The sequence below is a fragment of the Panthera tigris genome, chromosome D2, assembly GCF_018350195.1.
Source record: "Panthera tigris isolate Pti1 chromosome D2, P.tigris_Pti1_mat1.1, whole genome shotgun sequence".
Lineage (NCBI taxonomy): Eukaryota > Metazoa > Chordata > Mammalia > Carnivora > Felidae > Panthera > Panthera tigris.
The window spans coordinates 85,741,114-85,990,410 of NC_056670.1; the positions used below are offsets into that span (position 1 = coordinate 85,741,114).

The 249,297-nt window shown below is 59.7% G+C and overlaps 4 protein-coding genes, 1 non-coding gene and 1 pseudogene across 21 annotated transcripts; 3 read left to right on the top strand and 3 right to left on the bottom strand.

The window, feature by feature from the left end:
- Positions 1–1,121: 1,121 nt before the first annotated feature.
- On the bottom strand, positions 1,122–98,486 carry STK32C (serine/threonine kinase 32C). Of its 9 annotated transcripts, none has more exons than XM_042959875.1 (14): positions 97,874–98,486; positions 94,901–95,028; positions 82,749–82,886; positions 32,920–32,975; positions 12,629–12,780; positions 9,791–9,964; positions 8,879–8,916; positions 8,688–8,777; positions 8,372–8,475; positions 7,787–7,903; positions 6,414–6,539; positions 6,190–6,321; positions 2,704–2,771; positions 1,122–1,783 (listed from the first exon to the last, which is right to left on the bottom strand). In XM_042959875.1, the coding sequence occupies exons 3-14, from the start codon at positions 82,846–82,848 to the stop codon at positions 1,645–1,647; spliced, it is 1,296 nt and encodes a 431-aa protein (XP_042815809.1). In that variant the 5' UTR covers positions 82,849–82,886; positions 94,901–95,028; positions 97,874–98,486; the 3' UTR covers positions 1,122–1,644. The 9 variants fall into 9 exon arrangements, with proteins under 9 accessions (XP_042815809.1, XP_042815808.1, XP_042815812.1 ...); XM_042959874.1 differs by lacking the exon at positions 97,874–98,486 and adding an exon at positions 97,445–97,684; XM_042959878.1 differs by lacking the exon at positions 97,874–98,486 and adding an exon at positions 97,445–97,684 and having other exon boundaries at positions 94,886–95,028.
- LOC107179401 lies at positions 60,964–61,493 on the bottom strand (annotated as a pseudogene).
- Positions 98,487–98,588: 102 nt separating the features above from the next.
- On the top strand, positions 98,589–134,582 carry LRRC27 (leucine rich repeat containing 27). Of its 3 annotated transcripts, XR_006208942.1 has the most exons (12): positions 98,589–98,688; positions 100,442–100,691; positions 103,166–103,296; positions 107,415–107,473; positions 112,912–113,064; positions 115,005–115,311; positions 116,201–116,368; positions 119,427–119,625; positions 127,081–127,199; positions 128,783–128,912; positions 129,587–130,023; positions 134,008–134,090. XR_006208942.1 is itself a non-coding variant. In XM_042959871.1 (11 exons), the coding sequence occupies exons 2-11, from the start codon at positions 100,491–100,493 to the stop codon at positions 134,152–134,154; spliced, it is 1,614 nt and encodes a 537-aa protein (XP_042815805.1). In that variant the 5' UTR covers positions 98,590–98,688; positions 100,442–100,490; the 3' UTR covers positions 134,155–134,582. The 3 variants fall into 3 exon arrangements, 2 of the variants coding, with proteins under 2 accessions (XP_042815806.1, XP_042815805.1); XM_042959871.1 differs by lacking the exon at positions 129,587–130,023 and having other exon boundaries at positions 98,590–98,688; positions 134,008–134,582; XM_042959872.1 differs by lacking the exons at positions 128,783–128,912; positions 129,587–130,023 and having other exon boundaries at positions 134,008–134,133.
- Positions 134,583–137,353: 2,771 nt separating this feature from the next.
- Positions 137,354–140,771, bottom strand: LOC122232049. Its single transcript, XM_042961061.1, has 3 exons — positions 138,395–140,771; positions 137,947–138,161; positions 137,354–137,619 (listed from the first exon to the last, which is right to left on the bottom strand). Exons 1-3 carry the CDS (start codon positions 138,817–138,819, stop codon positions 137,498–137,500), a joined length of 762 nt encoding a protein of 253 aa, XP_042816995.1. The 5' UTR covers positions 138,820–140,771; the 3' UTR covers positions 137,354–137,497.
- Positions 140,772–141,386: 615 nt separating this feature from the next.
- PWWP2B (PWWP domain containing 2B) lies at positions 141,387–167,221 on the top strand. Of its 7 annotated transcripts, XR_006209142.1 has the most exons (4): positions 142,454–142,594; positions 151,581–153,175; positions 166,564–166,733; positions 166,811–167,221. XR_006209142.1 is itself a non-coding variant. In XM_042960609.1 (3 exons), the coding sequence occupies exon 2, from the start codon at positions 151,687–151,689 to the stop codon at positions 153,160–153,162; it is 1,476 nt and encodes a 491-aa protein (XP_042816543.1). In that variant the 5' UTR covers positions 141,387–141,461; positions 151,581–151,686; the 3' UTR covers positions 153,163–153,175; positions 166,564–167,221. The 7 variants fall into 7 exon arrangements, 6 of the variants coding, with proteins under 6 accessions (XP_042816543.1, XP_042816541.1, XP_042816546.1 ...); XM_042960609.1 differs by lacking the exon at positions 142,454–142,594 and adding an exon at positions 141,387–141,461 and having other exon boundaries at positions 166,564–167,221; XM_042960607.1 differs by having other exon boundaries at positions 166,564–167,221.
- Positions 167,222–234,246: 67,025 nt separating this feature from the next.
- LOC122232254 lies at positions 234,247–234,370 on the top strand. Its single transcript, XR_006209592.1, has one exon. It is a non-coding gene; the product is annotated as a small nucleolar RNA ACA64 (small nucleolar RNA).
- Positions 234,371–249,297: the final 14,927 nt, after the last annotated feature.

A 249,297-nucleotide genomic window follows, 5' to 3' on the forward strand; every position in this document is an offset into this window, starting at 1 on the left:
ACCTCCGCCACGTTCTGACCAGACGGGCCAAGAAGGTGGTACGGCCCCAGCCTGAGGCCTGTGTCCCCCGCAGATGTGCGCCCCGGGCCCTGCCCCCTCAAGACAGAGCAAACCAGGGCTTTGACTCAGAAGGCACTGATGGCCTGGCCTCACTGCTTTCATAGAAATCGTGCTGCTTCTCTGCTCCAGGTGTGGAATGTCCCCGAAGGGTGTATTTGCTCTAAGAGCAGGGTGTTCATGGTCAGGGGGACGACAAGCTGCACCGGTCGGGGACAGTCCCTTCCACCCTGCGCCTGCAGCGCCCATTCCTGGTGGTGACCAGGGAGCTTTTCCAGCTGTGCCCTCTGGGGGAGCACAGCCCCAGCCTGGAATCTGGGCTTCCTGTGGGGCTGCCCCCAGGAGAAGGCCCGACCCGGCGGTCCCCAGATCTGTTTGGTCAGTGCAGCCTCAGAGCTGCATTTCCGGGGCTCCGCCGGGGCCGACGTCCAGGCACAGGCGAGAGGTGATCGAGGAGCCAGGTCACACCCACATCCGCGCAGCCAGCACAGGAAAGGGGTGTGCTATCCCCTGGGGTCTCAAAGTGCACACTGAGATTCACAAGGTTTTACAGAACCCTAACCTCTTCTTCGTTCTTGCCTCTGGAACCACCAGGTCTCCACCTAGAGCTTTCTCTGGGGGCTGGCACCACCCACAGGTGTCCTGCAGCTGCCCACCTCTGGACCCTGGCTTCCCGGTAGTGACTCCTGTGTCCCCTGCGTGGGCACACGGGGTTGTCTCCGACATGAACCCCCCCGGCCCTCGGCGAGCGGGGAGCTCCCTTTGCCCAACTCAGCCAGCTGCGGTTCTGGATCTGGTTCTGGTTCTCCGCTGCCCCGGGCTCCTCTGCCCCCACCCCACTGGCAGGCTTCGCCACCGCCCCTGTCGGCAGGCTCCGCCCCTGCCCCGCCCCACCCCACCGACAGGCTCCGCCTCTGCCCCGCCCGCGTCGACGGGCCCCGCCTCTTCCGTGCCTCCACTGGCCGACTCCGCCTCTGCCCCCGCCCCCCCCCCCCCCCCCCCCGGCTTTGTACAACCCCTGCAGGCTTACAACACGCACGACACTGGACACCGAGCAGCTCTTAGGTCGTGATGCTCAGAGGTGACAACTGTACAGAAACACAGCAGAAGTCGCCAGAACAATGTGTCTATAAAAACACTCCTCACCTTTCCGCACGAGACTCCGTGCGCCCCGGGGAGCCAGTGCACGGACGTCCGGCAGCCGACGGCGGGGCCGGTGCCGAGGGCTTATGTACAGCTGAGGCTGGTGGCACTGGAGCCTCTGTGGCTTGCCAGTGGTGGGCCGGAGGGGTGGGGGTGGGGGGGCACCAGCGGAGGCCGCAGGCCTCCTGCCACCATTGCAGGTAACGGAGCCACCGGGGCGTGTCCCCCACTCCCGGCGGTTGCCATGGGCCACGGAGAGCCCTCGAGCAGGCTCGGCAGTCAGCCCGTCCCCGTGCAAACAAGGCCAGGGAGCAGCGCGGCCACCAGGCCCGGGGTCTGTGCTGGGAGGGGCCGGGCTGCTCGGCGGGGAATGTCCACGCTGGGCCTCTGCCCGCCACCCCGTCCTGTCCTCCTGGCAGACCTGGGTCTGCAAAGCAGCGGGAGCTAACTCTCGGTGAGGCGGGAGGGGCAGATGGGGCCGCACATGGACAGGGCGGGGCGCGTCCCCTCGCAGTCCTCCGCAGCCTCCCCGGCCCCGGGGGCCGGCGGCGGCTCGCTCGCGGGGTCCTGGCTCTTCTTCAGCCTGTGGGGGGGGAAACACAAGGAGGGGCTTTCTGCAGCCTCTCCGGCAGCCGCAGGACGCTTCTGGCCACCCCCAACCCCGGCCTTGGCCCAGGACTTGCAGAATGGGTCCCCCAGGGACTCGCCGGAAGAAGTGCCCTTCCAGGCACCGCAGGGGGCAGAGAATGGACGTGGGGTGGGCCAGGGGTCAGCCCAGCCCAGCATCACCCTGCCCGACCACTGAGGCCTCAGACTCAACAGTGGGGCTGGGGAGCCAGAGCCGAGAAGGACACCTAGTGTAAGGGCACGTCCTGTGGGTCAGCAGTTTTGGAACAAAGCTTGTCAAGAGCTTGCCTGAGTGTCCTTATCCAGGCCTCCGGCCTCCAGGATGGCAGCCAGTGCCCTAAACCAGTGCCCACACATCGTCCTGGTCACCGGAGTGCAGAGCTGCCTCCTCCAGGGAGCCCTCCGTGCTGCACCTTACCACCCCTCTCCTGGGCCCGCAGCGCTGGGCTTCCTCCCTCCACTGCAGCAGGTGTCTTAGCTGTCTGAGGCCTGTCCTAGCTTCCTGCTAACCAGCTGTGCCCTTTCTGTCCCATGGTCCCTGACGTTCAGGAAAGTGTGGCGTGCACGAGGGAGGGATATCAGTCCATGTGACTGCAGGACTGCCCAGCCATCACCCTCCGCTGGGAAGTCCGAGGAGTCTCTCCTCAGGAGAGGCTGGCTGTTAGACCTCAGTTTAGAGGTGCAAGCTCCCAAGCTCCCCTCCCTCCCACACAAGCCTGAGCAGGGGCCTCCCACTCTCCCTCCCTGGGAGGGTGGGGACCTGCTTCCCCGGTCCCCTGATGCCCTATGGCTGCCGGGGCTCGGGACCTGTGTGGCCCAGAGAGCCTCCGCCTCCTCTTGGCGCCCTGCTGCCCGCCCCCCAGCGCACGCACTCACTTTTCTCTGTTAAAAATCACAAAGTCTTGCTGGATCGCATCAAGGCAGTCCTGAAGGTAGTCATTCTCCTGTTAGAAAGACATACCAATGAATGTAATGGATGCTGTTAGACTCCCTCCCCTCCCCTCAGATGGGTTCCCGAGCCTCCCTCCCAGTCTGTCTCTTCCCCTGCTGTGGCCTGCACCTGTGGCTTTCTGTGGAGACCTGATCCGGGCTGTTGGAGAAACTCTGCCCTCAGGCAGCCAGAACATCTGGGAGTTTGCATCTCCTGGGCGACCCTCAGCCAGTGACCAAAGGGTGCCCAGTTTGGAAGCCCAGCCACTGCCTCAGGGCAGACGCTGCCATGAAGGCAAGGTCTGCAGGACAAAACTTGGGCCAGAAACCATACCTGACTTGGCTCCCTCCCCTCCCTGGATCAAAGCCAAGGTCCTGGGAGACAGAGCTGGCCTCTGAAATCTGGGAGGGCCTGAGTGCACACATGTGGCCACGATGGCCCCTTCCAGCCACAAGAGGGCCCTCCCCACCGGAGGACAGCAGCACCTCCCCACCCCCCCAACCCATCTGCCTCCACCTGCCCCCAGCAGCAGGGTCTGTGTGAGACCCGCTAAGGTCAGAAGGGCACCGCCTGGTGCAGGAGCAGAGGCTGGGTGGGTGCCCGGAGGACTGACGGGTGTGGGGCATACGCAGGAGGGACAGTGTGGGTGTGGGGCGTCCTCCCACGGCCGGGAGCTAACTCCCGGGCAAGAACCCTGGAGGGGGTCTAACATGCTGCCGGGCAGCTCCTGGAAACTTGGAAGGAATGATGGCCCGCCGAAGATTCCAGAACAGCCCGGGACGAGTGCTGTCTCAAGAGAGGTGGGCAGCCAGAAAGGGCGGACAGACTCAACATCGAAGAACTGATTGCCCTCAGACAACCATGCTCTCCTGGGGGGCCCAGAGGACGTTCCTTTCAGCGAGGCACTAACGACTCAGCTGGTGAGGGGGCAGGGCACCATGGAGCAGCTTGGCACCGCCTGGGCTCTGCAGGAGACGCTGCTCTAGAACTGAGCCCCCCGGCGGCCATGGTGATGATGGTGCGCCAGAAGAGCACAAGCCTGGACCCAACTTATCTGGACCCAGCCAAGTGGGAGTAAGCCCTGTAACCGGCCGCACCGTGCAGCGGGAAGCAGGTCCCCCTGCGCCCGGGTCTAGCGGTGTCCAATGGGTCCCAGCGCTCCTAGGGCCAGGGACACGGACAGCCAGCCCATGCTCACACACACACGTGCACCCATGCACACAAACGCATATGTGCACACATCCTCACACATGTGCACAGGTGCACACATCGCACATGCACATACATCTCCGTGCACACACACACACACGTATTTACACACGCTCACGCTTTGCACCCATGCTTGCACACGTGCGCACACTTTCACGCACAAGCATGCTCACACACGTGCACCCCTGTGCACACACGTACATGCACACATGTGTGCACACTTTCACACATGCACACAATGCTCACGCATGTATACATGTGCACACATGCTCGCACACACGCACCCACACGCACCCATACACACACACGCACACATGCACAGTAAGATCAAGGGTACGAGAGAAAGCTGTCACCAGCCACCTTGATGGAAATTCACACCATTTCCCGGGTGTACCTTTGGAAGTCTGTTGGACACAGGGTCTGAGCTAACGCTTGGCCACGCCCACCTGGCAGCTGGGTGGGAGCAAGTGTCCCCACCCCGCCCAGTGGCTGGCCCCCAACACCCCCACCCCCGCCCTGAGTGCATAATCAAAATCCACTCATTTGGCTTCTGGTTCAGCCCTGGTAGCTGGTCCTGGATCTGTGGGGTAACGGCCGTACCATGCACGAGGCCAAGAGGCTCCTGAAACTGCACCCCCCCGACAAAGCAGCCTAGATCTACAAAAACAAGTCCGCACCAGAATGGAATGGCAGTGACAAGTGCCACCGTCATGACTGTAAGTCTGTGCCTTTGCCTTCGAGCCCTCAGGGCACAAGGACGCCACTCCCCGTTACCCTCCCGCTCACTAGGGAGACCTGGCACCTGGCTCAGGGCAGACGATGGGGACCGTGGCACGTGTGGCCCAGGGCAGCTCCAGGCAGAGCTGCGGAGCCCGAGGCAGCATGTTACCAGCGTGGACCATGCACGGCTCTGTGTGCGGCACACAGCCACCGACGTGACGGGGCCACCCTTCCAGTGCCCACGGGGGAGGGGCCAGGGCCAGCGTGCACGCACCCAAGGTGGATGACTGTACTTCCAGGAAACGCTTATTTTGGGTTGATTAGTCTTTGAAAGCCATGCCAAGCAGTTCAACGGGAAAACAGCAGCGTCTTCAGCACATGAATGGGTGGACATCCACGTGCAGGAGCGACCGTGGACCTGACGCTACCCGTAAAAGTTAACTCAAAACGGACCCCAGACCTAAATGCGAGAGGTAAAGTGATAGAATGCGAAGAAGAAAGCGCAGAAGGAAATCTTCGATAAGACGCCAGACGCACAAAATAAGAGAGGAGTGGAGACATCGTACTTCATCAACATCTGTCGCAAACGACCCCACCCGACGAGAAAAGAGAAAGCCACCGAACAGAAGAAACTATTTGCAGCTCATGTCTCTGACGAGTGTCTCAGGACAGGTGAACGGCTCTTAGCAATCATAAAAAGATAAGGAGCGTGGTTCCGGTGCTTTCGCGTGAGCGGCTCAGAGTCGGTGCTCCCAGGGTCACAACAGAACAGCCCCAGAGGGAAACGTGCGGGGCCACACCTGCAGTCCCACCTATGAACACCAGGGGCCGCCACCAGCAGTCCAGAGTCCAGGCTCCCAGGGCACCCCCCAGCCTGGACCGGCAGTGTGCTGAACGTGGCTGACACCCAGCCCCCGCCTGACCCCTGTGCCCGGGGGCAGGCCCGAGGAGGCGGCACCAGGGCTGGGGTCTTCTGCGTGCTCAGACCGGTCCAGGGGCAGGAGGGCCACAGCTGTGACTGCTGCCATCTGCACCTATACCCCAGCTGCTTCTGTGAGCACCAGCTGTCCCTCGGGGACAGGTGCAGGGTTGATCGTGCGCTCACACGCGAGCTCCCCAGGAGCGCCCCCACCCTCCCGGGAGAAGCTCTGTGACCTGGGGCAGGCAAGGGGTATCTGTGGGTTTCGCTGTGTCCCCCCAGAGTGATGTCCTAACTCCCAGCTCCTTGGAACGTGACACAGAGTCACATAAAGAGAGGGTCATCGGGGTTAGGGTGGGTCCTAACCCGTGGGTGATGGGTGGCCCTATAAGAGAAGACACGCGCATGTGCCCCTGGGGGCAGAGGTGGGAGTGATGCAGGCCCGGGAGCCCTTCCACCAGGAGCAGGATCTCGAGGCGCTTCTACCTGCTGAGGAGAGGAAGCCAGGGGCTCGGCCGGGGGGTGGGTTTCAAGGTGGTGCCCCGGAGGGAGGGGGGGACCCCACACCAGGCCCCCCACTCACAGACTGAGAGCTGTCTCTGCTGCTGTCCCGGGACCTGTTCTTGGCCAGACGCTTCTTCTTCTTGTGCAGAGGCCTGGACTCTAGGATCATCTCCTCCAGCTCGAAGGTGGGGTCGCAGTGCAGGCGGCCTTTCTGTGGGGGGGATGGGAGCTGAGCCCCCCCCCCACCCGCCGCCCCGTCGGCCCCCGCCCACCTGGGGCCCCGCCCACCGCCCGCAGGCTTACATTGGGCACAAAGCCCGGTGCCACCTTCTTCTCACTGAGGTCCTGCCACAGCACGCCGGCCAGCGATGGGGCCGCCTGCATGTCCTGTAGGCTGGAGGCTCGGTGCTTGGGGTCCACAGTGAGGAGCTGGAACACGACCCACGTCAGATGGCGCCCACGCCCAGCACAGCCCTGGCCCACAGGTGGCCACCTGCCCCAGGCCAGGGCACCCCACTAAAAGGATCTCAAGGGTCAGGCAAGGAAAGGGGGCACTGACTCCAGATCAGTGCAGTCATGTGGCCAAGGGGACAACCTGGCCAAGCCCCTGGAGCCCAAGGCCAGTGGAGGGCGTGTGGGGTCCACGGGGACCTTTGACTAAGAGTCACCAGCAGGTGGCAGCCTCAGCCTGGTGAACGGCAGGAAGGGCCCCAAGACCGGAACTAAGTGGACACAGCCCCTGGGAGCCTCGGGGTGCCGTGTGCGGTCGGGTCAGTGAGGCTGGGTGTCCCCTCACATGCTGTCCCTGTCCCTGTCTCAGAGAGAAGGCAGCAAACCCTATCCCAGGCGTCCCTGAGGTGTAGGCTTGGTGCACGGATGGCCCTTACTCCCTGCTTGGGTGTCTGGGGCCCAGGTCCACCGTGGGAGCTACCTGGGCAGGGGTGGGCAGAGCCATGTGGGGTGGAGGCTGGGTTAAGAACCTCTCAGGAACTAGGAGAGGCCGCTAGCTGCCCGTCTGTCATTCCAGGGGAAAAGGTCTCCAGCAGCAGGGGGGACATGCAGGGAGGGCCCTGTGGGCCAGGAGACGGGGGCCGGCTGGGCCTTGTGTGTCCTGTAAGCTCTTGCACGGCCGGTCCCGACCCCGGAGGTGCCCGTGTGTGACTCTCTGAGTGGAAAGCGGTGGGGCCGGCTGAGGGGCAGCCCCAGCCCAGGCCTGGACACCGGACCGAGGCACTGTGATAGCAGCACCTGGCCTGGGTCCCTGCCAGACTGAGGTCCCCTGGCTGCTGCAGCCACCTGTTCAGCCGTGGGGGGTGCAAGGGGGGTCTGGGGTCTTTTTCGTGTGCTCCCGGGGGGTGAGCCCGACTGCTGGCAGCAGGCAGTGGCCACCCATGTCTGGCAGAAGGTCGGGTAGAGGAGGCCAGAGCCTGCACGCACCCTCCCCCCCAACACGTGTGACAGGGGGGCCTGCGCCTCAGTTTGGGCATCTGTGAAATGGGGTGATGCCAGGTCGTAGGATTTAGTTGGTGACGGGCACATGGCATTCGGCTCACAGCCAGTGCTCGGACTGGCCCAGCTACCGCAAGATGACAGAGAGCCCGGCGGGAGCGACACGGACGTGCACACGCAGGAAGCCGGTGCTTCCTCAGCGCGGGGTGGGGGGGGTGGGGACTCACCTTCCGCAGCAGGGCCACCATCTCCTTGGACCAGGTGGGGACGTACTGGACGCTCACCGTGCTGAACAGCTGTACCAGGGACTCCACGGCATTGCTGGAGTGGACGTCGTAGGGCCTCTGGGGCGGGGGAGGCAGTGCTGCGGCAGGGGCCCCGCCACCCAGAGGCCCCCGAGGCAGCGCCCCACCCCCAGCACACACATAGCACGGCCTCCGCTCCCAGGAAGATGCCGGGTCTGGGCCGCGCCTGCGTCCAGGACGGGAAACTGGCCAGGACAGGCCGCCCCTCTGGCCGGGCAGGAAGCACATCACCCCCATGGATGCCCCGGCCTGGGCGGATCGGCCCTGGAGGCCAGGAGGGGCCACCTTCCTCCAGGCTGGGGTCCTGCAGCGTGGCTGAGGGTGCAGGGCCTCGGAGGCCCCCCAGGAGGGATCGGGAGGGCCCCAGCCTCCCAGGGCTAGAGGGTGAGAGCAGGGGACCCCACAGGAAGGTCCCAAGGACGCAGCCCCACTGACAGTTCTCTCCTCTGCCTGGCCCTGCAGTGCCCCTCCCCTCCTCCCCAGCCCCCGGCCCCAGGAGCTCCGTACCCATCCACGTAGCAGCTCGTAGGCCAGCACCCCCACCGACCACCAGTCCACCTCGAAGGAGTAGCCGCTGCCACCGCTGACGAAGGACTGGAAGATCTCCGGAGCTTTCCAGGGAGGGAGAGGCCACTGAGCATCCCAGAACCGCGGGTCCCCTCCCCGGCTGACCGCCCGGGGGACCCTCCCCCACCTGGTGTGGGCGGTGGGCCGACCCAGGAGTGTATCCTAGCTGTCACATCGTCACCTAGCGTCTGTCCGAGCCTGTCCCGCACTACAGCAGGCTGGCCAGGCGGGTGCGAGGCTGGTGGCCGCGGCTCACCCATGTATGGCTTGGTCCCCGCCAGTGCGGTGGCCCTCTCCCCGTCCTTTATGATGGTGGCGATGTTGAAGTCGGTCAGGTGTGCGTGCCCTGCGAGGAGAGAAGACACAGCTGGTGTCCCAAGGGCTGGAGGGGCATCCCGTGGGCAGGGCGCGTGCCCCCACGGCCAGCCTCCCGCAGCCCGGGCTCACCTTGCTCGTCCAGCAGGATGTTGTCGGGCTTGACGTCCCTGTTGCGGGAGCAGGAAGTGGGGAGATGGTCCAGGAGCCCTGTTCATGCCTTGCAGTCCCTGGCAGGGCTGGCGGCTCCCTCACGGCCCCTCCCCACTCAAGGCAGAGGCCCTGGAGACCCAGGTGGGCCTTGGGGAGATGCCACCTGGCAATTCTGACCGAGCCAGGTGAAGTAGCCGTTCTGGTTTCTGGCGAAGCGCCCCTCCCACCTGGGTGAGGCCAGGAAGACAGCAGGAACGCACTGGACACAAGGCTGCCAGAACCCCCAGAGGACAGCAGAACGCCGTCCCCAGCGCCCCAGGCTGGCTCCTCTCCCAGCACCCCCCTTCGTGGCTGGCCCTTCCCCAGCCCCGCGGGCTGGCCTCTCCTCAGAGCCCCGGGGCTGCACAGAATTGACGACTTGGGCCTCTGCCTTGCACCAACTGGCCTCAGGCCTCACCCTGCTCAGTAAATGTTCGCTGCCTGAACTGTGACCAGATAACAGAACCCCAGGCAGACACACAGAGACCCCATCTACTTGACTTCGTAATATACCACATGGGCTTCCTCGTTTCGTTCTGCGGATACAGCTCTGTCTTCCTAACTTCACCTGCTTTCAGCTAATGTTACACTCAGCCTGATTCCCCAGGGGCACGGCAATGAGCAAATGGACTCCTGCTGGGGGTGGCGGGGACCCGGCAGCTGAACAGACCAGGTGAGGGCCGCCCTGATCCCGGCCGAGCCGGGGCTGCTCGCCTAGGACCCACCCCGAGGTGGACATCAGGTGCACGGCCTTGGAGCCAGGCACTGGCTGGCCCAGGCGCCCCACCTGGGGGCAGGGGGTGGCCAGAGCAGGCAGGAGCCTGCCCGGGAGGCCATCAGGCAGGCACACACCTGTGGATGATGTGCTGACTGCGCAGGTAGTCGAGGGCCAGCGCCATCTCGCAGATGTACAGCCTCACCGTGTCCTCGGAGAACTGGACGTTCTGCTGCAGGTGGTAGCGGAGGTCCCCGCCCAGGAGCAGGTCCACCACCATGAACATGTCCTCCTCATCCTGGAAGGAGTACCTGCGGGCACCGGGGGAGGACCTGGCACACACGCACGGCCGGGGAGCCGGGGTCGCAGTTCCGTGCACAGATGGAACCCACAGACGCCACACCCGATGAACCCCCACCTCCCACGGGCACTCTCCGGGAGCGGGGTCCCGCCCGGGGTGCTGACCCGGCTCCTGCTCGGGAGCCGCTCTGAGCCGGGACCCTTGGGAAAGATGGAGGGGCCTGTCCTGATGGGAGAAGCCCAGCTGGGGGCAGGGACGTGGCAGTGACCGATGGAGAGAAGGATACATCGTCTCTGGCCATTTCCCTGCTGCCCCTCTTCTCTCAAAAGGGGATAAAAGCATCTGCTTTGGAGGACCGTTAAGGAATGGAGACCTCAAGGCGAAATGCTCAGGCAGGGCTGGGCAAGGGGCCGGCTTCTAACAACAGTGGTGGTGGGGGTGGTGGTGACGGTGAGGGTGGGGGTGGGGATGCCGATGATGATGACAACGGTGATGACGAAGATAATGGGAGTAACAAGACAACATTTAAGGACCTCCTTCCATTTTGTAATTTCTTTTGTGAGCTCTCAGAGGGCCGTCTTACTGTTGAGCAACTGGCTCTTTCCAAAATAAAGTCACGGGGCGCCTGGGGGCTCAGTCGGTTAAGCGTCCAGCTTTTTTTGGCCCAGGTCATGATCTCACAGTTCGTGAGTTCGAGCCCCCCTCAGGCTTCACGCTGACAGTGCAAAAAGCCTGTTTGGATCCTCTCTCTCTTTCCCTCCGCCTCTCTCTCTGCCCCTCCCCTGCTCGTGGTCTCTGTCTCTGTCTCTCTAAATAAATAAATAAGCTTAAAAAAAAGAAGAAAGTTACAAAGAATTGATTTTTTTCACGTGATGTTCCTCTCGCTGCCCACCGGAAGCCACCCTGTCCTCATCTCAGGGGCAGGTGGCCTGGGGAGGGGATATGGGACCAGAGGGCAAAGGGACTCGGAAGGCCAGGCTCCGGGACAGGCCAGGAGTCCCGGGGAGCAGTGGACAAGAGCAGGCGGCCTCCCACGCCGGGAGCTGAGGCTGAGGCGGCCCCGTCCTGGTGGCGGGAGGCATCCCTGGCAGGCCCGCCCGTGGGGCTGGGGTGCTGGCCGCAGGAGCAGGGCCGGAAAACATCATGCTGACGGCTCGCATCCCTCAGTCATCCTACGTGGAGCACTTTGTCCGTGTACGTGCGTCTCTAATTCTGCACTGGGGACCACTGCCACCCCTGCTCCACAGACGGGATGTCGTCTGCCGCAGCAGGAGGAGTTTGACGCAGGAGCCCGTGCTCCTGGCCACTAGGCACGTGGCCTCCCAGAGACAGCCCCAGAGGGTGTGGAGGGAAGCGGAGGGCCCCCAGGTGGGAAATCCTGGGTCTTCTATCTCGGCAAGCTCCAGGGCCGGCGTCACGGTTGAGGGTCAGCCACACACGTCAGCCCCTTCCTGAGAGGCTGCAAGCAGGCGCGGCCCAGCGAGGCCCCCCCTGGCCGGCACAGAGTGGGTGGGTTTGAGGGGTGCTTGGACGCCCCTAGCTTTAGAACCGCTGCCCCAGGATGCCGAGAAGACCGTCATGGAGCACAGTGACACGGCAACACCGTGTGGCCCCGCCGGCCCCTCTGCTTGCCTGGACACTAGACATTCGTAGGGACATCGGGCCACAGTGAGGGAGGTCCGGGGCCGCGTGCAGGGGTGAGGGGCTGGAGGAGGCCCGGGCAGCCGGGCTCCACCGCCCTGGGCCCTGCTCAGCACCTCGCCCTCTTCCCACAACCACGTGGGGAAGGCCACACCCCCCACGCACAGCCAGCTCCTTCCTCCTGCCCGGTCTCCCCCCTGGGCGGGACCACGGTTCCGGTTCCGACGGGGAGAGCTGGCTGCGGGCTGCTGTCCGCGGCGCGGTACCCTCCCACCTGCTGCGGCCCAGGTAAATAAGCGAAGGGGGACCTGCGGCTCTGAGTGCGTCCTGCAGGAGCTATAGCACCAGGTCACTTTCAACGGTGCACCGTCCCCGCCTCTGTCCCCGATGCCGCTCGGCGGCCTCTCCCTCCACGTTGGGCTAACGGACCCTCAGCTCCCAGTGGGGGCGGGGCTAGGCCTCGTCTCTCACACGCCTCCCCAGCTGCCCTCCCCAGCTGCCGCAGCACCTGTGCCCACCGAGGGCCCTCGGGAACGCCACCGGGTCTGTGAGCCTGTCAGGGAGCACAGACCCCAGGACGGGAGGCTGTCAGGGAGGACTCGGGGAGGACCCCGGCGGGGAGGACTCTCGTGCAGCCCGACGCTCACGGAGGAGAGAGGAGGGTGATCTCACTGCAGCCCGTGTCTGCCTCCCCTCAGGGGCTGGTCTTGGCGACCATTCTAGGGAGGAACTCAGGCCCCCAAAACTCTCCCCCACTGGCTTTAGCGCCAGAAACTCCAGGGGCCACAGGCCTCCTTCCGGGGAAAGCCTGGGCTTCCCGCGGGTGGGAAACCTGCATCAACACGTGCGTCGCGCACACCTGGACGGCGCTGGCCCCGGGGAACCTGAAGGTGAGCGCGTGGGGCGCGGGCCGTGGGCGTCGGGGCATCCCAGAGGCAGGAGAGGGGGGAGCAGCGGGGAGGGGTGCCGGGGGCAGGGGAGGGTGGCGGCGGGTCCAGCCTGGGCTCCGTGCCCGCGAGGCGAGCTCACGCACCACAGGTTCACCAGGAAGACGTGCTCGATCTCCTGCAGGATCTCCAGCTCCCGGAACACGTTGCGCACCTCGTCCCGCTCGATGCAGTGCTGCTTGTTCATGTACTTCATGGCGTACATCTTCTCCGTGTCCCGCTTCTGCACGATGCACACCTGGGGACAGAGGGCGCTTCAGGTGGACGCCACCACCCCACCTCCCACGCTGGCCACGGCAGACGTGACTCGGGAACGACTGGATGTCTCTGGTGGGGCAAATTCCTGTGCGAGGCACCTTCGGAAAGCAGGCAGGACCCAGCCGGGAGCACGGCGCTGGGGCCCAGGAACCCCACCCCCACCACCAGCGGTGACCCACTGCCCCTTCCTGGGGCTCGGAGCAGCAGCTGGCTTGGAGGGCCGCTGGGGACGAGGTGGGGAGACCCCTCAGCCAGAGCCCTGCACCTGGGAAGGCCCCAGGCGTGAGAGCTGCTGTCCTCGTCAACCCTGAGCCACCATCCCCAGAGCAACAGGGACCCTCCTACAATGGCGGGGCCCCTGCACGGCTCTCAAGTGCTAATCCCACCCAGCACGGAGCTGCGAAGTCCATTCGCGATGTTGGCGGCACTCACACGTTGGGCAGAGGGTGGGGGTGCAGGGACAGCAGAACCACAGAAGCAGCAGAGACTCGTGCGAGCCCGAGTGGCCAAGGGGCGTCCATCAGAGCCACGGACAAAGGTCTCCAACAGCAAACGGGGCTAACGCACAAAATCACAGGCCGGGGGCCACGTTCCCCACTCAAGTCATCGAGGGACCTCTCGAGGACAAAAAGCCCAAGTCACGCCTGAGGGTCCCCACAGCCTTTGGGCTCCAGGTGTTCAAGTAGCCGGAGCTGGGGGAACTCGAGGAGCGGGGAGACTGTCCGGGGGCCCCACCCAAAGGCAGGTGGCCTGGACCTGACCGGAAGTGTCAGTGAGCATCAGGGTCGCGGGCCAAACCCGCGGGATGCAGCCCTTTTGGGTGAAGCCCACGGTCCCTCACCTGGGAACACATCCTAAGACACGAAGGTGTTTTGTGGGTTTTTTTCAGAAGATGTTTACCAGTTGAGCAAACTGCTTATCACAGACTGATGCTCACCAACCTGAGCATCCAGCAACCTTATGAACACCGGGCAAGTGAGCTCAACGAGATGCCACACAGCCACTGAAACTGAATTTATAAACACTGTTAAGCACGTGTGACGACTTTCATAAGGCCAAGCAAAACCGCAAGGCTGTGCCATTTAATGCGGGACGCATCGATGACGTACCCGACGCGGGCAGAACCGGAACTGAGCACAGGGCACGCACCGCCCCTCACTCTGGCTCCTGCACCGTCACCGTGGGGGAGTCTGGTGGCAGTGCTGCCCCACGGTGGGGAGGCAGCCGGTGACTGCTGGCTTCGGGGTGCCGGACACAACTGAGCAGCCTGCGTGCTGAATCCCCCCATCCTCCAGGGACAGGACCCTCGTGAGGCACAGCAGCACCGGGCACACCTCCCTGCCAGCCCCAGACGGGCAAGGCGTGTGGCGTGGCGCCCGCGTGACACCCACGTGACATCTGCGTGACGCCCGCGTGATGTGCCTGTGCAGCTCCCACCTCAAACCCGCCCAGGGGCCGTGTAGGCCGCCGAGACCCCCGCAGAGCTCTGCCTACGACTGGCTGGGCTGACTCCCCAGAAAGCCCGCAGTCCGGGGCCGGGGACCTGACCTCAGACCTGCGTCGCTTCGGGCGTCCAAAGACCCCCATCTGCTCTTGGTGCCGCGAGAGTCAAGGCCCCCCCCACCCTCGTTGTTCTGCCCAGACTGGGGGGGCCCGACATGCAGGAGCCCCGTCCCTGAGCGGGGGCAGAGCGGGGCTGGGAAGGGAGGCCACGACCAATGTCCTGCCCTAACCTTGCCGCCAGGCCTTCCCACGCAGAGAGAGGTTTGGAGCCATCCCCGTCCTCCTGACTGTCCCCCAAAGGGAACAGCGGGAGTCACTTCTCTGACAGGAGCATAAACAGTCATAAAAACGTCCCCAAGGGGCGTGGGGATGGGCAGAGCTCTCCTGGTGGGGACGGGGGCAGTGACCATTGTGCCCGCCGGCTCCCCCGTGGGGACCTTGCATGTTCGGGGACCCCTGCTGACCGGGATGAGGCAGGGTGCCAGGCTGGGTCTGAGAAAGAGATGCCCAAGCCACAGGGCTGCCCCCGCCCCCTGGATTCACCCGTTGCTCTCCCGGCCCCTGTGGCCACACACAGCAGACAGACCCCTGTCCGGGAGCCCTCGGGCCGCCCTCGTCCCTGGGCCCGTCCTCCGTCATCCGCTCCTCGCCGGCTGTCCAGCGGCCTCCTCAGCGGCTGACCCTCCCTTTCCCCACCTGCTAAACGTGAACGTTATGCTGGCTCACAAGCCTGTGAGGAGTCAGGACTTCTCGTGCTCACGCGTCCACTGACCACGGCTTTGTCTCTGCCACGCTCAGCTGGCCAATGGCCTCAAAGACATCCACATCCTGGTCCCTGAGCCCCGTGACACGTGACCTTCCCGGGAGATCATCCCGGACTGTTCAGCAGGGTCCTCATGAGCGGGAGGCGGTGGGAGACGTGAGCCGCAGGGTGTCTGGGCCAGAGCGGGCAGCACGGACCCGGCCGCTTCAGTGACAGACTCATTTCTCACAGCTCTGAGGCTGCACGTCCAAGACCAAGGTGCTGGCAGATTCCGTTCCTGGTGGGGGTCCGCTTCCGGTGCTCACGTGTCCTCAGCAGCCTGTCCTCCGTGGGCGCACGCACAGAGCTCTGGTCTCCTCCCCTCCCCTCCACAGGTGCCCGACACTAATGCCATCACCCGCCCGCCTGCACACCCTCCGCTAAGCCTAAGCCCCCCCAAAGCCCCCACCTCCAAATACCATCACACGGGGAGGGGGGCTTCAACATGGGAAGTCGGGGCACAGTTCAGTCCATGGCAGAAACGTGACGCCCAGAGGGAGGGGCCGCCACGTGTGGTCATTTGTCGCGGTGGCCTCAGGAAGCCACGTCCTGGGAGCTGTGAGGGACAGCCGGTGTCACTGGGCCACGTGATCCACCTCTGCTGTGAAACACTCTCCTTCCGAGCCGTCGGGGATGCTCTGGGCACAGACGCAGGGTTCGGGGGCCTCGACGGACGGAGACTGGATAGAGGCCAGGCCAGACCATGAGGTCTGTAAAGCCTCTCCCACAGACAAGGCCATTAGCATGAGAACCGTTCCCTTTCTTGAATCTTTCCTCTCATTTCAGCCAAACGGCCCGAAGTTCGTCCACGGGATGGGCAGCCGAGGCGCTCTGCAGGCTTCCGCACCCGGAAGCTGTCAACGCGGCCCAGACGGTGGGCTTACCGGCTCCCCCGTATCTCCGTGAGCCAGGCCTCGGATCTGGGACGTCACCCAGAAACGCAGACTGAAGGAGCCTCGAGACCCCAGCTCTAGGCAATTATGCAAATGCGTCTGATCAAGTGTGATCACAGCAATTAAAAGCCAAATCACCCGCTGTCCCCTCTGCTCTCCCGACGCTCTTCCTCGAGATTTCTGAGCTGAGTGGGGATGGCTGGAGTTCTCTCCCGCTGGCTGACGATCTGAGGGGCCCCACGGTGGCAGGCGGACTGCCCACAGGGGCTCCTGGCCGGGGTCACTGGTGGAGAAGCCCAGAGCTCCAGAAACACCTCCGCCTCCACCCGAGGGGGCACATTCTGTGGCTCTGAGCCTGGCTGAGTCCCCCGGGGCTCTGAAGGCCTGTGCTGCCCCCAGAGCCTGGCCGCCCTAGCGGATTCCATCAAGCAGCTGCCAGGTAAGGGCCTGTGAGCCATCCTAAGGGCAAATCTGCGCGCCCCCCCCCCAACTTTTGTCAGGCCCACTTGTCTGTGCGCCGACATGGAGGGAGAGCGGATTCCCGGCGTGCATCTGAAGGTGCTCTGGAAAGGCTCGCTGCGGCCCCGTGGCTGGGGACACGGGCGGCCACGCGGTCCCTCCTGCCATCTCCAAGGAAATCGGTGTAGGCGGTGCTGATGGGGTTCAGCTCGCTGGGCCAGGGCCTGGGGGGAGGTGGAGCCCAGCCGAGCAGCAAGCTGACCTCAGGGCCACCAGTACCCACAGCTCAAGGGCCCTTCCCAGCCAGAAGGAGGAAGGGCGAGCCAAGCCCAGACCCAGACTCCCTGAATTTTTGGGCTCTGTGTCCTGGAAAGTTCACAGCTCAACTGATCACAGCCAAAAACCTGGAGGGGGTGGAGGCAGAGCTTTGTCTCCGTGATTTCTGGGGAGCACGACGGGACAGGAAGGGCCTGGGAGCCCCCCTCCAGACCCTGCTGTGGGCCCCAGCACGACAAGGCAGGAAGGGCCTGGGTGGCCCCCGCCCAGAGCCTGACATGGGCCCCACAGATGGCAATGGTCCTTCCTTCCTCAGGTCAGCTCTCCGTCCACACTGCCTGCTCCAGAGAGGAGGGAGGGTGTCTCCAGTTACTTTCTAAGTTCAGAGGGGCAGGAGAAAATCATTGTAAAACCTGGTTCTGTGACGTGTAGCCTCGGTGTCAGGCCCGGCGGGTTACAGATCCTCAGCCCCCCGATGCTGTCCTTTGTGTCCCTTGTCCTACAGAGGCCACAGGAGCCACCGTCATCTCTCCCCACCTGTCCTGTTTGTGCTGGGAAACTGTCCAGCATCACCTGTCCAGTGATAGACCAGCAGGTCCGTGATTTAAGGCGTCCTACCTCATGGGAGCCCGAAGCTGTTTTGACCTCCTGTGACAACAAGGCTCTTGGCCTTCTTACTGTCTTTGGCAGAAAGTCTGGACCTTGGGAGGCCCACATCATTTGTGCCCTCTTTGGGGACACCACTTGTGTCCTTTGTTAAATCATAAAAGGCTAATTGGTTTTAAGCCATACAAAGGCCAGCTGATTTAAAATCCCATTAAAATAGGTATGCCTTTAAAGAATTGGACTTTTATTCCTAAAAGGATTTTTTTAGAGTGCCCTCATCCTAAATAATGTCCTGGCGTTGCCTGTGGGGAGATTAAATTACCGGAAGACTCACAGGGATGTCTTGCTACTTAGAGCCTCAGTAGTGAGACAAAGCCGGGAGTTAAGCCCACACCCCCTGTAAACTCCACCTGTGCTCCCCCAACCCCAGATGCCGGTCCCTCACTGGGACTGTGACCGAACTCCCTCAGCACCAACCCCTCCCGTTTGGGCCCCCACCACAAAAAGTCACTGGACTACCCTATCCGTAGGGAAAGAAAAACTTAAAAATTACCCTAAGTCCTTGATAATAGGAAAAGACATCCCAGAACTCCTTGATGAAAATGTACATTCTTTCCTGGTGCCTTTGAGATGCACAGATGGTCTCTTTACTAGATGCGAGCCCTCTGGAGGAAATACAAGCTTCTGGGGAAATAACTCGACTTCCAATCGAAGGAAACAAGAAGGGAGCTGTTTGGGACTAAACTGACAAGTGAAACCCTCTCAAAAGTCTTTTCCATTAGAGCTGGTTAAAATGTTGGTGGGACACAGGTGACCTCAACTTCCAGAAATGCGTTTTTTTTTTTAAATTTTTTTTTTTAGTGTTTTTATTTATTTTTGAAGGAGAGAGAGAGACAGAGCAGGAGCAGGGGAGGAGCAGAGAGAGAGGGAGACACAGAATCCGAAGCAGGCTCCAGGCTCTAAGCTGTCAGCACAGAGCCCGACACGGGGCTCGAACTCACAAACCATGAGATCATGACCTGAGCCGAAGCCGGACGCTCAACCGACTGAGCCACCCGGGCGCCCCTAGAAATGCGCTTTGGATCCAACTGGTCTTTCATAAACTAGTGAGTTTTATACGATCACACACCTGCCTCGTGTGGCGCATTTCCCACCGGGGGATGGTGTGGCCAAAGGATTTGTAACAGCTCATCCCGGCGGCTTGAAGGAAAATAAGTGAGGAAGTATTACGTGCTTAAGTATTCTAAAACTCTCAGAAATACAGAAACTAACCCAATTTTTTTTTAAAATTCACGTGATCTAGGAAATCTTTAGTGGAGAAAAGCTAGTTTAAGTTTGCTGCCATAACGAACACAGATGCGTCTTCAGAGTTGTTGACATTAGATCTAATGCGGACGTACAACTTTCCCCACCTGGGTTTTTGCTAGTCAAATAAGTTCATTTTACGTCTATGCTACAAAATTTGTTGGCAAAAAAATAATAATACTAACTTAAGAAGATAAGTAGGTGGCTGTTTAACGTCTCATGAAATTTTCAAGAGCAATCCAAGCATAATTACTAAAAAGAGAAAAAAATTAAATAGATGCGAGTAGACCAAAAGTTTGTAAATGAACTTTTTAACAATAACAAATGTCTACTTAAGAATAGTTTCCAAACTGGGGCGCCTGGGTGGCTCGGTCAGTTAAGCAGCCGACTTTGGCTCAGGTCATGATCTCACGGTTCGTGGGTTCGAGCCCCATGTCGGGCTCTGTGCTGACAGCTCGGAGACTGTAGCCTGCTTCAGACTCTGTGTCTCCCTCTCTCTGCCCCTCCCCTGCTCACGCTCTCTCAAAAATGAATAAAAAAATTAAAAAAATAAAGAAATAAAATAGTCTTTTTGACCTCAAACTAACTTTGGGGTTTTCAGAGGGTCCCTGAGGAAAAAGATTTGTTATTTCTCCTTATAAAAATACAGAGGTTACATTAATGAGGCTTATTTGACACATGAAGTGACACAGGGAAACGGTGAACTTAGAAGTGTTGCTAAATCTTTATGTTACATTTGTATGCACATATGCTGTGATACACACGTTTCAGAAGTTATGTAAAATGGCTGGAAGCTTATCAACATCCTTAGCGGTTGTTTAATCGGTCGTAATTCCAATTATCTTAAAACGTCACATACCGTAGAAATAACCTAATTTCCTTGTCAACTGCATCACCTTTTGCAATACACTGTCATCAGATCTTTAACTACGGCTGTTTTCAGTGTGTCCCTGTTTGGAGATGGTCACTGGTTTACCGACACTTTGTGGAAAGCTTCTTATGACCACGTACAGACGAGAGAGTTTCATCTGCAGGAAGTCCGGGACCGGCTTCCACGGGGACCCTGGCAGAGAGGTTTCTGGAAACTGTGTGATCATGCCCCTGAGCCAGAGGAGACCTTCGGAAACTCTGAAGAAGCTGACAGCCCGGGATGGAGCACACCAGATTTAATTACGCGGGACCGAAGGAACCCGTGAGGGAGATCACCACATCTCTGACCTTTGTTTGAAACATGGCTGGTTCCTTAATGTTTGGTTTTCCAGACTTAAGAAATCCTATTTCTCCTTTCTCTCAAGCTGTCTATAGCTCACAGCCGTCTGGTAGATTATAGCTTTGGAATGGGATGGGGACATTTGGCTTTTCTCCCCACCTGATTCCTCCAAAATTTAGCAACTGCTACTAAATACTCTGACTTTCGCGCTGATGATTTGTGTAGGTTCAACGGGAATCTGTTCTCTTAGCAGTAGGACGTGATTAAAACCATCGGTTCTGTCACCAAGACTGACCGGGAGGCCACATTTGAAAGCGCGGCACATGGAATCACTCGGCCAGACGTGAGAAACTCCTCCTCTGAGCTGACGGGGTCCACGCTTACCACGGGCCCGGAAATACCAGCCTGATGCCTGCTCACGGGTTCCTGGCCCTGCAGCTGAGTAAAGACGTCACTTCTTGACAGACCCAGGAATCCCAGGACACCTCGGGGACCCGGAGAAGACAGGAATTCATCCAAATTTCTAGGTCCTGAAGGCAAAGCCTGACCTGGTTTCTTAGCCTCAAGAGCCTACATCTGATCCGAGATTCCTCATAAAAGCTCCAGCAACGCTGACTTAAAAGGGCCTATGCGGTCAGTCACTATTCTCGCCATACTTACATAACTGATGAGGCCACGTTTGATGAGCCTTGACTTAGTTTGCAAAAAAATGAGTCTCACTTCAATCGTCTTTAATGAAAATGGGGGTTACTGTGGGGGGGAATTTTGTTTCGATAAAAGCGATGATACCCTTTGTGGGGTGTCCGCGGTGCCACGTGGGGTGTCCGCGGTGCCACGCTTCTTCCTTGTAAACTGCCTCCTGCCATTTTGTGCGTTCTGTCAATAATTAACATTTCCAGATTCCCCCCCCCCCCCGATCTTTCTGACTTGGAAAAACTAAAAATGAAAACTGCCCTTTTCCCAAAGCCCAAAGCAGCTGGACAAGCTGATATAACTTCAGAGAGAACACGCCAGCAGACCGCGTGCATGCGGCTGCGTGGGCCACTCCGGAAGCTCCCCGCGACGCCCCAGGCCACCAGAGACATTCCAACCAAACACCAGGAAACGCACCCACTGCCCCCGTCTCTCCTCCCTCCACCATCCAGAGGCACTGAGACCAGTCACTTAAAATCCCCGCTGACCGCCCTCCGGGCTCAGAGTCTGTCTGGGTTTATGATTTAGTCCGACGTCAACCTTTGTCTTGTCTTCGTTTCCACAGAAACGCTTCTCATTAAATACCCGACTGCTCACACCTTAGAGACAGGCGCGGCTTTGCGGGGACACCACCTGCAACGCTGAAACCCGTTTCGCTGAACTGACCTACCCTCGGGACTGACGAGCGATGGAGCAGGCCGTCCACTCGGCGCCTGGACTGTGACGCTCGGGGAGCTTCACGGGGGCGGGGGTGTCGCTGAAATTCGCCACTCGGGCACAACATCATGAGCTGAGACATTTACAACACAGCAGGTGCGAGAAAGGCGCCCCCTTCCTTCCTAACAGAGAACACCCCCCACGCGGACGATGGTGGAAGATGTCCCCCCTGCACCAGGAGGGAGGTAAGGCCGAGAGACTTCTGGACAGACCTGCTTCTCACCTTCCGGTCCCCCCAGAGTGTGGTTACTCTTCCACATTGCCTCTGTCCAACCCGACATGAAAACACGTGGGCCCGGCCACTTCTTTGGGGCTCCATGACCTCACGAGGGCTCCTGGGCCACCTAAGACTTGCACTAAATAAACGTGTCTTATGTCAGCTGACTACTCGGGCTTAGCGGCAAACCCTAACAGAGCAAAGTCTGCCTCCTGCGGGTTCTCAGGAGGACCCAGCCCAGAGGACACGCCGACTTTGGACTTCTGGTCTCCAGAGCTGTGGGAGGATACACTTCTGTCGTCGGAGGCCTTGAAGCTGTACCACTTCCTTAGCGGCCCCAGGACACGGATCCTTTCCCCGCACCTTCTGGAGGTGCCCGCCTCTGAAAATACCCTGCTTCCTTCTGGTGTCGGAGACCCTGCCCGCTGGGCCCCAGCCTCTGCCCTTGCCTGACACCCGCTGTCCTCTGTCCCTGCCAACCGGGCCATTTGTCACGTGGCCCCACTGCAGCCCCCTCTGACCCCCTGTGTCCTCCAGCCGGGGCCTGACCACACCACTTCTGGGAGGCCCACGGGCCGCCGGGCACTCGACAGTTGTCCGGGAGGGGCCCTGGGCTCCACCCTGGCGTCCTTCACATCGGCCACGGGGCTCCCCCGAAAGGGCTGGCGACCCCCCTCGGCCGGAAAGGCTCGACCGGCCCGGCCTCCACGGTCTGCCCGGTCTGGTGCCATCCCTGCTCGCGGGGACTTCGGGTGCGCAGGCCACACGGGCAGCAACCACAGAACGGGAGCGGGAGCGCTGGGGCCTTTCACGACTGAGCCTCTGGGGCCGTCCAATCGGTTCCTCGAACAAAACGGCTTTCTGAGCCGCTTCCTCCAGTAATCGACTTGGGTGGACTAAGAAGAAATGGAACCGGATGGTCGCACGAGGAGTGGACTGTGCCGACCCCAGGACCCAGGGTGGTCCCTGTGAGTGCGGCGGCTGGGGGTCCCTGCGAGTGCGGGCGGCCGGGGGTCCCTGTGAGTGTGGCTGGCCAGCACGGCCCGGAAGAGCTGCTGAGCAATGAGGGTAATTGCCGTGTTCGCTCAACGCTGTTTATGCGCTTTGCAGATGTAGTGATTCACCCCAAGCTCTTTTCCTCTCCAAGTAATTTTGCTCCCCAGAAAGCAAATGCCTGATGACAGGTCCTTGGAGCCTCAACACATCATAATGAAACTGGCTCCTGGTCCCACCTGGCGAGCTTCTCCCCACGGGAAAGGCCGTCTGGCTGTGGATGGAGGGAAGAGTGGGAGCCCGGCCTCCATGGCACCAGCTTCCCGAGGGTGCCCGGCTTCACTGACCGGGGACCCACGTCCAGACCCCACGGCGGCTTCACTGACCTGGGGACCCACGTCCAGACCCCACGGCGGGGCCGCCCCTCGCCGGGGGAGAGCTGGGATCAGGATCTCCCGGGCGTGCCGACCTCTGCATGCCAGACTGCCCTGCGGAGCAGGATTTTGTCTGCCTCGTTCCCACGTTTCCCAGCACCTGCAACGGGGCTGGCACATAGTGAGGACATTTTGATAAACATGTGGCGAAGGGTCCAGTGCCGTCCAGAGACGCTTCCTCTCCAGGCAGAAGGAGCAGGTGTGGCCAGGCTCCTGCCCCACGGTCCTAGCAGGGTGCTCAGCGAGCCAACCGCAGGCATGTCCTGGCCACACGGGGCCCCTCATCCACAGACAGGCCCTCGACCAGCTACCCGGGTACCGGGGGTGGGGGTCCACTTCCATTTTCTCATGTAATCCCCACAGCACCCTCGTCTTGAGGACGAGGAAGCAGAGTGCAGTCGGTCCCCACGAAGCCCCCATTCCAGCCTGCAAACACGGGGCCCAGCGTCCAGGCCAAACCCAATGGAAGACGTACAGCCACCTCGACGACTTTGTTTTGTGTCTGCATCAGACAGAATCAAATAAGCACCGGAAAGTGAGGGAGACTGATTCTCTCCTGAAGGACTCAGGAGTGAGCTGAGCACGTGCACGGCAGGCCGGGGCCACCTGCCTCTGGCTCCCTCCCCAGGGGCTTTATCAGCACGGTCCACCTTTCCTGGAGCTGACAAGCTTGTCCTAAAATTCATTTGGGAAAACAAGCAAAAATAGGCAGAAAAACATTTAAAAAATTTTAAAGTTATTATTATTATTTATTTTTGAGAGAGATACAGACAGAATGTGAGTGGGTTAGGGGCAGAAAAAGAGGGAGATGCAGAATCCGAAGCAGGCTCCAGGCTCCGAGCTGTCAGCCCAGAGCCCGACGCGGGGCTCGAACTCACAAGCTGTGAGATCATGATCTGAGCCGAAGTCGGACGCTCAACCGACTGAGCCCCCCAGGCGCCCCCAGAAAAAACATTTAAAAGGAGAGCAAGGCAGTGACCACAGACACTAGAACTTCACCCGTGAAAGTGTGTCCTGGGGCAGGACAGGTGTTCAGACCAAAGGGAAGGAAGAGAGAAGCCAGAAACAGACCGCCGCAGAAAGGCTTCGTGTAGCATAACGGTGGCAGCTCAAATTTATGGGAAAGTGGACTTCTTAATAAGCGATGTTGGAATAACCGAACCACTATTTAAAAAAAAGACACAATTGGATTCATTCATGACAAGCCACAAGCCAGAACAGATTCCAGACGCAGTTCTAACACGATGCATGAGATGTAGGTGTGAGAAAAGAAAACACGGTGGGGGCAGGGACAACATTCCCAGGACACAAAACCTCTGGCAACAAGGAGAAAGGTCAATAAACAAGACTACAGAAAAATAAAGCTCTTTTATGTGGAAAAGACACATAAAACTGAAAGACAACACACGGGGAAAATATTCGCAACTGACATCAGAAACGAAGGGCTAACATCCCTGGTATTCAATGAGCCTCTAAAAAAAAAAAAAAGACCATCAACTCGATAGAAACACAGGCAAAGGCCCGTCACTTGGCCTCCTAACACTTAAAGATGCACAACCTTGCTTATCATGAAGTGGACTGGAGGGTGGCAGACGCGTCCCGCCCACAAAGTCACTGCGCCAATGAGCGCTGCTCCAGTAGCCGCTGGAGGAGGGGGGATCCCCTTCGTCCTGGAGCGCCATTCAGTGAAGGGGACAAAGGCCTTTAACCCGCACGAGCTGTTCCCTACAAACTTCGCTGACGGCAAGTTTGTTTTGTAAATAACTATGCCAGCTCATCAGAGAACAATCCCCCGGAAGGAGCGGGTAGCGGTGGTCATAGCTGGCCGCCACGCTCTGCCGGGGACCACGAGGTGGGGGGTGCGGCGGGGTCGAACCTGACCCTCCCTGCAGGTGGAGACCATGACGGATGCACACAAGGCAGGTGGGAGCACGTCAGGGACCAGGAGGCCCACAGAGGGACCATGGGGATACGGGGCCACGGGGAGCGGGGCCACGGACTGTCCCGGACGGCCCTCGTGTGGATGGCGTTGCGCGTCATCGCATGGGCCATCGCCATCAAACCACGGAATATTTGTGAGACGTCGGGGAACGTGAACCTGGTACGAGCGACTGGCGTGAAGCATCTCAGGCGTGGGAGGGGCCGTGGTCATGCTGGAGGAGAGTCTCCCCCTCTCGCAGACACACGCTGCAAATGCCGATAAGGGGAGACACTTTCCCGGGGTCATTTCCCGGAGTGTGGGCGGGAGGCGGGCAGCGGCCGGCACTGAAACTACGCGTCCACAGAGCTGGAATGCCCGGGGGGTGCGGAAATGCTCTCCTACCCCCCGTCTGTACCTGTGCTTGAAGTTTTCAATTTATTTTTTATTTTTTCAATGTTTTTTAAAATTTATTTTTGAGAGGGAGACAGAGCGTGAGTGGGGGAGGGGCAGAGAGAGAGGGAGACACAGAATCCGAAGCAGGCTCCAGGCTCTGAGCCGTCAGCACCAAGCCCAACGTGGGGCTTGAAGCCACAGACTGCAAGATCATGACCTGAGCCAAAGTCGGACGCTTAACCGACTGAGCCCCGCAGGCACCCCATGTGCTTGACGTTTTTCAAAATTAAAAACTAAAAATTAGAAGATGTGAGGCCTGAGCAGGGGCCTCAGGAGTAGCACCGGGTGAACCCCAAGAGCTGCCTCCCCAAGCGGCAGAGCCCACAGGATGGGCAGGTTTGTGGTGGGGGGTGGGGGGAGCTCAGCATTGGCGCTGGGGGAGGCCTGGGGGTTGGGATCCTGGGGGCTGAGGGCTGAGTGCCTTGGGAACCTGAGGCGGCAAAGCCCACAGGTGGCCAGACACCCAGACTGGAGATGGACCCGGGGGGCTCCTGGGACAGCCTGGTCCAGGGCGCCCACACCGCCTCCCACTCCTGAAGCGTCCAGGCAGCCGCACCGGCCTAGTAAAGGAAGCTCCCTTCTCACTCAGGACACACGTGGGGGCGGCCGTCCCTGGCGGGCTGTGGGCTCACCCTCCGCCGTCCACCCACGTGGCCCGCCCCAGCCACTCGGCCCAGAACCAGGTGCACCTCTCGGGCGTCAGTCCCCCAGCAGCCCCGCAGCCAGGACGATGACCACTCACGCTGTCCGGGGACAAGAATGAGAAAGCAGGTGTGAGCATCCTTCTCCAGAATCAGCCTCTAGGGAGATGGCTATTTTAAGGCACAAAATCGAAGCCTGGGTGACCCAGAGACCAACCCAGCAAGTTCACATTGTGCTCTGGCCCACTTCGAAGCCCGTGGTCTGTTCGATGCTGCTCCCAGGGGAACCTGCCACGCTGGGTCTCTTGGGTCCGAAGGTGCGGGTCCTTGCAGGTCCCGTCCTGGCCTTGCCCTCAGCCTGGGGGGTGTCCAGAGCCGACCCCTCCACCAAGTGAGCTCCCTGTGGTAGGGAGAGGAAGGAGGCTGGGCTCTCGGCCTCCGCCCTCCCCGCTGCCCCTGTCCAGTTCCTTCTCGCTGGACACGGACCGCCCACGGCCCCTCCCACCAACGCACCTGGTTCTCCGACCGGAGCCTTGTGCCCCTCCCCCGACTCCTTAGGGCTTGGTCTGTTTGGTCCCCGGCATCCCTCTCCCCTCCAGAGTCACTGCCCTTTAGCCCCACCGCACCCCACCCAGCAGGGTCCCTTTTTTGGGGGCAGAATAGACTGACCCAGGTCAGCTAGGCAGGGTCCCTCATCGGGCTGGTGGCTCTGTGGCTACACTCTTCCTATCAGGGCACCCCAGGTAATAGCTGCTCATAGGATCACTTATGAAATTTAAATCCGAACATGGGTTCTGCAGAGTGGAACCAAGACGGAAAGGCAGCCGTGCAGGAGGCCCAGGGCGCCGGGTAAGAGTTGTGAGCCGGTCCGGCACCCGGAGAAAGGCCAAGGCCAAGCCCCCCCCCCACTAGTGTTCCAGGGCTCAGGGCCTGGGGCGTGAGCAACCTGGGCCTCACCAGCCCTGCCTGGGGCTCCGGGTCAGATGAGCCAGAACTCAGGGTCTCAGGGGTGACCCTCGTTGGAGCAGGCGTCAGCCTTTCCCTGCTTTTAACGCTGAACGATACTGCATGGACGGACCACCGTTTGTCCACTCGTCCACGGTGGACACTCGCGTCCCTTCCACCTGTGGGCTCCTGTGAAGTGTGCTGCTGTGAACACGGGGGTGCGGGTGTCTGAGACCCCGCTTTCAGTTCGTGAGGGGGCCCGCCCGGAAGTGGGATGCATGGGCCGTACGGTCCCGTGGGATATTCTCACGGCAGGGCTTTAATTTCTTTCAAGTTCTCTTGTGTTCATTGGCCTATTCAAGGTTTCAACTTCTACCACCAACGTGGATAATTTTCTATTTGCTTGCCTTTGTTTGGATTTTGATTTTGGCAGGTGTGTGTGTGTATGTGTGCGTGTGTGTGTGTGCGCGCTGGCTCCCTGTGGGATGGGATGAGAACCCTCACTGTCCAGGGTCATTTGTGTGGCCAAGAGGGTGGAACTTTGGGGGAGAACCAGGGTGTGGGCACGTGCGTCCCAAGGTGACCAGCGCCAGGCCGCCAGCTGCAGGCTCCCGCCCACACTGCCGACCGCGGCCCGCCTGCCTTCGGCCAAGCTTCCCGAGGTTCCCTGAGCGACCTGCGTGGCGGGGTCACCGTCAAGCATGTGACGGGAACAAGAGCATGGTTTCTAAGATCCAGAGTCCAGACCCGGTGCCTGGACGTCTCAGGATGTGACCGGGTCCAGGAGCGGCAGGAACGTGACGCCTTGGAGCTCCGGCCACCGCCGCTCTCTCCCCGAGGCGCTTCTGCCATTACGGATAGTGAAGCCCCCAGAGGGGCTCATCCCGGGTCAACTGGAGATCCTGTAGCTCTGGGTGGCTGGTCACTCGCGTCGTCTCAGGTGCTGCCAGGGCAGTCCTGGGACGTTCCCACAAACAGGGTCATAAGCTTCAGGACTGCTCTTTCCTCCCAGCCCACCTCATCTCCAGAGACCATATCAGGAGCTGGGGTCACAGGGGGGTCAGAAGGTTCCTGAATTAGTGGGGTCTGTGGCCAAGGTACATTGTGCCCTATCTTAGTTGTTTCCCCATAAACTGGAGAAATACGAGACACGCTACTCCGGCCACATCGCGTGAGGCTCCGCCCACGTCATGTGAAGCTGGCCACGACACGAGAGGCTGGCCAGTGCTTTCCTCCCTCCACGAGTAACAGCCCAGCGAGAGCCCTCCCACAAGAGCTGGACCCTGGGGGGGATGGGAGAGTGTCCCCGGGCCAGATTTCACAGCAAGTGCCCTAACTCAGAACCCACGGCCTCCTGACGGGTCTGGGCCGGGTGGTGGGCAGAAGGCAGCCAGGCCCACCCACCTGAAAACCGACAGCAGTAGGCACTCCCAGAGGCCTCTGTGTGAGCTCCAGCCCAGCCTTTCTGTAAGTTCAGAGAGGAAAACGGTGCCCTGGGGTGCGGGACACGCAGGGCTGCGGGCAGGAGGAGGCCCGGCCAGTGAAGGGCAGAAATCTGCCCAGAGACAAAACCGGGCCACGGGGCCAAAAGGGGCTGGGGTACAGGACAAAGGCTGGGACACTCCCGCTCAAATACCACATCGTGACCACTGCGAAGAACGCACCCAGGTCAGGGGACTCTGCACTCACAAAGGGACACCCCATGCCCAGGAGCCAGGCCTTTGCTTCCTATAAAGGGCTGTGCCCGTCTGTTGCCTCAACCTTTGCTTCCTGACGATCCAGCGGCCTGACCAGGTGCACACCTCAAGGAGGCTCTGTAGCCCATCGTGAGTGGGGACCCAGCCTCTGCGCCAGAGACAGCATCACCGGGAGCCCAGACCTTCCAGCATGGAGGACATTTAGTCCCAAATGCCCCTGGTTCAGTCAGGAGTGGGAGTACAGGTTGGCCAAGCCAGACCCCCCCACTCCACACCCCCCACCCCGGCTGGGTACATCAGCCGCAGCCAGTGACCGTTCAAGTCCTCGGCCACAGCAGCCAAGGGAGGGCAGTCAGAGGGCAGCAGAAGCCGTAGGGGAACAGGGGTAGGAGGGTGACAGGGTCTCCACTTTCCAATACGCTGGAAAAAAACTTAGAAAATAAAATCTATTCACAATAACAAAAAGAGACGATGTGCACAACAGCTCAACATATGATAACTACAAGAATGATATATAATAAACAGTAAAATGTGAGGGATTAATATGAAAATATATGACAACATTTGAACAAAAATATACTAGATCTCTAGCTAGGTAACATCAGCCTTCTCTTAATCTTTACATATAATTCCTACCCAGATTTCATGTTTATTTCGATCATGACAAAACTTAGGTAAAAGTTCAGTTGGAAACATACGTGAGGACAGCAGGCATCTTGTAAGAGCAGGGGGGGCGGGAAGGGGGACGACTGATTAGAAGACCCCCTAGTGGTAGGGGGTAGGAAGCCAGTACAGACCCTGGGGTCCCCAGGGAGGGAGGGACAGGGCAGCCCGCCAGTGGCCCAGGGACAGTGAGGCCAGGTGCAAGGTTAAATTTCTGATGGAGTAAACAAGTCTTTTCCAACCCTGAGTGTTTGCTTTGTTCTGACTAAACACAGTAATAGAGGTCTTAAAGCAAGGGCGCAGGGCTGACTCGAGCGCCTCAGGGGCAGAAAGCTGAGGGGAGGGGGGCAGGGAGGAGGAGGCTAGGGGCGGGGGGGGGGGGGGGGGCGGTGGCACTCGGGAGCGGGGCGGGGACAGGCTAGGGGCGGGGAGAGAGCAGACTGGGGGCGGGCAGGAGGCGACAGGGGGCGGGGAAGGGGCAGGGAGGGCGCGGGAGGGGCGGTCCAGGACAGCCTGGGTAAGGGAGGGGGCCGGAAGGAGAAGCAGGGGGAGGCTGGGGCGGGGAGGGGACAGGCTGGGGGCGGGGAAGGGGCAGGGAGGGTTCGGGAAGGGCAGTCCTGGACGGCCTGGGTCAGGGAGGGGGCCGGAGGGAGCTGGAAGGAGAAGCAGCGGGAGGCTGGGGCGGGGAGGGGGCGGGAAGGGGTGCACCTCACCGACCCCCACCACATCCACCCCGAAAAGGCGGTGTGCCCGGCCCTCGAGGAGTGTCACGGCCGCAGGGAAAGGGCAGCTGGGGAGGCAGGGCCGCCCCTTGCCCCGGGGAGGAGTGGGGCGCAGCCCCGCAGAGGGTTTGGGGTGGTTTGGGGAGGAGTACAGAAGGGCCCCCGCCCAGCAGCCCGGCCGGGACGCGCGGACGTGACATGAGGCCCCAGGGGTCACAGAGCCTCGCAGTTCCGTGCTCGCAGCCACTGTGGGCACCCCTCTGCCCCCCTCAACCTGGCCCGCTCACGTGACCGCCAGGGCCAATCAAAGTGCCCCAGCACCCCCGCGTGATTGGTGCCGGGCCGCAGCACAGGGCCGCACCCAGCCAATCAGAGGGCTGCCTGGTGAGAGCGGCGCGGACGGCTCCCCGGGCCCTTCTCCTCCCACCTGACCGTCCCCTGTGTGGCTCACTTGGACTAAGGCTCACTTGCCACCGGAGGCCCAGGGCACCGGCAGACAGCGCCTGCCAATGGCTGTCACACTCGTCCCCGCGGAGGCGCGCACCTGCTCCACCTGCTCACCTGAGCTGTCACCTGTCCCGGAGCGAGGCACGCAGCTGGGCTCACACCCGCTTGGGCGCGCCGGTTCCCCCGGCCCCCAGCCCAGGCACGGGCAGCGCTCGAGGGTCCGTGGCAGCGGCCGCCCTCCCGGCCTCCTGCACTGGGGACGCTCCCAGGCTCCTCGCCTGGTCAGAAGAGCCGGGACAAGGCTCCTCGACCCACGAGCCGGGGGTTCTCGGCACCGAGACGGTGGACTCGCACCACCTGCTCCCACGCTCCCCGGGACGTGATTTCTCCAAGAATCGGGAACTTGGGAGGGAAAGGGGAGGTGGTGGTTAATAGGGGCAGAGTTTCGGTTTTACTAGAGGAAAAGAGTCGAGGCGACGGAGGTGGACGGAGGGGTTTCTCGCACAGCAGTGTGAACCCGCTCCACGGCCCTGAGCCACACACTTACAAATGGTTACAATGGTACGTTTCCTGTTACGTGTAATTTATCACACACACACACACACACACACACACACACACACACACACACACACACCTAGGAAAAAACAGAAACGAAAACATTAAGCAGTCTTTGTACCCAAGGACCGGGTACAGCAAGCTTGGATAATCCATTTTCCGGAGCTATTGTCCCGAAGGGCGGGGCGGCCACAAGGTAACTGCTCACACCAAAGGCACCAACCGCTTTGCTCCCATTCACTGAGGGGCATGCGTGAGCTCCGAATGTTTACACCCACTCGACCAAGAGCGGCTTTCAGAGTCATTCTTACAAGGCCAGTCTTGACTGTGGTGTCCACGTGGGGCTGAGTCTATGCAGACATCTGAAATAAGGCCGCGCACAGAAAGGCACATTGGGCCAAGCCACACACACGTGGAGCCGGTTGTGGCGAGCCTCCAAATCCTCGTTCCTTCTCCAGCGGGGTCACTGCCCTAGCCCCCGAGAACAGCCGGAAGGACCAAAGCCCAGGTCTGTCCACAGTCCGGAAACCCGTCCAGCACACGGCACCCCTCAGCTGCAACCTCGTTAGGGAGCAGGAAGGAGTCCTCCCACTACACGGCAGCTTCTAAGGGTAAAGTCTCAGCAGGACCCTGTGGCTCCCTTCCCTCCCCACCTCACCACCCCGCAGAGCTCTGTTTCCGGGACCCTGTGGCCAGCTGGCTTTTAAAGCCAAGAACTGGTCAGAGGAGCCAGAACCCTGGGGTTCTGCAGACGCTGTGGGGGGTGGTGGTGCTCAGCAGCGTATGAGGGGGATGGTAGGGATGGGGAGTGGGGGGACAGTGAAATGGCTGCCCCAGGTCAGTCCCCAACACCACTCCTCAGTCCGTTTCCAAATGTCTGCATGACTTCCATGTTTCTCCATAGAAGCCAGTCTTGAATCCTGGTCAGGGTTGGTGCCCTCCAATGCCTAACTAACCCTAACCCTAAGCCCCACCTTGTCTGCCCCTCGACCTTCCCCACGCTCTCTGTGGCTCTAGGGGACAGAATTTACACTCAGTTGGGAGAAGCAGGGAGGGCAGAGGTCAGCCTGACCAGCAGATGTTAAAATACTCTCTCCCTAATGAAAGAGTGCTTGAGTGAACTCCTGCAAAGGAGCTAATTGCCCTGGTTTATGACTTGCCCAGGCCTTGGGCAGCCTGGGCCACAGCACCCACACAGCTGTGCGGAGAGGGGGCCAAAGGCCTCATCTGCCAAGCCTCCTTATCTGCCGAAAAGAAACTATCCATTCAGAAGTGACCCATTTACGACAGACCCATCAAGGCAGAGTCCCGAGAGCTAATTTTAACCTTCCCGGAGCGCTCGTTAAGCCTCTTTGAGTTATAATTACCCCCAATCTCTAGACATTAGGAGGCAGCAATCAGGAAGTTAGATGTGGCCAGAAGGAACTGGAGACGGTCTCCGCACAGGCCTATTTCGAGGAGCCAGCGGCACGGCTGTTCTGGGTGAGACCCGTGCTCCCCTGCACCCCAGTCCTGCCTTCTGCTCCCCTGGAGAAGCTGCCTGGCCTCTGGGCTCCAACTGCAACAATGGTGTCCGAGTGTCCTGGCGGCTCCCGGACACTGGACATCTGCCGCCACCCCCTCCCCACAGCAGGGGCTTCTACGACACTTCCCTCTGAGGCCGCGAGCCGGCCCATTTCTAAGGAAAGCCGCCCCATTGGAGAGCAGGGGTCAGGGTCTCGGTCCCGCGGAGCCCAGAGCTGTGCCGTCTGCACCCTCAGCTCCCGGCTGACTTACAAGCCCCCCAAAGACCTGGACTAAAGACCCTAGTGCTCCTGAGTGAGGCCCCCTAGTGCCCCTGACACCCCCCACGTCGCCAGCTTGTCCACAAGGCCCCCTGACAGGCACAGCTGGGGCCGGCCTCTCCAGAGCTGGCGGGCGGAGGGGTTGGTCCCGTCATGGCCTCCTTGCTGGCTCCGCCTTACCTTGCCGAAGCTGCCCTTTCCGATGGCCCGAAGGATCTGGAAGTGGTCGAAGTTCACTGCAGAAAAAACAGAGGGATGCCGGGTCAGGTGGCAGAAAGACCCGTGCCCTCCACACGCCTGGGGCTGGAGCAGCCCCCCGAGGCCACCCCCCACCGCTGCAGGGAGCCCCCTGCGGCCCCCCAGTGACACACTTCACCCTGGAAGCGGGCCTGGGCGATGGCTGAAGGCGGAAGTCAGGCTCCTGTGCAAAGCAGGGAGCGCCTGGGCCAGGGCAGAGAGGTGGGCCCTAGGGGCCATGCTGTCCCTTGTTCTGGGTTCCTTGCGGGGTCAGGCCAGGCCACCACACCCACGGACCCACAGCCGGGATGGGGCGTGAACAGAGCCGATGGTGCCCGGAACAGCCCTTCTTCGGTCCCAGGCACCCAGACACCCCCTCCTGAAAGCTGCACCCGACGCATGAAGCCTTGCAAGCAGGGTCCCAGGGGTCCCAGGTGCCCAGAGCCTTGGAAGCAGGCCCCCCACCCTCCTGCCGCATCTCCTGGGGGTGGTCGCCTGTGGGTTCGCTGAATGAGCTAAAGGGGAGCCTGCCACAGTCCCAGGGTGAATAACAGGGACTTTCCGAAGGGCGGTCCCCGGGCCTGTGGGGACCACGGGTGAACCACCCAGATCCTGGTTTCTATCAACTTTGTCCAGACATGAACCCCTCCCAGAGAAAGGGGTCGTTAGAAATCGCAGCCTTGTTAACTGTCACAACTCTCAGAAAAGATGCTCCCCGCCAGGCACACACAGTGCCCCGGGGAGCGTTAATCTGTGAGTGAGAGCAGTTTGGAGTCGCCAGTCCGGGGCTCCCGCTTCTGCTCTCAACCTGATGCCGTGTTTCCTTCCCTCTTGCATTTCCGGGCTCCAGGCAGCCCCAGCCAGCCTTGCTTTCTACACCTGCCCCCTCCCCGTCCTGGCTGGGGCTCCCCCAGCTGACTCTCAGGCCACCAGCTGGGCCCCACCTGTGCCCCAGGTCTGTGCCCCCCAAGTTCTGTTCCCCAGGTCTACGTCCCCAAGTCTGTGCCCCCCTAGGTCTGCATCTCCAAGTCCGTGCCCCCCATGCCTGTGCACCGGGCAAACCTGGCTCCATGTGCCCCCAACACCTGTCAGAAACTCGGGGTCTCCAGATGCCCACGAGCCCTGTGGCCTGGGCCGCCCCTACAGGGAGCGGCAGACCAGGGCCGTGGCGTTCCCACCCCGAGAGCGAGAACAGCACATTGAGCCTGCGGAGGGCATCTGCCATACAAGGCCCAGCACGTGGCGCTGGGAGGTCCAGCCCAGCGAGCCCCGGAGGAGAAGTTAGGGTTCGGCCGGCACGGTGCTGGGCCCCGAGTAGGGGCACCACCGGGCCAAGGGTTAGCAAGGGGGCTCAGCCAGCACAATCCCTGGTTTTAGAGAAACCACAAATCCTGGACTTCAGGTCCTTCCAGGAGAGGAACAGAACAGGAAAACAGGAACCAAGGTGTATGAGACCACGGTCAGGAGCACAAGGGAACCCACACCCTGCACTTTTATGCCCTGGAAAGCTAGGTTATCATGGTGGGCTTCCTGGATGGAGAGGCCGCGGGGAAGAGGCGCTCAGAGGTCTGGGGGGCATGGAAGCAGAGAGTGCGAGCACCGTGGGGAGCTGTGGCCTGGCTCCACACTGGCTAGCCCCGTGGCCTTCCCTGGGCCCGCTTCCGGGACAGGGAAGGGGGATGTGTAACCCAGTGCACAGCACCCTGTGGTTTTGAGCACTTCCTAAGACCCCAGAGTTGGGGGGCGCACGACGGGACTCCCAGACAGCAGGCAGGGCACTGAGCCGGCCACGTGGAAGCTTCACAGGGGAGACACAGGTGGGACGGGAACCCCAGCCGTAGCTGCTGGACAGGCGAGGCCGTCGAGCCGGGAGGGGTCCCCGGGCAGGCCCAGGGCTGGGCAGGGCGGGCATCCCATCGGGGCCAGCAGCCGTGAGCGAGGCCGTCCCAGAGGGCGGTAGCTCTGCCCACAGTGACCCTGTTCAGAGGAGCAGCCGGCCCGGACCCCACCAGGGGAGCCTCAAGCCCCACTGAGTAGCCAGAGTGACTCTGTCCTCTCCTAAGTGGAGGTCCGGGTCACCCCTCGGACCGGCTGCTCCGCCCCGGCGCCCAGGCCCCCGTCACTGCACCCAGCGGCTCACATGTGCTCCGGAGACCCTCCAGGTGGAACCGAGAACCAGCTGCTGCTCTGGGTGCCTTCCCCCACGTGGGCTCTGGATCCACTCTGGGCAGGACCGGGACCTCCCCTAACTGCCCCCGCCCAGCATCCTGCCGCCGTCAGCCCCACTCTGGCTCCTAAAGGAGGTGCTGACTTTCGTTCGGGCATCCAGAGGCAGGGTGAAGAGGAGATCCACCGCCAGGGTTTGTCCGAGTAGCGGTGGACGGACGTGGCGGAGAGCGCCGTGTTGCATCAGGTGGATGCGCAGAAGCCCACGCGGCGTATACGCCACCATCCAGAAGTCCACAGGGTTCAGGAGAGTCCGTGCCGATAAAGTGTGAAGTTCCCCCAAACACTGAACCCAGCGGGTCTCACCAACAGGAGGAAAGGGCTGGGGCCCCCAGGAGCCCACCGCCCCCCAGATTCGCGAGGAACACAGCAGGAGGGCGTGGGGGATGGGGCCCCACGCAGGGGCGTGGGCTCGGTCCATGTTTGCTCAACCCAGAGAGGGGCTGCAGCCACCAGGCAAATGGAGCCCAGAGTAAGGCTGGTTCTCACCCTGGGTGGGGGCCATGCGGTGTCCCAGGAGGGCGCAAGCCCAGTGGCCTCCAGCCCCGCCTGTCTGCCCCGCCCCCACCCCACCCTCAGCTCCTGACGGGCCCCACCACTGGGTGCAAAGCCTCGGGCCCAGCTCCTTGTGGGGTTGAGCCCAAGCCCTAGAGGCCACGCTGCTGTCCCGCATGCAAACCTTCTGTTCCCCACAGACACAGGTCACCACCCCGGTCCCTGGGAGTCTCTACCCTCTCGTCCCCTGGGCACACCTGCAGCCCCAGAGGGCCCTGCTCTCCTGCACCTGGCACCGGGGGCCCTCGGGCACCCCCATCTTGCAGGGGACACTCTGCTTCTCTTAGGCCATTTGGGGCTGGGCCTTGGCGTCGTCCGAGTGCAGGCTCCAGCCACAGATCTGCTCAGGAGGCTGGGCCCCGCTGAGAGAGCCAAGGTCAGAGGCTGCTGCAGGAACCACAGGCCAGGTCTGTCCTGGGCCCTGGGAGAAGGCAGGGAGGGGCCCTCCCAGGCTGGACACTATCGTGGGCGACAGACTCCAAGCCAGCAGACAAATACGGCGCCTGGTGCCTGGGAGAAAAATAAAGCAGGAAGAGGGGTGGGTGGGACTGCTACCTTTTCCAAGGTCACTGGGGAGACATTTGGGCCCAGAGATGAGGTCGTGAGCCGGGAGTACCTGGAGTATGGTTGAGCGAGGCCAGTTTGCTGCACCTCACATGTGATTTCTGTGGCTGTGTGATGCTGTCGGCACACCTCCCCCCCCACCGCCCGCCATGAGACACCTCTGACCCCGTAGGTCAAGGGTAGCTCTGCCCCCACGGTCCTATCGGACGCTTCTGTTCCTCCTGCTCAGAAATCTAAGCGCCACAGGTGCAGCTGTGCCTGCGAGGAGGCGGCCAGCTCTGAGCTCAGCCTCCGCCAGGGCTCCTGCCACACACGGACACAGGCTGTCCCTGGTGCAGGTGAATATTTAAGCTGGCAATCACAGAGCCCCGCATTGCTATGAAAACAGGTCATCTCGGGCGCCTGGGGGGCTCCTTCGGTTGAACATCCAACTTCGGCTCAGGTCAGGATCTCCCGGTTTGTGAGGTCGAGCCCCACGTCAGGCTCTGTGCCGACAGCTCGGGTCCTGGAGCCTGCTTTGGATTCTATGTCTCCCTCTCTCTCTGTTCCTCCCCTGCTCGTGCTCTTTCCGTCTCTCTCAAAAATAAATAAACACTAAAAAAAGTTTTTTAAAAGAAAGAAACTAGGTGAAGCCTGATGCCCAGACAGACCTCCCCAAGGTGTTCTCAGAGCTTCTCAGCCGCCACAACCACCGCCGGGGAAAAGGCTGGGCAATCGATGCTCCCACAGCCTTGTTCCGGTAAGACTCACGAAATCCTTCTGGTTTCCCAGTGACCCGACCCAACCTGACCTAACCCGCTGGCCTGGCCACTGTCACACAGGTGGCTGGAAGGAGAGGGAGGGGGTCGCCCCCAGAGCGTGACGCTGGTTGCGTGCTCGGTGAGCAGCAGTGAAAGCCAACAGGAGGCCCTCGTGCAGTCGCCTCAAATCCAAAGACGATGTGAGGTGCTCTCTGAACACTTTTCCCTAAAAATAACACTGGTCTGCCGACCGGAGTTCAGCGCTCGCCCTCAGTGGGCAGAGGAACCCGTCAACTGCTGTGGGCTCAGTGGGCTCAGGTCCTTGGGCAGCCGTGAGGCCCAGCAGGTTCATAAGCCAGCATCCCCAGCGAGGAGGAGAGCAGGAGAGGAGGTGAGCCTGGGGAGGGTAAAAATAGAGCCGCTGCAGGGCCATGAGTCACCGCTATTGTCACTGGTGACACTGCCGGCGCCACGGGGTGGGGGAGGGGGCCCCTGCAGACCCAGAGGCCAGCCTGCTCCTGCCTGACGCCTTCAGGGCCTGGCAGGTGGGCCCCGTGTGGAAGGTGGCCTGCCCGTGGCCCCGGGACGAGTCCCCTTCCCGGCCTGCCTCTGTGGTCACCCAGGAGAGGCCCGGTCCTCAGAGCGTCTTCGGGTGAATTCCATGCCAGAAGTGGGGATACTGGGAAAGCTGCAATCATAAATCAAACATCACGAGTCGCTGCAATTCATTCAGAAGTCGATTCCATTTTGTCTTACGTCCTATGACCCAGAAAACTCCCGCAGAAAACCATCCAGTCCGGCTGAGGCCGGCCCTCTGCAGGGTCTGCGTGGCCTCTGCGGAAATCCCTGCCTCCTCCGGGCGCACGGGCCGGCCCCTGCACAAGCGGGTCACCTGCAGGCACGGTCACCACTGAGGCCTCGACTGGCTCGCCACCAGCTGTCCTGCAAGGCCACCGGCTCTGCCGGGAACCAGGACCAGCAGGTGTCACGAGCGGGCACTCTCTGAAGCCCTCCCGCTCTGATCCCACCAAGTCCTCAGAGCCACCAGGTAAGGGGTGGATGCTCCCCTTTTCCAGGCGAGGAAACAGCTGAAGAGTCACAGCAGACTCCGGGTGAAGGACCCCGGGCCCCTCGGGGCAGAAGAGCAAGGGCCTCGGGGAGCCAGCACCACAACCCAAAGACCCGGGCCTCGCAGCCTGCCCTTCCTTCCATCTGGGTCCCCTCTGCACCCCACTCCCTCCCTGCCAGCTGCTCAGCCGTTGGGCCCTTCTCCAGGGAGCCTCCGCTGGCCCCTCTGAGCACTCGTGCACCTGCCCCAGCGTGGGATGCCGGGGGGGGCGGGGCGGGCGCAGCTGCCCTTCCCAGTTCAGTGCCCTGCCCAGGGTGGCAGGAACAACACACCTGCCCTGTCTTTTCTGAGGAACAGACACAGCAGCGAGGATGTGTACCAGCCAAGAGACTGTGCCGAGGCCTCTGGGGTCCTAGGTTCTGGAATAATGCCCCTTCTCATGCCCAGGAAGTGCCTAGGCCTGGGGACCTGGGTGACTGGAGAAGCCAGGGGTGCTGACGCCTTCCTGCCCCCGACTGGACCCCAGGAGAGACCCCCCTCCCCCGTCTGCTTTCAGTAAAAGCCTTGGCCCAGAAACCCAACTAGTGATACCTTCCCAGAGCAGCACTGTTTACCCCAGATCCCATCCGGTCCGCAAAGTCTGCAGCTCAGTTCCGGCGTTAGGCACAGACATCCTCAGATGGCACCCGAAACCTTCATAAATCAGTGATTGAGGCAACAGCCAGATCAATAATGCATCTCTGCCTGGGGCCCCGCCCCTCCAGCATCCGAGGGGGGAGTCTGTGCGACAGGACCTGGTGCTCCGGCCAGGCCGCCTCCCATGGCTGCGGGTGGCAGGGCCTCCCCCGGGGACGCCCAGAGGGGTCCTACTCAAGGCCCACCCCTGGCCACCTCCCTCTCCCAGGTGCTCAGCCCCCTACCAGTGCCACCATCAGGACCAACCTCGAACACCCCAATAATACGCGGCGGTGGAATCTGCCCTGGGGGCCCCCAGTTCAGCCACATAGGGACACAGGAGTGCACTGAGGACCCAGGAGCTGGGTGGAGTGGGGGGCTGAGGAGGGGGGAAACAGGCCTTTGGAGCAGCTGAGTCCTGAACCCCGAGGCAGGTCTGCCCAGTAAAGCAAACGGGCCCCAGACCCCTGCTCCTGACCCAACTCTGGTCTGACCTCTGAGTCCCTCTCCCTCCCTGCCCTGTCAGGACTCCCCCCCCCCCCAACCCAGCATGCCCGGATTTGGCATGCATATGCCTCCTGGGTGCTCGGAAGGGAGAGCTGGCCCTGGGAAGGAGCAGAGCACAGCTGGCTCTGGGGGGCAAGCAGCCCCCCCCGCCCCGGCCCATGTCAGCACCAGCCCAGCCCCCATAGCCAGCAGCGCAGACAGACTCAGAGGCCAGGGCGGCTCAGGTCCTGGTGGCAGCAGCCACACTCGAGGGGGGTCCCAGGTCACATGCTGGGAGTCCCCTAGGACACTGGCTCCCAGGGGGGAACAGGGGTTCCCAAGTCCCTAGGGATATGGACAAATCCCAGGATGCAAGTCAGAGGTCAACACTCGGTGAGAGATGCTCGGCCAGGCCAGGGGCTAGAGAAAGCCCATCCCTCTGTCTTTCCATCTGCCTGTCTGCAGCCTCTGGGCTCCAGGCACAGTCCTGCAGGCCCCACCCCCTTCCCCACAGACCAGGGCCTCCCAGGAAGCGGGAGAACCTCAGAGGCTGGAGCAGGGGGGCACCGGGGTTCCCGGGCCACCAAGCAGCAGTGCCCAGAAGAGGGGGCGCAGGCTCGGGGGTCCCGGGGGAGGGAGACCAGGGGGGTTGGGGGTGGGGAGGCCTCAGCCCCTGGGAGGGGACAAGTGGGGTGCTTCACACTCGCTTTGGCCGTCGAGCCCTCCCGGACCAGCCTCAATAATGCAGCCTCAATGTCAGGCCCCGTCATGTGTTCTGGCACCGAGAGCCCAATCACCCCTGTCCACCGGGCCCTGGAGCCCCCACCGCCCTGCCCACCCTCCACCCTGGTCGCCGAGGCTCCCGCCGGTGGCAGCGGCCCAGGCCTGACACCCCACTGCCCAGCCCCTTGTCAGCTGAGCCCCTCTTCCGACGCCAAGAGAGGCCCGAGGGTCAAGGCCACCAGTCCCTGGGGTACCCGTGAGCCGCCCCGTGGACCCGGGACCCCCAGTCGCAGGCTCAGGCTGGGGGCTCTGCTGCACAGGTTGACCGGGCGCTAACACTGCAGCCTGCCCGACCATGCGTGGAGCTGCCGAGCTGCACACGAGGCCATGAAACTCCTTTCCCGGCCAGCCTCGCCAGAGACCCCTGCTCAGGCGGGGACACTGGCCGTGCGTGGCCCCCCTCCACCAAGGTGGGTGCAGCCAAGTGTCTGGGGAAAGCGCCTGGATATTCTAGAGCTTTCCCTGCCGTTTCCCTGAGAAATGCGACCCGCAGACTTTCTGGGATGTGGCTCCCTACAAGGCAGGTGCCTTCGACGAACGGGCCCAGCATTTTCAGCTCGGTGGGTCTTTATGTGGCGGCTGGTTGGCTCTTCCTCCCTCCTGCTGCAGCCTGGGGGCTGTTGCCATAGTTCCCAGCCACTGGGAGGACAGGGCCACGTCACCAGAGCCACACAACACAAACAGCATTAAGTGTGATTCAGGGAAGAAGGGACGGGCAAAGCCCTGCTCACAGGCCAGGGGCTCCCGTATCAGAGCCGTCCCCGCAAACGGGGGCGCATCCTCCACGCCTCCACAGACACGACAGCTGCCAGAGCAGCCTGGGCGGGGCCTCACCCACCAAACCTCAGAGACACCCGCAGGACCGCCCCACAAAGCCCAGCCAGGGTGCAGACAAAGGTGGTTTCTGAACGGGTCCTGCTCAGAACACAGGACTCCTGATGTCAGCGGTGTGGACCAGCCGGGGAGAGGGGGTCTCCGGGCTCTGCTCACGGCTAAGCCCCCAGCTTCAGTCAGCTCCTGTGTCCTGGGCGAGGGGCACTGCCCCAGCCCCCCCACCCCGCACCCCTGCCACGCACACACAGGCTCCCGCACCACGGGCAAGCTCTAACCACAACGCGGAGGAGACCGAGTCTTTCCAGAGCCAGGAAGTCACATGGGGTGTGTGTGCAATGCTCAGGAGGGCACAGGGCCCCACAGGAGGGCCGGCCTGGGCCCCTCTCAGGAAGCCAGGGCCCCCAGCTGGCCAGTCCCTGGGGGCTGCAGTCAGGGTCTGCTTCCCAACCCATCACCCAGGGACCGGAGGAGCATATAGATACACAGGGTGCCCAGCTCAGGCCCGGACACAGAGCCTGCAGCAGGGCCCTGCCCTCCGCATGCCTCGCCTGGGCCACAGCAGCCACGTGGGCACCATTTGCCCATCACAGGCTCCCGTGTGTGTGCGGGGGGCACGGGGACACGGGCCCGGCTGAAGGCAGCCCCAGATACCACAGCAGCCGCTACAAGCACAGACCCTGAAGCCGTGGTCACTGCTTCCGCTCTGGGAGCCAGCAGGCCAGTCTGGCACCCGCGCTTGTCACACCAGCGATCCCGAAGGGTGGCACTGCTGGTCCTGGGGAACCTCGGAGGTGACGATCCGCCCTCCGCCTCCACCCGCACAGCAGCCCACACCTGCCCCACGCGGCCCGGCCCGAGCTGGGCCGCAGCACGGTCACAGCAGACGCAGGAAGAAAGGACACGGGACTGGACGAGGGGCCCGGGTCTTCTGCAGAGCCCAGCGCACAAGCCTCTGCCCAGCTCCTCAAGCCCATGGGGTCCCAGAACAGTCTATCATCCCCCTGCACGGCCCAAGAAGCTTCTGCTTGCAACGCGAGAAGAGGTCTTATTTTCTCAGACTGACAGAGAAAGAGGGTCCTGGGGCTCCGGTGCTGGGTTTGTCTCAGCGAATCCACCCCACACACGTACATCCGGTGCCCCGTGACCCTGAGGCTGGCCGCTGAGCCTGCAGGTGGGATGGGCACGCCTGTGCGCCAAGTCAGGGCACGGGCAGGCCACGGAGGGGACCCCGGGGGCCGGCCCCGCCCAGGCCCAGCTCACACTCCCTGTGCCGTGAGCCAGGAGCCTAGAAGCGCCACACAACTCAAGGGGTACAGGGAACCCCTCAAGCAAGCCCCAGAAGGCAACAGATGGTCTCTCCATAAAGTTCGAACACAAGCGAGGCTATATAGCATGCTGTTCTGGTGCGCGCGCATATCGAGAAAGGTTTTTTTTTTTAATGTTTTATTATTTATTTTTCAGACAGAGAGAGACAGAGTGTGAGCAGGGGAGGGGCAGAGAGAGAGAGAGAGGGAGACACAGAATCCGAAGCAGACTCCAGGCTCTGAGCTGTCAGCACAGAGCCCGATGCGGGGCTCGAACTCACAAACCGCAAGATCATGACCTGAGTCGAAGTCGGCGCTTCACCGACTGAGCCACCCAGGTGCCCCATGTTGGGACAGGTTACTAAAGTGGCTGCAGAATCCAGCTGGTGGGCACCTTGAGGGAGCACAGGGATGGCGCCACTGGAGGAGGTTCAGCTCGGGCTGGGGCAGCGTCCCTGCTGTGCACGAGAATCCCACATTTGAAATTCAGGAGATGTGACTCAGGACCCCGGCCTCGCTCCAGGAAACGCGCGCGGGCTGGAGGCGGTGCGGGGCTCACCGTGCAGGTGCAGGAGGACCGCGGGGCAGAGGCGCCTGAGGGAGCAGAGGGGGAAGGGAGCCCGGGCGCTCATGGTGAGAGGCGCACCACGGACAGGGGACCCACGAAACAACCAACAGGTGGGGACAACCTGAGTGCCCCGCGGCTCGTGGGCGGTAAGCCACACGATGCGGTATTATTCCTCCACCAGACGGGGTGGCGCTCTGGCACCTGCTGCAACGGAGACAGGCCTTGAAACCCTGGCGCTGGGTGACAGGGGCCCGAACTGACAGGCCCTGCGCGATGTCACCGACCAGGAGTGCCCACGATGGGCGGCCTGTGGACCAGAGAGCAGACCGCAGCCGCGGCTGCCAGCGGGACTGGTTTCCGCGGGGAAAACATCTCGGAACTGGGTGTCGGAGGTGGTCCTAACACAACGCTGCAAAATGTGCAAGATGCTGCCGACTGGTCGCTTTAAAACGGCTGGTTTTAGGGGCACCTGGGTGGCTCAGTCGGTGAAGCGTCCGACTTCAGCTCAGGTCATGATCTCACGGTCCGTGAGTTCGAGCCCCGTGTGGGGCTCTGTGCTGACAGCTCAGAGCCTGGAGCCTGCTTCGGACTCTGGGTCTCCCTCTCTCTGACCCTCCCCTGTTCATGCTCTGTCTCTCTCTGTCTCAAAAATAAATAAACGTTAAAAAAAATTTTTTTTAAATAAATAAATAAAATAAAATGGCTAGTTTTATGTGATGGGACTTTCACTTCAGTAAAAGCAATAGTAATTGTTTCTGGAAGTGAGCCACGACCGAGTGGGCTGATGCCACGTAGGGGGCATGGCTGCTGTTGCATGGCCCCACACAGATGGCCCCATGTGTGGGGATGGTGGTCAGGGCAGGCCCTGTGTGGAAGAGGGGGCGTCCCAGGGGCTTGGACTCATCGGTGGGTGCGTGCTCCGCGGAGGGAGGACTCTGCCAGAACCAGCACGGCTAGGCTCCCGCATGCACACACACCGGACCTCACAGTCGCCCCAAAGCTGGCCAGGGGGCCAACCAGAATGGGGTTTAGACGACTTTCCTATTTCAAGGTGATCACCCTAGGTGGGAGGGAAGAGGGCAGGACAGTCACTAATCCTATCTTTTCTTAATGGAAAACATAAGAAATCACACGTGGGGCGCCTGGGTGGCTCAGTCGGTTAAGCGTCTGACTTCGGCTCAGGTCATGATCTCGCGGTCCGTGAGTTCGAGCCCCGCGTCGGGCTCTGGGCTGATGGCTCAGAGCCTAGAGCCTGCTTCCGATTCTGTGTCTCCCTCTCTCTCTGCCCCTCCCCCGTTCATTCTCTGTCTCTGTCTCAAAAATAAACTTAAAAAAAATAATAAAAAAAAAAAAAGAAATCACATGTGTGGCTAAGGCAGCTTCATTCTGACCCCTTTCCTTTAGAACATTAAACTGTGTTAAATTCATACAAACCCAAGCCCCACCCATCAAATCTGTATTTTATTTACACTCAGTCCAGTTTCAAAACAGGATTCCAGGTGGACCTCCATTCCCTTGGTGCTGGCGCATCATGACCACAGAGCAGCGGGTCCGTCCGGGAGGACAGGACAGCCTGTGTCCTGCTGCCCTCTGCGAGGGGCAGCGGGGCCGACTGCACCAGGATCTGCTCCCCTCCGCCCAGGAGCCCCCGGCTCTCTGAGCATCCGCCCGGGTCACACTGCCCAGGCCTGGCCCGTCAGAGCGAAGCTGTCCGACTGGAGCTGGCCCTGGGCTTCCGGAACTCAGGAGAAGTGTTCACCACGGTGGCAAGAGCAGGGCAGAAGGAGCAGAAGGAACCATTTCTGGGGGGCTACCGTGGGAGCACGAAGCCAGCAGAGGGGATGGGGGACGAGGATCAGCACCCCCTGACCCCTCCTCCTGGACCCGATACACCATTAGAGTCTCCGTTTCTCTGGCCCGCGTGGCCTTCTTACTAACGTCCCCTTGAGTGCCGACTCCCGAGGCCGCCTGTGACTCAGACCAGAGCCCTCCTGCGCCTGCGCTGCCGGGTCTGTGCCTTCCCTCCCCCTGCATGTCTACCCCAAGCAATACCGACCTTCCTCAGTTAGGCTTTACGGCGGACACTGGTGCCCAGTGGGGGAAGCCACCACGGGCTGTGGCCTGCCTTCTCCAGGGGCCCTTGTTCGTCCACGTCAATCGTCTGTCAGTCCATCAACTTCCACAGAAGCCGTAGGTTGTTTGTTTCTCTAAATTCAGTGACTCTGAAGGCACCTGGGTGGCCCGGTCGGTTAAGCTCTTTGGCTCAGGTCATGATCTTACAGTTCATGGGTTCAAGCCCTGCATCGGGCTCTGTGCTGACAGCTCAGAGCCTGGAGCCTGCTTTGGATTCTGTGTCCCCCCCCCCCTCTGCCCCTCCCTCACTTGCACTCTGTCTCTCTTTCTCAAAAATAAACATTAAAAAAAATTAAAAAATTAAAAAATTAAAATAAATTCAGTACTCTGAACATCAGTTGTGAGGAAACAGAAATTGTTATGATATTTGCATCCACTAAAATGCCATGTGTCCTCACTCACTTCGGGCGTCCTCCATATAGACGTGGCCCAGCTTCTCTTGGTGGCCTACAGTACAAGGCATTTTCACGGCTTTATCGAGACATGAGTGACACACGGGACAGTGAACGTGGAGAGCACGTGCCTGGATCGGCTCTGACATCTGCACGCGCCCACATACTGCTGGTCACGGGACACCGTGGGGGCGCAGAGCGGGGAGAATGCACTCGTAACACAGATACTGGACAAAGACGCCCGGTGCACAGAAACATCTCCGACAGCTCAGCAAGAAAAAGACAGAGAACGGCCAAGTTCTTGAATAGGCACCTCACGCGGAAGAGACCCAAGTGCCAGGTCAACACAGAAACAAGCTGGGCATCTCAGCGACCAGGGGTATGAAACTGGGCAGAGCAGGGACCTCCCCACGGCCAGCACAGTGACCGACGCAGAGGCCGGCAGGGCCGTGCGCAGCGGGGACTCACACGCGTTGCTGTGGGAGTGAGACTGGGCTCCGGGTGCCGCGCGGCCCGGCCGGTCCACACGCACACACACAGCACACGCCCGCCGAGAAACGAGTGCAAGAGAGGCGGAACGGCGCAAAACTAGAAATGACCCCAAGCGCTTGGCCTTCGTCAAATGGATAATACTAAGGTGTGACGTAGCCACACAGAACTCCAGGCACGACAAGAATGCGGCGGCGACTGCTACACACAGCCTGGACCCATCCCGCGGATGCGGCGCATCGAGAGAAAGGGGCCGGACACACTCCACGGTTTCACTTATGTAAAGCTAAATTTTAATAAACATTCCTTGTTTGTTTTAGAAAAGCATGTGTTTCGTAGTTACTGGAAGCAGAATTCTACACAAGCCCACTGTCTGCTGAAAGGTTCCTGTCTCTTCTTCCCCAGCCCGACAGGGACAGAGAGACACGAATCTGCTACGGTGCTGAGTTTAACCACTGCTCTCTGCAGGTCCCCTGGGTGCTGAGGCTCTTTGGTTGGGTACGTTACACGTTTGAAAACAAAACATATCAAAAGTGACGTAGCCACGGTGGTTTGAAGAGGGAAGTTTACAGCTCCAAGTACTTACATCAGAAAACAAGACGATGGAGAGACCATGGGACTCTTGATCTCGGGGTCATGAGTTCGAGCCCCATGTTCAGTATAGAGATTACATTAAAATGTTTAAAAAAAAAAGTGAAAAAAAAGAGAAAAAAAATAAACAAGACGATGGAATAGAACAAAGTATATCCAAAGTAGAAATTAGAAAATAGTAAAGAGTGGAAACCACTTAACTAGAGACAAATAACAGAAAAACAAAAGTAACAACAAAACTGAATGTTATTTTTGTGATTCATAACACTGACAAACCTTTGGAAGACTGATTTTTTTTTAAATAAGAGAGAAAGCACAAGTATTAAGAATTTTAGAAAAATGATGCCATTACCCATCCTACAGGCATCTGAAGAATAATTTAAAAAGATTATGAACTAACTTCATGTCAACAAATTATGCTACGTAAATGGAGAAATTCCTTGAAATACACAATTTACCAAATGAATACAAAAAGAAACACACCACCTGCACAGTGTCACGTCTATTGTTCCTAAATAATGCATTCATAATTGAAAACCACTCTGTAAAAAAGAAGTCCAGCCCAGATGGCTTCACTGGTGAATTCTATCAAGTTTTTTAAGGAAGAAACAATACCAGTCTTACAGAAGCTCACTTAGAAAATAGAGAAATCGAGCACCTTCTAACTTGTTTTATGAGATCAGCATTTTCCAAACACCGGAGCCTGATAAGGCCATTACAAGAAAACCATAGATTGAGATTTCTCGTGAGCATACACACAAACTTCCTTAACAAAATATTAGCAAATTAGCAGCAATATAAAAAATATAATACATCATGACTGCTGAAGTACACATCAGGAATGCAAGGTTGGTTTAACTTTGAAAACCAATCACTTAAGAGTCACTACACTCACAGAATGAAGGACAACCCTATGATCACCTCAACAAAGGCAGGAGGTGCGTTTGACAAAATGTACAGGTGTTCATGATGAAGACTCCACAAATGAGAACAGGACCTCTTAACTGTCACACGGGACACCTACAGAGTCTGCAGCTAAGACCACATTTAGCTGTAACGCAGTGAATTCTCTCCCAAGATGGGGAACAAGGCAAGGCTGTCCACTCTCATCATTTTCCTTAATGTTATGCAGCCCTGGCCCACGACATAGGAAAAGTTAAAAATAAACCACAGAAAAGACAACCTAGTGGTCTACAGAGAAGATCCTAAGGACTCTACAAACCCCTTCCAGAGCTAAAAGCTCTGTGAATTAAGCAAGGTTACGTGATACATGGTCTATAAATAAAATTTTTTTGGATTTCTAATGTACTTTCAACAAACCATTGAAAAGAGGTTTTCCAAGTCCCTCTTACAATAGCACCAAAGGCCTTTTAAGGTAGGACCATGTCTAACAAAGCTGTACAAGACCCTCCATGTAACACTGCAAACCACTGAGAGATTAAGCAGGACCGAGGTAAGTGGAGACTGCCCCTTGCTCCCGGGGGACTGTGAACATTGTGCGGGACCCACCTTTTCCCAGAGGTAGTTATAGAACCAATGCAATTTCAGTCAAAGCCTTAGCTGGCTTTCTTGGGCAGAAAGGGGTGATCAGACACTAAAATTTATATGCAAATCTAAATGACCTAGAATAGTGAAAAATAATGCTAAAAAAAAGAGCAAAGTTGGAAGACTTGCACTACCTGATTTTAAGACTTCACATAAGGGTACAGTAATCGGGTGCTTGGGTGGCTCAGTCAATTAAGCATCTGAGTCTTGGTTTTGACTCAGGTCACGATCACACAGTTCGTGAGATGGAGCCCCGAACTGGGCTGTGTGCTGACAGCGCAGACCCTGCTTAGGATTCTCTCTCTCTGTCCCTCCCCTGCAGGTGCTCTCTCCCTCTATCAAAATAAATAAATAAGTTAATTAATAAATATTTAAAATTTTTTTTTAACGTTTATTCATTTTTGAGAGACAGAGACAGAGCATGCGTGGGGGAGTTGCAGAGAGGGAGATGCAGAATCCGAAGTAGGCTCCAGGCTCCGAGCTGTCAGCACAGAGCCCGACGTGGGGCTCAAACCCACGAGCTGTGAGACCATGACCTGAGTCAAAGTCAGACGCTTAACCAACTGAGCCACCCAGGCGCCCCTTTAATACTTTGAGTGTAGAGTTTTGTGACCACCAACAGTTTCTTGTTTTGTAGACAATGGGAAAGTAATACCTGAGAAAAGTTAGCGTACGTTTTGGTCCAAATTAGTCTGTGCTCACTGGAACAGGTTGTTGAAAGGCAGGACTCTCACGTTTATTGCACGTGAACGAACACCCTCCTTCCTGTACTGATGGGCTGGTGATGAAGTGCACACACGCTCCTTGGCATCACGTCTATGCCCGTGCCTTGCGGTGACTCACTGTTGCGCATTGGCTGCCCCATCTAGCCCGGACCCAAGGCTCTGGGCCCCACAGGAGGTTCGCACACCTCCAAGGCCTTCGAGAAGACATAGGAGTCGCTCTTATTGCCCAAAGTCTTACTAAAAACTTAACATTTGTTCAGAGTAAAATTAAATGGCTAATTAAAATGTTACATGTCCTTGCTTTTCAAAATGTGTAAAGTCAGTTTGTTAGCTCTTTGCCTTTAAATTTTTTAATTTTGTTTTTTTCATTTATTGTTTTTTTAATGTTTTTATTTATTTTTGAGACAGAGAGAGACAGAGCATGAGCAGGGGAGGGGCAGAGAGAGAGGGAGACACAGAATTGGAAGCAGGCTTCCAGGCTCCGAGCTGTCAGCACAGAGCCTGACGCGGGGCTCGAACCCACGAACCGTGAGATCACGACCTGAGCCGAAGTCGAACAATCAGCCAACTGAGCCCCCCAGGCACCCCGAAAAACGTTTTTTAAAAAAGTACAGTAATGAAGACTGTGTGGCACTGGTTTGAAGACGGACGCAGGGCAATGGAACAGACTCGCTGTTCACAAACGGCCTCCAGCGCATGTGGTCACCTGGGTTTTCCAATGGCACAAGGCACTGACAAGGTCTATGGGGCAATGTGAGCCTTCCACAAGTGGTACTGGAGCAGCTGAGCATCATCGGGAGAAGTGCTAACTGTGCCGTGCCCGAAACATAATTCTTGGTAGATTGCAAACATACACACAAGACAACTCCTGGAAGAAAAACATACGGTCATACTTTTGCAGCCTGGAGACGGGCGAAGACTTCTCAGACACGATGCCAGAAATGTTAACCATGAAAAAATTGATAAGTTGTGCTTCGCAGAAATCAAAACCGTCTGCTCTTTAAAGGACACTACTAAGGAAGTGAAATGTTTGCAAATACACACGTCCAACATAGGGCCTGTAACCAAAATATATAAAGAACTTCTGCAAATGAAGAACAAAATTACTGCCCCTCCCCTGCTCACACTCTCCCTCTCAAAATAAATAAACTTAAAAAAATAGTTCAGAGCTCTGCATTTTACTGTAATTACCCCCCCATACGTAAAAAAGAGATGATGCCACTTTGCAGAGGGGGCGGGTTATAGGTATCCAGCCTTTTACGCTGCAGGAAGGAGCCGTTCACTGAGTGAGCGCAGGAAACGGGATCAGAGAGGCTGAGTGACCATGCAACAGTCACAGCGCCAAGTGACAGAGCAGTGGGTCAGAATCCAGTCTCCGGGATCCTCACGCACCTGTGCCCAGGGCCAGATGGGAGGGGCCAACCAAGATGCTGAGAGAGGCCGGGGGCTATGAGGGTGGTGCAGTGGGGGGCTGGCCGGTGATGGGGGTGGGAAGCTGCTCAGAAGGCTCTCAGGGGGACACAGGTATTCAGAATGGGCTCAGCTGGTGGGAAGGGGCGCCAAGGGGCGTGTCGACACGAAGCCCACATCATGTGAGCAGGACCTGGTGAGGGTGACCACGGAGGCCCAACCAGCAGGACTTGCTGGCGGCTCTGGGGCCCGGGGCTGAGGTGAGGAGGCCAGGAGGACCAGGACTGTGGCCTCTGCCACTCCCCCCAGCTCTGGGGCGAGGCCCTCTCTGATGGGCAGCTAGGCTGGGCGGGGGCAGCCATGCCGGATGCTCTCCCGGCTCCTGCCCGCGTGGAGCCACCAGGGCCGGACCAGCTGGCCACAGAGTCCCCAGGGGAGTGGGCCAGCTCTGAGACTGCTCAGTCAGCGGTGGCCCCGGGCACCCCGCACAACCCGGTGCTCAGCCCCAGGACCAGCACGACCCGCACAGAATCACCCCTCTCCCCCACACTGCCTGGAGGCTGTGCCCACAGAATGTGCCCCGGGCTCCGTTTGGGCAGAGCTAACCAGCCGTGCCAGGGGCCACCCCTCTCTAGAAACAGGGTGCTGGGTGCAGGCTGCTGGTCTCCTTTGGAAGTCCTTTGAAACCTGGCCAGGGCGCCTGGGTGACTCGGTCAAGCATCCCAACTCCGGATCAGGTCATGATCTCCTGGTTCTCGGGTTTGAGCCCTGTGCCTGGCTCTGTGCTGACAGCTCAGAGCCTGGAGCTGCTTCAGATTCTGTGTCTCCCTCTCTCTCTACTCCTCCCCATCTTTCTCTCAAAAGTAAAATGAACATTAAAAAAAATTAAAAAAAAAAAAAAGAAAAGAAACCTGGCCAAAACGGAGAAGTTTGCACAGTACAAAATTTATTTTTATTCTGAAGCCCAATGATACACCTCAGATCACATCTCTGTATGCATGTGCCTGTGGGTGCGGCTCTGCGTGTGTCCATGTGTGCTCGTGTCTGGGGAGTGTGTGCGTGCATGTGCTGTCTGTGGGGGCAGCTCTGTGCCTGTGCATGTGTTCATGTCTGCGGGCGCATGCGCACGTGTGTGCCCGTGGACGTGGCTCTACGTGTGTGCACACATGTGTGCCCGTGGATGTGGCTCGGTGTGTACGTGCATGTGCATGCGTGTGCCCGTGGCTTTCTGTGTGTGTGTGCGTGTGCCCACGCGCGCCCCTGGATGTGGCACTGTGTGTGTGCATGCACATGCGTGTGCCCGTGGATGTGGCTCTCTGTGTGTACATGCATGTGCACACGTGTGTATGTGTGCACATGGAGGCCTGACACAGGCTCTCTTCCAGTGGGTTTACTGGGCAGCTGGCCCCGGGTCTGACAGACACATCCAGCCTGGAGCCTGCATGCTTCCCTGGGATCTGGCAACTTCTAGGCTGTGGGAAGGATGTGTGTTATGAGGATGCCGGCTGATCCAGACCTTCCCCCAGAGAACTCCCGTGAGCTGCAGGGGAGGGAGGTGCCAGGGAAAAGCTGTCGAGGGAGCCTGGGGCCTCGCAGCCGTTTATCACCACCCCCCCCCCCCCCGCCCCCCGCCCCGCTGCGAGCTGCCGCCTCCGCCCCTGCAGCTGCTGGGCCTCAGGCTGAAGGACCGATTTATCCCCAAAGGCACGAAGGCCCTTGCCAAGCCGATGAGGCTGGATGGTCGCGCCCCCGTGCGTCAGCTTACACGTCAAGAGCTGCCAGACCCCAGGCTGCCACGGTGCGCCATCTGCCTGGGGGGCCCCGAACTGGCCCCGTGCACAGGTGGGGCCACCCTGGGGCCCCTGCAGCTCACACAGCCCCAAGCGCTTCCCGTCAGTTAATATCCTACTTAAGCTCACCAAGAATCAGTTACCATCTACCTGGCCTTCTGACAGCTCGCAAACAAACTGACGGGATTCGGACCGTGCCTCTGTGTTCAGGACACAGCTTCCCCCAGGGGGCGGCCTCCACCTGACCCAGGAAGCTCCTTGTCCCAAAAGGTGCTCTGAGGTTCTGCCGCCGGCTCCTGGCAGGTCCGGGCGCTGCCCTCCGAGGGGCTCAGCAAGCTGTCCTGCCGCGTCCGGCCTGGCCCTCTGCGCCCGAGAGACACTTGTTGAGTGCGTGAGTGAATGAATGAATGAAGCAGGGAGTGAAGGAGTGAGTGTGGGAGAGGTGCGTGTTTCTGCCCAGTGTCCCAGAGCCGGCTTCCCCAGCACAGCCCGCCCGGCTGCCGCGAGCCAATCGGCGCCCGGGCGCAGCCCTGCTGAGACCTGGATGCCAGCCAGGCTAGGACGCAGTGGAGGGGCCACCTCCCACGGCCTGGGGGCTCTGGGCAGAGGGACAGGTCTGGGGGCTCTGCCTGCCCGGGGAAGCACCAACAGCCGACCCTGGCCCAGCGCTCACGAGCGGGCAGCCTGGCGTCTCAGTCAGGCCGAGCCCACGCTGCGTTTGCATAAACAGCAGTGCAGCACTGTTAAGGGAAAGTTGCTATTTTAAATTCCATCTCACGGTAAGTGCACGGTTTTATGTCAGACCTTTTCTTCGAAAAGACATTTGCACATGGTTTTGATGGAAAAGTCGAGATTTAAAGATTAATAAACCACATGGTTGTTTGTTTTGCAGGAAATGAGTATCGACAAAGCCTTTTACCAGGCTGACATTTACCCAAGGCTCGGGAACCTGGTGGGCCTGGCCACGGGGCTGTCCCCTGCCCCTCGTCCAGGCAGAAGCTGGCCTGGTCCTCAGGCCACCTCAGTCCCTCAGGCAAATGCAAGTCGGAGCTTCAGGGGACCAGGGCAGGAAGGGCCCTTAGACCTCCCCGGTGTGATGTCCCCTCAGCAGCTGGGGCCTCTCTGGTGCAGAGCCACACGCCGGCCAGGACCCCCGTGGCAGGCTGGCCTCCTCCCCTCCCAGGACCAGTGGCTGGGGCACAGGCACTCTCTCTTCCAGTCTCCAGGGGACGTCCCAGCTGCTGGGACCAGGCTGCTACACCTCGGACGAAGGCAGATCAGAGGTCACAGCTGTGACGGGGACCCTAAGAAATCAGTCCATGGCCCCTGAGCCCCAAGGACCCACCCCTGACACAACAGGGCTTCCTTGAGGCACCAAAGGGGGCCCAGTCCAGGGCGCGGTCCCCAGCACCTGCCGCGCTGCCACTGGGCCCACCCAACAGCCGTCAGGGCAGGTACACTGTCCGCGTGCCCACCGGCATAGGGCCGCAGGCGTCCACACACAGACCTCTGGGTGGGGGTGGGTGGGGGACGAGCTGGTGCCCACAAGCAAGAGGGGGTGCGCGACAGCAAAGGAGCCCCGTCCTCAGTGGAGAAGTGGTCCTGGCGCCCTGTGCACCAGCTAAGAGCCCGACCCTTCCTGTGGACCTGAGCCGAAGGAGAGCCCGCCACCATGCGTGACCTACTCCAGGGTCACCCCAGAGCCTGGCGTCCATCCTTCCACCTCGACCCGCTTTCCTCAACATGCCTTCTCCAATGACAAGATTTCCTGGCACCAGAAGACCAGGGTGGGGCCAGCCCCATGTAGCCTAATCATCTGCACCCCTGAGTTTAAATTGGACAGTCTGGGACCACCGGACCCCTGCACCTGCCCCCCAGAGCCCACCCAACTTGTCTTCCTCTGGCATGCACCAGACCTCACACGACCCCCCTCCATTAGAGAGGCGCCTTGGCCTCCCGCCTGCCGGGCACCTCCGTGAGGAGGCCAAAGATGCTCTCACTTTCGGGGAAGCAGAGTTTACGGGAAGTCTAGTCTGTCCGGAAAATCTAGGCGCCAGCCCCTCCTGGGGGCCTCCTGCCGCAGGGAAGTGGTGAAGACAGATGTCCAGCAAGGGTGGCAAGACAGCAAGGAAAATGTTCACAGAAAGACATAAAATGGTGAGCCATAAGGGCCGGCTTGGGCACCTTATGCAGCGCGGCAGGTGCTGGGGACGGCGCCCTGGACTGGGCCCCCTTTGGTGCCTCAAGGAAGCCCTGTTGTGTCAGGGGTGGGTCCTTGGGGCTCAGGGGCCATGGACTGATTTCTTAGGGTCCCCGTCACAGCTGTGACCTCTGATCTGCCTTCCTCCGAGGTGTGGGGTTGGCTGTGTCAGTGCCCTGACCCCACAGACCCCTCCATGGATCCCTGGCCAGGGACATGTCAGGGCCACCACCCTGAGCTGGCTCCAGGGTGTTTAGACAGGGCCCACATGCTTGCTCACATCCCGGAGGCATGACCACATGTGTGGGGAAGCCCGTGCTTCTGCTCCTGGGCTGGTCTGGACGGCCGTGCCCTGGCCACGCCACACCCCCAGTGGCCAAGATGCCGCCCCCTCCTCCAGCCCAGCACCCCTTCCTCCCCATTCTGGCTCAAGAGGTTGGACTGTCATCCTAGGAAAGGGTGGGCCTATTTTTGGCTAAATTGAACAGAATTAAGGAAAGGTATTATTTCAAGACAGAGCATACGACTTCTGTTTCATGTTTCCAAAAATAAGAATCAGAGAACTGAGTGGCGCCAGGAGTCTGCATTCTTGTGGGTGCTCCATCCAGCCTGTGGTTTCCAGGACGAGAGTCTTGGCCAGGATACGAAACCATGTGAAGGTGGGATAAAGCTGGCTGTGCCTAAGAGGCGCCCCCCGAGAGCCGTGAGGGGAAGAGACAGGACTCACTAGCATCGGGAGACGGCCGGGCAGGGGTGTGCCGGGACCACACCGGGGCCCCAGACCTCCAGGAGTCAGGAACGTGGGCATCCTGCCTCCCCTGCAACCTGAGCTTCTCCTTGTGAGTGGGCGTCAGGAGCCTGGAGAGCCTGCCTGCCACCCACTAGCCTCACTCCTGTGCCCACGGCCTCCAGCGGACAGCACCATGGACAGCACCTGCTGGCCTGGGACCCTGGGACGACCCCCACGGGCTCCGGTCCAGACCTGGAGGGGTCTGCGTGTGGCCTGGACCTGAGCAGGGGGAAAGCCCTGGATAGAACAGGTTTCTCCTCCGTGTCCCTTGAACACGTATGTGCGCACACACACTCCTTTCCAATCCTCTGCCTTCAGGCTGCAATTCACTTCTTACCTGGGGCCTCAGCATACCGGCCTGACCCTCCACCCCATCAGTACTCAGCCCTGCCACCCAGGGCCAGGCTGCCCTCTGACCAGCTGGGATGAGGGTTTTGTCACCTCCCAAATCACATCAGGTCACATTCATCCTGCAGAAGTCAGGTGCACGGCAGAGCTTCCGCGTCCCGAGCGGTGGGATCCTCAAGGGGACAGACCCCCTTCATGTGCAGATTCCCAGGGATCCCATCTCCCGCCACCCTCACCGCAGTCCTTGCCCTCTGATAGGACTTTTAAAAGGGGGTGAGGGATACAGTCTGCCGTATAACCAGACAGACAGATTGTCCCTGTGCTGGTGACAAGGGAGCAAGGGGAAATAGAGGGCAGAGTACAGGCTAACAGCAGCACCCCCCCCCCCCAGGGGAATACGTGTGACATTCCTCAGACACTCCTGGCCACCCGAGAACAAAGGAAAGGGGTTTAAGTGCTGGCCATGCTGATGTGGGAAACTCAGGCAAACGAAAAGTTAAATTCCCTTACTGCCACAGCCCATCCACAAGTCCTTGAGACCGGCAGAGTGACCTCCCTCTAGGACCTCAGCTGCCTCGATGACGACACTTTGCTGGGGCAAAAGAGAGTCTTAGCTCAACGTCATCCCAACCCCCAGGATCCTGCACGTCTACTTCCTTGATGTCAACTCCCCCAAGTACATGCTGGCGATCACACCCCCAAGCTGATGGCCCCCGACATACATCTGGAGGGTCTGGTGACTGAGGTTTCATTAAACAGTAATAAGTGGCGCTTCCCTAGCAACAGCCAGCCCCTCAAGGTCCTGGAAACCTTGCTTCCAATATTCCTTAGGGACTTACTCTATCCCTGACCCCTTCGAACCTGAGGGGATATAATGAGTCACCTGTCACGACCCCAGGGCAGCTCTTCCTGCCCACGGGTGGGTCCTGTCCCCGTGCTTTAATAAGATCACCTTTTTGCACCAAAGACGTCTTCAGGGATTCTTTCTTGGCCGCCGGCTCCACAGCCCCACAATACCCCCAAACCTCGTCACTGGCATGTGGAGAGAGACCCAAAGACATCCAGAACTCAGTGCGGGACACAGGGGGCTTGTGAAGAGATGTGACATTTAGTCCCCCTCAGACCTGATGACAAAACAGATTCCCAACACAACACAGACAGGCGTGTGCACACACACTGAACCCACAAGAGCTCTAAACAACGGGTGACAGTGAATTCATTTGTAATTCTACAGCAAGACAGACAAATCCAGAAACCACAGAGGCATCAGTTCAATCATATGCAAGATGACAAAACTTCTGTAGAGAGAAAAAATAAACACTTTAAATCAAAATACTACCAACTGTGAAAGAGTATTTGCAAAAAATATGACAAGGGGGGCTCATTTCCTCCCATCACAGTGAACCTGTAAGATCTGTGAGAAACCCAACTGGACAGGAAAAGAAGCGGGGGCCCCACAGGCAGGTCAGAATGCAACCGTGTCCCCCCTGCACCTCAGCGTAAAGATGTCCACGGACAACACAGAGACCCCATTCTGACCTGTCACAGTGAAAGGTCTGGTTCTGCCTCGTGCTGTTCGCGCTCCTGGTGGGGGTGGGGAGGCCCAGCCCTCACAGGAGCTGCTTGGAGTGGGGTGTCGGGGCACACCCCCTCTTTCGGGCAACAAAGCCACTGCCGTAGGGTCCATCAAGGTCTGTGGGCAGTGCATGCGCAACTACAAAACCCAAGTCGCCTGAACGACCCAGGCGCCACAGCCAGTGGTGGTCGCGTGGCTCCGTCACAGCTGTGACGCGAACTTCGTGTGGATGCTGAAAACCAGGCAGATTTCTGTGCTGATAAGACAAGCGCGAGGTTTTCATAAAAGTGCGGAGAACCTGCGGATGGAGGCTCCTTCTGGGTAAACGCACCTCTCGACGCGGGGGGCCCGTGTGTGCAGACACCAGCCCGCGAGTGACCCAGGGGCTTCCCCTCCCCTCCCTGCCCCTCTGCGCGGCTCTCCCGCTCACACCCTGCACGTGAGGTACTTTCTCAGGCCAACAGGGATTATCTGGGTCTCAGATGATTTCTTTACGCCTCTCTGTTTATCAAAAACAACAAGCCCTGTTGCACATGCTGCCCCCCCCACCCCCCACTGGACGAGAGAAGTCCATTCTGCCTGCTCTGACAGCCCGGCATGGGGCCCTCGCTCAGGGGGACCAGCTCGGTGGGAACCAGAACCTAGAACCAGTTCTGGGGACTCAGGAGCCCTCAGATCCAGGCAAGGGAGCACATGTCAGGCGGGGCTGCTCCTGCGTGAGTCTCAGGCCGGCTCCAGGGGAAGCCTCTGTCCTTCCGTCCGTCTGTCCGCAGCGCGGTGGAGGGGAGGGGCTGTGCTCTGCACCCAGGCTCGCGCAGCACCAGGACTCGTGGGCAGGCCAGGCTCTAAACTGCGCAGCCGGCCGCCGCACCGTGCTCGGCAAGAGCTCGGGCCACGCTGGAAACGCCACGGGACTTCAGAGGCGCCGATGACCGTGGCACCCGCAGGTTTTGCGGAACCACCTGCCACAGAAAAAAGTGGACTTCCGTGGCCCCTCCGTGGGCCACGCAACCCCGGCAGAGCCACAGTGCTGGCCAGGCAGTCCCCCAGGCGTCAGCAACGTTGGCCCCAGATGCACACAGCACGGTGTGTTCTCTGTGGTGGCTCTGTGAGGCCTCCTTCCAGGGCTGGGCACCAGCCACCCCGTTGGTGTCTCCTATCCGTGAACCATGTTGCCAGCATCACTCCCGGCCCTTGGCTTCGTCGGGGAAGCCCCCACTTAAGGAAAGAAACAGGAGAGTCAAGGACAGTGAGGCAAATGCAGCAAAGGGCATTCTGATCTCTCGGCTGCCCTCGTGGGACCGGGGCCATCAGTTAAACGTCTTGGCCACCTACTGCCACTCCTGCTCGGAGCTCGGCCAGCAGAGGAGATTCTCCACATCCTGTTTACACCAGAGGGAAGGGAGGGCATGGAGCCCCGGGGGAAGGCTCCGGATGGTAAAGCCACAACTCAGCGTGTCCACGACAGGAGGCAGGCCCTTGTCAGCCCTTCAGAGGCTAGGGCCTGAGTCCTCTGCTCCCCCACAAAGGGCCACCGCCAATGTGGACAGCCCACGTGCACCAGGTGCAGGCGTCCCAGGGATGGTGTGGGGTCGGCAGGGTGAGGCACAACCTGTGGTCAGCTGACGACCCGGGGACCCGGCTGCACTTGCCATCTGGCCAGAGTCTGCTGCTCTGTCTGGAAACCACTGGAAGCAGCTCTGGAAAGGCCCTGGTTCCCTGTGCTCAGCAGCGAGTGGCACGCGGCTGGCAGCTTCAGGGGCAAGGGCAGGTGGTGTTTCCTTGCCGTGTGACCAGGACACCCATTCACCTGGGCTGCAGGCCATGGCCTGAGGCCCGACACAGGGGGGCCGCTGTGCTCACTGGGCGCAGAGGAAGAGGACGAGGGAGCAGTTTGCTCCCTGGAGCAGATCTGGGTGGCATCTTTGGGAGGACAGTCTCCTCGGCAGCTGCAGAAGCAGGGAGCCTCTGGCCGGCTCTCTTGGTCCCAGCGCCTGCCGCAGAGCCGAGGGCCCGGGAGGGGAGAGGGGGATGTAGACAGAGGCTGCCATGGAGATGACCCAGCGCCACAGCGAGCGGGGTAAGCCGATGACGCCTGCTCTGCATGGAAGCCACCAGCTGTCGCCTCCCACCCCTTCGCCCCCATGGGCCCAGATGGCTCCCACTTCTCCCCACACAGTCCCAGGCTGTCTCCGCAGGTCCAGCCCAGACCCCGCACCCCCATTCAAAGGCCAAGGGTCCCGAGTGCCAGAGGTAACAGGGAGACAGGGACAGACGAACACGCACGCACAGCACACAGCCAGCGCCCAAAGGGCCAGATTCTCCAAATTCTGGGACTTGCTGCTGAGGCCTTTGCAGGCCGACTGAGGAGAAGCATCCTATAGGCACGTAGCCTTTAAGAGGAGACAAGGACCAGACAAGGCCCAAGACCACCCAGACCGCACGCACGGGCTTGCCAGGCTGCAGGGGTAACCCAGGAGCATGGCCTTGCAGATCAGGAGGCAGTGGCTCACAGTGGAGAACACGGGAAGAGGCAGAGGCAAAGCCATCCCACGCAGACACCACGCTGACCACACGGGCCCTTTGCATCCAGATCAACAGTGCATGGCTGCAGCGCTGGGCCCAGCAGACAAAGACCAGGGACAAATTCAGTACAGTCACAGGGCTAAGGTGCTGGGGTGTGCAGTGAAAAAGATTCCTCTCCCTTTATTTTCTAACACGTGGAAATTGTTAAACAATTGATAAACAATTAATAGATGGAGAAAAAGGAAAAACAGAAAAAATAGTGCACCTGTAGATTCAAACGCAAACATATATACAATTATATTAAAGTAAGTGGATTAATATTCTAACTAAATGGCTGACGTTTTCAGACTGGATTTTAAAAAAGCAAAACTTAATGACGTGTTATTTATAAAAGAACTACTTCTTAAAGATATAGATGGCGTAAATGTCAAAGGGTGTAAAATGATATATCGTGCAAATATCAATCAAAAGAAAGCCACATGGTCTCATATATGTCAAAGTGGACTTTAAGCCAAGGACTGTTATCGGTGACAAAGAGAGATAGTTCCTAACGACCACAGGACCACGCCATCAAACAGACACGACAGTGCCAGCCATGCACACACCCACCCAGCAACAAAACCAGACAGAACGACAGGAAGACACAGACCAACTGACAGGGTTGGAGGTTTTCTTCTCTTGGTCACAGAGGAGACACAAAACACCGCTACCAGGAATGACAGGGGAGGCATCACTACAGACATTAGGAGAATGACAACTTTATGCCAATGAAGTCACTAGCTTAGCTGAAATGGGCAGATTCCAGTCCTTGAATGGGAATCCAAAACTAACATGGGAAGAAATGGAAAATGCAAATATGCCGTATCTATTAAAGAAATTGAGTTTGTAATTAAAATCTTCCCACAAGGAAAACTCTAGGCTCAAATGGCTTCGCCAATGCACTCTAGCAAACCCTTGAGGAAGTCATGCAAACTTGTTCAGAAAACAGAAGGGGAGAGAACACCTATAACCCATTTTCTGAGACCAGCATAAACCTGATACCAGAACCGGACAAGGACATTGCAAGAAAAGAAAATCTAGGACAATATCCCTAATAAGCATGGAGATAAGAATTACTGAAGAAATATTAGCAAATTGGGTTCAATGATAGATAAAATCCAACCTAGTGGTGCAAGGCTGGGATACTATTCAAAAGACAATGTCATTTACCACATTGGCAGAATAAAAGAGGGAAATCATGTGATCACCTCCACAGGAATAGGAAAAGCACTTGACAAAATTCAACATCATTAATGACTTAAAAGCAAAAATCTCACCACACTAGGAGGAGAAACTTCCTCAACCTGAGAAGGGCATCTTTGAAAAAGCCCAGCTGACACTGTGCTTAATGGTGAAATACTGAACCCCTTCCCCTAAGACCAGGAGAAAGGCCAGGGTGCCTGCTCTCCCACTTCTGTTCAACTCTGTGCTGGGATCCTAGACAGTGTGCTAAGGCATAAAGTTCTAAATGGAAGAAATAAAATTGTCTTTGTTCACAGATGCCGTGATCGTGACATACAAGGTTTTAGGGATACAGTTGATGTGCAACATTTTTTAAATTGTATTTGTTTTTTGTTTGTTTGCTTTTTTAGAAAAAACACAGGACTACTGCTCCCATTACAAAGGGTAGGTCTTTGCAGGATGAAGGAGGGAATTCTGAGGGTGAGAAGGAGGCCCCTACTTGTCAGGGATGAGTGGGTTCCACAGGACTATGATGACTCAGGCCCTGCGCAGGAACTTCTTGGAGATGTAGTAGTCCTTGTCGACCGGGGTGGATTTCTTGCCCTAATGCTCTTGGGGACCTCGGTCCACATCTCCTCCAGCACCGCGTCGCTGTCCCTGTCGAAGGGCGTTCCTACGGCCTGGGGGCTTCTTGTCATTGTGGCCACTGATGAGCACTTGGGTGTTGTTCTTGACGGACTGTGAGTACAGTGAGTGGACCCGGGTTAAACTCTTCCTCGTCCCGCTTCTGCGGCTCCTCCAGGGTCACCTCACTCTTGGGTTTGTTGAGGACACTCATAGTGGTAGTGGCTGTGCTCCTAGGTCAGTGCTGACTCCTCTGCATTGCTTCTGCCTCTCACAACTTATTAAGTATTAAATATGGAGAGAAAATTGAACAAAACTTGTGCAACCCCTGCACTGAAACTATGGAACGAGACAGAAAGTAAAGACCGGAACGGACAGCATGATTTGCTATATTCATGGATTCGAAGACTCAAATTTTAAGAGGCCCACTCTCTCTGCATCAATCAATAATTTCAACGCAATGCCAATCAGTATCTCGGCCAGCATCTTTTAGGAATTGACAAACTGATTCTAACATATACATGGAAAGGCAAAGAATCTAGAATAGTGAAAACAATTTTGAAAAAGAAGACCAAAGTTGCAGGGCAAACACATCTGCTTTCAAGATGTATTATAAAGCTATAATAATCAATATGGTACAGTATTGGTGTAAAAGATAAAACAGACATCCCTATTGCAAAAGAAGGAGGAGGAGAAGGAGGAAGAGGGGAAAGGGGGAAGAGCAGAGAGAGGGACGGAGAGAGGAAGAAAGACAAGAAGGAAGGAAGGAAAGAAGGGAGGGGGGAACCTTGGCCCTTACTTCATATTAACACAAAAATCAACTTGAAATGGAACTTTAAAATTAACAGCTAAAACTATAAAAGTTGTAGAAGAAAATAAAGGATAAAATCTTTGTGATCCTGAGTTGGGCAAATATTTCCTAGAAAGGACAAGAAAGGAACAAACCATAGAGGAAGAAATTTTTACTTCATCAAATTTTGACTTATTTTCCAGAATCCCCTTTAAGACCCAAATTGGAATCAGATATACAGAACTGGCTCCTATAAACCAGCACACAATTGGATTAGCCATAGGGGATGGGGGAAACTTTCTGGGATGAAAGAAATATCCCACACTTGACAGCAGTGGTGCTTACAAAACTGTATACATTTGTCAAAAGTCATTGAATCGCACCCTTTAAAATGATAAATTTTACTTTATGTAAATTACAATTCAGTAAACTGAATTCAAAAATTAACTGCTGGGGCACCTGGGTGACTACACCCACTCTTGACCTCAGCTCAGGTCTTGATCTCAGGGTCGTGAGTTCAAGCCCTGTGTTGGGCTCTGCCCTGGGCATGAAGGCTACTTAAAGTTTTTTAAAATTATATCTCTATGTAGTAGTAATTAAAAACCTAAAAATAAAACTATAAAAAAATTAGGCCCCTTATGATAGCATCAAATAAACAAAATGCTTGGAAATAAAATTAATGAAAGATGCACAAGACCTGCATACTGGAAACTCCAACCCATTCCTAAACAAGAAATAAATAAATGGTGACATATACCATGTTCATGGATTAGAGGGCTCAATATTATTAAGATACCCATTTTATCTAAAATTGATATACAGATATAACATAACCTCAACAAAATCTCGGCAGACTTTTTTGTAGATTGGACTCAAAATTTATACGGAAATACAAAGGCTATAGAATTGCCAAAACAATTTTGGTAAATGAACAAAGCTGGAAGACGTACACTATCTCTTTTCAAGATTTACCATAAAGCTGTAACAATGAAGAGAGTGTATCACTGGTATAAAGAAAGACAAAGACAGATCCCAAAACAGACTCACACATGCAGATCAAATGACTTTTGACAAAGGTACCAAAGTTATCCAATGAGGAAAACAAAGTCTTTTCAAGGGATGGTGCCAGAATAATTGGGTATCCACATGGGAAAAACCAACTCCCTACCTCATGCTCTGCACAAAAATGGGTCAGAAATTGGCCCTAGACCTAAACTTGACTCGAAGGTAGACAAAAATTTCAGACAAGACAGAGAAATCACCAACCAGAAGGGAATGACTGCTCATCTAAAAAGAACATTGAGGGGAAGAACAGGCCAACCACAGATGGGGAGAAAATATCACAACACATCCGTCCATCAAAAGACCTGAATCCAGAATGTCTAAAGAACTCCTTTTAGAGAGCTCAGTATTCATACAGAACTCAGTGTTAACAACGCGCACACTCACACACCAAACAGGCAAAAGACTTAAACAGACCCTTCACACAGTAAGCTGTACAAATGACCAATCAGCAGATGAAAAAGTCATCAATACCATGAGTCATCAGGGGAATGCAAATGTTCCCAACACCAAAATTTCTCTTTGTTCATCATTTTTGGAACACTCATCGTCTGCCAATGTAAGAAGCATAATTTTCTTGATAATTGTATAGTTCTCCATGACGATTAGATTTGGCCGTGCCTACTGGAGAGATCCTGCCGAGCCTCTAAGACACCAGCCGGCCGCCCTGCGGGCCAGCAGATGCCTTTAACCCAGACCCCACGAGCACCCCCAGGGGTCCGGCCAGAAAGGAGAGCAAGTCTGGGCCACGACTGCCCCTGCACAGTCCAGAACATTCCCTGAAGGTAGACCTGGCGTGTGTGACACCCATCGGGTCAGAAAGACTCCAGCTGGGGTTGGTCTGAGCACTTCCGGGTCAACTCGCACATTCCCTCCTTCCGCTCAGTCGACTTAAATGCAACAAGCAAGGCCCTGGGAGCCCCCGGTAAATACAGTGTGGTCCTGCCCTCGCGGCATCGCGGGCACTGGAGAAAGATGCACATTCCTGTGACAGGAGACTCCTGGAGAGGGTCTCTGTCTACTGTGCAGGCTTGCGTGCACATGCACACGCACGCGCACGCACAGACCCGCAGCACACGCAAGAACACCGTCTCCAAACAGAAAGCTGCTTTTCTTGGGCCATCCGTGCTGCTGTCTGTGAGTCTGGCTTCCACGAGCCCCCAGGAAATCGAAAGCCCCCTGAGTCCTCGACCCAAGGCCGTGGCCATGTCCTGTGTGCTGTGCCCCGAGGCTCTGAGGCCCAGGCTGCTGGCGGGCTGACCCAGGGTCTGGGAGCTGAGGCACCACCAGTCAGAGGGCGCCGCACCACCAGCTCCCACCTCACTACTCGCGTGGAGGACGGCCCTCTTTGCCGTAGGGCTGCCGTCCACTCACCAAGGGGATGTCAACGGCACCTTCACTGGAAACGGAGACACTGCAAGATTGTGTAATTAACAGAGCCTTTCGGGACGTTTCAATTAACTCAGTCTGCAGATGAGCAAACTCCTGTTCTCTGGAGCACCGAGATTTTTTAATTAAAAGGAATTTGAGATAATTTTGTAAAGGTTTCTTGGATTCCACTGGACACGCCCACAAGGGTCTTGTGGCCCCGCCTTGTTCCAGGTGACCACGGTCCCCTCGGCTTTCTTGGCCTGCAATGCCCTCCCTCCAAGACTGCACACGTGGGCCCGAAGATGCGCATCATCCCAGCAAGAGGGTGGGCTCAACTTTCCGAGGACTGAGGAGCCCTGTCGGCCCCGGAAGTGATAAGCCCACAGGTGAGCTGGGCTGCACAAACCTTAACTTCCCGGCCCCAAGACACAGCTCTGCCACCCTGCGCACGGCCATGGGGACGCTCAGCCTGCGGACTGGGGGTGCGGTCAGCACGGGCTCTGCGTCCACCTGTGCGCACAGGACAGCCTTTCCTAACCTCATGTCCCAGCGAGACAGACATGGGCCCTGGCAGGCAGGCGGGGGGAGGGTCCCCCAACACTGGGCCTCTCTCAAGATCCAAGGCTCCCTCTGCAGGGGTCCAGGGGGCCCCGTCGAGACAAAGCATCTCCTGGGCCCCAGACCACTCCAGCTGCTTCCTAAAGACACAGGAGCCAGAACATTGGGCAGCAGCCCACGAAGGCTGCTACCGCGAAGTCCAGCAGCACCATGCACGGCACCCCCTCCACGGGCAGGAGGTGCCCACACGGAGTGGACAGCTAAGGCGAGCACAGCCCAGGACACTTGTCAGCCAAGCAGGGGCCGCTCCCACACACTCCCACACACACAGGCATAAATATATCCTTATATACTCTCTCTCTCTCTCTCTCTCTCTCTCTCACACACACACACACACACACACACACACACACACACACACACACTGCCAGGCCCATGGGCAGGGACTCCCAGAGACGCTTTGGAAGGGACACCAACTCCCCCAGACCCTCAGCCACGCCTCAACTGCATTTCCCAGCCAGTGGTCACAGGAAACTCAAGGCTCAGTGCTCCCAATGGCTAGCACTGTGGTTCTCAGCAGGGGGCAGTTACCCCCTGGGGACACGTGGCAATGCCTGGATGTATGACTGACTGTCACAAATGTGGGGGGGGGGGGGGTTGCTGCTGGCACCAGTGGGCAGAGGCCAGGGATGCTGCTAACATCCTGTAGTGCAAGGAACCGCGCCCCTCCCCCTCCAAGAACGACCCGGCCCGGATGTCCACGCTGCAGAGCCTGCCTGGCTTAGAGCTGGCCCCTGCTCCACCCTGCACAGGGCAGCCCCCGCCGGCTTGGCCTGTGGAAGTCCAGGGGACCCTGTGGTCAGAGCTGTACCCAGCTGAGGCCCCAAAGCCGCCCTGCACACCAGTGACCGCCCCAGAAGGCACGGGGACCCTGTGCGGAGGGAGGCGGCTGTGGCCCCCGACACGAGGCACACACCTGCTCACCAGCCGGGTTCTCAGCTCCTGTCAGATGTGCGTTTCATAAGCAGCCCACACGCAGCCTCTCCAACCCAATTCGAGGAAAGGGCTTTTGGGACAGCAGCACCCGCATCTGCCCAAATTCATCCATCACGTTCAGCCGAAGGCAAGTGCAGCCAGTCTCCTGTGTCTCCAGCAGCCGGGACAGCCACTCCCACCCCTGTGCCCCATTCCCCGTCCCCTGCAGGCCCTGCCCTGACTTCTCCTAAAGCCCAGTGTCCTGAGCCTGTTTGTCCAAGTGACCAGGCAGCTTCACCTAACTTCTCTGACGGCCTGGAACAGAACACACGCCCCCGGAGAAAAGGGAACAGAGTCATCCAGAACCGAAGCCAGGGTCTGGCCGTCCAGAGGGCTCTGCTGCTGCCAGCTGGGGACGGGGGAGGGCAGGGGCAGGGCCAGAGGGCCCGGACTGCCACGACAGGGCACTGAGTGGGCAGGAGCCATGCCGGACGCACGGGCTGGTTACACCTGGCCCCAAGGAGGGCTCGGGCCTGGGGGCACCAGAACTCGGTTCTGAAGGGGCCGAATCTGAGAGTGTGAGACACATCAGTGGTAGTGTCGAGTCAGAGACTGGACAGAAAAGTCCGCAACGTGGGAGGCAGGTCCCGGCTGGAGATATAAATTTGGGAGTCGGCATATGGATGACATTTGAAGCCGTGAGGCGGCCGACGTGTGAGTGTAGTGACGCACAGTGGGGAGAGAAGGACAGGCCGAGGGGCCGAGGAGAAGCCAGTGGCGGCACCCTGGGAGCCACAGGGAGGGAGCGACTCTGGGCGGCTCCACGGTGCCAGGTGCTGCCACGGGTGGAGGACGAGCAGGGCCGGGGCTGGACATCACTGGCAGCCACGTGGAGGGGACCTTCCCCCGGGCGCAGGGCCGCGGGTTCCCGGGGGCAGAGAGGCAGGGACGAAGAGCCCCTGATGAGTTTTGCTGGAGACGGGGAGCAGCGCACATGCAACGCCTACAGGACGCCTGCACCACGAGGGCCCTGGGGACACAGAATCACGTGGCTCCACCCTGGCCACCCTCAGGAGCCGGTGACGCAACCCGTCAACACGCGTGAAACCTGAGCTGAGCTCAACGCAGGGCTCGGCTGAACCCGGGGGGCCCGGGAGCTCCACCCGCCCGTCTCCGCTGCCGCCGTGGACGGCTCTTCCCGCCCCCACAGAGCCTCTGAGACATCCTGGGGCAGGGACATTCTGTCAGGCCTACACCTAGGAACACATCCTGGGTTGCAGGGTCACTGCCCCCCAGCCGAGGGCCAGTAGGAGCCATCTGAGGCTGGACACTTCTGGCACGACGGGGGCCCCGGGCCGTCTCAGCCGGAGGGTATTTGCGAGAAGGGCCGGGGAGGTTTGGGTTCAGTGCGGCGGCACGGGGGCGTAGGGGGCAGCGGCCCGGACACTGTCAGGGTGCTTGGACAGCTTTAGGGCTGGGCATCCTCGTAGCTCGTCCACAGAAGGTGGGGGGTAAAGAGCTGTGACTGGCAGAGCCGGGCAGGGGGAGTCTGGCCATTTGGGCTTGGACAACACTCGTGATGTGCCACGGAGGGCTCTTGTCTCTGTCTTGGCCCATCACGGTCGGACGTGGGTGTTCTGTGATATCGTTTACGTGCGACACAAGAGCGCCGGGGCCCGGCCGCATGCCAGGCCAGCTCCAGACGTGAAGGCTGGGCTCTCTCTGCCACGTCCCGCCGAGCAGCTTCTGAAGTGGTTGTGTGAATTCACACTCCCTCTGCCCGGGGCGTACAGAGCAGGTGTACATGGCAGATACTCAGCTCGCTGAAGGAGGTGACGGGCACACACCAGAGCCCGTGCTTCAGAGAGACGGTCCTTTCCCAGGAACAGAGAGCACCCCCGGCACTGTCCCCTCCCCGACAGGAAGACCCGGGCTCCCTGGAGAGCTGACTGATTCCAGCACCGGGCCAGGGGACAAACCTTGTGGGGCCAGAAAGGAAGGGCTCAAAAGGCTGCAGGAACAAGAGAAGGGCGACGGGGCGTGCCAGGGGCACGGGAGCCAGCCAAAGGCCAGGCCAGAGCTACAGCAACAGAAGTGACAACGAAGTCACACTGGATTATAACCCAAGTGCCCCACTAACACCCTTGCGTCCACACTAATACACGTGAATGACCCAACAACCACACAAATGGGGAGGAGAGACAAATCTGTGCAGAACGTAGACGCCTCCCCCTCCAGGATGGGGGCCTGACACCCACCCCCTAAGCGTGGGTGGTGCGTGGGGACTGCCGACAGGACAGTCCCTGACGGCGGACGCTCCTGAGTAGGAGGCCGCAGCCACGGGGACAAGGTCAGAGCCCCGCTGGGCTCGTCCCACAGACCCATAACCCAGTGGGACCCCGACATGCTACAAAACACCTGACCAGCTCTCCTCAAAACCACCGAGGTCATCAAAAACCAGGAAAGGTTGAGAAACTGTCGTGGCCCAAGAAATGTAAAGAAAGACACGTCACGTGGAACCACGGAACAGGAGAATATCAAGTACAGACGGGAAACCTGAATCAACTATGGGCCTCCGTTACTCAGTTGTGACTGTTAATTCCACGTGTCAACTCGATTGGCCACGGGCGCCCAGATCACACACTCTGGGCGTGTCCGGCGGGTCTGGGCGTGTTTCGGGTGATGCCAGCACTGCAGTCCGTGGATTCAGTAAAGCCGACCCCCACCCCAGCGAGTGTGGACATCGACCAATCCACCGAGGCCCTGATGGGGGAAGGGTGGACTCTCCCTTTGTTCCTGCCTCACCTTCCGGGACGGCTCGTGTCACGTTCTGCCCTCGGACTGGGAGCTGCCCACGGACGCGGACTCAGTTCCCGGGGTCAGCCGGCCCACGGCTGACTGTATCCTGCTTGGGCTGCGTAACTGTGCAAGCCCCCGGTCTAAATAAATCCCCCAGTACACACACACACACCCCCGCATGCACGTGCACACACGCACACACCACACTCCCGTTCTGCAAGGGCACCCCCCCCCCCGACAGCCCTGACTACTATGGGGTCAGGTCACGGTGGGCTCACCAGGTGTGGCTGTCTGACCCTCCACCCCAACACAAGACACTGATGTTCGTGGAAACCCGTGGTGACGGTTCGTCGCACTGCCTTCAGACTGTGCTGCAAATCTACAATATTCTCTCTCTCTCTCTCTTTTTTTCTTAAAGTAGGCGTCACGCCCCTGAGATCAAGACCTAAGCTGAGATCAGGAGTTGGACGCTCAACCCACTGAGCCACTCAGGGGCCCCTAAAATACTCCAAGTTTACAAGAAAAAAGTTTTGAAAAAGTAACACACGCTTCATATGGATCCAAGCATGGATTGGAAGGCGATACGGAAAACTGCAGGTGGTTGTTATATTAGTGCTGAGGTTACATAAGACGCTGAATTTCTTAATATTTTTTCTTGTCACTTTTTGTTATATAATAAGAAGCTATAAAGTTAAAAAAAAAAAAAAAAAAAAGGAGCGTCCTGGCAACAGCGTCTGGTGGCTACACGAGCAGCCACGTAATTTGTCACACAAACCAGGACACGTCTGAGAGGGACAGGGAGGCCGTTAATCACTACGCCCGACCAACCAGCAGGAACCGGAGTCGTGCGGGGTACAGGGTCGTAGCTGCGTCCTCCCTAAATCCCTGCGCATCGTGGCCCCAGAGCAGAGCCGGGTCAGCGGGGAGGCTTTGTCAGAGGCACCGAGACGTGACATTGGTGTCCGGGGCCCTTCTCAACCTTCTCGACCCTGTGAGCCCGCACAGCCAGCCCACCCATGGCCGACCACGCACTCTTGCCCGAAGCACCCTACAGGGGTGGGGGGAGGGCCACCCCAGGTTTTCCAGCTGCTGAATGTGCCACGGGGCCCCCAGCCCAGGCATGAACTGCTCGCGCACGTGTGGACGGGGACCCCCTCTCTTTGTGGCTTCCTTCCTGTTTCCCTGTCCCCCACCCTCCCAGTCATGTGCTAATTTTGCAAAGCATCCTTTCTGCCGAGGAGCTAAAATACAATTTCAGAAACACACGTCGACCTTGATTCTAGAAGAAAAGGAGAAAACAAAAGAACTGGGGACGAAGGAGAGACACGACCCGGGACAGCCCAGGTGGGTCCCCTGGACCCAGGGTCCCTGTGAGCTTCCCGGAAAAGTCCCCAGGGCCAGGTGGGTCACAGGCGCTGGCAGGTGCACAGCCCGCAGGCTGCCTGGGCTCCATTCTTCACACTCAGGAGGCGCTCGCTTCCCCTCTTTCTTCCTGTTTGTTTCCGATACGGACGGCACTTCCCCGGAGGCTGAGTTTCGAGGCAGAGAACCGAATTCCGCGAGTGTCCCAGGGATTCCCGGGGCTCTGACACAGCGACCGCTCTGCTGGGTGGTGCTGGGTCCTCTTGCCACACTGGCACCCTGCGTGGCCCCGGGGCCGAGGTGGCCAAGAGGGCGCTCACACAACCCCGGGAAGGCAGGCCTCTTCCCGAGGTGGCCGTGGGCAGACACACGGAGGGGCTTCCGGCTCGTCCCTGCCGGCCACCCCCGTGTGCGTGCTCTCTCTTGAGCCTGAGCGGGACCTGCTCCAGCCATGCAATGTGGCGGAGGGACAGGGTGCCCGTCCACACCCACCGCGTGCCTCAGCCCCCGTGCGCTGGGCTCCATCGGCCTCGGCGCTCTCGGGAGGAAGTCCCACTCCCCCACGGCAGACACCTGCGGACACGGAGGAGCCCCGAGACCACGGACGATAGGCCCACGCAGCCGCTGATGATCCCTTCAAAGGGTGGGGCCCGATTCCCTCCCCTTGAGTGTGGGCTAGACACGGTGACCCACTTCTGGCAAGTGGCCTAAGGCGCCAGGGACAGCATGTGACTTCGGAGTGTGGCTTGCTCCTCTCTCCCGGCTCGCGGAGAGGCTGGCCGCCGTGGCGTGAGGCCACGCAAGCAGCCCCACGGAGAGGCCCACGCGGTGAGGGGCTGGCGCGGGAGCAGGGTCCCCGCCCGTCAAAGCTGCAGACCGTGCAGGTGCAGCCACGGCTCACGGTTCCCGGGGGGCCCGGAGCCAGACGCACCCGGGAGAGCCGCTCCCGACCCCCCAGCTCACAGAAATGGAGGTGACGGCACGTCTGAAGGCCTGAGGTTTCGAGGTGGTTTGCTACGTCACAGAGAACAGGAACAGATAACACACAGCAGGCGACAGCGTGAGCCGCGACCCCTGGGGACGTGACGTTCGGCCTCCAGGCCTCTGAGCCGTTCCAGCTGGGAATGAGGCACCGTGTACGTGAGCAAGGGAGCCACCGCGGATGTCCTGGGGGACCCGTCCCCACCGGACCCTGGCCAGTCCGAGAAACAATAAGAAGAGGTGTGGTTAAGTCACTGGGCTTTGGGGCCCTTCGTCGCCGCAGATGAGTAACTGACGACGGGCCCCGCGGGCACAAACAGCGACCAGTCTGAGAGACTCGGTGCTGAGACCCTGCCCCGCCCCCAGGGCTCCGGGTCGCACGTGGCCAGCCAGGTCCCAGGAGAGGCCCGGGTCCTGGGGGAGGCAGCCGATGGCACAGCAGACCCCTCCTCGCCCCGACGCTGCCACAGGCACGAAAGAACAAAGGCCACGCTTGCAAAGGCCCGAGTGTCTGTGCCAGGCCTGACAGGCTCCCAAGGAAATCGCAAAGTCGTCTGTGTCTTGCTTTTGTGACCAGTTCCACCTCACGCATACAAAGCATGAGGAGTCATGATGTGAATTCTGAGAGCAGAGACCTTTCTAAAGTCAACTTCTGAAATCGCTGTGAGAAATTGAATGTACTCAGCTCTATTTTTAATAAATTGGGGGCGACACTGACTCCCACCCACACCAGCTCCTCGGTTTCGGAGCCTAGATAACAGCCAGCCAGGATTTCGCAGGATCGACGCGGGCCTGTGCCGGAGCCTCCGTGGGCTCCCAGGCACACGCGGGACGTGGCGGGGGGAGGAGGGGCCTTCCCACAGCTGAGTGGAGCCAGGCAGGGAGAGCCCCCAGCGGTCAGCTGCCTTGGTTTTTAAAGTAATAGATTTTAGGTCAATGACAAAAAACATTTTTTGATGAAGCAGGCATCCCAGATTTTAAAAATAACAATAATTGTATTAATTACAGCTTCTCCCAAGTTGTCTCAAATTCTGATCATGGAAATCACTCCGCGTTTGGATCCAGCCGGTGTTTGGGGCAGCAAAAAGTAGCCCAGCGTGTCCTGCGGGGGCCCGGCCGGCTCGCACCCCGAGAGGAGCTCGGTGTCCACCCGCCTTGGGGAGAAGGAGCAGAACGGAGGAGGCCTGCGCGCTGGACGGCGAGGACTGACCGTTTGTGGGAACACCAGCCAGCAGGAGGAGCGCTTACCGAAGCTGTGTGTGTGTCCGTGGTCACACACAGGTTGCAGAGCGAGGCAGGTGTGAGGAAACATGCGGTCGACCTATTCGAAGTAAGGAAGAACGACGTGCACAGGAAGGACAGTGACCCCAGCCCCAGGGCCAGGCCCTTCACTAAGGTCAATGCCACATTTGACTGAGCTTCCTGTGGACGGGGAGCCGGGCACAGGCCCTTAAAATAAGAACCAACCGGCCCCAAAGAGGACCAGAGGGGCTGTCCCGGGCCCCCCAGGAGGGCAGAGGGCTCCCGTCAGCCCCCCCGCAAGGCCCTCGGGTGTGGGGCTGGACCGCCAAGCTCCCAGCACACACCGGAAGGGAGCCAAGCGACCTCTGGGACACGGGAGCCCTCGGCACCCGCCAAGCAGTCGGCTCTGGGACCAAGGACACGCACACAGGATCGGGGAGCACCTAGATGTCCCTTAGCAACCCCCACTGGTACACTTGCCCGGCACGCCTGGGGAGGGATCAGAAGGAAGACGCCAAGTCCCCACTTAAGAAAAAGGAAGACAGTGGAAATGTACTGTGGTTACGTGTGCCCCAGGCCGTACCTGACACGGATCACGAAGAAATAAAGACACAACTGAAAGAGACATGGGGCCATCTCATAACCAGCAGCTTCACGGTAAGAGCCAGCTTGTGTCCAGGGCCGGTGTGGGCTCCCGTCCAATGCCCGTCACCCAGTACGCCGAGCCCCAGGGGACTCTGCCCTCAGCATCTGGGCCTGCTAAGCCCTCCGTGCCCAAGGTGCGTCCCAGGGCAGGCGGCAATGGCACCGCCTGGGAGCCGGTTGGCAATGTAGACCCTTGGGCCCCACCCCAGACCTGCTGAGTCGGAATCTGCCTCTTCACAAGGCCCCCGGGGGGGTTGCGGCCCAGGACGGCTGGGCCGCCCTGACCCTGTTCAGAATGAGTGCCCCTCCGCAGCTTTGCCACCCTCAGACCCTCATCCTCAGACAGAAGCCCTGAACAAAAATTACCCCCGTGCATTCGTACATTACTTCTCAACTGGAAAGCTGGGTGGTTAAATTTTTAAAAGAAAATCGGCTTATTTATAGCACTTTAAAACACACAACCAGATGGACAGGCGTGCAGAGATGACGTGACGGTAGGTCCCAAGTCCATTCTGAGACCAGCCTTGTCAGCCACGGGAGAGAAACACGTCAAGCTCCAGGGCTGCCTAAACGCCCTCCAGGACACCCAGTGCTGCCCCCCCAGAACCCCAGAAATCCAGGAACGAACACGCAAGGGGGCTTTCCAAAGGGGCCACGCGCCCTCCTACCCAACCTGAACCAAATGCCCGCCCCACACCAAGGGCCTCTGCATTGCCCTTAACCAGCCTTAACCAGCTGGTCAAGGACCCCAGGGTCCCAGGGTCTGCACCCACAGGGCTTCTGGCCACCAAGGCCCCTGCCACGTGGGGAGGGCGTGTGAACCGCCATTAGCCCAAGTCTGGGCCCCACAGGGAGCCACCGCCCGGCCCCCCACCCCCTCTTCCCGGTCAGGAGGGAAGGAAAAAGGTACTTCCTGAAACTCAAGTCTATGCCCCCTGCAAACAGACTCTTAATAAGGAGGGGCCGGACTGACCCCCACAAGGGTGGCCCCATGAGCACTAGTAGGCCGCCACCCGTGTGCCCCACCCCGCTGCTCTCGGCCCTGCAAGCTCTAGACAACACAAAGGAAAAGTGGGGCACATGCACCGTAGAGTAGTGGACAACCCTTCTTTGCTGCTCGTGTGACTGGCCACCCAGAAAACCCAAGCACAGAAATCAAAACCCTGGGAACCGGCAAGGGTCTCAGCAGAGTGGCCATTTCCAGGATGAATAGTTTCAAAAGTAAAGTTTTGGGGTGCCTGGGGGGCTCAGTCGGTTGAGCGTCTGACTTTGGCTCGGGTCATGATCTCGCAGTCTGTGGGTTCGAGCCCCCCCGTCGGGCTCTGTGCTGACAGCTCGGAGCCTGGAGCCTCCCTCAGACTCTGTGTCTCCCTCTCTCTCTGCTCCTCCCCACTCGTGTTCTGTCTCTCTCTCACACCCAAAAACTAAACATTAAAAAAATTTTTTTAAACAATGAAATAAAAAGTAGAGTTTTCCTTCATTCCGGCACTAACCAGTGCGGAAAGATCCTGAAGCCCAGCGGCGAACACACGATAAAGGGCATTTAAACTTAGAAGCACCCTAAGTGAGCCCACAGGAGGAAGACCTTCTCGCTGCCATCAGATGTTGTTCCAAATGGACTGGAAGTTTCCATATGAAGTACCGGAAGGCAGCGCAGGTGCAGGTTTATAAACTGGGAACGGACGACAGTAACACGACACCAAGGCCAGGACCTGCCAGGAAGGAAGCTATTGATGAATCCGACCACACAGAAATTAAACACATCCGTACAAAGAAACCCCCAGCAACACTGCAAGATAGGTGGCAAATGTGCATAGGGGCTGTTCGCGGGTGAGGCCGTGTGCACGCGGAACGGTGAAAGGAAACAGGACAGCAAAGGTCCCAGTGGGAGGCGCGCGATTCACAAGAGACAGCCGCCCAGAGATAGAAAGCAAAGAGATTAATTACCAGTCTCATTGGCAGAGAAACTCCAAGCATTAATACAATCTTTACCTCGCGGACCGTCAAAAGTGTAAAACATCTCCGCCAGCCCAAGTTGGTGAGGACTCAGGGAAAGAGGGCTTTGGAGCGCACAGCGAGAACAAACCACCACGGCCTTCCGTCCCGGCTGCTCCGTGGAAGTCTCTGCCCTCTCGCCCCTCCCCCGGGTCCCTCCTGCCATTCAGTTTACTCATTCACATTTCCTGTCCGCTGTCGGTCTCCCCACTGCCCCCCCGTCTGGTTACCCAACACGCAGCAGCCATACCCATTTGGTCACCAGCGTGTAAGGCGCAGCCCCGACGGCAGCTGGCTCAGAGAGGGCCGTTCGAACCGAGGCCAGCCAGGCAGACGTACCAAGATGCCTTAGGTGGACACTCTTGCGTGTGTCATTCCCAAGTGCGTGAAGCTGAATGCACAGAGATGCGTGTGCTGAGCTGTTTATGATATTCACAGACAGGGAAACACCCCAATGTCCTACGATAGGAAATGAAGTAAACAGGGAATGTGGTATCTACACAGAGGAGTTGTCTACACAGAGGAGAGCCGAAAGGCAGGGACTCTGGGACCTGACGACCCATCAAAACCACCAGCAGGGCCTAAAGACGAAGCGGTGCTGAGCTCTGCCCCCACCCCCACCCCACCCCCACCCATCCCGACAAACTCAACTTGAATCTCTGGGGGGTGGGGCCCAGCCAGCCTGGTGGTTAAGGGCACCACGGAGTCTAGCTCGTGGCCACTTTTGAGGACCACGGTGGCAAATCTAGCCAACAAATGATGCTGTACATCTATCAGGTATCTGCCACATATCGCTGAGTAAAAAAGCAGGTTACGACAGATCCACATATGGAACACGCTCCCATTTCCGTATCAGAGGGAAAAAGTGTGCTCCCACACGGCTGCACGCGTGAGAATGCCCCTAGGGCAAGGCTGCAGAAGACGTCCACCGTTGGCCGCGGCGGGCTCTCGGGGCCAAGGATACACGTCTGAGTCTTCCCGTTGAGGACAATTTCAGGAAAAACAGGAAAGCATACACATTTATTTATTTTAATGCTTCTTTAATTAGAAAAAAAAACCAAAGGCTTTTTTTTTTTTTTGAAGAAAGGTGGCTTGAGGACCTGCTGGCCTCCTGTCCTGGCAGGCTGTCCACCCACCCAACAGACACGGGCGAGGCATTCTACGGCCTTCAAGGCTCCCTTATTCCCGGTTTTCTTGGGGGAAGCAAACCTTTGCAGTGACTAGGTACTTACTCCCCGCTACTAAGCTAACGCCACACTGGGCTTGAGAAGGCCAGGTGCCCCCCGGTTATGGAGCTGCTCAGCAGGAAGGAGCTGGAGCCCCAGCCCCCACCCCATGGCCTCCGGCTCAGCAACCCCATTCCACTCGGGGACACCAAGACAGTGAGAGATGAGGGGGCTGCGGGACGGCCGCAACTCTGGGGCAGAGAGCAGAAGAAAGGCGGGTCCCCAGCAGGGTTCAGCTCCGGAAATCCAGGGCTCCCAGAAGTGGGCGAGGGATCTGAGGCGTGGGGTCACGGGCGCAGGGAAAGGGGCCCCGGTCCGGTGTGAGAGGTGCACAGAGTTTGAACACGCGGCCGGCACCCGCCAAGTGAGCACAGGGTTCTCGGCGCCGCAGGACCCACAGGGACGAGGACACTTAAGACTTTCTATATCACAACCACGCTTTTTAGCTGGGATTTACCTGGCACTCTTTTATTCTTTTTTTTTCCGTTTCTCTGCACACCAAACTTGATACATTAATCGGGAGTTTTAATCCAAAAAATTCACCAGAAGGTCTTCCGTTGCCATAGCAACCGTCCAGCCCCAGCAAATGCACGTCTCCAGCACAACTCGGCCGCCTCTTCCAGCCGGCTCTGCAGCGGGGCCGGGAAAGTCATGGAACCGCTGTCTGGAGGGGCCGGGAGACAGCTGGGGCTCAGGGGCCACGGCTTGCGTCCCGACTCTCCTTCCTCCTTTCCAAACCCCACTCCTTCCATCTAAATAACGCCACGGACCTCACGCCAAGAGCTGCACAACATTCTCTCAGCAAACGTGTGCTGTGACTCTTGAGCCACATGTGTCCTGACAGTGACATGCAAACGTACGACAAAGTGGCTGCCGGCCTGGACAACGTTGCCGGCTGCCCAGCCCAGGCCCAGGCTTCGCCTCCCAGTCTCACCCAACAAAGTCCGGATAAGGCCCGATGGTGTGTTCAGTCTGGGGATGTGGCCACCGTGCCAAGTGATGAGCAACTGACTGACGCTCACACGTCCGAAACAGCAAGCACCTGTGGCCCGAGTGGGCGCCCACTCCCACACACGTCCCCAAGAGCTGGTCCACGGCCGCTCTTCTCCAGGCAGGTGAGGAGGGGTGCAGGATGTGCTCAAGAAGTCTCAAGTCAGACTGTGCGCATCATAAACAGACTCTGTGCTCTTTTTGCCTTTTCAATGATCCTTGAAGTCTGAGACACTGCACACCGTGAACAAACAGAAAAATCCCACCTTGAGAAGCTGGAGGCAGCTCCTGTGCTACATCAATTCCTCTACGTTCACATTCTCTGCCTTGGAGAGCACGGGGCTAAGGTACGGAGAGAGCGGCCGGCCCTTGGCTGACACCAGCACGTGCTGAACCCAGCCGTCTTTCTCATCCCGCAGCCAGAGAAGCCACATGTAGGTAGACCTGCTTCCTCACTAGTTGCCAATTCACTCTGGGCGTTCTCTACTTTGAATATTTATGTTAAAAGCAAAAATGCATAACATACGAAACACCCACAGCAGTGAGCTCTGCGGCTCTCAAGTTCAGAGCACACTGTGCCGATGGGGTGGGTCGATGGGGTGGGTCCGGAATGCACCCATGCCTGGCCCCTGCTGAGCTGCGGAGCCGGCACCCCCCCCCCCCCCCGCCCACCAACTCCGGGGCACCTACAGCAGTCTCTCCACTGCTCTCTGACGATTGCCTGCACATCCACCACCACTGGCCTCAGGTCGTATTATTGTAATTTCCTATAACGCTTAAATTATTTATCAGAATAAATAGCTCGGGCTCTTGTGCTGAGCTGTGCTCTAAAATTATAAAAGACCCATCATACCTCTGCAGGCTGCCTACAAATGAAAAATGCATATTTCAACTATTTTAAGAAAATGTCAGAAAACATCAAGTGTGTCATCATTGTACCATTTAAATTATCTGCACGACATCTGTAAAAAGAGCTGTATGCTTGCATGTGAATTTATCACAGTGCCCCAAAGGCAGACCTTCCCTGCAGGTGCTAAGTCAACGGTGGCCCATCACTCCTTTCCACTGGCGCCGCCTCCGCATGGCCACTCAAGAGATACCTCCCCTGGGTCAGCAGCTGTACCTGCAAGGGGACCTGAGAGGAAACTCTCAAAGGCAGTTCCCAAAGGGCAGGTCTTTGCACAAAGGCAAAGCCGTCTCCCCCACTGCACACCTGCGTGCAAAGACCGGGCACGGGGCGGCCACGCCACGCCGTCACCAGGCAGAGCTCCCAGGGCCAGGGACCCCGCGCCACCTGTGGGGCTGGCCTCTCTCCCTTCGCAAACGCGGCACAGTACAGGTGCAGAGCAGACCAAGCCTGCACAGCGCCCCTGAAAGGAAACTGGAAACACACAGCCGTCGCCACAGTACGTGGCTAACCCCGGGGCCACTCCGACCACGGACCCTCGCCCCAAAGGGCGGGCCCAAGCCTGTTCCGCCCGCCGCGCCGCCACTGGACACGGAGGACGCAGGCGGGAGCCCTGGGTGCGCGTGGGCGCCGCAGGCACCACGAGCGAGTTTCCTCGGAAACCGAGCCGACCCGGGACGCCGTCCCACCCGGGCGGCCGCGGTGTCTGAGCGCGAGGAAAAGCTCCCGCCGCGGCCGCCCCGCGAGAGCGCGCACGGTGTCCGTGCGGCGCGGGTCCCCACGCTGCCCCCGGGAGCGGCCCGGGGGGCCCCCCGCGCTCACCGTCCTCCTTGTCGTCAAACACCGGCCTCCGCGCCGTGGCCGCCGACAGGGACGAGCCCATCCTCTTCTTCCACTTGCTCCACGGAAACAGGGGGCGCGGCTGCGCGCGGGCATCGCTCGCGTCCCGGGCCCGGGGCTGGCCTGCGGCGGGCGGCGGCGGGACCGGGGGCGCGTCGGGGCCCGGGGGGCGCGCGCGGCCGGGGGGCGGCGAGCCGGGGGGCGCCGCGGCGCTGCTGCCTCTGCGCTCCGCGCCGCTCCTCATGGCCGGGCCTGGGTGCGCGCCGCGGCCGCAGCCGGGGACATGGCCCGCCCGCCGGGCGGGGAGCAGGGGCGGCGGCCGGAGCGGCTAGCGGCGCTCTCCGTGCGCCCCGGCCTCGGCGCTGGCTGCCGGCGCGCGCGGGGGTGGGGCCGGGGCGGGGCCGGCGGCGGGGGGCGGGGCCTGGGGGCGGAGACCCGGCGGGCGGCGCTGGCGGTGGCGCGCCCCGCGGAGGGCCCACCGCCCACCTCGAGCGGGGCCTGGTCTGCGCGGACCCTGGGGCGGCGGCACCGACTAGGAGGCGGGGACAAGAGCGAGGGAGGGAAGGCCACGATCCCCTCCGGGTCTCCCGAGAGGACGGGAACGGCCCCGCTCGGCCAGGCGGCGGGGACTCGGGGCTGCCCTTGGGTGTCCCCACCCCCGCCGCTTTCGCGAACAAAGCCGGCCACCCGATGTGGGGCGGCCTTCAACTTCATCGTGAGGCTCTGCGCTTCGCCAGGCCGCGCGCGGGGCCGGGGAAGGGCGGCGGGGGCCGAGGCTGGGTGGGGGTCAGAGCGTGAAGGGGAGGGAGAGGGCGGGGCGGGCCTCGGGGCCCGGTGCTTCAGCCCCTCCGCCAGCGGTCTGAGGGGAGGGAGCCTGGCTGCCAGCGCGCGCACTCACGGACTCGTGCACCCGCGCTCTCGGGGTCTCCTTGGCAGGGTCCCCGTCCTCCTCTCGGTGAGGCCTGCCGGACGCCCATCCGGAGCTGGAGCCCCTGGCGCAGGTGCACTCCGCGAGCCCTCCCAGGAACCGTGTGCCCGAGTTGCCCAGAGTCCCCTGGCCCTGCCCGGGTCCGACGAGGGCCTTGGCGCTGACCGCGGGGTTCTCCACGGCCTTCGCGGCGTATTTGGGGAGCGCCACGCACAGCTTAAGCTCGGTGAGTCTCCACCCCTGCTCGCAAGGCCACGTGAGACCGCGGGAGTCCAGCGCTGGGCACAGCGGACGCCCTAGGAGACGGTTCTGAGGAGTGCCAAGCCTCCTGCACCTTAGACTTTGTCACTGAAGAATCATTTCTGTGATGGGTTGGCTTTTGGAGGCCTTAAGTTCTGCCTGGTAGCCAGGCCCAAAGCCCGGTCATTGCTTCCTTCCCCGAGAGGTCGTGGAGGGGCCTTCTGCTTCCCCACAATGCGATGGACCCCCCCCCCCCCTCGCTCCCGGCTTGCAGGTCCTGCAAGGCCCTGCGGATCTCCTCGCCGCTGCTCCTCTGTCCACGCACATCCTTCGGCCACCCTGGGCTCTGCCCTGTCTCTACCCCCCCAACCCCAGGTTGTGATACTCAGTCTATCCGTCACCACTCCGGTCTCTTTCCATGGTTGGCTACACCTGTACCCCACCCCACCTTTGAAATTCAGCGTGGCTCCTTGACCTGCTTGACCAATGAAGTGAGAACTGTGGTGAGCTGTATAACACAGGTGTGGGACTGGCCATACATATCCCCTTGGCTAAGAGGAAGCCCCCATCACTGGGGACACTTGCAGAGCAGCCCCAGGCTTGTAGGACATGTGTTGGGCCATTGAGATGGGGGAGGGGCGCATTTTTGCTCCAGCAGAAGCCAGGTCAGTCCCACTGATCTTGTGAACTGGTCTCTCACTTCTCCAAATGAGCTGTGCTTCCCTAGGGGGATGCCCCTGACATTGAGCCAGTAATTGTCACGTAACCAGAGTCCAGGACAGTCTCCAGTTTTCAGGTGTGCTTCATCTTATGTCGCCGATATGAGATTAACACTTGTGGGCTGCCCGCCTCTTCGTAAACAGTCCTTTTATGGAACTCTGAGCTGCCAGCACTGGCCCCAGGAAACAGGAAACAAGTTCAAAGGGGATTCTGATCCTGGGGCGCTCACCGCTCACCGATGTGGAGGGTCCTGGCAGGAGATGGGAAGCAGACCATCCCTGGCTGTGGGCCACCAGCACTGACTCTGCTGGGACCAAACAGAGTCCCAAACACGGTGGCAGGCAGGAGTTTGGGGGATCAAGTGCTGGGATGGTTGGCTGCCTGGCTTCTGATGACCCCAGAGAGAATCATCAGAGAGGGGAACGCACAGCAGAGGGGCCGGAGCCCCACGGTGCATTGGAGGGAGCCCTTCACCCGCTGGGATGGTACCAGGTCTGAACACAGGCTCGCACATCAGTTCCCAGGGCCACTGCAAGAAAGCACCGCCAAGTGGTTGGCTGCAAACCACAGAAGTGGATTCTCCCACAGCCCTGGAGCGGAGCCTGTTCCTTCTGGAGGTCCTGAGAGGGAATCCGCCCCTTTCTGGGCTTCTGGTGGGCTCCTGGCAATCCTACGTGACCCATGACTCACAGGAGCCTCACTGTACTCTCTGCGTCCATTGTGACATCATGTTTCACCTGCGTGTCCTCACCTCTTCTTCCCTTATGAGGATTTAGGGCCCAGCTTAATGCAGGCTGACACCATCTCGAGATCTTAATTACACCTGCAAAGGCTGTCTTTCCAAAGACGGTCCCATTCATAGGTTCTGGGCGGACATATCTTTTGGGGGGCCACCATTAAACCTACCACAGTCCACTGTTGGGTCCTCCAACATCTGTGTCCATCCTGTGTGCAGAATACCCCACTCGGCACTGCGGCGTGAGCTCCAGGCCTAAAATGCCACCTAAGCACGATCAGCTCACGAGTCCCAAAAGTCACCGTGTCTCTCAGGTGCTAGTGACACTCTGGGTGTGGTGCAACCCAAGGCAGAATTCCTCTTCATCTGTGCAGCTGGAAAACAAGATACCTGTTTCCCAAATACATGGGCAGGTCGAGCGCAGGACAGACCTTTCCATTCCAAAAAGAGAACGTGGAAGAAACAAAGGGGTCACCACTCCCAAGTAAACTCAAAATGCAGCAGAGAAAATTCCGTTAAGTTTCAAGACCCGAGAAGAATCCTCTGCGACTGGAAGCCCCGTCCTCAGAGCTGTGTTCTTCCTTTATCCTGATGGGTTGCACGTACCTGCAGCTCACCAGCCCTGTCAGCCCCTTTCCTGCTTATAGAACTTTCTAGAAAGTCTGATAGCACTCTTTCACTCCGCCCTGAATCTGTTGCTCTCAGTGCCGACGAGCGGTGCATCTGCCGGCACAGCATTCGCAGACACACACGGGGCTCCCTTAAATGGAGGGGGGCAGTGAGCCCACCTTTCCCGCTGGGCTCTGCTGCGACGGCTGAGTGACTTAAGAGTCGCACACCAGCCTCTCCGGCAAGCGGCTGTGCAGCCACACCCTTGGCCCTCTGTTTCCAACATGCTTTTCCAATAGGCAATTTCCTAATTTTAGTGTTCTTTGCAATCCAGATAGGCCCAAATCATGAAGTGCTGGTTCACTTTTGCTTAAGAGACTTTCCTCAATTTATCTCTTTTCTCTCATATTCTACTATGAGCAGCAAGAGGAAAGCAGCCCACGCCTTCAACACTTTGCTTATCAACCTCCTCAGCCAGTATCCAAGTTCATCACCTGCAAGGCGTTCTGCCTGACATCACAATGCAGTCCAGCCCAGTTTTCTGCCACTGCACAACCGGGCTCGTTGTTCCTCTGGTTTCCGGCAGCACGTTCCTTGTTTCCATCGGGGACCCCACCACCTTTAATGCTCACCTTGCCGCCAACAAACATCCTGCTCATGGTGGTGTGTGTCCTGTCCGAGGGCAGCATTCCCTTCGTCCTCAGTCCTCACCAGCCCACCCCGGCGGGCCATATTTCTACCGTCTCTTCAGGGCATTTCGACTGGGTCTCCTGGAATTAATGTCAGTTCAGAGCTGGTGTTCAGTAGTCCCCAAATGTCTGATTATGTCCTCCCCCCCCCCCCCCCCCCCCCCAGTGCTCAGTTACCCTGGTAGAAGGCCATCAGTCCCTTCGGGGAAGGCCGGGAGAAAGATAAGCAGTATACATTTTTGGTAGTGTTCCGGAGTCCTTCGAGGGGGCCCTTCCATTCAAGGGGCCCTGGGTCTGTTAACCAGCTCTGGTCTGGAAACTGTTGAGGGGCCATGGCTCCCTGTTTTTATGATTCAGGTTAGACTTTTGTTCACTTGACCTAGAACTTCTCTGCTAACACAGGCTTCCTGTCTACTCTACTTCCGGAAACATTGCGACTGACCAGCCAACACCACAGGTCTGCTCAAGTCAGACTTGGCCTCTGCTGTGCATCACGGCCACCATGGCCACCTTGCTCATGGTGGTTGAGTGCCTCCCGTCATCATCCACTGGGGAAGAGTTTAGTTCATCTTGGGGTGTATGTCTTATTGGGTGGAATTATGATCTCATTATGTCTTTGTTTGGAGACCAAGTGTCGTTTGAAGAGGTGTGTATGATGTCAGGTCGGCAAGGGGTGGGCTTGTGATGGTTAATTTTATGTGTCACCCTGCCTGGGCTTGGGAAGCCCAGAGAGCTCGCAAAACATTATTTCTTGGCGAGTCTGTGAGGGTGTCTCCGGAAGAGACTGATATTTGAGTTGGTAGACTGAACAAAGCAGACTATCCTCCCCACCATGGGTGGGCAGCATCTAACCTGCTGGGGGCCTGAACTCTCTCTTCTGGAGCTCGGCTGTCCTCAGACACTGGATGGAGCTCCTGGCTCTCAGGCCTTCCGACTCTAGGACTTAAACCAGCTACCCACTCCACCCCCTCGTAGCCCCTTCCCTGGTTTGTAGGCCTTTGGCCTTTAGACTGGGAAGTAACACTCAGCGACTCCGGTTCTCTGGCTTGCAGATAGCAGATCCCAGGGCCCCTCGACCTCTGTAACCATATGACCCGGCTTCGGTAATGAACCCCGTATATATACCTCTGCATATCCTCTTGATTCCGTTTCTCTGGAAAACCCTGACTCGTACAACAACCCAAGAAGAAAACAATCCCCAATGGTGGTAGATTTAAATCCTCCTCCTCTCTCTCTAATTGATAGAGCAAGTACACACACACAAGTCTGAGCAACACCGTCACCCAACTTGCCCTAACCGACCTCTAGAGAACATTATAAAATCAGTGGCATATTACACATCATTTTCAAGCGTGCAAGGGATATTCATGGAGATAAGTCATATCCTGGGACCAAAAAAGAAAAATGTTTCAGTAAATTTCAAAGGTTTAAAATCATACAGAATATGTTGCCTGAACACAATACATTAAAAAAGACACCGATGATAACAGATGTCCTAAAAGGCTGCACACATTTGGAAATTATATGACAAACTTCCAAGTAATCCATGGACCACATAATAAATCACAGAGGGGATTAGAAAATATTTAAAACTGAATGAGTATGAAAACCAACATAACAAAACGTGTGGGATACAGCTATTTTTAAATGCTTATATGAAAAAAGTAAGTTTAAAATCAATGATCTAAGTTCTATCTTAAGAAGCTAAAAAAGGAAGAGTAATTTAAATTCAGTGTGAGTAGAAGGAAAAGACATGAGAGCAGAAATCTATGAAACAGAACATGACAAATGATAGAAAAAGTCAATAAAGCAAATCATTGGTACTTTGAAAACAACCAGTAAAACTGATAAAACCCTACTATTATAGAATAAAAATAGAGCAAAAAAATTGCCACATCAGAATGGAAAAGGGGGTTATCACTACAGGGCCTAAGGAGATTAAAAGAATAATTAGGGGGGCACCTGGGTGGCTCAGTCGGTTAAACGTCTGACTTCAGCTCAGGTCATGATCTCACGGTTCATGCGTTCGAGCCCCGCGTCAGGCTCTGTGCTGACAGCTCAGAGCCTGGAGCCTGCTTCAGATTCTGTGTCTCCCTCTCTCTCTCTGCCCCTCACCTGCTGACACTCTATCTCTCTATCTCTCAAAAATGAATAAACATTAAAAATAATGTTAAAATAAATAAGGGAATATCGCAGAAATTTTGTGCCATAAATTCACAACTCAAATAAAATGGGAGAAGCCTTTTTAAAAATGCAGTTTATCAAGACTGATAGAATAGAGAATATGAATAGGTCATATGTGTGCACAAAATTGACTCTATATCTAAAAACATGCCCCCAAAGAAAAGTGTATTTGCTGAGAAAACTGGATATCCGTATGAGAACAAGCTGAGACCCTTACGCAGATACTAACTCAGAACGGATCAGAGGCCTCTGGTGTCAGAGAGCTGACACCACAAGGTTCTACAAGAAAACATGGCGGACCTACATGACTCCGTTGGCCAAAGAGCTATCAGATGTGACACCAAAAGCTCAAGCTGTCAAAAAGCCCGTGTCTGTCTTCACTGAACTTAAAAACTCGCGTGCTTCAGAGATACCATAAAGAAAACGAAAGGGGGAGGCACAGACTGGGAGGCGGTGATGCTAAGCTTATACTTCTGGCAAAGGACTTGTGCAGAGAATATATAATGACTCACAACTCAGTTATAAGAAAACAAGCAACCCAGTTAAAAGGTGGGCAAAAGACTTGAACAGACATTTGACCGATTCATACAAACGGCTAATGCACACGTAGAAACGTACTCTACACCATTAATCATCAGGCAGATGAAAATTCCAACCACGCTGAGATAGTACTCCATGCTCATTAGAAGGGCTATAATAAAAACCACACTCACTACTGCAGGGGAGGAAAAAACTTTCCCTGTATCTTCTCAGACCCAGTTTCTGGGGTGTGTGAATTAAAACGACGACAGAGTAATAGGAGAAAACGTTTGTTTTCTGTGCACAAGGGAGGCGTCAGAGAAAAGACAAGAAAAGCTCAAAAAAGCTACTTGGCCTGGGGATTCATACGCCATTTTAACAAAGGGCAGTAAATTGTAGAGAAGTGACAAGAAAAAGTGCTTTGGGCTTCTAGGGATGGTAAGTTGGGGGAAGAAAAACATATGGGAGAAAGTACTGGAAGATAAGGTAATTTAGGAAGGTTTATTATACAGACTGGAGTTAGCACCATCTCCAGAGCTGAGAGCGGTCTCCCCTCCCGGCGCGGGAGAGCGTCTTCGCGGAGGGACATCTGCACCCTGACTTGGTGGTGGGGACACACTGTTTCTCAGCACCATTCACCTAAGGTGATCCCATGTCAGGGTGGCATATTCTGTGGTGGCCAAATACCTGGTGTTTTCAAGGACGTAGCAGAACTGGAACCCCCAAATTCTGCAGATAGAAATGTACAGTGATATGGCCACCTGGAGAATAGTTAACTCCTTAAGAATTGAAGCATAAACGCACCATAAGACCCAGCAATTCCCCTCCTAAGAATCTACCCAAGAAAAATACAACACACAGCAATGCAAATACATGCACATAAATATTCATAACAGCATTATTCTTTCTTAAAGTTTTTTATTCTTCACTATTTTGAGAGTGTGTGTGTGCACACACAAGTGGGGGGGGCAGAGAGAGAGAGGGAGGGAGAGAGCGTCCCAAGCACTGTCAGTGCAGAGCCAGATGTGGGGCTTGAACTCACAAACCACAAGGTCATGACCTGATCCAAAGCCAGAGGCTTAACCGACTGAGACACCCAGGTGCCCCTATAACAGCATTATTCTTAATGTCCCCACACCGTAAATAGTCCAAATATCCACAAGCTGGCAAACAGATAAACAAACCGTAGATTCGTGCCACGGGATATCACCCAACAATGGAAAGGAGTGGAATACTGCTACCTGCTGCAACACGGACAGACCTTAAAGTCAGGATAAAATGGGAAAAAAACAGATGAAAAACCATGTATCGTATGGTTGCATTTATACGGAATGTCCAGAAAAGGCAGATTTGTGGAGGCAGAAGGCACACATCAGCGCACTCCTAAGGCTGGAGGTGGAAATGGGGATTGTGGGAAGTTCCTTCTGAAGCCGGACGGTGGTGTCGGTTGCAACTCTATACATTTACTACAAATCATTGAATTGTGTCTGTACGATGGGCTGTGGTCAGGGGTCTTTTTGTTTGTCATCTCTCCATTTTTACGAAAGTATAACTAACAGACCGCAAAACTCACCGTGGTCCCTCAAAAGCCATGTTGTGAGAGAGACTGCAGACAAGGGAGGGGTGAAGTGGCCCCTTCGGTAGGGCAGAGGTACATGGAGCTGCTCCCTGCATGGAGCTGGCCCAGGGCCCTCTTGGACACCGTCCCCGAGGGCTCCAGAGAGGGGTGAGGTGACCCTGCACCGGCTGGCCATTCCCATGACATTTCCGCTAACAAACCACCCCCAACTTCTCTCTACCACCTACGATTTGCATCTGACTCATGCACCTTGCGGTCGGCCGTGCTTCGGCAGATCTCACCAGGCTTGGCTGTGGGTCACGGATTCAGGCCACGTCTGTCCCGTGGGCCTCTATTCTTCTGGGAGCAGGAGGCCACTCACGTGCTTTCTACACGGATACAAGGGCCTTCGCGACTCTGCTCACGTCCCTTCTGCTCACACTGTGGAGGACGCTGGGAAGGACTCTGTGACGAGAACAGCATCTGCGTGGCCCCGAGGTGAGAAGGGCTGGCTGGCTGGCAAAGCGTGACACGGGAGGAGGTCCGGACGTCACAGGCACCTGTGGTCCCCGCGAGGCAGGTTAGTGACAGCCGGTGGCCACTGCACGACAGCCCTGTCCACAGACGTCTCAGCGGCCACGCGCTCTCAAAGCTTCGTCACGGCCACTGAGGGTGGCTGGAGCTGCCGGAACCACAACATGCCACGTCTCAACTGCACGTGACAGAGGGGTTTCACGTGGCCTGGCAGTCAGATTACGGACGAACGGAGAGCCATGGGCTACAGTCTACCTGCATTTGTTGTTGAATTGTTTGCGGCTGAATTCCTGTTGATCTGGTTTTATGGTTGAATTCATGCATTCTTATACTCCGTGACTGGGCGAATTTCTCGTCCTTTTTCTTTCACGTGGTTGAAAAATAGCCGTGTTGTTGGGACCTCACTACTTCGGAGACTGTGATCGGGGGACGAGATCCCAGCTCTCTCACCGATAGCTGCATGGAGCTGGCAAGTCCTTAACCACCCTGAACTTGTTTCCTTATCTGTAACAATCGGGGTGTGCACGAGGTAAGCATCCCCAAATGCAGAAAAACATGGCTTCAAACTGCCTTGTTATTAGGCAAGTGGCACTCTATTTATCTGAAATTTTCATGTGTGTGTGTGTGTATAAATATAATATATACACACACACACACACACACACATATATATATATATATATATATATATATATATACATATATATAAAGCTTATTTATTTATCTTGAGGTAGACAGAGGGAGCATGAGCAGGGGAGGGGCAGAGAGAGAGGAAGAGAGAGAATCCCAAGCAGGCTCTGCGCTGTCAGCACAGAGCCTGACGTGGGGCTCGAACTCATGAACCGTGAGCTCATGACCTGAGCTGAAATCAAGAGCTGGAGGCTTAACTGCCTGAGTCCCCCAGGCGCCCCCATCTGACATTTTATATTTCTGCTTTTTAAAAAAACCTCCTTAAGCTCTGTGTTGGCAGCACAGAGCCTGCCCGGGATCCTCTCTCTCTCTGCCCCTCCCCTGCATGCTCGCTCTTTCTCAAAATAAATAAACTTAAAAAAAAAAAATCTCCTTTAAAAAATTCCCTTGCCCTGAATTAGATCTGTCCAGTATACTTTGAACCACTCGACCATTAACAACGTGAAGGGGCACAACGTAGCAGGTGCCCGTGTGCGGCTCTCTCCACGTGGCCTCCCTCACCCTCCACCTGGCTGCCGGGGTCCGTCCGCAGCTCACACTGATCTGATGCTGGACCCCGTGGAAGCGCGGCGAGCCATCAGCCCCGGGTCCCAGACTTGGCTCGTGGGGCGTCCGAGGCGGGTGTGGGTGAGGCAGGTAAACGCAGGTCTCCCGGAAGGCAGAGCCCGTGTCCTCGCCGGACTTCCTGTAAACGTGCCCCAGGCACACGGGCTTGTCAGGTGGTGAGGGGCCACCCGCCTCATCACTCTGTCCCGTGCTGCCCACCCACAAGGAACCACGGACCTAAACTGATGTGTCCACGTCTTGTTTCTCGGGCGCGTGCGGGATTCAGGGACCTTTATGTTTGACGACTGCACATTTTCTGGGGGGCACGTCCCTCCGTAGCAAGTGGATAAGCGGCCGTCACCAGCCCACCTTCCCTCTGAGCCCGGAGCTAGTCGCCTCAGAGGGCCAGGCCGGTCTCTGTCCCCAAGCAGGGGCTGTGACACCAAGCCACCCTCCACGGCCACAGCACTCAGTGCTGCCTTTAAGTAAAACTGAACCTCCAGGTGGCCCCAGCGGCTTGTTGAGGATGAGGACCACACAGGGTGGAGAGATCTGGGGGAGAATCCTTCCCCCACCGCTTCTGATGGAGTTCTGTGCAAACACTCCTGAAATCTTCAGGGAAAAGGGCCAATTCTCTGCATTGTCCTCAATCCTCTCTTCAAAAGAGGTGACAAAATAAAGGGAAGTTTCATCTTTTCGTGCCTGTGGGCCCTGCTCCTGGGCGCCCAGGGAAGCTGTCCTTCAACATTTACGGGGTCAGAATGACTTGGCAAAACCTCAAAGCACGGGGCTACTTCTGCCCCCACACACACCGTACATCTGCTCCGTTAGAAACTTAAGCAAAAAGGAGCATTCTGAACAGACAGATAAGAAAAAGAGAAAACCTCCCTGCTCCCCATGCAATTAAAGTCCCACAGCCTTGCACAGACTAGAAACAGAAGATAAAGTCTCTAACCTTCCACACTGTCCCCGGTCGTGATGATTTGTAATTCTTTATGTGCAAACACATACGACGCTGCCCCAAAGGCCCCTCCCCGGAGCAGTCCCTCCTCGTGAAAGTCGTGTATTCGGGCAGCTGGGCCTAACTTGGGCTCCGATAAAGCTCTTCTTTTCTCTCTAAAATTTTAAAAAGGTTTGCTCATTTGCTTCGACATCGGCTTGTGAGCACCCTGGCTGCCTCACCTGGTTTTGAAGCAAAGACTTTGCAGTAGAAATCAGCCTTCTTCATGGGGCACCTGGGTGACTCGGTCAGTTAAGCGTCCACCTTTGGCTCATGATCTCACAGTCCGTGGGTTCGAGCCCCGCGTCGGGCTCTGTGCTGACAGCTCGGAGCCTGGAGCCTGGAGCTTGCTTCGGACTCTGTGTTTCCCTCTCTCTGTCCCTCCCCTGCTCATGTTCTGTCTCCCTCTCTCTGTCCCTTCCCTGCTCATACTGTTTCTCTCTCTCTCAAAAATAAACAAACATTAAAAAAATTAAGAAAGCAAGAAAGAAATCAGGCTTCTTCAGGCCTGACTGGGAAAGTTCTGTCTGGCCGGTCAGAGAAAAGCCGCGCCTGTCCTGGCTGGGGACGCCCAGCACAAGCTGGCACGGGAGCCCCAGGTTATCCACACTGGGCTGTGTGCCATCGTCCCCTACCTGGGAGAGGTCACACGATCATGCTGCCCAGGTCAGGCTGTGTGTCGGCTTCTGCGGGGGCCCGTGGGCACCCCTCTGGCCATGCGGCCGACATCCGCGGGCAGGGGCTGGGCCCTGTAGCCCAGAGGCTGGGTCCGTGTGGACGCTCAGCTCAGATCTGGCCCAGGACCCGGGCACCAGGGGCCGGACGTCAGACCCGGGCCGGAGGCCTGCGGTGTCGTGGCTACTGGCTAAGTCCACCTAAGAGTGTGAGCCTGCTGCTTCTGGGCTTCCAGAAAGGCCCCCTGTGGAGAAATCACTTCTGCTTTAGAGTCTGGCTGTGGGAGGGGACCCCCACCTTCTCATGCTCCCCTTAGACGCTCCTGGAAGGAGGGGCGGGTCGAGAGCCAGGCGTGAATCCAGGTCCTCCATTTTCCCGGGGGCGTCTCCGGCCCCCAGTCGCCACCCCGCACCTTCGCTTCTCCGTGTGGAATCGGGAAACGACCCCCACCCGGCGTCACGGAGACGAGCACCCGGCGTTTGCTGGCCCGTCGGGCACCACGCTGCTGTCTTACCACAAGCTGCATTCAGACCTCACACCATCATACGAGATCCCCGTCGTGACCACCGCGTTTTACAAGCGAGTGACAGGGTCGGAAGGACCCACCCAGGCCCGGGCGTGAGCAGGGGTGGGTTAGGACCCCGTGCCCCCCACAGCAGTTGGGCAGCAGGTGCTCGTCCCGTAGCTCATTTGCTCTGGGACACGTGACACGTGGAACATATAAAAGCTCTGAAGCGCAAGCAGGAACCCCGCGAGCCGACCCTGCCACCGGCACCCCACCCATTAGCCCCCTGAAGCCGCGACCACAGATCCCACAGGAGGGGCGGCTGAAACAACAGAGGCTAATTCCCTCCCGGTTCTGGAGGCCGGAGGTCCAGGATCAGGTGTCCACGAGCCCGGTTCCTCCCGAAGCCTCGCTCTGCAGTCCTCAGTGTGTAGCCGGCAGGCCCTCCCCATGTCCCCACGGGGTCGTCCCCGTGCGTGTCTGTGTCCTCGTGTCCTCTCTTCTCACAAGGACGCCCGTCAGAATGGGTCAGGGCCACCCCTCAGGTGCTGGGACCAGGATTCAATGCATGGGTTTCAGAGAGACACGACTCGGCCCCTCACACGCCCCACGTGCACGCCCGTCCCCTGCCTCCCCCAACCTGGGGGCGGCGTCTCTGCCCAGCCAGCAAGGCCCCAGAGACCACGGCACGAACATACAGAAAATAAACCAGTGTGGTTAGTACAGAGGAGAGGCTGGCCGCCGTACATCTGTTCTAGCGATCGGTCCGGGGGCTGGGAGAACGGCTTTGGGGGTGGGCTGTGGACCCCGCGTGCCCACCACACACAGCTGGGCCAGGACATCTCTCTTACCTCACCTCTACGTGCGGCACTCAAACGGCTGCCATGGTGACACCTCAGCACCCCCCCCCCCTTAGGTAGGAATATGGACCCAGCCCACGTTCCCCAGTTCTCGAAATGTCCCAGTGCCCGTGGTCACGGCACCCGGGGGGAACAGCGGGGGTCACCGCCGGTGCTGGGCTGGGGCAGCCCTCTTCCTCAGAGGACGATGTGGGTCCACCGCTGGGCCCGGGTCTGCAGACGGGCCTGGTGTCATGACTGGTGCCACAGCGCCTGCCCCTGGCTTCTTGGCTTCCATCCCCGGCTTCTCTGGACCGTGCGGACTGAGCGGGGCCGTCGCTGGCCGGCCCGGGCCTCACGCTCGCTGCCATCACAGGCCAGTACCCACGGCCACAGGCTGTGAGCCTCCACATCAGCTCGTCGCCACATTTTCTCCAGTGAAGACAGTTCCTTTCCAGGAGATATGCTCACTGTGGGGACGGCATGGTGGCCCCAAAACGTCCACAACCTTACCCCCAAAACCTGTGAGTATGGTACACACAGGACCAAAGGGACGTCATACATGTGGTGACAGATGCTGAGGGGGAGATGATCCTGAATTATCTGATGGGCCAAAGGCATCACAGGCTCCGTGGGAGAGGGAGCGGGAGGGTCAGAGTCGGAGATGGAGGTGTGACGATGGAGTGAGGACACGAGGCAGGGGCCGTGAGCCAAGGGACACAGGTGCCTCGAGAAGCTGGAGAAGACAAGGAAGCAGATCCTCACCCAGAGCCTCAGCAGGAAGCAGTCCTGTAGACACCTCATGTCACCCAGGGAAAGCCAGCCAGACTTGTGAGCGCCCGAGCTGTAGGAGAAACGCGTCTGTCACAGGCCACCAAGGCTCTGACGGATTTCTATGGCAGCCACGGGAAACGGAGTTGAGGCAAACCGTTTTCACCCTGTTGGGCATGAATGCCAAGGCGACGAAAGCCCAGCAGACACGGCCCGGAAGTGCTCGGGTCACAGGTCAGTCCGTGCGAGCGAGAGCCTTCCGTCTGAGGCTGAAAGCAAAGCGCTTCCTGTGTTAGGCTCCCTTTTGTGCCCCGGAGACGCCTGCCCTCTGCGCACCGTCCGTTCCATGAGGGCCGTGTCGTGTTACAGGGCTGATTTCTCTCCAGTGGCAGCATGGGCTCCGCTTATCAGAAATCCCGGACACGTGGCCGCGTGCTGTGGGCGTGGAACCACACGCCAGCTGGAAAGACAGGAATGCACCTGCATTTCCTCACTCGTTCATTCAAGTCTGACTGGGCTCCCTCGTGCCACGGGGCGCTGTGTGCCGCTCTCGGGCACAGCCTCCGTGCTGATACCCCGAGGGGCCCCCAAGCGACACAACAGCAAGGTCTCACATAATCCACACTTTCATGGCACCGATGGGCTCGCAGGAAGCGAAGGGCCTCGCCAGGGGACAAGAAAGCGACTCAAAGCCCGCTGTCTAGGAGACATCTGGAGAGGAATCTGCTTCATCCCCAGAGTGGAAAAGGAAGAGGGGAGCGCCGGGACTCAGGAAGATTGTGGGGGGTGGGGCAGGGACCGTGTCTGGACTGCCCCACAGCGGGGCTGCCGCTCCACGGGGATACGAACCCTTGTCCCCAGCCATGCGGAAAGTGCTGCTGTTCTCACGAGGGCTTTGCGTGAGGACCTTGCGGACGCCTGGGTTTTAAGAGTGGGTCGATGCCGGGTAGGAGAGGGAGGGCAGAGGCAGAGGGCCATGCAGAGCCAGCCCTCCCTCCCTCCCCGCTGCACCCTGAACCCCCAAGAGCCGGAGCTCACGGGAGCCTGGGGGAGGGTGACCGGTGCCCATGGGCCATGGAGCCGGTGGGGGCCGTCTATGGGGCTCAACTGTTTGTCCCCAAATCTCAAAGGCGAGCTCACCCCCGGGCTCGCCTGGAGCATTCACTGAGGAGTCATCCCACGCTCCTCCCGAGACGCCAGAGAACCAGCATCCCCGCGTGGTCCTTCTGCCTTCCTGAGGCAGTCCCGCTGCCCACGCCTCGTGCACCCTCAGTGGCGGGTGGCACCCGTGAAAACCAAGGTCGTCTTCCCTCTGCGGCCTCACTGCCTTCTGAGGAAGGATATGTTTCAACCGCCACATTTAGAACTCGGCGCGGCCGGCAGAGCAGAGATGGCGCCAGCTGCTCAGAAGCATCTGGAACGTTTTCCAGAAAATAACTCCCAGCCATTCTGAAGTCTGTGAAGCTTACCTAGAAAGAAATGCTTATTCTCTTTTTTTAAAACTTTCTAGAAAGTAGATTTCAAGTTTTAAAAATATTTTGTCTTGGGGGCGCCTGGGTGGCTCAGTCGGTTAAGCGTCCGGCTTCGGCTCAGGTCATGATCTTGCAGTTCGTGGGTTCAGGCCCTGCATTGGGCTCTGTGCTGACAGCTCAGAGCCTGGAACCTGCTTCGGATTCTGTGCCTCCCTCTCTCTCTGCCCCGCCTCCACTTGCACTCTGTCTCTCTCTCAGAAATGAATAAACATTAAAAAAATACATACTTTTTATTTTGCTTTTCTTTTGATACAGAAGGATGTTAGTTATCAGGAATCTACCAAACATAACTTACAGCCTCTTCATACCAAGAAATTAAACAGCAAAAACTAAAACAGAACAAAATGCTCTTATTGTCCATTGTGCATAAAACACTTACTTCCTCTGGGCAAGCAGGCACCCTAGGTTTGCGCACACAGACCCTTCCACCATTCCCTCCATCCACGGCCACGACAGAGATGTTTAAAAAGAAAGCATTAAAAACCCTAACCCTTCCACAGACCAAAGGCAGAAGGAAGACACAGAACAGGGTGCAGGATAGAGACCTTGGACCTGCGGGGCTCTGGGTCCAGAAATAGGCAAGTGGCTGGGAAATGCGGTCCCTGAGGGTCGAAGAGTCTAAAACTGCCCAAAGGGAGTGGGGGAACAACAGCCAAGAGCATCACCTAAAATTGGACCCAGGGCAAGTCTCCCACCTCTACGACAGGAAGTTGAGAAAGAAAATCACCTCTGCAACAGTTACCTGAGGATCCCCCAGAGGATGGACTTGGACACTTCTGCACTTCTCAGGGGGTGGCTGCACGAGAGCCCCGAGCACCCAGTGTAACACACATCAACGCTGCAGAGCCCCAAAAGGCTGTGTGGAGGCACCTGCAGGACAGAGAAACACAGACAGGTGAGCAGACAGAGAACACAGAACACAAGCCCCTTGTTTACGACGAGCCTGCCAGCCTCAACTCCAAAGCACGTTACTCTAAGAAGAAAGGTAACAAGATCAGCAACCAGCAGATGAATTCATCCCAGATGAAATGAAAACAATACAGCAACCTAAAAATTAAAATAGAGATTTTAAAATAACCATGTTTAGGATTCTCACATTGGATAAAGAGAAAACATCCACAAAAACTTGGAAAAGATTATAAAACAAGAACTGGAAAAACAAAATAAGAACAGTATAACAAAGAAAATTAGAAATGAGACATGAAGTCATAAAAAAATAACCATCTAAGTACATGATACAAAGTCTAAGTGGGCACCAGTGGAGACAGATTTCCCGGTGGAGAGCACAGGTAAACATTAAGAAAAGCAGTTTTGAGGGGCGCCTGGGTGGCGTAGTCGGTTAAGCGTCTGACTTCAGCCAGGTCACGATCTCACGGTCCGTGAGTTCGAGCCCCGCGTCAGGCTCTGGGCTGATGGCTCGGAGCCTGGAGCCTGTTTCCGATTCTGTGTCTCCCTCTCTCTCTGCCCCTCCCCCGTTCATGCTCTGTCTCTCTCTGTCCCAAAAATAAAAAAAAAAAAAAAAAAAAAAAACGTTGAAAAAAAAAATTAAAAAAAAAAAGAAAAAGAAAAAGAAAAGCAGTTTTGAGACATGGAGAACAGACTGACTGGTTTCAATCTATCCCCTCACAGGAGACCCAGAATACGAGAATCGAGGTCGGGGTGCAGACCACAGGCCACATTTACGTGAAGACAAAACGCCTGGAATGTCCGGGATCGAAGATCCTTTCTGTTCTCAGACAGAAAGAACACACCAAGTGCCAAGCAGTGTCACTGAAACAACCCACACTTGACAATTATCGTAGTGAAATGTCAGGACATTAAGGACACAGGAAGAAAAGACGGATTTCCCTCACAGAAATGGCAATTCAATGGACAGCAAGCTTCTCGTCAGCAGCAAGAGCTTCCAAAGAGTCGTGTCTTTAAAATTCTGACTCGAGATAACTGTCAACGAGGAGTTCTATACCAGTTGACCCTCATTCAAGAGTGAGATCAAAAGAAAGACTTTTCATACACCCTCCGACAGGCACGTCTGTAACCGCCACACTATGCCCGTCCTGCCACCGTGGGTCATCTGGGAATCTGCTCTGAACCTCTCACCTGCCCTTAGCGTTGCGTGTGCCTCCAGAAACTAATAGCCCGTCTTCCTCCGTTTCCAAGCCTCCTGCAAGAGCCCCTGTAACCACACAGAAAAGTATCCAGGGCAGGAGAGGAGGCACTCCGAGGGCAGGACGGAGGTGCAGAGGAGGCACTCCGAGGGCAGGACGGAGGTGCTGAGTTGGCCAGAGTCTCCGTGTGTTAGACTTGCTCGTGGAATCCCCTGTGCCGACCCTACTCTCCCTGCCTGTTGATGGATGTGGTCTTCTAACCTACTTTCTGCTTCACCAACACCCTCTTCAGCTCTAAGCTATTATTGTATTTTTTCAGATCCAGAATTCCAATTTGATTCCTGGCTGTAATTTCCAATATCATTACTTCTTTGAACATATTAAGCCTTACCAAACTGTATTCTTGCAAATTTCATTATCTGGACCACCCACAGGTCAGTTTCTTTTTCCTCGTTTTTCTTGGATTTGATCACGTGTTCATGTTGCCTGGTGTGTGACTAACATTACACACTTTATTTCTATGCTTTCATGTTTATTTATTCATCTGGGGGAGACGGGCGGAGAGAGAGAGAGGGGGAGAGAGAGAATCCCAAGCAGGCTCCTCACTGTCAGTGCAGAGCCCCACACGGGGCTCAAACCCACAAACCATGAAATCATGACCTGAGCCGACCGAGCCACCCAGGTGCCCCGTATGTTACCCATTTTAAAACCATGAAGATAACTGGAGACCTAAGATGGCATTTTCTTCCTTCTCTGGAAAGGATTGACCTCCACTTCTGGCAGGGAGCCAAAAACACAGCACCCCGGTCACACAGCTGCGGTCTGAGGCTGAGCTTCAGGCCCCATGAGGTTTGGCATTCCTCCAGGTCACTCTTGTCCTAGAGTAAGGCATTACGGAGCCCCAACCCAAAACCCGGGGGTTTACTAGACCCTCTGTCTCTGCAGGGACGTCAGAATAATAACTTAATCCCTTGGGTCTTTGGTCTCTTGGGAGCTTTGCTCAGAAGCTGAGGTTTTTGTTTTTTATAATTTTTGTAATGTTTTATTTTTGACAGAGTGCGAGCGGGGGAGGGGCAGAGAGAGGGACAGAGAATCTGAAGCAGGCTCTGCTGATGCCCCAGTAGCTGAGCTTTCTAATACCTCTTCCAAATAGAAAGATGCTCACTGGGGGAAAAGTTCACCTTTCTGGAATGCTTCACTCCCTTGTTGCGGAAGGGTTGGTCATAACGAGCTAGCCTGCCCTTTCTGTAGCGGAAACCGAGAGTGACCTTTCACAGCAAGGTGGATCTTATCTTAGCATCCGTGTAAAGCTCTTCAGGGGCCTTTGTAGATGATACTTTGGGCAGCCCTTCTAACACTGTCCCCAATTTAGTTTCAGGTACTGTGGTGGCTTTGTGACGTGTCAGCCAAGTTAGCCTTAACTACCATCCCTCCTCCCCCTCCCAACCCCTTTCCCACGGGGTTTGCTAACTGGATCACAAGAGGCATCTCGCTGAGGTTTGGCGGACGGAGGGTGAAGCCGCAGCGGTCCGGTTTTCACACGTGGGCGGTCCGGGCGGGGCCCCAGGTGTGGCTGCGGCCCATCCGCTATTGCACACCTGCTAGCTCACCTCGCTGGCGGGAGGCAGGTGTGCGGTCCTGCGACGGACGGTGCCAACTTCTTCTGCAGGACGTCCCCAGGGCCGGTCCGTCCTCCCGGCTTCCTGCTTGCGCCCACGCCCCCTGTCCCCGGCAGCTTCCCCTCGGCGCCGCCTGCTCCAGCACAGCCGTGGACTAACAGCCTTCGGGGGCCGTCCAGCCAGCTCCGCGGCGCGGAAGGTCCGCCCCCTCGATCCCCGCAACGGCGCCCCCGGGGGTCCTGCGTCTGCCTGGGCGTCCGCCTGCCGCCGCCCGAGCGCCCGGCCGCAGAGGGAGTCCTGCTTGGCCCCGGCCCACGCGGGGCTCCTTGCTCCCCCGGTGGTCGTGTCCGCGTGACGGCGGCGATCCCGGGACCCTCGGAGGAGCCAGGCGGACGCGGGGCAGAAGCGAGGTCAGGACCCCGGGAGGGTTCGCGGGTCCTGGAGGCCGCTGGGCGGAGTGGAGCGCGCCCCGCCCAGGGTCTGCTCGCTCTCGCGGCCGCAAGGGTCCTCCTCGCGCGCATCCGACTCTCCGGACTAAGGCACACGTGCCCCCCGGGGACGCCACCGCCTGCCGCGCGGAAGAGACCGCGGGCCGCAGCCCACGCGCGCTGGGACGCGCCTCCGCGGCCGGCGCAGGCGCACCGCCCTCCCCGCGGCTGCGCGTGCTCCGCGGCTTGGCCCCTCCGGGACCCCGTAGGGCGTCTCCATGGCGACCGCGTGGGCCTGTCGGCCTGCGTCGTTGGGCTGCACCGCTCTCGGTTCCCCGCGTGCCGGCGAGCTCCTCCTCGCGGAGAGGGGCGCCGCAGGTGAGGCGGGGTGGGGTGGGGTGGGGGTGGGGGGTCGCTGCAGGTGAGGCAGGGGGCGAGGTGGGGGAGGGCGCCGCAGGTGAGGTGGGGGGAGGCAGGGGAGGTGCCACAGGTGAGAGCGGGGTGGGAGGGAGCCGCGGGTGAGATGGGGGGACAAGGGGAAGTGTCGCAGGTGAGGCGGGGGTGCCTGGTGGGAGGGCGCCATAGGTGAGGCGTGGGGGGGAGGGGGGGAGGGCACCGCAGGTGAGGTGGGGGTGCGGGGTCGCCGCAGGTGAGGCGGGGGGGGGGGGGGGAGGAGGGCGCTGCAGGTAAGGTGGGGGGGTGGGGGAGGACTCCGCAGGTGAGATAGGGGGACAGGGGAACTGTCGCAGGTGAGGAGAGGGTGCAGGGGAAGGGCGCTGCAGGTGAGGGGGGTGGGGTGGGGGTGGGGGTTCGCTGCAGGGGGGGAGGTGCCTGGCGGGAGGGCGCCATAGGTGAGGCTGGGGTGGGAGGGTGCCAGGGGTGAGATGGGGGGCAGGCAGCAGAAGGAAGGTGGTGCCCCCTCGGCCCACTGTGCGCCGTCCGGCTGCCCCGGGAAAGGCTGTGCACCCCAGGCCTGGAACTTGAGGACTAACGGGTCCGCCCAACCAGGTCTGGTGCAGATGGGGAAACTGAGGCAGGCATGGTGGGGACGTGGCGCAGCCTCCGCCGGGGTGTCCGCGGGTCGCCCTCTCTCATTCATTGCTCGGCCTTTGGGCAGCTCCTTAACTACCCCAAGCGTCGCACTCCTCAGCACAAGCGCGGGAAGGAAGTATGTGCGTGCGCTCGTGTAGCAGCCAAGTGGAGCGTTAACCAGGGATCGCGTGTGAGCCCGTTAGCATTCCGATGTGTGTTATTACCGCTGGATCCGTTGTTTAGAAATTACACGTGGAGGGGCACCTGGGTGGCTCAGTCGGTTTAGCGTCTGACTTGCGCTCGCGTCATGATCTCCCGGTTCGTGGGTTTGAATGCCATGTCGGGCTCTGTGCTGACAGCTCGGAGCCTGGAGCCCTCTTCGGAGTCTGTGTGTGTCTCTCTCTCTGCCCCTCCCCTGCTCACGCTCTGTCTCTGTCTCAAAAATAAATAAACATTAAAAAAAAAGTTAGAAATTGCACGTGGAAGTGTGCTTCCCCAGAAGAGCTGCTGGTGAGCAGCAGTTCTTAAACTACTTTGGGAATATTGTGGAACAACTAAAAGTGAAGATTCTTTTTTGACACATTTTCCCAGCACCTAACTGTGTGTTCCCCAGACCCAGCGCTGCTCCCTGAGCCGCACGGGCAGGATTCCTGGGCTCGGGGAGGTTGGTACCCGGTGGAGGGGATGGGGGGCGGGGGAGAGCTCAGAACCTCAGCAGGAGTACGCAGTGTGGACGGGGGATCCGTCCACACCACGTTTACGGGAGGAACGTATCGGCTTACGGGCCGAAACCTTCTGACGTTTTCATCCCTAATATAGCCATTCTTGTTTTGGGTCATTGGGTCTTCCAGGAGCTTAAAGTGGAATCTTGGAACTCTGTGCGGCGAAGTGAGGCTCATACGTTTAATCAGGACCTTCTTGACTTCCTGCTTTCTTCCTTCCTTAGAACTTGAGTGTCAAATTTATGATACCGTTTATGAAAAATGGTGGTTTTGTAAGCAAGTGACACTGTCGCAGATCTGCCCCATAGCCACCCCGTGCCACCTGGGTGAGTGTGGCAGTGACCTAGCTGTGGCCGTGTCTCCCTCTCTGTCTCCAGGTGACTCCAGAGCGCGCAGGATGAGCAGTGGTCCCCCGGCGGCTGGCAGATGGACGGAAGCGGCCCCTCCGAGCTGCCCCCTGGGGCGGCTGATCCAGAGCGCGGTGCCGGCCAAGTTGGCAGCGTGCCTGCCTCCCCCTCCGGAGAGGTTCACCAGGAGGTCAAGGGGGTCGTCCTTTCATCGGTCTTAGACTTGAGTCAACGTGGCCTTCACCATTTAGAAGAGATCTTTAAAATCCCCAACATTAAAGTAAGTGGGGCATTTCTCATTTGTGCCTCTGCCTGGTAGACATGAATGGCTTTTACTTGGAGGCCTCACCTGAGGAGAGAGATTCCAGAATGAGACAGAAGAGGGTTGACTCAGGGGCTCATGTGCGGCTCAGCACAGAGTGAGGAATTGAGGTACGGGGACGAGCCAATGCAAATACCTCGTGGAGTTGGACCGTGATATCCATCCTGTCTCCTCAGAGGGTCTTAAGCACCAAAGAGCCGGTGGTAGAAACCACTGCCCATAACACCCTTGACCTCACGTAAAACACCGCGCCCACAGACCCCCACACATCGAGGCAGTTGACCACCGTTTCTCAGCCCTGCTCTGCTGACGTTACCCGTGGACTTTGCCCTGTGCCCAGTGTCTTCGCCAGGCCCGTGCCAGCTGGTAATCCAGGGAGCGCTGTCTCACCCCCCGTGATTTCTAGACTAAGCTTCGGTCAGAGCACAGTTTTGACGTGAGCGGGGTCCTGCTGCCTGATACTCCTGTAATTTCCTTAAATCTCATTCGTCTCCATCTGGAACGCGAGAGTGAGCATATTGCTGTGGGTCATTGCAAGAACTGGACCGCAGTGTCCACAGCATGGTACACGCCAGACACGCTGCACCGTTGCGGAGTGGACTGACCTTTGGGAGTGCTTTTGCAAAGCCGCAGGCCCTAATCGTAAGTGGCTGCTCGAGGACTAAATCCTCTGCTGCACGTGACACACCCTGGTTTTGCTGCCCAGGCCGCCACCGGCCTTGCCGTCCCTCCCTGAGCACCCACCTCTTGGAGTGAATTCCTGGGTCGTCAGGGCTGCTGTGTGCCCTCTGTGTGGGCACACGCTCCCAGCTGGCAGTCCGAACCCTGATGGTGCCATGAGACTGTGTTACCTCTGTGCATAAAGGAAGAAGGAGCCTGCTTTTCAAGCTTCATAAAGAAGCATCATAACTGCTTATGCCCTTCGGAAAACAGAGACGTGAATAGAGATGTCATCGCCATGGCAACCAATCACTGAGGGAGGCGGCCGCACGGCGCCATGGCCTTCGAGGGGTTATGGGTACACGTGCCGGCGAAGCAGCCATCGCCGGAGTCGCCAGGAGCACGCCCACCGCTTCCACGGCCACATGTGGTCCTGGAGCGCGGGAGGGCCCAGCTTCCCCGGGTCTCGCCGGACCTGGAGGGAGGCTGGGCTCCTGGGGCGCAGTCACCTGGCTGTTCCCTCAAGCCACTGCGGTTTTGGAGTTGGGCACTTAGAAGCAGCTCGCCCCAAGACGGCGGGCCTGGGGGCTTGGAGCCCACGCTGCAGCCTCTTGTCGAGGTGCGCACACCCCTGCCAGAGTGACCGCCAGCCCGTGTCCCCGAGACCGTCCGCGGCCAGCAGGGTAGCTGCCCACGCCTTGCCTGGCGGGACAGTTTGCTTTCTGTGCGCTTGTAAAGCTCCTGTCGTGACCCGTGAAGGGGCTCGGAGGACGGCCTCGGAGGCAGAGTTGGGCGTGGGGACAGCGTGGCCCGAGGGGGTGGCTGGTGCTTCCCTAGCACTCCCATGCACCCCGCACCGCTCACTTAGCGTGGTCTGGCAGGCGGGTCCCCCGAGCCACTTCATAGGGGAGGATGCTGGAGCCCAGAGAGGTTTGGGAACTTGCTCAAAGTCCCTCAGCTAATAAGGTTTTGAAATCTAGATTTGAACCCAGGAAGCGTGGCTTCCAGGCCATTCTCGTGACTTTGCGCTCTGCTACCTGGGTAGGGAGGTGTGACCTACGACCTGTAACGGCCGCATCGAGGGGGTTCTTCTCCACCCACGATCGTGTGGTGCCCGACTGTGGGATCATACGTGCCCACGTGACCCGGCCAGAGTCCCCGCGGCACATGCCGTCTTCAGCCTTCCTTCCTGCTCCTTCTGACGCCTCATGGAGACTTGATGGCGCTGGGCTGGCGCTTGGAGCCCTTGCCGAGGTGGTGGCGGCTGGGGTCGTGTTTGGGCGCCTCGGAGAGCAGCGTGGCGCACCTGTCTTTTAGGTTCCTTTAATTATCTGCTTGGGATGGGTCCCCGACCAGACTCCGCCCCTGCTGCCTGTGCACGGAGCAGAGGCCCGCGGGCTGCTGAGTGCTAGGGCGCGAGGGCGGGGGCAGTGACCGTGGGGCCTGAGAAGCGCTGAGCGTGGGGGCCCACGAAGGGGAAAAGGGGTTTAAAGCTCGGGAAGTACGTTTGGTCTGAGGGGTGTTTGTAGCAAAAGCCCCGTGTGCGCGGTGGTGGTGGAGTCCCTGTCCGGCCCGCGAGGCGTGCGAGGGGTCCTGGTGCTTCTCTTTCCCTCGTCTGCTGTTTAAACTACGTGAGGATCGGTTAGTGTGAGTTTTCTTTCAATTTGGTGCGTGTGGTTGCAAAAGCTAGTGTTTGTTCTGGAACCGCCTTGGCTACGTCACGGCTCAAAACGTGCTTAGTTGACAGAACGTTCTCTTCTCTTCCCTGGAAGCAACTGCACCTTCAAAGAAACGCCCTCTGCGAGATTCCCGCAGACTTCTTCCAGTCGCTGCCAAACCTCGCGTGGCTGGACTTCCGCTACAACAGCATCAGAGCTCTTCCTTCTGGGATCGGGTCTCACAAGTGAGTTGCGCGTTTCCAGACTTCAAGAAGCAGCACGTTTTCAGATGCCTGAGTGCCTGCCCTTTTGCCGCATAGCTCCTACTCCTGGTTGAATTTTGGTTTCAGCTAGAAGCTTTTAACGCTATTTTTAAAGCCAGCTAGGAGATGCAACAAAGCACTTGACTGTAGTTATAATTTAGGGTAGGGGATGCTGGCAGCCACAGTGCCTTTGCCGGGCCACCCGTGAGGTTTTGGCAACACCTGGTTCCATCTCTGACTCTCCTCATGGGAAGCTGCCTGAAGGTCAGAAATATGGCTGAGGAGCTACAGCCGGCCTCTGTGCTCCTGAGGCCTCGTGTATATCCTTTAGTTTCCGGTAAATAACAAGAAATGCTTTCCGTTTGGAGAGTTAGAAATCCCGTGGCTATGATTCCAGGGATTTCCTAGCACCCCCGCTTCTAGAACAAATGCCTCGCCTCCCTCCCTCCTCCTCACGTGGACTCTCCCCAGCAGCTAAGGGTCAGCTGGCACCGGCACTCCCCCGGGAGCCACGCTCTCTGGGAGCTCGGCCTACCGTCCTGACCCCGTCGCCTTTAGCACCCACGTCTTTCCAGATCAGTGTTTCTTACCCTTTTGAAAGCCCGGTAACCCTTGTAGGCTGTCCTTTAATGCCAGCGCTTCCTGGGCAGAGGAGAGCACACGCGTAGGCCCTGGGAGCGTGTGCCTGGTGGACGTGAGGGACGGCAGGGAGGCCAGAGAGGAACACAGGAGGCAGAGGGACAAGAAATGCCTTGAAAGAGGGTCAGCCCAGCTAGCAGGCCAGGGATGCAGTGTTGGATTTCATTTTGAAAGAGCTTGGGAATCCCAGTGGGTTGGAATGGAGAGGGCTGCAGTTTGACTTGGCTTTGAGGTCACTCTGTAAGGGGGGGCGAGGGTGGTCGTGGAAGGCCAGTTAGGAGGCCACGCGGCCGTCCCCACCAGAGGCAGCGGCCTGGGCCAGGCTGACAAGGCAGAGTGCCAGGTGGACTTGAGGGCCGGTGGGGTTCAGGTTGGTTCAGGGCATGGGAGGAAGAGAGGTGTCCCAGGGCGACCCCCGGTTCTTACGTGAGTAATCACGTCCGCACACGGCCGTGGTGGCCCCTCCAGGCAGCAGAGCGGGAGGCTGTAAAGGCCCTTCACTTGCCTGGAGGGTGGCTCACTGCTTGCTGAAGTGTTTTGTAAGAAGTGAGCGTTTTGTCCGTGTAACGGTAAGAGAACATGTGTGAATCTTTTGTGCCTTTTCAGGCCCCACAAGGAAGCAGCTGACTTCTGATGACAAGCTGGGGTCTCCAGCAGGGGGCAGTCAGAGCCAGGAGCCATCTTCCTGGAGCTCTGGGGTCGTCGGGGTCTGTGGGTGGTGCCGCTGGACGCACAGAACCCTGTCCCTGGCTCCAGCCAGGACGGTGTGACGGTGACTGAGGGCCGCGCCCACCGCCCACCTTGTCCCTTCCAGCTGACGACCTCGTGAGTCTTCTGAGCTGGTGGTTAGGGCAGGTTGGGAAGGAAGGCTTTGTTCCTCCCAGGGTGACTCATCTTTTGTGTTGAGGATGATTTAGTGCTTTCTGTCCCTAGACTGTGGCATTAGCACAGTTGAGGAGAGGGTTTGCTGCTCAGAGTGTAGACAAACGAAAGCCTCTTCCCAAAGCACTGCTCTTTCTTCTAAAAGAAGCACACGGTTCTCCAATTTTGGAATTTGTTGATTTGCCAGTCAAAGCCAGCTGCTTAATATCGTTTAAGATATAATTTTGCATGGGATTTATAGCCCATTATATCATTAAAACTAGATCAGCTTGCCGAAGAGCTGAAACATATTAATCAGAAGTGTTAAGTAATTACGGGCTTATTAAAAACCTTAAACTTTCCAAAAGGCCTAATGAAAGCAATGCCAGTACTAATGTTCTCCCCCCTCGTTGTCCTGGATGTGTAAGCTTTGCTAGCAGAGAGAGAGAGAAATTTGTACGTCAGCATACACGCCTCCCCAGGCAAGCCACTGCGGTGTATGCGTTCCGTGGAGAATCTGTGAAACAGCCCGTGGACTGACAGTGCCTAGGGGTCAACATTTACAAATTTATTATTTAACGTGTGCACGAGAATATTCAAACCTGTCATTGCATAAGGCGGGAAGACGCTTCCTTGGTGAGTGGTTGGTTCCCGCGGTCTGCGCCCCCGTGAGCAGGCAGGTGGCGGGGACGTCCAGGGCACCTGCTCACGGGGGCGCAGACCGCGGGGTCTGTCCGTCGTGTGGGGGAGCAGGCACTGCCCCGTTCTCGGGCCGTTTCTGTACCCCACGATTGGGGCTAAACCAGCCCCCGGTGGTTGAAGTGATGGCGTTGACATGACTCACTCTGCATACACTGAGAAAAGTTTGACCGATAACGTCTGTTCCTTTCAGACCTCACGTAAGTAAGGAAAACCAAGGGAGTAAATGGAAAGAAAGTCGTCTCACCCCTTGGCAATCTGATTTTCCTTTGGGGTTGCTGGTCCGGAACTTAAACTTAATTGGCCCAGAACGGGAGAACTCTCACTTGTGTGTCTGTGACGTTGCCTTTCCGCTTTCAAATCTTGGGGACCCTGGCCAGTCGTGATGCTGGGTTTTAATGTTTTCACCGTCCAAGGGGAGATAAGGCTTGAGATGGCCTCCCTCCACCCGCCGCATGGATTCACACGCGGGGTCTGTAGGTGCGTTCGGCTGCTGGCCTCCTCTCTGGCGGGAGGGCCGAAGGCGCGGACGCAGGGTGGACGGCTCTCCAGCCCCGCGGTCACCCGGCTTCTTTCCTGGGGCCGCTGAGGGCTCGGCGACTCCTGGGTCCGCAATAGAGGAGGAGGCGGGTGGGGGCTTTTCTCCAGGCGGTTGTGAGGGCGACCCCGTCGTGGCCGGCGGCCATCCCCACACGGTCAGCAGCCCCGTGTGCCTGGGACTCTGGCCGGCCGGCCGTGTGCTGCAGCGAAGGTGTGGAGATTGAATACTACGGCCGACTTGACAGTTCTCCAGACGTCTCTCGGCGAAGCCCGGGGTGACACAGATACAGGGGGGAGGGGTCCCGCCCTCTTCCCGGGTGCCCATCCCCCAGCCTGGAAACATGAGCCGGGGTGTTTGTGGTCTTTTTATGCCAGATTTCAGCTGCTGGTCCCTAAAAAGTGAAGGAGAGAAAGAAATTGATCCCTAGTGTATGATGAGTCTTCAGAATTCCACGGGAGGGGCGCCGGGGTCAGTCAGCAGAGCACCTGACCCGTGATTTCAGCTCAGGTCATGGTCTCACAGTTCGTGGTTTGGGCCCCACATTGGGCTCTGCGCTGACACATTCTCTCTCTCCCTCTCTTAAAATAAATAAACCTTTAAAAAAAAAAAAAGAATGACGTGTGAAAAACAAAAGAAGCACAGTATGGTAAAAGGGGAAAGATAGAATTTAAGGTGAAATACTCCTTTTTCCCTATCATTCAATCAGTAACTTTTTAGTGTTGCTAAAAAGTGTTACTTTCTCGTGCTCCTTCTGTCCTCTCTCTCCATGGCTGGTTGGTGAGAGATTTTGCAGGGGTGTTAGGTGTTCCACGAAGGAAGGGGTCTGGAGCCCGGTGCAGGGAGAAATGCCCCGATGCCACGCTTCCTCGTCTGAGACTACGGATTCTCCCTCCCCAGCCGGACAGCGTGCCGCGCCGCAGCGGGCTCCCGGCACTTCGAGCGGGGAGGACTTGGTGGCGGAGCGCCTTAGGGTGCGAGGCCTCCTCACAGCAGGCCGCAGGAGACGCGGGCAGGAGTCCCGTCCCCCTGCAGGGCGGCGGTGCCCCTCGGTTCCGCGGCTCTCACAGCTCGGGGAGGGTCCCGCTGGCACTCGTGGGTAGAGACAAGGAGGCAGCTGGACGCCCCGCAGGACGGGCCGCCTGACGGAGAGTCGCCCGTCCCCAAGCGTCAGTTCGCCGACGGGGGAGCCTGGCCCATGCCGAGACGGGGGCCACACGCGGGGCACGCCGTAAACGAGTGTGCCCACGCTGAAGCCGACTCCAGGGAGAGGAGGTAGAGGAGGAAATTTGACGGTGTCTTTTAGGGACGGTCATTTGATTTTCTGCTTCTTAAACTATGTATTTTTTGTTTTATTTTAAAGGCATTTGAAAACTTTGCTTTTAGAAAGAAATCCTATCAAAATGTTACCTGTGGAGCTGGGTAAGTATTCAAGCATTACCGTAAAAGCTGGCTGTGAAATGCTGCCTTTTTGAGTTAGTGGAACCCGTAGTGGGCGTATCAGGTGAGTCGCGGGGGCCAGCTGGCTACTATTTACAGTTGCTTCCACTGTGTCCCTCGGGGCCCCAGACCCTGCCGCTCCCACGAGCTGTTATGCGGGGACCTGCATTCTTTGCAGAAAGTGTGATGATGTGTCAACGGGGGGGGGGGGGGGCGTGGGGGGGAGAAAGAAGAAGGATGTGGCGCTTTGTAGCCAGCGCACAGCTCAGGAAAGCTGGCGTCACAGCTGCAACTCCCGGGCCCGGTGCCTGTGCCTCCCAGGGGGCCCGCGGGTCCGGACTCGCCCTCCCCTCGCTTTCCTGGAGGGCTCTGCCACTGACGGCTCTCGGACGATGTCTGTTTCAAGGACCCTCCTTTTGTGTTTTTTGGTTTTAATAGGAACTTTATCGTCACATCGGTTTCCAGGCAACACCCGGTGCCCATCCCGGCAGGTGCCCTCCTCGCTGCCCATCCCCCACCCAGGACCCTCCTTTTGAACTGTCTCTAAGTTGAATCCTCCCGATGGGCTGTCCCGGCGACTTGCAGTTTGGGCTCAGCACTGCGGTCTTGGGGTGGATCTGCAGGGACACGTATGAGGGCGGTGCCTTCACTTTCATTCACTTTCGTTGCTGTGAATGACGAGGAGGAGGAAGCAGAAGACGATGTTCTCCTTTCCGCATCTGTTTCGTTTCGTCTCATACTTCTGCTCTTTACTGTCTCTGTTTCTTTAGGTTTAACTTGCTGTTCTTTCTCTGACCTGTTGAGTTGGAGGCTTAGATCACTGGTTTTCAACCTTGCTTTTCTAACCCATGCCGTGGCAACTGTGATTTCCCCCAAGTGCTGCCGTGGCTGCTCCCACAAGCCCCAAAACGCGGCATCTCCAGGTGTTTTCCGACGTGAACCTTGTCAGGTGCTTACGGGCCCTTCGGGACGGACTAGTGTGGCCGCTGCAGCCTTCTTCCGTCTACTCTTTACGTGATGTGTTTTTCCACTCTCTTACTTCGAACCTCTCCGTGGGTACGTTGCATGGCTGGTAGGCAGTATGTCGCGGGGTCTTGCTCCTCCGTCCGGTCAGACCGTCTCTGCCTTTTAACGGAAGTGGTTAGACTGGTTAATTTAATATAATCATTGACATGAATGGATTTAGGGCTGTCGTTTCACTCCTTGCTGTTTGTCTCAATGCTTTTTTCTGTTCCAATGACTGCATTGATTGGGTATCACTTAGACTTCTATTCTAACTTTTATGTTGACTTTTTAGTTATTCTTCTTAACACGCCTCTACCGTCTCACGGTTGCTGTCGGGGTTGCACCACGCATGCCTCGAGCTAGCACTGTCCTGTGTCACCACCTCACGTCACCACCTGGTAGCCATACCGGCCTGCTCTCTCCGGTCCTCCTTATACTCAGCCTGTCCTACGGATGAGGTCTACCTATGTTATAAACCTGCAACACGGACTTACAGTTTTGGCTTTCAGCAGTCACGTATTTTTAGAGAAGCTAAGAGAAAAAGTATTTTGTGTTTGCTTAACGTGTAGCATTCCACGTAGACATCTCTTCGCTCTTTCCTGAAGATACAGCTGGTGTCCTTTTCCTTCAGCCTGAAGAACTTCCCTTCAGATTTCTTAAAATCAGTCTGTTGGCAGACTTTTAATTGTTACGTTTCCGGAAATGTCTTCATTTTGCCTTAATTCTTTTTTGATGTAAATAATTTTTTTAAGTTTATTTATTTTGAGAGAGAGAGGGAGCGTGGGGGAGGGGCACACAGAGGGAAAGAGAGAGAATCCCAAGCGGGCTCCACGCCGTCAGCACAGAGCCCAACGCGGGGCTCGAACCCACAAACCGTGAGCTCATGAGCCAAAATCGGGAGTCGGACAGTTAACAGCCTGAGCCCCCCAGGTACCCCTTGCCTTGATTCTCAAAGGATATTGTTGATTAAAAATAAGGGTTGAATTTGTTTCATCCAGGACTTTAAAGAAGTTCCACTGCCCTCAGGCCTCTGAGGTCACTCACTTTGTCCTCCTTTATGAACTGTGTTCATTGGCCTTGGTTACTTTCAAGATTTCTCTGTATCTTTGCTTTTCAGTGCTTTGACTCTGAGGTCCTTAGCTGTGGTTTTCTTTATATTTTTCCTACTAGGTGTTTGTTGAACTTATCCAGTTTTGAAATTCGCATCTTTTTGCCAAATTTGAGAAAGATTTTGGTCATTAACTCTTCAAATATTTTTCTGTTCCTGTCTCTATTTATTTGTCCAACCTTTTGTTATTGTCCTACAGATTACTGACCTTCTGTACGTTTTAAAAAGGTAATTTTTCTGCTCTTCAGAGAAGATAGATAAGTATCTTCAAGTTCATGCATCTTTTTCTGTCATCTCTAATTGGCTGTGAAAACCGTCTAGTAATTTTTTTTCAGATACTGTGTTTTCAGTCCTTGGATTTTCATATTAAAAAAATAGTTTCTATTTTTCTGTGCAGAGTTCTTTTTTTCATTTAGTATAAACAAATTTTTCCTTTAATAATTTTTTGGACTTTATCTTGGACATTGCGGTAGATACACTGTGGAGATTCTGGATTCTGTTATCTTCCTCTTTAGAGTACTGGTTTTTAAAAATAGGTAAGTTGAGGGGCACCTGGGTGGCTCAGTCGGTTAAGTGTCCAACTCTTGGTTTCGGCTCAGGTCACGATCTCACGGTTTCATGAGTTCGAGCCCCACATCGGGCTCCAAACTGACAGTGCGGAGCCTGCTTGGGATTCTCTGTCTCCCTCTCTCTGCCCCTCCCCCATTTGCACTGTCTCTGCCTCTCTCAAAATAAATAAATAAACTTAAAAAAAATTTTTTTTTTAAATAGCTAAGTTGAGAGAACCCAGACTCCCAACTGTCTCTCTGGCATCAGGCAGCAGGTGCGGCCGTGCTGTGTGCGGGAAGTTCAGGACCGTGCCAGGGATTTGCACGTGGGCCGTCTGCACGGCGATGTAGGGCCCCCCTTGGCGGTCCTCTTCTGTCCGGAGTGCACCCCTTCGCTTTCTGGCTGGTGCAGTAGCTCTGTGGTCTGTCCTCTGGCACTACAAGGTCACATAGGTTTCTGTCTGTTACAGCTGCCCCGCGTGGGGCCCTCTGGGGCCTTCCGTCAGGCAGAAAGCCATACAGATGGTACACGCGTTTGTGTCTTTCTCTTCTGGAAGCTGTCACTCCCCCTCTAGTTTCTGCCTGCTTTTCACTTCTGGCTTGCCCACGGGTGGTGTATATTCTGCCCAGTTTCTGCAGACTGGTTATCTGCAGGGAGTTGATCAGATTGGAGCTACGCCAACATTGCGGGAAGCAGAGTTGTCCACTGTACTGTTTGTAGCATCATTTAGTGGTTCTCTAGACACTGTGCCGTCCATCCTTGACCGATGACGGTCAGGCTGAAGTCAGACCTTCACCACTTTTAGTTCCATTGCCTCCTTGCTGCCTTTTGGGCTGTTTTTCATAGATTTTGCTTTTACGTCTTGTTATACATCCCACAAACGCATCTTAAACTGTCAGTATTTATTTATATTTTCTTACGTGTTTAACCTTCGTTTCTCAAGTTGCCTGCTTTCACCCGGGATGACCATCGTGGCCTGAAGATCTCCCTTTAGTATTATCGTTTCCTCTTTGGTAATGAATTCTTCAAGTTTGGTTTTCTAAAAAGTCATCTTTATTTTCCATCATATTTGGAGGCTGTCTGGCTGAGTAGAGAACCCAGGTTTCAGAGGTGTGTTCACTACTTTCAAAATGTCTTTATCGTCTTCTGGCTTCTAACTTCTGCTGAAAAGCCAGCTGTCGGTCTTACTGTTTTTCCTTTAAAACCGATGAATCTTTTTTCGTCTGGCTGCTTAAAACTCCTCTCTTTGTGTTTAATTTTCAGCAGTTTACCTGCGGTGTGCCTGGGCGCATCTCTCTTTGCATCCGCTTTACTTGGGGTTCACCGAGCTTCTGGAACCTTTAGCGGGGTCTTTAATCAGAGCTGGACAACCCCTGGCTATTGACATTCTTTCTGCAGACCTTGCTTCCTTCTCATCCTTTCTTCTCTCCCCCTGGGCCGCCCTTCGGTGGGTGTTGGCATCTCCACTGTGTCCTGCGGGCCTCGAGTCTGCCCTTCTTTTCCCGTCCCCTCTCGTCTCTGCTCCGGATCCTGCTACTTTGTGTTTGCTGGCCTCGCGGCTCGCGGGTTCTGTCCTCTGCTGCTGTACTCTCTCCCTCCGTCCAGGGGCGGTCAGCTGGACTTGAAACTGTGCGAACGGCGGGGGAGACGTGGAGTCCCTGAGCCGGGTCACCGACCGCCGCCGGGCAGCTCGGGCGATCCGACGGCTGCCTCTCGCCCGTGTTCCTGCAGGGCCGTCTGGGTGGGCTCAGGGCGCTTGACCCACAGGTGTCTTCTGTCAGCACGCTAGCGTGCCGTTCACTGGGCTCTGGCCTCCACTGTTTGACCCGGAAGTCACCCCTGTGCCCGTGTGTGTGATGGTTTGTCGCTCCTCTGTGCTTTTCAAGCTCGTTTGTCTGCGTCTTCGGTGACTCTGATGTTTCCAGGCGTGACTGCCTTTGGCGGTCACCTACTTGGGGTGAACTTGTGGACACTGCCCTGGCGTCTGTCAGCGAGCGGGGGACACGTGCGCCGTGGTTTCCCCAGAAGCGTGCCGGGCCCCGCTCGGGTCCTCTGCGGCTCTCGTTCCGGGCGTGTGCACCAGCGTACGTGAGGCTGTCCCGCGGGCCTCCGGAGTTCTCCCCATCTCATGGCGTTTCTCTCCCTTCATCAAGCTCACTTGTGTCCTCTGCCGTCGCGTGTCTGCTGCCGGGTCCCTCTAGAGAACTTTCCACCCCGGTCTTTGCAGTTTCAACTCGAGAACTGCTAGCTGGTTCTTTTTTTATAATTTCTGGTTCTGTCGACATTTCATCCCTGTTGAGTCATTTTACCATATTTTTCTGTAATTATTTAAACATGGTTTCCTTCGTGGCTTTGAACATATTTGTGACTGCTTGGAATTTCTTGTTCGCTACATCCAACATCTGAGCTGCTTGGGGACAGTTTCTAGTGACGCTTGTTTCCTGAGTATGGGTCACGTTGTCCTCCCCGAGGTTTTGTTGCGTTTCAGATGATACAGCAATTTCGTATTCTGGTTTTTGCCTCAGGGCTGTCACCGTCTCTTCCATTCACTCTGTTTCATTTATTTCCTTTTGTGACTCGCCTGGTCTTCACCTGTGCGATCTGCCTCCACTGCAGAGTTGTTTGTTTTTTTTTTTTACAGCAAAGCTCAGACATCTGTCGTATCATTTTACCCCAAATTCCCAATAGGATTTTTAATCTTTCCTCCTTGTTTCATTCCGTGGAGGAGTGTGTGAAGGTGTGGTTTCCTCTCTCACAGGGAACGTGACCACACTGAGAGCCTTGAACCTGAGACACTGCCCCCTGGAGTTCCCCGCCCCCCTCATCGTGCAGAAGGGACTGGGTGCCATCCTGGCCTTCCTGCAGGCCTGCGCCATGCAGCGGCCTCCTCCCCGAGGGTCAGCTTCTCCAGGTTGGTGGGACCGTCACTGCACCAAACTGCATTAGAACTGAAGTCACTGCTTGTTAAAACCAGGACCCAGGGAGCCTGTCTCCTCAGTGGCGTCACGGGGAGCACGCTGGGCCTCGCGTGGCCTCTGCTGGACTCACACCGCGATCGGGGGTCCGTGCCGGCCTGTCGGAGCTGTGTCTTTCCTCGGTTCTGTGTTCATGGGTCTGCGCTCTCCGCGCCCCTTGCAGAGCCCGTCTAGGGTGGGATCTGGTAAAAGTTCACTGGGTAAATCGAATGAAACTCCTCACCAGCAAGCCTCACCAGGCACCTGCTTCAGGAAATTCCCTCGGCCCGTCCGACAACTATTTCGCAACAGGAGCAGTGACACGCCCTTACTCGTGGGCAAGGGGCCGTGGTCTTGCCACTTTTTGGGTGCACGCTCACTCAACATTTGATCCTGTGTTTTCAACGTGCGGACCATCCAGCCAGGCATTCTCACGTGCTCACGAGATAATCTAACCGGGAAGGAGCACTGTGGTTCCACTCAGACAAAGTAGACGTAAAAGAGAATTGTAATTGAATGCTCACGAAAAAAGTGAGTGCTCTGAAAATTTACTTCGGAGCATCGAAATCTTTACTGCTTAAACACAGCTCCTAGATTAAGAAAACGCCTAGACTTGAAGCAGCCATGATAGTTACACATGTGATACAGTCAAAGTGTGGGAATTACTAAGTCTGTCTCAGGAAACATAAGGAATGGCCAAAGTAATTAGGAAGTGCTGATCTTTTTCCCAAATCCAAACAAATGACCCCAGAATGTGTCATCGTAAACACCGATTGTATTTGCAAAGTGTCTTAGTTTGTGTCCCCCAACAGCAGTTCCTGAGTCAGGATTCAAGGGCCAGTAACTGATTCGAGAGATGATCCAGGCGGCAGCATGGAGGCTGAAGCGGGGGACGTGGGGAAGGGGAGGAGGCCAACAGAGGTGGGAAGCCCCCACTGGGCCTCAGCAGTCACAGCCCCTCGGGTGCTGCCCCCACGGACCGGGTCAGGACCTGGGTCTCACAAGGCCTCAGCAGTCACAGGGTTCCCGCTTGGACACAGGCCCAGGGGTTACTGCACAGCAGAGTGGGGGAGTAGGGCACACGGGCTCCAGACCAGCGATGCCTCGCCGAACGGAGGGGCGCACAGTCCCCAGCCCTGCACGCTGGCCCTCGTGGGCTGGAGGAAACACCCAGGCGCAGATGTGCGGGTGCTGGTAGGAGGTGAGTCTGGCAAACCCCGGGATGGCAAGGGCCCAGGGCACGGGGAGAGTGCCCACAGCTCCGTGCCTCTGCCTCGTCTACTGCCTGCCTGCTGCTGCAAACCGCAAACACCCTTGTTTCCCAAAGAATATACTGGCTTCGTCTCTTAATGACGGATCAGAATCCAGGGTCATTTCTCAGAAAGGATGGCCAGATGCAAAGTGTCTGTATTACGAGTTTGAACCTAAAGCCAAAAAGTAGTCTGTGTCAGCTCGACCTGTGACCTCACTCTGCCTTGGTGGGGGTGGGGGCAGGAGGTGGGGCTGCTCGTCCACGAGGGGACAGTGGAGCGTAATCCTAAAGGCAAGAGTGTTCCTGGCGAGCTTCCTTTCAAGTAACTTACCTGGAGAGGACAGTGTTTAGGGTCGACAGCGATCTTGCCAAGCATACACAGTAGGCACCTGGGCCAAGAATTAATTAGAAATAAAGCTATTAAAAGATCGAGGCTGGGGGAACAGAGAAGTGTGCTTCATCTGTATAAATAGACATGGAGTGGAAGGGCCGGAGGGTGGAGGGAGCCGGTCACCAGGGTCGTGCGGCTCCGGGGGGCCGTGTAGAGGTGCAGCCGGCCCACAGCACCGTGTCCACCAGTGACTTGACCAGCTGCCGCGACACACCCAACGGAGCCCCCACCTCCCCCGTTGTGTTTGTCCGCAGAGCGTGTGGCCGACAAGGACGCTGTGAATTCTCAGGATCGAAGGGGGAGGTTAAAAGAAAAAGCAGACTTTCTCCCTCCTGTTGAAAAGCTACACCTGAGTGAGCTGGGCAAGTCCACTGCCTCCCCAGAAGACTGGCCGGGCGAGGAGGAAATCAGGCGCTTTTGGAGGCTGAGGCAGGAGATTGTCGAGAAGGAGCAGGAGGAAGTGCTTGCAAAGCAGCTCTTACCGGCAGAGTTACCTGCAAACCTCAAGGCGGCTCTGAACACGAAGGAGAAAGAACATTCCGGCTCCAGACGCGTTCTCAGGTAAAATTTAAAAGCCAGGCTGTATTGTCTTGATCTGGCCAACATTGTAATACCACTTTTCGTGATCTTTTAAAACGTCAGGTAGATGTCTGTGCCCTGTCGGCATTTGTCACGTGGTGGATGCTTGCCTGGTTTGGGGTTACAGTTACCCAGAAACTCAGACCCTGTGCGTGTGCGTGTGCACGCACGCGTGTGGATGGAGGGACAAAGAAAGAGAACGTTTACTGGTGAATATAGCTCATACACTCACACGAGGGGGCGGTACCATTCCAGGGGGACACGAATCGGCCCCTGGGGAGCACAGAATCCTAGCGGTTACTGTGGTTTGTGGCGCTGCACGGCACAGCCCCCGCGGACGGCAGGGACGCGTGTCCAGTGGTCCGCGGTGTCCGTGGCCCCGCTCCGTGGGGGGGCCGTTAGGAAAAGTAAGTCTGAAAGGCTGGGGTCCGGCCGATGGAAAACTTCCTTCCCCGTGAAAGGTGTTCGGGGGCTCATTGTGCCGTTCTTTCTCCCGTCCTGAGGTTTGAAAACTCTCGGGAGAAAACCAAAGTGTTGTCGACCGATTCCAACCTGGGAGGCGCTGGAGGTGGGCAGTGTGGGTGTCCAGCTGCAGCCAGCCCAGCACTGAGTCCCCGGGGCCTGACCCCCACCCCCGCCCTCCCTCAGTTCCCCCGTCTCGTTATGAACAAGGAGGAGGCCTTCCTCTCCGCGACTCCACTTGTCTTTCCGGTTCCCAGCCACCCAGAGCCTTCCGAGGCAGGAGCCCCGGGTTGCCGGGCCCTGGGAGCGGCCAGGCCTCGGGCTTCCGTGGGCTTCTGTGAGCGCCCGTGGACGTTCACCATCGGCCCCCACGGGCCTCGCTCGGACGTGTTGCGTGTTTGTGTTCTAGCGCGTGCCGTCCGCGGGGGAGTGTTCGCCGCGGGGTCTGTGACGGTAGAAGGAAGATGTCCTCCCTCAGGAGCGTCCTGCCGGCCCTGGTGCCACGGCAGCGAGCGGGGCTTCCCGCCAGGAGAGCGGAGGACAGCCGGGCCTTGGCCCCCAGGGAGCAGCACGTACGGTGAGTGATCTGGCGCGGGGCCTGCCTCTCTCTGGGGAAGGCTCTGCTCTTGCCTCCTCTGGGGTGCTCTGCTGGCTGGCTCCCTCGGGCGGGCGGCTGTGGGCACAGGCCTCGGGGGGTCGTTGCTCTGCGTCGGCTCCACCCAGCGTCTTCTCAGATGCCTTGTTCTTTCTTGATCCCCTCCTGCCCTCTTCCCGATCACCTGGCTCCCGGGGCTCTTCTAAGGAAGGTTGTGCGTTGAAGCCTTGCTCCCCGGAGCCTGGGGGGCCCAGCCAGTTGAGCGTCGACTCTCGGTTTGGGCTCAGGTCATGATACGGGGTCGTGGATAGAGCCCCAGCCCGGTCAGGCTCTGTGCCGAGCCTAGAGCCTGCCTGAGGCCCTCCCCCTCCCCCTCCCCCTCCCCCACTCACACACACTGGCCCGCTTTCGCTCGCTCTCTCTAGCTCTAAAGAATAAAGTTGAAAATTAAAAAAAGGATGCAGTCGGGGCGCCCGGGAGGCTCAGTCGGTTGAGCGTCTGACTTCGGCTCAGGTCATGATCTCCCAGTTCATGGGTTCAAGCCCCGCATCGGGCTTTGTGCTACTGCTCGCTCAGAGCCTGGAGCCTGCTTCGGATTCTGTGTCTCCTTCTCTCTCTGCCCCTCCCCCGCTCACACTTTGTCTCACTCTGTTTCTCAAAAATAAATAAACGTAAAAAAAAAAAAAAAAGAGAAGCACCCACCGACACAGTTCCCTCTTGCCCCTGCCTGGGTGGCTGTGCGCTGCCTGCAGCTGCGGTCAGCCTCGCGGGGGGCCGGGACGGGGCCTGTCCTCACCGGCTCCTCTGTCCTCCAGCTCCACCGGCCGCCCGTCTCTACTGCGCTCTGGGCCCCAGGAGGCCGTCCAGCATGGACTGCGTCCACGGCACCCCAGTGCCCCTCACCTCCTGGCTGGGTTTGGCCAATGGGGGCCCCAGCAGGAGATCAGAGAGGAGGCGGAGAGGGAGGGCAGGGTCCTGCTTCCCCCTGCACCTCCGTGTAAGTGCCGCCTGGGTCCTGGCAGCCTCTCCGTCCCTCCTCCCCGGGGCTTGGGGTCACAGGGCTCTTGCTCTGTCCCCGGGGCCGCCTGCCACACCCCGTGTGAATAGACCCTCCTCAGTCCTGAAATCTCCCCGCACGAGTGCGTTTACTCTGGGGACTCTGATGGGACAGACTGCCCAGGAACAGTGTGGCAGGGGTGCGCCCGTGTCCTCCCCGCGCCGGACATGCTGACGGGGCCCGACCCTTCCTGTGGAAGGAGGGAGGTGTCCGGCCCTCAGAACTGGTCAGGACTCGCCACGTTCCACCCCCCACGCTGTCGTCCTGATGACTGACGTGCGGCTGATGCCTGGAGTCCCGGCTCCAGGGCACGTTCACACTGGTCATCAGCCACATGCCAGGCAGGCCCCCGGCTGGAGCTCAGGCCGCCCCCCGGGTCCCCCCAGAGAGTCCTTCAGCTGGAGTCCCGGATCTGCTGCTTTACCACCAGCTCCAGGTGTGGGCCAAGCACAGGTGGCTTTGCAGGGCAGTTCTGCCGGCCCTTCTGGAGCAAACGTACCGGCATGACCTTGACCGCTGGGGTGCCTCTCACGGTGCTGCAGGAGGGTCCCCCTCCCCACCTCCCTCCAGGTTCCTTTCTTTATGGTGTCTTGTGAGACCCGCCCAACCCGCCCTTCTGGACCCCCTCATCCCTCGCTCTGCCCTGTGTCAGTGCGAGTCCTACGACCTGGACAGCGTGCAGGGAGGTGGCACTTGGGGTGGCTGTGCTCACTGTGGCATGTGGCCGGGAGGACGTGTGCTTCCTGCCACGAGGTTGGGCTCGAGCGGCACCCAGGATGCTGCACAGCTCTGTGGGAGAAGATTCTTGAATACCAAGGGCAAGCGAGGACTGTCTTCTTGGTTTCTCTGCCTCGGGCCCGCGCTGGCGTTCTGTGGTCCCTTGGTGACAGCGTGCAGAGTCCCGTCTTGTGGCGTAGACTCAGCACAGCCCCGTGGACCCCCGTCACGCCACCTGGTTATCTGTGCACATGCAAGCCCTCGGAGCGTCCCCTGTGCCTCTCCAGGAGTGGGTAAGGGGTAGTGGACACTCGGGTGGAGCCCCTGTCCAGGGGCACAGCAGGGGCCAGGTCGTGGAAGGTCACAGCTCCATTTGCGGAGATGAGTGGTGGAGCCTGGCTCAGCTGGGGGAGGGGGCTCAGGAACCTCCTGGGAGCGGGGGAGGCAGGAAGCAGCCTCGCAGGGGCCTGCGTGGGGCTGGGGAGAGAGCTTCCAGACTCCAGAATGCGAGCTGGGTGGAGCCCAGGGCCAGGTGAGGATTTGCTGGGACCCCACCCCATCCCGGAAGCTGCAACCACAGCCAAACCAGGGGCTGGTCTTTCCGTTTAGTTCAGAAATTCCACACGCATCCGGTGCGGCAGCCCCACCTCCGCGGGGCAGGCAGTGAGTCCAGCGGATACCGTTGGAAGGTCACCGTGCAGGGGCAGCGAGGTCACCGTGCAGGGCCAAGCTGTGCCGGCAGCGTGGAGGCTCCCTGGCGGAGGGGATTGGGGGTGGACCCAAGAAGCTCAGCCACAGAAGTGAAACTTGGGGCGCCTGGGTGGCTCAGGTAGTTGAGCGTCCAACTCTTGGTTTCAGCTCAGGTCATGATCCCAGGGTCATGGGATCCAGCCTCCCCCCCGCCCGTCAGCTTCTGCACCGAGCATGGAGCCTGCTTGCGATTCTCCCTGTCCCCCAACCCCTCTCTAAAAAAAGGAAGAGAGAGAGAGAGGAAGGAAGGAACTCAGGTGTCATGGGGACCGTGAAGGCCTCTGATTCCTGAGCTCAGCCAGAGCCCACATCTTCCCTGGGGACAGGGTCCTGCTGCTCAGCCCCGGGGGGTGGGGGGGGTGGGGCCTGTGTTGTCCCCTCGCATGGAGCTGGCGCCGTGGGACAGGAGCAGACGGGCGCCTCCCGTCTGGGTGGAGGGACGGGAAAGGGTTTGGGGGGAAACTGTGCCGGGGCTGCTTCTGGCCCCACGGCTAACGTGCCGCGTGTCCTCCCCAGAGACGAAGGAGCACCGCGGGAGTGGCGGGAGCGAGCCCGGACCCGGAGGACAGCGGAGGAGGCCCTGGGCAAGCCCCTGCCTCCCCAGAGGAGTCTGGGACGAGGACGCCAGCGGGAGGGGTCTCATCCGGTCCGGGGGCCACAGTGCCCGCTGCAGAGATGGAGCCTGCGGCCCGCTGACAGACCTATTTCCTCTCATGTGAGGAGCCAGGACTGGGGGTGGGGGACGCGGGGGAGGGGCTGGGGGGGGAACCAGACGCTCCACGCCAGGCTGGGCGCCGGGCCGCTCTCCGCCCACGGGAGGCTCGTGTCTGGCCGGCCGGCCGCCAGCGCTGTCCCAATGGGAACGTCTGTGCCCAGTCCTGCTGCCACCTCACGTTCCTTGTGAGGCCTCTGTCCTTTGAAGCAGAGCAACTGTCACCTGAAGAGAAAAGACACACGGAGCCCTTTTATCCAAGTGCGGGGTCTGGTAGGGTGCCCACAGTCCCGATGCCGGTGCCCACGGGGCTGGCCCCTGGGTCCTCGGAGCGCCAGGTGGAGCCGGGACTGTGACCGCGGCCCTTCACACGGGGCGTGTTTGCTCGCGCCTGTACTTCTCACTAAGGAGACCTGGCCGGGGGGACAGGAGAGCGGGTGGCTCTCAGACCTTCTAGGCCCTGAGACACCTGACTTCCCCGCGGACACTTCCAGTGGTCCTTTACCGTTAGAGCCACATCAGAGCCACAGCAACTTGGGAGGAAGCGGCGCCTCGCGGCGCCTCCCGCCTCCTCTCGCCGCGTGGCCTCCCCGGGCGGGCTGCCCTCTGCTCCCTGCCCGGCACGCACGCCTGCCTGCGTCACAGGCGACGTGCTACGTCCTCCCATCCCGTCTTCTCTGTCACCACCCGCATTTTTGCACGGCACGTAAGCATCCAAGATTCGTGTGCCGTCGCTCCAGGAACAGGACGACTTGCACACTTACACCTTCTCGAGGACGCCGTCCGAGCTCGATTACAGCAGCGCGGTGGAAACAACTGGCATGCCAGGAGATGGGTGGCTGTAAGTCGTATCCCAAGTTCGGGGTCACCCCGTGGCCACGGAAAAGGGTGAGCTAGCAGGATACCCCACTGACACGAGGGTCTCGAAGGCGTTATAGGGCAGCACGAGCCGAGACCCCGTGTGAGACTCACGCCGGCCTGTGAGACCGCGGCCTGACGAGAAATACATTGTGCTTTGCCCCCACAGACCTGCGAAACCCCATGGGGCCGGGGGTGACGGGCGTGTCTTATTACCGTAGGGAGCGCTGGGAGCCTGCCTCAGCTGATGCTGACGGGTGGCTCAGGGTGGGGCCTCGTCACGCGGCTGGTCCCCGGAAAGACCGCCTGAGCGCGGCTTGCAGCTTTCAGCCCCATCCCAACGGCCCCGCAGGTGCGGGAGGGTGGCGCCCAGAGAGGATGTGCAGCTCCTCACGCTTCCCCACACCTGTCCCTTGCGCCCCCACCCTTTCCTGTGAGCCCCCTGCCTGTCCCATGTACCCCTACCTGTCCTGTGTGCCCCCCCACCTGTCCCATGCGCCCCCCCACCTGTCCCATGCGCCCCCCCACCTGTCCCACGCAGCCCCCCCTTCCTGTCCCGTGAGGCCCCCCCACCGCCTGTCCCGGGCAATTCCCCCCCCCCCTGCCTGTCCCGGGTGCTCCCCCGCCTGTCCCATGTGCCCCCGCCGCTTGTTTCATGCGGCCCCCGCCTGTCCCGTGAACCCCCCCCCGCCTGTCCCATGTGGGCCCCTCCCCCCCACCTGTCCCATGTGGCCCCATGAATCTTCCATGCGGCCCCCCCCCCCCGTCTCATCGCGTGTGGCCCCGCGAATCGTCCGTGTGGCAGTTCCCGCAGCTGCTCCCAGGCTGCAGCCTCTGCTGTGCCCTGAGCTCTGTGAGCTGCTCTAGCGCGTGACTGACCCCGAGGGGCTGTGGGAGGCCTGGCTGGGAGCCGGTCAGATGGCGGTGAGGGGCAGCTTGGACTCAGGCAGGGCGGCCGTGAGGACGTGAGGAGACCCAGTGGTGTCGGCTGCAGGTGGAGGAGAATTGCCACCCTTGTGGGAAACCCCCAGCCATTGACCCTGGGACAGGGTCCTTCCAGGGGCGAACACCCTGCCCAAGGGGCTTGGCGGGAAGCCACGCCGTGCCGGAGGCTGGGAGGGGACGGCAGCCATCCATGCTGCGTCCTGCTTCTTCCTCTCTGTTGCAGAGGACGCCCTCGCCTCCCTGAGGCCTACGAGGTGCGTAAAACATTTCTGGGGCTTTCTGAACATGCAGGAAGGATGTTGTGAGGCTGGGTGTCCCCGCGGGGTCAGGGCTCGGCCTTCTGCAGATGCTTCACCCTCACCCCCCCCCCGCCGACCCCCCAGCTGAGCGTATGAAAGCAAACCCACACGGCATCCTTGACCTACAGCCAGTTAATGTGCCGTCGAAGGATCAGGACTCTTAGTGGGACCGCGATGCAGGACTGCCGGGAAACAATTAGGAAACCAGTGCTTACAGCCCCATGGCCTCCGTGCCCAGCACTCCTGTGCACGGCCAGACCAGGCTCGGCTTGTCCCCTGCCTCCCAGAGCGCCAGCTCCTGGCCCAGGGCCTGTGCCCCATTGTCACCCAGGCCCCCTGGAAACGCCACCCTGCAAGTGCCCAGCTGTCCCTTCCCGGCCGGCCCCTGGCTTCCCAGCTGTGCTCCGGAGGGGTGCTAGGCTCTGCCGTGGGGTCGGGGCATCCCGGCCCTCCCCTCTCCCGCCCACGCACCCCTTCCTACCCACTCTTGCAAAGCTTGACTACTCCCCTGGCCTCTACCGTTCAGTCAGCAGGTGACCACAGGGAGAAAAGAGAGGCCACCAGGCGGGCTTGCACAGGCTCTGCCGTCTCCTCCCCTGGGCCTCTGCCAGTGCCCCCTCTGTGGCCCCAGTTCTGTTGCTCCCGGCCTCCCGGCGCTTTGCTGTGGCGCACGGACCTCTTCCCTCGGCTGGTCCCGGCACCATTGCCCAGGCCTGCCTGTGGTGCCGCCCCGCTCCTGGACGGCAGGTGCCCTGTTTCCCCTGCAGCTCCTCTCCTCGCGAGCATCCCCCCTGACCCCGTGAAAGGCTGCTTGTGTCCTGCCACCTTCCTCGGGTCAGGCGTCCCCAAGGCTGGCTCTGTCCCCAGGAGCCGGGCCTCATCATCTCTACCTCCATCCCTGGGTCTGTCCAGCAGATGGTCACGAGCAGTCCTCTGACACTGTGTCCTCACAGCTCACGGGCACCAGCCTCCGTGTCTGTGTCTACTGACCGCCCTCCTCACCCTGTTGTACCTCGCCCCCAGTGCCCTCCAGAGCCTCCTTGTCATCCTACCTAGACCCTCTTCTTTGCCACAGGGCCTTTGCACAGGCATCTCCTCCCCTTGCCGCTGGGCCCCCACTCTTCCGCGGGTCCTCAAAGCGTGTGTGGCCACTCTGGAAGGTTCCCCTTGCTCCTAGACCTGCACAGGCTCCTGGGGTCCCAACCCCCTGCCGGCCAGGAATGTGCCGGTGCCATCCTCCCCCCCCCACCCCCCGCCAACCAGGCTTCCAACTTGGCCAGGCTCTGGCTTCTCGGGCCGGACACACGGGATCCGTGGTCGCCTGTGCCAGGTGTCGCCTGTTGCCGTCGGCCAGGCTCCCCCTCAGCCCGCCCTGCAGGATGCCGATCGGGGCAGACCCGGCAGGGGGCTCCCAGTGGCGGGCTCAGGGCTGCTGGGGGGGCGGGGGGTGCCCGAGTCAGGCTGGACTCTTCCTGTGTCCGGGCCCTGAGTGCACGCGGCCCCACAGCAGCGCTCCTGTCCCGTTGGCGCCCGGGTCCGGGGTGCACCCGCCCCCTGCCGGCTGCAGGGACCCCCTCCCAGCCTCTTCCCACATCGCAGGGGCGGGTTGTCAAGACCAAGAGACCGCTGAGCCTGCTGGGGCTGCCGGCTCCCGGCCCCGTTGGCGGAGCTGTATCTAAGCGGCACTAACGGTGGAGGCTGGCGACTGGTGCTGCGTGGAAGCCTTCCTTCTGTAAGATGGGGGTGAGATCCACACGTCACGTAAAACGTGTGAACTGTTTTCAGGTGTCCAGTTGAGGAGCACCCAGCACGCTGACCCCACGCACAGCCACCCCCCCTCCGTCCCCAGGACTCTCCCGTCCCCCCAAAAGGAAGGTCTGTCCCCTTCAGACACCAGGTCCCCATCCCCTCCCCTGCCCCGTCTGTCTGCCTGCCCTCTGTGAACATGACGGCTCCGGGGACCTCGAGAGGCTGGAGTCACACCGGGCCTGTCCTTTTGCGTCCGGCTTCTGTCACCGGGCATCGCGACCTCGGGGCTCCTCTGCGCGTGGCAGGCGTCTCCCTCCCTCGAGGCTCAGGGACGTCGTGCCGTGTGGACGGACCGCTGCGTTTACCCGCTCGTCCCCGGTGGACACTCGGGTCCCTTCCACCTGCGGGCTCCTGTGAATCTGCTGCCGTGGACACGGGGGTGTCTGTCTGAGACCCCGCTTTCAGTTTGGGGGGGGGCGCCCACAAGTGGGATCGCTGGAGCTAGCTTCTGTTTGTACACGGTTTACTCTAGTGGGCAATGTGACGTCCACAACACTCTGCAAGAAGAGGAAGGTTATCGTGTTCTGTATAATTTGTGAACCACACGGACATACTGTGCATAGTCGCTGTTGTATTTTGTAGCACAGAAACTCAAAAATATTTGTATGATCTGGAGTGGCAAAAAGCCTCACAAATCAAATAGGAAATACAGAATTTTTGGAACTACAAATAGAAAATTTTAACTTCGGGGCGCCTGGATGGCTCAGTCGGTTGAGGTCGTGAGTTTCAGCGACCTCGTGGTTTGTGAGTTCGAGCCCCGTGTCAGGCTATGCGCCGACAGTGCGGATCCCGCTTGGGATTCTCTCTCCCTCTCTCTCTGCCCCTCCCCGCTTGTGCGCCCTCTCAGAAAATGAGTAAACGCAAAAAAAGGAAAAAAAGAAAAATTTAACTTTATGAAACTGAAATTTCTAGACAGCCCAGAGTACCGTAATCAAAGTCAAAAGATACAGGCTAACACTTGTACTTGGGACAAAGGCCGCTGTCTGAGATCTGAAGAACGATCACCAGGCTGTTTTAAGTTAAAGAGCTCAGTAGGAATGTGGGCGGAGGCAGACAGGCTGTCCCCGCAAGGGACCCCCCAGTGGCAGTAAAGACAGGACAGAGGCTCCTTCTGCTCAGTGGCTGCCACACCATCACCCGCTAGGGCCACGCGTTCCCAGCCACCGTGGCCGCTGCTGTTGCTGCAACGTGTTGGAAAATACCTAAGTTAAAAATCCGAGCTTCTCTGAGCTCTTGGTGACCCCGTGCTTTAATACACGCAGTCCGACTCCTGGCATCCGCGTACGGAGACGCGCGTCTGTGGGCAATGTGGCAGAGGGAACGTGGACCCGTGAACGCCGGCACCGCCGGCCTCCCCAGGAAGCGGCTGTGCTGTGTGTGGGCTCTGTCCCCAGAAGGTGGAGGGCTGGCGGCCTGCAGGGCGTGGGGGCGCCGCTGTGCCTCCTGTCCGTCCCTGCTTGTGGTCCTTGCTTTCAGCAGAGGACTGGGTATGTGGGACGTCTTCCTCCTCGGTGTTTGTACTGATAGCAAACTGTGGCTATATATATATACGTATATATATATATAAATTCACCTACTGAATTTCTATTTGTCTTCTCTTCCTGTTGGAGAAATGTTTAGGAGTCCTCCTGGGAAAGTGTGGCAGCCCCCTCCCTCCCCCACCCATCCACTGGGATTAAGCCAGCTCTGGCCCCCCCCCAACCCCCGACTCTGCCCCTCCCTCATCCCTCTCTCACCCCCACCCCCACCCCCTGGGGTTAAGCACCTTCCCAGAGTCAGGCACATGAACCAGGCAGACCAGGTCCTGCCCTGCTAATCCACTTAGAGGTGTTGTGGCACATGAGGTGATTATAGACACAGTCTGGGTAGCAGCACGTGGGCCCCTGCAGACTTCAGCCGGAGGAGCCCCTGGTCAGAGCCCTGCCTCCCCTCCCCTCCCCTCCTCGGGAGTCCCCCTGCCCTCCCTGCCCTCCCTTCCCTCCCTGCCCTTCTCCCCACACCCACACTTGCCATGTCTCTCCCTCTGCCCACCTTGCGATGCCCTAAAGGGCGTGCTCTCCTTTCAGGGGCAGGCACATGTGAACAGAGGCACACACACAGACACAGGCCCAGGTGCACACACACAGGTGCCCTGAGGTACACACACAGAGATGCACAGATGGAGACACACAGGTCCCCTCAGGTACACACACAGGCACATGCACAGGTAGGCACATGAACAGGTACATACACACAGATGCACTCAGCTACACACACAGGCACACACATAGGTGTGTACACACACAGATGCACTCAGGTATACACGGGCACAGGTGCACACACATAGGTGCACACACACACACAAGTCTAAAGCCCCCTGGCATAGGGAGAGATCAGTCTGGTTCTCAGGCTTGCTCCCTGAGAGTTGGGGAGTGTCTGAGGTGCCTCAAGGGCACAGGGCCACACCAAAGGAGACATTTACAAAGCCCACCTGCCATGGGAGCGTATCATAGGTGGGAGTCAGGAAAGTGTGGAGGCAGCAGCTGGTTAGGACACTAGGAGAGCCAGGCAGACACCTGGGTGTGGCCCAAGGAGGGAGGAGGGAAGGAAGGCTCTAGAAAGGCAAACCCAGGTAGGGGTTGGGAAGACAAGGAGGAAGGGGGATCCTGCAGGCGATGAAAGGTGCGACTCCGGAGAGGTGGATGAGGAAATCCAAGAGCCCGGGTGACCAGAAATCCTGGCATCAGGTCCTCAGACCCTTAGACGTAAGGAGTACTCCAGCATTTACGGTGCTGCTTGGACATATTTTATGCAGAGCCATAACTTAGAAAGGAAATTGTTTCCAAAATGAATTCACATGGCCTGCGATTCTCAGAGAGCTTCCAGAAACATGTGAACCTTTGTCGCATCTTGCTCTGCCCTAGCTGTGCCCTCTCTCCGCCATCCGTGAACTTGGGGCTGCCGGGGAGGGTCCTGGCGCTACCGGAGGACACGTTTGCGCCCCGCCGGGCATCCCGCGATGGGGGCGGCGCCGCATCCCACCTGGGGCCGGGGACCGGCAGACAGGAACGCTGTTCTCTACCTGCATCCCACGGACCTTGCAGGTCCTCACTTGGAATCGGTGGGCTTTATCAGGAAAAGCCAGCCCCGAGTGCTTCTCCTGGGTTTTCAGCATTTATCCGTGCTGATCCGTGACGTCATGGATCCAAGAGCAGTGAGTTTACAAACACAGGCTTCCCAATGACAGGACGTTTCCTACCTTCTCACGGGTCAGTTGTGCAGGAGCACTTACCTATCAGCTTGAAACTCAGTGATCCAAAATACAGCCGCACCCACTCGAGAGGCGTGGAACCCACTCTAGAGCACGGCCCCTGTCCGCCCTGTGGACAGAATTGCGGGCAGCTCTCCAGGCCCGCTGGCATCCCCCCTCGGACCCTGCCCTCCCACCGACCAGCGTCCAGCCGGCAGCCTCCTCGGAGGAAGGATGAGTCTACTGCCTGCGGGCGGTTGGCTTTGTGTGAACGGCAGCATTTCCTTAGGTTCCTGAAAATGTCTTGCCTTTTCCTAGGTGGTGTCAAAGATTCCCTGTGCCGTGGATTTGGCAGACAATGAGAAAATGCCAGTGAATCCACCCGGAAACATGAGGCAAAGGAAAGAGAAGTCATCGCAAGCGAGTGAAGAAATGAGGTTGGTCCCGGGTCCGAGTTCAGCCCCGCTGCCCGCTGGTGGCCGCGCTCACACCCCAGCACTCACTGGCACCTGCTGGCATCTGGGGCAGGCCGGGGGAGGGGGAGGGGGAGCGGGGGCGGGGCAGGGCGGGCACAGCAGCTGCTGGGGGCGTGGCATTTCTGCAGTTTTCCGGTGCAGGTGACCAAGCACACCCCCGATGCTGACCCAGCATCTGCACCCCGGGAATGACCGCTGGGCCCCTCACCCTTCCCCAGCTGCTGCAAACCGGAAGTAGACCTGTGTGCCTGTGCGGGCATGCGCGTGTGTGTGCCTGTGTGCGTGTGCGTGCACGCGCATTTTCCTCTCGGCTCTTTCACTCACAACACACTTGATGCTGTGACTGTGCTGTTCTGCACCCTGCACCCCTCCCGGGCACACAGGGAGAGCCATGGGCGGCCAGGGACACTGCTGGACGGGGCTCCTGTGCCCCCTCTTGCCGGCCCCGCCCCGGGCGCTCCGAAGCCGAGCGGAGGCGAGCTCTGGGCTTGGGTGGGGGGCTCATGTGCTCCGGGGAGGACTGGCCTGGCCTGCACGTCCCGGCTCTGCCCACCGCCGTGTTTCCACATTCTGGGGACCAGGAGGCCCAGAGGAAGGTCGTCCTGGTGTGACGCGTGGACGGCAAAGGGGTGTTCTTTTCTGGGGAGTCATTCGTGTTCGTGCCCAGAACCCCGGGGACAACCCTGCAGGTCCGCAGACAGGACTCACCCCAGCCCGTGGAATGGCTTAGATGGAAATGGACGGCATGCAGCTGTCCCCACAGCACACGAGCGTGTGCCCGCGGACCCCGACTGCCCTGTGGGCAGGGCTTTCCTGAGAACCGGGGTTCAGAGGTGCCGACGCTGGGGTCTGTGCAGGGCAGGACTGGAGGCCACCGTCCTGCCTGTGTCCGTTATGCTGAAAAGCAAACAAAGCCGACACAGAGGCTGCTGCTGGCGGGGGGGGGGGGGAGGGGTGGTGAGGGTCCTCAGGTCAGCCCCAGGCTAGGGGGGGTTATGGGAGGCAGTTATGTTCCCAGGCAGACACCCCAGACTCTAGGGCCTCCTCACACACCAGGCACTGCCGCCCTTCCTGCGCAGCCCAGAATGCTGTGCCACTCTGAACATCCTCGTGTTTAAAGGCAGAGAATTTGAGCCCAAAGCCCTGATGTTGGCAGAGCAAGTATGTCTGAAATCCTAATTTAATAATCCCGTTTAAGGATTTATCCAACTGTGTATTTCCTGTGAAGACAGAGACTGTCCCTTTCGTGTAGTGTCTGTGCACGGCCCTGAATGTGTAATTTCTTACCTGGATGTGAAGTTTTAAAATGTGGCGTGTGTTCTTGCGGCTTCTCACTGCCTGGGCCTGTCTGAGCTGCTGCCCGGAGGGGCAGCGGGTGGCCTAGGTGGCCCCATTCTCGTGGCGACAGCCCCTGAGCCCCAGGACTGCACTTTGGCCTGGAGGAAAAAAGGAAAATTCTCTCTCCCTTGTTGGAGCAGGGATTGCCGAGACTCGACTCGACTTGATGTGTGAAATCGTGTCCTCATCACCCTCTGTTCCCTCAGGGCCTTCCGAGAGGAGCTCTGGGAAGAAAACCTAAAGCAGCACATTCAGAAAACGCACGAGGGAAGAAAAAGATTTCAAGGCACGGTGCCACTCAAGGAAATGAGCCCGGCTGCCCGGGACTTGGACATTGTAAGTGCGCATTGGCTCTGTGTAAAAACGAATTGTTCTGTTAAGAATCAGAGGGAACCTGCCGCGCCTCTTCAGAGCACGCGTTCTCTCGATCGTGGGGAGCACCCCACGTGCCTCACGTGAGGGACGTGCCCAGAATCGCGCTTCGTGGGAGGATAAGAGGTGTTTTCTTGGTGTGTGAGGTGCGTGAGCCCCCTGACACATTGTGCCACCTGCCGGGACCCTAGCACAGCCTCCGCTTTATCACCAGGGACAATGGGGACGTGCCCGTGGGGTCCTTGCCCGACGCCTGGTAACCAGCAGAGCCTGGTGAGACCCTGAAGTGGCCTGGAGCCGGCTGACCCCCTGGAACCCATGGGCAGGGAGGCAGGCCCCTTTGCACAGACGTGTGCTGTGTGTGCAGAAATGGTCGGGGTTATGGGAGTGATACCGTGCTCAAGAAAGGTCGGTCTGGCATTATGAACAACTGTACTCACAAGTCTGATAACCTAACACGGAATGGACCATGCCTTGGAAGACACCATCTGCCAAAACTCACACAAGAAATGGCCAGTCTGAATAGGCTAGCATCTATTAAAGGAATCGAACCGATAATAATTTTCAAGCGAGTTCACTGGAGAATTCTACCAAACGTTTAAGGAAGAAATGATACCATTCTCTATAATCTCTTCCAGAAAATAGAAGTGGAGGGGAAACATCGTAATTCATCCTATGAGGCCAGCATCACCCTGATACCAGAACAAAGACGTCACGTATGAGGAAAACTACAGACCGGTGTCTCTCCTGAACACAGATGTGAAAATCCTCAACAAAATATTAGCAAATCAAACCTAACAATGTATAAAAGGAATTATACACCATGACCAAGTGGGGTTTGTCCCAGGTGTACAAGGCTGGGTCCACATTCAAAACCCATTTTATGTAAACGTATCGTCACCTTGTGGCCGAAGAAGGAAAATCACACGATCGTATCATTTGGTGCGGGAAAAGCATTTTAACAGAATCCAGCACCTGTTTGTGATAACTGCTTGTAGCAAACTAGGCACAAGTGGAACTTCCTTGACTTGATAAAGAGCATCTACAGAAACTACAGCGAACATCATACTTCATGGTAAGAAACTAGAAACTACTTTTCCCCTGAAGGTCAGGAACGAGACCATTTCTTTCCAGCATCACATGGGAAGTCCTAGCTACTGCAACAAGACAAGAAAGGAAAATGAGGTAGATTAAGAAGGAAGAGTTAAGACTACCTTTGTTTCCGGATGACTTAGTTGGCTGTGTAGAAAATCCCAAAGAATTGAGCAAAATCTCCTGGAACTAATAAGTGATTATGGCAAGGTTGCAGGATCCAAGGTTAAGATGGAAAAGTTAGTCACTTACTATATACCATCAGCAAACAAGTGAGATTTTAAATTAAGAACATTCACATTAGTACCCAAAAACTGGTGCTAGGTACAAATCTAACAAAATATGTACAAGATCTGTGTGAGGAAAACAACAAAACTGATGAGTCAACTCAAACAAGAACTAAAGGGATGGAGAGGAATCCCATGTTCATGGATGGGAAGGCTCAATGTCATCAAGATGGTGGTTCTTCCCAAGTTGATGAAGACATTCAGCAGAATCCCAATCAAAGTCCCAGCAAGTTATTTTGTGGATATCGACAACCTGCTGCTAACGTTTATATGGAGAGGAGACAAAGGCCCAGAATCGCCCACACAATACTGAAGGAGAACAAGGTTGCAGGACTGATGCTACCCGACCTGCAGACTCACGGAAAAGTTACAGTAATCAAGATGGCGAGGGGTTGGCGGAACGGTAGACGGATGGGTCGGTGGATCAGAGGGAGACCCACATAAGTGCAGTCGACTGACATCTGACAAAGGAGCGAAGGTAGCACAGCGGAGCAGAGATGGTGTTGGAACCGCTGGGCGTCCACGTGCAAAATAGCGAATCTAGACCCAGACCTTACGCCTCCCCGAAAGTGAACCGAAAGTGGGTCACAGAACTAAATGTAAAGTGCAAAACTGTAAAACTTGTAGAAAATGACATAGAAAATGTGGGTGACCTTGGGTTGGCGGGGAGTTTTTAAATAGAACATCAAAGGCACCACAAAAAAAATTGATAATGACTTCATTAAGATTTAAAAATTTGTCTCTGTGAAAGATACTGTCAAAAGAATAAGATGCCAGGGGCACCTGGGTGGCTCAGTCAGTTAAGTGTCCGACTTTGGCTCAGGTCATGATCTCATGGCTCATGAATTCAAGCCCCACATAGAGCTCTGTGCTGACAGCTCAGATCCTGGAGCCTGCTTCAGATTCTGTGTCTCCCTCTCTCTCTGCCCCTCCCACCTTGCACTCTGTTTCTGTCTCTCTCAAAGATAAACGTTAAAATAGGGGCGCTTGGGTGGCTCAGTCAGTTGAGTGTCCAACTTCGGCTTAGGTCATGATCTCACAGTCTGTGAGTTCAAGCCCCATGTCGGGCTCTGTGCTGACAGTTCAGAGCTCGGAACCTGCTTCGGATTCTGTGTGTCCCTCTCTCTCTGCCCCTCCCCCACTCACGCTCTGTCTCAAAAATAAATAAACATTTTTTTAAAAGTTTAAAAAAAAATAAGATGCCAAAGACTGGGAGAAAATAGTTGCAAAAACACATCTACTGAAGGACTGCTTATCCAAAATATAGAGAGAAAACAACCCAATTAAAAAGCAAGCCACAGATCTGAACAGACACTTCACCAAAGAAGATATATAGATGTTAAGTAAGCATATGAAAAGATGCTCAGTATTGTATGTCGTTAGGAAATTGTAAATTAGAACAGAGAGGTACCACGCACACCTATTAGAATGGTTATAATCCAGTCGCGGACGACACCAGATGCTGGTGAGGATGTGGGTCAGCGGGAACTCTCGTTCATGCCGTGGGGACGCCAGACGGCACAGCCACTTTGCGAGACAGTTTGGTGATTTACTACAAAATTGAATGTACTCTGAACTTGAGATCCAGCAATCGTGCCCCTAGGCATTTTCCCAAGAGTTCAAAACTTAAGTCCAGACAAAAACTTGCTCACAGATGTTCATAGCAGCTTCACTCATAGTTACCAAAACTTGGGAGCAACCACGATGTCCTTCTGTAGGTGAGCGGATCAATAAACTGTGGTCCCTCCAGACCGTGGAGTACCATTTGGCCCCAAAAAGGAACGAGCTGTCACATCATGACTAGACCTGAGGGAGCCTCACATGCATATCGCTAAGTGAAAGAGCCCATCTGAAAAGGCTGCAACTGTATGACGTTCTGGAAGAGAGAAAAGTCTGTGCACAGTAGGAGCCTCTGTGGCTGCAGGGCTGGGGGACAGAGAGGTGAGCAGGCGGAGCACAGGGGATGTTCAGGGTGGTGCCAGCTCTGTGACAGCACAGTGACGGACACCTGTCATTATACATCTGTCTGGGCCGGCAGAACGCACACCAGGAGTGAGCCCTGCTGTAAACCACGGCCCCTGGGTGACGATGATGTGTGAGAGGCAGGTCACGGAGTGTAACGCGTCCCGTCTGGTCTAACAGGAAGCTGAAACCTGCAAAGGGCCAGGAGAGAACCGAGTGGCCTCACCACCGGGGGGTGGGGGGGCACCAAGGAATTCTGTCCTCAGACTGGCAGGCCAGGTGCCCACGGACAGAGGCATTCCCACGCAAGGTCTCACTGCGTTCCTTTCTGCGCGGCCTTTCTCTGGAAGCTACTGCAGAGTGCATCCTTCCAAATCAAGTCAGCAGAACGGGAAAGGAGTGAGTGTTCCAGAAAAAAGGAAGCTGACCCAAAAGAGAGCCCAGGAGCCCCCCCCCCCCCCCCCCCGCAGGCTGTCGGCTGTGCAGGCCGCCAGCCTGGAGCTCAGGGAGGAGCCCCGAGGGTCTCTCCAGGGCAGACAGATCGCTGAGCATTTGACCAAGGAGACAGGATGTCGAGAGGTTCCCGGACAAGTGTGTCGAAAACAAAGCAAATCTTTCTGAAGGAGCGATAAGGAATTGCACGACGGACGTAGATTTCTGCAGGGAAGAAAACAGGCAGCACGGCCGGGGCAGCACAGGTCCGCTCGTAGGTGGGTCTTTGACGGTACGTGCTGTAACTTGTCCTCGTGGTTTCCTCAGGGACGTCGTCTTCTCTCTAGCTGACTGTCGTAAGATGACGTCTGGAACACACACCACATACAAAATCGGTGTTACTCAACGGTGTGTGTTATCGGCAAGGCTCCTGGTCAACAGAGGCCTAACTTCTGGGCCGCTCGTACAGTTTGGGGGAGTTAGTAGTTACACACGGATTTTCTGCCGTGCAGGGTTGGAGCCCCTAATCCCACGTCGTCCAAGGTAGTGATCGTTACCCAGCCATGATGACGTGGACCTGAACGTTAACCCACGGTTGTGACGGATCCGTACTAGGGGTCTCGGTGCCTGGGCCGGAGGGCGGTCCGGGTTATGCCCTGGGGAGGTCCCAGCACTGCAGACACGAGTACTCGCTGGCCAGCTTCTTGTGGGACGGGGACAGGAAAGAGCCTGCCTCCTTGATGCTGGCCGCTTTATCCCACCGAGGGCCACGGAGCCCCGTCCACCACTTTTCCTGGCCCAGCAGACTGGCTGAGAACGTGGGATCTGGAGCAGCACAGGACTCCCTGCTGGGCATCTCCTTCCACTATCAGGGACCCTGGTCCTGCTGCCGTGTCTGTGGGGTGAGGGTGCAGTTGAGGCCCTGCCTCCCCAGGACAGGCACGAAGCTCTGGAGGGGTCATGGTCAGGGATGGTGCCCACGTCGGCCACATGAGGAGCCCCTGCTCCTGTCTTCAACCCTCCACGGACTGGCATTCACTCAGCTGTGGGCAGATGTCACAGGCGGGGCCCGGGTGGGGACTCCGGGAGGCGCAGCCCACGGGCCTACCCGGAGAGGTCACTGTCCCCCTTGGGAGGGAGGGTGCTCAGCCGGCTCCCCTGCAGACCCCGGGACAGGACAGAGCGCTGCGCACCTGTACACGGTCCTTCTGTGTGGACGGGGCTGTGCCCCCACCCCAGGACCTGCCAGCTGGGCTAACGTCCACCCCCTCCCTTTCTCCCGAAAGGCCAGGAAGCTACAGGATCAAGTGATGGAGCCGGGACCGGGGCGGACCTTAACTAGAAGCCACCGGTTCGCGGCTCTCGCTGGGCACCGTCCACGCCACCCACCTGCGTCCCAGCCCCAGAAGATATTGTTCCACATGAAATACTGAGTCTGAGGACGGTCGCGAGTGCTAATGAGTGAGGATCCCTGGCGCTGACAAAGACTCTTCAGACCGAGGAGTGGGTGCAGCGGCTCGTGGGCCCTTTCCGAGTGTCCTTCCCTGCGAGCGCGCCCGGGGCGTCCGCTCCAATGCCACCCCTTCCCCCCCGGGTCTGCGCGGCTTTTTCAGAGGCTGTAAAAGGGTTAAGCCGGATTAAAGGAGAGAACACCAAGGACGAGCCACCGGGTGTGCACTCCCGTGCCCGTGTCTCTGCCCGTCTCACCGACGGCACGTCCGCGGGTCAGCACCCGGCCCTCCCCTCTGCCCCCGTCAGCCCCTCCTAGCTAGCCCTCACCCAGGCTGCTCAGACCCTCCTGCAGGAGCCTCCGACTGAGTGTTCAATAAATTCAAGGGCTTGACCTTGAAACTATCTTTGATTTGGCTTCTCAGCTCCTTGACCTCTCGGTGGGAGGGAGGCAGGGTTAGACCAGGCCCACCATGGGGTCCAGTGACCAACCCCCCAACAGACCCTGGCTTGGTTTTGCACGGCTACTGCCCTCGAGGGGTACCACCTGATCTCTCGTGGGGGACCCAAGCCGCCCCCAGCGTAGCACCCACTTGACTCGGAAGACAGGCAGGTTGGAGGGGAGGGAGCCTGGGGCAGTGACCAGGGACACTCCCCACCCCAAGTTCTTTCCCTTTCCTTAGGTCAACCAGTGGTTTATTTATTGCTTCTCCTAAGTACTCATTCTACCATTCTATGATTTGTTCATTTCGGTGTTTCCTTCGTTGATTCTGAGCCTACACAGAGGTCACTGATCCTGCTAGCACTGGTAGGGGGCAATTTTAGAGTCCTATCCTAGCTTGGCTGCTGATTGGGCCTTGTGGTTGGTTCCCTTGTAGATTTGGGGTGTCTGGGGTGGGGGTGCCCTCCTCCCGGTGGAATTGGGGTGTCTGGGGGTGGGGTGCCTTCCCCCCTGGTGGAATTGGGGTCTCTGGGTGGGGTGCCCTCTCCCCAGTTTAATCGGGGTGTCTTGGGTGGGGGGTACCCTCCCTCCAGTGGAATCGGGGTGTCTGGGATGGGGGTACTCTCCCCGCTGGCACTTGACCGACCCACTCCTGCTCCTCTCCTGTTTGGTCATCTGACCTCCATCCTTAATCTCTGAGTGAGCACATCTGTGCTAACTGCCTGGATGGTGCATCCTGGGACCTCGAGGCCTTTTCTGCCCAACAACCCTGGGAAGGGGGAGGGAGGAAGAGCCAGAGGAAGGGCCGGGAACCCCTGGGGGGCAGGGATTGTGCTAGGAAATGGGATGGCGTGGGCTGCAGGGCCATGGCCGCTGTCCAGAGCAGTTGGTGCAATCCGGGGGCCTCTGCACGCGGCGTCCCCCACCAAGGACCTGCTCTCTGGAGCCACCAGGGCTGACACCCAGGCCTTGGCGCAGTAACCCAAGTTTCCCTGCAGGTGGTGCCTCGAGTTAGCCAGGACAAGGCACACGGCCGCCACAGAGCTGCAGGGTAGGGGCTGTGCCCTCTCGCGCACACGCCTGCCGCCTGGGCCCATGTAGGGCCCCCCAGGGGCTGACATCTGCGGTGTCTGTTCTCCCACCGTGACCAGGCACCTGCATCATGACAGGGGAGCCCTGGCTCACGTCTCACATCCTTGGATTCCTCAGTGGTCCTGGGCTAAAATGAGGGTCAGGCCCGGCCAGCGCGGCCCCTTCTCTTCCCGCCAGCCACCTGCGCACGGTCAGGTGCAGGTGCCATTTGGAGCCCCCCTGCGCTGGCCACTGTCTAGCCCAGGAAATACCGGCATCCAGGTCTCAGAAGGGACTCACAGTGTGGAGGTGTGGCCAGGACGTGGGCCCTGGGCCTTGTGGGCAGAGGTGGAGCCCCAAGTAACCACAGGTGGTCGTCAGGTGGGGGAGGCTGTGCCTGGAGAGGGCAAGAGAGACCTGCGCTGAGGTGGGCAGTGCAGGGTGGAGTCCTCGTGCCGGGTCTGGCGGGACGCGGACTCTGCAGGCCACCGCGGCTCCTGGCGTCCGGACAGAGACTGTTTGCGCCAACCCCCCCGGGGCAGGACGCCTGAAGAATCTCCCTGGCCGGGTTTGCATGCTTCCCAGTGCACAGAAACACACATTATTGGGCTGGAAACAGCTGACAGTAGCCTTGGGGAGCCAGAGCCCGTGGGGAGTAGGGCTCACTGGGAAAACAGCACCCCCGGCATGACACCATTAGCTTCCATTTCTTCCTGGTGGGACAGAGCAGGGAGGAAGCAACCGTGGGCCTTTTCAACCCTGGGGGTGGAGAGCGGCCCTGCCCCATCTCCGGGCTCCCCCATCTCCGTCTCCCCATCTTTGTGCTCCCTGTGCTTCCCCATCTCCGTGCTCCCCCTCTGTACTCCCAATCCTCGTGCTCCCCCCCGTGCTCCCCATCTCCGTGCTCCCCCATCTCTATGCTCCCTGTGCTCTCCATCTCTGTGCTCCCCCATCTCCGTGCTCCCCATCTCTGTGCTCCCCCATCCTCGTGCTCCCTGTGCTTCCCCATTTCCGTGCTCCACCCTCAGTGTTCCCTATATCCGTGCTCCCCCATCTCTATGCTCTCTGTGCTCCCCATCTCTGTGCTCCCCCATCTCTGTGTGCCCCCATCTCTGTGCTCCCCGTTCCTGTGCTCCCCATCTCTGTGTTCCATCTCCGTGCTCCCCCCTCTGTGCTCCCCCAACTCTGTGCTCCCTCTGTGCTCCCCCATCTCTGTGTGCCCCCATCTCTGTGCTCCCCGTTCCTGTGCTCCCCATCTCTGGGTTCTATCTCCGTGCTCCCCCAACTCTGTGCTCCCTATCTCTGTGCTCCCCCATCTCTGTGCTCCCCGTTTCTGTGCTCCCCATCTCCGTGCTCCCCATCTCCGTGCTCCCCATCTCTGTGCTCTCCATGCTCACTGTGTTGGTCTGTGGAGCAGGCGAAAGGCCGTGTACACCCAGGGACGTGGGGGTCGGCACAATGGGAAAGAACCGCCCGCCCTTGCCGGAAGTTTCTTCAGCTACCACAGCAAGGTTTGGTGTGTGCACTGGAGTGCTGTCCCCTGGGCTTGGCCCCGAAGGACCAGCACAGGCCTCTCCCTAAGTGACAACTGCCCACCCGCCCCTCTGGGCCTGGGGTGGGGGGGGAGTGCCTGTCCTGGGGTTGGGCTCCGGGGGCCCGGGGGCTGAGCGCAGCAGGCAGAACAGAGCCTTGGGGTGTGAGAACATGGTCTGTGAGCTCTGAGTGGCTTTCTCCAAATAATCACCAGGTTGGGTAACTTGCAACTAGTTCAGCCGCGAAATATCGATGCTGTTTTAGCAAATAGAAGCCGCTTTCTAGTGCCAGGTTGAAGTAATGACACAAAAGATGTCTAATGAGGTTAACGAGGTGTCAGGAGAAGGAAAACCCAGGAGGCCACCTGGGACCGAGGCTGGTTTCCATCCAGGGTGTGGTGGTCCTCAGGGAGAAGATGTGGGTCTGCGGGAGAGCCCGGCGAGGAGGGTGGCCCAGCCGTCAGGACGCCCCTGGGAGACGCCCTCGGACCCCGCCCGCTGTCCTCCTCCTCCTCCTCCTCCTGGGGCCCCCCCTGCTGCACCTCCCGGGGCCGTCAGCTGGCGTGGCGAGTGCCGGCGGCCCAGCCACCCCAGTGCGTGGGGGCCCTGCTTCTGCTTCCCCTGGGGGCACAGTCCCACCTGGCGGGACCCCGGGGCAGTGGCCCCAGCTCGTCACTCTGCCCGCCACCCCCACGCGTGGGCCTGCAGCTCGTTGGGGAGACTGTTTTTACGTGGTCCACCCTCTGCGGTCTGTTGCTCTGGCCGCCCGCCGGAGTTCTTGGGGAGCACCAGGCAGGCAGGCTCTGGGAATATCCTGCTGCGGGCCGTGTTCCGCTGCGCCTCGTCACGCGGAGCCTCCCCGGGAGCGCTGCTGGTCTTGGACTCTGGGAGAGAGGCTGGGTCACTTCCGCCCGGGCGGTTGGGGTCAGCGGAGGGGGCATTTCTCCTGCGGGAAGTCATGGGGACACCAGAGGCGAACGGCAAACCAGGTGAAATGAAGAACTGGGCAGGTGCCCTCGAGCCCTGGGGAGCCCTTGGAGGTGAGTGTGACAGGTGTGCAGGGGTAAACGAGGGACTGCGCTGTCGCCTGCCGTGGTCTCCCCGACCACGGAAGAGCCAGCGAGCTGGATCAGAAAAAGAAGGGCCACGGATCAACTGTTTTGAAATGAAAGCAATTACCTTGGGAAACGATTCCCCGCCCGAAAACTGTTCTTGTTCAAATGCCTGCTACTGCGGGCCGCCTCGGATCCGGGCCTGGCTGCCTCAGCTCCCCTGACAAGGCCCCGGAGTGGAGTGGGGGGCGCAGGCCATGGGGCGAGTGGGGCGACGACAGCTCCCCGGGAGTCACCCGGGCCCTTCCACAGCTCCACTGCCACCACCGGGCAGGCGCTGCTCAGGGGATGTGCCCCGCTCAGCCCTGACCTCCCCCCGTGGTTCCACTGATGGCCCAGTGACAGGGGTGATGGCAGGTGGTTGTGATGACAGAGGTGGTGGTGATGGCGATGACAGAGGGGACGACTGATGGTGACAGGCCACGGTGGCGGTGGTGTGATGGCCGTGATGAGCACTAACTCTTGCAGAGTCCTTACTGCGGCCAGTGCCATGCGAAATCCTTCCCACGTTAGACGGTTCACTCCACCGGGAGGCTGTGTGTGTCACTGCCGTGATTCCCACTCTACGGAGGACGATGCTGAGGCACAGGGGAGGCAGCGGGACTCCAGCAACGAACGTGGCCTGAGTCCGTCCTCTTGACTGCTCTCTGTGGCACCTCCAGGAGTCCCAGCGGGTTCCGTTCCCAGCCAGGCCTGTGAGATGCTTCGTCCCGAGACGTGACAGTCCTCATAATCCCTGGGGTGGGGACAGGGCTCCAGACCTGACCCCTCAGGGCGGTCAGACAGAACCACGCCGGTCTCGCGGACGCAGGGTGTCCAGAGGGGAACAGAACCAAACAAATGTTTCCAATGGGATCTGTGACCCGCAGGGGAAGTTTCGGGTCCCCTGGGTTCAGCATTTACAAAGCGGACTCCCTGGAACCCCTGCCTTTGGGGACAGCACAGGGGCCATGTGCCAGTGCTGGCCTCAGGGAGGCCTGGTCCGCTGGTGCACCCCGCTCTGCCCCAGACGTGGGATGGGTGCTAGCACGTGGGTGCTTAGTGAGATCCAACGTCCCCACCCAGGCCCTGGTTCTCAGGGGCCCGGCCCGTCCTCGAGGAGGGACGCTGGTGCTGGGCTGGCAAGGGGGCGGCAGGGAGCGGGGGTGTGGGGGCAGATCCTGGAGGACCAGCACAGAAACCACACCCAGGGGAGCCGGACACAGCGGCTAGCGCCTGCCCAGAGCGCCCCGCCGCCCCTCCTGCCAGCTCGTGGGCACTCAGCTCGGCCCAGCGAGGGTGCCGGATGGTCTCCCGTCCCCCTTCGCGCCACCACCCTGCCCACCCGGCCGGGTTTGCCGGCCCTGCTCACTCTGCGGGGCAGGCCAGGCCAGGCCACGGGCTGGGCGCTGGGTAGGCCCGGTGCCTGTGGCAGAGAGCAGAAGCTTTGGGGGCAGAGTCCAGAGACCCAGGGGGGAGGCTCCCAGCTGGCTCTCCCTGAGCCTGGGGGTCACTCCACAGCCTGAGGGCAGCTCTCCCACTGCCTGGGGCTCTTCTGTCTAGAACCTGCTGGCCGGGCTGGGCTGGTCAGCGTGTGTAGGGTGGGCCTTTGAAGGGGACACTCAGAGGACACAACACTGGGTCAGGAAGGAGTCGGCAAGTGGGGTCAGCATCCAGGTCCCCTGGGCTGGTCGGCCCCTCCCTAAGGGTATCCGCCTTTTAATCAGAGCTCTGTGGAGGGGAAGCCTGTGGGGGAGCAGGCGAGCCGGCTTGGGGTGCTCCTCCCAGGAGAGTGATGGTCTGGGGGGGGGACCCTAAACCGCCACCCTTTAAGTTGCAGATCGAACAACCGTCTGCCAATGCCTTTAGGTTCTGCTTCCCGGAGAAGCGATTTTGAAAATGGCTTCCGACTTCACTTAAAAAGTGCACAGCGCACAGCCCAGCGGGGCAGAGGCTGAGAGAAAGTCCCCAGGGCGGGCAGCTCAGCAGAAGAGCTGCAGGGTGGGTCTGCGGGCCCCTCCCATCCAGCTGGCACTCACAGTCCCCTGGAGGAGAGCTCCTCGGGTGTCTCTGGCTCCCAGCCCCTCCCTGCCCCTCCCGCTAACGCCTGGGAGAGACCCCAGAAGCCCCCTACATTGGGCCCCTAGGCAACCAGCAGCCTTTTGCTGCCCAAGCTGCCCCGTGGGGCCCTTCTCCCCTGGGTGGTCACCGGCTCACTCAAGCACCCCCTCCAGGGCACCTCTCCCAGGCACCTCCCACCCACACCCAGCACCCCCCCACTCCCCCGGGGAAACGCATTGACATGCCCACCTCTGTAATGTCCCCACCGGTCTGGGATCTGACTCTGACCCCAGCAGCCTGGTCCGTGGTATGGTCCCAGTGCCCACGAGGGATCTGGGACATGCTTGCACCTGTGCTGAGCAGGTAGGCAGCCCCTGCCCCTGTTGCCTAGCATTTCTGCCCCAAAGTCCCCCCTCCCCACCCCCCCTCCCCCCCTCCCCACCCCCCCTCCCCCCCTCCCTCCCCCCCCTCCCCCCGTGGGGAGGCTGCAAAGGCCTGTGGGGGAAGAAGCAGACAGGCTCCCGCTGGGGGCCCAACAGTCACAGGGTGGGAGGCGGCGGACCCTGAAGAGGTGGCCAGGTGGAGGTGCCTCCTGGTGAAACCCCTCACTCTGCAGAGGAGCCCCAAGCCTTGCAGAGAACACGTGCTCGCTGGGCTCCCAGGCCTCCCCTAGGGCTCCTTGGGCCTCGATCCTCAGCCCCGTAAAACTGGCGGCGGTGAGGCGCCGCCAGCTCCCCGCGGGCTCCCTGGCTCCGCCCGGCTCCCCTCGGCCTGCTCCCCGCGCCGCGCGGCCCGCCGCCGGAGGGCGAGGAGGAGCGGCGCCACTGCGGCCCCGACTGTCCCCGGCGGCGCCAGGGGTGGCGGCCACGGCGCAGGTCCGAGCCGGGCGGGGCAGGGCCTGGGCTCTGGAGGGGGCGGGGGGGTGGGCGGGGCCTGGCGGCGTCCGGGTCGTCAGGACAACCCAAAGGCCCGCCAATCCCCTGTGCCCAGCCAGGCGCTCGCTGCAAGCTTGGCTCAGGGGACCAGCCGGGCCGGGGCAAGGTCACTGCAACAGGCCGGCCCTAAGGGCTGACTTTTACGGGGTCCCGAGCAAGGTGCGAAATGCGCAAAGGCTCGGGACAGTGGAGAAATCTGGCCGGGCTGGAGGCGCGCGGGAGCAGGGTTCCGGAAGGGGTCCCGGCGGGGCCCGCGCCCGCTCGGCGCCTGCACCTCCAATTAGCCCAGCCCTCCAGCTGCGCGCGTGGGGGAGCCCCGCTGTCACTCGGGAAAGGCGGTCCTTTCCGCTGTGGACGCCGCACGGGGTCCCGGGCCCTCTGGGCGCAGCGGGGTCGCACGCACCCCGCAGATTCCCCGGCGACCCGGGGGCGCGCGGCCGAGACCTGCGGATGCCCACCCTCCCCAACGCCGTTGCGGGCCACCCCCAGGCGCACAGGCAGCCCCGAGCCGAGCGCGCGCCCTCCGGTCACCCGCGGAGGCGCCGAGCGCACGAGGCTCGCCAAGTGCCCCCTCCGCGGCGAGGACTCGAGTGGGCCGCAGCTGGGCGCCCGCTGGTGTCCCCTCGGCGCCCGCGTCTCCTCGGCCCGGCCCGACCGGCTTCCTGCTCGCGTCGCCCGGACTTCCTCCCCGCAGTGCCGGGTGGCCACCGGGTGCCAGACCGGAGGCGGGGGGAGGGCGGGGGAAGGCGGGGGCCGGGCCGGGCCGGCGCGGGGGCGGGGGGCGGGGAGCGGCCCCGGGGCAGGGGTCCCGAGCTCCGGCCCGCACGTCCTCTGCGCGGGCGCTCGCGGCCGCGGGCCCCAGCGGAGGGCGCAGCCGGCCCTGCCCCGTCCCGGGGGTCCCGCAATGCGCTTCCTCGCCGGCTCCCAGGCGCCCGGCCCCGGCTCCCCCCCACCCACCCCCCGCGCCCCGTCGGCGGGCGGGGGGTGCCCCGCGCGCCCCACCCCCCGCCGCCCCGGCCCGCTCGCGGTGGCCGCCCCGAGCGGAGCTTTGTGACGTCAGGCGGCCGGCGGGCGGCGTCACGCGCGGGCTGACCCGGCGGCGGCGGCGGCGGCGGCGGCGGCGGCGGCGGCGGGGCGGGGGCGGGGGCCGGGACGCGGCGCGGGAGCATGGAGCCTCGGGCCGGCTGCCGGCTGCCGGTGCGGGTGGAGCAGGTCGTCAACGGCGCGCTGCTGGTCACCGTGAGCTGCGGCGAGCGCAGCTTCGCCGGGATCCTGCTGGACTGCACGAAAAAGTGAGCGGGGGCGGGGGCGCCCCCCTCCCCCCACCCCCGGCGGCCGGCGCGGGGCGGGGTGGGGGTGGGGGCCCGGACCGGCTCCGGGGCGGGGCAGGCTCGGCGCCGGCGCCCGCTTTCGGTTTCCATCCCCCCACCCCCCACCCCCGGCCCGGGGCTTCGGGGCGCGCGAGCGCGGCCGCCCCTCGGGGGGCCCAGAGCGCCTCTCAAAGTCGTCGCGACTTGCGGGGCGGGAGCGGCGGTGGGCGCCCGGTGGGGGGGGGTGGGGGGGGTGGCGGGGAGTCCCCGCGCCGCCGCCGCGTGCCGCCGGCTCCCGAACTCCGCACGTCTGCCATAATTAACGCACTTTTCTTTGTTCAGACGCACTGTTGAATTCGGCTGTTTTCAGAATTGTCGGTTGGGGGGCGGCGGGGGAGCGGGTTCAGATGCGCGCCTGCCCTGACCTGCCCTGCCCTGCCCTGCCAGTCGCTCACAAGTGGGGGCGTCCTGTCTATCTCCCTGGGTCCCCCCAGACTCCTAGGAGCGACTCGGGGCTGAGGCTTGGACTGATGGCAAGCAGTTGCGTCCAGCGGTGGGATTTAACCCACGCAGCGCGGCCTGGGGCGCAGGGGCCCCGGGCAGTGTGGGAGCGAGAAGGCGCCCGTGGAGGTGCTGAGCGGGGGCGGGGGGCGGGGGGCGGTGGCCGCAGGAGCCCTGCTCTCCGGGGTGGAAGGGGGTCCCCGGGCAGGCCTGGGGGCACCTGAGACGCACCTGTGCGCCCGCTGCAGGGACTCGGAGGCAGGAAGAGTCTCCTGGATACAGTGTCACATGGCAGTGAGCTGTCGCGCAGATAAATGATTAGGCATTAATCAGGCACTAATGTCTTGGCGCTCCTGCTGGGCCTTATCTCCAAGCTGAGAGCAGTAAATGGCTCCCCTTGCCGAGGCCCAACTTTTTCCCTCCGTGGAGCCCAGATCTTGCAGTAGCGGGGACGTGGCAGGAAGACCATCACTCTTCAACAGTTACCCTGCTGGCATCATCTCTTTATTAGACGTGCCAGAAGCCATTTATGCACCGGTCATGTGATTTAACATATGGCCTCCCGGGTGACTGTCGCCCCGCTCCGCCCTGGCTACCACAGAGAGTGCTTGGCGGGACCCGGTGGGGGTGGGGGGGCGAGGGCTGCAACATAGCCACCTGGAGGCTGCCAAGCCTGTACCTCCCTCCCCCCCCCCCCCGGGTGGCCAAGGTCTCCTGCCCCTGATGGCCATCACTTCCTCTCTCGGGCAGGACTGCCAGCTCGGTCCGTCCCTGCTCCCCTGTCTGTGCGGGGGCTGTACTCAGGCTTTGTCTGCACAGCCCTGCCTGGCCTTTCCTCCCTGGAGAGGGGCACTCGCAACAGAGGCGTCCCCCCCTCATTTTCTGGGCTCCCCAGCTCAGCACAAGGGAGGCTGTGGGCCCCTCGGCTTGTGGGTGGCAATGTTTGCGAGATGGCAGCCTCACCCCCCCTTCCTCTCTGCCTCCAACTGGGCTCCCCTCCCCGAGGCTGTGGCTAACCTGGTGTGGAGATCAACACCCCCGTCACTCCCCTCCCTACCCCCCTCCCCCGTAGAAGCCAGCAGGCCGTGCTGGGATCCCCAGCGTGGGAACTGGCAGCAGCACGCTGGTGGGCGTCAGCCCTGCCACGGCCACGTTCAGCTGTAACCAGAGTGGCCCAGAACCGAGGCCTCAGTGGGTGCAGCTCTTCTCAGCGCTGGCTCTTTCCGATCGGCATTGATCCCTCCTCCTTGTGGGGAATCCCGAGACCCCCCTGCGGCCCCCCAGCGCCTCCGGCCCTCCGGGGCGTGGTCCCGAAACTGCCCACCCTCGTCTCCCCTCCTCTTGCCACTTCTGGTTTCACCCTGCCTTCCGCTCTCTGCCCCTGATGTTAAGGACTCAGCGCTCCTGTTTGCAGCCTGGTCATCAGGTGGGGTCTCTTGGCAGCCCCGGGCGGGGTGTTGTGGGCCGCGGGGTCTGGCCTTGGGCTGCCGTGTCCGTGGCACCGATCCGCCTTCCCTGGGGCCGGTTTCTCCTCCTCGGTGCCTGCTGCCCCTCCCCGACGTGTGACAGTGGCAGGGCCGGTCAGTGGAGGCCCCACCCTGGGTGGTGGCGCTGGCCGGCCGGGAACAACAGCTGGGACCTCCCTCCGATTGCACACAGCCGCCCACCTCTGGGAACCCGCGGGTCCCAGAGCAGTGGGGTCGTCCTAGGTCTGTCGAGGGCAGCGAGGCCGCAGCTGTCGGTGTGCCCGTGGTGCGCGGCCAGGCACGTGCCAGTGACTGTGATCGTCAGCAGCCTCCAGCGTCTGTGTGCGGGCCTGGGGTGGGAGGTGGGGGGCCGGGAGCCTGAGTCTCTTGCAGGGGTGGAGCAGTCCCAGAGGAGGGGTCCCTCGTGCAGCCCCCATTTCCCGTCCCAGAGCGGGGCCCATGAGCAGTGTCACTCTCCGGGCATTTGGGAGGCGGCATCCCCTCCCTTGGCCCTCTGAGAGGCAGATTCCCGTCCCCAAATGTGCACAGGAGGACGAGAGCTCACAGAGGCCCTCGAGATCTTAGCAGGTGTGTGGAGCTGCCGGGGCGGGTACCCAGCTTCCTCCCACCCGAGCCTTGAACCTGCTGCCAGGTTGCTTTGTGCTCTGAAGGAAGGTCCTCCACTGCTGAGGGCCTGCCTTCTCGTGCCTTCACCTGCATTCATTGACTACCTACTGTGTACCTGGGCTGAGTCCCAGGAAGACTGTGCGTGGACCCTCCAGCTTCCCTGTGAGGCTGTGCTTTCTCCTGGTGTAGTGAGGGTGCAGATGGCCCAGGCCTGCCCCAAGTCTTTGGGCTGGGGTGCCGGGCGGGTGTGGGCATTGTTTTGTGGGTGGTTTGGGGGTACCCCTGGGGTTGAGGTCCCCCAACCTGGGTGGCCCTGGCTGAGGCATGGCCCCAGGACAGCAGAGACCCGAGTGGTAAAGGAGAGGTCTCGAGAGTAACAGGAGCCCCGACGACCAGCTGCCCCATCGGGCCTGATGGCAAACCCCAGGTCCCCAGCCCTCATCCCCGAACTGGTGTTTTTCAAACTTCCCCGGTTGTGAGTCACCCAGGGCGCCATTACCGTGCAAGATTCCTGGGCCTTTGTGACCCACACCCCACCCTGGGAGGTTGGGACTCCAGCCAGTCAGGAATCCCAGCAGGCCTGTCCCCGGGCAGGAGAGCACCCCTGTTCCATCCCAGGCATAGCCCCTGGTCCAGGAGGGAGGCTTGACCACTGGCGACCGGTCCTGGGATGGTTCACCGGGCAAACAACGATGGACACCTGGTCCGGGCCCTGCTGAGCACGTCCTCCTTGCCTTCAGGGGCCAGAAGGGCCAGGAGCAAGGTGCCCTGTGTGTCATGGGGTGGCAGGGTCTGCGGCTGGCAGGCAGCTGCACCCAGGGGACCTGGCCAGCGTGGAGGTGATGAGGGGGTGTGGACTGCGGGAGCCCTCAGATGGCTTAGACGAGGGTGTGGTCAGCTGAGCTTTACTGGGATGATGCTGGTGGTCTGGGACTCGGGGGGCCAGATGTGACAGCCTTGCCCCATGGCTTGTCCCCAAGACCCTGGGTCTACCCATGGGGGCAGGGCGGCCTCCCATGTAGACAAGGGGTCACTCTGGTGTCCAGGCTGTGACTTCCCCTGCCAACCTGTTTTTCACAAGTCCCTGAGCAGAAGTGGACCCGGAGGCCTCCACACCCTAGAGGCCTGGCAAGGCCACCCTACCTTCCCTGTGCCAGCCTGCTCCTGACCCTCCCTCGGGGCTAGGCCCTGCAACTCCCTGTGTGCAGGGCTGCAGAGGAGACAGACGGACTGCTGCACGTGTCCTAAACCAACGTGTAGAGTCGTGGGGGGAGGGGGGAGGGAGGTGGGGGGCAGGAGCCTGGCCGCAGGGTGGGCCTCACCATCGGGACTCAGGCCTGTCCTGGGGCTGCAGGCTCCTCGGATGGACCCCTGGGGTGTTTCTGTTCCAGAAGCCACGTTTTCTCACCTTTCTACTGGACACCAGGGTAGCCTCTCCCTGTGCGAGGTTGAGGAAGGAAAGGCCAGGGCAAACGTGGACCTGGCTGGGGTCGGAGGCCACTGTCAGGTTCCACAGATGCTTGGATCCCGAGTCGGTAGAGCGGAGAGGCCGCAGGGGAGGCCGGGAGCTCTGGCAGGCGGCCGGGCCATCTCCTCCTGGCCACGGGCCAGCTCGGGCCCGGCTGCTCTGGGGGTTTGCTGAGCTGGTTGCATGGGTGAGACCTCAGGGAGGGCGGGTGAGGCGAGGCCTGGCCGCTGGTGTTTTGCCAAGGACTGCAGGCTAGGCTGCTTCTCTCTGGGCCCGGTGTCCATGCCAGATGGCCGTGCCTTCGTCTCGGCAGAGTGGGGACACTCGGGGGAAAAACTGCTTTGCTTTTGGGTCTCACCCCCATCAGAGTCTCCTGGGCTCCTCACCTCGGTGTCCCCCACCTTTCCTTTGCCCTTCCCCCAACTCCCCGAGGACGCTGTGCTGAGGTTTCGTTTGGGGGTCCCCAGTTTCCTGCATGGAGACCTTGGTCAGTCGGGCCCTCCAGGCCCCAGCTCTGCACTGTGAGTCACCCCAGTCCCAGGGCCCCTCCTCACACACATCTACCCCATCCTTGGGTAGGCAACCTGTGGGTCCAGCAAGGACAGTAAAGGGCGGGACAGCGGGGCTCCCAGCCCTCTCGCCTGCTGAGGCCCTGCGGTGCCACCTGGGGGGGCACTGCCAGGCTGGCCGGGGCCACCATCCCTGGGCACGTGCCAATGTCAGCACAGCCTGGCCTCACCGAGGGGCTGGGCCCCGTAGGCAAACCACAGGCTGTGGTGTTGCCACGCCTCGTGCCCTCTGGTCCAGTTGAGGTCACCCCGCTGGAGACAGGGTGCTGAGATCCTTCGAGAACGGCTTGTGTCTCTGTACTTGGAGGCAGTGGAGCTGAGACGTGAGCCCAGACCGCTACTGTCACCAGACCCGCCGGCTGCCCTGGCCTCCCTCAGCCGCCTCGCCATCGGCGAATCGGGCAGGGGGACGCTGTGTACCTCGCGGGGCTTGGTGCCCAGGAGCCTGCTGCCCAGGGAGCGAGCCCCTCACTGGCTGCTGTTTACCCTCCGGCAGCTGTGGGTGTGGCCGAGGCTGGAAGGAAGCAGCCGCCTGCGGAGTCACGGGGCCGCGGGGTCAGCCGGCCCGAGTGCCGATCCACAAGGCCGCAGCTGACATCTGGGAGCCCGCCGCACCCCCCAGGCTGTGGCCCCCACGCAGGGCAGGTGCAGGCGTGTTGCCTGGGCTCTGGGTCCTCTGTGAAGCTGTGTCTGACCTCCCAGGGCAGGGAGGGGTCACTCAGGAGCCATAGAGCACGTGCACCGGTCTCTGTGACTGTCGTAAACACGCAGGGACTTCTGAGGGGTGTGTCATAAACGGTGAGGGGGGGGAAACCTCCCTGGAGCACAGCTTCGGGGCCTCGGGGGTAGGGCGACAACCCCCTCTCCGCCCCAGCTGTCCCCAGCCTGCCCCCCTGGCGGGGGGAGGTGGCCAAAGGCGCTGTCAGCCCACAGGGTCCCGCAGAGGAGGCTTCTAGAGGGAAGACGGGTTCCAGGTGAGGGAAAGGACCTGCCCCGGGGGGTTGCTCTTGGGGTGCCCCGGACCCCGGCTGGCAGGAGGGGTTCTGCACCCCCACAGGCAGGCTGGTAGGGGCACAGGCGTGGGACAGGGTGGGGCAGAGGGAAGGAGAGCCTGGGGGGGTACGGGCTGGTTCCGAGTGGGGTGAAGGCAGAGAAGCTTGGGAGAGGAGTGGGGAATGTGGATGAATCCCCATGGTCTGGTCACGGTCTGAGTGCCTGTAAAGGGGGGCAGGAAGTGGGCTTTGGGGGGGCCTTGGGAACAACACTCCAGGTCCCAGGGGTGTGGATCCTGTCTGCTGTGTGGCCTCTCCTGGTCTGTGGGACCCCTTGGTCTGTAGATGTGCCTACAGGTTTCCCTCTCAGGTTCTGGAACCTTCACTGTGGCCCTTATTTCGTGCCCACAGGTGGCAGTTGGGTGCCCACTCAGCATAGGGGCTGGTCTCCCCGGTGACCTCCTGGCCATCCTGGAGTTCCCACTGGGGCTAAGGCTGTCCCTTGAGGGGCCCCTGGGGACTTTTTGCGTGTCTTGATGTCATCGTCTGTCAGGTCACCACGGCTGCGGGGGGTGGGGACCTCCTGCCTTCCCCGTTCTCCTTGCCAACACCCCCTTCATTTGAGGCCTCTACATGGGCGCCATGGGTTCCATGGAGGGGATCCCAGCACCCCTAACAGCAAGAGGCTGGGCACGCTGGCCCAGAAGCTCAGGGTGAATGTGTGTGCACGTGTGTGTGCGTGCGTGTGTGTGTGTGTGTGTGTGTGTGTGTCTTGGTGTGAGTACATGTGTTTAGCGCTCAGAGTTTCTGCTTTGTTCTGAATGTTCTATGTTCTATGAGGCTTATTGAAAGGAAAGAGCCAGGTGCTGATTCCGGTGTGGGGTCCAGTCCCCACTCTGATGCCTGAGGACTCAGGGTGAGGTTTGGCCTGCTGGCCACGACTGTGGGTGGGGTGGGGGCAGCTTTGGGCCGGGCCTTGTCTCCCACACCTGGACCCCAGCAGACTTCCCCGAGAGGGCTGCACAGTAGCTATTCTGGGCCTGGCGCCTGTCCTCTGTCCTGGCTACTCAGCAGTGGGGGGGTGGGGAGCGGGGAGCAGGAAGGCAGCCAAGGGTAGTCCGAGCACCAGCACGAGCACGCGTGGCTGGGCGTCAGTAAACCCTCACTTACAGAAACCGGAGGTGGCTCTTGGGGCTGTGAGGTCCCTGTGCCCGGTGCCGGGGTGCGGAACCCTTTTTCCCGGTGGGGACACGACCCCGGGGCCCCCCGTTCCCCAGGAGTCCCGGCCCATCCTAGCGTGCGAGTCCTCTAGTGCAGGAGACCAGCACTGGGGAGCAGACTCTGGTATCGCTGTTGGTCAGCAGGGATGCGTGGCCTGTGGCTGCAGGGGCCGCAGCGCATGTGGTCCAGGGGGATGGCCTGGCCGTCCCGGGCCACTGGGCACACGAAGAGCCACACGCCCAGCAGAGGACGGAGATGGGTGGCGGGGCTCACCGTGGCCGCTCCCCCCTCTTCCAGAGCAGAAGCCCACCTCGGAGGGAGCCGGGTGCCCCCCTGCGGCCCGTGGCTGGGTGCTCCCTCCCAGGCTGGCCTTACAGCTCCCCCACCGCTCTCCCTTGCTCATGGTTACAGGTTACAGTTCGGCTGTCTGGCCACACAGAGGGCAGGAGCAGTCTCCCTGGGGCCCGTGGCCACGGTCCTGTGTCTATGGACTCTCTGCTCATGAGGAGATGAATGTGAACCCCCTGCCCCCACACACGAAGACTTTAGTGTCAGGGGATGGCCGCACGTAGACAGGAGCTTGATAAGAAAGGAAAACCGTGGTTTCCGGGCTTTTACCACGACCTCGCACGAAAACGGGGCAGTGTTCACACGGTGGGTGTGCCGCCATATTGTTAACTCATCGACCTCGAGACCGAGGACCTTGGGGAGGCGATGTCCCCGCGGGCCACTGCGCCTGGGCCAGTCCCGCAGCCCTCTGCGGCCGGCTCCCGTGTGGCCTGTGCCCGCTCCCGGCCGGTCCGCGGCACTCGGGGGCCAAGCTGGAGGCGGTGATGTCCTGCGCGGTGGGCCCTCTTGGCTGGCCTCGATTCTTCTGGAGAACAGCAAGTGGAGAAACCATTTGGAAATAGAAAAGGCGGAGCGTTCATTTGTCGCTTCTACTTCGGTTAGGTTCGTAGTGGACGGTGAGCACAGAAGTGCCGTGTTTCCCTTAACTTGGAGGAAGAAGTCTGCTTTTGTGCGTAAAAAGTAACAGGTTTTGGCCAAAGGGCCTCGCAGGTGACATCACATTTGTTTAGAAGTTACGCATACCTACGCGGCCTTGTTTTTCACTGTTTGGAACAGTGAGTGTCTTCTTGCTGCCCCGGGCGTCGATGGTGAGTTAGTACGGCCTCCCGACATTCCCGGCACGGGGTTCCGGGGGGACGGAGCACTGACCACTGACTTCAACAACGAAACGCCCCAAGGTGCCCAGACGTCTGAATGGAGGCTGCCTGGCCCGACGCTTCCCGGGGAGAGGGCAGGACTGTGGCTGCGGAGCCCTGTGGGTGCCGCTGTGCCATTGGCCTTGGCCGTGCGTCCTCGTGGGAGGGGTCCTCCTGCCCTCTCGTGTTCCCTTCCCATGGGTCTTGTGGCCCTGTCGACACTGCCTGGCCCACTCTCCTTCCTGGAGCTGGAGGGCCTGTGGGAGGGCCTGGGGGTGCCCGGCAGGAGGGGTGGTCCTTCTAGGCTACGGTGGCCAGGGGTGGTGTGGGTGTCACCCTCGCCCGAGGGCCGTGGAGACAGCTGAGACCGACTCAGCATTTGGGAGGGAGCCATCTCACTCCCAGACCCAAAGCTCTGGTTCGGTGGCTGACTTCTGTCCCCTCTGGGCCGTGGAGGCCATTGCTGCCCCCACACACGGCCGGCGCCTGGGACCCGGCTCCTATGGGCTGCCCTGAGCCCTGTAGGGAGCATGCTTGGGGTCTTCCCTTGGGAGGAGGGAGAAGGTGGACAAGGCCCGTGAAGAGCAGCCGGCCTGCTCAGGCCATGTCACAGAACCAGAGACCCTGTTCTCAGGCTCCCAGGGCCCCCATGCCTACACCGGGGCCCTGGGAAGTCTCCATCTGCCCGAATTCCCCTTGTTACCGTGAACCAAGGTGTGGACGTCGGGCCCTGAGGACCCGAGAGCTGGCCGCCGTGCTGGTCACGAGACTTGGTGGAGCACGTGCCTCCCCTGAAATGTCCCACGTGGTGGACACGTGGGGGCGTGTACCTCCCCAGGTGCTCCGGGCCCCACGGGCCGGGGCCAGGTGCAGCGGCGTCCTCCCGTCCTGACTCTCCCCTCTGTCTCCCCTCTGCCAGGTCCGGCCTGTTTGGCCTGCCCCTGTCGGCCCCGCTGCCTCAGCCCGAGGACTCCCCGGTCAACGGCTGCCACGGCCCGGCCCCCGCGGAGCAGGACGGAGAGGCAATGCAGCTGGGGACAGTCCCTCCACCGCCTCCCGACGGGGACCAGCCCCCCGAGACTGCAGACCCCAAGCCACCGCTCGTGCCCCCGTTCCCACCGTATTTCGAAGGCGCCCCCTTCCCTCCCCCGCTCTGGCTAAGAAGCACCTACCGGCAGTGGGTGCCGCAGCCACCCCCCCGGACCATCAAGAGGACACGCCGGCGTCTGTCCCGCAACCGTGACCCGGGTCGGCTGGCCCTGAGCCCCATCCGCCTGCGGCCGCGCCAAGTACTCTGTGAGAAGTGCAAGAGCACGCTGAGCCCCCCCGAGGCCAGCCCCGGCCCCCCGGGCGCCCCGAGGCCGCGCAGGAGGGTGGGCGGCGGCCCTGGCTTTGACAGCCAGCCCCGCGAGCCGGAGGACCCGGCCGGCGGTGGCGACCCCGCGGCCACCACGAGGAGGAGCAAGAGGGAGAAGCGAGAGGAGGACAAGGCCCGGGTGCCACGGAGCCCGGCCATCAAGATCTCCTACAGCACGCCCCAGGGCACGGGCGAGGTCGTGGAGATCCCCTCCCGCGTGCACGGGTCCCTCGAGCCCTTCTGCCCCTCCCGGGCCCTGCACGGTGGCGGCCAGGACCCCAGCGGGCCCAGCGCCTCCATCCCCAAGCTGAAGCTGACGCGCCCCGGGCCCCCTGGCGCCGGCCTGCCGCCCCCCAAGATCCGCCTGAAGCCCCACCGCCCGGGGGCCGGGGAGCGGGAGCCCGTCTACAGAGCCGAGCTGGTGGAGGCGCTCAACGGCCACGGGCGAGGCCCCCGGGCCAGCTCACCCTCTCTCCTGGGCCACGGCTCCGCGGGCCGTGGGCCGGCGGACTCGTCTTCCGGAAGTTCTGGCGAGGACGATGACTTCAAGCGGTGTCCCCAGGGTAAACCCCAGCAGGACGGCCTGGCGTTCCTCGCCGCCTGCCCTAGGAGGGGGACGGACTGTGCCGGTGAATCTGTGTGGAGCAGCGACAGCCTGGACGAGTCCAAATCGTGCAGCTCAGAAGTGCCGTCACCGGACACGTGTGACCTGTCCGGCGACGGTACGTCTGTGAGGTCCTCGTCCGGGGCCGCGAGGCAGACGGTCCCGCCCCTGACAGTCAGGCTGCACACACAGAGCGTCTCCAAGTGCGTGACTGAGGACGGAAGGACCGTGGCCGTAGGGGACATCGTGTGGGGTAAGATTCATGGTTTTCCTTGGTGGCCAGCGCGTGTCCTTGACATCAGTCTTAGCCAGAAGGAGGACGGGGAGCCTTCCTGGCAAGAAGCCAAAGTCTCGTGGTTTGGTTCTCCGACTACGTCATTCTTGTCTACTTCAAAACTCTCCCCTTTCTCTGAGTTTTTCAAACTGAGATTTAACCGTAAGAAGAAGGGGATGTACCGGAAAGCCATAACGGAGGCCGCCAATGCCGCGCAGCATGTGGCCCCGGAAATAAGGGAGGTCTTAACCCAGTTTGAGACGTAAGCCGCCCGACCAGGTGAGCGCGCAGGGCTGCTCCTGTGCCCCTCCCGCTGCTCTGCTGGGAAGCCTCCACCCTCTGGCTGGCAGTTGGCAGAGAGGCCTGCTTAATGGCAGCGGCACCCTGCTTTGCGGTTCGTGGAAGAGAGGCTTTCCGAGTCGAGTCGTGGGGGATCGTCAGCCACCGTGCGGAGAACAGGGCTGGTTGGTGTTTTGCGGCCAGTTTTCCAAGGGCCGCGAAAGATCTCCGTCCCCTTTTATCTGCGTCCTGGAGAAGGCGCAGGTGTTGGGGGGGGAGCTTCCTCTTGGCCACTCACTCTGAGGGGTCCCTCCCTCTTCTCTCCCCACGCTGGGGCCGCAGCCCCTCCCTCCTGTCCCCAGTGGGTCCTGACTTGGCTGGCTGCCCTCAGATGCCACTCGCGTGGCCTTAGCCCCCACCCCCCATTCCCGCGGGCGCGTGGTTCCCGGACCTGTGTCGGTCAGGTGCTCCGGGGTCTGTCCCTGGGCCGGTGTCCTACCCTCTGTCTCCCCTCCGGGAGAACTCTATAGGGCCTCCCACCCCAGGTCTTAGAAGGAGACCCCATGGGCCTGGGGTGTCACCAGGCAGCTTGTGGGGTGGTCACCATGTGGGGTGTCAGGAAACGGCCGAGGGGCAGAGGCTGCCCGCCGTGAACTTCCCGGGGGGCCCAGGATGCAGGGAGGGGCTGGGTGTGTTCCCATCAGAGGGCGTCGGCTCTGGGGCCTGAGCAGCGGGGTGTGTCCAGCGGTCACTGGCCCCCGTGGTGGCCCCCCAGGGCCCACTCCCCTCCCTGTCCTTCCCCACGGCAGGAGGCGGGTCCCGTGCAGGCTGCCTGCATTGGACCCGAGGGCGTGTGGTGGGGCCCCCCTGTGGAGGTCAGGCCATGGCCCTCTTCGGGCCCCTTAGCCTAAGGCCCAGGCCCACAGAAGCAGAGAGAGGGGAGGCGGGTGTCAGAGGGGCACTCCTCCACCCCAGGGGGGCCTCTGCCTCAGTTTCTGTGACCTCTAGCTGACCTTGTCCGGTCTGGTCCACCTGCCTGTCTGCCTGTCTGGTGCCAGTTTCCCAGCTTGGGCCTTCGGGCCTCAGCTGGGCCGGCCGACGTGTGGTTGGGAAGGGGTTTGTGGGGCACCCGGCTTGGTCCCTCACTGCTGCGCCACGTGTCTGGGGGGGTCCTAGGATTGAGGAAGCAATGGTGAGGGGTGCACCTGGGCGGGGTCACAGCCGGGACTCCCGAAGCCTTGTCCCCACCCTTTCCTCCACCTGCTTCCTGCATCGAGCCTGGTCACCGCCTCTGAAAGACTCCCAGGGGTCCGGACACAAACCTGTCCTCCCCCGAAGTGGGCACAGCCCTGTGACCTCTGGGTCTTTGTGATGGGGCGTGGGCGCCCTGTGTGTCGGGGGGAGTCTGGAGAAAGGCCAGGTGCTCTGGGCATCTCCCCGCTCTGGGTGTGTCCTGTGGGCCCCGGGACCGTCTGCGCCCTCTGCTGCCCCCTTTCCCGACCTCTCTGCTCACCAGGCCCCTCCTGCCCTTGGCCTGGTCTGGGGCCAGGGTGGAAGCTGGGCACCTCCCCCACTCGCCGTGGGCCCGTGCTGTCAGCGAGGATGTGGTGAGCAGTCAGTCCTCGAAACCGACCTTCAGATCCTTGGTCACAGTGGGCAGTTCCTAGGGCCGTGAGCCCACCACGGGGAGGGGGTGGGGTATGGGGGGGTGGCAGTGTGGCCTGGCGGGCAGGGAGCCCCTGGCTGGGGTGGTTCAGGGCTGGCTCTGTTTACCAGGAAGCAGAGGGAAGAATCTTGCCAGACAGGTTTGCCTGCTGTAGGGGCCCCGTGCCCACAGCCCGGCCTCCTCCCCGCCCCCTTCCCCCTCCCTCCCGGCCTCCCTCTCCTCTCTGTGTTTCTCTCCCGCTCTCTGTTTCTGTCTCTGAGCATCTCTCTGTCTCTGTCCCTCTGGCTTCGGGGACTGTGCCCATGCTGTCCCCAGCGGTGCGTGGGGCTCTGGGAGCGAGGGATGCTGGATCTTGTCGGCACCAAAGCACAAAGTGGTCTTGCCCGAGTGACTCTTTAGTTTTGTTGGATGAGGATGGAAGGCTGCCGTGAGGTCCACGCCAGGCAGGAGGCTAATGGTGCTGGTGAGCGGGAGTCTCCCGTCCACAAGATTGCTTTCGAGTGTCAGTGGTGCTGTTTGGGCACCAGGCCCTCTGGCCTGCTCCTCCAGGGGGAAGCCGGGAACTGCCTTCGCCTCGCACGGGAGCGGCATGGTCGCTGGCACCTGGGCACGCCTGGGAGGAGGCCGGCACGGTCCTGCCGCTGGGGCAGGGGTTGCTGGGGATGGTTGTCCTTCGGGCCACGTCCACCGGCTGCAGGGGCCCAGCCCGACTGGCCCTGCTACCACCCCCTGAGGCACTTGCCGAGAGCCCCTCGGCCCCGGGGGAGAATCTGTGCTGCTGACCAGTGCTCGTCAGGAGGAAAACAGCACACACCGTGGGGGCAGCTCCCTCCCGGGGCCACCTGGTCCCGAGACTCCTCCGTCCCACTTTGCAGGGCGGCAGGAGGCTCGGCTGAGAGGGGGGTGTCCACAGGGACATTCTGGAGAAGCCCCGAGCCATCCTGGGACTCGGTGGCCAGGGCACCGGTGAGAGCCCAGCCCGGGGCGGGCTCCAGCGACAGGGCACAGTGGTCCTCAGCAGGCACTGACCTCCAGGGACAGACATGGGGCCACCTCGCAGGGCCCTGGCTGCTCGCTTGCTGCTCTGGCTCCGAAGGCTGGCATCTCTGAGCTTCATTTTCCTCATCTGTCTCGGAGTGACCGTAGCACCTGCCACGTGGGCCGGGTGGTGAGGGAAGGGTGCCCAGGGGGTCTGGTAATGACCTGTTGGCAGTCGCCTTTCTGGCCCCTCCCACGTCCCCTCCCCCAGGTTGCCACAGGCTGCATCCCTGGGGTGGGGACGGGGTTGTGCTCCTGGCTGGATGGGGCGGGTGTCCCCCTCCTGACTGTGAGGCTCCAGGGGCTCCACGGGTCACAGGGCGAGGCCTTTTGGGAGCTGACTGGTCAGGCCTGGCCTGCAGGCAGGCAGCGGTGCCTGGCAGGTGAGGGTAACTGCTCCCGAGGGTGGCATCCCGCCCACGGAGGGCTGAGTGCCCCTCCAGATGGGGGTCAGAGGGTGCACAGCGTCAAGGAGGGCCTCCCTTGCGAGTCACGTTCCCCAGACTTGTGCGTAATCACGTGCAGGAAGGTGCTGAGAAGGGGCACGGGCCCCACAGCAGAGTGTCTGGTGAGGAAGCTGACCTGGACTAGGTATCCGGGGAGGCTGCCTGGAAGAGGCGACATATGACTGAGAACGAACGGTGAGCTAATCATGAGCTAATAGGGCGAGTGCCTGTGGTGGTAGGAATCTTGCACTTTCCAGGGTGGGGCAGGAGGCACACAGCTTGGGGAGGCCAGCGCTGCAGCCTTGTCCTGAGAGCAGAGGGTGCCTTGGGGGCATGTTAGGCAGAGGGGTGAATGGCCCCATTCTGACTGGAAAGACCCCTGGCTGTGGGGTCAGGGGTGGGGAGGTGGACAGGAGGGGAGGGGACAGAGCAGGGAGCGGGGATCTGAGGCCGGAAGAGACCAGCCAGGGATGCTGGTTGTCGGCTCCCGGAACTTGGGGACCACGGTGGCCAGTGTCTGAGTGCCCGAGTCTCGGCTGGCAGGCCAGCACTCAGGGCAATGTTGGACCTGGGGTCGTGGATCCGTGGAATGATCTAGGCCCCACGGGATGGCTGCTGGAGGGGAGGAAGCTTTGGTGCAGCGGAGAGGCAGAGCAAGGTTACGGGGTGTGAGGCCTGGCGGGGGCCCAGAGATGGGGACTGGGCAGGGAGGTGGATGGCACAGATGGGACGGGGCCTCGTCCAGCCTGCTGGCCCCACACGGGGAGAGGGTCGACGGTCATTAGGAGCGTGCCCCGCGGGCGTGCCTCGCGTCCCCAGAGCTATGGGGACAGGAGACCTGGGTCCCGGGGGCCCTGAGAGCACCCTCTGTGCAGCATTCGGAGCCCAGGGACCCTACTGGGCAGAGCCGGGTGGGGGACGGGCTGTTGGCAGTGTTCCGCTGAGGCGTGGGCCAGGCTCTGCGGTACCTGCAGGGGGTGGGGGGGGGGGGCAGAATGCCGCGCGGGGTCCCTCCCTGCCTCTAGGGCCAGTGGGACACTCCCAGGCTGCATGTGAGCTGGAGGGGCCCCAGCGCGCCCCTTTCTGCCTGAGCCGCCAGAGTGTTGGAAGGCAGGGAGCTTTCCAAGGTCACAGAGCAGCCCCCTCGAGGGGCCAGGAACTGGGTTTCTGCTTCACTGAGCGAACGGCGTCCGGAGGGTTAGCTGCAGCCACGGTCCCGAACGACCACATGCGGGGCCACCGGAAAGAACAGAAATTTATTCTCCTGGCTCTGGAGGCCAGAACCCCAAACTGCAGGCGTCTGCAAGGCCCTGCTCCCTCCGGAGGCCCCAGGGGAGGATCCTTCCAGCTCCTGGGGGCTCCCAGAGTCCCTGGGCTTGTGACCGCACCGATCACATGGCCTCTCCCGCTCCTCAGTGTCCAGTCTCCCTCTGCCTCCCTCCTGCAAGGACCCCAGGGCAGCCGCGCGAGAAAGCCAGCGTTTCCTCATCAGAGCCCTTAATGTGGTCACACCGCAGCACCTTCCCTGCAGAGGGTGACAGTCCCCTTCCAGGGGTGGGGCCTGAAGTCCTCGGGGCCCCAGTTGCCCAGTGTCCCCTCTCATCTGGTCAGCAGATGTTAGGGGCCTGTGTGTCCACTCAGCTTGGTTCCCCCAGCCTCGTCCTTGACAGGCCAGCTGGGCTCAGGGACGGGTCAGCGGGTGGTGAAGGGGACTGGAGCCTGACGGGGTTGTGTGGTGCTGTTCCGGAAGGATCCACCGCCCCCCCCCCCCCCAGGGAGGCTGTGCCTGTGGGCGGTGGGTCCTTCAGGCTGGAAGTCTGCGTACATGTGCTGTGTGCTGGGCCGGCTGGGGCAGAAGCATCCGGACCCCGTGTCCAGGGTTTCACTTTCCTTGTCTGTCGTGCCTTCGAGAGCAGGGTGCTTGAGCTGCGAGCCCCAAACCGACTTTTCTCTTTTCCCAGCTGTAAATAAAAAGGTGCTTCCGCGTCTGGAGATGGGTTTTCAGCTGACTTCCTGCACTGCTTTCAGGGAACTCAGGTTCTCCGCGAAGGTTGTAATTATTTTGTTCCCGGAGGAAACTAAGGCCTGTAATTCTGAGAATTCTGAGCTTGCTGTGGGCGCGCAGGCCCTGTCCGACCTCCCCCCTGCCGGGGCCGTCCTCTCCGCTTCTTCCGCTTCTTCCGGGCAGTGCCCTGAGTGCAGGGTGGCCAGGCAGGGTGCAGGTAGGCGGGGCGGGAGCAGGGGCAAGGCTGTGCTGGGAGACTCACGTGTTTGCAGCAGGTACCTGGAGCAAAGGGGCTTCTCCTGACTTCGGGGAGGGGCTGCCTGTACCCCCAGGGAGAGCACGCATCGCCCTGCATGTCATTGCTTCCGTGCCCCTGCCCCCCCCCACACCTGCTCTGAATATTCACCCCTGGCTCCACGCAGCTTCAGCACCCCTGGACCCGGCACCTGCCCTGGGGTCAGAGGTCCAGGGGTGCACGGGGAAGGGCCCACATTCTGCACACGTGTGCTGTGGGACTCGAGCAGCACCACCTCCACCAGGGCCCCATCTTCTTCAGAATCACTGTTCAGGTCTTTCCTTAGCAACCTTCAGTGACGCCCTGGGCATCCCGTAACCTTTGGATGCAGTCTTGCAGGACAGGTCGGCTCCCAGCACTCTGCAGAGTGCCCAGGGAACTGTCACAGCACACAACCTCGTGGGACATACTCACTCCCGTCAATCTGTGCAATGATTGCCCTTTTGGGGCTTCTGTCACTCCGTCCCCAAGGGCTATCCCGGCAGGTTAGCTCAGCGGCTCCCAAGCCGTGGCCATGCTTTGTACACAACCCAGGATTCCGGCTCGTTTCCCGCCCACACCTGGGGCTGGCTGTTCCCCAAGGGGTCCTCCTCTCGAGGGAGGGGCAGCTGGTGATCCCTCCCCCGTGGTTTCCAAGCAGACCTAGGAATTTCTTTAGAAGAGAAATCGACTTTGAAACTGATTTTTCTTTTCTTTTTCTTAAATTTTAATGTTTATTTATTTTTGAGAGAGAGAGAGACAGACAGTCCATGAGTGGGGAAGGGACAGAGAGAGAGGGAGACACAGAGTCCACAGCAGGCTCCAGGCTCTGAGCTGTCAGCACAGAGCCCGACGCGGGGCTCGAACTCATGAACCGTGAGGTCGTGGCCTGAGCTGAAGTTGGACACTTCGCCGACTGAGCCCCCCAGGCGCCCCACCACTGATTTTTCTAATCCAGAATTTTTACTTCTTGGTTGTTTGGTTTGCATTTCTGTTCTCTTATGCAGAAAATCTTGCTTGTTAATGAAATTCACATGGAGTTGGCTTTTGAACAACGCGGGCTTGACCTGCACAGGTCCACTTGCACACGGACTTTTTTCCGATTAATACACAGCAGTGTGTGAATGTTTGTAAATGTAAAATTTTCTCTTCCTTCGGTTTTCTTAATATAACGTTTGCTTTCCTCTGGCCGGCTTTGTTGTAAGAATACAGCATATAATACATACAAAATATGTGTTAACTATGTTGCTGGCGAGGCTTCCAATTAACAATAGTTTTGGGGGGAGTCAAAGTTTCACATGGATTTTTGACTGTGCCGGGGTGCTCCCAATCCCTATTTAGGGGTCAACGGTATTAATTTTCTATGTAAAAGTTAATGTGTATGTACAATTAGTCAAATATTAAATATATGTAAAGCATATATTTGGCATGTAATTACCAGCTGTGTAATATATGTGGAATACTGCTACTGGGTGATCAGTGGGGATACTCCAAGGTTTCCTTAAGGATCTTAGTGTCCTTGGGGTGGGGGCTGTGTGTCAAGTTCCTCTTTCCAAGTCATCGAGACAGTTTCTTTCTCTGTGGTTGTTACGACCTACAGTTAGGGTTATTTATTTTATTTTACGTTCCATTTGTAGTTATTCCTGTGTGTTTTGTAATTACGTGCTCATGGACGTGACAAGGGTCCCACGTCAAATCGGTGCAACCAGTCCCATCTGGAGACGTCTGGCTCCGCCCTGGCGCCCCCAGTGTTGGCTGGTCTTCCTGAGTTTGCGACATAAGCGGGCACAGATATGGAGCCCCCTCTCCCCGCTTGGGCGTAAGCAGCGTCCACACCCCCCAGGTGCCCCACTGCGCCTCCGACCCGCACCAACCAGACGCTGGTGGCCGTGTGCAGAGACCATGTCCCCATCCTGGCAGAGTCCCCGGGCCCACCGGCACCCTTGCGCCTTTCTAAGCCACGTCAAGATGGGGTGTGGGCGGGGGGTGTGAGCACGTAACCAGGCAGGAAGGTCCTTCAGGTCTCGGGGGATCCGAGACTATGACTGGACCCAGTAGTGGGGCTGCAGGTGTAGGGCAGACAGGCCCCCTGAGAACCCCCAGGTTCTCCCCATGCCCTGCCCCTGGCACCGTGTGGCAAAGCCACAGCGGCTGCCTCGCGCCGTGCCTGCTGGTCGTTCCCTCTTGCTCAAGGCTGTTGGTCCGCGTCCCCCTCTTGGAGAAGCTCTCCCAGAGCCCCCTGTGCACAGCTGTGCCTGACAGGCCCCCAGCTCGGCATGGTCACCCTGCACCCTTATTTCCATCAGGGCCCCTTTGACAAGCCACCCCTCCATTCTGTGCTGCCCTGTGTGGGCTCCCCCTCAGGTAAGTAAGTTCTTGTGAGTTCAGACCCTCGCAGCAGGGGCCCGCGGCACCGGGGAACGGGGCTGTGGCACCCCATCCCACACCTGGGGACGCTGGCTCGCGGGAGGCAGCTGGGGTTCACCCCCAGCCGGGCCCTCCACTGCACAACCAGCACCCTTGGCCCCGCCTAGGCCTCGGGGAGAACCGGTTGCCTGATGTGCCCACCAGCCCGCAGCACCCCGGGCAAGAGAAGGTGCTTCCCAGCTGGAGGGGTAGCTGGAGTGGGGGAGGATCTGGGGCAGGTGGGCAGGTTGGCACCTGCCCCGGGGCATCTCTGGAATAAGAACCCTGAGCTGGAGGCTCCCACGTCCACGTGGACAGATCACGTGTAGCCCGGGCTCTCCTGGGGATTCTGGACACCTCGACCTCAGCCCCGGGCCCCCCCCCCCCCCCCCCCCGGACAGAGGGGGAGCACTGGGAGCGGGGCGCCTGGGCCTCCGGACCAGAGGGTTTGGGCCACGCATCAACTTCCAAATATCCCGGGGAAACGCCTTCAAACCACAGCGGTGCAGCCCTCCATCCTGGAGGAGCCGGCATTTCTGATACCCGCATTCCTGGGGGGAGTCCACTTCCGGTGGGCGTGACTGACCCTGATTCTGAAGGCCTCCTGCCAGCGCGTCTGAATTTCCCAGAGGAAATAGCACTTCAGTGGCCTTGGGATCCCCACACCTGGGCCGGGGTCTCTGTGGTGCTGCAGGAACCATGGGGACCAAGCAGGCGGCTTCGGGCCCAGTTCTGTAGAGGAGGGTGCACGGGGGCCACGGCCAAGGCCACACAGGTCTCCGCAGGGTTGAGGGGGTGGCCGCGCTTGGCCAAGAGCCAAAGTCAAGTGGCAGAGCTCTGTGTGTGTGTGTGTGTGTGGCCCGTGGAAGGCCGTGTGCTGTGGGGCTCTTGGGGCTGGAGCGGGGTCACAGACCCAGGATGTGAGCTTAGGTGGCCACTGTGTGGCAGGCACTTCTGAGGGACTGGGCCGTGGGGGGGGGCGGGGGGGGGAGGGGTTGGTGGGGGTCTGCATGGGGGCGTTCTGCACACACCATCAGGACGGTGGACGTCCGCGATGCCCGGCCGGTGGCTGCCTCTCTTGCTTTGTTTTGTGACGCCTGGTGGTTCCCCCTTCTGCGTGTGGCTGCTGGCCGATGTCACTGTGTTCAGAAGGCTTGTGGTTTGGGGAGACGGGCCTTCTTAGTTCTGGTCTTACGTGTTGGGAGCAGCAGCTCTGGTCGCCGTCACGGGACATGGGACGCTGCCCAGCACCCGCCACGCTGCCCACCCTCCGCCCACACAGCCCAGGCCCTGTAGGGGGAGGGGAGCCCTCCTGGTCACCCCCATCTTCTCGACAAGCCCCAGCTGTGGACCCAGTCACTAGGGCACCAGCGACTCGGGCGGGCAGAGCGGCCTCGGCTGACCTTAACCATGGGGCCCGTGGTGGTGACCTCGGGGCCCCATGGGGGACACTCCTGATGGGGGACAAGCTCTTGGGAGGTCAGCCCGGACCAGTGAGGGGCAGACAGGGGGAGGGGATGTCCGGGCACTTGCATGGTGGAGGTGGAGGCAGGGCCCTGCCCAGAGACCCCGGAGCCTGGGGTGGGGGTGAGGGGAGGCGGGGCAGCCGTGCTGGGCATTTGGGTGTCTTCCTGCCTAGGAAGCCCCTGGAAGAACAAACTTTTCTGTGCAGCGGTGGCCGCCAGCAGCAGCCAGTGTAGTGATCTCGCCTTTCCCATTGTTTCCCGCATTTTCCAGGGGGGCGGGTGAGAGGTACAGCAGGAGCTGGGGTGCTCTGGGGGGGTCCCCCAGAACATCCCTGCATGACAAGGGACGGGTTCTGGGCCTGTTGGGCTGGGAGGAAGGAAGTGACCCGGCAGGGGTCCCACGCATTCTGAGGGGGGTTTCCTGGCTGCTGGGTACGAGGAGGGTGCAGGGGGCTCCTCCTTCTTCCCCAGATTTCTCAAAACACCTGCTCTTCCCATGGAGCCCGGCCAAGCCGGAGCGGCGGTGGGTGAGGGCACTAGGACAGACCCGTGACCACCCTGCTTGTCTTGTCGGGAGGGGGCCTCCTTGAAGGCCCCGTGTGGTGCACGAGACAGAAAGGGGCGAAAGGGGCGGGCTGGCCGCCGCCTCTGGAGACTGTGGTGCGTTTTTCTAACGAGGATCAGGGCTGATGGATGTTTAACGACATCTCCAAAGGTCGTGCTGCTGACGGAGAGGGGCTTGGGCAGGTTTAATTATCTCCCGGGGTGGTGTGGTTCTCGCAGCGGAGCGTGCTTGCCTTTGATGTGAGCCCCCAAAGCATTCAACGGAAAGGGGCGGCCCGTGCGCCGATTCCCGGGTGGTGCTGACCCCTCGGCCCCCAGCAGCTCCCGCTGTGACCGGCCGTGACCTCCCCGGAGCCCCCGTGCCCCTCCTCACCGTGTCTGCTGGGCCACTCAGCAACCTGATCATGGAGGTGTGGCTGCCCAAACCCCTGTCCAGGGTGGGCTCTTGGTCCCCTGTGCGGACGCCTGCAGAGGAGCTCAGCCTGGGTGGTCACAGCTGCTTCCCGGGCAGGGACAGATGAAAAGGCAGAAAGAAAACCGTTCTGGGGGGAATGGGTTTGTGCAACAGGCCGAGATCTGGCCAGTGTTTCTCCCTAAGGGACTGTTCATCTCATTTGGGATCTGCATGCTCAGCGGTGCAGGAGCTGGGACCCCACCTCGTCTGCCCAGAGCGCGCAGCGGCTGTGGGGGGGCGGGCAGAGCCCCATCCAGCTCCCGCATCCATGGAGAGTGGCTGTCACCCTCGTCCAGCTTCCCTGAGACACCCCCCAGGCAGAGCTCACTGGGATCAGCACGCTTCCCGTGACACAGTGACTTTGAGTCATGTTCTTCTGAGAGACATTTTCTTGGGGACCCTGAGTCAGGGCCTCTCCCTGGCCAGGGAAGGGACTGCCACCCCAGGTCAGAAACCCCTGCCCCTTGAGTGTGTGTTGCTCAGGCCTCCTCCCTGACGGGCCAGGGAACTGTGGAGCCCTCTGGAGCAGCCTTCCCTGCAGGGAGTGTGGTCGGGGCCGGGTTGGGTGTTCAGGCCTGGACCTGGGGGGAGACTGTTTCCAGCAGAGGGCCTGGCATCTCGGGGCACCTCGCTCCTGGGGCTCAGCCTGACGTCCGCCCAGCTGCATGTGGTGGAGTCTACGACCAGGGAGGCCTAGGGCCCCATGGGGTCCCCTTCTCAGGCCTTTTAGAGTCAGGGCTCCCCCTTGGGGACACCTCGATTCCAAGGGTCTGTCCTCCAGGACAGAGAGGGGGTAACTGTGGTTTGGAGTCACCCGGTCTGGGGTGCTTTGTTCTGGTCACCCTGGGATGTGGGTTTGCGTCCTGGCCTCGAGGCTTAGGTGAGTGACCTTGGACAGGGTCGGGAGCCTGAGCCCCTGTCTACAAGGCAGGGGTGGTGATGGTCCCTCAGCCCTAAGCACCAGGGCCGTGGTCATCTCCACCCTCACACCCCCCATCCCCTCTCTGCACCCACCGCCCCTCCTGCCCCCCGGGGGGCTGCTGGCCACCCCCGGAGCCCTGTGTCAGGGCCAACACGGGTCTGGTTTGCTGCAGCCACTGAGAGAGCTTCTCTGCCGGTCACCGGAATCCGCGATTTTGGACAGAGGAGGAAGGGCCGTCCCCTGCCCCCCGCCCAGCCGGGCCACTCACGGGGGGGATTGTTGCTGTCAGCCCTTCTGCCCCAGGGTCTTTCCTGGGCCCCTCGGGAACCTGACGCCGGGTTGGGACCTGGATGGTCAGTGTGCCTGAACCTCGGTGATGTCACAGGGAGGGGCCACCAACCACGGACACCTGTCACAAGGGCAGCAGCCTTGTGTTGGAAGGTCTGGGAGGTCAGTGTCTTGTCCCCTCCACCCAGCCCCCGACCTGGGGCCAGCCGCGTCCTCCGGGGGGGTGGGGGGGTTTGCTTTGGGCTTAAGCTCCTCCCAGCCACCTGCTTGCACCACCTCTGCCCCTCGAGGGCACGGGTGGGTCCTGGGGCCTCCAGGCCAGCCCCCCAGGGCCGGTGTGGTGTGGACAGGGCTGACCTGGGCACACGTGTCCACACGCGCGTGCGCACACACACACACAGTTATTTGGCTGAGTCCAGATTCAGTGCTGGTGTTAGACGTCGCAGCCCATCCGTGCAGATACCCGTGAGTAAATTTCATTTTTGTTCAGCTCTATTCTCTGCAGAGTTGAATTTGCCTCATTCTTTGGCTGCTTAGTTTTTATGTTCTTCTCACTTATTTGTCCCCAGCTAAGAGAGATCAAACCCTTCAGGGCCCTCAGACGGCGACGATCACTGTGTGATGTGTGAACAGGCTTTGCCACCACACACGGGCCTAACGTGTCGCGGCTTTGGTGTTTCTTAGGATTGTGTGTGCTCCTGGGCCGTGGCGCCCCTCCCCTGCCACGATACGTCGGGTGCCCTGAGCTGTGTGTCTGTCTCTGTTTCTCTGTCTCTCTTTCTCCCCCCACCCCTTTCTTTCTCTGTCTCTGTCTCTCTCTCTCTCTCCCCCTCCCCCCCCCCCATCGTTCTCACACACACGCAGGGCCTCTCCGCGTGGCGGCCGAGCCTTCTCCCAGCATGGCGGTCTCAGGGCAATCTGGGCCTTGTCGCGGCATCTCCATCTGGGGGTCTGAGGCAGGACCCCGGCAGCATCGCTTCCGCTTGTTTGGTCCGAGTGCATCGAGGGGGGGCGGGTGGGGGAGCCCGGCCCCTCCTGGTGGGAGAGCAGCCGTCTGCGCCCTGTGGGCTCTCCTGGCCGGGCCGGACTGTCTCCTGTCTGCTGGACGCCAGCTCCCCTCGCCCTCCAGGACCTCCTGTGACCGTGTGGCCCTGCAGACCTGCCACGTGTCCCTCCACCCCCTGACTAAAGTGCAGAGAACACGTTGCCCCCGGTCACCAGACTCGGGCCAGCTCCCTTCTGGCAGGCGTGGCTGCTGTCCCCGTGCGGGGCCGGGAGCCGGGGCTGAGGTGCCCGTCCATCCCTGCGGCCGGGCCTGCTCAGGGAGACCTGGGAAAGGTTTTCTTATTCAAGGGTCTGTCCCCTCAGCCCCAGGGGGCTCCCCCACACCAAGAGGGCGTGTCCCTCCAGAGGGTGTAGGTCACACATTCTGACGGTGACACACTGGGGTCCCTCTGAGCTGTGAGCCCCAAGCCATGTGCACAACCATTTTAGCTCCCCAGTCCCCCTGGCCATGAGGGGCCAGAAGGATCTAGTGTCTCATGGGGAGCCCCGTGGTCTGGGCTCTTGAGCCGTCAAGTGTCCTGCACCTTTTTCTGGGAAATCCTGGGGCCCTGGGAGGTGGGATGGACACGAGTGGGACAGGGGCCACCCAGGAGGTTCAGCGGGCACAATGTGGCACCAGGGAGGCGAGATTCCTGGGGTGGTGAGGGCCCGTGGGAGCTGGGGGGGGGTCTTTGCGGGTCCCTGGCGAGACAGAGCCTGAGCGGGTGCTCTGGACTGGTGGTCAGACCTCCAAGGGGCCTGTCCCCCAGCACTTGACCCCGAGGTAACCTCTTTCCCTCTCTGCTTCCCTCAAGGTCACCGACGGTGAGGGCGCGGCTGTTCTCCTGGAGCTTCTGACTTTGGGGGTGCCCTCCGCATCACCTGTTCCGTCTGAGGGGCCCCGTGTGCCTTCTGGCCAGCTGCCTGCAGAAATGCGCCAGGCCCACGGTGGCCAGCCTGCTGGGGGGTCCCCAGAGGGGAGCAGGTGTGTGTGGGGAGGAGGACAGCCCCCAGGAGCACCGCGGCTCCTCCCCGCTGAACGTCTTTATTCCCCCGACTCAGGCTTTAGCTCCTGTGGTTTGTGAAGTTCCAGGAGCCCACGACGCCCTTCCTGCTGCTGCCTCGCCCACTGGGGCACCTAGCAGAGGCGAGGCCTGCCACCCCCGCGTCCAGGTCCTGGGCCAGGCCCCCTCAGGCCCGCAGGCTTCCAGAAACCAGCTTGCACGTGTGGGGCGCTTCCTCCCCAAGCCCTCGGCGCGGGGTCTCTGTGCACTTGAGAACCCGGAACCTGCCCGGCCTCCCCCATGATCCTCCCAAAGCTGGGGGCCCGCGGGCGCCCTGGCGGTGAGGGCCTGGGGAGGGGAGCCACTCTGGGAATGCGGGAGACTTCCAAAGGAAAACAGCTTGGCCTGTTGTTTGTAGGAGCTGCTCCTGTCTCCTTTCTGTCACTTTAAAGACCAAAAAGAAAAAGAAAGAAACAGAAAACGAGTTCTGCTCCTTCTTTATTTAAGCACGAAAGAGAACGAAGGGAGGTCTGTGTCGAAGCCGCACCGGGCGCAGCGTTTCCGTGTGGTCCTGTGTGTCGCGTGCGGGTGGCCCCTGGAGGGACGCCCACCGTGTGTGAAGGTGGCAGCTTTGAGAAGCAGGTGGCCCGTGCCACATTCCCTCCCCGCCTGCCCTGGGCCCGTGGCTCGACCGGGCCTCCCTGCGGCTCCCCCAGGTGGGGCAGACAGGGTGGTTTTGTTCTCACTCCCTGCTGCCTCCTGGTTTCCCTGCTGGCTCTCCGGAGCCGAGGGACATCCCAGAAGGGACGGTGACTGCTCCGCCTGGTCCTGGTTTTACTGGAACGTTTTGAGGGCCCCACCAGGACTCTCGGGGCCAGGCTGGGGCGTGTGTGTGGGGGGGGCACTTCAAGAGCCCCCCAGGACAGAAGAGCATGAGACTCCCCTCCCCCCTGGTTCTTGACTCTGGGGGGCAGAGGGTGCGGGACACAGCAGAGCCAGAACCTCACCAGAATAAACCCTCAGGAGGAGCTGTGCTGGCCCCCAGGGTCCACAGCTGGAAGACTCGCCAGTCCGCCAGGGCAGGGCGAGCTTTGGAGGAAGGAGGGACCGTGCTCTCTTCCCCTCCCCTCCTGTCCTGCTCCACAGGCCCTGCGCTCACAGCTGCCCTAAGGCCATCCCCCCGGTCTGGTGCCAGGGGCTGCCATGCCCACTCTGAGGGGAGAAGCGGCTTCTGTACGGTGCCGCCTGGATTTGGGGACAGCACCAAGGCAGAGAGAGGGCGTTCTTGGAAAGCTAGGCATGGCTCCTTGGAGAAGCACATCACAAACGGAGACGGGGACTCAGGGCCCCGGAGCCGGACAGCCACAGGCAGACCGCTAAGCGCCCGGCCAGGGCTCCCAGCCCCATGCTCCCAGGTCACAGCAGCATGAGGATGGCCACCGGGGTGTGGGGGTTTGCGTCCAGGCGTCCCATCCCGACCACCATCGCAGGAGACAGAGACCGGCCCTGCCCCAGAGCTGTCCCTGGGCTGTCCTGGGTCAGTGCCCTCCTCCCAGCTGGGATGCCTGGCCCCAAGATAGCTCTCAGACTGTGGCTCCCTGGTCCCTTAGCAGCCCTGTCTCCGGGCGGACGCTACCTAGTCCTGCTCAGGGCCCTCTCCTGCCATTGGCTTGGGGTCCCCTCACATGACCAGCAGCCCGCTGGCTCAGCGCCCCTCAGGCAGCCCTTGCTGAAGCCCCCAGGCTCGTCAGGCAGGAGGGCCTGGATGAGAGCCAGCCTCAGCTCCCCCTCCGCACCCCCACCCAGCTGGGGTGCACCGGCCCCTGGGCATGCAGGGACAGACAGCGCATCTAATTAAAAGGGAAGGCAGCTTTTTTTTTTTTTAAGTCTTTGTGACTGTTTCTTTAAGCAGCAAATTAATCGTGTTTTCTTGTCAGTTTGATTTCATGGTACCCACGGCAAGCCTGTCCATGATAGTCCGTCATTCTTCCCAAGAACTGGGAGGCAGGGCCCACACCCAGCGCTGGCCCCGAACCTGGGTAGGTGGCTGGTCCCTGACGACATCTGGGTGCCCTGGTGACTCAGGTGCTCTGCTCCTTCCCTCCACCCGCCCCCACCGTGCCCCTGATGGATGGGGCCAGCACAAGGGCAGCAGGAAGTAGTGGGCTTGGGGTGGGGGGTGGGGGTGGGGAGAGGTGCTGGGTGCTGGTTGGGAAAATGGAGGAGGAAGGCTCATGCCAGCTTGGAAGGGGCTGGGGAGGAGGTCGTCTCGACAGAGGGACACCCCCCCCCCCCCACCTCGAGCATGGCCCTGGCAGGAGGGGCCAGCTTGCTCAGTGTGATGAGGTCCTGGGTGTAAATGGGGTGTGGAGTATGCGAGGCCGGGCTGGAGGGACATCCGGGAGCCCAGAGGGAGCAGTCCTGGGCCCTTCCAGCTCTGGGCCCTGCCTCCCATGGACCCCCTGCAGGAGCTGCTCTGCTCTGAGAACAGGGCTGTCTGGGCATGCCCCCCATGGACAGAGCCTATCCCTTTAGCTTTCAAGGAGACTGGGGGCAGGGTACAGGGGGAATGTGGCCCCAGGAGCCAGCCAGGCCCAGCCTGGTGCGTCCTGGGCCTGGATGCCCCCCGGGGGGAGGCTCATTCAGCCTCCAGCCCCACAGGCCCCTTCCCCCACCCAGCCTGGACTCGGGAGAAGGAGCCAGCCCACCCCCCACCCCACCCCAGTCACCAGGGTCCTTGCTTCCCCCAGGGCTGGTCGATGGTCATTGACCCCTGGCCAGCTGGCATTGCTTTTGATGTCCGAGGCCTGGGGAGGACAGGAGGGTGACAGGTGGCGAACTTCCGGGTCTGTTTTCTGTCACGTGCCCCATCCCAGCCTATGCCCTGCTCCTCCAAGGGATGGGGTCTCAGTGCCCCCCACCAGGCTGCAGCATGAGGGCAGGGGCTGACAGAGGTGGGGACGGGCGGGGGCGGGGGAGGCTGGCAGGGGGCGGGGCTTACAGGGATGGGGCGGGGACAGGGCGGGGAGCGGGCGGGCTGACGGGGATGAAGCCCAGGCAGGGGGCAGGGACGGGAGAAGGGAGGGTGAGGGGGTGGGAGGGGGGCGGGCGGGGGATTGACAGGGGGCGGGGCTGACAGGGATGGGGACGAGGCAGGGAGGCGGGCAGGGGGCGGGGTTGACGGGCGGGGCGGGGGCGGGCGGGGGATTGACAGGGGGCGGGGCTGACAGGGGCGGGGCTGACAGGGATGGGTTCCAGGCAGGGACAGGGGGGCGGGGTTGACGGGCGGGGACGGACGGGGGCGGGGACGGGGGCGGGAGGGGGGGGCTCCGAGGACGCGGTGGAGGTGGGCCTAGGGGCTGGAGGGGCGTCCTCGGGGATGGAAGGGTCCCCGGATGGAGGAGGGAGAGCAGAGTTTCTGACCTGCTTCCACTTGGCCTCCTATTCGGGTCCCCTGCAACAGAACCCCCTCTGCATTCCCATAGCAACCTGGGGTGCCACCCCATTGTTCAGTTGGGGGACCCAGGCCTGGAGAGGGCACGGCTTGGCCAGGGTGTTACCGGAGGCGCTTGGAACCCGAGGTTTATGCCCATCCTGCCGCCTGCCAGGGGGGCCGACCACTCTCTGGCCCTCAGACCCCACGGGCTCTGTGAACTGGCCGTTGCGGGCGCATCGGGGCCTGGGCCTGGAGAGGCCTGGGCTTCATGATGGGGGCAGGGCGCTGTGCCACACACGTGGTGGGTGTTGGGCTGGGGCCCTAGGCCCCACAACTGCGCTTCTGCTCCCCAGGAAAGCACAGGAACCCACCACGTGCCTCCTGCTCTTGGGGGCAGTGGGGGTGGGGGCAGAGCAAACACAGGGCCCTCACTGGCGCTGAGGGGCTTTGCCACGCGGGTCGGGTCACCGCAGGCGCCCACATCTTCCAGCTGATTTCCGATCCCGTCAGCCGGATTTAAGGGCCCCAAAGCCCTGGACACTCGGGGTCCTGCAGAAGTGGCTCCCCCACCCCCCACCCCACCATGCCTTCCCTTTGCTGCAAGAGTTCTTTTTCTCTAATTATGAAATAACCACTGTTGGTGGTAGAAAATCAGTAAAATTAAAGCAGAAAATAAGAACCTGCAGTCTCCCCCACCTTCCCTGCCCGGTGGGCCTTCTGCACATTTGTCCCCAGGTGGTCCTTCTGGGCCCCGGGTCCGCTCAGGAACACAGTCCCAGGGCCTGCCTCCCTTCCTGCCCCACCTGTAAGGACAGCAGTCCTTCCTGATGCCAGACTTGGCTTCCTTACCTTAGAGATCAGACATCAGTTCGTAAGGCCCTTGGGCCTCTGGCAGGGCAGCCAGCACCCTTGACCCTGTGTCCCAGACCCTTTTACAGACTGGCTGGACATCACTGACCACATGAGGGAGGCAGGGCTGTGGGGCTCCCCTCCATCCCCAGTGTGGCTTAGGGCAGAGGCCCAGGGCCCCAAATCTGGGAGCACAGCTTAGGGAACCTGAAGAAGCGTCTGGGATCAGTGTCCCCATTTGAAGACAAGGATTCGGAGGCTGAGGCCTCCTGGGGGGAGGGGGCCGTCAGTCGGCTTGGGCTGTTATGACAACGTACCATGGACCTGTGTTTCTCACGGACTGGAGGCTGGCGGTCCAAGGTCAAGGTGCCTCACGGTGTTTGGTAAGCGTCCCCTGTTGGTTCACAGACGGCCACCTTCTTCTGTGTGGTTGAGAGAGAGGAGAGAATGAGCCTGGTGTCTTTTCTTACACTCTTCTTACGCTGACCCTACTGGGGGGCCACCCTCACAGACGCATCTAAATGTAACCGTCTCCCAGGCTCCTCTCCAAAAAAACAAAAACAAAAACAAAAACAAAAAACCCAGCCCGCTGGGGGTTAAGCTTCAACATAGGGATTTTGGGGGCCCAAACATCCAGTCCTTATCAGGGCAGGGGTGTCCACATACAGAGTGCATCCTGGACCAGTGGGTGTGAGTTGGGCCTCGGGACAGCTAGGAAAGCTGACAGGAGCAGAGGTGGGGAGGCAAACACGGGCCCACCCAAGGGGCACTGGGCGGGGCGAAGGTGGGCCCAGGAGGGAGGCCTGCAGAAAGGGGAAGGGGCCATAGATAGGTGTGGGCAGCACGGGGGGTTCGGGGAACATGTGGGGAGAGCCGGAGCCCCTCGCGGTGGGAGTGGCACTCCATGGGCTGCAGATCCCACGGGGAGGAGGCCCACAGCTGGGCTGCCTGGTCCTGCACCGGGTCTGTGTGGGAGGAGACTGTCCCTCCCCCACAAAGAGGAGGGCTGGGGGCACACAGCTGAGGCCTGCTTCGGCATGGTCACTGAGGCCCTGCCCAAACCGCCGGCTCCCACCTGCTCCCTCCCACCACCCGTGGGTCCCGCTGGGGACAGTGCCCAGGATCGGCACCCACGGGGCAGCCGGAAGGGGAGATTTTAGGGCCAGCTGCTGTGATGCTGTCCCAGCCCTCAGGTCCCTGATCTGGATGCAGTTTGAAGCATGGAGCTCCTAATGGCTATTTGTCGCAGAGACAACGGTCTCGATGATTCGTTTGAGCAATTGGCTGTGTATTATCAGCGTAGGTAGGGTCTGCAACAGAGACAAGCACGTGGGTCCTGGAAGCGCCTCAGACCACCTGCCCCCGCCCTCTGGGGAGACGGGAAACCAGCACGAGCTGCATCGGCCGCCCCCGCGCAGCGTACGACTCAGCGGTGTTGAGAACATTCAGAGTCGGGGGTTGCAGAGCACAGCGGTCGCCCCCTGACGCGGTCCCCAGCCCCTGGCGCCCTGTCTCTAGGCGTGGCCTGTTCTGGACTTTTGGTGCAAACGGAATGCTACAGTACGTGGACTTTACCCTGGCTTCTCTCGCCCGAGCGTGGTGTCTCCAGCGCCCTTCCGCGTCCTCGAGCTTCTCCCCCTCCTCCGAGGATCACACTCCATCCGCGCGTGGGCCACGTGTCCTTCCTGTGCCTTCTTCTTGATGGACCTTGGGTGGTGTCTATCTCTTGGCCATTATAAATAGCGCTGCCGAGGACGCTCACGCACGGGTCCTGTGACGGTGTACGTCGGGGTCCCGTGGGTGATGGACACGTACGTCCTTTTTGTGAAGGTGTCGTGATGGGGGTTTGCAGTCTCAGGTGCTCTGATGTGACCCCAGCTCCCAGCTGTAGTCCGGGGAGCAGGCACTGAGACCCTCTGGCTTGCGGCCCTGCTGCCTGAGCTGGCCCTCCCCTACCCCGTGGATGTGGACTTCCCGCGCGACCCACGGCAGCAGCTACTGAGGGCAGTGGTGGGGCTGGGACTCCAGACACGGGTGCGCGGACACACCCAAGCCTGCCGGTGCCCACTGTTCAAGCTGCCTTTCTCACACGCGTCTGGCTGCGGCACGTCAGCCCTTTGGGACCGTCCCTAACCAGCGGCTGCCCACACGATGCGTTAAGATCTGCTGGCCCATCGCGCTGGCCCACGGAGGCTGGAGAGGATAGTGACAAGGTGGTGAGGTCACCACCTGCAGCCTGTCCCCAGCCCCACCAGCCTGGTCATTCAGCGTCTGGCCCCAGAAGCCCCAAGCCCCCGCGGGATGCTCCTTCGGGCGAGAGCTGCGTCCACCCCACAGGCGCCTCTTCCCTGGACGGGGCACTCGTGTCACCAGCCTCTATGGTCGAGCCCCCTGCGTTTCGGAGCCCGTCCGTGTCCCCAGAGCGGTCTCGCGGTGGGCATCAAACACTCAGGGACCTAGCGTGTGGTGCTGGCGAGGTGTGGAGTGCACACCCAGCCAGCCGTGTGCTCCCTGGCCTGTGACACAGGGCCGCGTTCTCCTGGCCGCCAAATGGAGCGTCCGTGTTCCTTCCGGCGGATGCCGCACGCAGGCGAGCCTCCCACCGGCTGACCGCGCTCCCTCCAAACAAGCATCACTTCTGGGCTTAGCTCTACAGGAATCCTGACTTTCTGATTCACACAGTGAGCCTTTTTTCCTTGAAATATTTAATGTGTTACATTCCAACTTTAAACACATTCGCTCTGAAGTAGGCTAATTGTTTAGGTTGTTAAACTGAATTTGGCTCTGAGATCTTAAAACGGGAACGAGATCCTGCCAGATCTGGGCACCTAAACAGACAGTTTGGTGGGTCGGTTCGCGGAAAAGCCACCTCTTTCTGCAGGATCTGGGGCCGGGCTTGTGTTTACTGGGACTGAGGTGGTTTTACCCGCTGGCACAGTATCCACGGTGGGAGTCAGTTGTCCAACATCGATGCAGAAGCTCAGGAAAACCTCCGAAATGAGGTTTTTGGTTTAATTACTCTGAACGTTAATGCTGAGATTAAATCACACGTGCAGTCAGAATGGAAAACGTCAGAGAAGAATTTCAGATCTGCACAGCTGGGAATGGAATGTTCCGGCATGTCCTGGAGCGGGGCCATTTGCTGATGCCGTGCACACGTGCGCCTGTGCGTGTGCGTGCGCGTGTGTGGGACGCGTCAACACGGATTGTCCTTTCATCACCGTCGCTTCCTACAGGCCACCCTGGAGATGCCCATGCCCACTGTCCTGTGGCTCACGGGCCGTGGAACCCAGGGCTGCGTGGCCCTGGGACCGGCCGCCCCACTCGCGCCTGGTGAGGGGCTGGGCTGTCCTGAGTCCCGCCATGCTCTGGTGGGGGTGTGGGGGTAAGGCCTGATGACAATTTTTCCCCATAATTCATAGACGGCAAAAAATTAATGAGCCTTATACTTTAGAGCAGTTTTGGGGTTACAGAAACATGGGGCAGACAGTTCAGAGTTCCCGTTTCCCCTCCCCACGCCCCACCCCTGCTGTTCACAACTCCTCTAGTGAGTGCCTTTGTTGCAGTCACCCAGCGAGTCCCAGTACATTACTATGAATTAATGTCCATAGTTTGCACTAGGGTCTCTCTCTGTGCAAACCCATACCTTCCGTGGGTTCTGACAAACGCGCGGTGACAATGTCACACGAAATAGTGCCACTGCCCTGAAAATCCCCTGCACTCCACTTGCTCATTTAGGTTTTCAATGAATAAAGACACATAGGCTCACACACGAAGGCAGTTATTTTGAGATAATTATCAAAAGGCTAGACGCAGGCATGCAAAGCGGTAGTGCGTGTGTCCCCCGCATGGAAGAGGCCCCGTGGTTTGGCGGTTGTGGGAAGCGTGGATGTTTGAAGCATCTGCCACGAGAGGACGGGGACACAGGCGCATCAGTGGGTTACGGAGAAAATTCCCGGCACCGGGGACATTCCCAGTGGAGGGCAGTGCTAACTTTCAGGTGGAGGTTTGTGCAAAGACAGGTGTCGTTTTCTCCTGCCCGAGTTCACAGATCCCCTGAATTCAGGATCCCTGATCTGGGGGAAACACCAAACGCTTGTGGAGTCAGAACACACGCCAGTGGGAATAGAGAGCCCAGTATGTGGCTTTGAAATCCACACCATCACAAGCAGCCAAGTGGGCTGGGCCCCGGGATCTCACACGGACAGAAAACGGGTTCATTGGGAGAAGCTGGGAGAAGCTGCAAGAGGGAGGGTAGTTATCGTTCACCCCCGAGCAGGCGTGAAGTCTGCGTCTCCGTGTCTCCCCGTGGCGGCGGGAGCCTCGCCCCAGTGCCGGGGGAAGCCGGGCGTCTGGCTCCCGAGGGCCCGCAGCAGGCTGGACGCCCGGCCCCCGCACCGCCATCGTCTCCACGCGATTCCTCACGCGCCCGGTGGTAAGTGCCCTGGAAAGGACGGCGCAGTGCAGACTCTCCAGTGCTGTGTCCAGGACGAGCCCCGCAGAGCAGGTGGGGGCAGGCTTGCCCCAGGCCTTGGGACACAGGGGCTGCGCAGAGGGCCGTGCAGGTGCGGAGAGGGGAGAGCATCACCCTGGGGGCTGTAGGGAAAGGCCTCTGCAGGAGGGGTCCGTGAGCACAGAGACCCTCGAAGTGTGGCCTTGTGTGCACAGCACCTCCATGGTCGGCGCCAGCCCGGGGCCAGAGCAGTCGCTCAGGGTCCCCACCTGTTGCCCCGTGCGAGGCCCTCTGGCTTGTCTCCCGCAGGCTCTGTGCCCAGGTCTCCTGCGGTCCCCCTGCCCATGCCCACACAGGCCATTTTCTGCCCCACTTGTTTTGACCTCCTTCCTCTGGACCAGGGACCCTTCTCACCCCCTGGGTCCCAGAAACAGCCTGTCCACCACCACCTCCCCCCCTCCCCTCGAGGTCTGGCTGCTGGGTCTGGCTCAGGTAGGGTCTTTCCTAAGTCACTGTTCCAACTGGGCACCCGGTGAGGCAGTGGGAATGATGGGCAGCCTGTTCAGGGCTTGAGGGACTTGAATGTCAACCTGCAGCCCCGGGGGCTCAGCCACTGACTGTCCCTGTCCCTTCTGTGGTGTCTGCCACGCCCTCCATGTGGGGCCTGGCTCTGAGCCAACGAGCGAGTGGGGCAGGTGTGCTGGAGACCTCCCAGCAGGAAGGACAGGCGTCTGCTCCCCCTGCCCCAGCTTTGCATACTTGTCATTCTGAACACCCATCTGCCCCCCATGTCCCTGCGCGGATCCCTATGCCCCATCAAGAGCCCAAAAGGCAGGTCCTGGTGCACTCAGCCCTACCTGTCGGCGAGCAGGTAGCCTGGATCTTGGCAGTGGTCCCTCATCTGGCTCAGCAGAGGCGCAGGACCAAGCCCTGCCCCCTATCCTGAACCCGCCCCCCGCTTAGAGATGTCCCTCCCTACTGCCTACTGCCCAGCTCGCTGTCCTTGTCCTGCCCCTTCTCCTGGGGAGGCAGGACCTCGGGCTGCTTTCTTCCTGGCTCCTTTCCTTCTCTCTGAGACGGCTTTTGTCTGAGGAAGTGATCCCGCCTAGTGGGCACTGCCGATGGGTCTGTGGGCACCATGGCTGGACAAGGGCAGGGCCCATTTCAGGATCTGGGGCGTCAGAGTTGTGGCCCCTGGGGCCCCGGTGGGGGTGGGGGCTCTCGCCTGCCCCTGCCATCTCTCAGGCCTGTTCCTCGCCCAGTGAAGCCTGCTCTGCCCACCGGCCATCTTCTTTACATCCAGACCGTGCCTACCTACAGCCTGAGTCCCAGGCAGGTTCCGGGGGGTTTGCCCGGCACCTGCTGGGGGCCCCTGAGACTCTGCGATGCCACGATGGTGACACCGTTTCCTAGGTAACTGCAGCCAGCTGCCAGGCCTGCCTACCTGTTGTGGGGTGCAGGCCGGGGACACCAGGTGGGAGGGTGTGTCCCCGCGTGTGTGTGAGAGTGGGGGTGAGGGTCGTGTGTGTCCGTGAGGGCATCTGTCCGGGGACTGTCTGCGGTTGTGGGTCTTTGTGGGGTGTGCCTGCCTGTCCCAGGTCTGTGTGCCGGCATGTGTGACTGTGTCTCTTCATGCCTGGAGGCTCAGGGAGGGCAACCTGGCCTCACCAAGCGCTAAGGTAGCCGTGGTAAGGACTTCTGGCCACTCCCCACCTGCCCTGGGCCTTCTGGCAAATTCGCACCAGCAAACAACAGTGGGCCTGCCTGTGTGGTTGGCGGGACTGAGCCCTGGCCTGGCCCAAGGAGCTGGCCTGACCTGGCCCAAGGAGCTGGGCAGACCCAGGGTTGGGGGGGGGGGGCTGTGGGGAGGGGAGGGGTCGTGGCTAGCTCTCAGCAGGAAGCAGTTGGTTCCTCCAGTTCCTGGGGTGGTCCTCAAAGCCTACCACCCCCAGCTTCCTGTTGGCTCTTCCCTTTCCCTGCCCAGCCTCTCTGTGGGGACTGGTGGCCTCCCGTCCCCTCCCGTCCCCTCCCAGGGACGATGGGTGGGGTCCCTGAGTCCCCCTGGCCCATGGGTTCTGAGGAGTGGCTTTGGAGCTGTGGGAGTCATGGGGCTAAGCTGCGGGCGGGTGGGTGTGCAGGTCACTCTGGAGGGCAGGGTGCCCTCACGTCACGTCCTTCAGGCGCTGCCTCCCCTAGATCTGCGTGTCAGTGATGGGGCCGCACCAGGTAAACAGTCCGGGCCATCAGGAAAGAAGACCATCCCCCGGGGGCCACAGGCCTGTTCTGTGGGCTGTGGGGGTGTGGACCTTGGCTAGGAGAGCCAACAGCTTTGGTGGCCCCTCGCCTGGGGCCTGGGGACCTGGGGGGAGGTCCCAGGCAGGTCTGAAGTGTGGACTGGGGCAGACCCTGTGGAGGCTCCTCGGGAGCAATGTGGGGACAGGCTTGGAGGCCACCGGGCAGTGCCGGGGGCGGGGACTGACCGGAGGCGCCTGGGGCCCACGTGCCCCGTCCTTGCCCCATGCTGGGGCCTGCCTGCGTGAGTCCGTGTTGAGGAGTGGACCAGAGATGAAACGAAAGCTCTGAGGTCACTCGCACACGGGAGCTTCGTGGCCACTCTGTGACTGGGGCCTCCGCTCCCTGGAGAAGCAGCCACATGGACGGGCGCAGAGCAGGGAGGCCACACGGGGAGGCTCTCTGGACTCTCCAGGCCCAGCCCCAGCCAGCAGAGCCCCCAAAGGGCCTGGACCCGCCCAGGGGCTGAGAGGGAGCAGGTCCCGGGGCGGGGGCAGGACTGGGGTGTGCTCCAGGGGGTCAGTGGCCCCAGGGCGCCCTTTGTTCAGCAGCAGATGTGACCACCCCCACGCCCACGCCCCCAGGCGCGGGCCGGAAGTGGACCCCGTCCCTGGAGGGATGCACATTGGAGCCGATATATAGATTTTCCTCTCTGCTGACCGGACTGCGCCTGCGCTGGCGGCAAATGAAGGAATAAAAACACGCACAGTTTACGGTTCACACTTGAAACAAAAACGTTTCCCCCCTCTGAGCTAACATTGGATCAAGACAAACGAGATGTCAACCCGACGCTGAGGAATGAATCACCGCCGTGGCCGACATCCCGTGGCGGAGCCCCGGGGCCCCCTGGCCGGCCGTGCAGGGCCGGCCCGAGCAGCGGGTGCCCGTGCGCGGGGTCCGCCCAAGGATATAAATGACCCGGGCGGGCAATCAATGCTCCTGCTGAAAGCCTTTCTGCGGTAATGGAGGCTGTCAGGCTTGGTTCAACGTGAGCCCCGTCTGGAGGAGGAGAGAGAGAGGGAGGAGCGTTTCATTATGTAATTGTTATTGAGTCTAATTTAGCACAGATTCTCCCAGTTCCAGAAGCAATGGCAGAACCATGGCTTTGGTGGCGGGACTGGTCTGTGTTCAAACTAACCGAGAGACCTTGGGCACCAGGTTGGACAGAACAGACCCACAACGCCAGGTGGCCGCTGGCCTTCGATGTCTGGCCCAGGGAGGCCGGGAGAGGGGAGGGGCTTCTCCCCCGACGGGTGCCCGCTGGTGCCCAGAGGGGGCGGGGGCGGGGCTCAGCCTGGGGCTAGGTCTGGGTTTCAGCGCAGGTGCCCTGAGCAAAGGGGGGATGGGGGAGGGGTGGGGAGGAAAGTTCTTAGCTTCTAACCGCAGTCTGCTCTTTCTGGTGATTGGCCCCCATCCAGGAGCCCACTCAGAGTCACCTCTTAGACCCAGAGACACTCCTGTCACCGGGAAATTCTGAGGGATTTAGGACCTCTCTCTAAGGGGACAGAGGCCAATATATAATTTTTCCACCATTTTATACCCTTCATTATGTGGTGGGTCTCATACAATCAGTTGAAGACCTCAAGAGAAGAAGACTGTGGTCCCCTGAGAAGGAGGGAGTTCTGTCTCCAAGGAATTCTGGACCCCAACTCTCCCCTGGGTGTGCAGCCTGCGGCCTGCCCTGGAGATTTAGGGCTCTCCAGTCCCCCACAGTCGTGTGAGCCAGCTCCTTAAAATCTCTCTCTGTCCCAACCTCCTTCCCTGTCTCTCCCTTTGTCTCCCTCTGTCTCTCTTGCTCCCCAGTGTCTCCCCTCTTCCTACAGTCACCAGGAAATCTAGATGCGGGAAGGGGCCGCTCCCCCACACGCCAGAGCCTCAGGGAGGCCTTCCTGCCCCTCTGAGGGGGTTCTCTGGGGTTTGGGTCCCACCGGACGCCTCTGCAAAGTACAAAGGCTGTTGTCACCTCTGGTGCACCACGAATCCAGGCCGTGTGTCCAGAGCACCACAGGGGACAGAGAAAACCAGCAGGAATGTGACCCGAAATCAGCCCACCCAGGCTCCAGGGCTCTCAGACTCCTGGATGACATGGCCTCGCCCCTGGGGCTGGGGCCTGCGGGCTTCCGGTCCTGCCCGGCTCAGCCTGGACCCCAGCCTCACCGTGGCTCTGGCTTTGCGCAAATGTGGGGATTTCCTCCTCGACGCAGGAGCGGCCTCTCCACAAACTCGGGCAAGAAAGCGGCCTCAGCTCCTGCAAACAGAGGCCGCCCTCAGAGCCCCCCGCTACCCCCCCCCCCCAGTCCTCAGAGCCCCTCTCCGCCCTCAGACCCCCTGCCCCCCAGGGCCAGCCTTTCTCTGGATACTGTTGTTCTGTTCTGCTCCGGTTACAAAAACTGTAGCTGTTTATCGTGTCTCGCTAAGAAAGTGGAAACGAATACGTAAAGAAGAAAATCAGAGTTCCCGCGATCCAGGGCGCCCACAGTTGCCTCCGGCATATTCTCCTGGAGAACCACGCACATCCGGGCACGCTCGCAGGGACACAGGTGCGCGCGTGGACAGCGCTGTGGAAATCAGCATCACTTCTCACACAGTTTCTCATGCGTTAACATGTGTTCAAAACCGAAAGAACCTTAATGGCCCCCCGGTGCCCCCCCACCCAGCGTCCCCCAAGGAATCCACTGCTCCTGACATGTTATCTGCTGCCGAGGTTCCGTGTTTGTGAACAGCCCTCGATGAGCGTGTCTGTCCCGGTCTGAGAGGCCGTGCCCCCCAGCGGTGTGCTAGTGGACAGATTGCTAGATCCGACCAGGAGGGCCCCGGGCGTTCGGGCCCCTCGGGGACGGCAGCCCTGAATTCCGCCGCGTGGGCCAAGCCCGCAGGGCACCGGCAGTGTGGCCCCCGAGGAGCAGGACCCGTGGGCGACGTGGGCACCGTGAGTGGTCCCTGGAGGCCCCTGGTCAGGAGCAGACACCCGCCCTGCAGCGCACGGTGGTGACCTCTCCTGTCTCTTTAAGCACTCTGGTGCATTTTCTAGAAACTTGGAGGGGTCCTGTCCTTAACCGTTTGCAAAATGGCTTTATCGAGCTCTAACGTCTGTGCCCTTCACCTCACCACCTCAAGCAACTCTGGAAGAGCTCGTCACCTCCAGGCCAAGCGCCTCCCCCTTGCCCGGTACGGGCAACCCCCTCCCCCAGCGCCTGGCCCCCACAAATCCACTCTCTGGATCCTTCCCTTTACCTTTCCTGGACTGTTCACGTGAATGCAGCCGGACGGTACGTGGACTTTGCACCCGGCCCCCTCGAGCGCCTCACTCGCCATGTTGCTCGGCGGCTCGCGCGTGTCCGTGATTCCCTCCTTTCTGCAGCTGAGAAACGGTCCCCACGCCTGTGCCTCACTTCAGCCGCCCGTGGGCACTCAGCTCACTTCCAGCCTCTGCCTGCCGGGCCCCGGCCGCTGAGAACACGCGTGCACACGCCTCGCGCGGATGCGTGTCCTCATGTCTCGGGCACATGTCTAGGAGTGGGCTGCCGGGTCGTGGGGTGACTCACGTTCGGGGAGCCGCCAGGCTGTCCTCCGTGGCGGCGCCACTGTGCATTCCCACCGGCTGTGAGCCAGGGCTCTGCTGTCACCGCACCCTCCCCGGCACTCTTTATTATCTGTCCTTTTAATTCCATCTGCTGGGCGTGGAGCCGATGCCATACCTGTCCCGCGAGAGGGGACAGATGGACGAGCCACAGCAGGCCGCAGGTGGCACCCGCCAAAGCAATGAGTTCTAGAAAACGTGAGCTGGTGATTGGAGACATTCGTGCCTACAACTTGACGCAGAAACAGAATTAAAAATAAAACTGGTCGGGGGCGACTGGGTGGCTCAGTCGGTTAAGTGGCTGACTTCGGCTCAGGTCATGATATCGCGGTCCGTGAGTTTGAGCCCCACGTTGGGCTGTGTGCTGACAGCTTAGAGCCTGGAGCCTGTTTCAGATTCTGTGTCCCCCTCTCTCTGACCCTCCCCCGTTCATGCTCTGTCTCTCTCTGTCTCAAAAATAAATAAACGTTCAAAAAAAATTAAAAAAAGATAAAACTGGTTGGAGGCGTCTGGGGGCTCAGTCAGTTGAGTGTCTGAGTTCTGACTTTGGCTCTGGTCATGATCTCACGGTTTGTGAGTTCAAGCCCCGCGTCAGGCTCTCTGCTGGCAATGTGACCTGTGCTCCCTCTCTCTCTCTCTCTCTTTCAAAATAATTACACTTAAAAAAAAAATTTTTTTTCATCTATTTAAAAAAACGAAGCTGGCTAAAATCCCCAATTCTCCTGATTTGTATCTTGATTTCAATTTTATTTTTTTGTTTTTAGATGTTCATTTAAACATTGAAGCTCCCGCTGGCCCTGCTCTGTCTCCTCCGAGCTGACCGTGGGAGCAGGTGGGTGCCCATGCGTGTGGGCAGGGGTGCGTCATTGACCAAAGCGAGTTCTTAGCACACCTCCGTATCGTGACCAGCGAAGTCACCAGCCCCGAACGCTGACGGGTCAGGTCCCCTCGGCACCAGCAGGAGCAGGAGGGGGAGGAACGACGGGGAACAGCAGGGAACAGGGCATCTCGTGGAAGCATCCGGAAGCATCCACGCCCCAGATGACCCGGCACCACAGGAAGGGGCGGGCGCGACGGGCCTTGTCTCTACTTCATGTGCTTGGACACGTCCGTGCACTGTGGTTGCCAGGTAGAGGGAGGGCTGGCAACATTCCGAAGAGCCAGACCCCAAAAGTTGCTCTGCGGGCCCAGTGGACGGGGCGAGGTGTTCCTCCCCGAGGTCACCAGAGCCGACTACGGGTCCACATGGCAGAGAGGAGGGGGACCCAGACCCCACTGGAGATCTGGGCAGGGGCTGTGTCCCCGGGGAGGGGCTGTGTCCCCGGGCAGGGACTGTGTCCCCAGGCGGGGGCTGTGTCCAAGGGCCTGGCCCCGAGGTGCCCACCCGGGGGGCTTGGCTGTTTGACTTCCGTGGGCCATGGCAGGGCAGGGCATGGGAGAGTCCTGGGGGCGGGTTGGCGTCTGGGTGCTTGTGACAGATGTCCTGCCGATCCCATAAGGACCTTGTGGACGTGCCACTCCAGGGCCACAATCTGCTGTCAACCCTGGGGTCCTGCCAAGGGTCCCTGCGGGTGGAGCCAGCCTCCCCTCTGGAGGAGCTGCCCCAGCTGTGGCTCCCAGCGCCCCTGGTACGGGCAGTGCTAGCTTGCTGAGGACAACAGGATGACACCCCTCGATCTGCTTGGCGCCCCCAAAGATGGGCATGAGGAGGCACCCCCATGAGTGTGGGAGCCATCAGACCATCCCACATTCTGCCCGGGGGCTTGGTCTCCCCTTGGAGAAGGCCTGTGCTCACCCCTTTCTTCCCTGAAATGGGGGGCTGGAATGGGGGGCGGGTGCCCAGCAGGGCCTAGACAGCCTCCCTGTCACAGGCCACCTGCCCCTGAGGCCGTGCTCTGCCTGGGTGGGCTCCCTGGCTCTGCCCGCCTCCTGGAGCCCCTGGGCAGCTGCACTGCCCCTCTCCCCACAGGATCTGGGCGCTGGGACCCCCAGGGCTGCACCCCCAGTCGTGAGGCCCCAGCCAGAGTCACAGTGTCTGGTGACTCCCAGCCGCTCCTGACTCCACCCTCTGGCCCCTGCCCCTCTCCCAGGGCACCGGGAAGACACTTTCAGGGGGAGGGAAAGGCTAGGCCCTGGTCAGCTCTCGAGCTTAGCAGTGGAGTTAGTCAGAAGGAGGGAGGAGGTGGGACCCCAGGGTCAGCTCTCTGTCTTCTGGTCCTGCCTCCTCCGGGGCTGGAGCCTGGCTGACTCAGGGGTGGGGGTGGGGTGGGGCTGGTGGGGTAGGGTGGGGTGAGATGGGCAGGGCCCCATATTTGGTCAAATGCTGAGGAAGCCTCAGGTGTGGAGCATTCCAGAAGCTTGGACTCCCGGGGAGGGCCCTAGGCAGACCTCAGAGATGGCCTCTCAGCTCCCTGCTGACTCACTGGGAGAGGCAGAGGAAGTGCAGGGGAGCTGGGGGTGGGGAGGGGAGGGCGGGGAGGGCGGCAGGGCCTCCCTGAGCCTCCCGCAAGGCCCTTCCTGGCGGCTCCCCAGGGCCCTGGGCTCCAGCCACATGGTCAGCTGGCCGGGAGGCCCTCTGGGGAGGAGAGAGGGGCCTGGGGAGCTGCTGGATCCCATGGGAGGGGTGGGGGGGGGGCTGGGGAGAGTCCCACCCGAGCCCGACGTGGGTGTGGGGTCCCTCGAGGCTGGGACGTGGTGTCTGTAGAGACCTTCGAGCCTCAGGCTTTGAATCAGCAGCTCAGGAAGGGCCTGAAGGGCCTGTGAGATTGCCAGCTGGGCCACACGCCCCGGGCCTCTCCCTCCTCCTGCTGGGGTGAGGGGCCCTCAGGGCAGCCAAGGTGGCCCACATGGTGGCCAGGACCAGCAGGCGGAGGCAACATGGGGTGCTGAGGGAGCCCTCTCCCCGCCCCCCACCCCACCATGGGCTCCTGGCACCTTGGGCAGGGCTGGGTGGGCCGCACCACGCGGGGCAGGGGGTTAACGAAAGGCCACGGGTGCGAGGCGTGTGTGTGTGTGTCTGTGCGCGTGCAGATAGTGAGTGCAAGCATGAGACACAGTGGGGGTCTCGCTGGTATCCCTCCCTCCCCCCACATCTGCCTCCCCTCCCTTCCCCTTCCCCCCTCCCCACTGGGATCCAGTGGGCACGGGAGTCACTGGGCACACAAGAACCTATTTCTTTCTCTTCAAGGCCCAGGCCACCAGGAGAGCCGTCTTCTCTTCTCCCTGGCAGCCCACCCCCCACCCCCAGCCTGCACCCCCAGGGGCCCAGGGCCTGGGAGAGGCGGGTGATGCGGGGTGGCTGGAAAAGCCAGTTCTGTGGGGCCCCTCGCTGGCCTGTGCTGACAGGTGGATGGCAGAGTTTCCGGCGGCCTGCTGTGTGGGGAGGCCTAGGGCCTTCAGCGGAGGCTGCCTCGAGCCTAGAAGAGGCTGGCCTCACCCCAGGGAGAGAGAGGAGGCCTCCTAGACCCTTGCACCGTCCTCGGGGACGCCAGGGCACCAAGAGCACTGGGCCCCACAACGCTTCTGGCAGGATGGGCTGCCAGGGACACCTCAGACCCTGGAGCAAGGAAGGGCAGGGCCGGCAGGGGAGGGGAGGCCTGGGGTCCTGGGGGCCCGTGGGGAGGCCGGAGCCAAGGAGCTGTCCCCTGTCTCTGGGAGAAAGCTAATGGTGCGCCTGGCAGAGGCAGGAAACAAATTGCTTGTCCGGATTCCTCATTAAAATACAGCCTAAGTGATGGCACCCTGGGGACGCCACAGGCCCCTGGGACAAGGCTGCTCATCGCTGTGTTGGGCAACAGTTTTCCTTAAGCACAGAGAGAACCCCGCCCCCCAGACAGAAATAGCATCCTTGGCTCCCATTCCCTGCCTCCAGGGGTACCCCTTGCTCCCCTCCAGCGGGCGACCACGCCCCTCCGGGCCCTGTGCCCCCTGTGCCCACGGGCTCCCCAAGCTCCCCCGGGAACCTACTGCTTTGTCTTGCACTTTGTGCTTTTAAAATAAAAATTTTGAATTTTAATGAAATAAGTTTTCTAAAAGCTGCCCATTATAGAAAAAGTGAAAATACAAAAAGAAGTTTCCTTTTGGGGGGAAAGGAAGAGGAGATCACGGGTGGGCCAGCGGGGTGAGGGGCCAGGAGCCACCTGTCTGTCCTCCGGAGCTCGAAGCCACGAACCGTGAGAGCATGACCTGAGACCCTGCCATAGGGCCACGTGGGCACCTGTTGAGGACAGGGAGGGGGGCGGCCCGGGTGCGGTGGTGGGAGGGGCTGGTGGAGGTGCCTGAAGGGCGTGGCCTGCACCGTGGGGCGCCTCCCAACGAAGAAGCTTCGCGTGACCCTGGGATGGAGGGCGGGCCGCGTTCCTCACAGCGAGGGTCCCCTCTTTAAAGTTTTATTTTTATTTTTTATTTTAGAGAGAGACAGAGAGACAGAGCGTGAGCAGGGGAGGGGCAGAGAGAGAGGGAGACACGGAATCCGAAGCGGGCTCCAGGCTCCGAGCGGTCAGCACAGAGCCCGATGGGGGGCTCGAACCCACGGATCGTGAGATCATGACCTGAGCCGAAGTCACAGATGCTCAACCGCCTGAGCCACCCAGGGGCCCCGCGGTTCCTGTCTTTAAATGTGGCTGTGCTTTCGTCTATGAAAGATTCACACTGCCTTTGTGCGTTGTGTTATTCTGGCGCCTCCCGTCAGACGTCCGTGTTCTGAGTTGTACTGACCCGGCCAGCAGGGAAGGCCAGGCTGGCCTTCCCCAGGTGCCAGGAGGGTGCTGGGGCTGGAACAGAGGTGCTGGGGGGCGGGGCAGGGAGGTGAGTCCCAACCCAGTGGACGTCGCCCTCAGCACTGGGAGGCCCAGACGGTGGGTTGGAGACACACGCCCCACCCCGCCCGGGGACCTGGCTGGCCAGGCCCCTCCCTGTGCCCAGAAGCACCCCCACCCGACCCCCAGGACTTCCTGCTGGTCCAGCTTGTTCTTATGACCCCTGGACAGAGGGAAGGCTGTGGCGCTTAGGAGCAGGGCAAGGGCAGGAGGGGGTCTCAGCCGGCAGAGAGGCAGCTTGGCCCTTCCCGTGGATTTCCAGGCAAGGCCTTTGGCGAAGGGAGAGAGAAGGGAGAGGGGCCAGGGCGGGTCACCCTGGGGGTACGGAGAGAGTCCCTCCCCCCACGACACCCTGGACCTGGAGTTCCGACCCACCCTCTCCCCGACCCCCAGCCCCTCCCCAGACAGCGGCCGAGAGGCGGACGCGTCTCAGGAGGCAGAGCTGGGGAGGCAGGAGTGTGTCCAGCTGAGCGCTGACCGGGGCCCGTGGGCTGCTGCTCTGGGACCTGCACCAGCGGGGGGAGGGCAGACCTGGTGCCTCTGCCTTCTCCTCTGTCCCCCCCCCCACCTGCCGTATGGCGGTCTCTGCGCCCTGGGGACTCCTCGGAGGGGCTTGCTCCAAAGCGATGAAAGGATGCTCCCGGCTGGGGGAGAGGAGCCTGCCAGGGGGTCAGAGCCCCAGGGGCCCTCTGGCTCCACATATGGGTAAACAGAGTCCTGCACACAGGAAGGGTGGGGGTGGGCACCTCTCCCGCCCTCTCAGACCTCGGAGGCTGGCGTGGTCAGCTCCGGGCAGGCGAGGGACCCTAGGTGTGGGGACCTGGATGGAGCTCAGGTCCAAGGACGCCGCCTCCTGCATGTGGCCTACGGCGGTGGCCCGGGCATCTTCCCCAGCCTCCATGAGGCCTTCTGAGCTGGGACCTTGTGTCTGATAGATGAGGCACCAAGGCCTGGCTCAAGGTAAGGTCTGCCTTTGTGGGACGGACGTTGGCCCCCACACCGGGGCACATTCTAGGGGCCTCCTGGGGCTGGACGAGGGTCAGACATGTTCAGAATGAGGCCTCAGGGGTCCAGGCAGCATGGCATGCTGGTCCTGTCTGGTCTCCGCAGGGCACAGAACGGGCCCAGGCACTAGGGACAAGCCCCCAGCGTGGGGACAGTCACGACTGCCACCACCACCTGAGGTCTCCGGGCAGCCTCGGCAGGTAAGGGTGTCTCTCTGCAGGGGTGATGTGTGCTGCCCCTGCGGGGAGACCCCAGGGCAGCGGCCAGAGGGCAGCCTGCTGAGGGCCCAGGTGCCAGCCCGGCACCATCCCGGCCCAAGTGTGGCCCACACAGGGGAGCGCGTGCCCATGACCGGGTGGAGGTTTGGGAGAAGTGAGAGGAGGAGGGTAGCGGAGGGTGCTGGCCTCGCCCCAGATGTTCGTGGGCTGTTGGAACCCCAGGGACTGTGGTGTCACAGGGTGGGCAGCACGGTGAGCTGCAGCCCCTGGCCGAAAACCGTGAGCCCGATAGGGTGGCAGTGGGGAGGATGACCCTGCAGGCCCCCGGGGTTCCTCCTGGCACAGCCACGTGCTGTACCTGGGGAGTGGCTTAGAGTGGCCGCCCAGTCCCGGGAGCAGGAGGGAGTTGCCGTCAGGGCCCAGCCCAAAGTGCCAACAGGGCTCCAGCCGGAAGGAGGCCGTACCCTGAGCCAGCCCAGCCCTGGGGCCCTCTGCCGCCCAATGAACACCCAGCAACCTGGCCCTGCAGCCTCTGGGTGGTCCATGCAGCCTTGCAGGGCCTGGGGGCCCTCTTCTGGCCACACTGCAGAAGGCAGAGCCACCACCACGCATGTGGCCTCCTTATGCACCTGGGCCACACCGCCCCCAGGCTCATGCCGCCCCCAGGCCCGTGCCGCCCCCAGGCCCGTGCCGCCCCCAGGCCCACACCCCTCATGCTCACCTGTGAGTGTATCTGTACCAGCTCCTTGGCCCCAAGAAGCCTGGCCACAGGAATGGAGGGCCGACCCCTCCATCTACGGGGAGTTGGCTCAGGTCTTGTTGAGGCCTCTACTCTCCAGGCCCAGGCCCACCGGGCACCGCAGCATTTCCAGCACCTCCAAGACTGGACCCCCAAGGCCCAGGTGCCCCTTCTGGGTTGGGCCACCCACAGCTCAGGGGCAGAGTCCTGGAAAGAGGAGTGGGCTCCACTTGGCCACGTCCAAGCAGCTGGACCTAAGCCAGGAGGCGACAAACAGCTCTGTGCCTCAGTTTCCACTTCTGAACCCCAGAAACGTTACCCCCTCCTAAGGTGTGCAGAAGATTCCAGATGTGTGAGGCTCCTGCAAATAGCAGGCCCCACACGCGTCTCTGGGACTGGGGAGTCCCTGCTGTTCCATTGAGCCCCTCTGGGGACAATCCTGACGTGGCCTAGAGCCCCGCCAGGGACTGCTGAGGGCGCGGCTGTAGGTCCCAGCCGTGGAAAGACCCTCACTCCCTGGTGTCGGCCTGCGAAGCTGCAGGCGAGGGGTCGCCACGGTGCGGCGGTGCCCCCTGCTGACGTTTCTTGGCATCGCGGCCCCCGAATGGCCACGGAAGCAGGGCCAGGGCCCCAGGGGGGCAGCAATGGTCCCAGGCAGTGTTCCCACGGGTCCGGGGCCTCCAGAGACCCAGACACAATCACTTCTTCCCAAAGTAAGGGTTTGGAAGCATTCGCTCACCTGCGCAGACGCTCTCCAGGGACGTGCACGGCAGGCAGAGCAGCCGGGGCGGAAGTGGGAGGCGCCGTGGGCGGAGGACCGAGGGGGGTTGGCACAGGACAAGTGAGAGCAGACACTGGCAGGCGGGACAGGAGGCAGGGGCCTCCCGCCTCCCCTTCCCCGTCGGGGGCTTAGCCCCTCGAGGGGCACCTAGAGGAGGTGTTCTGGCCTGGGCGCAGGCCAGGGGGACACAGGGAAACAGGCAGCCTCGGAGGGGACCCACCGCCCGTATACGCTGCATTGTCGGCTTTCACGGCGAGTCCTCTGACCAGGACCCAAGGCCAGGGAGGGGGGACGGAGGGAGGGCTAAATGTCCCTTTTGGACGGGAGAGCGCTGCGGCGGCACCACCCAGGGTGGGGGGCAGGGGGGACGGGGACAGCGTGGAAGAAGCAAGGTGGGGTGAGGACAGCACCGAGCACCCCGTGCTGGGTCTCCGGGAGCCGCCAGACAGAGCACTGCTGTCCCCGTGAGGTGACATTTCCATAGCAACCACGATGCTCTCTGAGGACAGCAATGTTCTCTAAGAGCTGCTGGATGCTCAGACATGAGTCTGCGGTGGACGAGCTGCCCCAGGGTCTGGAATCTTCCAGCTCGCCTCGGGCTCTGGCTCCTGGGGGTTTCCAGACCTGCTTTCCTGGGGTCTATGGGTCACAGAGCCAGAGCCCCCCGCAAGCGTCGCCTGAGTGGGTCGTGCCGGCCCCGGCACCCAGCGCCTCTTCTCTGGTCCTGCCCATGCCTGGGAGGTGCCTGCCCCAGCCACGTACCTTTCCACGTCCTCACAAAGTGCCAGCAGGGCAGGCGAATGGGCACGCAGGACAGCGGCAGGGGCCTGGGGCGGTGAGGACGTGGGTGGGCTTCAGGGGTGCCTCCGTGTTTACAGACGCATCGCGTGGTGGCGTCTCAGGACAGCCACGAAGCGACGCCTCACGGGGCAGGCCGCGTCCTGCCTGCGCTTGGCTGAGAGCCAAGGGGAAGGGGCGCGGTTTCTCCGGCCCCTTCCGAAGGTGGCCGCCAGAAACGCTGCCCGGTTGGCGGTGCCGGCTGTCAGCCCTGCACTGGAGCCTGGGGAGCCGCCCAGGGCAGGGCCCAGAGGGAGGCGCTCTCAGACGTCAGGAGGGAGACGGGACACCACGTCTGCGGTTCTAGCGCCACAGGGGTCTCAGAGAGGCCTTTCCGGCCCCAGGCGTGCGCCCCACACGGCGCAAAGACGGGCTCCATGCACCCAAAGCTCAGTGCAGGGGACCCGCACCCAGTGCCGACCCCACCTGGAGCCATCAGTGGCCTCAGTGCTTGGTGGTGGAGGCCACGTGGCTCCCATCCTGCCATTTCCGGCGCCCTGGTGTGGGCAGGTGTGGGGCGGGGCCGCGGGCAGGGTAAGAAGGAACCACAGGAGCACACTCTCAAGAGACAAGCTGACTCGGCCATCGAGGCCAAGAGACTCCCGGGAGAGAGGGCCTCCTGTGACACTCAGAGCAAGTCCCCAGGAGCCAGCTGGGTGAGCGGTGCCCGGGGAGCGAGAGAAGGTGAGCCCGAGCAGGCGTAGGCAGAGCGCCGCCCCGCCCCCCGGGGTGCCCTGGTGGGTCACAGGTGCAGCCACGCCAGGAGGTGGCCCCATGCTGCAGGACCCACGGCCGCGCCACATCTGCCAACAGAGGGCGCCCTCCGGGCACAAGCACGTGCCTTGCTCCCACGCCGACCCCGCTGCCCCCTGCCCTCTTCCTGCTGCCCACAAACTCCCAGAGCCCACAGCACGAAAGGTGCACCGAAGACGCTCTGGCTACAATCATGTGGAGCCGCCACAGGAGACCTGGAAGAAAAGGAGTCCCTCCCCCCTCGCCCCTAACCGGACAGCCCCCACGCCCGGGCTTTCCTCCCCGGCAGTCTCACCAGAGGGCGGCTTGTTTCCCACATCCCTAAGTTTCTTACCTGCCCTTGGGGTTCACTAGGGCCCGTCATGAGCGTCTGGCCGCCGCCGGACTCTCCACGAGAATGTGGCAGGGACATCCCTCTGGCCACGCACGTGAGCTGCCATGTCACCAGCAGCAGCAGCAGCATCACCGCCACCATCGTCATCACCTTCGTCGTCATCTCCATGAGGACCCCTGGTCCCAAGAAGGAGGGTGCGGGAATCTCCTGTGGCCACTGTAACAAATTACCACAGCTTAGGGGCTTGAGAAGCCACAGATTTACCTTTTCAGGTCTGGAGGTCACGAGTGTGGAGTGGGTGGGTCCAGGTGTGGGCAGGGGGTTTCATACAAAGTCTCCGGGGAAGACTCCGTTTCCTGGCCCTTTCCACCTTCCAGAGGCACCTGCCTTCCTTGGCTCCCGGCCCCTCTCTGCACCTTCAAGCCGGTAGGTGCCTCTCTCTGATCTCTTGAACTCTCCTGCCCCCCACTCCCCTGCCAGGACCCTTGCCTGGATCATCCTGGATGACCCTCCCCCCCAACCCCATCTTCACGGTGGCTGTCTATCAACCTTCATTCCACTGGCAACCTGAATCCCCTTTGCCGTGCACGGTGACACAGTCACGGGTCCAGGGTTTAGGACACTGGGGACCTTTATTTTCCCAGCACGTGGGACCTCCTCCCAGGCAGCCAGGCCTCATGCCTGGAGGTGAGGTGGGCACCCCACGCAGCCCCCGGGGCAATCGGCACCTGCCAGAGGTGGCCGGGCAGCCAGGAACCAGGTGCCCGAAGCACAGGCTCAGGGCCAAACCTGCTGGTCAGGTGAGAACAAGCTTCTCGGTGCTATGTGGTGGCCTCCTGCCCAGGGCCACCCCCTCCCTCAGCCCCAAGTCCTGTCACTGCCGGTGGCCCACGACGGAGCCGGGGTGTCTGTGGGCCCTTCCGTCCACAGGGACAGGAGTCCCCCGAGGAGCGGGGACTGCACGGAATGGACAGAAGTCCCAGCTCAGCGGTTTTGGCCCGAGTAGGTTTGGAGCCAGTTCAAACCCTTCAGCAGATGCCCTGTGAGTTACAGGGGAGAACAGCTCCTGCTTGCTTTGTGGTTCATGCAAACCATCACGATCAAGCTTTGCCCAACCGTGGGCTGTCCGTGATGCTGTCCACGTCTGCCTGGCAGCCTCAGGAAGCAGGATGCAGGGTGACGGCAGTCTGCATGCCCCTATTGCAGGACCCAAGTGGGGAGGGGTCTGTCCTGGGCCTGAGCCAGCCTCGCTGGGGAGGGCGGAGCAAGCACCCTCATCCCCTGCTATCCTGTCCCTCCTGACCTGGGGGGCGGCCGCAGCCAGGCGGCCATCAGGTGACCGTCACACTGTCTATACGGGCTTCCCTTTCTGCGGGGTCAGTGACGGACGCTCCTGTCTTCTGTCTTACTCTTCAGCCTGTGCCTGACCAGAGTTCCAGCCGTTAAGTCCCAGAGGGGGTGGGGGTCTGCCTGGGGACAGGGGTTCCGGGGGCCCTCCCAGAGTGCACTCTGCCCTCACCTGCCAGCCCAGCCAGGGCCTTGCCCGTCCCTCTCCCTTCCTGAGACCCTGCGTGTCTCCTCCCAGCCCCACCCCAAGCTCTCCAGCTCAGGCCTCATCTCCTCCCTAGAACCCTCCCAACCTCCCCGTCTCCTTCCCATCAGGTCCCCAGGCCTCTCTCCCCGCCTGCCCAGTGCCCGTCTGTTCCCAGGGCTGTGAACTGCTTCTCGTCCCCAGCACTAATTTGGCCGCTCACGTGGGGGCGCTCAAGAACACTAGACACACGGCTGAGCAAATGAATGAATGAACCAACAGGCATCATGTGCCTGGGTAGGACCTCCCTGGCTACCGGGCCCTGCCCTGGCATTGTGGATGGGCACTCAGGTCCCAGAGAAGATGGCACCGTGCAGGGGACGGGCTGGGGAGAGGGGTTGCCTTCGGGCAGCTGATGACGTCCAAGGGGAGCATCTCCAGGCTGGCGGTGACCTTTCTGCCGGAGACTTCTCAGAATGGCTGTCTCTTGCTGTAGAAGGGAGCCCGTATGTGTCCCTGCCTCCCTGGTGGGGGTCGTGGGAGCAGAGACCTGGGGTTCTCCCAGGAACGGGAGTCTGCACTGCCCAGAGGCGGAGGGCCGGCCTGCCTCCTCGAGGCGCCCCGGGCTCCCCTGGGACGAGGTGTGCAGCTGGGGGGCCCAGCCTGCCTGCCCCGTCACCAGATCCCGCTGCTGGCTGCCGCCTGCCTTTGTGGGCACCTCCTCCTCTGACTGTGGGTAAATCAGGTCACCTGCAGCTCTTTGCAGGATCAGGAGGAACCTCGAAAACCAGGACAGATGGCAGTGCTTCCCTGGGGGGGGGGGCGGGGAGTGGACTCATTAGTCGTTTCTAAATTAGACAGAGCGATGGGGGACCTCATGGGGTCCTGGGAACCCACGGAGTCACATTCCAGCCCACACAGGGATGCCTGCAGCTTCTTCTGAGGCCCAGCCACCTTGGAAAACGATGGTGGGGGTGCTTGGGGACAGGGCTGATGGGGGAGGCAAGCGGGCCTTCAGCCAAGGAAGATAGGGCTAGGGGGCGGGCCGGGCCGGGGAGGCCGTCCTGGGGGCCCGGCTCCCTGGTGACATGGCCTGCCGCCCTGGAAAGATTCTCCGGCCAGCGGCGAAGGCCGAGGGAGCCCACACATCCACTCTGCTCTCTTTCCCATCAGGATGGCCATCAGAATCCATGGGCAAAGCCCGGCCCTTCATCTGGAAGAATGTTTACTGGAAGGAAGCCAGCAGGAAGCAGAATGTATCTGCGGGCCTCTCCCAGTGCCCTCCGGGAACCGTGGCTCAGGAAGCCTGCTGCTGCTGGGCCGTCCTGGGCCATGGTGTGAAAACAGGGGCAAGATGTCTCTCCTTGATTCCACAGAACAAGCCAGAACACTGCATCCACAATGGTGGGGACCTAGGGGCCCCTATACCTTGGTCTCCAGCTTCCTCAGAACATCTCCACAGCTGCTAGAAATGTCTGGGAGAGGAGAGCCTGCCTGTGAGAGGCTCTGGGAAAGGGCAGTGGGCTAGTGCAGTGAGGTGGGCATCAGGCTGGTCCAAGGCTGCCCTGGCATGCCCTGGCAGGGACCCGGGGGGCACAGCAACCCAAACCTCCATTCTAATGCTTGGGGCCCCTCCAAGCCTCCTCTTAACAGGGGAGGGGTGAGTGGGGCTGGGCAGAGCTGCAGCTGGACCAGGCTGGGGTGGCAAAGGGGCCAGGAGGCAGGCGAGACTAGGGCCAGTGGGGTGCCTGGAGCTCACGTAGACACTTAGACCTCGGGAGGCCAGACCCAGGCACCCGGCACAGGTGGTGGAGTCCTGGGGTCTGGGTCCAGGGCCAGGGACAAGGTCCAGGATGTGGAAGCAGAGAGCGGGTTGTGTGTTCTGGGCTTCGGGATTGTGATGTCATGTCACCCGGCATCAGCGTGAGCACCAGGGAATGGGATAGTCCCCTGAGAACCGCCTCCCCCAATCTTGGGGACAGGGCTGATGGGGAGGCAGGTGGGCCTTCAGCCAAGGAAGATAGGGCTAGGGGGCAGGCCGGGCTGGGGAGGCTGTCCTGGGGGCCGCAGGACAAAGCCTCGGGTCCAGGCCCCAGCTCTTCATTCAGTCTTGGCAGAGGCCTCGTCCCTTGGGCCTCAGCGTCCTTGCCTGTAAACGGAACCCAAGAAGGACCCTTTCGGCCCCGTGCACCACGAGGTCGATGTGGCAGCCAACAATGCCCAGGGGCCCGCGCAAAGACCCAGGAGGACATCTGTGCTCCGGACGCCCTTCCCTGTACCCCCAACTGAGGCCAGTTTCCCAACCTCCTTATTTGTCTCCTCTGAGCCTCTCCCGTCCGATGGCCTCTGTGCTCCCTGAGGGCAGGGTTGTCCTTGGCTCCCAGCACGGCCCGGACACAAGGCAGGTGGTCAGCGCGAAGCTATGGAGATGACCGGTGGTCAGGGGGTCGGCTGTGGGCCTGGCAGGAAACGGGCCCTATCCATATCCGCACACCCAGCCATCTCCCTGAGAAGCCAGCAGGGGCATGGGGCTGGGGCTGAGGAAGGGGCACTGGGTCCCCATAGAAGGTCACCAGCACCCCCTGTCACCAGCTTGCACCAAATCTCTAGGGATATCTATTGTGTCCATATCCCAGACAGGGAACTGAGGCCAAGGTCACCCTGCCTTAAACAGCAGTGCTGGATTCAAACCCAGTCTGGGGCCTTGACCTGAGGCTGCCTGAGCCCCGTAGCTGAGCTCCTGCCCCCCCGCAGGCCCTCCTGGCCGGCCCGATGGCTCCCGAGGCCAGCATCCCCGGTGCGCCTGTCCACCCCCGACAGCGTAACCAGGAGCCCTGCCCACACTCCCTGGAAGGGCCGCCTGTCTCGCTGTGCCAGAGCCTCATGTTTTCTGGCTGCAGTGAAACCAGCTTGTGTCCAAGCCTGGCCGCGGCGTCCAGAGGGGGCCAGGCCAAGCCTGAGGGAAGGCCTTCTTCTCCAGCATTCCAGGGATCCTGTGTGCTGTCTGTTCTGCCCGTGGGTGTGCAGGCCCAGCCGCCAGGCAGACACGGCTCTTGGCGAAGGCCGACCCCTGGGCGGGGTGCCAGTGCCAGGCTGAGGTGAAGGGAAACTGAGGCCCCGAGGGGGTTATCTGCCCTGGTGGTCCCGCTGGACCCCGGGTCTCTGCTTCAGACAAGGTCACTCTTGTCCCGGGGCCTGGAGTTTATGGGGACGCCTCCTCCAGGGAGCAGAGGGGCCGGCATGCCGGGGGTGTCCCCACCAGGACCTGCCAGGGCCCCGGGCCTCTCAGGGGCAGGACGGTGGCACTTCTTTCCCCCAGAGCAGTGCCCGGCCGCCCGAAGCTGGGCCAGCTCCTAACAAGCCCATCTGGTTTTCTTCTCTGGCTGGACTCCACAGAGTCAGGCCTGTCCCAACCCAACCCGGAAGCTTCCAGGCCGCCCTGCAGGCCAAGCCGGGCCCCACCCACCGGCCCCCGAGCGGGGAGGAGCTGAGCCGCTGGCCAGGAGCACCGGGCACCGTCCTGACCGTGACGTGGTGCCAGGCCGGCCCAGGAGCACGCGGGCAGTGGCCCCGGCAGACATGCCCACACGAGCCACCCACAGACGTCGCTGGGTCAGGGGCCACCAGCCAGGTCGGGGGTCATGGTCTGCTGGGCTGCCTCGCTGCCGGGCCTACCCCGACGTGGAGCTGCCTGACTTGGGCGCTCAGCAGCCCCTGCCTGGGGCCTGGGTCTCCAAGTCCCTCCTGGGCTCCATGCAGGGCTGTGACCAAGGCCCGGGGAGGATTGGGGTGCCCCCACCCCCGCCGCTGTGTAATTCAAAATAAGAACAGCGCTAAGCCGTAAAGTACACGGAAGGAGGCCAAGGTGTTGCTCTTTCCCGCAGAGACCACTTGGATGCCTTTTTGGAAATAACAAATACCAAATCCTTTCTAAAAATGTCACTGGTGGCCTGGCCCGGTGACGGGCCACCCCCAAAGCCTGCCCTTCACCTACTCCTGGCTGCCAGCTGCCTCAGTCCCGCCCAGAAGAGAGGCCAGTGCCGTGAGCTGAGCGTAAGCGGCAGCAGGCGCTTCTAGGGTCGGCGGGGCTGGGGGCTCAGCCTGCTTCCGGGACAGGATCTGCCTCGGGCGGTAGAGAGTCCTGGAAGGCCCCGCCCCATCCTGGCTTGGGATCCGGGAGGAAGCCGCCTTCCGAGGGCCCTGCTGGGGCTCATCCCTCCCCGAGCCGGGCCCCAGCTACCTGCCCACACTGCACCGGGACAGCCGAGTGTCCGGTCCACTTGGAGGTGTCCCCCAGGAAAGAGGGCCCCCCTCCCGGCCGGGAGGGCCAGCAGGGGCAGCACTCGATTTGCGGTCAGCCTGTAGGTCAAGGCCACAAGTCCCCCTACCAGCTCCGCCCAGGGGTGGATGCAGGGTCCACTGTGAGCCCCGTGTGGTGGGTTGGTCCCTGGTCCTCGGAGCGCACCCACACGGGTAGGGCCGGGCCCTGGGCGGTCCCTCTTGTTGTACTTGGGGACACTGAGGCCAGGAGAGGTCAGCCCTGCCCGAGGACACATGGCTGCTGTGAAAGGCCGGGATGTGGGGGGGATGAGCCACCGCTGGCCAGGTTCCTGTGGCATCTACGGCTGAGCTGGGGGCCACCTGCAGGCAGGGACAGGGCGAGCACACAGCAGGTGACACCCTGGAGATCCAGGCCATGGGCGGTCACCACAGCACCCAGCCCCGACCACTTTCTAGTGAAGGAAGGTTCTGGAAGAAGGAGGGTTGGCCCAGAGGGCAGGATGGTCTGCAGGCTAGCTGCCTCTCAGGTTTGCACCCAGATGTGTTCTGCAGGAGGCAGGCTTTCAGTGTCCCCCCACACCGAGCACCCCGCCAGCCAGAGTTTGGAGGAGCTTGGGGACAACTGTGGAGGGAGAGACCCCTGGCCTTGGTCCCTCCCCTCAGATCCGCTCGCGTCACCGTGGCCCAGATTCCGCTGCTGGAAATACACTCGCAATTAAATCGAAAAGCCCGGAGAGGAAGGGGAGGTTACACAACACCTCATTCCCGGCGGCTCCCAGCGGCCCGGTGGACACACCTGCCTTGCCATGGCTGTCCCTGGCCCGGTCCCAGCCCCCCGGGTCCCAAGTCTCGGGCGGTGACGCGGCCACCGGGGCCCGGCCCGCTCCGCCTTGGGAGGGTGACCTGGGGCAGCCGGCAGGCCCCTTGTCTTCACATGGGGTCATCGCCCCTTCCGGGGCTGGGTAAACAGAGGTGTGTGGGCACAGGTGATGTGACAGTGGCCCGCTCTGGCTTCCCCGTGACTCAGGCCGAGGGAGGGAGCCAGGAGCTCCATCTGACAAGAGCGGCTCCGGCCGGAGGGGCGGCCTGGCCGAGGGTTGGATTCCCAGGTTCCCACGGCGGCGGCAGCACCAGCCCTGGGAGTCTCCCTGGGCCCGCTGACCCTCACGCTGCCCTGCGTGGCGCCTCCTCCTGACCCCTGGGCGAGGGCTGGGCGTGTCCAGGGCAGGCAGGGCTGTGCCCGGGCAGCGTCACAGCCCGGAAGCTCTGGCAGAACTGGGCACTGGCCTGCGCTCTGGGCACCTGGACACTTCTGGACCAGCGGGTGTTTATGGCCCCTTGGCCAGGAGGAGCCCGGCCAGGTCCTGTTCTGTGGCTCAAGCCCCGCGTCAGGTCCCCTCCCTGCCCCACACAGGGGCCCCTCGGCCGCCGCTCTGGCTGGGTGTCTGCTCAGTGGGCTCAGTGGGCACTGTCTCTTACCAGCGTGTGCTGCCTACCTCAACAACACCTGTGTCACTGCTGTAGAACGGCTGTAAAACAGAAGGAAGCCGGTCACCCACACGTCCAGGGCCACAGGGAACCGGGGTGGCCTTGTAGCCGCATCCTTTCGTCCTGGCCCCAGGTTCGTTCGTGCCCCGCCCCGGGGTCATACAGAGTCCCTGTCCCCTCGAGGCTCACACCCGGTTGGGGGAGGCGGGCTGGGTCAGGGACTTCCCACCCAGGGCGGGGAGAGGGGGATGGGGAGGGTGTCTACGCAGGGTGTAAGCCCCGCCTCCCGCTTCCTGCGGTTCCCTTTCAGCCCCCCTGCCCGTGGGCTGCAGGCTTTGTCTCCAGGGGAAACTATCTATTTGTTTAGGAAAATATGTTAATGGGCCTTTCAGGTCTGAAGGGAAAATCCCAGGGTGCAGGTGGGGCCAAGAATCAAAACCAGGTCTGAGGGGCGCCCCCTGGAAGGAGATGGCTCACCTGGGGCTGGGACAGGGGTGGGCAGCTGGGTGCCGGATAAATCCCACCTGCCTTTCGTTTCATCTCTGGTGTCTAGAGGCACCTGGCTCACGGAGACATGGGATTTATTTTATTGAAACGGTTGCGTCCTAGTCCCCCACTCTCCATTTTTTTTACATCAGTTTTGGAGATCTCCCTCTGTTGCCAAAGTGTTTTCCTGCTTGTCACTTGGCTTTTAAGTTATTGAAGACACTTACACATATGTAGATGTGGAAACGGCACGCACTGAAAGCTAGTCGTGTTTTCCTTCTTCGGGTGTGTGCCTAGAAAGTTCTTATCAAATTCCATTCGGCGCAATACTTACATATGCCTCTTGTATTTACAGCGTGATTTTTCCCTCTTCTTTTCATACTACTCTAATCCATCTGGAATTAATTTTTATGGAAGCTTGGCCAGGGATTTAACTTTATTTTCTTCTCCAAATAATTAACCAATTATCCCCGCGGTGCTGGTCGAACGCTCAGAATGCACAGCGAGTGCTCTCCTGGCCTGGTACTAGGGTTACTCCTCTGTGGGCAGGGTTCAAAGCAAACCCCAGGAGGCCTGCAGCTGTGACCCTCTGGGCCCCGAGGGACCCCGCGGGGAGCTGTCTGCAGGGAGACACAGCCTGCCCCAGCACTGGCAGGCAGGCTCAGAACTCAGCTCCCCAGCCTCCTTCTCCTCCCAACTGTCTGACCTCTTGCCCTTCTACCCCCCTGGCAAACGTGCTCTGGAGAGCTCGGGGCCGGCGGCCCTGAGACCTGGACGGTGCGGGCCTGTGACGGGATGATGTGAAACTCCTAGTCATTCACCAGATGGGAGCCGGGAAAGGAGAGGCTGGGGAGTCAGGCTGCACCGGAAAGGCCATCAGGCCTCTCACAGCCTCGGGGTGGCTCGGCCTGCAGGCCGTGAGGGGGGGCTCACACTGTGGGTCAGCCCACCCAGCCTCAGCCCTGCCGGGCCTGACACCTAGAAGACAGGATGGGCGAAACAGAGTCTTACCTGGGCCTCGCCGGCTCCGTCGTGCGCGGTGTTAAGCATATAGCAAACACTAACGGAACATCGAAGAGGCAAGAAAATATGGCCCACAGTTAAGAGGGAAACCAGACCATGCAGTAGACCCAGAGATGATCTGGGTATTAGAGTTAGCAGGCAAGGACTCCCAAATAACTATGATGAATATATCATAGAAAATTGAAGGAAAGATGGAAAGTTTCACCAGAGAATTGCAATATTTGTTAAAAAAACCATGAACTAAATTAGAAAAAGATCAAATGGATATTTTGCAGCCGTACGTTCAATGTCAGAAACTAGTAACTCTATCAACACCCTTCGCAGATACGGGATCGAGGAACCAGAAGCCAGGTTGATAGAAAAGACCCAAACTGCAGCACAGAGAGAAAAGACAGATAAGGAAAGAACAGAGAAACATATGTGAGGCATGTGGAGCTTGCTCAAAAGTTCTTTTTTTTGTTTTTCAAGTTTATTTATTTTGAGAGGGAGAGACACCGTGTGTGAGCGGGGGAGGGGCAGAGAGACAGAGAGAGGGGGACAGAGAGAATCTCAAGCAGGCACCTCACCGCCGACGCAGAGCCCAATGCTGGGCTCAGACTCGTGAACCGTGAGGACCTGAGCCAAAATCAAGAGCCGGATGCTTGGGCGACAGAGCCACCCAGGCGCCCAGAACATGCTCAAGTTCTAACGTACTAATAATTAAAGTTTAAGAAAGAGAGGAGAGAAAATGGGGCAGAAGCAATGTGCAAAAAGATGATGACTAGAATTTCCAAGAACAAATGAAAGACATCAGCCCATGGATTCAAGAAGTTCTGTAAACCTTAGGCAGAAAAATCAAGCTAATGACTAGTAAGGCAATTATTAACTCTGGGAAACTATAAAGTTACATAACAAAGGAAATACAATCAAATTACATTTCATCCAGATCTGAATGACGTTAACCTGATCTAATAACACAAACAATAATTTTGATTTAATAAAAATTGTGATATAGCCCACAAAATATAAGAAAGGGGAGAGAAGTCCATGGGACTGTATAATGATGGAGGCAATGTAAGAGAGTTTCAAACTTCCAAAGGAAGCCAGTAGATAATATCTAAAACTGAAAAATCAAGCAATGATAGAAGTATGTTACTTAGAATTGTATGAAGTATGGAGAATTTTTTAAAAAGAGCTGAAAGTTGGGGCTTCTGGGAAGCAGGAAATTGCTACAAGTTAAGAGGAATTAAGGGACTAGAGCATTATGTTATAAACCCTGGCAAATAATTCTGACTCTTAAAATTAAGCATGTATTTACTTTGATTAAAATTAAGGTTGGGGCACCCAGGTGGCTCAGTCGGTTGGGTGTCCAACTTTAGCTCAGGTCATGATCTCGGGGTTCATGGGTTCAAGCCCCGTGTCGGGCTCTGTGCCGACAGCTCAGAGCCCGGAGCCTCCTTCGGATTCTGTGTCTCCTTCTCTCTCTCTGCCCCGCTCATGCCCTGTCTGTCTTTGTCTCTCAACAATAAATAAACATTAATTTTTTTAAAATTAAGATTAATGGAGGGGTGCCTGGGTGGCTCAGTTGGTTAAGCATCTAACTCTTGATTTCAACTCCTGTCATGATCCCAGGGTCATGAGATGGAACCCTGCGTTGGGCTCTGAGCTGAGTGTGGAGCCTGCTTGGGATTCTCTCTCTCTCTCTCTCTCTCTCTCTGCCCCTCCCCCACTGTTGCTCTCTCTTTCTCTCTACAAAAAAAATAATTAAGGTTAATGGATATTAAGTATTATCAAATGCCTTTTGTGGTATTTATTAATGAGTCATATTTCTCATTTAACCTGTAGATATGATTAAATTATTGATACAGCTTAGATTTTATAATTTTAGCTTATCCTTGTCTTCGAGGGATAAATCCAATGTACTAAATGTATTGTTAATTAAGACAGTGACTGAATTTAACTTGCTATAAATTTATTTGGAATTCTTAGGTCTGAATTCATAATTGAGACTGTTCCATAAATCTTCTTTTAATGCTGTCTTTGCCAAGTTTTAGTGTCAGGGTTAAACTAGATTCATAAAGTTAAGTGGGAGGATTTTCATATATTTTCTTAAGTAGGCTCAACGCCCAACGTGGGGCTCGAACTCATGACCCTGAGATCAAGAGTCACACGCTCCACCGACTGAGCCAGCCAGGTGTCCCGGAGAACATGTTCATATTTTTTAAATCAGTTATCAATTTATATGACATTGGAAATATCTGTTGCTTAAAATTTTGAAATATCCATAAATACCCTGAAATTGTATGGATCTGACACCACTTCTCGTGCAACGCTTCGAATTCATTCCAGGGTTATTCACCTGTTGGACTTCTTAATTTTCCTCTTGAGACAATTTTGGAAAAGCCCATTTTCTTAGAAAATCATCCCTTTCTTTTAGATGTACAGATTTATTTCAATAGTGTTATATGTTATTTCACTTATAGTTTTTATGCTATGGGATTTTTAAAAATTTTAATGTTTATTTATTATTTTGAGAGAGAGAGAGGGAGACAGACAGACAGAGCATAAGCAGGGGGAGGGTCAGAGAGAGAGGGAGACACAGATTCCGAAACAGGCTCCAGGCTCCGAGCTGTCAGCACAGAGCCCGACGCGGGGCTTGAACCCACGAACCCTGAGATCATGACCCGATCCGAAGTCAGACGCCTAACCCACTGAGCCCCCCGGGCGCCCGTCTGCTATGTGATTTTTGAAGAATTGTTTTTGACGTTTAGTTCTGACTTGTAACCAAATGCAATGTTGTAGACTCATTTCTACATGTAGTTGATCTCAAAACTCACTGAAAGCTTTTTCCACTTTCCAGATGTCGCTCATCACTGTGTCCCTGGTTGGGATCCTCTCAGCGCTTCTAGAGCAGATCGCTTTCCTCCGGTTGACTTCCGGTTTCTCCGTGACCTCTCCCGTGTTTGCTTTCTGCCGAGCGATCTTTTCATTTCTGACACTCAGGCAGAAGTTCCACTGAAGGCCTCTGATTGGTCCTCTCGTTTCTTCAGTGCCTTTAGTCTTGATTTGTAACAAAAGCTCAAAGCAGATACTTCAAAATACATACTTCTCCATTTGGAAATTTTTGTAAAATATACTTCTTATCCTCAACTTGCTTGTTATCTTCTCTACTTTTAGAGTGAAGGATTTGGGGCGCCTGGGTGGCTCAGTCGGTTGAGCATCTGACTTCGGCTCGGGTCATGGTCTCGCGGTTCGCGGGTTCGAGCCCCGCGTCGGGCTCCATGCTGACAGCTGGGAGCCTGGAACCTGCTTCAGGCTCTGTGTCTCCCTGTCTCCCCACCTCCCCTGCTTGCACTCTGTCTCTGTCTCTCTGTCTCTCTGTCTCTCTCTCAAAAATAAATAAAAACATTAAAAAAAAAAGAAGGAAGGATTTATTTTTACAGGTTGCAAGTGGGTTCTATTTTGGGTCTGTGCGTGTGCATATGCGTATATGTGTACTCACACGGGAATGGGTTGTGCATGCACGTGTGCACATGGGTGTGAACCTGTGTGTGTGTGTGTGTGCACGTGTGCACAGGTGTCTTTGCTGCCTGTCGTCCTGGAGTGGTAGGAGGCCTCGCGGCCCTGGGGAGGGCAGACACCTGTGAGCAGAAGATTCTTGACCTCCCTGACGCCCGTTTGCCTCCCGACACAAACGAAGGTGCCGGGGCCCCGGCCGCCCCTGATGGGTGCCCGTCCTCATCCCCCTTGAGGACCCAGTACTGGTCTCTCCCTCGCAGGGGGTGACTGGGCGCCACGGCTCCGGGGTGACCTGGCTCTGGCTGTCATGAGGCCCCTGTCGCAGCTCCGGGGGCTGGGCGTGAACCGCCACACTTCGTGTCTGTCTCCAGCTGCGCGTGTGCCGGGCAGCAGAGGCCCAGAGCGGACACGGACCAGGCGGAGCTCCTCGGGCTCACCCTCAGGTCTGTCTGGGACATGGGGATACGGGGACCCCCCGCTCAGCCGTCTGCCGGCCGGTGGGCTGACCTTCCGGGGGGAGCTTCGCTCTGTGCTCTCCAGGCTCCCGGGAGCTCCCGCTGCCGATCCCTAAGCCATTAGCAGCTGCGAGCCGGGGCGCTCCCGTGTCTGGCAGCCCATGGCATTTGGTAGCTCGGTATTAATCAGCAGCGACCTTTGCGTCTGTCAGCCACCCGGCTCGCCAGCCTGCTCCGAACGCCGGGGCCTTGACATTCGTCAGTGCGGCCTGTGGGTCCCCATCGACCGGGGCGAGTTGGGGGGGCTCGGGGGCTGCTGTTGGAGCCCCGCCATCACCCAGACAGGCCCCGCTGCCCACTCCCACACGGCTTGGGGCCACAGATGGCCCACTGCCCGGGACCTCCCTCCGGCAGACTCCAGCCACTGGCCACTCCTCGGCCGAAACCCCATAAACCACCTGGAACTGTACCCAGCCTCAGGCAGACGGGCCCGGGCAGGGGCCAGGGGGGCTCTGAGTCCACGAGGAGGCATAGCCGAGCCCGTGGCGGCCCCGGGGGGCGTCCTGAGGGCGTTACCGGGGGGGGGGTGGTGGGTACTTGAACCCAGGCCGTGCGGTCCAAGCCCACGCCCGCCGCCTCTGGGCCCGTTGCCCCGCACGTGCGGGGGCCCCACAGGGTGGTCACAGAGCCCACGCTTGTGCCTGCACGCCAGTCCGCCAGGGGTCTGTGACGGCTTCCGGGGGCAAAGTACCACAAGCAGGGACTTAACGCCCTCCCGGCCCTGACGCAGGGGACCCAGGGGACGGGCCTTCCCGCCTCCTCCAGGCCCCGGGCCTGGTCTCCTTCCGCCTCACGCCCATCTCCGAGAGGCCCGATTTCCGGGTCAGGCCACGTTCTGTGGAGGACCCGAGTTTGGGCTGACCAGCCTGATGAGGGTGCCGCTCCCAGGGTCCCGGGAAGGGGTCTTGGAACCCTGCCGGCCGGCTCCGGAGGGGCCTCCCAGGCTGGGCCCTAAATGCAGGAGGGGACCCCACCTTGCCGCCGAGCAGAGGCCAGCTCCCCACTCTGTTCCCTCCCGGGGCAGAGGTCCCAGCAGGTGTCTGCTGTCCCTGCCTTGGTGCCTGACCAGTCTGAGTGGTTCCTGTCCGCACTCGTGCCCCTCGGCCCCCGGGCGTGGAGGCCGGCCTCGTCCAATCTTACATAGGCACCCGCTCCTGAGTCCCGGGCCCCCGGGAGCCGCCACCCCTCGTGAGACATGGAATTTGGGTCACAGGTGGACGCACGGAAACGTCCACTCGCGGGGGCTCCCCGACACACAGCGTGCCGACTGTGGCCACTGGATGCGGGCCACCAACAGTGGGGATGGGACGGCCATCCTTCTCCTCATCCATCCGTACGTCTACTCCCCCCTTACCCGTCCATCCGTCCATCCGTCCACTCACTCATGAATGAGACCAGACAGCTTTGTGCCTTGGACACAGTTTCACAGGACTTCACTTTTTTCCTCCGTGAACCTGAGACCCCAAGCTCCACATTCCAGTCTCCCCACGTTATTGACTTGCCTTTTGAACCCTTCGCCGGCTAGTGAAGAGGGAGAGTGTGACCCTGTGAGGGGGCCAGATGTATCGGAGACCCCCCAAGTGCTTTCCTGAGTCTCATCGTAACCTGTACTTGTGCTGGAGGGGTCCCCTAGGCTCACATGTGCGTCCGAGCCACGTGGCTGGAGCCTCAACGAGGCCGATGGACAAAGAGGGGCTCCTCGGGGCCGGTCCATTCCGAGCCTCCTCTGCCCCATGGAGTCTGCCAGGGCCGCCTGGTCCCTGGGGTCGCTGAGCGTCTTCTCGTGCTGCACAGAGGCACTGATGGAGAACTCCGTGCTGTAATGTCACACGTCTGAGGAAAGTCCTCCTTGGAGTCAACCTGCAAGCCCAGAAGGTTCTGGAAACCCCGTTTAGAGCACAGCGAGGAATTATCCCCAGATGCTTTAGGAAACAGCTTTGTCTACAAGGGAGGGGTGTGGGGCCAGAGACCAGCCCGGCCTCTGGGGCGGACGGCCAGGCGCCCGGACACGGCAGGCAGACGTTCCCACACCTGACCTGCACCCTCACGGCACGGAGCCTGAGGATGCCACCCACCAGACCCCACCAGCAGCGATGAGGGGCAGCCTGGCCCCCGCATGCCTCCAGGGGCCCCTGAGGATAAGGACTCTGGCCCGTTGGCTGTGGAACCCCGGGGCCTGGCCCGGGTCAACGCCCAAGCCCTACACCGCCTGACCCGTGTCTGTCCCCCGTCCCCGTCCCTCCGCTGGCCCAGTGCTGGAGAGCAAAATCAGACACGGGAGCTGCCGAGCTGGCACGTTCGGAGCCTGGACCTCGTGAGCACACCCCGCGTGCTGGGCAGTGAGCCCACCCTGCTGGCCGCGAGGAGGCAGGGAAGCAAGGTGTGACAGCGAGGGCAGGAGGCCCACTCAGCCTCCCCTGAAAACCACTCCTCAGGCAAAAAGCGAAGCAAGATAAGCCGCTAGACCGCCGGGCAGCCGTGGGGCCCCAGGGCCTTGTGAGCACAGGGCTTCACCCCACGAGTAAGGGTCCCCAGTCACCCGCTGCATGACCCCGAGGCTGCACAGGAAGGCTCACTACCCAGCCCAAGGGGGGAGCCGGCTCCTGCCGGTGCGGTGGGGGCAGGGGCAGAGCCTCTGGGGATGGGGTGGGAGTCGCCTCCCGCACAATTGCGCTGACAGGAGGCACAGCCGTCCCGAGCGAGCACAGGTGCAGGGAACAAGGAGAAACCCCCCATGAGGGACCCCGAGAGAGGGGCAAGGCCGAAGACGAGTCTGGATCAGACCAGAGCTGAGACAGGGCCCGGCCCCAGGCCACCCACGGGGAGCTGTCCTCTGTCGAGAGCGCTGTGCAGCGGCCGCCGGGCGGCTGAAAGTCGAGTCCGTGATTTTGTAGCTGTATTGACAAAAGGGAGGGAACATCCGTCCTGCTCTCTGGCCACCGAGGCACTCCGAGGGACGTTCCCGTTCTGTCTTTAATGTTTATTTATTTCTTTTGAGAGCTGGGGAGGGGCAGAGAGAGGGAGAGAACCCAAGCAGGCTCCGCACTGGCAGCACAGAGCCTGAGGAGGGGCTTGATCTCACGAACCTCGAGATCGTGACCTGAGCCGAAATCGAGACTCAGACCCTCAGCCCACTGAGCCCCCCGGGCGCCCCTTTCCTGTTATTCTCGAATGTACACGGAAGGCTTATGAAAAATAATGCACGTCAGGACACGAAAGAAACCAACCAATGTCGGTGAATCGATACCATACAAACTATGTTTTCTGTCCTTAATGCAATTAGTGGAAAGTCAAAACAAGATCTAAAAATTAATCTTAGTAATTTAAAATAATAAAAATAATCCTTTAAAATCTCAATTTACCTGGGAAGTAAAATGTGAACTTGCGAAGGATGCATGGGTCACAGAATAGTGTCTGATGGGAACCGGAACCACTGGGAATGGACTGCAGTGAGCGCCCTGCCGTCGTGTCTGCAGCGGGTGGAACAGCATGCACGCAGGGCCCTGCAAAGTGGTGCTCAGAGGACACCGTGCTGCCTTACAAGGGGAAAAGAATGAAGGCTAAGGACGCAGGTGTCCCACTTAGTCAGAAAGAGAGTGAGAGGCTCAAACCAATAAAAATCAGAGAAAATTGAGCGAGGCCAAGGACACGACACAAGAGGGTTGGGCCGGGGCACGCTGTGCACCCCAGCCTCTGTGAGGGTGCGAGCAGCACAGGGCTCCTGGTCCAAACAGGCTTCTTCCTGAAGGAAGCCACAAAGCCAGGCGGTGACACCTGTCAGCCCTCACCCCGCCCCCCCCCCCAGGCCCCGAGGTAGGGAGCACACCGGGGTCCCATGAGGGACTGGACAAGGGCCCCCCCTGCAGGATGGGGGTGGAAAACCAGGAGCTGCCCGACCCCAGGCCTTGGTCCCCCTGAGCGACGGGCAGGCCTCGCCGCACCCGATCGCCTGTGTCTGCCTGGCTAAGCGGGGGGCTGGCGTGCGGGGCGGGGGTCTCTCCACGGGAGTCTCTGGGCTCTGCCCTCCACCTTCGGGCTCCCGGGCCCCTGACGTCGGCCTCCAAGAAGGGCAGAAGCTGCAGTCCCGGATGTGCCCCAAGACCTGCTCCACCCGCTAATCTCCCCCCCACTTCCTCTGCGTCCCCCCTTCCCCCACCCCCATCTGTCTGTCCGTCTGTCTGCAGAACCCTCGTCAGTGGGGAGCGGGACTTGGAGCCCGGAGGGTCCGAGGGTTTCCGGGTCGGCTCCTGCGGGTCCGGGGCACCTGCAGAAGCTTCTCTGTGCCCACCCCCCGCTAGCCAGGCCCGTGGAGGTTTGGGAATCCACGGAAGCCCCCTTCCCTCCCCCCTCGCCAGCTCCCAGCTCCAGGCTGGCTTAAGCGGGTCGGGTCCACTGCTCAGGCCCTGCCCTTTGGACACAGGTGCGTGATCCACCGGTGGTTCTGGGGCTCTTGCTGGGGACGCAGGGCAGAAGCCCTTCACTCCTTGGCCGTGGACGTGGCAGCTGTAGCCGCCGTCTCCCCGGCCGAGGGAGAAGCCAGCCCTGCAGCCGGCCAGGAGAGGTGGGGGAAGGGCTGAGGGCTGGGTTCCCCCCACCCCCGCCCCAGTGGACCACACTGGCCGTGGGCGCACCCGGGGGAGGGGACGGAGGGAAGGACCTCAGCAGGCGTGGTGAGCCTTCGGGGTCTCCTGCCCCTTCTTCCTTGGCTGGTGTGAGCTACCCCGGGAGGTCGCAGTGAGGACTTGGGTGGGCGCTGGGGAGCCCCAGGACGGGGCCCCGGGGGGGCCGCGGGGGCCGGTTTTCCCAGGGACTCTTGATGTCCTGACGGGAGCCCTGGCCTGGCCTCGGCCGTGCCGAGTCATGTCCAATGTCAGCTTCCCTCACCCAAGGCCCTTTACTGGGGGTCCCGGCCCAGGGACCCTCCGAACCCTCACTGCCTTCCAAGGAAGGTCTTTATGGCCGTTCGACAGCCCTCCGGGCGGCACGTCCCTGCCCCGTCTTTCCCCGATCCTCGGTTTCTCCTCCCTCGGCCCCGCGGTGCCTCCACCAACAGGCCACCTGGGCGCTGGAGCTCACAGGGGGCTGGTAGGAAGCCTCGGTCCGGCCGTGTGGGGTCCCGGACGAGGGTGGGAGCGCGGGCTGCAGGCCCCCTGGGCCCTTGCCCTGAGCCCGCGTGCACCCCCACACGTTCCCGGAGCCCTGCCGTGGGCGCGGCCCGGCATCCGGTGCGGGGGGCACGGAGCATGTGTCCTGGCCTGCCTCTCCAGGCTCGCTGGCCCCAGGGCTGCTTTCCTCTGTCCCAGGGCCGCGGTGTCCCTGAGGCTCTGAAGGGGCTGGCGGTGCCCCGACGTCTCCGCTCACGCCACAGTGCCCCCCACGCGGGCACCCGCTGTCCTGGCCTCCTGCTAGAGGGCCGCGGTGGCTCCCCACGCTCGCAGCCTCACCCCTTGTTTGCGGAGGCTCCTCTCTGTGTGTACGGCCAACCGGCCCCGGGGGGACGCTCCCACCGTGGGGCCGAGCTGTCTCCCCTCGAGATTCCACCCCTGCAGGTGCTCCGGGAGCCACTTCGCCTGCTGGCTTCCGGGTCACTGCGTCCTTAAGTGGGCCTTCCTCCCACCCGCCTTTCCTTGTTTTTGGCTTTTAAGTTGGAATGATTTCTGGGGCTCTGGGCGGCTCGGTTGGCTAAGCCTCCAACTCCTGATTTCGGCTCAGGTTATGATCTCACAGTTCATGGGTTCAAGCCCTGAGTCTGGCTCTGTGCTGACAGTGCGGAGCCTGCTTGAGATTCTCAATCTCTCTCTCTCTCTCTCTCTCTGCTCCTCCCCCACTCATCCTCCCCCGTCTCAAAATAAATAAATAAACATTTAAAAATAATAAAAAATATACTTAAATGATTTTTGCTTTTTTATTTTTAAAAAAGATTTTGGCAGGTTTTTAAAAAAAATGTTTATGTTTGAGAGAGAGACAGAGACAGAGCGTGAGCAGGGGAGGGGCAGAGAGAGAGGAAGACACAGAATCCGAAGCAGGCTCCAGGCCGTGAGCTGTCAGCACAGAGCCCGACGCGGGGCTCGAACTCACAAACCGTGAGCCGAAGTCGGACGATCAGCCGACTGAGCCACCCAGGCGTCACCGTGATTTCTGCTTTAAAAGTAATACCACTTACTATAGGAACTTTGGAAAACACACAAAACAGAAGGAAGGAATCTGCCCACGTCTGAAGCGCCTGCCGGGATTTCAGGCAAATGTGTGCTGCTGCCCGGGGGTGTGGGTTCGTGGACCGCATGGAATCCACAGATGCAGGTTTCCTTTCAGAGATGACACACGCACGCGGCCGGGCCCCTGAAAAAGCACAAAGGAGACAAAGCGCATCCAGAATGGTTTCCCTGGGCTTCCCTCCGGGGCCCAGCCTTGACATCACCCCTTGTGTGCTGGTGACAGCCAGGTCGGTTCCGGCGGGGATGAGATCGCGAGGACCTGGGTGCCTGCTCATCTCACGGTCATGGCCTCTTTCTCTGAGTCGACAGACCTACGTGCTACCTCGAGACTTCCCCACGCAGGGCAGGGCGGTGTGCTCACGGTCCTCCGCCAGGAGCACGGACTCTGCCTCGTGCACTTGCGCTTCTGAGCCGCGAGGGCCAGGGTGCCCGCTGCCTCCGCCACGCGGGGTCTCGACCGCCCGGAAGGTTTCGCTGCTGCTGGAACGGACGAGCCGGGCGCTGAGGCTGCGGTGGTCCTAACGGCGGGAGGTGTGCGGGACTCTGCAGAGGACGGGCCGCAGGGGCTCCTCCCCGAGCTGGGGGCGCCCAGGGGCCGCGGAGCCAGGCGGGGGGCAGGGGGCACTTCCAGGGCTGCTTGGCGCTCGGTTCTCATTGGGCCAAAGCAGGTGTTCAAGTGCGCCTGGCTGGGGTTTTGTGCACAGAGTTATTACGAGCGCGACCGTCCTCCACAGGCTACTGCACCGTGACTGCATCATGTCACCCGACTTCGGTGACAATTCGACCCTCTCGCCGCGTATGTTGCGTGTCACAGAACCGTGTTTGTGAGTCTGACGGGCCAGGGAGCCGGAGTCGGGCTCCAGCCGTGTGGTCCGTTGTCTCTCGAGTGGACGCAACGCAACGCGCAGACGTCCTTTTTCGGCAGGAAGTCCGCGCTGGCCGGATTTCTGGTTCCCGTAAACAGTGTGTTGCATTTACTCGGATACTTCCATGTTTTTCCTCGGGTGTCGTTCCCGCCTCCGCCCCACCTCCTCCCGCGAGGCCGCGGCTCCTCGGCTCCCTCCGCACCGACAGCCCTGCCGGCAAAGCCCCCTGTGCCCGGAGTCTGCGGATTCCTGCCCTCCTCCCCGGATCCCAGTCCTGTGGCGTCCTGCAGGGCCCCCCCACCCCACACCCATCTGTCTGTCTGTCTTGAATGCCCTCCTCCCGTGTGTGGGGCCGTGTCTCCCGCGTCCCGTCGTAAATGTCAAAGCGTTAGCTTCTCTCTTGGAAAGATCGTCCTTGGAAATGATTGTTCTTCGGAGTCTTCTGATGGACGCTGGTTTCCTTGTTTCGTGCTCGTTCTCCGTCATCCCCAAGTCTGTCCTTCTGCAGGGGTCCTTCTCCCCGGGGCCCACCGGGGAGGGGCAGCTGCTTCCCCCTCCCCGGTGGGGACTGACCTACCGCGCCTCCTTCTTGTTTGGGGCTCGGTAGTCTGTCCCCCGCGGTCACACACCGGTTGCCCAGGGTCTGCTGAGCCAGTGCGCACCTGTCCCAGCCCATCAGCTGCACCGCCTCCGGAGGCCAGGCCGGTTTCGGGAGGGCTCGGCCTCCTTGTCTGCCGGGTGAGTTGATGTTTTGATGCTGGATGAACCCTGCGTCCCTCCCTGTCGCCCCGCAGAAGCACCCCGACCCCCAGCTGAGGGGCGCCTGTGTCTCTGCAGAGACCGAAGGTTTTGGGCTTCAAGGGGGTTCCCCCCGCCAAGGACTGACCGTTTCCGCACAGGGGCGCAGAGGGGTGATGCCCCGCACGATGTGGCCCCTACTCTCGAAGCCTTTCTATTGTACGATAAAGCTGGGAAGCGGAAACCACACCAAGAAAATATGCGCTTTATTAAGGCAGTGTGAGGAGGACATCCGTAAGGCAGCGTGCGGACCCGAACGGACTCCTTCCGCGACCTCAGAACCCCCTGCGCCCGCCGCCTGTCGCCGGACCGTGGCCCCCGGGGTCACCGCTGTCCGTCACCACGCTGAGTCACCGTGTGAGTCCTGAGACAGCAAGGTGAGCTTCGCTCAGTTGTCAAGTTCGGCGTGCGTAAGTCTCCTGTAGTCCACGGGTCCTCCCCCTTTGGGCTTCCCTGCGGTCTGCTCGGGGTCGCCGGCGGGACTCACAGGCCGGTGCACGAACGACTGGCCGGCCAGGGTCTGCCTGGGCCCGGAGGCCCCGTCGGATGCGGGCCGGTCCCCTGGGCAGGTCTCGAGGCGCGGTGACGGTCCCTCGGGAGACGCGTGGCCCTGCTGTCTGAGCAGCCACGGAAGCCCCAGACCATGCGTCCGCGGGGGCCGCGAAACGGTGACAAGCGGGGTCTGTCATCTTTCAGTCGCTAGTCGGCAAGTTTTCATAAAGCATCACCGTCCCCCACCTGCACGCGGTGGCCTGGCGGTCAGTTCGTGGACAAACGGGGGGGTAAGTGCTTGATTTGTTCCCCTGATTTCCAGCTTTCAAGACAATGCGTCAGCTCCCAAGATGACCCACCGGCTTCCGCATCGCTGGGCGCTACGTACCCGCTGTGGAGCGAGGTGGCGGGTGGGGCCCATTGGCTGCGGTCCTATCGGAGGTCAGATCGCCCTTCTTGGGTCAGCGGGAGCCTCAGCACGTTCACTCCCGAGTCCTTCCCACACGACACAGGTAATCCTGGTGGCGTCCTCACTCTGGCAGGACCAGACAGCCGAGGCTCATCTTTGTGTTTCCTCTCCCGCACCTGGGTCTCCAAGGTCCCCGGTTCCTCCGTGGCTGGGTTGATCATCGTTTCTAGACTGCTTTGGAGGACAGAGCTCAGAACTGCTTTGTGTTTTTTGTTTGTTTTTTCCCTCTCAAGAATTGAGATTGAGGTTGATTATAAGGAATCATCTCACACGATGAGGCAGGCGGGCAAGTCCCAAGACTTGGGGTGAGTTGGCAAGCTGAGGCCAGGAGAGCTGATGGCGTCGTCCCCATCTGAGAGCCAGGAAGCTTGAGACCCAGAAGGAGTCAATGCCCCAGCTCAAAGGTGGTCAGGCAAAAACCTTCTCCCTTACTCAGGGGACTATCTGCCTTTTTGTTCGATGCAGGCCTTCAACTGATTAGATGAGGCCCACCACATTAGGGAAGGCAATCTGCTTTATTCAGTCTGCTGGTTTAAATGTTAATCTCCCCCAGAAGCACTCTCAGTGACACCCAGAATGATGTTTGACCAAATATCTGGGTGTCCATAGCAGGGTCAAGTTGACATAAATTAACCATCACAGGAAGAGCATTTCCAAGAAAGTCACAGCCAGGTCAAGGGGGAGTCTTCCAGCCCATCCCCCGTCTCATCCGCGTTGCTCATTATTGGTTAAGAATAGTCCAGCCAGACAGTGGCCCCAGAGTCACAGCACGTGGGCCATCAGTCATGCTCCTGGAGCACACGTTCTGAGCCACGAGCTTCCCTGGGCAGCAGACCTCCCAGTGGGGTCTCAGGACCGAGTCATATGCCAGCCCCAGATCTGTCAGAGCTTTCTGGGATCCAGCTGAGAGTCCCAAGCCACGTCAGCCACAGGAGAATGTCCTCTCTCAGGTCTATGGGAAGCTCGTTCTTGGAGGACGTGGCTGTCTGTGCGCTGGGGCTCCCGGCCGGGGTGCTGTCCCAGGACCTTCCTCCCCTGTCTTCCCCTTCCCTCCTGAGGGCCCCGCCTCTCCCACCGGGGGGAGCTTCCCCGTGAAGGCAGAGAACCAGAACACAAGCAGCGCCCGTCGATGTGGCCCCACATCTCCTGAGCCCCAAGGGAAGCAGGGGTCCTGGGGTCCCTTCTCCCAGAGGGTCAGGGGGGCTTGTCGCCTTGGACCGGCACGGGGCAAAAGCACTGGCCAGACCTTGGCGTCCAGGCCCCTGGTGCCACGAGGGGTGCGGGGCCAACCCGTAGGAGCCCTCCCCTGTCTCCAGCCTTTCCCCAAAATAGACAGAAGCCCTTCCTTCCTTTCCAGTGTGGCCGCTGCCATAGTTCAGTCCTGAACGGGGCAGAATTTCCGGTTGCTGAGAAAGCATGGACTTTGAAGCCAGGTCGACCTTGGAGAGGATGTGGCTGCAACTCTAGGCAGATTCTCAACCTCTCTGAGCCCCGGGCTCTCCAGCCGCCCGGAGACTCCCATCAGAAGAGACTCCATCCACAGCCCCGTAGCGCCCAGCGGTGCCACTGGCCACCGGGTTACAGGCCGCGTCTTGCCACGGGCCACGTTACAGCCAGGGCCCCGTGCGTACCCAGTGCACCCTGCCTTCGCCCTGTGGGGCGCCTCGTGGAGGCAGGCGCCTCCCCCGGGAGCTCACCTGTCTCTGCCCTCCTGTGAGACGCGCCCCCGCTGGAGATGCTGCAGCTCGGGGTCCCAGCCGGTGTTTGGGGCTGACAGAGGAGTCACAATTGGGCAGGCACAAGGGGCCAGAGCTGCTCAGGGCCACCTGCAGATTGGTCTACCAGAAAGTTCTATGAACCTGCTCACTGTGTGTGCCTGCGCACACACACACACACGCACACACACACGGCACAGTCACACGGCCACAGATAAACACACAGCTGTACACAGCTGTTCGAATTTATCCCCCAGCTGGGGCCAAGTTTGCATTTCATCCCAGTGACATGGGCCTGCTTCGCTCAGGGAACAGACACAGGGACACAGAGTCACAGGGACACACGGCCACAGGGACAAACAGTCACAGAGAAACATGGCCACAGGGACACATGGCCACAAGGAAACACAGCCACAGGGACACACAGTCCCAAAGACACACAGTCACAGGGACACACAGCCACAGGGACATGCACACTTGGGCCAAGCTGAACAACTGATGTGTTACTTCCCTCGCCCCAAGGGGACACTAAGTGGGATCCACTCCTGGGGGGAGGGGTCTGTGGGCCAGGAGACCAGCCACAGCCGTTGGAGGCCAGGAGAGGGGGATGGGGCCAATGTGGACTCTTGACCCCTCAGGTTTCTCCCCAAATGTCACTTCTTCAAAAAGGCTTTACAGACCCCCATCCAGGCCCTCTCCTTTGTCACTGCCGTAATTCCTCGTCTGTCCCGTCTCTGTCCCGTCTCGGTCCCTTCTCTGTCCCTCTAGACCACGAGTGACAGGGGGCAGGGACATGTCTGTGGACTCCGGCCCGCTGGCCCATCCTGGCTCCCCGTGGGGCTCCTCCCCCAGGACGTGGCGCCCAGAGTGGGCGGGAGGCAGGTGCCCAACAGGGCTTCCTGCCCAGCGGCTGGTGGGGAACCACGCAGAGTCTCGCATCTGGAGCGTGACGGGGACCCCGGACCGCCAGGCACTGGGGCCAAGCGGATGTTGCATGACCATTCGAGACAGTGGGAGGAGGGAGCAAACCCTAGAAACTTCTGGAACCAAGCTTGCAAACTCTGCAGCCAGGTGGCCAGCAGGCCCACGAGCCACATCAGGACCGAGCTCCCGGGTCCCCGCCATGAGAGCCACGTGGATCCGTGGAGATGGAATGTCGTCGAACGAGGTTCAGAAACACCGGGGGTGCAGGTGGCCGCCTGGCCAGGGGCGCCTGTGCTCCCCTCACAGGTCACGGCTCACTGTGGCTCTGGGTCAGCCAGTTCTAGATGCTTCCTTGTAGAAATTCCGAGACAGTTTTCACAGACAAGAACCAGGACGTTGAGATGAGCTTTAGATACGAAATAAAAACCCCCAGCTACACCAAAGGTCTCCACAAAGTGACATTCTCTGTTTAAAGCCAAAGAAAGGGGGGCACCTGGGCGGCTGAGTCAGCTGAGTGTCCAACTTTTGGTTTCACCTCAGGTCATGATCTCACGGTTTGTGGGTTCGAGCCCCGTGTCTGGCTCTGTGCTGATAGTGCAGATCCTGCCTCTCCCCAGCTCTCGCATGCATGCGCGTGTGTGCTCTCTCTCTCTCTTTCAAGAGAGAGATGACACTTAAATGCATATAAGACATTTAACACAAAATAAAGACATTTTAAAAATACAAATGAAAGGGAGCGTGCAGACAGGCTAAGCCTAACTTGGGCCACAGCCTCCTGAGAACACCATGTGAGCCAGACCCCAAGTACGGGGACCCCAACCATCCCCCCAACCCTGTGCTCTCTGCAGTCGGGCAGATGGTCCGTCCAAGTCCGGGGGTCACGTCCTGGCAGGAAGCAGGTGGCCCCCTTGAAGACGGGGGCTGGGGCAGACACTAGAGGGCCAGGGCGGGGCTCAGTGGGCCACAGGGGCCCCGCCCACCGTGGGGAGTGGCCTGCGGGACGCGGACAGCATCCAGCTCGGTGCCTGATGGAAGGGAAGTGAATCTAACTTCCTCCCGGGGTGTGGGTGCTCTCCAAGGACTCTGGCTGCGCACGTGGGGCCTGTGGAATGGGCGAATCCTTCCAGCTGTCAGCCTGCCGATCCCAGCCCAGGCTTCCTGGCTCCCGGGAGCATTTCATGGATCTCAGGAGAGGCAGCACATTCTTCTTCCGACAGTTTTCAGACAAGTCAGATGTGCTAATTTAATGTTAAGGTCTATGTCAGCAGGCGCCTCTCAGATGTCCTGAGTCCAAAAAGGGATGCGTCTACTGTGACCCAGTTTCCTCTTTCAAAAGCTGCCAGGGTTGATCCTGGCTTCATCCCGGGCTGAGCCTGGCTCCATTGTAGGGTGACTTTTGTCCACTGTGGGCTGGGGCTGGGTCTTCCTGGGCTGATCCTGGCTCTGTCCTGGGCTGAGCCTGGGTGCATCATGGGCTGACTTTTGTCCACCGTGGGCTGATCCTGGGTCCTCTTGGGATGAGCCTGGCTCTGTCCTGGGCTGAGCCTGGCTCCATCATGGGCTGACTTTTGTCCATATTGGGCTGATCCTGGCTCTGTGCAGGGCTGATCCTGGCTCTGTCCTAGGCTGATTCTGGCTCCTTCCTGGGCTGAGCCTGGCTGCATCATGGGCTGATTTTTGTCCATTGAGGGCCGAGCCTGGGTCTACTATGGGAGACTGGGTCCCTTCAAGTCTCTGCCGTAAACCACTGCACCTTGTCTGGCCCTGCTATGTTTCCCCCCGACCTGGGGAGGCAGTGCGGTCTCCCTTGCTCTCCCATCTCTCCTGGACCCGCTCCCATGAGCCTGAGGTCCTACTCTCTTACTCATTGCTGTCTTTCAGACTGAGCCACTACAGAGGAATCATGGGGCCCAGGAACTAACACTGTGATGTTTCTTTTATCTGAGGACCAGTCTTACTGGCTTTGACCAGACCATGCCCATTTTATGGACAAAAGTCCCCGGTGGCACTGTTCCCAGCTCAGAGCAACTCTCCCCCTTGCAAGTGACCCCTTCCTTTGGGCTGTGACTCCTTTAAAACCAGGAGCTGGTGACAGAGGGGGGCCAGAGTGTCTGGCCATCTGTTGCCTGAGGTTTTTAGCCAAAACCAGCAAATCGTGGACAAGAAAAAATAACAAATATTGACATTTTGGGTTTGATTCCCTGAAAACATTTCTATTATCTATGCCTCTTCCCACCACTGGTGATGGAGACCCTGTCCGGAAGGCAGGGGGACCCCTGTCTGCGAGGCCTGCCACGGGCTCTGCAGGGTAGCCCGTCCACACTCACCTGGCCTCCCAGCTCTGGTGACCCCGGCTGTCCAAGCAGAAGCTGAGCTTTGGTCTCTTTGTCTTTGAAACTATGTAAATATCTCCCAGCCAAAGACTTGGTTAAAACATCTTTCCTTCTGTCTGTCTGGACCTCACAACTCAGATGTCCCGTGGTTGCCACTTGACTGGCCAGTGGCTCTGTGGGCTAGCCTTTCCTCCAGGGGAGCAGAGCTGGGGGCGGGAGGCCCGTGGGAGGGACGGCAGAGCTTGGGGCTGGGGGATGCAGCTGGGGTGCAGCCTCGGGGCTCAGGGACAGTGTTCCAGGAACAGTTTGCTGTCCCCTCCCCGAGGGGGGACAAGGACGCAGCCCTGCTCACTCTGGGGATCGGGACCGGGGAGCCAGCATCTAGCGGGGAAGGTGAGGTCCTACAGGTGGTCAAGGCCTCCGCAGGACCTGGCCGCCCGCGAGCCAGCCGTCCCCTGCCTCCCCGGTCTCCGAACTGCCAGGGAAGCAGGCCCTCTGTAACACTTTTACCGCGAACCTTATCCTTGGAGCTCAAAGGGAGGGTCCCTGAGCGTAGGTCCCCCAGGTGTGGGGCCCACACGCACTCAGGTCAAGTCAGCAAACGTGTGACCGCACACGCTGGAACGTTCCGATCCCGAAATGCCCAGGACGGGGCTGCACAGAGACACAGGATGTGGATGAGCGGTTGCTGGGGGTGGGGGAGGCGGGGGAGGCTGCGTGGCAGTGAGGGGTCCGGGTGTCTCTCGTGGGGGGCGCACACGTGCTGAAGCCGGCTGTGCCGACGGCCACGCATCTCCGTGAGTACACGCGGGCCGCTGACTTGTGCGCCGTAACAGGTGAAGGACAGCTGTGGGAAGAAAGAATGCCCCCGCGGGAGGAGAGTCTTCTGGGAAGACGTCTCCACGGGCAAACGCGGGTGAGGCTGGGTCCCACGCCGGGGCCGAGTCTTCCCGCTGGTGCCGCGCCCCGGCCGCCGAGGGTCCCCGTCGCTGCCACCCGCGCTCGCCCTGGAAGAGACAGGTCCACGCACGGCTGCGCCCGCGCTCCGTTCCCCTTCCCGCGTGCGTTTCCACCTCGGCGCGGGATTCCACGGGCGCTCCCATGTCGCCTTTGAGCAGTCATGGAAATTTCCCACGACATTTAGGCCAAGATGAGTCAATGACAAAGGAAATCTTTTTTGGTTCGTCTCTGGTAACGAAGACTTGAGAGGCCAGTTATTAAGGATCTGCCCAGATAATGTTTCACGACTCTTTCAACCCGAGTGGACTTGTTCCCGGTGTCGATCGACACCCAGCCTGCAGCGGGGCAGGGGCTTAATCCTCGGTAGAAAACAAGGTATCAACCGTACTTCTGAGGCTCCGCAGTTCTCTGTCACGAATGCCACCGGCCCCTCACCCCCAGCCACAGGGGCGTCTCCGGAAGGCGGCTTCTCTCCCAGCAGGGGTGCCCGTCCGTCAGTGGGCACCGGCTGGACTCCAGGGCCGAGGGCACAGGGGCTCCAAGACCCCGGGAGCCACAGTGGGGGCTCCTGCAGTGACCCTCAGCAGCCCCCGAGAGGGTCCTTGCCGTGACCCTGGACACTGGCCATCATCCCTCTGTCTCCGATCCCCGGCCCAGGCCCGCCTGAGGTCCTGCAGGCTCTGGCTGGGCCCACACACCCTCCCTCTGGGCAGGCCCAGCCCAGGCCCAGGTCTGGACCACACAAGGAGCATCCCACAAGTCCCCTGCGCTGCTGCTCGGCCCAAAAGGTGCCAGAGGACTCGGGGAGGGGAGGGCGCCGGCTTCGCACCCCGGGGATCTGTAACCATGGTAACCAAGGCCCAAGAACAGCCGCTTCCACCCAGAGGACGTTTCCGGAAAGATGTGCTGCCCAGAGGCCCGGTGACTGGTCAACGAGGGACACAGGCCTGGGCCAGGCCGACACTCGGGCAGCCCACAGCCCCCCGTGGGTCAGCGAAGGCTCTGGTGACCACATGGCACATCAGTGTCCCTCTGCTCCGGGCTGCTTCCCTCCCTCAGACCAGAAGCCGTCCTGTAGGCCCCGATGCCGCCTCCCAGGGGGCCTCCCAGATTCGGGCTCTTCCCATCCCTGCTGGCAGGTGGCAGGGGAGGCAGGGTCTGTGCCCCTTCCAGGAACGTCCCAGCCTTCACACAGTGGGAACTCGTTCTCGGTACACAGTCTCTGAATCTCTGATAAAAATAGTGAATGGCCCCATCTTTCCAGGGGTTGTCTTCACAAATGCCAAGGGTAACCGTCGTGTCCAGGCTGGTTGGTGCAGGAGGTGGAACAGAGGGGCCGACAGGGTGGCTCGTGTACCCTGAGAGCACCCCAAGGAAGCCCCGCCCAACACAGCACCTCGTTTCCTCCGGAAACCCCTCTGGCCCATGAGGTCCTGTGGGCGCCTTGGAAAGGACGCATGAGCGGAGGGAGAGCCGTGGCTGGGACAAGAGCAGTGCCAGAGAGGAGCGTGGGCAGCGGTGGCACGTGTCCCCAGTGACGACCATTGCTGTCCTCCCAGATGGGCTCGGTGCCCGTGACACTCAGGCCCTGCATCAGCAGGGGCCGTCCTCAGCCGTGACCTCGTATCTAGGGGGACTGGCCCTGGGAAGGCCCCCAGACCGAGGAGGGGCGCCGAACAGGGGCCACTCAGCACTGCGACAGACCCCCCCACACACACACACCCCAGGAGCTGAGTTCTGGGGTCTCTCCGGGCACCTGCTGGAGGCAGCCTGGCCTTGTGGTTTCCCCTGCCTTCCGTGCCCCGGGAAGGACGGCTGTCCAGGACGCAGGCCAGCCGAGAGGAGCCCTCCTGTGCGACAGACACGAGGGAGCGAGCCTTGGAATGAGCCTCAGCCGGCCCTCAGGCGGGAAGCTGGGACTCGGCAGTTAGCATTCTGGTCACCGGAGCTGCTGGCACCTTCCTGACACAGACACGGACGTGACGGAGAACCGTCCTCCCAAAGATCGGGGGGCCCCTCCCCGGGCTGAGCGTCCTGATTGTAAGTAGGTGGCTCACACTTCAATTTGGCGAGAACATTAAACCGCGTCCCAGAGGGGCTGTCGGATGCCGGGCAGAAGAGCAAGTGCCCCCGGGGGAACTCTCAGAAAGAGGGCACGCAGGGAGCTGCCGTGGCCGCCTGCCGTGGCCGCCTGCCGTGGCGCCCCGACGGGGCAGCCGAGCCTGGCTTCAGTTTCCTGTCTTCGGGGCGGGACCTCTGGGAGGCGCAGGGGCCCTGCTCTGTGCACCCGGGCAGGCCCCCGGGGGCCACCTGGGCGGTCGCGGGCCACGACCTGGCAATGTGAGTGGCCCAAGCCCGGGACCCACTGAGGGCGGGGCAAAACTCGTGTGTCTGCCTGCCCAGGTCACACAGCCCCGCCCCTGGGCACTGCCTGGGGACCGTCGCCCCCAGAAGCTCACGGGCCACGCGTCATGGACAATAGCAGCCCTGCCTTTCCTGGCAACAGACCGGGACTCAGTCTCACGCCCAGGTCCGCGCCCCGGGGGCTGCTGCTGGGAACAGGGGGGCTGGGCCTGGCCCGGCCAGCACCTGCTAGAGCTGCGGTCCCGGAGGCTTGCGTGCACGCCGTTTCCTGCCGGTCCCGGGACGGCTGACGGGTCCAGACCGGATCCGAAGTGACACACGGAAGGCGGGGGAGAGCCGCGGGCCCCGGCGAGGCGGGCGCCCCGTGACGTCAGCCAGCCGTGGGCTCCCCGACTGTGGAACGCGAGGGCGTGAGGCTCCCACGAGCAGGCGTGTGCGAGAGCACCTGGCAGGAAAATCAGTAACATCCCAAGTCAGCAGGCAAAGCGAGCCCCACGGCCCCTCCCAAACAGGACAGTGCACCCCTGGACAGAAGGTGCCCTTCCAGCGGACAGGAAGTGGTCATGTTCTGGAAGGAGCGACGGAAAAAAGTCATTTTTCACAGAAGTGTCACGCATGGGACAGCAGCCCTCGCAAAGGCACTTGGCACGTTGGCTTCTCCGAGCTACGGAGCAACGCCGGGTCGCGGGGCACGTCCCCAGGGGTGCCGAGTGCATTTCCCAGAAAAAAGAGAAGCTACTTCTGTCACAGGGCATCGGGGGCAAAGACCACCGCGGGCCCCTGCGTCCCCTCACCAGGCCTGGGGCACTCCTCGGGCGCTCCCCCCCTCCCAGGATGAACGCTTGTCATGGCCCACGGCTCGCAGAGGGCTCCCACCGCGTGCCAGCCGGGCTTTGCCGTCATCTGGGATCTGAGGGGTCAAGTCCTTCTATGTGATGATGGTTCTGTCACATAGAAATAAAAATGGCTGGGATTTTCAGAACGGCATTAGGCAACAGTGGTGCGTGTGGACAGGTCCTGTTGTAATTGAAGCCTGTGGCAGTCTAGACTCTTAATTATAAGTGGGCTTCGTGCCCAGTGTGGACCCGGATGTGGGGCTTGAACTCAAGACCTGAGATCAAGACCTGAGCAGAGATGAAGAGTCAGACACTTAACAGACTGAGCCACCCAGGTGCCCCGAGACTCTTTGCTATAAAAGACAGAAAACACGACCAAATTAACTTCAAGGGCATGTATGCGTTCACATGGCTTAAGCTTCAGGTCTGGCTTGATCAAGCATCCCAGTCTGGTCTCTAAGTGCGTATCCATGTTCTAGCACAGCTGTCTTCTTTGTCACAGGATGGCTGCAGCGGGTCCAGACCGTTCCCACAGGTACAGACTCGAGGGAACAATGAGCGTATTTTGTCCAGAATTCCCAGCAAAATCCTCGTCATTCTTCATTGGCTCGCATGGGGTCACTTCCCCATCTCGGCCAGGAGAATCTGGTGCTTTGATGACCTGCATAGCTCAGTGTGGACTGGAAAAGGGAGAGAGGCAGAATACCATGTGGGGTGACCCCAAACAATCAAGGTCCACGCAGAGCCCCCCTCCCGCCTCCTCTCCCAAGATGGCCCCTCACAGCAGCGTTTTGACTGCCCACCCCTGCTCTCCAGACCACGGCTGGCACAGCTGGAGGACCAGAATCCGAGCTTTGTGGCCAAGACGGGGACCTGAGTCTGTTGGAGGCAGAGCTCCCCAGGAACAGCCCCGACCCCCACGGCCAGACCTCCCTTTGCTCCTCTGCAGACTGTGAGATGCCCAGAGGCTGCTGGGAAGTTCCCGCTCAGGTGCTAGCCTGCACAACCTGACCGCCAGTGGGGGTGCCTCCCGCCGCGGGTTCCAGCTTCTACCAGGGTAGCTACTGTCCCGGACAGACAGGCACTCTGCAGCACCCCACGTATTCCGCTCAGAGTCTGTTAAGACTTTTGGGCACAGATTTCCAACTTTGTCCACGTTGGCTTTTATGGAGAGAACGACATTTCTCTGCGGACTCTGGCTATGATCGAGCTTATCCATTTCCCGATGTTAAGCTGTCTTTGCATCCCTGGGATAAACCCACTTGGAATCTGAGGTCTGCAGTTACCCTTCCTCACGTTTTTGATTTTGAGCTGCTAGTGTTCCAGTGACGATTTTTGCATCTGGGTGGCCAATAGGTTTTTCCGAATCGGTTTCAGATTTTTTTTAAGTTTATTTATTTATTTTTGAGATGGGGGGGGATGTGCACAAATGGGGGAGGGGCAGGGAGAGACGTTGAGAGACAGAGAGAGAGAGAGAGAGAGAGAATCCCAAGCAGCCTCTGCTGTCAGAATCCACAAACCGTGAGATTATGACCTGAGCCGACACCAAGAGTCGGATGCTTAACCAACTTAACCGACTGAGCCGCCCAGGCTCTGTGTGTTGATCGAAGTTACGCTGGCCTCAGAAATCGAACTAGGAGGTATCTAGACTTTCTCAGAAAGGTCTGTGTAGCTTGGGAATCGCTTGTTCTTTACGTGTTGGAAAAGATTCCCCAGGCAATCAGGTTTTTCAGAAATCTGTTGTTATCGACTGGTCCGTGCAGTTTTTCTCATGCTTCTTGAGGCCATTCTGTTCATTTATACTTTCATTGGATTTTCAGATTTTAACTGTGTGTCTTATTGTTATATAATTCTGCATGTTTACATTCTTGTTCTTTTTCTGGGTTCTATTTGCCATGGATCTCTTTCTTTGTTGCTATTTTTTCCCACACACCAGCAGTTGGATTATTGGTCAAGTTGGAAGGTTTTCTGGTTTTTCGGCTTTTGCTTACAAGACGCTCAGTTCTTTCCCCCAGTTTGCTTGTTATTATCCTTTAAAACTAAGGGAGTTGAAAGGTGCATAGACCTTCATTCCCCTCACAATGACAAGATCGAAGGCTGGCGGTGTGCCGCTGGCGAGAGCTGTTGACATGTCCCGGGATTGTCCCCAGCAGCATCTGCAGCTTGACGGTGTCCCAAGCACTCTGGCTGTGGCTGTGCTCCCCTCTTTGAGCCCGCAGCTGTTTCGGGATTTGTTTAAATTCTTAGTGGCCGGGGGTCTCTGTGGCAGCCAGGGGGGCTGGCCCAGCCCAGCGTGAGGAGGGGCTCCCTCCGTGTCGGGTCCGTCCGGGGTCCCTCCCTTGTGAGCGCTGCGGCCGTCCCCTGTCGGGGGAAGTGACAGGCACGGCCCAAGTTGCTGAGGGGTCCTTACCACGCGCTCTCCTTCACGGCCAGTCTTGTCACCAAGGTGAAAAAAATGTGGTCCCGACAAAAGCATTTTCTCGGCATTCTTGAGGTTTTATGAGGTCTGTTATACGCACGAACAAATGTTACAAAGACCTAACACGGACTTGCAAACAAGTGTGTGCTTTGTGTGACACGTGGTCTTTTGTAAGACAATTACTATTTCTAAAAAAAATTTTGTTTTAATGTTAATTTTCGAGAGACAGAGAGAGAGAGAGAGAGAGAGAGAGAGCACGAGCAGGGGAGGGGCAGAGAGAGAGGGAGACACGGAATCCAAAGCAGGCTCCAGGCTCCGGGCTGTCAGCACAGAGCCCGACGCGGGGCTCGAACTCACAAACCGTGAGATCATGACCCGAGCCGGAGTCGGTCGCTTAACCGACTGAGCCCCGCAGGTGCCCCGGCAAGACAATTATCTCGACCTTGCGACTGAAGACTGGGGTCTCCTTCATCCACCGAAAGCTGGCCGAAGCACGTGACCCCCTGTCCCCGCGGACGGGCTGTGGCAGGTGCGTCTCCGGACTCCGGCGGGTCTGCCTGAGGGCCTGAAGCCTGTTCCTCAGAGCCGGGGGCCCCAGGACCTGGGCCCAGGGCCTGTGTGCCCTTCCTGCTCCCTCTGCGGCGTGCACCCCCCAGCGGCCCGCCCGCCCGCAGCTCCTCCGCGCTGACTCCCCGGATGCCTCAGTCTCCTTCCCGTCCGAAGGTTTGTCCTTCTGTGTGATCATCAGAGAGACAGATGCCGTTCATTCCTCGTCCCGTATGCGGGACAGTTTCCGGGCTCTGTGATGTGTGTGGGCTGTGTGGTTGTGCATGTTGTATACATGTGTGCTGCACGCGTGTGTGTATGTTGTGTGCATGCATGTGGCGTGTGCGTATGCTGTGTGTGTGTGTGTGTGTGTGTGTGTGTGTGTGCGGGTGCACACATGTGCACACAGGGCTCCATCCCGTGTCCACCAGTGGCAGGACTGCGGTCTGGTTTGGGTCCCTCCCTGGGGGCTGCTAGAGCCCCCCCAACTAGGGCCGCTGCAGGGAACCCCTGGGGGACCGCATCTGGGGTGTCCTCTGTCCTCCAGGCCCAGGGTCTATGGCTCCCGCTCGGCCCTGGGTCCGCATGAATGGAGGGGAGGTCCCCTGCCCTCTGAGGTCACGGGGATGTGCTGGGGACGGAGCCTCAAGGGGCCCTTGGGATCCCCGCAGCCGTGAGGGCCGCTCAGGTTTCTGGTGGGCGTGGGCTGGGGGTCCCGACCCGGAGGCCGAGGGGGCTGGCACGTGGCCAGAGGAGGTGGACCCCCAGGTGGCTTCCCGTCCACGTGCACCAGCCACAGAGGTTCCCGCAGGGCCGGGTGGGGTGCGTTTCCGGGCTCCTCCCCCACCCCCGTCCGCGGGTGGTGGGGGGTTTGGGAGGAAGTCCGCGCGAGGACAGGCAGCCAAATATTTTAAATGAAAACCTTTTTCCAAGTGATTCTGAAGTCAACGAAAACCAGCATAATACTTTCATTCCAGAAAATGGCTTTTACAAACCTTTTCACTTTCCCTCGTCCCGCTGAGGCCTCGGGAGTAGGAAGACACAGGATCCACAAGGTGTCACGGCCGCTATTATCCGTCCCGGGAAGCAGTGTCTTCCCTAAACGCAACAGCGTCCTGACGCTCCAAGCAGAGAAAGCAAACGACGGAGAGCCGGAGGCTGCGAGTCCAAGGTTAACATCGCGTTCTGGGGAGTGAGTGACAACAGACACCCCCCAGCGGGAAGGCAACCCCACACTTGGGGGGCGCTCAGGAAGCGGGGGCGGGGGGGCCCTTGCCGGGTGTCTGCACCTGTGTTCCCTGAGGTGACGGCGGCCCAAAGCCACCGGACCTGCCAGGGCTCCTGAGGCCTGCCCTTTCCAGCCGGGACCCTCAGCAAGTGCACTCACAACCCCCGCTCCGGGTAGCCCCTCCGTTCGGCCTCCCCCATCCCGGAGGGGGACCCCCAAAGCACAGGGAGCCCCGCCCTCGCCCCCTCCCTGCCCCTCAGCTGGCGGCACGGCTCTGGCTGGGTGGGCCCCGCAGGGCAGCTACTGGGGACGCGGCTCGGGGCGCTTCCCCTTGGCCAGAAGGTGCCGAAGAAAGTCAGTCTACTGGGAAGGGACCAAAGGTCCTACGTACGCATGTGCACACACACGTTTGTGTACACGTGCCCTACGTGCGCGTGCATCACACAGCACGTGCATGCACACGTGTGTCCACACGAGCGTGCTCACCTGCCCGTGCATTCACACGCACACACGCGTGCATAGACACGTGCACATGTGGGCATGCACTCACACACGTGCACGCGCACTCTCACACCAGAACTGAAACACACGCACACGCTCACACCGGGACACAGGGCACGCTCACGTGCATGTCCACAGCTCTCTCGCTCTTCCCACTGCCCCCCCCCATCCTGCAGACACTTCCTCAAGGACTGGACAGGGTCGGGGGCCTCAGCGCTACTGGGCAGCGCAGTGCCCCCCGCCCACTGCTCCACTCAGCCGGGCGACCCGCCCCAGAAACCCTTCCAGCAACAGCGGCCTGGCCAGACAGATGGACAGACGGACCGGGCTCCTGGGGGCAGGACCAGCCTGGGACACGCAGGGTGGGGCCTTCAGGTGCTCATGCCGGCCACACCGGGGTGTCAGAGAGGGGAGGAGGGCAGTGGCCCCCAGGGTGCTTGGGGACACCTGGAGGAGGGGAGACCCAGGCCCAGCCCCTTAGGCCCATGACTCCCCAGGAGGAGAAGGTCAGCATTCTTTGCCAAGGCTGGAATTCTGACATCAGATTTTCCATGCTTGGCTGGAGGGTGGGGGTGGGGGAGCCGTTGCCGTTGCCGGGGAGGGAGGGAGAGACGGAGGGAGGGAGGGAGGGGTGGGGCGCGCGGGTGGAGGCGGGAGCCTCCTCTGAAGGCCTGGCCTGCTTCTGGGCCCCCCACTGCCCACGCCCGCCCGGCCGCCTGGAGCGCCCTGGCCACGGGCCATCCTGAGACTTTCTCATCCCCGCTTGAGGCCTCGCTGAGTCACGTGGGGGCTGGGTTAGGGGCTCTAAAAATAGCCAGCGGCTGGGGCCAGGCTGGGAGTTATTATTAGGCTGGGACAGAGCCCCTCCTGGGCGGGCTCCCTTCTCTGAGGAGGAAGGGACGTGGTCAGGGGTGGTGGGGCTGCCTGGACACTCAGGCCCATCCCTCCCTGGGCCCAGAGGCCGGAGTCCCTGCGCCTGTGTTCCTCCCACCGGACACCCTTTCTCCTCGGCTCCCCGGGGCTCCCCACAGGGAGGCCCCTGGCCCTTTACACGGGTCAGAGTGCCCCCTGAAGAACAGGCTCATGTGGGGGTCAAGTGAAAATGATCCAGAATTTCAAGACAAGCAGGGGGTCCCTCTGAGCTTGGTGTCCTGTGGGACTGTCCAGCCCACGCCCCAGGAAGCTGGCCCCGCACCCCATCCCCAGAGGTCATTTTGGTCACCCGAGGAGAGAAGTCACAGCCTCGGAGCCTGCAGGAGTTTGAGCCATCTCAGGGTGCAGGAGTTCCCCAAACACCCACGCCCAGAGTTTGTTTCCAGAGGAGAAACGACCGTCAGGCCAGCACCTCTCCTGGTTACCGTGACCCATTCACATAGTGTCGTGGCCCTCGGGACAGTCCTTCTGCTGGGGAAGGAGCGAGTGGCCGCTGGGGGCTACCCCATGGGAGCCAAGCCCCGGCTAAGAAGCCCGTGCTCTGAGCCCCTCCCTCGGAAACTCTCCAGTGAACCCCTGCGCCCTGGACGATGGGGGCGCTGACCCAAGGGCACGCCTGCAGGGTCCTCCACCCATCACAACCCCCTCCTCCCATCCAGCCCAGGACTTCCAACTCGGCCGGCACGGCCTCCAGCCTCACCCCAGAGCCCCAGCATCCTCCAGTGCCAGAGACCCCTGGGAGGGGCGCCTACCCGAGGGCCGGACCCCAGCCTCACCCCAGAGCTGGCTGGTGCTCTCCCACCTGCATGGGGTCACCTCTGGTGTTAGAGCCGCGTCCACGCAGCAGTGGGGCAGGAAGGTGCCGGTGCTCCAGAACTGACTAGCTTCCGGACTCAGAGGGAAAGTGAGCCGGATGTCCTGGGGCAGAGCCACCCTCTGCCTCTCTGGACAGAAACACAGTGAGGTCCGGGAGGCGGGCGGCCCGGCCCAGGCTCCTCAGGAAGCCCGAGGAGACAGGAACTTCCCCAGAGTGCCCGTGCCCGAACGTCCCTGGGCTGGGGGAGACACGGCTGCGACCTACCAAACACTAACGAGGTCAAGTGACCAAAGGGGCACTTCGGCCATGGGTGTTGCATGATACCCAGAGAGTGCCAGCTTCTGGGGGTTCAAGACAAGGTGGTCATGATGGTGCCCACGGGGCTCAGTCCCCGAGCACAGGGGCCACCTGAGGACAGTGATATCCTGGGAGCTCACAGCTGGGGCTGGGACTCCACCCTCCAAGGCAGGGGCCCGACCTCTCGAGGTCCAGAGGAGAGAGCAAGGCCGGCCAGGCCTGGGGGGTTCAGGTTCACCCCTGACCCCAGAGTGGGGTGTCTGGAAAGGCCGTCACACATTGTGAGAGAAGAAACCATTTCCACGTTCGCGTCCCAGACCTTACGACGAAGATGAGAAAGGAATCTGTGGGCTGCAAGGCCACGAGCCAGGGTTTGTCTGTCTGCCTCAGGGGACACAGAGCCCTCCCGAGGTCTCCGGGACTGTGATCCCGAGTGCCCACTTCTCAGGGCTGCACACATGGGGAAGACTGTCCAGCCGTCTCGTCATCAGCCAATGCTCTCCAGGAGGTCCCCTCGGCATGCAGGGGACAGTTCTGCAGGGGGACGGGTGCGGTCTGTGCGGGTGCGGACGAGTGACTGACCCCAGAATCGGGGTGAGCCTGTCACACCTGGGTCACACTGGTGAGGGGCCGCCGGCACAGGGGCTTGAAGCTGCCCACAGCACAGTGCTGCTGACGTCACATACCCATGTGGCCACCTGCGAATGTCCGTTCCAGCTGCCATCGAAGTATATCACCAATGACGCTGAATTCCCAAAAAGCCAAGGGGTAAGCAGGAATTCTGCCCCCCGATCTCCGGCTGGTGCCCTGGAAGCACCACTTCCCAGGGGGCCTGCCCCACACACAGTCCTGAGTCCCTCGGACTGGCCGCCCGGGCCCGGCCCTGTCCTGCAGCTGAAGCCCGGGGAACGGCGTGGCCCCTTCAGTGGGGCCGCAGAGAAGGTGACCCTGAGACGGCCACCATCCCACGTGAGCTGCCCAGTGCCGGGACCGGGGGAGCCACATGCTACTGCGACACCAGCCGAATGACAGGCACCCGCTGCTGGAGCCCAGTCGGGGCAGTTTTCCGTCCGCCTGGCAGGGGTAGACGTGTGCGCGGGCAGGCTGAGCAAACGCTTCAGGAGGGAGTGTAGGTTAGAGTCAGGGGTGAGCAGGGCTGGGGGGAGATGGGGCAGGGGGGCCACACCCACTCGCCCACCCCGCCCTAAGGAGAAAATTAAACTTCACATTTATCTTTTTGCTCCAAATAAAGGCCGACCTTTGAGAAGAGACAGCTGATTTGGGGTGATGAGAGGCAGACAAAGAGGCACGTATTCTGCCCAGGCCAGGTCTGGCCCGCAGGTCGCACCCCAGGCAGGTGGCGCGGGGCAGACAGAGCCCTGGGGCCAGCGGGGGCACCTCCTCCGCGGGCCGTCTGCACCGGTTCGCGGGTCCGCGGCAGCATCCACTGTCTGCCCTGTGCTCCTCCCGGCCACCCCCACCCCCGCTGGCCAGGCCTGCGGCTGAGCACTGGGCCCCGGGGCCTCTGGGAAGAAGGAGGGTGGCTGGGCTTCCCCAGAACTCCGGGGGGTGGGGGCTTTGCACAGCAGTTTGGGGAGCAGGACGGGTACAGACAAGACCCGCTGGGGGGTGTAGACAGACTTCCTGCTGGAGTGCTTCATCTGCTTTAGAGAACCCTGGGAGGCCGTGTTCCCTTTCACTTACCCGAGCTTCCACCCCCTTTCCCTCCCTCCCCCTGCTCCCTCCTCCCTTTCCTTCCCCTCCCTCTTCTCCGCTCCTCCCTCCTTCCCGCCTCCCCTGGCCCTTGCTAAGCCTGGGAACCTCCCTCCCCTCCTCTGGCCTTGAGGGGAACAGCTCCCACGATTGTGGTAGGTGCTTCGATCCCCCAGGAGATGGACCAGCAGGCCGCCCACCAAGCAGTGAGGGCTGTGTGTCTCTCCCCAGGATAGGGCCCAGGTCCTTGGAGCAGACGATGTCCAGGCTCTTGTGGACACTTGGGGTCAGGGTGGGACGGAGGGTTGCTTGGCAAAGAGCCCGCTCCCCACAACAGTCAAGTCCAACAGTCAGGCTTAAATAGGGTAGGCCCGGGACCAGAGGCAGGGACCTTGAAGAGGCCTTCAAGGACCCCAAGCTGTCTCCACGGGTGGGATCCCACCTGTTTGGTATCCCTTTCTGAGCACAGCCAGGTGGGGCATTTGGGCTTTCACCTGTAGGAGCCCTTCAGACCCCAGAGACGGGACCCTCAGCACCACCCCTTATCGGAACACTCTTGCTGGGATCTCCCCTGGGAGATGCCCCTACACGGAGCCCTGCGGTCTGTGTCCAGACGTCCAGCCCTATTGACGTCGGACATGGCCAGGCCCGCCACTGGACTCTGCAGCCTTGGGGTAAAGGCCACAAAGAGAGAGAGGGAGACTGAGGAAACAGACCAGGAGGTAAGGGGCCACCTCCATGACCACTCTGCCGGCCCCTCCCCAGCCCAGGACTGAGGGGACGGGGTGGGCTCGGTGCAGAGGCAACAGCGGGCCCCAAGCCAGGTGGGCACAGTGGTGTGGGACCCCTGGTCCTGCAGACCCCCTCATGGCAGCCTGGGCATGTGGGCAGCCCCCTCTCCCCGGGCCGGTGCCGCGCCTTGGGCAGCAGAGGAACGCTGGAAGGTTCTCGGGGGTCCGACGAGGCCTCTGGCCTGGGAGGATTGAGGCCCACTGCAGGGCTGGCCACGGGAGGGGAGGGGCGGGCCATCCTCCCCTAGCTGAGTCCCCGCCTGCAGCCACGCCCGCCTTTGCCCAGCGCCCCCACCCCGGATGAATCACCGAAACTCGGCACTCACACGCCCGCCAGACCGGGCTGCCTGCCTGAGGCCAGGACGCGCCATGCCCAACGCCCGCGTTCTGGCTGCTGGGGGCCCGGACGCCCGCGCTCTGCCAGCAGAGGCTTCTGTTCCCCGGGCCCATGGGCCAGGCTCTCCTTCCATCACTCCAGGAAATGGAAATGTTCCTAAAACTTTTCACTTCACAGCTGCTTTTACTTTTTAAGTCCGTGCTTAAAATAGCCTGGAGCCTTTTCCGAGGTTAGAGGGTTGGCCCTGCACTGCCAGGCGGGGAAGGGGGGGCTGTCAGGAGGACGCGCTCAGCCAGAAAGCGCTTCTCCTTTTTATGTAACTTTGGGTTGCGATGCTCATGTTTTGAAAGTCAGGTGACTTTCCTGTGCGTGGACTAGAGGGCTGCGTGTGCAGCGGCCGGCTCGCTCACAACCGTTTGCACAGCCGTGAACTCAGACTGAGGACTGTCCCCAACAAACCCTGGGTCCCTGGGCCAGACCCTGGCTGTGGTCCTCACCTGCACGCTACTGTCCTTGTAACGGCCCTGGGGGCCCAGCCTAATATCGCACAGCACTCCACAGGTGGGGAAACTGAGGCCGGGAAGTACAGTTGTTTGCCCAAGGCCGCACCCGGAGCCCCACCCCATCAGGCCAGGATGCCCCCGACCGGGAACCTTGCCCTTCACTCAGGAGAGCCAGGCTGCCCGGGGACCCCTGGCAGCTCACTTCCCTGAGGGCCGTGTCCCGGGCCAGCTCTGCCTTCCTGTCCACAGGAAAGTGGACAAGATGCCCTTGGGCTTCAGGGTGGAGTCCAGCAGAGTTCCCTGGGGCACCTCAGGCCCCCCCAAACATGGCCAGTACAGGAGGGGGGGCCCTGAGATTCTGCAGGTGCAGGCAACAGGTGCGCATGAGCCCCTGACCGTGCAGGTCACAGTAGTGGCCGGGCGGACCTCACCGAGGAGGCTCCCCAGGCTGCCTGGAAGCCGTGACACCTGAAGCCAGTTTGGAGCGGGCAGAACCAGTCTGACCACACTCAGGCCAGCTGTGGGCATGGGAGGGGGCACCGGGAGGGTCTGTGCAGACCTGGCCGGATGCCCTCAGGCCACCAACCACACAGGGCTGAGAGCCTCACCAGGGTGGCCGAGCGTCAGCAGGCTGTTGGGTCCTGTGCCCCGCCTCCCTCCCTGTCCCCCTCCTGCCCTGGGACCCATGACCCCCCGAGGATGGGGGCTGGAGGCAAGAGGCAGTGGCCCTTGGTTGACGCCCGCCACCCGTCTCCCCAGTCAGCTTCCTCTTCCTCCCCTCCCCACTCGGTGGCTTCGGGGCCAGTATGCCTGGTGGTGCCGGCCCAGAGCCGGTCCCCTGCTCTCTGTCTGCTCCGCCCCAGGGGCTGCACTCCCTGGCCCTTGTGCACACGCCTGGGTGCAGGGCCTGAAGCCCGACGGCCCCCATTGCTGGGCTGCACCTGGGCCTGCCGGGAAGGGGAGAATGGCCATGCCCCCTGGGAGCTCAGGAAGGTCCCTCCTGTGACTCAGTTAAGAGCCTGTTGATGGGGCCTGCGGCTGCCGAGAGGGCCTCTAAGAACCAGGACACCAGAGTCCGTGGGGAGCCCCAAGAGAGGGCAGTACCATGCCGGCCCAGATCACGGGGGAGAGGGCGTGGCCCCACTGGCCAGAAGGGGCGGGGTCCCTGCCGAGGTGGCCTGGCCTGGGAGCGGGTTTCTGCCAGGTGAGCAGGAGAGTCGAGGGAAGGTTCCACGCTCCCGCCTGAGCTGGAGCAAGGTTAGGGGCTGGTGGGGCTGCCAGGAGCTGAGTCCTGTGGGACAGGCCATCCCACACCCATGTCCTGGGCATGCTCCTGGGTCAGTCCTATGACAGTGCCCTGACTCGGGCTTCCTGGAAGAACGGCCTACAGGGAAAGGAACGCACTGGAACTAGTCCTCAGAGTCAAGCCATCACTGTTTCGTGTGGGCTAACGTAAGCAGAAGCCCCTTTCCGGCCGACTCTGCAGGAAAACCCACCACCCCGGGGCTGCTGACCCCGGTGACTCCTTGGGGGGAAGGGGGGACCTCCCCAGCAAGGATGAAGCCTTGCCCCCCCCCCCCAGAGCCGGATGACCCCAGGGCCCAACTCATCCTGTGCAGCTGTAGGCGAGCCTGTGGAACACGGGGGCCCTTCTCAGTCCAATCGCAGGGCTGGACAGCAGCTTCAGGATCTCGGGGTGGTGACCCGGGCTCCATCTACCCACCCCTGTCCACGCTCCCCTCCGCTCTGGCCCCACGGCCCCGGGCTTGCGTCCTGACCTCTATGCGGGTCCGGGCGGGGTGGGCCGGGGAGAGGACGGCCAGGGCGTTTCTTCCCATCCTTCCTGCCCTGGGCCGTGCCACCATGGCCCTCACAGGCCGTCCCTGCCCTCACCCTGCAGGACCGGGCACGTTCTCCACCCTGTCACCTACCCACACCCGGGGGACACCTTGCGGGCTCTCAGCCGATGCCCCCACCAGAGTTGGCACAGACGTGGCTCACCCACTAAGCAGGTCCCCTCCCTTGGCTCAAATTCTCTTCTGGGAAGGTTTTGTTTACAGTCTCATGAGTATTTCCTGACGTACCTGACTAATATCGGTGCTTCACCTCTGGCCCCTCCTCCGCCAGCCTCGGCCCCCAGCCCCCTTCCAGCCTGACCTGGGTCACCATGAGAATCCCCAGAGTGATGCTGTCACTGTCTCCGTGCTCCCAACTTGCACAAGGAGCCCCATGCGTGAGGGTCACCCTGGGCTGCGTCCCCTGAGGAGGGACCGGACAACGTGTCTCAGACCCGGCGCCGGCCTGCAGGAGCAGTCGGGGCTCAGCAGACCCAGAGGAAGTTGGGCTCCCCAAAGCCCGGGCCCGGGGTCCCGGGCAGGGCTCAGATGCCATCAGGGCCCCCGGCCCTGGCCTCCGTCTCATTCTGTCTCCAGCTCTCTCAGGCTCTGTTGGCCTGTCCCTGTCTCTCTGTCCCTCTGGCTCCTCTCTCTTGTCTTTTCAGGCGGCCTGGCCTCTTCTTTGCCTCTTCAGACAGCTTCCTCTGCACATGCGGTAGCTGCTGGAAGGGGTTCCAGCCCATCTGGTCTCACAGCTTGCTGCCCTCGGCCCCCAAGCGTGGGCAGCAAAGCCCCCTGGGACCTGCACGGTCTGTGGAAGGAGCGGACGAGGGGAGAGGGGTCCTCGAGGGGCAGGGGGCCCGGCACCTCCAGGACCCCCGAGGGCCCCCAGCCGGCAGTGCAGGGGTGGTCCCGTGCTGGCTCCGTTCCTGTTCAGGAAACTGGCCGTGAGAAGGAGGTGGGTGTCCCAGAGTCAGCTGGGCATCCTTGCCGCGGCCCTGGGAGGAGCCCGGTGGACTCCGAGGGACGGACAGACAGGCCAAGAGGCAGGTCTGTGTCTCTCTCTCTCCTGGGTCAGCGGGAGAAGAGTCCTGTGTGCGGCTGCGGTGTCGGGAGTTATGACTCTTTCCCAAGAGGACAAGGGCTCGGGCTCGCTCTAGGAGAGACGGGGACAGTCACAGGAACCGCTGTCTGTGGTCTGCAGCCTGGGTGAGGAACCAGGCTGAGAAAGTCTTGCCAAAGGAACAGCCGTTTACCTGGAACCAGGACCACGGGCTTTCTCTGACTCGTGCGTGTGTCTAGAAGCGTGGCCGCCCGCGTATTCCTGCGGGTTCAGTCTCTGAGCTCTGGGGGGACCCCGCTCCAGCCCCAGCCAGCCCTGCCACGTGCCTCCCCAGTCTGCCCCGGGCCGAGTCTGTGCCTTCCCCCCTGCAGGCCTGGCCTTCTCTCCCGTGTCCTTGCCAAGGCACTGCCGGCCGTGGGTGTCCAGATGGAGGAAGCAGGGGTGCTGGGAAGCCAGGTCAGGGAGCAGGTGCGGGGCGTGCCTGCTCTGGGGTGGCTCGGCCGCAGAGAGAAGCGGGCCCGGAAGGTTCCGAGCACCAGGACGGGGGCGGGGGCGTGGTTCGTTATTCCCCAGAATTCCAGGGACTCCTGTCTGGTTTGTTTCCCGGCCTTCGGCTGGAAGAGGCCGGATCTGCAGTTGCTAAGCCGACTTTGAGTTCTGAATGGATCTTTTAACGAACACAAGCATCGCAGGAGCCTCTCCTAGAGCCACTTTAAGGTCGGAGGGTGGGGTCCCGGCCGCAGAGTGGGCAACGGGACCACCTGTGGTTCTGCAGCTGGACTGGGGTCAGGGTCTCCTGCCAGCCTCCGGCAGCACCGGAAGGAGGAGTCTGCGGCCCGCACGGCAGCAGTGAAAACTCCTGTGCTGCGGGCGCCACGGGCAGAGCTCCGTCCGCGTGCGGTGTGGGCCGGGGCGGGGGGGGGGGGGGGGGGGCGGGAAGGGGGGGCCCTCTCAGTGAGTTGCTTCAAGCGGTTCACCCTTCAAGGTACATCATTTATTTATTTATTTATTTATTTATTTATTTAAAAAAATGTTTTTAAATGTTTTTATTTATTTTTGAGACAGAGACAGACAGAGCATGAGCAGGGGAGGGACAGAGAGAGAGAGGGAGACACAGAACTGGAAGCAGGCTCCAGGCTCCCAGCTGTCAGCACAGAGCCCGACACGGCGCTCGAACTCACGGACTGTGAGATCATGACCTGAGCTCAAGCCGGACGCTTAACTGACTGAACCACCCAGGCACCCCAAGGTACATCATCTAAATAATTGTGATAGGACATGTCATAAAGCAAATATTTTACTTGACTCATATTTCAAAAACTTAACAGTTTAATTAAATCTGTTTGTGGCTTGAAAAAAATCTGTCGCATATTTTCCATGTTCGGGTGTATCCTAACTTAGCTTTAAATAGCATTAAAACCTTCATTTCAAACCTGTTAATGTGATTGCCTGCTTGAAAAGTCCAAGAGAATGTCTAGTAAGTTATTGCAGAGAAAAAACCAGAAGTGACAGTTCTTAACTGTTAAATGTACATTTAGATGAAATAGCCTTTCTGTTTACAAACTACACTACTTTGAAATATGTGTGAGAAGACAGTCATGTTCCTAATGACAGCACAAAAGATTAAAATACCCAGAAATACATTTAAGAAGTATGTATAATATTTTTTGGGGAAAAAAAAGGAAACTTCACTGAAGGACATATAAGAATCTTTGCATTAGCATAAAGGCTTGTTTTGAGACTAACATATCTTAATTTAATTTAATTTAAAAAATTTTTTAAATATAATTTATTGTCAAACTGGTTTCCATACAATACCCAGTAGCTCATCCCAACAGGTGCCCTCCTCAATGCCCATCACCCCCTTTCCCCTCTCCCCCACCCCCATCAACCCTCAGTTTGTACTCATTCCTTAAGTGTCTCTTATGGTTTGCCTCCCTCCCTCTTCTTTTTCCCCCCTTCCCCTTCCCCCATGGTCTTCTGTTAAGTTTCTCAAATTCCACATATGAGTGAAAACATATGATATCTGTCTTTCTCTGTCTGACTTATTTCACTCGGCATAATACCTTCCAGTTCCGTCCATGTTGCTACAAAGGGCCATATTTCGTTCTTTCTCATTGCCACGTAGTATTCCATTGTGTGTATAAACCACAATTTTTTTTATCCATTCATCAGTTCATGGACATTTAGGCTCTTTCCATAATTTGGCTATTGTTGGGAGTGCTGCTATAAACATTGGGGTACAAGTGCTCCTATGCATCAGCACTCCTGTATCCCTTGGGTAAATTCCTGGCAGTGCTATTGCTGGGTCATAGGGTAGGTCTATTTTTAATTTTTTTGAGGAACCTCCACACTGTTTTCCAGAGTGGCTGCACCAGTTTGCATTCCCACCAACAGTACAAGGGGGTTCCTGTTTCTCCACATCCTCTCCAGCATCTATAGTCTCCTGATTTGTTTATTTTGGCCACTCTGACTGGTGTGAGGTGATATCTGAGTGTGGTTTTGATTTGTATTTCCCTGATGAGGCGCGACGTTGAGCACCTTCTCATGTCTCTGTTGGCCGTCTGGATGTCTTCTTTAGAAAAGCGTCTATTCATGTCTTCTGCCCATTTCTTCACTGGGTTATTTGTTTTTCGGGTGTGGAGTTTGGTGAGTTCTTTATAGATTTTGGATACTAGCCCTTTATCCGATATGTCATTTGCAAATATCTTTTCCCATTCCGTTGGTTGCCTTTTAGTTTTGTTGGTTGTTTCCTTTGCAGTGCAGAAGCTTTTTGTCTTGATGAGGTCCCAATAGTTCATTTTTGCTTTTTGAAAGAGAGAAAGACAGAGTGTGAGTGGGGGAGGGGCAGAGAGAGAAGGAGACACAGAACCTGAAGCAGGCTCCAGACTCTGAGCTGTCAGTGCAGAGCCTGACTCGGGGCTCGAACTCATGCACCACGAGATCATGACCTGAGCTAAAGTCAGACACTTAACGAACTGAGCCACCCAGGAGCCCCACATATTTTAATTTTATGATTGAAAGGATAAGAAATGATTTCAACCAAACAAAAGAGTGTATTATATAATATCAGAATTCTCTTAATATTACTAATGATACATTCCCGTTTAGTTGAGGAGGCAAAGAAAAATAGATATAACCAGAAAATAAATATTTGATTTTTACTAATTTTTCTTATGAGACTTGAATTATCCTTAGTTCCACACAAATGGTGAATTAAAGTGGTTGGTGTGAGTGAGGAGGAGTTTCTGGCTCTCTTCCTTATAATTATACCCAAGCCATCACTGTTTTCACGAGTGAACCTGTTTCATAAGGTATTACTGGCTAGAAATAAGCAAATACCTTAAACAGAAAGAGCTTTGAAAGCACATCGCATTTGTAACAGGGGTGAGGTCTGGCGTCGCAGATTACCCTAAAAGAATGACACACACCAGGGACCAGCCAGGATGACATTCAGCCCCAAGCAGACGGGGCTTCAGTAGTGATTTAGTAATCGCCCTCAAATGTACGAAAAACTATTTCAGAGGGTGTAGCGATCAACTCTCTGTTTTTCTTCTATTTCTTTTTTTGGACTCAGAAAAACTAGCTCTAAAAGAGAGACGGAGTGACTCTAGCCTGGATACAGCAGCACACATTTGCGGACACCTCCACTCTTCAACGCGAGGATATAAATACAGTGAAAAGAGACACACGCCTTCACCGAGGGACAGCTTTCAGTGCCAACAGAGTCCCCTGATTTGACGGTTCGGCGGCCTCTACCTGGATCTCGCCGGGAACGGGCTGACGTGACGTGTGGACACGTCTGCCCCCCGGTCTGTGCAGGACTCTTGCCTCCTGCCACCTGGATGGATGGACGGTGCTGTGCCTCTGGGACCTGCTGCGGGGCTCTGGCGTCCTCCACAGCCCCCTCCCAGCTCGGGTCTCCCTCTGTCCAGGGCGGGCGGGCGGACGGCCAGCCAAGCCTCTGCTCCCCTGCGTCCCCAGGCCTCCCTGGCCATCCGGGCCTTGCCTCCCCTCCCTGCGCCCCGAGGCTCCCATCCCACTCTTCCCCATGATCTCCTGCCGCCCTCACGCCCAGTCCAAGCCTGGGAGTGAAGGGTCCCGGGAGGCGGGCGCCTCGGTGCCCGCTTCCCTTTCGCCGCGGGCTGTTGTGGACCTGCTCCCGCCAGAAGGAGAGCCCGGTGTCAGCGCGGGTGTCACACTCAGTCCTGCACCGACCGACCGCGTCCCGCTCCCGGAGCCACCGGCCACTGTCGGCCACGGACTGCGGCACACTGGGATTTCCGCACGTTTCCTCTAAAACGAGGGAAACAGTACTGTCGACTGTAAGTAGTCCGTGAGGATCCCCCCAAGCAAACATGTGGCTGGTCAGCAAGCTCAGATCACCGGAAAATAATTTCACTCGGAATATTCCGTGTGTATGAGTAGTGAGGTTTGATTTCGAACAGGCCACTGCTCAGAATGACATAAAAACTTAATAGGATGGTCTCTCGGGGCACCTGGGGGCTCCGTCCGTCAGACGTCCGCTCCTGATTTGGGCTCAGGTCATGATCTCACAGTTGGTGGGATGGAGCCTCGAGTCAGGCTCTGAGCTGACAGTGTGGAGCCTGCTTGGGATTCTCTCTCTCTCTGCCCCTCCCTTGCTCGCACAATCTGTCTCTGTCTCTCTGAAAGTAAATAAATGTTTAAAAAACTTACTAGAATGGTATCTTGCTATTAAATGATTCCAGCTCAGTGAGATCATTCATCACGTGTTTGCTCGCTTTCTCGTCCATGCTCTCGCTATAGCTCGTGCTTTCCCATTTGCTGGTGCACGTCACGGGGGCAGGACCCACTGCACACAGAGCTCAGAGAAAAGAGGAAAGAGGTGTGTACTCACCAAATGCCGTTGATTAAGGGCTTAGATACTTGTGTGTGTGTGGGGGGGTCCTTTTACGACACTGTTGGGATACATTTAAAATCTAAAGATTCGAACAGACACGGGTCTTTATAAAGCTGATTTCATAAATACGAAATTGCAGCATAGAAATTACAGCTGAGTTGAGAATCCTTGAAACGTGGACGCCGGATTGCCAACGCCAGGAACGCCGATCATCGGAGCAAGGGTTGGTGTTTCTTCACACCTGGGTCCCCGGGAGCAAATCGTGGCACTCTGGCTGTGTCCTCAGGATGACTGACACCACGTCGGGAGGCTTGACCACTTTGAAAGGCATTGTCACCTCAGAGGCAGATTTTCCTTGTATAGCGTTCCTGACTTTTTTAGTTATCATTTGGGACTCTAGGTGATTCTGGAAACTCTAGGTGATTTGTCCTTCTGGCCCTGGATGGGGATGCGTCTTCTGCCGGCGGCCCGTGTCCATCTGGTGGGTGCTTGCTTGCCCGAATCACAGGACCTGCCGACATTTCCTGCCCCTGTAGTTTTATGTAAATAATTTGGCCATCTCAACACCCTGTCTCTACCCGAGGAGGGGACAGGCCCCGCAGGCTCACACACGCGTGTGCCCCGAGCAGCTCTTCAGACTGAGGGGACTCTGGGGAACTGACAGCCGCCTTTTAATTTCCTCCAAAGTCTGGTGGAGTGAAAACAGCAGTGAGCAGCTCAGTCCCTGCTCGGACCGCGAGGAAACGTCAGGAGTGGCCGGTGCTCCCAGGGCGAGCGGTCGAGGGGCCCAGATGGGGCCCAGGCTGGGTGGGTCAACCCTGCTGGGAATAATCATGGGTGCCGTTGATTTTGTGGAGCTGATTAAGAATGTATCAAACGGGGAAACTGAGGGCCTACGAAAGCAGAATGGGTTAAGTGTCCAACCTGCTGCTTCGGGACAAGATATGCAACCTCGAGGTCAGGGATTCGTGGCGTGTGCAGACAGTATGCCCAACCTCCTGATCAGTGACTCACTGATTATGTTCCATCTGGCGGGGGGGGGGGGCGAGATGGGAGCCGCGTGCTGCCACCACCCACTCTGTGCCTGGGAGAGGATGCTGGGGTCTCCCTGGAGCAGGGTGAGGCTTCCCCGGGGCCCAGACCTCTTCCTGGGTTGGTGCCTGCTCTGTCCCTCCCTGGCTCCCTCCCCGGGTGGGGGAGAACGGCCCCAGGACCCGGTGCGGACGGTTCTGCAGGTTCCGGTGAACGTGAAAGGGGCCGGTTCCCTCCAGGGACCAGGCCACCAGAAGAGCCGCCTCGTGCTGTTACATTTCCAGAGGGGTGACACTCGCAGTGCTTTCTCCAAGGAACAAAGTGTGCAGATCAGAATGCGGTCTGTTCCAGCTCAAGCTCCACCATCCACCGTCTCTTCCCTGAAACCCTGGGACCAGATAGAGCTCAGCATTCAGGGGCGCCTGGGTCCGTTGAGCGTCCTACTCTTGAGCTCAGGTCATGCTCTCGAGGCTCAAGGCACTGAGCCCCACTTCAGGCTCTGCACAGAGCATGGAGCCTGCTTGGGATTCTCTCTCTCTCTCTGTGCCCCTCCCCCACTTCCACTCCCCCGCCTTCCTCTCAAAATAAATAAATAAACATTAAAAAAAAACCAAACAAACAAACCCAGACTTCTATAATTCAGAGTTTTCCCCCTGGATTTTTGTTTTTTTAAAAGAGAGCAGGAGGGGCAGAGAGAGAGCACAAGCAGGGGAGCGGCAGAGAGATAGGGAGAGAGGGAGAGAGAGAATCCCAAGCAGACTCTGTTTTTAGCACAGAGCCCGATGCAGGGCTCGAACTCACAAACTGTGAGATCATGACCTGAGCCAAAATCATGAGTCAGTTGCCTAATCGACTGAGCCACCCAGGCGCCCCAATGTCCCCCCCCCCGGATTTTTAGGGAGATGATAGGCTGCACGTTCCATGTACAATGGGGCAAGACAGCAGAGCCCCATCGCCACAAGTTTCAACCTTTCAGAAACAACACATGAGGATTTTCACCCTAGGCCGGCACACAAGGACCCTGATTTGCCTTATTTCAGTTCAGGTTATGCCAACAGACGAGTCTACAACCAACTTTCTGATTATGGAGGATTTGGGTTTACGTTATCGTGCAGGAGACATAGTAGATGTGTGTAAACATCACCATTCGTTCATTTCCTTTGTCAAGCATTTAAGGTCCGCCTTGAGGTGTAATTTCTGTACAGTGAGATCCATCTGTGTTGAATGGGCATTTCCATGAGTTTTGACAAATGTACACACCCACTTAACCTGTCCACATCTCTTTCCTTGCAAACAGCACCCACCGTCCTGCTTCCTGGTGCTCAATCGCCCCTGTCCGGGGTGGGGCGTGGGGGGCGGGTAGCCACGGCCACTCTGGTCGCTGTGGAGCACAGCCACCTTGTCTCCAGCACCGACTGCACGGATCGGGTGGCGTCTACTCTTTGTGTCCAGCTTCTTTTGGTCAGCACAGAGTTTCTGGGACTGAGCCACGTTGATTCTATTGCGGAGGGGTATTTGTTGTGTGCACAAACCACAATCCTTTTATACTCTCCATTCTCATGATGGATGTTGGAGCGAAAAAAGAGTAGCTCTTAATTTTGATAAAGTGCAACTTACCATTTTATTTTTTTTTTTCATTTGCGGGTGGTATTTTTGGTGTCCTCCTCTCTAAGAAATCCATGCCTGCTCCAAGGTCTCAGAAATATTCTCATGTGTTTCTAGAAGTATTATGGCTTTAGCTTTAGTGTGGGGGTCTACGATCCATATTTAGTAAGTTCGTTTACTCTATTCCATATGGATATCCAATTGATCCCGGGTCCGGTGGTTGAAAAGATGATCGTTTCCCATTGAAAGGGCATCTTTGTCTAAACCATCAGACCCCCTGAATGTGGGTCTGCGGTTGGGGTCTCTACTCTGTTCCTCTGATCTACACGCCCAGAACTCTGTTGTGATTATTATAGCTTTATGGTAAGTCTTTTTTTTTTTTAATTTTTTTTTAACGTTTTATTTATTTTTGAGACAGAGCATGAACAGGGGAGGGTCAGGGAGAGGGAGACACAGAATCTGAAACAAGCTCCAGGCTCTGAGCTGTCAGCACAGAGCCCGACGCGGGGCTCGAACTCACAGACCGCGAGATCATGACCTGAGCCAAAGTCCGCCGCTTAACTGACTGAGCCACCCAGGTGCCCCTGGTAAGTCTTGACAGTAGGCAGTGTGAGTACCCAGCTTTGTTCTTCTTCAAGAGCGCTCCAGCCAGCTGGAATCGGAGTGGAATCGCATTAGATCTAAAGATCAGCCAAGGAGAAACGACCTCGTGGCATTGGCAAATCCTTCACCCCCGAGCACCTCGCGTCCCCTGTCCTCTGGTTTCCGTGGGTCTCCCTTCTTGACAGTTCCCCGTGCTTTGTGGTTTCCATCCTGGGAGGTCTCCTGTGGCATTTATTCATAAACGTTTCAAGTTTTATGCTATTGTAAGTGGAAATGATTTAAAGTTTTGTTTTGAAATGCCAGTTTCTGAGATACAGCAATGCAGTTGATTCCTGAATATGGATGTGTATTTCATGACTGTGTGAAATGTGTTTATTTGGTAGTGTTTTTTGTAGCATCCTTAGAATTTCCTATGTCAATGATCACGTTGCCTGCAACCAAAGGCAGTTTTACTTCTCCCTTTCCAGAAAGTATGCCCTTACTTTTTTTTTCTTGTTTTTGCTGTGCAGACAGATCTGTAGTTTGACGTGGAATAGGAGGGGTGAGAGTGAACACTCTTGCCTTGTCCTGAAACTCAGAAAGCCAGCGGTGCCTGTCAGCGCTGGCATGGTCTTCGTGTACGTTCTTCGCAGATGTACTTTATGAGACTCAGGGAGACACCCCCTATGTTCAGTGTGCAAAGAGTTTTCTTTTTTATCACAAAGAGGATGCTAGATTTTGTCAAATGCCTTTTCTGAACCCATTGAGCTGATGATGCAGAATTGGAAATGACTATGGGGCACCTGGGTGTCTCAGTCGGTTGAGTGTCTGACTCTTGATTTCAGCTCAGGTCATCATCTCAGGGTTTGTGGGATCGAGCCCCAAATTGGGCTGTGTGCTGACAGCTCGGAGCCTGCTTGGGATTCTCTCTCTCTCTCTCTCTCTCACTCAATAAATAAACTTAACAAAAAAAGAACTGGAAACAACTAAATTTGCACCATGATGTGTCTATCAGGTGTCTATGACTCAGACATTAAAAACATCTAGGGAGAGTTTTCAGTTGTATCAGAAAGCACTGATGTTATAATGCTGGGTGCTTTTTTCTTTTTCTCTTTCTTTCTTTTCCTTCCTTCCTTCCTTCCTTCCTTCCTTCCTTCCATCTTTCCTACTTTTCTCTTCTTTTCTTTTCTTTTCTTTTCTTTTCTTTTCTTTTCTTTTCTTCTCTTTTCTTTTGAGAGAGAGCACAAGCAGAGGAGAGGGGCAGAGGGAGAGAGAGAATCCCAAGCAGGCTCAATGCCCAGCACAGAGCCCAACGAGGGGCTCAATCCCATGACTCTGGGATCAGGACCTCAGCTGAGATTAAGAGGGTCCACCCTGTGGGCGCCTGGGTGGCTCAGTTGGTTAAGCGTCCAGCTCTGGTTCAGGTCATGATCTCATGGTTTCATGAGTTCGAGCCCCACATCAGGGTCTGCACTGGCAGCACGGAACCTGCTTGGGATTTTCTCTCTCTCCCTCCCTCTCTGCCCCTCCCCTACTGGTGCTGTCTCTGTCTCTTTCAAAACAAATAAAGTTCAACTTTTTTTTTCAATAAAAGAGTTAGACACCCAACTGACTGGGCTATCCAGGCGCCCCATAATGCTGGGTTTTAAAAGAGGAGTCAGAACTGTGTGTATGGCTTGACCAGAGTGCTAGGTGAGGAGCTAGGTGTAAAGGCTACTTAGCAAAAGTGCTGTCAGCTAGGGCTTGGTTTGTCTGGAGTGAAATTATGAGCCATAGTTCCTCCGAAGCCGACTCTGTGTGCAACTCTACAGACTTCGAATCGCCTATGATGAGCATTTGACTTTCCTAAGGAGAGTCTCCGTAAGCGGGCACAGCACCACCCAATCACAGCGACCCCGTGCGCATTTCTCGCCCGTTCTGCCGCTGTGGCCTCAGCGTCCCGAGGACATTTGCCAACTTCTTCCTGGAGCCCAGGGTACTGCCAAGCATGGGGAAGGCGTCTGATGAAGATTTGTTGAATGAATCCGTGAACGAGTAAAGGAATGAATGAATGAATGAATGGACGAGGGCAAGGCCGCATGTGCTGTTGGGGGTCACCAGGTCTTGGGGTCCTGGCCCTGCACCTGCTGGCTGTGTGGAGCTGGCCAGCTCTTTACTCCCAAAGCTCAGTTTTCTCATCTGCAAAACAGAGATACATGCCTCATGCCAAGACTGCTTATGAGGACTTAGATGCAAGAATTGTAAAGGCCTCACACACGGTGGGTGTCTGCAAAGCGATAGCTGTTACTGGGGAAAGCTGATTAATGAAGAAAGAATCCAAATAATTCAGAAGGAAAGAAACCTCCCGTTCCCAGAGGAGTGTGAAATAATAAGCCGCCCATTAACTTGCTGATGGCAAATGTCCCTCTGGCTGAAGCGACAGAGTCCAGCCCCTCACCAAGGGGCTCAACAGTCCTGGGTTCCCTTCGCTGCGTGTCTGGCCAGGCTCTCTGCAGAAAATTGACTGGAGCCAGCCCTTGAACACAGCGTGTTCTATAGAAAGGACTAGGGGTGACTCACCCGGTAGTGGTATTGCAAATTGATTGCTATACAGTTAAAACATGCATTGCAACTACAAAGTGCAATCCATCCATCCATCCATCTGCTGAAGGATGGCTTTTAAGCATGTTTGTGGGTAGGGAATCCCCGGTGTAAACCTCCCAACCATCCAATAGTCTGAATCCATAAGTAAATCGGTTACTATCTTAAACTAAGTAGTGATATGATATTTAGTTGCTAATGTGCTGTCCTAAAAAAAAAAAAAAATGGCTGACAGCCTGTTATTAACAGAAGACTGGACCAAACTCTCTCCTGGGAGCCCAGAGAGCGTCCCGCTAAGCAGGCTGGGTGGGGGCAGGCTGGCTGCCACCAAGGAATCAACATCACAGCTCTGGCTACCTCCACCCCCCTCCTCTGCCCTCTCACACTGAGGGGTCAGATCCAGACCCAGATGCTGGGGTGGGGGGGGCAGGCCTCTCCTGGAGCCTGTTAAGTGGGCTTTGCAAAACGTATGTAATAAGTTGCAAAAGTTAAATAATGCTATTGTTATTTTGGCAAAGGAAACATAGACATGGGACAGCATTCCACAGGTAACAAAGGGCACACAAGAAAAGTAAGCCTCCCTTTCACCCGTGATTTCATGAATGTGGCTTTTAACATCGGTGATGTTAGTGGTCAGCGTCTCTGAAAGTCAGGCCCCCAGGACCCGGGCATGGCGAGGGCTCTGACATGTTATTTATTCACGTGGCACATATTTGTTCTTTCTCGGTGGCAGGCTACACCTGTGTGCCTGCGGGGGGGGGGGGTCAACAGGCAGAGGGGAAGGGAAAGCCGACGTGGTGCTGTGCTCGGTGGGTCAGGGGGTCTGAAGGAGGAAGGAGCATGTGAGAGGCCGAAGGGCCGGAAGAAGCCAGCGAAGCTGCCTCTGGGGCAGAGAGACAAAGAAGGCTGCCAAGGACCCGAGGTGGCCATGGGCTCCACGCATCGTCAGGCGGGCACCTGGGAGTGTGAGCCTCGGGAGGCAGGGGTGAATCCGGAACCCGTTGCCGTCTGCGGGGGTTGCGATAGCCCTTCCCAGCGCAGCAGCAGACACGTGGAGAGAGTGTGAAGCGATCGTCTCAGGACCATCAGCAGGGAGTGTGCACACAGGAAGCAGGAGCCGGGACCAAGCCTGGGGACCCCAGGACTTCAGGCAGGGTGCCAGGAGGGGCAAGCAAAGGAGGCAGAGGGGGTGGGCAGCCAGGGGGAGGACCAGGACTGCAAATGTCCTCATCAGCGGGCAGACCCTATTTCTGGGGGGTAATTGGGTGGGTGGGAGCCTGGGGTGAGGACTGGCTGCTGAATGAGGAGGCCAGCACTAACCATGAGAATGGCCCCGTCAGGGTGCGGGCAGCACAGCTGAGGGCACTTGGGGCAGACTGGTCAGCTCCTAGGAGAAGCATCAGCAGCAAAGGAGCAGAGACGGGAGGGCGCAGAGGGGTGGAGGACACAGGGGGACTTGACAGGATATGAGACACTGCAGCCTGCTTGTGAGCTGATGGCGGGACCGAGAGGGGGCCACGGTGGGCTGGGAGGAGGAAGGACTGCAAATCCTTCTTTCTGAAGGTGGAGGGCAAGCCTGTCCACCAAGTGGGAAGGCCCGCTGGGGGCTTGGAGACGGGGGTGGGGAGGGGCCAGACAGGGGAGCCAGGAGGGTGGGTGCTGGGCGAGGAGGGTGCCAGGGCAGGGGCTGGGTGTTGTCCGACTCAGGCGCAGCCTCTGAGTGAGTCAGCGCACACGCACGCAGGGGCGCGGAGGTGGTGGAGGTGAGGCGGGAGAGGCAGCCTGTGGACAGGTGAACAGGCAATGCCACTGCTTAGGAGGCAGGTTCCAGGCATCAGTGATGTCTCTGCATTTGCTTTCTACGAAGGGCATCCTTGGCACGTGCAGATTTCTGAAAAGGGAAACAAGATACCGTATTGGTCAGGGAGGCTCTGCAACAAGATACCACACAGTAGGAGGCTTCCTACAGAAACGTATTCCTCAGGGTTCTGGACGCCCAGAGTCTCAGGCCAAGTCCCCACAGCTCTGGTTTCTTCCTGGCTTGTCCACGGCCACCTTCTGTGTGCTCCCACGACCTCTTCTCTGTTTTCTGCCAGGGGTTGGAGGGTGTGGGCGACAGCAGGTGCTCTGGGGTCTTCCCCTAGAAGTACCTGAATTCTCTTGGAAAACGGACACACCCTCTGGCCTCCTTTAACCATAATCACCTCCTTGGGGTCCCCATGTGCGCATACAAGCATCTTGGGAGATGGGGCTTCAGCTTACCACGTTCGGGTGGGCCCAATTCAGTCTGTCCGCTACCCGTGCTGAATGAATCAGACATCAGTTTCCAAGTCAAAGGGTTTCGGTGGTGACGCGAGGCGGACGCTGTAAGCAGGATCCCCCAATTATCACTAGAGGGGATGCTTTCCTTGGCAAGGGCGCAGCTGCCTGTCACTTCGTGCAGGTGGGGGCTGCCCTCTGTTCTAACGGAGCGGGCGGGGCAGCTGAAGGGTGGCCTGGCGGGGCTGCCCCTGGCTCTGCCCACTCAGCCCTGGCCGGCCACACCTGCATAGCTCTCCTGGGCAGGAGGCCGGCGGCGCTGAGGCCTACTGTGCACCCAGGCGCAGGTTTACAGCCGCGAAAACACTTCACTGATAACATTTAAATGTGGGCTGCGTGTGTATCCAGTGTGTTGAATAAAAGATTTTCTTCAATTAGCCTTGGGTCTCCTTTGTCGCCTTTTTACAATGGAGCCATCAAGATGCTTGGCAAGTGTGGGTCCCACCCGGTGCCCCAGGGACTGTGTGGTCCGTGTCGGGCTGCCCCGCTGGGGACCACGCAATCCAGCCGCGAGATCCTGGTCCCCAGCCTGCTTCCCGCCCCCAAGAGACCCCAGCTCGGGAGGCCCCTTCACCCTTCACTGACCACGCCCCTGCCCGGAACCGCCCCCACCTCGCTCCGACCACGACCCGGAGATCCCCCGCTTCAGCCCACGCCCACGGCCGTGAGACCTTGGCTCCTGGCCCTGAGACCCCTGCCCCGACCATGCCCTAGCCCCCAAACCCTCCGCTCCGACGACAAGCCCTCCTCCCCGACCACGCTCCGGCTCTGCCCGCCACCCCCCCCAGCCCTCTACCACGCTCCAGAGATCCTCTCCCCAGTACGCCCACCCCCGGGGATTGAGACCCACTGTCCCCAGCCCCTTGCCCCTGACCAGGCCCCGGCCTTGAGCCCACCCACCCCCGCGCCGACCACGCCCCCGAGATCCCCTCCCCAGCCCGCGCCCCGCCCCGCCCCGAGACCCCAGCTATCCGCCCCGAGCCCCAGGCCCCCCTCACGCCCCTGCCTCGAGCCACCCCCCCCGACCACGCCCCAGCCTGGCCCCCACCTCGCCCGACCACGCCCCCGAGAGCCCTTTCCCCAGCCCGCGCCCCTTGTCCCCCGCCTCGAGGACCCTGCCTCGAGTTCCCTCTCCCCGAGCCCTCTGAGCCCTCCGTCCCTGGCCGCGAGACCCTCGCCTGCCTCCCCTCCTGCGTCCCTGTCCGGCCCAGGCCTTCACGCCTCTCTGAACCCCACGTTGGGCTGGGGTCCCCACAGCCTGCGTGAGAGTTAATTAAACATCCCGGCCCGCCGCCTCCCACTTTCGTGGGTCGAGCGCGGGCCACACGACTAAACACCGGAGCTGCCCCTCTGCTCCCGCAGCGCTGCCTGCGGGCGAACGCACGGTCCCTTTAAGAGGCACGATCGGTGCCGGGTCGTGACGCCACAGGAGTGCGGGGGGCGGAGACAGTGCGCAGCCTCCGCGCCGGGAGGGGCGGGGCGGGGCGGCCGCTGACCGATGGGAGGGCGGTGGAAGAGCAGCTGGGGCTGACGCAGGAGCCCTTCGCGTAGGCCCCGCCCCCAGAGTGCTCAGCCCCTCCCCCGAGAGGCCCCGCCCCGCCCCGCGCAGGGTCGCTCCGCCGTCCTTGCCAGGCTCCCACTGGCCCCGCCCCGCCCGAGCATGCCCCTCCCTCG

Bases quoted from the DNA above. Each gene is read 5' to 3' on its own strand.
- STK32C (XM_042959873.1), bottom strand. From the start codon at position 79,127: ATGAGGAGCGGCGCGGAGCGCAGAGGCAGCAGCGCCGCGGCGCCCCCC. The intron at 32,976-78,865 runs GTGAGCGCGGGG...TTTTTTCTGCAG, and splicing joins GTTTGACGACAAGGAGGACG to TGAACTTCGACCACTTCCAG. The intron at 9,965-12,628 runs GTGCGTGAGCTC...CGGTGCCCGCAG, and splicing joins GTCTTCCTGGTGAACCTGTG to GTACTCCTTCCAGGATGAGG.
- LRRC27 (XM_042959871.1), top strand. From the start codon at position 100,491: ATGGACGGAAGCGGCCCCTCCGAGCTGCCCCCTGGGGCGGCTGATCCA. The intron at 103,297-107,414 runs GTGAGTTGCGCG...TTTATTTTAAAG, and splicing joins TCTGGGATCGGGTCTCACAA to GCATTTGAAAACTTTGCTTT. The intron at 113,065-115,004 runs GTTGGTGGGACC...GTTTGTCCGCAG, and splicing joins CCGAGGGTCAGCTTCTCCAG to AGCGTGTGGCCGACAAGGAC.
- LOC122232049 (XM_042961061.1), bottom strand. From the start codon at position 138,819: ATGGCACTGGCCGCAGTAAGGACTCTGCAAGAGTTAGTGCTCATCACG. The intron at 138,162-138,394 runs GTAATTGCTTTC...GACTTCCCGCAG, and splicing joins GCGGGGAATCGTTTCCCAAG to GAGAAATGCCCCCTCCGCTG. The intron at 137,620-137,946 runs GTAAAAACAGTC...CTTCTCCCTGAG, and splicing joins GACCGCAGAGGGTGGACCAC to GACCACCACACCCTGGATGG.
- PWWP2B (XM_042960607.1), top strand. From the start codon at position 142,470: ATGGAGCCTCGGGCCGGCTGCCGGCTGCCGGTGCGGGTGGAGCAGGTC. The intron at 142,595-151,580 runs GTGAGCGGGGGC...CCCCTCTGCCAG, and splicing joins CTGCTGGACTGCACGAAAAA to GTCCGGCCTGTTTGGCCTGC.